This window comes from Microcaecilia unicolor, chromosome 10 (genome assembly GCF_901765095.1).
Source record: "Microcaecilia unicolor chromosome 10, aMicUni1.1, whole genome shotgun sequence".
NCBI lineage: Eukaryota > Metazoa > Chordata > Amphibia > Gymnophiona > Siphonopidae > Microcaecilia > Microcaecilia unicolor.
The window spans coordinates 160,772,315-161,060,672 of record NC_044040.1 but is presented as its reverse complement, the minus strand read 5'-3'; the positions used below and the strand labels follow the sequence as shown (position 1 = coordinate 161,060,672).

Sequence of the window (288,358 nt, the reverse complement as noted above, 5' to 3'; positions counted from 1 at the left end):
TGAAAAGTAGCATGCATTTAGTACCATGAGCTCACTGACGTGTTCGGTCCACACTCTTTCTTTAATTCCTGCCTCTAATACAATGTGCAATTAAATATGTGAAACAGCACACACAAATCATCATGCCACTATGGTAGCTGTTAGCATGCTTCTGCAGTAGCAGTTAACACGCCTTAATTTACGCATTAAGGAGGAGATTCTATATATGGTGCCTAAAAATTCAGAGCTTAAATCAGTGCCAACTAAGCATATTCTATAATAGGCACCTAGATTTAGTCGCTGATTATAGAATATGTTTAGTTGATAACTCAGCGCCTAAAACTACATGCATCCATTTACACCAACTGTAAATCCTGGCATGTAGATTTACGTGCACTTGGCCATATTTTATAGCTATGAGTGTAAATTTCAGAAGGGGAAATGGGACTTGATATACGACCTTTCTGAGGTTTTTGCAACTACATTCAAAGCAGTTTACATATATTCAGGTACTTATTTTGTACCAGGGGCAATGGAGGGTTAAGTGACTTGCTCAGAGAATCAAACTCAGTTCCCCAGGATCAAAGTCCACTGCACTAACCGCGAGGCTACTCCTCCATTCCTAAAATGCCCATAACCATGCCCTTCTTTGCCTGCGTACGTTAAACATTCAGCGCACTTCGTTACAGAATATTCTTAGCGAGTTGTGCATGTAAATTCTAATCAGTGCCAATTAGTGCTCATTGCTTGTTACTACTACTACTACTTAACATTTCTAGAGCGCTACTAGGGTTACGCAGCACTGTACAGTTTAACAAAGGACAGTTTAACAAAGGGACTATCCTTTGTTAAACTGTACAGCTTGTTAAGAGTTGTTATCAACACTGATTAACATGTTAAACCAATTCAGTTACGCGCATTGTTATGGAATCCACGCCAACTTCGGCGTGGATCTCTAGGCGTGCTATATAGAATCCAGGGGTAACAGCTTAACACACTTAAGTAAAAGACCCTCTAAGCATATGATCTACTACATCTTTCATTAATAGCAAAAAATATTTTTTTCAGTGACTCTGTATCACTGCCAAACTTTCTCAGGTGACGATCTTTCTGGTTTATTCTCATGCTCTCGGACCTTAATTCCATTTTTTTCTAGAGATTTCTTGGATATCTTTGTGGGGAAACATGCCAGCATAACTGAATATCATTTCTATGGTATTTCCTCTCAAATACACAACAGATGCTTAGGTTGGTATGACTCCTATGAGATTCAGTGAGAAACAAAAAGAAATGCTATTTTTTCCATTCCAAAAATGCATGCGCTTTTTCAAAGAGCAGCTTTGTACACTTGTGAGACATACAGATAAAACGAATATCTGCAATTGATGCAAGATTTTTGTATCTTATTGAAGTAATTTCCAAATATCTAAAAAGGGAAGGCAAAGCTTGGGGTCAGCATTCCACCATCATATAACATGCAATCTAGACCAAATACCTAGTATGAACTGTAACTCCAATAAAATTAAATACCTATGACAAGCCAAGTAGGGGCAACATTTTTCACATCAGGGAGGAATGGCCAAATGATTATTGCAGCAGGCTTTGACCCTGGCATCCTGTGACCTTGGGCAAGCCACTAAGGGGCCCTTTTACAAAGAGTCATTAAGCCCAACGCAGGCTTACCATGCACTATCGCAGAACTACCACCACCCAATGCAGTTGCCAACAGTAGCTCCAGCTTGAGCGCAGACCAGGAAATATTTTTCTTATTTAGCCTGCCCTACTGAGGTTTCATAAACAAACAATGTTGTAACTTGAGCACCAGAACCCCCAATCAGTAAAAAACAATATGTAACCAGGGCTGCACGTAATTACAAACTGTATTCATATATGTGTACCTGCAAATAGCAGAGGCATTCATAGGATGGGGTTACAGTATGATTACATTTACATGGGTATTTTTTCAAATTACTTTACATTCCTACGCTTGAAATATATATGTATCTAATAAATTTTCCAAAATGAACAGCACAGTGTGAATAGGTGCATTCAAACATGCATATGATAAACATGCTAAGGACAAATATCTGTTCATTTAATAGATATATATGAGTTTTTATGATTTCTAATTAGTTATGTTAATTATTTATTGATGGTTGGGGCAGGAAGGTGGAGCAAACCAAAAGGGGGAGGGATGGGGGAGAATGCAGGGAACTGAGTAAAGGGAAAATGTTAATATTTAAAGCTAAGAAGACAGGCTGAGCAGTGAGACTGGGTAGTTAGCATGGAAGGATAAAGAGGAGAATAGGGTCAAGGGTAAAAAGCAAGAGTGATATAAAGGCTTTGGACTGTTTTCAAATTGTGAATGTATGGGTGAGTCTACAATAGTAAGCGGGTTTGATGTCACAACTGGCGGTCACCCAAGCTGGTAGCAATGTTTAGAGGGGCTCTAAAGTGAAGGTTTTGGATTCACAGGTAGTTATGACTGAGGTTCTTGGGGGGAGGGTGTTACAGGTACTGTGACCGTCTGGCTTTGTGGGAACCGTGTCAACCCATATTGAACTAGATTCTATATATGGTGCCTGAAAAATCGATGCCAAAAATATTTCTGCTTAGGTATATTCTGTAAACCGTGCCTAGTTTATAGAATACACTTAGCCGGTTTATAGAATATGCGTAGCGGCCATGCCTGCGCCTATCTCCTGGCGTAAATACCAGTGCAAAAGTTAGGCACAGAGTGGGTATATTCTATAACCCTGCAAATAGATTTTCGGTACACCCATGGTACGCCCATTCCACACCTATGGCCATGCCCCCTATTTGGAAGCGATCATTAGAATTTACATGCACCACTTTACAGAATACGCTTAGCAAGTTGTGCATGTAAATTCTAATTAATGTCATTTAGTATCAATAATTGCTTGTGAAATGGCAGTTATCAGTGCTGATTGTCTTGTTAAGTAATTAAATTGCATGCATAAATCTAGAATATAACCAGAGTTGCTTATGCAATTTTGGTTGCGCTATATAGAATCCAAGGGAATGTGCCTAGCATGATGGGTCCTGAACAAGGGCCGCATGGAACAAAAAGTGAAGATTGCACTTTGTTGCTGGGAAGGGGCTACTCAGCTAGTAACATGGTGAGTAGTCACCCTAGAGCCATGGATAACATGTGGGTGTTAACTGTTGTATATTTGAAGGACTATGCTTGGTTGAAGTTATTAAAAATTATTCATGCAGTATAATAAACAAAGCTGCAACTGAGTTTGAACCAAATATGTGGTTAGTTATGATTATTGGGGCAATAAGTTGGGGGAGGGGGACAATCAAGAGAGAAGGGGGAAGTAGTCTCAGGTAACCTATCAGGCTTATTTTCAAAAGAGAAGGGTGCCCATCTTTTGACACAAATCGGGAGATGGGCGTCCTTCTCTCAGGGTCACCCAAATCAGCATAATCGAAAGCCGATTTTGGGCGTCCCCAACTGCTTCCCGTCATGGGGACGACCAAAGTTCCCAGGGGCGTGTCGGAGATGTAGCGAAGGCGGGACTGGGGCATGCCTAATAGATGGGCGTCCTCGAGCGATAATGGAAAAAAGAAGGGTGTCCCTGATGTGCACATGGCCGACCAAGCCTTAAAAAGGTGCGCGAACTGACCAGATGACCACCGGAGGGAATTGGGGATGACCTCCCCTGACTCCCCCAGTGGTGACTAACACCCTCCCACCCTGAAAAGCACAACTTTAAAAACTTTTTTTGCCAGCCTGGAATGTCATACTCAGGTCCATCACAGCAGTATGCAGGTCCCTGGGAAGGGAGGTATGTGTGTGTCAGCAGAGGCATAGCGAAGGCATGGATGTCCTTCTTTCAAACATTTTGGACGTCCTGAACTGCCCTCCCCACAGGGACAGTCAAATTTCAAGGGAGAAGAGTAGCCTAGTGGTTAGAACACTGGTCTTACAATCCAGAAGTGGCAGGTTCAAATCCCAGTGCTGCTACTTGTAATCCAAATAAATAAAAGGGGTATCAGAGGCATAGAAAGCATGGACATCCTTCTCACAGAAACGTCCACATTTTGGAGTCCTTCACTCATACTCTAAAAAAAAAAAAAGACGTCCCTGACGAGCACTTGGACGTTTTCACCTGGACTTGTATTTTTCTAAGGATGTAGATGGCAATTTATTTAAGGTTGTAGATGGCTATTATACACGCAGCTTGTCTGCATGAATGAAGCCGTCTTCAGCATGCGCAGAGCAGCCACGCATAATGCTTGGCTCAGTGGCAATCCTAGGTCAGCTGACACCCAGGGTGCAGCGGTGATCCATCCCCCCCCCAGGGTGCAGCACGATTCCCCCCCCCCCCCCTCCGGGTGCCTTTTTGGCTGCTGGGAGCAGCCGCGTGCCTGTCGGCTGCTCCCAGCAGCCAAGAAGGCACCCGGGGGGGGGGGGGGGGTGCAGGAAACCAGAGCAGGAAACCAGCGGAGCCGACAGTCACGCAGCACTCCCCCCCCAAGCAGCGTGCACCCGGGGTGGACCATCCCCCCCCTTGGTACGCCACTGGCTTGGCTGCTCTGCACTAGCTTCCCCTCCGTAGGAAGGAAATCGTGTGCAAATGAGCTAACAGTGAGCAGCTCATTTGCATGCAATTTCCTTCATGCATGCCCGTTCCTTTCTGAATCGCTAAGGGATCGGTAAGGGAAGGGCTTTTTCCATTCAGTTAGTGCATCAGTTAGTCCACTTCGGTGCCCTCTAGGGTGCCTGGGTGGTGTCCTGGCATGTCAGGGGGACCAGTGCACTACGAATGCTGGCTCCTCCCATGACCAAAGGGCTTGGATTTGGTCGTTTTTGAGATGGGCATCCTCGGTTTCCATTATCGCCGAAAACCGGGTCGAACATATGTAAGGTTGACCTAAATGTTCAGATTTGGGTGTCTCTGACCGTATTATCGAAACGAAAGATGGCCGCCCATCTTGTTTCGATAATACGGGTTTCCCCGCCCCTTTGCGGGGACATCCTGCAAGGACGCCCTCAGGAAAACTTGGGCGCCCCGTTCAATTATGCCCCTCCACGTGATTAAACATTTTCCAAAATACATATTACTATTCTCATGTACACCTACAATATTATAATGTCAAAAGCTAAATTTTAAAATACTCAGAGAACTAAGGAAGAGAATAATAATGAAACAAAATAATATTCTCACAACTGTTGGTTAGTTCTCCATAAGGAGAAGAAAAAATCCACTCCAAGTTCTCCCCAAGGGTCCTCCAAACAGACAATCTGCCAGACGGCTATGGTCTTGTCTTTAACTACTTGAGAAGATGACATTGGGAATAGTTTCAAGCTAAACTGCCCCTTTTGAAGATGTCAGAGCTGAGCCAAAGTATCCAAAATGATGAGAACCTTGTCTAAGTTTTTCAATGTCTTTGAGGTTAGTAGACCAGTCGTGGAGTTTTGCAATAACTCCTGCTTTTTCATTCTGGGTCTATTGATTTCATTCCTAGCACAATGCCTTAGTCCTCATTTAATCTCTAGCCTTCCCTCAACCTCTTAACAAGGTCAAAGCCAACATTATGTAACAGACTGAATATATATTATGAAAACTAGAATAATTTTCCCAAATGTGGAAAAGTCATTCAAATGTTATTTTGCATCATTGAATTCAGGAGTGTATGCCAAATAACTGTAATCCATACTTAATCATTCTGCTTTTGGAAAGCTGATCCTCATCTTCAGATTTTTCAAGCAAAGCACAAAACAAATTTATATTGTTTATTCATAGACATAAAATAATTTTCAGTTTTTTAAATAGGTTTTAATTCATTATCATAGCAGGAAAAAAAACAGCTTTATCCCTGTCATGCCACTGACCACCTGAAAGTGTAAGCTGAATATCCACATCACCGCCCACCCAAAGGTGTGGGCTGAGTGTCTGTATCACTGAGTATCCATGAATTCAAAATAAAACCAATAATCCAAAGCAAATGTGAGTCCAAGATTCCTTGGCAAAAGTCCAACAGCAAAGGGTAGTCAGTATCCATTAATTCAAAACCAAAAGCAAAAAACCAAGGTGAGTCCATGATTCCTTGGCAAAAAGTCCAAAAACCAAGAGCAGTCCCCAATCCTCCCCCATCCACCAACAGGCAGTCTTCAATCCTCCTCCCAACAAGGTTTCTCATCTTTTAGATTATAAGCTCTTTGAGCAGGGACTGTCCCTGTATGTTAAATTGTACAGCATTGCGTAACCCTAGTAGCGCTTTAGAAATGTTAAGTAGAAGTAGTAGTACCTTTAGAAAGGGTAGAGAAACTTCTCCATCTCCTTGCATTCCGCAGCCTGGAGGTCTTGCAATGAGTCCCCCTTTCTGGTTAGGGTGAGTTTGGGCCTACCTAGCAACCCACCCCTTGCAGATTCCCCCAAAGTCCTACAGGAAGGACTATCCCCCCCCCCCCCCCCCCTTGGCACAGCAGCCTATTAGCAAGGGAAGTTCGCAATCTAACGTCTTTTGAAATCATATGCAAATAAGTATCTGTCAGTAATTATTGAATGATTATCTCTTGCTTCCAGTGTTCAAGGAATTAACTAAACCAATCCCAGAAGGATCAGTCCCTCCATCGCTTCCTATGTAGCTTACCCTGATGAGCTACCACCTCCCACACAGGGGTCCCAAGTCTTTGCCCTAACCGTATGGGTGGGCCACGAGACTGACTCCACACCCAAGTGTTGACCTATATAGTTCCTAGGCTGGTGTTCCTCAGTTCTGTGTGAGGAGATGTATAGCCTGTCACAACCCCCAACAACAAATTCTACCTTAGGAGCAATATAATTAATATAAATCTCTATACATAGAAGGCAACTCTATGAAGAGGTGCCTACAATTAGGAGGCAATTCTATAAGTAAGTACTTCATCTTAGTTACCTCAATGCAGCATGGTTAAGACCCATTCTATAATGGCATCTGGGTGTCCAAATTCCATTATTTATTAGGATTTATTTACCACCTTTTTGAAGGAATTCATTCAAGGTGGTGTACAGCAAGAATGTCAAACATAAGCAATAGACAATTACAGCAGTAAAAATATTCAAATAACAGTACAAGTATGGCATACGATGTCAACACAATACACAATAAAACATTTTAATAAACAACATAGGGTGTAAGCAAAGATGGAACATGTGGAGGAGCATAATCGAATGGGGCGCCCAAATTTTCATGATAATATGATCGGGGACGCCAAATCTCAATATTTAAGTCGACCTTAGAGATGGTCGACCTAAATGTTGAGATGGTCGTCCCCGGTTTTTAGCCATAATGGAAACCGAGGACGCTCATCTCAAAAACGACCAGATCCAAGCCCTTTGGTCGTGGGAGGAGCCAGAATTCGTAGTGCCAAAACCCGCGCCTACAGTACCGCAGACCGTTTTTAGCGCACCTTAGTAAAAGGACCCCTGGGTATATACACAGGCATTTTTAGGCACTTACACCAGCCATAGAGCTGGTGTAAATGCTCAATTGTTTAAAATAATGCACATGTGGAGGGGCATAATCGAACGGAAATGCCTATCTCCATGGGCGTTTATCTCCGAGAACGGATCCGTGAAGGGGTGGGCCGAACCGAATTTTTGAAAAAATGGACGTTTTTGAGCAGGGCGTTTGTTTTTTTTAGCGATAATGGAAACTAAAAACGCCCAGCTCAAAAACGTCCTAATCCGAGCCATTTGGTCGTGGGAGGGGCCAGGATTGGTAGTACACTGGCCCCCCTGATATGCCAGGACACCAACTGGGCACCCTAGGTCAGTGCGGTGGACTTCAGACAACGCTCCCACATGCATAGCTCCCTTACCACGGGTGCTGAGCTCCCAACCCCCCTCCCCCAAAACCCACTACCCACAAATGTACAACACTACCATAGCTCTTAGGGGTGAAGGGACACCTACATGTGGGTACAGTGGGTTTTGGAGGCCTCCCATTTACCAGCACAAGTGTTACAGGTAGGGGGAAGGGCCTGGGGCCACCTGGCTGACATGCACTGCGGTACCCACTAAAAGTGCTCCAGGGACCTGCATACACGCAGGCCTCTAGGACTGGTTGCTGCTATATAACATTGGCACAATAGTTGACACCTGAAGACTAATCTCTCCGAAAACATCCTTTATTGGATTAACCGCCTTTACTCACAGTTAACTGCAGATCAGAGGTTGTGCCCCACTGGCAACGAGTCTCCCTAGTACTGAGATGAGCAGTAGGTCAGAGCTGGCAGAATGGTGTACAATGCCCTCTTTCAGCCACATTCAAGGGAAGAACTAAGTTGTCTAACGTGGCTAACACAGAAAAGGGAACTAAAACTGGCTTACAAAAATGGCCACTACCACATGGACTACATCAGGAAACACAACAGGGCACACTCTGGCCCAGTAGGCAGGGGGAAAAGCACCATGGGAGAAGAGCCTACCAACTACCAACATTGTGAGACTGTAACACAAGTTAATGAAATCACGGAGCCCAATACCCTACACCCACCACAATGTAATGCTGATGTGACCCTGTACTGCATCCGAGAGACACATCTGACCCAGGGAAAGGCTGTGACAGGATCAAACACGTTCTGTTGTCATGGAGGTGGGTACGGCATTTGAGACTGGCATAGAGGCTGGAAAAAAAGTTTGTAAAGTGGGTTTTTTTTTGGTGGGAGGGGGTTAGTGACCACTGGGGGAGTCCGGGGAGGTCATCCCCGATTCCCTCCAGTGGTCATCTGGGCAGTTAGAACACTTTTTTGGGACTTGTTCGTGAAAAAAAGGGTCCAAAAAAAAGTGACCCAAAATCCTTTTTTTTTTTCGATTATCAGCTAAAGACGCCCATCTCTCCTCGGCTGATAACCACGCCCCAGTTCCGCCTCCACCACGCCTCCAACACGCCCCCGTCAACTTTATTCGTTTCCGCGACGGAGTGCAGTTGGAAATGCCCAAAATCGGCTTTTGATTATACCGATTTGGGCGCCTTTGCGAGAGAAACGTCTATCTCCCGATTTAGGTCGCACTATAGGCGTTTTTCTCTTTCGAAAATAAGCTGGATAGTATTCTAAATGTATGCATACATATGCCAATATTCTAATCATTTATGTACATTCCTGGTGCCTAAATGTTGATACTCATTCTATAGGTTTACCTCCAGATTGTTTCAAGAGCAGCTTGCACTTTTTAATACAGGAAAGCAGACATTCTCCCAGATTTATTCCCACTACATTCAAACTGCTAAATAGCATAATTATACTGGAATGCCTTCTTTTTAGTAACCTGTCAAACAAGAATATAGCTTGTCACAGTTCATTTCTTCTGACAATCCTGTGAAACAAGTTTGCTGGTTTACAACTACATTTCCAGGAATATTCCACTGTGAATCAAAATTCATTGCATGCAAACTGATTACACTTTAACACAGATAAACTGGCACTACTTACATCTAAAAGAGCAACCAAAATATTTCAGGAAACTAAAACTGGTCTAAACTGAAGTCACCCTTGCATCATATAGGATAGTTAAAGTTTAAAACAAGACAGGAGGGCTAATTGTCAATTAATTACCCCATCTCCCATCCTGCCAATGACTGTGTGATTTTAGACAAGCCACAATGGGGGCAATATTCACAAGGCTACCATTCCTACATATCCCAGCTGCACATAGAGGGGGTCCTTTTTACTAAGGTGTCCTGAAAAATGGCCTGCGGTAGTGTGGGCACGGGTTTTCAATGTGTACAGATCCGTTTTTCAGCGTGCCTGTAAAATATGCCTTTTTAAAATTTTTGCCGAAAATGGATTGTGTGGCAAAATAAAAATTGGCGAGCGTACATTTTGGGTCTGAGATCTTACCGCCAGCCATTGACTTCGTGGTAAGGTCTTACGCGTTAACCAGGCAGTAATGACCTACGCGCGTAGAATGCCACTTGACACATGTAGCTGACGCACTTCAGAAAATAAAAATTATTTTTTCAGGTGCGTGTAGCAGACGCATGTCAAAAATGAAATTACCATAAAGATTATGTGGTAGCCACGCAGTAAGTCCAAATTGGCATAAGTTGGGCGCACGTAGGTGCCTACGTGACTTAGTAAAAGGGCCCCAGAGTTCTTGTGCCCAGTCTTATATTTATGTTAAGGGGATACTTGCTTCTCACTCTGTATTTGGCCCTTTTCTAATATATGGAATATAGATCAGGTTCAATGTGGTTAACAACGTATTGTGATTAACAGTACAAAAAGTTATGCAGGATAGTATACATTAAACAGTAATAACAAAATAAATGAGAATTGAGTAATTACAATATGTAATATGGAAATGAATGCTAGATGCAGAAAGGTTACAATTTATAGTCATCCATGTGTAATAACAATTAGAATGGAACTGAGAAATTTAAGAATTGTACAATTAGGGGTTTAAATTGGCCAAATTTGCTCAAATTGTTTCAGAGCAATAGTGTTAATATATAAACGGCCAACTGACACATAGACTTTAAGCAAGCTTGGAAGGGTGGAGGAACTATCAAGAATGTCTCTCATTCTATGTTTGCAGTATATGCCCATGTGGCTATAGCATCAAGCCATTAAAAAGATAGAGAAGCTGCCCAGAGTGCAGAATATTAAAAACCAAGATTATTTTAAATTTGATATATATAGGCCACTGGTAACCAATGATTCTGTACTGAAAGTTTAACATGATTGCAACACTTTGCATAATAAGTTTCACTTCAGAGTTTTAGACAATTTGAAGTTGTTTGAGAAATAAAGTAGACATAAGATATTGCAAAAGTCAATACAGCTGTAACCAACATGTGAACCAGTATTAGCAGAACATCCTTATCAAGATAAAGTCTAAGTGATCTGATTTTACAAAGCCTAAAGAAGCAAAAGGAAATAGGATTTGCCAAAGTAAACTCATAGTCCAGTAAACACCCAAAATTGGAAGACTAGTTGCAAGGGAAAGTGGATTATCAGCTCGCATCAGCTGGTATAAGATAAGGATCAAATATATGTATTTTATACCACATCCATTGTTAGTTTAATTATGAATTGATAATGGTGTGACTGTTGGGCAGACTGTATGGACCATTCAGGTTTTTATCTGCCGTCATGTTACTCTGTTACTATGGGAGTGGGGTACCTGACTTAAAGGGGGTTGCATTTAAGCTAATTGAGCTCTAGCCACTGGGATCTATATGCTACAACCCTAGTATTCCCTTAGATTATGCGCACACACAAAATCTTTCTGGATAATGGATACTAAACATTCAGAGGATATCATATCTATTTTCTTTTCTCCAGGTAGAGCATTTACCGCTAATCAAACCTCTTTTCTCACACCTCTAACTCATTTTTAAGAAGCACCACAGTTGTAGAGGATCGTTATTTAAGATTTTTTATTTGATTTTGTTAAAACTCTTCATGTTCAAGTGTACAGCGCTGCGTACGTCTAGTAGCACTATAGAAATGATAAGTAGTAGCAGTATGATGCTGCTTTTAACTCCTAACCCTTGTTCACCTGTTCAGAACCCTTATTTTATCATCCTCACTTTAATATTCCCTTATCTCTTGTTGTCCTGTTTGTCTGTCCTAATTAGATTGTAAGCTCTGTCGAGCAGGGACTGTCTCTTCATGTTCAAGTGTACAGCGCTGCGTACATCTAGTAGCACTATAGAAATGATAAGTAGTAGTAAAACTGAAAGAAACATTTTTGTATCAGCAACATTTTCCCACAGGAGCAGGCGCAATGTGGCTATTCAAAAGGAAAAAATACAATGCAAAGATGACTCAGTTTCAGATTGAGACAGGCAGGTAATGGAACAATGGAAAACACGGGGTGAAAGATAGGGGCAAAGCAACCGGCAGATAACCATGAACAGTCAGGAGGGGAGAGAGGTTAAACATAGGAGTTGCCAGTGGAATAAGCTTTGGCGAATAAGAATGTTGTGAAAGACTTTTTGAACAGGTGGTGGTCAACTAGTTCAATGGGTCGACAATGGGAGACGGATATCCAAATTTTGATTACAGAGGAACATTGGGACAATAGAGTGGCATTTCTATAAATGTTAATTACCATACCATATCATGCATGCATTTGTATCCCACCTATATCTGCATAAGAATCACGGATTACAAAATTAGGGGTCCTTTTACTAAGGTGCACTGAAAAAATGGCCTACAGTAGTGTAGACGCGTGTTGGGCATGCACATCTGTAAAAAATGCCTTTTAAAAATTTTTGCTGAAAATGGACATACAGCAAAATGAAAATTGTCACACGTTCATTTTGGGGCCGCACGTCCATTTTGGGTCCATTTTTGGGTCTCACATAGTAACCGGGCAGTAATGATGTACACGTGTCAGAAAGTAAAAAAATATTTTTCGGACGCGCATAGCGGACGCATGCCAAACATGAAATTACCACAAGGGCCATGCAGTAGTCAGGCGGTAACTCGGAAATGGCATGCATTCGGCATGCGTAGGCGCTTATGTGGCTTAGTAAAAGGACCCCTTAAACAATAAAAAAAATAATAAAGCATAGCCAGAATCCTAAAATCACTCTAAATATATTCTACACCATACTTCTGATTGCAATACCACAAAAGTTATTTATACATTCAAATGTAAATGCAATTTATTATACGTGGGAAAAACCAAACGCCAAGTGAAGACAAGATTGATCGAACACAGGAGTTGCATAGGTCATAACATTTATTCTACCCCTCTAGTTCAACGCTGGATTATAGCCAGCCATACCATTGAAGATCTAAAATTCTTTGCCTACATAAAACATTGATTGAGAGGTGGCGACATCGACAAGCAACTTTTAAGAAAAGAACAGAAGATCATTTTTCAACTACAAACATTAACATTAACACCACATGGACTCAACACTGATTTTGACTTAAGACTATTTTTATATTTCTTCTGCACTTCTTATACATATCTTTGCGATATACATTTTTATTTTCCGGTTATCACTATCCGTTTTTTTATAACCATTTACCTACATTATCCAGTTTTAAGTTTCTTATCACCATGACGTATTTCATGTTTTCTTCATTTTATCCTCATATTTTATTAATGCATGACATGCATATAAATCGTCAGTATGACGCACATCCATTTTCACTTTGATCACTGCAGCAGTGGCGATTTTGGTGCCAAGGCATTTTTGAGTGTTCATTCCAGATACATGGTGATTTTTATTGACATTCTCCTGAACTCTTTCTGTGTATTTTTTAGTTTAGACCCTTTGGATACTCCTGCATTGCTTAGTTTACTGTACAGCTTGTTAACTGGTCACATCCGAAGACCGATAGTTTATTCAAACTGCTTTTTAGCAGTTTTATAATACAACTCATACAAATGGTTCTGCAGTACATCATTTTGAAAGATAACATAGCTGATGCATATGTTTCTCCAGTACCTTTAAAAAAAACATTTAGTGGCGCTTTTGTATGTTTGTTTATTTAATTATCCAGTTTACATATCCAGCTTCTTTATCCGTTTTTTATAACTTAAGACTGGATGCATTAAAAACATGATACTTCTCACCTATCTGACTATATGATCATTTTTACATACGCATGCTTGAGCATTTTATTCAACAGTAAGTCTGCATTTTTATACTGCATTACAGTAATTACAGTTTACACGTTTGGATTAATATCTGGCACCACTGATCTGCAATCTATTCAGCAGCAGGTTAATGACCTTCAATTAAATTTCATGTTCATTCCAATGCATTTCTCATTTTTAGCCAAGACACTTTTTGTGTTTTATATATTTATATATTCATGATTTACACTTTAATCCAATATTGTTTAAATCCAGTTCTTATCATCATATTGTATGCATGTTGATATCTTTTTTTCAATTTTTTCAGCCCTGTATGGTATATTCTTGTTAATTTCCAATTCAATTTGTATGCAGACCATTTATTAGTTATAATCTTAAGTGTTATTAATTTTTGTTAATTAATAAATGATCTTGACTATGTGTTCATTTTATTACAGACATTGTACTCTTGACCCCTGAGGTAGGTGGCTTTCACTGCCGAAATATGGCCCTGTGTCAGGTCTCTTTGGTGCAATAAAGAACTTTGTGATAGACATCTCCTGTGTTGAAGCTTATGTCACACCTACTACTTCTTCGTTTCCCTGGTGACACGCTAGCCAGTCAGGTTTTCATGATACTCACAATGAATATTCATGAGATTTGCATGCAGTGGAGATAGTGCACGCAAATCTCTCTCATGATTGTGGGTATGCTGAAAACCTGACTGGTTGTGGTGCCTCCAGGACCAGGTTTGGGAACCCCTGCACTACATCAACAGTCTCACCTTTATCAACATGTTTATTCCAGTGGCGTAGCTAGGTGGGGCCATGGGGGCCTGGGCCCCCCATAATTTTATCTGGGCCCCTGATTTTGCTGGCAGGGGTCCCCAACCCCCGCCAGCCGAAGCCTTCTTCAGCGCCACTCTCTGGCACGCCGCGTTCCCTGCCCTGTGCTCTTTCTTCCTCCTGAAGTCCTGCATGTTCCTTTAAGTGAAACTCAGCATGCTCAATTTCACTAGGAGAACACAGGATGTCAGCAGGAAGAGCAGGGCAGCGAATGCGGCGATGCCAGAGACCGGTGCTGAAGAAGGCTTTGGCTGGCGGGGGTTGGGGACCCCTGCCAGCAAAGGTATTTGCTACTGTGGGGTGCAGTGGGGGGAGCAATGAGGTGGTGAGGGGAAGCATTGAGGAGGTGAGGGGGAGTGGTGAGGCAGCGGGGGGGGGGGGGGGTGAGGCGGCAGGGTGGCAAGCTAAAATGTGCCCTCCATCGGGCTCTGGCCCCCTCCCACTGTGAGGTCTGGCTACGCCCCTGGTTTATTCATGTCTTCAAACAAATTAAGAAAAATGGTAAGGCAAGACTTCCCTTGGCTGAATCCATGCTGACTCTGCCCCATTAAATCATGTATCTATCAACAATGGCTATTTAAAAACATTTATATACAAGAAACTTATTTGCAGGTACAGCTACCACCACAACTCTAGCTTCCATCCTTCACGTACAAAGAAATCCGATACACACAGCCAAGCCACACGATACCACCACATCTGTTCTGACCCAAGAGAGACACCTCAAAATCTTGACTGAATCTTTCAAACAGTGAGTGATGGAAAAAGCCAGCAGTTTTACTTGAGCCAAATTAACTGCATTAAGAGAACCAATAAAGTTGTATGTTTTGATCATTTTAAAGTCAGTAATCCATAGAGCAGAGATTGGAGGAATAAAAAGCTTTTCATGTTTGTCAGAGGATCATAATTCTTTAAAGGCCACTTCCAATCAGAGGGGTTATTATTACATTGGTTCAAATTAGGGCTGTTCATCAATCGATTAAAAGGTTTAATCGCATGATTGCGATCAAAACTTTTAATCACGCGATTGATCGCAAGAAGTATCCCCATTCACATTTCCTCCTTTTCAGCACAAGACATAGACAGCAAGAAGTAAATTCTCAGCACTGACATGTTTCAATTACTAAACTGAAAATAAAATAATTTTTCTTACCTTTGTGGTCTGGTGATTTCATTTTTTCTAATCATCTTGTTCCCTGGTTCTGCTTCCCTGTCTTTGTGCTCTGAACTCTGTTTCCAGGACCTCCTATCCATTCACTATATCTTTTCTCTCCTCCTTTCTTCTTCACTCCCTGCCCTATATCCGTCACGTCCAACTTTCTATTTTTCTGCATCCTTCTCATGTCTATCTAGTTTCCAACTCTTCCCTTTCCCTCCATCCATGGGCTACAAATCCTCCCTTCTCTCTTCTCTTCCTTTCCCTTCCATCTATGTGCATTCCCCTCTCTTCCCTTCTCCTACCCTCTGTTCATGTCCACCATCTCCCTCCTTTCTTTCTTTCTTTCTTTCTTTCTTTCTTTCTTTCTTTCTTTCTTCCCCCATTTCCACATCTATCCCTCTCTTCCCCTGCTATCCAGCATCACCCCTTTCTCTCCCTCTTTCCCCAACCATCCAGCATTGCTCCTCTCTCTCCATCATTCACCATCAACCCATCTCTCTTTCGTCTCACCATCCAGCATTAACTGCATTAAAATTTTTAATGCTAGATAAACATTTAACATGTTAATCATGTTATTAGCGCATTGAGGGGCCCTTTTACTAAGGCGCACTAAAAGTTGGCCTGTGCTGGTATCAAACATATAAATGGCAAGCGACTGACTCACCTGCAAATGTGCAGTAGAGACTTCACTCTCTGTCCTGCCCCCGCGTCAAGATGTGATGACGTAAGAGGACGGAACAGAGAGGGAAAGAAACGCTGCGCTGAGGAGTGGACCTGGAACATGGAAGGGGAGGGAGGGAACCGTCGAGGTCGCTACCGCTCCCCCCCCCCGAGGTCGCCGGCGGCCCCCCTCCATCCAGGCCGGGCCCTCTCCTCTCCATTAAACTTACAGCGCCTCACCTCCGAAACCACAGCAGGCAGATCGCCTCCCGTCGGTCTTCCTTCCCTGCCTGTGTCCCGCCCTCGCCGATGTTACATCACATGAGGGCGGGACATAGGCAGGGAAAGAAGGCCGACGAGAGGCGATTTGCCTGCAGCAGTTTCGGAGGTGAGGAGCTGTAAGCTCAATGGAGAGGAGAGGAAAGGGTCCGGCCCGAGTGGAGGGGGGCCAGCGGCGACCCCGGGGGGGGGGGGGAATGGTAGCGGTGACCTCAGGGGGGGGGGGGAGTGACGACGACGACCTCAGGGGGGGAGGGCAGGAGAAATGCTGGACATGGATGCAGGTGAGGGAAGGATAAATGCTGGGCATGGATGGAGGTGAGGGAAGACAGGAAGATGCACATGGATGGATGGATGGAGGGGAGGGGACAGAGGAGAGGGAAGGGGATAGAGGAAAATAACTGGATGTGAATGACAGGGGAGGACAGGGGGTAAGAATGAGAGGGGAGGACATGGGGTAAAAGAAAATCGCTGGCCATGGGTGGGGAGGGCAGGGGAGAGAGGAGAGCTACTAGACATAGATGAATGGAGGAGAGGGCAGGAGAAATGCTGGACATGGATGGAGGTAAGGGAAGACAGGAAGGAGATGCACATGGACGGAGGGGAGGGGAGAGGGCAGGGGACAGAGGAAATTTGCTAAACAAAAATCTTGCCCATTTTAACGGGCTTAATGGCTAGTATGTGCATGTTTTGGATGTGCGCAGGTCAAATTTTCAGCACGCCTAGAAAAAAGGCTTTTTTGGGGGGCCGAAAATGGACATGCGGCAAAATTATAACCAGCATGTGTGCATTTTCAGCCTGATACCTTATTGCCACCCATTGACCTAGCGGTAAGATCTCACACGATAACCAGGCGGTGAGCGGCCAATGCATGTATACTGCCGATTACCGCCAAGTAAGCGCCACGTGGTAGAAATAGAAAATATTTTCTACCGCATGTTTTGGGCATGCGTCAAAAATGGAATTACTGCCTGGGGCAAGTGATAGCCAGGCGGTAGTTCCAATTTGGCGCATGTTGGGTGCACGTAGGCACCTGCATGCCTTAGTGAAAGGCCCCCTAAATGTACAGCCCTAGTTCAAATGCTATAGTTAAAATAAAGATTTGTACACTGGTTGCTTTAAATTTATACTTCTTGATATGTAGCAGGGATATTGGCACATGAAGATTACAGCTGTAATAGAATTAAATGAATTCTGCACACTTGCAGAATCCTTTTTTAATTTTAGGAATTTAGCATTACATATAGTTAATTATAACTGGAAATTCCTAGAACACCATTAAGTCCTCCACAAAATGGAAAGCAAACAAATGAAGATGGCTTAGTAAGATAATTAATGTTGAACTGAAGTACATTTTTCTTGCAGTCGGCTCATTTGAGAAAGATTTTCTTGCACTGAGAAATCTTCTGAGGTTAACAGTGAAAGCTGTCCACTTAAGCAGCTAGGGGCCCTTTTACTAAGCCGCATGAGCGTCTATGTGTGCCCAACGTGCGCCAAAATGGAGTTACCGCCCGGCTACCACGTGGCTCTTGTGGTGCTTTCATTTTTTGTGCGCATCCGATATGTGCAGCTGAAAAATAATTGTTATTTTCAGATGCGCATATCGGATGCAAGCCAAGTGGCATTTGACACACATAGGTCATTACCGCCTGGTTACCACGTGAGACTTTACCACTAGGTCAATGGCTGGCAATAAGGTCACAGACCCAAAATGGACGTGTGGCAATTTTGATTTTGCTGCATGTCCATTTTTGGCAAAATTTTTAAAAAGGCCTTTTTACAGGCACGCTGAAAAATGGGATCAGCGTGTACCCAAAATCCACGCCTACACTACCGCAAGCCATTTTTCAGTGCACCTTAGTAAAAGGACCTCTAGTATTTTCAAGCTCTGAGGGGTCCTTTTACTAAGCTGCAGTAAAACGTGGCCTGCGGTATTGTGGACACGTGAAATTGGCACGCAGTGGGCCATTTTTTTACTGCAGCTGGGAAAAAGGGCTTTTTTAATGGAGGCAGTAAATGGCCATTCAGTAAAATCAAAAGTAGTGTGCTGCTATTTACTGCTTGAGCCATTACTGCCACCCATTTGACCTAGCGGTAAGAGTTCACATACTAACCGTGTGGTATTCATGCAGCATGTGCCAAATTGGATGCGCTGTCGATTACCGCCGGGAACACCCCCTGCGGTAGAAAGTAGAAAAATATTTTCTACTACAGGAAACAGCATATGCCAATTTTGAAATTATTGTCAGGCACACACGCTACCCCAGAAGTACTGTTGATTTGGTGCACAGGGCCGGTCTTAGGGCGAGGCGACCGCATAGGGCCTCGCGCTGAAGGGGGCCCCGCGTGGCACGCCTGAATTCGCCCCGCCCCGACCGCCCAAGCTCCAGTCCCCTCGCCCTCTTAATTTTAAGTTACCTCATCGTCGACGTCGAAGCGGCTGACTGGAAGGTAGCAGCAGCCGTGAAAAGGGCGGGACCACAGCTGAGCGAGGGAAAGGAAGGCTCCCGAAGCGCCGCCCAGCAGCTCGCATGCTTTTCACAGCTGCTGCTACCTGCCAGCCACTCTGACGTTGACGACGAGGTAACTTAAAATTCAGAGGGAGGGGGGCCTTGGAGCTGGTGGGTGGGTGGCCTTGGAGCTGGTGGGTGGGAGGGAGGGAGAGAGAGAGAGAGAGACAGGCCTTGGAGCGGGGAGGGAGGGGGGCCTTAGAGCTGGTGGGAGGGAGAGAGAGAGACGGAGTGGGGAGGGAGTGAGGCCTTGGAGCTGGTGGGTGGGAGGGAGAGAGACAGGCCTTGGATTGGGGAGGGAGGGGGCCTTGGAGCTGGTGGGCGGGAGGGAGAGAGGGAGAGACAGGCCTTGGAGCGGGGAGGGAGGGGGGCCTTGGAGCTGGTGGGTGGGAGGGAGAGAGGGAGAGAAAGACCGGCCAGCCGGCCTTGGAGCTGGGAGGGAGGGAGGCAGGGGGGCCTTGGAGCTGGTGGGTGGGAGGGAGAGAGAGAGATAGGCCTTGGAGCGGAAAGGGAAGGAGGGGGGCTTGGAGCTGGTGGGTGGGAGGGAGAGAGAGAGACAGAGACCGACCAGCCGGCCTTGGAGCTGGGAGGGAGGGAGGGAGCTGGAGAGCCCAGCCCTGGAGCTGGGGAGCCCTGGGGATGGCCCGGGAGCTTGGAGGGAGGGGTGGCCGCCCTGGAGCTCGGAGGGGTGGCCGGCCCTGGAGCTAGGGTAGGGACGGGGCTAGGATGGGGCCCCATCAGATTGGTCTGCATAGGGCCCCCGCACTTGCTAAGACCGGCCCTGTTGGTGCATGCTACCCATGTGTTAGCCCTGCTGCTGCTGCTTAGTAAAAGGGCCCTGTAATTTAAAAGGCTTTCTATATGTCTAATCGTCTATTTTCCATCTTATAGGAGACATGCCTTGATACAACATTAATTGTGAAACATGAGTTCATGTCGGATTGAGTGGTCTCCGAGATGAGTGATCGTTTTAAATAGAGTAATAGAAATGAAGGAAGAAAGTGTAGTGATACTACATTTTAAGCTAAGTACAACTTAAATTAAAAATTAAAGACAGCCAAATGGTTTAAATCAAGAGATCGAATGGATGTCAATGATTTGAATAAAGGGGAGGAGTTATGAGTATGGGCTCTGGGATTGGTGTACATAAGTACATAAGTACATAAGTAATGCCATACTGGGAAAAGACCAAGGGTCCATCGAGCCCAGCATCTTGTCCACGACAGCGGCCAATCCAGGCCAAGGGCACCTGGCAGGCTTCCCAAACGTACAAACATTCTATACATGTTATTCCTGGAATTTTGGATTTTTCCAAGTCCGTTTAGTAGCGGTTTATGGACTTGTCCTTTAGGAAACCGTCCAACCCCTTTTTAAACTCTGCTAAGCTAACCGCCTTCACCACATTTTCCGGCAATGAATTCCAGAGTTTAATTACACGTTGGGTGAAGAAAACTTTTCTCCGATTTGTTTTAAATTTACTACACTGTAGTTTAATCGCATGCCCCCTAGTCCAAGTATTTTTGGAAAGCGTGAACAGACGCTTCACATCCACCTGTTCCACTCCACTCATTATTTTATATACCTCTATCATGTCTCCCCTCAGCCGTCTCTTCTCCAAGCTGAATAGCCCTAGCCTCCTTAGTCTTTCTTCATAGGGAAGTCGTCCCATCCCCGCTATCATTTTAGTCGCCCTTCGCTGCACCTTTTCCAATTCTACTATATCTTTCTTGAGATGCGGCGACCAGAATTGAACACAGTACTCAAGGTGCGGTCGCACCATGGAGCGATACAACGGCATTATAACATCCTCACACCTGTTTTCCATACCTTTCCTAATAATACCCAACATTCTATTTGCTTTCTTAGCCGCAGCAGCACACTGAGCAGAAGGTTTCAGTGTGTTATCGACGACGACACCCAGATCCCTTTCTTGGTCCCTAACTCCTAACGTGGAACCTTGCATGGTGTAAAGAATAGACTGATGTAAACTGCTACCTAATTCACTATATTACCTCCCTGTTCCCTCGATACTGTTTTGTCCCCCCTCTCAACTCACCACTGTTATATTCCACTGTTCTATTCCCTAATAATATCCTGAATTTACTCTGTCTTATATAACTCTTCACAATGTAACCCATAATTGTACTGCAACCAATTGTACTTCCATCATTTACAATGTATTGTAAGCCACACTGAGCCCGCAAATAAGTGGGAAAATGTGGGATACAAATGCAAATAAATAAATAAACATATATATAAGTAGTTTGAACCAGGGGCTTATCTGCTATGGGGCCACGGGGGCCAGGACACCCGTAGATTTGGCCCTGGACACCCCTACCGATGACCCTCGCAACCCCCCCTCCTGCCGCCAACCTGCCATCGCCGTCCTTTGCTGGTGGGGAACCCCAGCCCCCGCCAGCCGAAGTCGTCTTCCTTCGTTCGTTTGGGTTTCTTCTTTCTGAGTCTGACGTCAGACTCAGAAAGAAGAAACCAAATGAACGAAGAAAGATGACTTCGGCTGGCGGGGGTTGGGGGTCCCCCGCCAGAAAAGGTAGGCGACAGCGGGCGGGTGGGTCGAGAGGGTCATCGGGTGGGCGGGCCACAGTTGTTGGAGGTGGTTCTGGCGGGGGTGGCGGCAATGGCGGCGCCAGGGGGGGGGCTAAAATGTGCCCCCTCACCTCGGCTCTGGACCCCCTACCGGCGAAGTCTAGATACGCCCCTGGTTTGAACGCCGCGGCCATCTTTGATACATGGAGAAAAAGCATGGAAATGTCTTAAGGCTTGATTGAGGTATTTAATTGTATAAGTTTATTTGACAGTGAAGATACATTGATTGAGAGATTAAAATGATGTCTAATCATCTATTTTCCATATTATAGGAGACATGCCTTGATACAGCATTAATTGTGAAACATGAGTTCATGTCGGATTGAGTGGTCTCCAAGATGAGTGATCGTTTTAAATAGAGTAATAGAAACGAAGGAAGAAAGTGTAGTGATGCTACATTTTAAGCTAAGTACAACTTAAATTAAAAAGTAAAGACAAATTAAGAAAAAAAGTTAAGAAAATTAAAATTAAAACTTGGATCAAATGAGGAGTATCTGCCCACCATAAAAAGTGCCTGGCTCACACTATAGCCTGAATGGTGGTGACAGAGATATCTGATAGATCCTATACAATAATACCTACTAAAGTTATATATAGAGGATGTTAAAATAGTTTATGAGTTGGGTAATGATATATGATTTAACTTTAGGTGTGGCCATTTGCACCAACTGAAACGTGATGCAAATGTACACATCTACATTAGGCGCATTAATTTTAGGAACACCCACATTACGCCCATGATCCTTACATTTCCATAGCCCTTCTTCAAATCATGTGTAAATTTTAGGCAAAGATCCTATACCTAAATTTACACATAATTGCCAATTAAATTTAATGAATGCCCAATAATTGCTTGTTAAAAAGCCAATTATTCACTCTAATTAGCTTGTTGTTCAATTAAATTGTGTATACAAATTGAGCACATGCCCAAATTTGTGCATGCAATTTTTGGTGACTTGTATAGAATTAGGGAGTGAGCGTTAATTCTATAATGGCATCTGGGCACCCAGATTCTGTTATAGAATAGTTGTCATTTACATGCCTACATTTAGGAACACCCACTTATACCATGTCAAAAGCAGGTGTAAATGTGCACACCTAAATGCAGCAATTTAGTGTGTATGTTAAAGTATTTTCTAAGTTATGCGTGTTAGTTGGAAGCCTCACCTGTGTCCCATCCATGCTCTGCCCATGTGTAAGTCCCCTTGTATTTATGCACTATGAGGCTCTTTTACTAAGCTGCATTAACGGCCAGATTCTATATAAGGTGCCAAAAAATCCAAGCTGTAAACATTTCTGACTAAGTGTATTCTCTAAACGGCACCTAGATTTAGGGGCAGTATATAGAATATGCTTAGTTGATATCCCAGTGCCTAAAACTATGTGCCTCCATTTAGACCAACAAAAATGTGGCATAAATTTTGGAAATCCCAGGAAATGTCCATTTCTCCACCCATAGCCACGCCCCTTTTGAACTGCAGGCATTAGAATTTAAGCACAGTTCATTACAGAATATGCTTAGCGAGTTGTGTGTGTAAATTCTAATTATTGCCAATTAGTGCTCATTATTGCTTATTAAGTGCTGTTATCAACACCGATGAGCTTGTTAAGCCAATTAAGTTATGCAATTGTTAAAAAATATGCTTCAATTTTGGCACAGAATACTAGGCGTGATATATAGAATCCGTGGTAAGTGCTAACATGTGCCTAGCACAATTAAAAGTGGAGTACTGTGGAATGCATTCAGACATCCTGCAGTAACTCTGAAGTATATGAACACTAAAAAAAATTCATATTTTATTCAGGGGGCATATCATGGGTGTGTCATGGGCATTCCTACACTAACCAGTTAACACATCAACATTTCCCTGTACTAACCAGTTAGCAGGAATGGAGGAGTAACCTAGTGGTTAGTTCAGCAAACTTTGATCCTGGGGAACTGGGTTCATTTCCCACTGCAGCTCCTTGTGACCTTGAGCAAGTCACTTAACCCTCCATTGCCCCAGGTACCAAACACTTTGTGAGCCCTCTAGAAAGTACCTGCTTATAATGTGTACAGCACTGTGTACGTCTAGTAGTGCTATAGAAATGATTAGTAGTAATAGCAGTTAGAACAGGAATATCACGTGAGCCCTTACTGCCTACAAAATGGGTGGCAGTACATGCTCATGTTATAATTTCTAAAAATGGCCATATGCTAAGGACAACATTAGTGCATGGCCATTAATGGGAAAAATAGAAAACTGACCATTTTACGGCTGCAGTAAAAATGGCCTTAGCGTGCAGGAAAGACCTGCATCAGTGTGTGCTAAGGCCACTTTTGTCACAGCCAGTGCTGGCTCAAGGGATTGTGATGCCCCGAACAAACTTTTGCACTGGTGCCCCTCATCCAAGATCTGATAGCTCCCCCTTTCTCTGAAGTCCCCTCCCCCCACACACAGTGATAAAGGGCGCCATAGTCCAGAATCCCTGTCTGGCATCTCTTTCTCACCTCTCCACCACCTGCAGAGGAAAGGGAAGAGAGGGAGAGATGCTTCAACAGGATGTTGGTATTCTTTATCACCAGTGCCCTGAGCCAGTGCCCCACCTGCCCCTGATCACAGCTCAGTAAAAGGACCCCCTAAGTGAGTTGCATACATCAGTTAGAGAATACCATTTAGTGCCCAGCTAGCATATATTTAATTAAAATATTTATAGACTGCTCAATCCAAAAGTACTCAGTGGTTCACATCAGTACATTCATAATAAAAAAAACAAACAAACAAACAATAAAATAGACTAAACAAAACAGACTAAAATACATTGTATCATCAAACAATCACAACTAAGCAAAAATCTGTAACGTCATAGAAGTAAAGCATAAGACTGTATTGAGGTGCCAAATGCCTGCCAAAACAGTAACTCTTTTTAACTAATATTTTTTTTACTCTTAAACACATTAACATGTTTCCTTGTTCGCAGACTCAATGGTAAGTCATTCCACAATGCATAAGTGCTAATAATCTATCATTTCAGCATGCAAATAGTGCTTACATTTAGGAACTAAGGGGTCCTTTTACTAAGGTGCGCTGAAAAATGGCTTTCGGAAATGTAGGTGCGGGTTTTGGGTGCAAGCTGATCCATTTTTCAACGCACCTGTAAAACAGGCCTTTTTTTAAATTTTTGCCGAAAATAGATGTGCGGCAAAATCAAAATTGCCGCATGTCCATTTTGGGTCTGAGACCTTACCGCCAGCCATTGGCCTAGCGGTAAAGTCTCATGCAGTATCCGGGCGGTAATGACCTATGTACATCAAATAACACTTGGCATGCATCCGATACGCACATCCGAAAAGAAAAATTATTTTTCAGAGGTGCGTATCGGACATGCACAAAAAATGAAATTACTGCAAGAGGCACGTGGTAGCTGTGCGGTAACTCCATTTTGGCGTGCATTGGGCACACGTAGACACTTACACAGCTTAGTACTAAGCCACACTCTAGGTGCACTAACTTTTTAGCGCGTGCTAATGCTAGAGACATCCATAGGAATATGTGGATGTCTCTAGCATTAGCATGTGCTAACTTTTAGCACGCACTAAAATGTTAGCGTGCCTACAGTGTGGCTTAGTAAACAGGACACTAAATTTATGGAATTAGGGGGCATGTGTGTATATTTGTGATACAGAGGAGCATCTAACAAAGATTTATAGCCAGTAAAATGTGGCACATAATATAATATTTGCTGCTATCAAGTTTGCTATTTCAATATTCCTAAATTAAGTTGTACAGCTTATTGTGGTTCAGGGTTTGCTTTTGGTTTCTTTATGACTTCTACTGACAGAGAAGCAGTTGTTGTACTGTTGATGAATGTGACAGAAATTAGACTCATTGAAGACAGTGTATGCACATATATTTCATGCATATTCAATGTGGATATTGTGAAATCCTAACCAACTGGTGGTACATGATTACAGGCTTGAGAGCCACCGGTGAAAGGCAATTTATTCTCCTATTTTATTTTTCTGTCGCTATGCAACAAATTTTTTGCTGGTTGGGTTCCTGCAGGAGAGAATATTTTGGTTTATTTATATGAGAGATTATAGTATCTTTAGTGAGAAAATTGAGGATATCAAACTTAGGACAGCACTTTGTTAAATTCTTGTAACTTACATTTCCTTTGTGGAGAGCATGCAAGTCCAACATTACAGAGACAAAGGTGATATAGGTATTGTTGTATTTTACTAATGGCTTAAAAGCAAAGGGGTCCTTTTACTAATCGGTACAAAGTAGCCTTAGCATGCCCTTACACGTGCAGCTGTATATATATGTCCTAGTTCTATTTTCCCATTAATGGACATGTGCTAATGTTGCCATAAACGTGCAGCCATTAAAAAATGTTACCATGTCTGAAAGTTACCACCAGTAGAAGCGGGAAGTGGACCAACAACTCCAGAGACTGGGACAACTGAGTAGAACAGAGAAACTTTATTACAGACTTGACACAAATCTGTGTTTCAGCCACAGGCCTGCCTCAGGAATCTAAAAAACATATAAAATAATATATAAAATTTAAAAATGATAAAAGGTATCGAATGTGTACACTAGAATGTAAAAAAAACTATCAATAAGTAAAACGATACAAATAATAGTAGGGTCGCTGTTTAGCGCAGGATTGCCCACTCTCGACCCCTTGACATGAGCCCTCCCAAAAAATTTTAGTACTTGGTTAGCATGCGCTGATTTGATATAGGTTTACCATATGTCCAGTTTTACCCAGACATGTTCTCTTTTTGAGGACACAGCTGGGCATCCGGGTGGTTTTTGCCAGCCTGCCTGTTTGTCCGCATTTGCGGACGAACGGTTAGGCTGGTGTACGGACGGGCAGACAAGCCTCAGGGTGTCCTATCCTCCCTTCCCCTCCCCTCCTTTACCTTATTGTAGTGCCCTGGTGGTCTAGTGACCTCTTTGGGGCAGGAAAGAGCCCCCTCTTTCCTGCCTGGTGCGGCTGCAGACTGTCTTGCTCCCGGCACCACTTCAAAATGGCTGTCAAATCGCCTGTTTGAATCGGCACCAGGAGCAACACAGGTCTACAGCCACCTAGGCAGGAAAGAGGGGGCTCTTTCCTGCCCCAAAGAGGCCACTAGATCACCGGGCACTACAATAAAGTATAGCAGGGGAGGGGTAGTGAATGAATGGAGTCATGGGAGTGGAGGGAGGCTAAAAAATTGGGGAGGGGATATACATGAGGGGAGAGAGGGAATCTGGCTTTCTTTGGGAGGTGAAAGTGACGGGGTGTGACAGGGGCAGGGTTTGACAGGGCGGGACAGGGTGTGACGGGGCAGGACATGTGTCCTCTTTTTCCATAGAGCAAATATGGTAACTCTAATTTGATACCTACCACAGGACTCCTGAGTACTTATTTTCTCTCTAAACTCACCTCTCCTCTTCCCCCATTCTCTCTCTCTCTCTCTGTGGATAACACTCTTATCCTCCCTGTCTCATCAGCTCGCAACCTGGAGGCCATCTTTGACTCCTCTCTCTCCTTCTCTGCACATATCCAACAGACTGCTAAAACCTGTCATTTCTTTACCTATAATATCACCAAAATTTGTCCCTTCCTTTCTGAGCACACTACCAAAACCCTTATCCACACTCTTATCACCTTTCGCATAGACTACTGCAACTTGCTTCTCACATGTCTCCTACTAAGCCATCTCTTTCCCCTTCAATCTGTTCAAAATTCTGTTGCATAACTTATATTCCAGCAGTGTTGCTATGCTCATATTAGCCCTCTCCTCGAGTCACTTCATCAGCTCCCTATCCATTTCTGCATACAGTTCAAACAACTCTTATTGACTTACAAGTGCAGTCATTCTGCAGCTCCTTGATACCTCTCTGCTCTTATCTCTCCCTACACTCCTGGGTAAATCTCTCTTATCTGTACCCTTCTCCACTGCCAACTCCAGACTCAGTTCCTTTTATCTTGCTGTAACATACCCCTGAAATAGATTTCCTGAGTCACTACCGCAAGCTCCGTCTCTGGCCATCTTCAAATCTAGGCTAAAAGCCCACCTTTTTGAAGCTGCTTTTAACTCCTAATCCAGTGGTGTGCTGGTAAATTTTTAACAACAGGCTCTCTCCCCGGTCCACCTCGGCGCCCCCCATCCACCTCGGCGCTCCCCATCCACCGCTGCACCCCCCCCAAAATTGCAGAGCTGGCCATAGCCGGGGGGAGGGAGCAATGCATTACTCTCTCCAGGAAAAAAAATTAAATGATCCCAGGTTCCAATCTAATTCATGTTTAATATGGGATAAAATGCCATAAATAAGTAAATAAATATAAACTTTTAACGTTCAGCACCTGATTCTCAAAGTGGACATATTCCAAACACTATAATGAAAATAAAATTATTTTTTCTACCTTTGTTGTCTGGTGACTTTGTTTCTCTGATCATGCTGGTCCAGTATCTGATTCTGCTGCTCTCTATCTGTTCTCTTGACTCCAGGGCTTCCTTTCCATTTATTTCTTTTCTTTCCTCCTTTCTTCTTCATTTCTGGTCCTCCGCAGACTTGACTGTCCAGTGGATCTAGCTTCTTCCTATTTTCTCCATCCATGAGCAGTTTCTCTCCTCAATTCCTTTTCCCTCATCTAATCTCCTTCCCCTATCTTCCCCTCCATATTCAGCATTTCTTCTCTCTCCCTTCCCTCCCCTCCATCCATGTCCAGAATTTCTCTTGCTCTCCCCTCCATCCATGTCCTGAAACTCTCCTCTCTCCCCTGCCCCCTCTCCCCATCCATGCCCAGCAAGTCTCTCCACTACCCCCTCTCCCCATCCATGCCCAGCAAATCTCTCCCCTGCCCCCTCTCCCCATCCATGCCCAGCAAGTCTCTCCCCTGCCCCTCTCCCCATCCATACCCAGTGATTCTCCTCCCTCCCCTGCCCTTCCCTCCCGCTCCCAAACATGTCCAGAGAATGATGTCCTTCACCCCCACCCTCCCCTCCCGCTCCCATCTGTCTTTTTTAATTACCTCCGTCGAAGCCCGCGCTATTTAAAGCCCTGCTGTGTGCAGGCCGTCTCTCCAGGCTTCCCCTGCTTGCTTCGGTGATGTTCGTGCCCTTAGTCCCGCCTTCGCGGAAAAAGGAAATGACATCAGACTGACGTCAGAAGGCGGGACTAAGGGCGCGAACGTCACCGAAGCAAGCAGGGGAAGCCTGGAGAGACGGCCTGCATGCAGCAGGGCTTTAAATAGCGCAGGCTTCGACGGAGGTAATTAAAAAAGACATGGGAGCGGGAGGGGAGGGTGGGGGCGAAGGACATCGTTGGACATGTTTCGGAGCTGCAGGGGCGGTAAGCATGGCCTGTGATGGTGCCCTCCTGCCATGCTTACCTCCCCTAATGGAGCCGGCTCGCCCCCAACAACAACCGGCTCGCAAGAGCTGTCAAAATTTAACAAGCGGCTCTTGCGAGCCGGACAGAGCCGGCTCCAGCACACCACTGTCCTAATCCCTACTCACTTGTTCAGTACCCATGTCTGTTTTACCATTCCCACCTTGAATAATTCCCTTATCCCTTATTTGTCCTGTTTGTCTTTCCTGATTAGATTGTAAACTCTGTCCAGCAAGGACTGTCTCTTACATGTTCAAGTGCACAGTGCTGCGTAAGTCTATTAGCACTATAGAAATGATAAGTAGTAGTAGTAGTAGTAGAAGTAAGTTGCATTAGGCATGCCTTAGCACCAAACAGAGAATAGTAAAAAGGCTCAGAAATGAATACGTTACTAGCATCAGATCCTCTGGCTGTTTAATACCTAAGAAGGGGTAAATTTCAATGTTATTTCAATGGATAAAGCAATGCTTTACTTGCAGTAATTGGCTTCTAAACTTGCCACTTTCACAATATGCAGGTAAAAGTATGTAAATACAGGCTGCATGTAAATGTATTTTACCTATAGCAAGCAAATGCCTTCCTGCGGTTGGGGGAGGGGGGCTGGAGAAGGATTTGCAATGAGATGCATATTTATAAAAATTGAAATATATGCACATAATTTTTGACAGAATATCTATGTGCTCCAAATAGCACATGTAGATACATGTGCGTAGTTTTCATGGGGCAATTTTCAAAATGGAAGCATGTTTATACTTTAGTGCAGAAAATCCAGTGGTCTGTATAGTGAAAAATACGCGTGTACTTTTGGCTATCTCAGGTTGTTATAAAATTACCCCCAAAGTGATCTGACTGCCGTACGTATTATCAGTATCTCCTTCTCTGTGACCCAACAGGGTTCAGATATTAAAAAAAATAACACGAAACATGATTATTTTTACTAAACACAGTAAATTGTCATTTTTAATTCTCAATCATTATGAGGTCCTTTTACTAAGGTGCACTGAAAAATGGCCTGAGGCAGTGTAGGTGCGAGTTTTGGGCGCACACAGAATCATTTTTCAGCACACCTGCCAAAAATGACTTTTTTTAAAAATCTTTGCCGAAAATGAACATGCGGGAAAATGAAAATTGCCACATGTCCATTTTGTTTTTGAGACCTTACCGCCAGCCATTGACCTAGCGGTAAAGTCTCACGCGGTAACTGGGCGGTAATGACCTACATGTATTAAATGCCAGTTGGCGTGCGTCCAATATGTGTGTCCGAAAATAAAAATTATTTTTTGGATGCATGTATCAGACGTGCACCAGAAATGAAATTACCGCAAGAGCCACACAGTAGCTGGGTGGTAACTCTATTTTGGCGCATGTTGGGTGCGCATAGACGCTTACACAGCTTAGTAAAAGTGCCCCTATATCCTTGCTCAGAAAACAAGCCATTTCCCAGTGATCAGGCTACGGAGATATAGAATGACTATAGAGACCTTCCCAAATGCTCAAAGAGGGTGTTATGTGCTAAAAAGTGATTGTAATTATGAGTAGAAAGAATAATGGACAAAAGAAGTAGAGTATTTTTAAACATAGAACATTAATCATTGGCACTGCTAAGCACGACAGAAGAAATAAAGTAGAAAAATCATACATTCTTTTCTTTTAAGTGGTAGAAACCAGGAAAGGTTTTTACAGAGCTAACTGCACATGGTCAGTGAAGTCAATAAATATGCACCGTTTTTAAGCTGAAAAATATTTATATGCACTTGTGCACCTCTATTTGTGCCTATATATATATAATTAATTTAGGGGTCCTTTTACTAAGGTGCACTGAAAAATGGTCTGCGGTAGTGTAGGTGCGGGTTTTGGGCGGCACAGAATCATTTTTCAGCACACCAATAAAAAAGGCCTTTTTAAAACTTTTGCCGAAAATGGATGTGCGGCAAAATGAAAATTGCCATGCGTCAATTTTGGGTCTGAGACCTTACCACCAGCCATTGACCTAGTGGTAAAGTCTCATGCAGTAACTGGGCGGTAATGACCTACGTGTGCCAAATGTTACTTGACGCACGTCTGATACGCGCAGCAAAAAATAAAAATTATTTTTCGGCCGCAGGTATCAGACACATGACAAAAATGAAATTACCGCAAGAGCCACATGGTAGCCAGGTGATAACTCCATTTTGGCACACGTTGAGCGCGCATAGACGCTTACGTGGCTTAGTAAAGGGGCCCCTTATTGTTTTTCTATTCTTCTCCTCTAAATGACAAAACCAAATTACACACATCTCGGTAAAATAAAATTCCAAAAAAATAATAATAAAAAAAGAAGATATGAATGTAATATAGAGGCTGGTATTGCTCCTTTAATATTACATCAGTATATAATTAGCTGAATTATATTGGATGCTAGAGCAACACTAGTTTGTGTAACTAGAATTATTTAAACTGTTGAAAATCTCATGCATTTTGGATTATTTGCATTACAGCATGTATTTTATATAATTCGATCCTTGTGTATTGTGTTCGCCTCATCTTTGTTCACCATCTGTACTGGATAAACCAGCCGCCTGCCATCCAAGGACACTCTCCTAATACTTAGCCTTCTGATTAGATGCTTGTGGCACCCTGTAAACAATAATGATATGGGCCTTTGTGTGACACACACTTCCTTAGCCCCCAGGTGCCTTTGTGTTTGCACCATGGGCAAACAGCCCCTTCTGCAGCCAGACCCCAGATGGTTGCCTGCAGCCATAGTCTTTTCTGAAAGAATCATATTCAGGATGTGTAATGAACAATGAACAGCAATTACTGGGCTTTTAAAGTCAATGAGTATTTCAAGTAAAATGAGAAAGAGGGATCAGATGGGGAAAACGACTAGAAAATAATGGACAAAAAAAAAGGAAAAAAAATCAATAGCAATTTTTATAGCTAAAAGTGGTAGTGGAGGAACTATCAAAGTATATATAGACTATCATGAAAGATAAATTTAGAAATAAAGGTTTAGAGGAATAAGATGAGATAAAAAAAATTACTCAAACATTGAACACGTCTGTGTCTTAATACAGCTAAAAGATCATAAAGATCCTTTCTTCAATTTATTGCAAAAGGACAGAGGGCTAGATTCTATATATTGTGCCTGAAAATTCTGCAAGGAAAAAAATACACCTAGATGTATATACACCTAAATTTTATAGAATAGGCCTAAATTTCTGCACAGTATATAGAATAAAACTGAGAGCCTCTCCACGTGACCAAACGTAGTCGCGGCTATTTACACTGTCTTTTATGTGACATAAATCCCGATGCCTAAATTAGGCACAGAGTGGTTTTATTCTATAACTACACACATAGATTTTAGAAATGCCCACACCCTGCCCATGGCCATGCCCCCTTTTCAACTGTGCGACTTAGGATTTACGTGTGCCTCATAACAAAATTCACTGAGGGGCCATTTTACTAAGCCGTGTAGGCACCTATGCACACCCATCGTGCGCCAATTCAGAACTACTGCATGGCCAGCGCGGTAATTTCATTTTTTATTCACATCCACTATGTGCGCCGGAAAATATATTTTATTTTCCAGCGCATGGCACTAACTGGGCAGTAATCAGTATTGTACACGTGCTGACGATTACCACCCAGTTAATACATGAGACCTTACAGTCTAGCGATTACATTATTCAGCGTCTAAAACACAAAGGGGTTCTGTGTGGTTTTTACCGTTCATGGTAGCACCGAGTGATAACCCTATGCAAATGTATTACATAAGTACCTAAATCAAACTCGGGTATACATATAAAGTATCACATACCATGTAAAATGAGCTTATCTTGTTGGGCAGACTGGATGGACTGTACAGGTCTTTATCTGCCGTCACTTACTATGTTACCACGTTACTATGTTACCGCTAAGTGAATGGGTGGCGGTAAGATCTCAGTCCCAAAATGGACGCACGCCAATTTTCATTTTGCCACACCTCCATTTTCAGCCAAAATAGGGCCTTTTTGCAGGTGCACTGAAAAATGGACCTGCACGCGTTCAATACATGTGTCTACACCAGCGCAGGCCACTTTTCAGCGCACCTTATTAAAAGAACCCCCTAGCGAGGTGTGCGCATAAATCTTAATGCCAATTAGTACTGATAATTGCTTGTTAACATCCATTTAAGGGGTCCTTTTACTAAGCTGCAGTAAAATGTGGCCTGTGGTAGTGCGGACACCTGATATTGGTGTATGCTGGGCTATTTTTTACCGTAGATGGGAAAAGGGCTTTTTTAATTGGGGTAGTAAATGGCTGTGTGGTGAAATCAAAAGTAGTGTAAGGGCTAACATACTACAGTAATCAAGCAGCATGCACCAATGTGGACGCACTACCAAATACTATTGAGAAACAGCACGCGCCAACTTCAAAACTGCCGCAGGGTGCCCGTGATACCAGGGGCATAGCTACATGGGGCCACAGGGCCATGGGCCCCCGTAGATTTGGCCCTGGTCCCCCCGCCACCAACTCTTTTGACCCCCCCCCCCCCCTCCTGCCACCAACACTTCCCCGCCACCATTGGGTACCTTTGCTGGATGGGGTCCCCAACCCTCGCCAGCCGAAGTTTTCTTCTCCGGCCTGGCTGCGTTGCTGATCTGCAAGGGCAGGCTTCTGTTTCTGTGATTGACATTCTGCACGTTGTACATGCAGGACGTCAGACTCACAGAAACAGAAGCCTGCCCTTGCAGATCAGCAACGCGGCTGCTCCGGAGAAGAGGACTTCGGCTGGCGGAGGATGGGGACCTCCGCCAGCAAAGATACCTGATGGCGGGGAAGGGTTGGCGGTGGCGGGAAGAGGGGGTCGAAAGGGTTAGCGCCGGGGGGGTCAAAGGTGGTGGTGGCAGTGTGGGGGGGGGTGTCAAAAATGGCGGCGGGGGTTAAAAATGGCGGGGGGGGGGGGGTAAAATGTACCCCCTTACCTCGGGCTCTGGTCCCCCCTCCCCAAAGTCTGGCTACGCCCCTGCGTGATACCACTGTGATAATGCTAATTTGGGGTGTGCTATCCACGTGTTAGCCCTACTACTGCTTAGTAAAAGGGCCCCTAGCAGCGCTGATTAGCTAGTTATCCAATTAAGTTGTGCACATTGTTATAGAATATGCTTTGATTTCTGTGTGGAAATTAAGGCGCCATATATAGAATCTCAGGGAGAATGTGTGAAATAAAACAGAAAAGCTAGGTCATATATTCACATTGCTGAAGCAGTAACTGAATAATGCCAGTGACAACATACAGTATTTCTATGGTTTATGGTTTATTGTATTTTATATACCACCTTTCCTCTGAATATAGTAAGATGGTTTACAACAAATTAAAAAAAGAGAAATTTTAGGGCCCTTTTACCAAGCTGCAGCAAAAGGGGGCCTGCGCTGGCATCAGCGCGTGTTTTTGACGCATGTAAAGGCCCCTTTTTACTGCAACGGGTAAAAGGTAGGTCTTTCTTTTTTCAGGAAATAGCCATGCAGCAAGTGAAGCACTTGCCACACGGCCATTTCATGTGGGAGCCCTTACCTCCATCCATTGAAGTGGTGGTAAGGGCTCCTGGCCTAACCTAGCAGTAACCGAGCAACGCATGGCACTGCCCAATTACTGCCAGGTAAACACCAGCGCTACAAAAATAAAAATATTTTTATAGCACCTGGTATGACGGTGCACTGGGGGTGGGTACTACTGCCAGACTCCTGCGGTAGCCTAACAGTACTTCCTTTTTAGCGAGCAGTAAGTCTGCGTGGGGCTTACTACCGCTTAGTAAAAGGGGCCCTTAGGGAATACAAGAAATTAATCATTCAGAAGTCATCCACACAGTCAGACAATTTAGTACATGCAAGTTAGACCTGTTGACCCAGTAGTTTAAGCTGCAGTAAGGTCAGTTTCAAAGACTTTGGTGAACATATGGTCTTCGTGGTCATTTTGAATTTATTTTAAAGGAAAACTCTAAATTAAATAGAGACAGAAGGGCCTTCCAGGATAATATGGGTCCTATCAAGGGATGCATGAAAAACAGAGCAAACACAACAACAATGGTTGTTAAGAGAGCTTAGATCCTGGTGGGGATATAAGGAATGATTAAGGAAGCATGATAAGCAGGGGTGCCAGTATTGAATACTTTATGAGTCACAGTAAGGATTTTAAATTGAATAAAGAATCAAAAGTCAATGATAATGGATAAAAAGAGGTTGAAGGCTGTCAAATTTCTTGGCATGTGATATAATTCTTAAAGCTATATTTTGGACAGTTTCTATGCACTGAATTAATGACTGGGTAATTCCTGAATAGACAATGTTACAATACTCCAACCATGAAATGATTATAGGCTGCAATAAAGTAAGCTGAGAGAACTCATCAAGATAGAAGTGGATAGCTCTAAATTATTTGAGGGCAAAGAAGCATTGCTCAACTAGCATAGCTACTTGAGGGTCAAATGCTAGTTCCTGATCTCGAATGACACCAACCCAGATAATAGGAGACTGGAGAAGTACAGGAATGTGATCACAAAAGCAAAGGTCAGTAGCAGAAGGCAGTCAGAAGTAGTAGTAACATCCTATGGCTTAAAAGGGCCAGAGGAAGCCACGTCTCACTTCTTACATGAGGAGGGCATTGTCAGTGATAGGTATGTAACAGTATAAAATATAAAAAAACAGCATGAAAAGCTGCTATGTCTGTTTCAAATATGATCTAATGAAATGTACTGCAAATTGTTGATAGGATGAAAAAAAATAATAATAGAATAGCCAGTAATGAAAAGAGACAATTATGGTAATTGTGTCATGTGGAGGGACATAATTGAAAGGGGCACCCAAGTTTTGCTGAGGACGTCCTTGCAGGACATCCCTGCGAAGGGGCAGGGAAACCCATATTTTCGAAACAAGATGGGCGTCCATCTTTCATTTCGATAATACAGTCGGGGACGCCCAAATCTTGACATTTAGGTTGTCCCTAGAGATGGTCGTCCTTAGACTTAGTCGTTTCTGATTTTCAGTGATAATGGAAACTAAGGATGCCCATCTCAGAAATGACCAAATGCAAGCCCTTTGGTCGTGGGAGGAGCCAGCATTCATAGTGCACTGGTCCCCCTCACATGCCAGGACACCAACCAGGCACCATAAGGGGCACTGCAGTGGACTTCAGAAAAAAATCCCATGTACATAGCTCCCTTACCTTGTGTGCTGAGCCCCCCAAAACCCAGTCCCCACAACTGTACAACACTACCATAGCCCTTATGGGTGAAGGGGGCACCTAGATGTGGGTACAGTGGGTTTCTGGTAGGTTTTGAAGGGCTCACATTTACCACCACAAGTGTAATAGGGGATGGGCCTGGGTCCACCTGCCTGAAGTGCACTGCACCCACTAAAACTGCTCCAGGGACCTGCATACTGCTGTCATGGACTTGGGTATGATATTTGAGGCTGGCATAGAGGCTGGCAAAAAATATTTAAAAATTTTTTTTTAGGGTGGGAGGGGGTTAGTGACCACTAGGGGAGTAAGGGGAGGTCAGCCGATTCCCTCTGGTGGTCATCTGATCAGTTCGGGCACCTTTTTGTGGCTTGGTCGTAAGAAAAAAAGGACTCGGTAAAGTCATCCAAGTGTTCATCAGGGACGCCCTTTTTTATCCATTATGGGTCGAGGACGCCCATGTGTTAGGCACGCCCAAGTCTCGCCTTCGCTACGCCTCTGACACACCCCCAGGAACTTTGGTCGTCCCCGCGACAGAAAGCAGTTGGAGAAGCCCAAAATCAGCTTTCCATTATACCGATTTGGGTGACCCTGTGAGAAGGTGAGCCCCACAGAATCCAGGGAACATTCTGGAAAGGGTGTTACACAAAATGCTATGGATTTATGTATATACTTGAAAATATTAGCACATTTACACGAACTCTAAGGCTGGCCTTATGGCTCCCTTAGATGTGGGTTGGTCCTGCATGCTAAGGCCATTTTTACCATTGCTGGAAAATGGCTGATTTTTCTATTTTTTTCTATTAATGGCCATGCACTTATGTTTGCAAGATGATCAAAATGTTGCTTTTTTTTTTTTTTAAGGAGGGAAAAAGGGCTTAAATGATGTCTGTCACATCTCAGATAAACTTTGGACTAGTGACTAGACAACTTTTTCACTAACCCTAGAAACACCTCCTTTAATTTTTATTTAACAATTTATTTTATCTTTTCTTGTATTTTTTCATATTACTATATAGTTGAAAAAATCCATATTCTTTAATGTCCGGTACTTATCTTGGTTTTAGTGCTGCCTCGCCCTACAGTGCGACACCGTTTCACAGAGGCTTCTTCAGGAGCGTTTATAAATGCAGCAACCTTAGTACTCCTGATCAAACATCATTAGCATTAACTTTTGTGACTCTAAGGCTTATCCGTAGTTATAGCTACTAAACAATTTATGTATATCAAACAGTGTGCAATCAGCATTTACCATTCCTTTCTTTTTAATTTTATTTTTATAATCCATTATATAACCTATTTCAAGATTCTACACTTGAATAAGAAAAGTATTAAATATTTGCAAAGCAATACAAAGAAAAAGAAAATTATTAAATAATTAAAGTATAATAACATGAAACATAATACTCAGGTCCACTAGCGAGGGGATCCAAGAAACAAATCTTTAGAGGTATATAAAGGAAACTATTACATAAACATTACAATTTGTACCTAGAAAAGAAGAACAGAAAATCATCTTATTATACTCCTGTTGTACTTTTAGAGGCTTTGAAAGATGTTAATTGCGCGGGATCTGAAAATACATATTTTATCATATTGGATCGAACTATACATTTCCAAGGGAATCTCAAGTAAAATACAGCTTCTAATTGAAGAACAGCCGACTTTAGTAAAAGAAATTGTTTTCTTTTCTTTGAGTCTCTTTTGAAATGTCCGGGAACAAATTCACTTTTAATCCAAGAAATAATTTGTCTCTATTTTTAACAAACAGTTGTGAAGATGAAGCTCCCACCTCAGGATCCCAGGTCCCTCTTTCACTCAGGGTGAGCTGGTTCTCAGTATGCAGATTTTATGCAAATTATTCTACTACCCCTTTCTGCACAGGGTGACCTGCTTCTCAAAGGCAAACACAGTCAGGTCTCACCAACAGGATATTCTCTTACAACTCTTTTATTCCCCCTTCCTGGGGCACACTTCTTCCAGCTTAAAACACTTTTACAAGCTTAAACAGTCCTTCCAGCTTAAACATTTCTTCCTAGTCAGTTCAATCTTCCAGCTTAAGCACCTGGACACTCAGTCCTTCCTGGTAACCTGAACACCCCAGTCCTTCCTTGTAACCCGGACACCCAGTCCGTCCTTGTAACACACAGTTCTTATACCTGGCACTCTAGGGCCTTCTTACCCCAGCCAGCTTCCTTGCTTTGCACACAGTTCACCACCAGTCCAAAGGGCTCAGCCAGTACTTCACATGGGGACCTCCTACTTCAGCTACCAGCCCTCTTCTTCCGCTGCTAGCTCTCCTCCTCCCCCTCACCACTCAGGTGGGGTATTAAGTGTTTAATGGCCAAACAGGACCCAGCCCATAACCTGCTGCACCTGTTTCCAACTCCAGGACTCTCCCCGGTCCTAGCGACCTCCAGCTATACCTCCCCTTACTGGCTCCCTTCAGCGACTCACCCCGCCCTTCTCCCTGGACATTTTAGGGGAACAGCACCCTCTAGGGGCCTAACCAGGGTAGGACAGCCTCTCCCTTCTCACACAGTTTAAATAGCCATGTCTTGTCTGGTGATAATACTAAAGTAGCTATCAAGGTCGCTGGTTTAGCTTGTTCTGTTTCAGAAGTTTCTAAAAGTGCCGATACATCTAGAGGTATATTTTGTTCTTGTTGAGATGTTTCTTTTTGTGGAACATAATATACTTGGTTAAAAGGTGGTAGACTTTCTTGAGGAATTTGTAAGATTTCTTGTAGATATCTTTTTAATGTGTCTATTGGTTTCACCATTTTAACCATTGGAAAATTTATGAATCTAAGATTATTATATCTCATGTAATTATCATAAAGTTCCATCTTTCTTCTCAAATTTACAACATCTTTCACCATTATTTGTTGCAGTATTTCAACTTCTGAAATCTTTTTATCAACAGTCTCTCCTTTTTCTTTTAGTGTTTTAATATCTAACTCATTCCTAACCACTTTCTGCTCGATTAAAGTTACTTTCTCAGACAAGGCCTTAGTTTGATTGGTAAAAGTTTGAACTGCCTGGGCAATTAAATCCCATAGGGAATCGAGTGTTACCTCGGGTGGTTTCTCGAGGACTTTAAAAGAAGACGTAGAAGAGTATTCCAGACTTCCCATTTCTTCATCTCCTCCATAACCCGCAGATGTAGCCCCAGCAATGACCATCTCGGGGATCTCCAGTTGCCCCTCTATCTCTCCCTCAGGTTGAATCGGAGCTTCCTTCGCGAGGCTTGCCCCTGTGCTCTGTGGTGGAGGCCCCATTAATCCTCTGGAGGGAGAGCTGGTAAACCGCGGCTGCGGGGGTGAAGTCCTCTGATCGGGGCTCAGCAAAACACTCTGCCCAGAGGATGCCGATTGATCCTCTAACATGCCGGCGTCTGTCATGGGTCCGCTCCCGATCACCACATTCTGTCCTGAGGCCCTTACAAATCAATCGATCGGACCAGTAGGTAAGGGGGAAGGCGGCAAGGAAGCTCGGGCTGCAGCTCTTCCCCGTCTTTTCGGCATATTTTTTCTTATTAGGAAATAAGGTCCTCAGCATTCTAGGTAGTGGCAGCCATCTTGGATCAGCCCACTTACCGTTCTTTTCAACGTGGAGATTTTCCAATCTGGCAGTTGATTCTAAAATGTCAGCTAGACTTTTAAATAGATACTGCTACTCATTTACCAACGAAAATGCCACTAATAATTGATTGGTCAGAAGAACACTTTCCAATCTATGGCTGTATTTAAACCTACAGTTTAATAGATTGAAATTTGTTAATCCAAAATTGTTCTTTTTGTAGCAATTTTTCCCCTGTCCTCTCCTCGTATGGATTCCTTGATGTGATCAACCACACAACATTTAAATTCTTCCAATGAATGTGATTTATGAATACAATGTGACACCATCGGTGCTTCCAATTGTTGATGCAAAATATTAAATCTATGTTTGTTTAATCGTATATGCAATGGTCGAGTTGTTTTCCCTACATATGTTTTACAGCATGGGCAAAGCAAGACATATACAACATAACTACTGGCACAGTTAGTATTAAATCTTAAATTATAGTCTTTCCAATCTCCCAGATTGTGACATTTAGAGGTGTTTAACATAATTGAACAAGACTTACAATAATTTAAGATTTAATACTAACTGTACCAGTAGCGCTTTTTGACCACTTTGAAATGCATCAACAAAGATGAGCATGCCCTGGAGCTGACTGGGCCTTATTCCCATGGATTCAATTTTTTTCAATATATCCTCGACTTTATTTGGTGGTCCGTGGATACATGGTGTCCCTATACACCAGATATTGACATCCTGCCCTTCCAATAGCCATACCAGTAACATTTTGTAGGCATTCTCCTTTTAGATTATTTTTTTTTTTCATTATATTATATATTTTTGGTATTGCCATTTTTTTTTGCCTAATTTTCATTTTCTACTTTTTTGCTTCTTATTCTCACTTTCATTTTTTCACTTTTATTTTTATTTTTCATAAATATATATACAGCAAGCACTAGCGTGGTCACCTTTGAGTGCACAAGCAACAACTTTTTTATGGAAAGGTCCTCTGTTATGTCAAGTCATTAGTACAGTTTTTTTGTGTGATTTTCTTAAATATGCAGATTGTATATCCGTGATGTTTAAGCATCAGTAATATTTAATTTTGTTAATTTTGTAGTTTTATCATTTCTTTTTTAAAGATTTTTATACATATATTTTTCATTTTTTTATTTTTATTTTTGTCCTTTATTATTATTTTTATTTTTATTATTATTTTTATCTGTTATCATATATACATATATATTTTATTTAGATCATATTATTTTATTTTGTATTATTTTGTTTTGCTTTTTTATTTATTTTCTGCTTTTCGAGATCCGTATCAAGACACATTTCTTTCCACACTTGGTATTCTTCCAAAATATTTTCATAAACATTTTTTTATAAACATTTTTTGTAAAAATAATTTTATAAATAGTTTTTTTTATAAACAGTTTATGTATATAAAGGCATTTTCAAATATATGTAGAGGTACACATATGTATTGTTTTTAGTGGTACTCCATGTCTGTGTATTTAGCTTTGGTTCTGTTATTATATTATATTTCCCTTTCTGAAACATTTTCATTTCTATGTATATACAAGTTTTATATATAAGATCTCCTTCTACTTAATATTTATCATTTTATGTTCACTGAATATGTGTTATACTTTATGCATTATTTTTTGTTGTCATAGATATCTCAGATCATAGACAATCGACTGAGAGACAATTGTTCTATCAATGATTTTTTGTATCAAAAATCACTAGGTATGTTCCTACATCTACATGTTTATTATATTATGTTATGTTTTGTTTTAATTTAGTCCATTTCTTTTGATTATATTGATGTGTTGCCATTATTTACAATGTTTTTCACTCTTTTAAATCATAATTACTTTTATATATGTAATTTTTATATACATGTGTTTTTTGCTCACTTTGTTATATTTACCCATAGACCTCTGACGCAGGCCTCTAAGGCCAAAACACGACTTGTGTCGGGTCGTTTTTTATTGATTTGAATAAAGACCTTGTTCAAAAAACACCATCTGAGAGAGGAGTTTTTTGGATCCACTGTTAGTTTGCTTGGCTTTCGTTTCTCTCGTGGAGAGGTCACCTTCTGTAGGTGTTGCCTACAAAAAAGAAGTCATGCAGATAGTGTACAATATTTTGGTTTGATGCCACACTAATAGTAACCCAATAGAGGAAAGAACTGAAGGTCTCGAAGTGCACACAAGAAACCACACACTTCATGGACATGCATTTGTTGAAATTGTAGCTACCCTCAAAGCTAAAACCCAGCAACAGGAAATTATCCAGGTGTACTGGAAGTAATCTGAATGCTGACTCTGTCTGCATCGGCCATTAGTGCATTGGGGCCATACTTCTGGACTAACCTCACTAAAGAGAAGTGCTGTACCATTCATGCCTCTGCCAGGAGGAAGTCATTGATGGATCATCCTTCCAGATAGGACAGATTATGGATAAGTCTGTATTTTCCTGCCTCTTTCATAGGTATAACTGCTAATGGTGATAGGATCATGGGGTTGAAGGCAGGGAGAAAGGGGCCCTCAATCCTACCCAGCTGAATTCCCTCCCTTAATTTTTTGCATACCACCTCTGCCAGTACCATGGCTGAGGGGGAATTCTTTGCCCCTTGACTCATTAATGGGCCTGTGTAAGGGATCCAAAAACCATGGGTGAATCCCTCTCGAATGATGCTGGCAGCTTGGGGTATTTACATAGCCAGAGGGTCATGCGCTCTATAGGTGTGGGGTCCTGCGAGTGAGGGGACCCTCATGAAGACTGAGTCAGTGCTTTATTGAATGCTCATTTGGGGCATTTGAGAGTGAGGTGGGCGGCTCCACAGGTTGAGCAGATGTGCCTATATTCACATTCGTAGAGGCTGCAGGAGGATCTGTTATAGCTCCAGCAGATATCCTGCCCAGTTCTCATGTGCTGTGCCAGTTAGGTCCAGAGGATGTGTCATCCAGTCAAAAGGGTCTGCCCTTTTGACAGTGTGCATCTTGTTGGTCATGTGCTTCAGTCAGAGATTGACATGAATTTGTTCTCCTTCTTGGCCTCTCTAAAAGCCATGTCGTATTTGAGCCATATGCTGCCTTCAAAATCCTTGAGGGCTACTAATATATTGTGCATGTAAGCTAGCATGGGGCCAATCTGGTTAGCATTGTGTTGCCTAACTACATCAGTCATTCTCAAGAAGGCTATCATCCAATTTAGAATAGTATGCGGGGCTTTCTTATCTCTCTCATGAGCCTCCTCCTTTTTTTCACCGCTCTTCTTTTTCCTCTGTTTCCCCTCTAAAAACTGGAAGATATCTATGTATTTTCACTTGTTAATTTTCTTTCTCACTTTCTTTGGCACAATTTCCTATGATCCCGATTAGGAGGTAAGTGCTGGTATGCTCCCACCATGCCACCACTCAATGTCTCTTTTCATATGCATGGGCTTCCTCATCAGAGGATGAATCTGAGGACGAAGTGGTAGATGAACCAGAACTGCTGCTAGAGCTGGTTGAACCCCTGCACGTTCTTTTATGCAAACTACGCTTCTTCCCCTCCCCGCTCGCTACAGTAGTCATGTCAGACACGTGCAGTACCACTCTCCTCTGCCGCTTGTGCTGTACACTCACTCTTATAAGTAGCTATCATGCTTATTTATGTTTGCACTTCTGCTGCATTAGCCTGTCTGTGTCTTTCTGCGGCCATTGCCCCCTCGGCCATGGCAGCATGAGGGGTATGGGTCTAGACTCAGGCTGTTAGGATAGTGGGCCCCTGACTAGTAGAGGACCCCATATGGTTAACCTTCTCTGGCAAGCTTCTGGCTGACTGTGTGCCCCTGCCGTGTGCCGCTGGTACTGGGTGAAAAGACTCCAATGGAAGCATAGCAAAGGATGTCATGTGGCTGTATTGCTTGGTATGGGTAGGAAAATGGGGAGGATAGTTAAGGGGATGAGAATAGTAGTGTGGGTTGTAAGTCCAAGCTGCATAGAGATAGGGTCCTTGTTGCCAGGGGACCCCCTATGACTGTCCTGGAGTGCCGAAAACAGTGTAGTTCTGCAGAGCCTCTCTTGGCTGGGGGGAACCTCAACCAATAGCTGTCTAATGCCACTCTGAGCTGGCCATTGGGGCTATCTGATTTGGGAGTTTTTCTGATGGGTGAAGGAACTGTTTGTGCTGGGGTGGGGGTGGGGTGGGGTGGAGGAGTTTCCTGCTGTAGGTCCTTCTCCGCCTGGGTCTCCTATCCTGTGTTCTCCACTTTGGCATGGCTCTGCTGCATCCACTGCTGTTGTGGGTTTGCCTGCAGTCTTCTTCTTTTTGCAAACCTTGCTCCTGGTGTCTTTTGGTTTCATGGGGTTGGTCTCAGGCTTGGTGACAGGTTTCCTCTTTCCTTGTGTTGGGCTTTGTCTGTGGCTACTAATGCCTGGCTGCTGGCTTTGCAACTGCCCTGTTACCTCCATCCTGTTTTTGCGGGTCTCCTGATCCGCTCTGATCCTTTAGTGCTGGTATCATTTCACTCCCTTTTGAGGGGCCTGTCGGCTGGGTCTAGGGGTGGTGGCTGGGCTAGCTGATCGCCTTTTCCAGAGCTGGCCATGTCTTCTGGTCTCTGCATCTAGAACTCTGTACAAAATGAACTGGGGTGTGCTCACACCAATCTGGGGGTCAACTACTAGCTTCTGGTTACAAAGATGGCCACTAACACTCACTGCGAAGATGTCTGCCACTACATGGGCATCCACTACTTAGGTCTTCTCTGATGTGTGTACGGTCACTTGCTTCTGTCTGTTCCTAGATGGTGAAAATCCATGCTGTTGTGCTTCTTTCGAGTGGGTGGTGCTATGCTGGGGGGGGGGAGGGGGCTGCAGGGTAGATCTTCATGGGAAAGAGATGCCACAGAAATAAGTTAAATTCCAGTCTCTTTCAACTAAGCCAAGAGTTGGACAGAATAAAGCGGAAGAGCATGCAGCACTGCATACCACTCTGTTACTGCATACTTAGACTCCTGGATTTATTTATTTATTTATGTCTCCTGATAGCTTCTGGATAGGCATAGTAACCCTTAAAAGCTTTGAGTCTTCATGGCTCTCTAGTTTCAGCTGCTCCTCTCCCTATTACAAAGGCTTCCAAAGTAGTAAATCCTCCACGTGGTCTTGATCTTCTGCCTGAGGGAGGGGGGGGGGGGGGGGGGAAGGGAAATATCAGCTGAGGGCTGTTCTCTTCAGGCCAAAGATCCACTGCTACTGCTGCATGATACAGAGGATGCTGCAACATGTAAATGCCTGCTGAAGAGGGCTCCATGCCTCGTGGGGCTGCCTCTAATGGCTGCTGCTTGTCCTGTTGGCAAGGATGCTGAGAGGGGGTGGGGGGAAAAATTCCCCGGGCCCAGCCTCCAAGGGGGATCCGGGTTCAGGCCCGGTGCCAGCAAGTTTCTTCCTGCCTGCTTCTGGGTCTATCCTCTCCTTCTCCTGCATGCCAACCAGGATCCGCATGATGCATTTACGCTATATCAACATTAATGCAATCATCCGGGTCCCGACTCCTGGCATGGACAGGAGCAGTGCAGGAGAGGACAGAGCAAGGGAGCAGACATAAAGGTGTGGGGGCGACAGCCCGAGTGTGGGGGAGCAGGGGCACGTCAGCGGCGTGCCAGGTGGGGGGTATACGCATGCAGCGGTCCAATCTTGCCCCAGGCCCGGCTGTCTCTCGGTGGCCCTGCCCATTGGCCCCTTCACTCCCATCGCACAGCAGTGATGTAGCCGTGTAGCCGGCAATTCTCATTGCTTCCACGATAGCTGGGAGCCATGTGCGCATGTGCATGGGGGCGGGGGAGGGGTGCAGGGCAAGGTGGCACAATTCCTTGTTATCCTTGGCTGCCATGCACATGGGAGAGGTATGGGTAGGTCAGTTTATCTGTATGTGCAGGTTGCAATAGGTATAAATGATATCTTTGGGTCAGAATTGGAGAAATTAGTTATTACCTGGGATTTCTAAGCCAACTTTTATATATTGTTCCAGTGTATCCGGGGGGCTTACTCAAGTTTTATGGTGCTGCTGTTCTTTAAATATATTTTGAGTATTGATATAATATATATGTATATATACAAATATTTTATGCCTGTTGTTCATTTTGATTTGGTCTCATAATGTTAATATACAGCTCGGGGAGGGGGTACATTCTTCTGCCACGCCTTTAAGATTTCTTGCTAGCAGCAACACTGCCCCTCTGCTCTCTCAGCGCCAAGCATACAAGACAGAGCACTATGGGCTTCTCAACCCCTTATTCTTCAGCACGGTTTGCTCTCCCTGCCCCCATCAGAGCGAGCAAACTGCTTGCACGCAGTTTAAATAGGCACATGTCCAATGGAAACCTGACTGCTGAAGTGACCACACATGTGTTACGTGACAGAAGGGGTTAAATAATGCAGACGTTGACTCAGTAAACAGCAAAGGTTCCTGGTAAGCTCCAGGGAGCAAGAAAAGCTTGTCAGGAAATGCTGCAGTTTGTGCAATAGTAAGCAGAGATATATTACCCTTTTTAGCCGGTTGGTGGACTCGGCTTGGTGAGTTTATACTGGTGGGTGTTTAGAGTGTGTGGTAATGGTGATGTACTGAGGGGGAAGGAAGGGGCGTCACCATCTGTTCTGAATTCCCTGGTCATTGGATTAGTAGCCCTCAGTGATGAGATCAGCAGGATCAGCTTTCATGATGGGGTAGTGCATTCACTTCAGCTGCAGGCAGCTCTTCCTATCTGAGCTGAGGCTCTCCTGAAGGAGGTGGGGGGAGAGGGAGCCAGGGTGCTAGTATTCAACACAAAGCAAATTAGCCCGGCAAGGGATGCTTAACCCCCATTCGGAAGAGGCATGGGGGTGGACTGAGAGTTCAGTTTTATGTGAAGGACGCTCAACGACACTTTTTGAATGGTCTTTGTATTTGAGAGAACAGTTGGCGAAGAGTTCCCTGGCTGTGCTGGCTGCCTTTGTGTTCTGCTGTGAGCGATCGTGTGGGTCTTCTGATCAAAGAGTTTTCTCCTCTCCCTTGCATATTTTTTGAAATACTTGCTTTGAGATTCTATACGAAGGCTTTTTTTTTTTCTCTCAGCTATCAGGCTTAAACTTTTATTACCCATTCTTCGGTTATCTTTCTGCTTGGGACCTGGGCTTGAAATAAAGAGAGGCACGTTTCCTGAAATGGTTAACAGCTGCGATTTGGAAGGTTAGTTTTGGCTCCATTGAGAACATAACTTGAAGAAATATCAGTTCCAGATATCTTGCTTCCTAGTTTTTATTTTCCCGGATTTCCTGATAGGTAGTCTCACAGATCTGCGTAATTTGCATTGTTTTTATGGTAAGTTTCATATTTTGGGGGGGCATAAGCACTTTTAGAAAACTGAATAATCTTGGGGGGGTTTTCAGATAAATGTACATTGCATGGATTCTAAATATTTGTATAAGCAATATGATCTGTTGTAGTTCTAACAAGCAATCTGGTACCGTTACCATACGGATAAAAAAGAAAGTAGTTCTTAGACTTTCAGGAGGCACCTTTAAAATTCTATGTGAGTTAATTAAACATTTTTGTAACGTGCTCAGTGTGAGCAGTTCCGATTTATAGGTCTGCAATTACATATTTTCTCTTTTTAATATATCCTCCTTACTTTTAGCTTGTGTGTGGCAAACAGGTAATGATGAATGTGAGGTAAGCTCGTCTTCACTGGAGAGTAACTTTTTGTTGTTGTGGTGTGTGTGTGTGTGTGTGTGTGTGTGTGTTTTTACAACTTCTTCATTGTCTGTTTGGCAGAGCTGGTAATGAAGTTTTATTTGGATTTTAACCAGGCTTCTGTTTGTGAGCCATGTTAACTGCCCACGAATGATGCACTGAAATTAAATGATAGTAGTGTAAGAACTCAAGACCTCTCCGGTGGAGACTGTCATTGTTGTTTTTTTTTTTTAGTACTGTTCGCTGATGATATGGGATGGGTTTAATAAGTATGTATTTTTTAAATTAAATTCTTTTCCAACATAATCAAAGTTTGAAATAAATATTCAAAAGTGATTGCGAATGTCAGTCTGTTTTGGAGGCAAAATTAATTTTACAAAAATATACTGGAATGGGCTGAAATTGGTGTATTGAAAAACCAGTAAAAAGTTTAAAAATGGGCAAAATTGAACTAGGGGTTCCAGAGAAGTAATTCCTCCCCCCCCCCCCCCCTAAAATAGCCCAATGCATTTCTGTGGGAGCAGGAATTCCAGCTGCCTACAGCATAGAAGATTTAACAGAATAGGATGAAACTTGATATGTGGGTAAAAAACAGTAAAACGTCACCTGAAATTTGAAAATGGAGAAATAATCCAGGGTTCCAATAAGTTCTCCCCCCTCCCCCCCCCCTCAGAAATGGCCTGTGCATTTCTATGGAGGGGAAAAAAGTTTCAGCAGCTGTAACATAAAAACTTAACATAGTGAAACATAGCAGTTAATTCTCATGTCAAACTTCCTCTCGGTTCTGTTATCCCCACTCCCAAGTGCTACCCCCTCACAATTGTCCATAATCCTGCAAACTGCCAACAAGCCTATCTGGTGTCAGATCAAAGAAAAGCAAGGTGCAGTGCCCCCACGGGTGCACGGAACCGACTATAACATGGCGCCGTGCCCCGACGGGCATGCGCGCCAATGCCAGCGGGGTGCGAGTGGGGCGCGGTGGCCAAGTTCCCGCTGCCCAGGGGCACCCCGCTGGTAAGGGTGGAGAGTAAAAGGGGTTTAAAAACCTCTGGACGGAGCCCGGACGTCCACTTCTGGCGTCCGGGCACCTGTCTGCAGCACGGAGACTGCGCCAACCATGAAGCGACCCAGACCGTCCCCAGTGAGCACTCCGTGAGTGCGGACTCGTGCGCCGAACGGCTGCCAAGTGCCCTCGGCCCCACGGGAGTAGGGTGCAGGCGGGGCGCTTCTTCAGATCCGGTCCCCGTGTGGTCGGAGCGCCAGAGATATCACGCATGCTGAGGGGTCCCATCGCAGTGAGTGATTCGGCGGAGGACGTTAGATCGGGATCCGGTGGAGGAACTTGCAGATCGGCAGCAGGCCATGTGGCATCTTGGTCACAGCATCTGAACTCCGGGCGTCCCGGGCAGAGCATCATAGTGGGTGCCGGGTAGGGATTAAAAATGATAATGCTAATAAAATAGAGCAACTGTCTGATCCCAAATCCCACCCTGGGAGTGGATGGTGTGCAATGCTGAGAAGGAAGAGACTGTGAAGGAGTGGTGAGGATACAGCGAGTGATCCTGACATAATATGGTGGCAGTGGTGGGATCCCCTTTGAGCCCATGGTGTTGAACAGAGAAAGGTCCTGAGCGGAAAAGGCGTCAGTCTCCCGAGGAGGTCTCCAGTGTGGAGATAGTGAGAGCGGTCGAGTCCCAGAGGAGAGTGGGAGTAGTTCCAGAGTCCAGTCCGGACGGAGAGCCAGAGTGAGGTGGAGGCCTGAAGGTTCCTGAAGCCCAGCGAGGGGGCCAACGCTGACAAAGGCGCATTACTCGCTTACCCAGGTAAAGGGTGCCTAGGGAGGAGGCGAGGGAGGATACAGTAATCGGGGAAGCACAGTTCCTGTGCATTATCGTTTATTTATTTGTTTACTATACCGTCACTTATTGCATTGCAAATCAGAACGGTTTACACAACTAAAAAAAATAAAAAGACTTTGTGAGAAACCGCACTTGGGTGGTTGTTTTTCTTTCTTTTTCCAGGTGCCGTGAATCCAGTGGACAGGATGGATCCCAAAGAACTGTTTGCGTTTATGACGCATCAATTTCAGCAGCAGCAGCAGGAACTAGCTCATCAGCTTATGGAAGAGTCGTTGGCTGCTTCCCGGGCTCAGCAGCAGCCTCTCTTGGACTTATTCCAGGAGTTGCTTCGAGGTGGAGGGCGGTTGCTGGGAATGGGGTCGGATGGAAGAGTGGATTGAGCAGAAGGAGTGGTTGGAGTAGGAGGACCTCCAGGAGTGAACTGGCTGCCGTAGGGTAAGCTGACTGAGTCGGACAATATTGAGGATTTTAGGGGCATTTGAAAGGGTGGTGGAGGCTGCAGGATGGCCCCAGGAACAATGGGCAATTCGATTAGCCCCTGCGCTGTCAGGTGAGGCTTTGGCCGCCTTTAGGGCTTTGCCTACACTGGAAGTGGCGGACTATACCAAATTGAAAGAAGCTATTCTTGACAGGTATGGTGTGAGCCGACAGACAGATAGGAGACGATTCAGAGAATTACGCTGGGTGGAGAGTGAAACACCCCGGGCTTTGGCTTAAAAGCTCTTGCATTTAGCAGGAAAGTGGTTAGAGCCTGAAAAGAGATCTATGAATCAGGTAATGCAAGAGCTTGTACTAGAACAATTTTTGGAGGCACTACCTGAAATGTTTTAGGTGGATTTGATAAAGAAGGGGTGTGCGTCGCTTGAGGAGGCCATTAAAAGCATGGAATGCTTCCTGGAGGCCCAGCGGTGTGAAGGGAGAGGGGGGCGAATGGGAGAGAAGGTGGCAAGGGTAACAGGGGCCAGACCTTCCATGAATGAGGAGAGAATGTGTTACAGGTGTGGAAGGAAAGGACATCTGAGGAAGGACTGTTTTGCGAAATTAGGGATCACCTCTTACTCCCAGGGGCCGGTGGTGAAGCAATTGAGGCAAGAAGTGGAGATATGTGGGGTTTGGGTCAATGCTCTGCTAGATTCAGGTGCTGATCAGACCATGCTGTCTCGGCCCCTGTGGGAAAGAATAAAGGGAAAGAGGGGAGTATGTAATGGTAATAGGATCCAGGAGGTCAGCATTCAGTGTGTCCACGGGACCACACTACATATCCCCTTAAGAGGGTTAGTATAAAAGTTCCTTTAGGGTCACACTGGGTATGGGTGGCAATATTACCCCGGCTACCTCAGGAGCTAATTTTGGGGAGGGATTGGCCCTCATATGCACACTGTTTCAGGGAAAAGGAAGGGTTGGTCGTTACTCGGGGGCAGGGAAAAGAGCGAGAAAAGGTAGAGCAAAACTTATCGCATATTTTTCCTTTTCATGTGGAGGTTCTAGGGGTACCTGGGAAGACTCGGGAGTCTGGGCAGTTAAAAATATTAATGCAGAGGCGCAGGGCTCAGACAATGAAAGAGATTGAGCAAGTAGGGGAGTTTCCTGAGGATCCTGAGGAGTTGTTGAGCAGGTTCCCTTATTTTATCAGGGAACAGGAGTCAGATCTCACATTGAAATATGCTTGGGAATGGGCGAGGGAGCCTGGGGGGGAGGGGCATACAGGGGCCCAAGTTTGTGATAGAGAATGGTTTACTGTTTAGGGCAGTGAGGATGAGATTAAACAACTTATTGTACCTAGGGGATTCCGGAATTTGGTGATACAGTTAGCGCATGACCATCCTCTGGGAGGACATAAAGGGGTCCAGAATACAGTGAGACAGTTACTAGGTCGGTTTTACTGGCCTGGAGTATACAAAGAGGTAGAGGAATACTGTAAGTCCTGTGCGGTATGTCAGAAACTGGCAGAGAAAGGGCCAGGTCCTGCCCCATTGCACCCTCTTCCCCGAATTGAGAATCCATGTGGGAGATTGGCAATGGATATTATTGGTCCCCTGATTAAGTCCAAAAGAGGATTTTCTTATATTCTAGTGATTGTGGATGTGGCTACCCCTTTTTCCTGGGCCATACCCTTGCGAAATATCTCGGCCAAGGTTATTGCTGCGGAGCTGATTCGGATTTTTTGTGAGGTCGGCTTTCCTAGGGAGGTGTTAACTGATAGGGGAACCAATTTTCTTTCTCGCACCCTTTGGTATTAAACACATTTGTACTTCAGCCTATCACCCTCAAACCAATGGCTTAGTGGAGAGGTTCAACAAAACTTTGAAGATGTTGTTAAGGAAGGGGTTTGAATCACACTATGAAAACTGGGATCAACTTTTGCCTTTTGCGTTGTATGTATCTAAAGAATGTGTGCAGGCCTCCCTAGGAGTATCCCCCTTTGAATTATTGTATGGGCGAGCTCCGAGAAAGGTGTTGGATATTCTCCGGGAACAATGGGTACCACCGGAAAGGGTAGGGTTACCATTTTGTGTCCTCTGAAAAAGAGGACACATGTCACGCCCTCTGCCCCGCCCACATCATGCCCATACCTCGCCATGCCACGCCCATTTCGGGTCCTCATTCCGCCCCCTATTCCCCTCCCTGTCACATAGTCCCCTCCCCCGCCCCCAGTCACATACCCCCGCGCCCCCCATCACATACCCCCCCGCGCACCCCCTCCCGTCACATACCCCCCCTCACTATCTAGCCTTGGTGGTCTAGTGACGTCTTCGGGGCAGGAAAGAGCCCCCTCTTTCCTGCCCGGAGCGCTGCCTGCCCTTGCCTGATCCTCCTCGGTCTCGGCTGGGATTCAAAATGGCCACCGAGAGTTGAAGCGGCCTCGCGAGACTTCAACTCTCAGTGGCCATTTTGAATCCCCAGCCGAGACCGAGAAGGATGATGGACAAGGGAGGCAGCGCTCCGGGCAGGAAAGAGGGGGCTCTTTCCTGCCCCGAAGACGTCACTAGGCCACCAGGGAACATGGTAGGGGAGGGGAGATGAGACCAGACCCACGGCGACGATTGCACGCACGCCTGCGCCCACGTTTGTCCAGAAATCCGGACAAACGTGTGTGCGGGCAAAATCCGCCGGACGCCCCGGACATGCCCTCAAAAAGAGGACATGTCCGGGGAAATCCGGACAAATGGTAACCCTAGGAAAGGGAGGATAAAACGGTAGTAGAATATCTTCATGATTTGAAAGGTCGGTTACAGAGGTTAGGCACTTATTCCCGAGATAATCTGGAGAAAGCCCAAAGTTATCAGAAGATTCATTATGATCGGGGAGCGCAGGTCAGAGTATTTCAGGAAGGGATAAGGTGGTGGTTAGGGTTCCGGATAATCCACATAAATTTTTAAGTAAATGGAAGGGACCCTGTACGGTGAGGAAACGGTTGGGCCCAGTCACTTATGAGGTATGGAATGAGCAAGGGAAGCCTCAGACCTATCATGTGAACTTGCTCAAGCCTTGGCAGGAAAGGAGAGCCTATTGGGCAAAAGGGGAGGAGGAACCCGAGGAGGACTTAGGACCTCAGATATCAAAGTTTTTTATTCCTAGGAAAGTGACAGAGGGAGACAGCTTAGAGGATCCGCAAATGGCACAGATGCAAGCTCTGTTGTTGGAGTTTCAGGATGTTCTTACAGCTTGTCCAGGGGAGACGCACTTAATCATGCATGAAATTGTGATGGAGAAAGGGAGGGTGGTTCGTCAGCGGCCCTATAGGTTATCCCCGGGTAAACAGCAGGAGATAGTTAAACAAGTGCAGGAAATGCTGACTTTGGGGGTGATCGAGGAATTCATTAGTCCGTGGGCAAGTCCTGTGGTGTTAGTGCCTAGGAGAGACGGAGCCTGGCGTTTTTGTATTGATTTAAGGCAAGTTAATGCGCTTTCTGTGCCAGATGATTATCCTATGCCCCGTATTGAGGATTTGATAGGCTAGGTTCAGCACAGTTCTTGTCTACTCTTAACTTAACAAAGGGGTACTGGCAAATTCCTCTAGCGAGAGAGGCTCGGCCTAAAACAGCTTTTTGTACCCTGCTTGGGTTGTTTCAATGCAAGCGAATGCCATTTGGCTTAAATTCAGCTGCGGCTTCTTGCCAGCGCCTTCTGGACAGAGTTTTGAGATCACACCAGGAATACGCTGCTGCATATTTGGATGATATAACTGCGTATCTCTCTAAAGACAATTTAAAAACAATATTATTTTTTGCCAGATCCCCCTAATTCCCCCAAACAGGACCCCCAAATGCCCTTACTACCCAAAAATAGTTTAATTAATTAATCCCCCCCCAAGGCCCTGTCCAGGCCCCGATTTCAGGCCTACTCTGAGCTTCAGAACCTTACTGAGCATGTGCAAAACCTGCCATTACCAGTAATGCTCTCTGCCTCTCCTTCATTCACAGCCAGCCAGCCATCCATCCATCAGTGTTGGTCACAAACAACTCCTGCTCCTAAAAATCCCATCTCTGCAGCCCTGAGGACCCCTTCAGCACTCCAAAAGGAAAAGGTAACTTTGTATTTAACCATATTTCATAATCATTCATAGTACAGATTGGGAGACTCATGTAGCTCAGGTTAGGGGGGTATTGCAATCTTTTCGGGAAGCAGGTCTCACATTTAACCCCCAGAAATGCCATTTTGCACAGCGAGAGGTAAAATACTTGGGCTATCAGGTAAGAAATGGACAGGTTAAGCCTTTGTGGGATAAAGTGAAGAGTATTCAGGAGTTTCCCCTTCCTACAAATAAAAAAAATGCTAAGAAGTTTTTTGGGATTAATAGGTTATTACAGAAGATTTATACCTCACTTCGCATCCCGAGCTGCCCCCTTGATGGATATGTTGAAGGAGAATAGGCCGCATCAGCTTCGGTGGCAGGAGGACTCAGAAAGGGTATTTGCTGGGTTAAGGTCTGCATTATGCCAGGAGCCTCTGCTTAAAGCAGTGGACTTTGAGAAGTCGTTTGTATTACATACAGATGCATCTGGAGTAGGATTAGGGGCGGTGTTATCGCAAGTGCATGAGGGAGAGGAACACCCGATTATGTATTTGAGCAGGAAGCTTCTCCCTCATGAAACTCGGTATGCCACGATCGAGAGAGAGTGCCTAGCAATTAAGTGGGCGATACAAGCTTGTGAGTTCTATCTTGAGGGGCGTCCCTTTAAGCTGGTTACTGATCATGCCCCCTTAAAGTGGCTGGGTCAGATGAAGAACCATAATGCTAGATTAATGAGGTGGTATTTGGCGTTGCAACCATTTCAATTTTGGGTGGAACATCAAGCAGGGAACTTAATGCAGCATGTAGATGTTCTGTCTAGGATTGCTAGTCCGGTGGGAAAAGAAGGAAAAAACAAACGGACTAGCAATCGTTTGACTGGGGGGGGGGGAGGGGTATGTGAGGAGCAAAGAAACTACAAAGCCCAGAAGGCAGTGCAGCACCAGAGAAATTCAGAACTAAAACTACAAAGCCCAAAAGGCAGTGCAACATCAGAGAAACTAGGAACTAAGAAACTACAAGGCCCAGAAGGCAGTGCAGCAACAGCAGAGGGATCAGGTGAAGGGAGAGGAGTCTATGCAAGAAAGGGAGGAGCTGGGGGTTGATTGGGAAATGGAATCAGATGTGGGAGGGGAGGAGCCCCTAGATCGAGAGGAAGAGGAGGAGAGAATGGAACTAGAGAAGGTGAAGAAGGAGAGAATGAGGAGGAAATGGAAGTAGTGGTGGAGGGCTCTTAAAGTGAGTTATGAACTGAACATGAGAGAGTGAATGAAGACTTGGTGGATTGACCTGGTGGGTGGATGTCGGAGGATTTGTGCTGACAAATGAGGGAGGTGGGTCATTAGGTCTAAGAGTGAGAAAGTGATTTAGACCATATTGCTGTTAAGTTGAACTGTATTGAAAGCAGTGCTAAGCTGTACTCTGTTGAAAGTTGGACTATACCGGGGTAGAGGGGAAGGACTGGAAGACTTAAAGAAGAGTAGATGTATTAAGGAGATAATAAAGCACTTCTAGTGAATCTCCTGTTTTCCTGAGACACTGATTGCAGACCTTTAACCCTGGGAGTGGATGGTTGTACAATGCTGAGAAGGAAGAGACTGTGAAGGAGTGGTGAGGATACAACGAGTGATCCTGACAGTGGCTGTATTGCTTGGTATGGAAGGAAAATGGGGAGGATAGTTAAGGGATGAGAATAGTAGTGTGGGTTGTAAGTCCAAGCTGCATAGAGATAGGGTCCTTGTTGCCAGGGGACCCCCTATGACGGTGCCGAAAGCAGTGTAGTTCTGCAGAGCCTCCCTTGGCTGGGGGGAACCTCAACCATAGCTGTCTAATGCCACTCTGAGCTGGCCACTGGGGCTATCTGATTTGGGAGTTTTTCTGATGGGCGAAGAAACTGTTTTGTCCTGGGGGTGGGTGGGGTGGAGGAGTTTCCTGCTGTAGTCCTTCTCCGCTTGGGTCTCCTATCCTGTGTTCTCCACTTTGGCATGACTGCTGCTTCCACTGCTGTTGTGGGTTTGCCTGCAGTCTTCTTCTTTTTGCAAACCTTGCTCCCGGTGTCTTTTGGTTTCATGGGGTTGGTCTCAGGCTTGGTGACAGGTTTCCTCTTTCCTTGTGTTGGGCTTTGTCTGTGGCTACTAATGGCCTGGCAGCTGGCTCTTTGCAACTGCCCTGTTACCTCCATCCTGTTTTTGCGGTTCTCTGATCCGCTCTGATCCTTTAGTGCTGGTAACATTTCACTCCCTTCTGAGGGTCCTGTCGGCTGGGTCTAGGGGTGGTGGCTGGGCTGGCTGATCGCCTTTCCAGAGCTGGCCATGTCTTCTGTTCTCTGCATCCAGAATTCTGTACAAATGAACTGGGGTGTGCTGACACCAATCTGGGAGTCAACTACTGGCTTCTGGTTACAACGATGGCCACTAACACTCACTGCATAGATGTCTGCCACTACATGGCCATCCACTGCTAGGTCTTCTCTGATGTACGGTCACTTGCTTCTGTCTGTTCCCAGATGATGAAAATCCATGCCTTTGTGCTTCTTTCGAGTGGGTGGTGCTATGCTGCGGGGGGGGGGGGGGGGCTGCAGGGTAGATCTTCATAGGAAAACGGATGCCACAGAAATAGTTAAAATCCAGCCTCTTTCAACTAAGCCAAGAGTTGGACAGAAGAAAGCTGAAAGCATGCAGCACTGTATACTTAGACTCCTGGGTTTATTTATTTATTATGTCTCCTGATAGCTGCTGCATAGGTATAGTAACCCTTTAAAAGCTTTGAGTCCTCATGGCTTTCTAGTTTTAGCTGCTCCTCTCCGTATTACAAAGGCTTCCAACATAGTAAATCCTCCACGTGGTCTTGATCTTCTGCGTGAGGGGGGGGGGAGGGAAATATCAGCTGAGGGCTGTTCTCTTCAGGCCAAAGATCCACTGCTACTGCTGCATGATACAGAGGATGCTGCAACATGTAAATGCATGCTGAAGAGGGCTCCATGCCTTGTGGGGGCTGCCTTTAATGGCTGTTGCCTGTCCTGTTGGCAAGGATGCTGAGAGGGGGTGGGGGAAAAAATTCCCCGGGCCCAGCCTCTAAGGGGGTCCCGTGTTCAGGCCCGGTGCCGGCAAGCTTCTTCCTGCCTGCTTCCGGGTCTGTCCTCCCCTTCACCTGCATGCCAACCAGGATCCGCATGATGCATTTATGCTATATCAACATTAATGTAATCATCCGGGTCCCGACTCCTGGCATGGACAGGAGCAGTGCAGGAGAGGACAGGTCAAGGGAGCAGACAGAAAGGTTTGGGGGCGACAGCCCGAGTGTGGGAAGTGGGGGCACGTCAGCGGCGTGCCAGGTGGGGGGTATACGCATGCAGCGGTCCAGTCCTGCCCCAGGCCCGGCTGTCGGCGGCCCTGCCCAATTGGCCCCTTCACTCCCGTTGCACAGCAATGATGTAGCCGGCAATTCTCATTGCTTCCACGATAGCTGGGGAGCCATGTGCGCATGTGTATGGGGAGGGGGGGGGGGGGTGCAGGCAAGGCGGCATAATTCCTTGTTATCCTTGGCTGCCATGCACATGGGAGAGGTATGGCAGGTCAGTTATCTGTATGTGTAGGTTGCAATAGGTATAAATGATATCTTTGGTTCAGACTTGGAGAAATTAGTTATTACCTGGGATTTTCTAAGCCAAATGTATAACTTTTATATATTGTTCCCAATGTATCTGGGACTTACTCTAGTTTTATGGTGCTGCTGTTCTTTAGATATATTTTGAGTATTGATATATATATGTATATATACAAATATTTATGCTTGTTGTTCATTTGATTTGGTCTCATAATGTTAATATACAGCTCGGGGAGGGGGTACATTCTTCTGCCACGCCTTTAAGATTTCTTGCTAGCAGCAACACTGCCCCTCTGCTCTCTCAGCGCCAAGCATACAAGACAGAGCACTATGGGCTTCTCAACCCCTTATTCTTCAGCACGGTTTGCTCTCCCTGCCCCCATCAGAGCGAGCAAACTGCTTGCATGCAGTTTAAATAGGCACATGTCCAATGGAAACCTGACTGCTGAAGTGACCACACATGTGTTACAAGACAGAAGGGGTTAAAAAATGCTGATGTGGACTCAGTAAACAGCAAAGGTTCCTGGTAAGCTCCAGGGAACAAGAAAAGCTTGTCAGGAAATGCAGTTTGTGCAATAGTAAGTAAGCAGAGATATATTACCCTTTTAGCCGGTTGGTGGACTCGGCTTGGTGAGTTTGTACTGGTGGGTGTTTAGAGTGTGTGGTGATGTACTGAGAGGGGGAAGGAAGGGGCGTCACCATCTGTTCTGAATTCCCTGGTCATTGGATTAGTAGCCCTCTGTGATGAGATCAGCAGGATCAGCTTTCATGATGGGGTAGTGCATTCACTTCAGCTGCAGGCAGCTCTTCCTATCTGAGCCCAGGCTCTCCTGAAGGAGGTGGGGGAGAGGGAGCCAGGGTGCTAATATTCAACACAAAGCAAATTAGCCTGGCAAGGGATGCTTAACCAGCATGCGGAAGAGGCATGGGGGTGGACTGAGTTCGGTTTTTATCTGAAGGACGCTCAGCAACACTTTTTGAATGGTCTTTGTATTTGAGAGAACAGTTGGCGAAGAGTTTCCTGGCTGTGCTGGTTGCCTTTGTGTTCTGCTGCTGAGTGTGTGGATCTTCTGATCAAGGAGTTTTCTCCTCTCCCTTGCATATTTTTTGAAATACTTGCTTTGAGATTATGTACGAAGGCTTTTTTTTTCTCTCTCAGCTATCAGGCTTAAACTTTTATTACCCATTCTTCGGTTATCTTTCTGCTTGGGACCTGGGCTTGAAATAAAGAGAGGCACGTTTCCTGAAATGGTTAACAGCTGCGATTTGGAAGGTTAGTTTTGGCTCCATCCAGAACATAACTTGAAGAAATATCAGTTCCAGATATCTTGCTTCCTAGTTTTTTATTTTCCCGGATTTCCTGATAGGTAGTCTCACAGATCTGCATAATTTGGCATTGTTTTTATGGTAAGTTTTATATTTTGGGGGGTATAAGCACTTTTTGAAAACTGAATAATCTTGGGGTTTTTTTCAGATAAATGTATATTGCATGGATTCTAAATATTTGTATAAGCAATATGATCTGTTGTAGTTCTAACAAGCAATCTGGTACCGTTACCATACGGATAAAAGAAAGTAGTTCTTAGACTTTCAGGAAGCATCTTTAAAATTCCATGTGAGTTAATGAAGCATTTTTTGTAACGTGCTCAGTGTGAGCAGTTCCGATTTATAGGTCTGCAATTACATATTTTCTCTCTTTAATATATCCTCCTTACTTTTAGCTTGTGTGTGGCAAACAGGTAATGATGAATGTGAGGTAAATTCGTCTTCAGTGGAGAGTAACTTTTTGTTGTTTGTGTGGTTTTTTTTTTTTTTTTTGCAACTTATTCATTGTCTGTTTGGCAGAGCTGGTACTGAAGTTTTATTTGGATTTTAACCAGGCTTCTGTTTTGTGGGCAGTTAATATGGCTCACAATGATGCACTGAAATTAAATGATAGTAGTGTAAGAACTCAAGACCTCCCGTGGAGACTGTCATTGTTTTTTTTTTTTAGTACTGTTCGCTGATGATATGGGATGGTTTTATAAGTATGTATTTTTTTAATTAAATTCTTTTCCAATATAGTAACATAGTAGATGACAGCAGAAAAAGACCTGCATGGTCCATCCAGTCTGCCCAACAAGATAAACTCATATGTGCTACTTTTTGGGTATACCCTACTTTGATTTGTACCTGTCCTCTTCAGAGCACAGATCGTATAAGTCTCCCAGCACTATCCCGCCTCCCAACCACCAGTCCCACCTCCCACCACCGGCGTTTGAAATAAATATTCAAAAGTCTGTTTTGGAGGCAAAATTAATTTTACAAATATAATGGAATGGGCTGAAATTGGTGTATTGAAAAACCAGGTAAAAAGACAAATAGTTAAAAAATGGGCAAACTGAACTAGGGGTTCCAGAGAAGTAATTCCCCCCCCAACCAAAAAAAAAAAAATGGCCCAATGCATTTCTGTGGGAGCAGGAATTCCAGCTGCCTACAGCATAGAAGATTTAACAGAATAGGATGAAACTTGATATGTGGGTAAAAAACGGTAAAAAGTCACATGAAATTTGAAAATGGAGAAATAATTCAGGGTTCCAATAAGTTCTCCCCACCCCCTCAGAAATGGCCTGTGCATTTCTATGGAGGGGAAAAAAAGTTTCAGCAGCTGTAGCATAAAAACTTAACATAGTGAAACATAGCAGTTAATTCTCATTTCAAACTTTCTCTCTGTTCTGTTATCCCCACTCCCAAGTACTACCCCCTCACAATTGTCCATTATCCTGCAAACTGCCAACAAGCCTGTCTGGTGTCAGATCAAAGAAAAGCAAGGCGCAGTGCCCCCACGGGTGCATGGAGCAGACTGTAACATTGCGCCGTGACGGGCATGCGTGCCAATGCCAGCAGAGTGTGAGCGGGGCGCGGTGGGCAAGTCATCCGCATTGCCGGTGGGCGCCAGGTAGGGATTAAAAATGATAATGCTAATAAAATAGAGCAACTGTCTGATCCCAAATTGCTGCTGCACCGCATTACAGGGAGACGCCATACGGTCGGGGACTGCGCCCAATCCCTCCCAGCCCCGCACTTTCCAATGCTCTCCCTCTTAATGAATGCAAAGGAAGTTTTGTGGATGGCAGTAAAACGTTTCCCTACCTCCAAAAGTAGAATTCGTCCGTTAGTCCCCTGAGTAAGCAAAGAGGTTGTCCCACGAACGAGCACACAGGCGGCCGCCATCTTGGAGAGTCCTGAATTGTACATAGGTCAGCCATATTGGTCAGAGCGCACAGGCGGCCACCTTGGAGAGTTCAGACAGGGATTTATGGATTTTACTTGAGGCGGCCATATTGGAGTGGGCAGGAATCGGATGGCCTCCAGGCTCAATAAAGCTGATAACGGCCATCTTGGTAGGCCCTAACAGGGAATTGGAATGCAGGCGCAGGAACTGGGGCTAGAATCCGGGTGTTACCCACAGCGGCCATTTTAGGGTGAGCAGGCAGATAGTTGCCATCGTGGTAGGGCAGGGGATGGAATGATGGGAGTTCCCTGAGATAAAAAAAAAAAAAAAAAATTAACAGGTTGACCTAGGAATGGAACGATGGGAATTTCCCAGCAAAAAAAAAAAGAAGGCCACAGGACGTAAAGCTGCAGCAGCCACCTTACACCCTACAGCAGCCGACATTTCAGAGAATTCCCCCCCCTGCAGCCAAAACCGGGCACGCCAGGGTGCTGGCCACACCCTCTTCCATGCCCGGGATGGACACCACCGCACACAATGTTGCAGAATGCTGTAGTGCAGGTGACGGACAGCCCGGGGCCAATGGTAGGGCATGGGTTGGGGCTACCCCAGCAACCTCCATACTACAGTGCATGGCCGAGATTCAGTCCCACCCCAATGGCATATGCAAAGGGTCCTGCCCTACATCCATCGCCCACATTGGCCTCGGGCACCCCAGACCTTAGTGACATGTGCCCTAAACCACCTATCCCAAGGCGGGAACCTGCACTCAAGGACAACATGCCATTGACGGAACCCGCAGGTACGTGCAGTGGAATGCACAGACAGTATAATGCAAATGTTGATGTGAAAATTGGGGAGTGGGAGAGCGGGATGGAAGGATGTAGCGCTGCGATCATGGGAGAGCAGGGCACACTCGCTGAGAGAGAGGGCGACAGTAGGGGCCAAAACACGCCAGTTAACGAGGCGAGGCCCGCGAAAGACAAGAAAGGGAAGAAGAAAAAGAGAGGGAAGGGAAAGAAAGAGTAGGCGGAGAGACTGGCAGTGAGAGCAGTTCCATTCATCATCATCATCCTCTTCCTCCTCATCGGACGAGGATGATGAAACACAGAACGCCAAGAGAGTGGTTGCGGGTGCCAGGGATGAACGTCCCCCGCCACTGGCGGCACTACCTCGCCTGTGGAGGATGGTTCCCAAATCCACCCGAAAAAAGATAGAGAGAATTTTTGACACATTTCAGGTACTAGAAGGGAGGAAGAGGGGTAAAAAAAAAGGAGTAAAGACAGAAAGGAGAATGCAAACACACGGGCCAAAGGGGCACCCAGATCCTTGTTTAACTGGATTTGGGCCTTTCTCAGGGTGATAGATGCAGCCGGTCATGCCGACCCCACACAATATAGCCCTATGCTAGCATATGCCAATAGCATAATGCAAGCCTACAGGGATTACGAGGGCTACAGATGGTTGAAATATGATGAGGAATATAGGGACAGGATGGAGGAGGACACCACACTAGGGTGGGGGTGGAAGAATGTCGACCTGTGGCTGTACACCATAATGAATAGAGGGACGGCAGCACCCAGGGCAGGTCCTTTCGGCCTGGGGGGTTCCACGGCACCGGGAGGGCATCGGGTTCCCAAGAGGGGATTTGCTGGCAATTCAACAGAGCCGCCTGTTCCTTGCCGAACTGTAAATTCAAACATGTTTGTGCCACTTGCGGAGTCCCTCATCCCGCCAGCAAGTGCGTTAAGAAAGCCCCTGACAGGCCAGCCACCCAACTCTAACATAGCTAACAGATTTAAAGCACCCTCCCCAGTCAACCTTACTGCTATGCGGCCCTGGTTGGTTTATTACCCGCGCAGAAAGGATGCACTCATGATTGAAGAAGGTTTTGCCCAAGGTTTCAGAATTCCATATTACGGCACGCAGCTCGGCAGAGCCGCTAGGAACTCCCCCTCAGTGATGTGTCTGTGCCTGGAAGCTAGGGCGCGCATCACTAAGGAAGTGAGCTTAGGGAGAGTAGTGGGCCCTTTCCCTCATCAGCCTTTTGAAAGGTTCATCGTGTCCCCGTTAGCCATCATCCCCAAGAAGGACCCCCGGAAAATACAGCTCATACATAATTTATCTCATCCGGCTGGCGACTCTGTGAATGATTTTCTTCCCCCCCCCCCCCCCCCCCCCCCCCCCGAGGCAGGCTCAGTGCAATATGCCTCATTTGACATGGCAGTACAGTTGCTGAGGCGAGCAGGGCAGGGATCCCTCATGGCCAAGGCAGACATCGAGTCGGCCTTTCGACTCCTGCCTGTGCACCCGGACAACTTCCTCATATTGGGCTTCAAGTTTGAAGGACATACTACTTTGATAAGTGCATGCCCATGGGTTGTTCAGTGTCCTGCCCCATATTCAAATGTTTCAGCACATTTATACACTTGGTCGTAGAGAGAGCCTCGGGGAGCAAGAATATCATTCACTACTTGGACGATTTCCTGTTCGTCGGTCCAGCAACCAGTCAAGCTTGCCAGTCCACACTTACCCATTTCTGAGCGATAGCAGAGTCCTTCGGTATCCCCTTTGCAAAGGAGAAAACATGGGGCCCATGCACACGACTACAGTTCTTGGGCATTGAGCTGGATTCCCGCCACATGGTATCTCGACTCCCCTTCGATAAAATTGAAAAGCTGAAAACGCTAGTAGCAGGGTCTTTGGGTAGAGAAAAGGTCACACTGCGAGAAATGCAATCATTGGTGGGTAACCTCAATTTTGCGTGCAGAGTTATCGTCATGGGCCGGTCATTCCTGCGCAGGTTATCCAGCTCAGTGTCAGGGGTGCGCAAGCCTTCCCACCATATTAGGATGACGAGGTCCATGAAGGATGACCTCAGGGTGTGGGACATGTTTCTGAGCAACTTTAATGGCCCCGATATCCAATGCCAACTTGCAGCTTTATACCGATGCAGCCGGCGGCATCGGTTTTGGGATTTATTTCCAGGGAGCATGGTGCGCGGATATATGGCCGCCGAGTTTGGAAAGGACAGCCCATCACAAGAAATATCACATTCCTAGAGCTCTTCCCGATAGTAGTAGCGGTGGCCATTTGGAAAAATAGGCTAAGCAACAGGAGAGTAGTCTTTTGGTCGGACAACAGGGCAGTGATTGACATAATAAACAGGCAAACCTGCGCGATGTCCACGGGTGGTTGACTTGGCGTGCGAGCTAGTAATGCTGTGTTTATTCAACAATATTTTGTTGCACGCAAAGCATATCCCCAGCGCAAGCAACCCCAATTGCTGATGCTCTTTCTCGTTCAAAGTGGGAAGTGTTCCGGAAATTGGCTCCGCAAGCCGGGGCGGAAGCAGAGCCTGTACCCAGTTACCTCTGGAGTTGCGGAGCCCCGAGGCCTGGCAATTGCTGAAACAGTCACTGGCGCCGCGAACATGGACGACCTATGCAGCCGGTTACCAGAGAGTCAGCTCCTTCCTTTATACTCAAGGATGGCATGGAGGTCCGGTGCCAGACAGCGCTATAGCGGACTACATCGTACATGCGAAGCAAGAGGGAGGGTCGCACAACACAGTAGCCAGACATCTTACCGCATTCTCATTTTTTTACGAAGTTAGCGGGGTGGGGAGACCCAAAAAATAAATTTATGGTTAAAGTTATTGGAAGGATGGCGGCGGAGCTAGACCAGATAGGAGACTACCAATAACGCATGACATGTTACAGGAAATTTGGCACGCTCTGGAGAACGTTTGCAAATCACTATACGAGACCCGACTATTCCGGGCAGCATTCACTCTGGCCTTCTTTGGGGCAATGAGGGTATGCGAATTGGTAGTTCCTTCCAAGAGAACCCCAGCAAGAGGCGGTCTCCTGCTTAGCGGGGTTACGCTGTTGGGTAATACACTGCGGTTCGTAATCCATAGATCTAAAACGGACCAGCTGGGCAGAGGGCAGGCAATCACCCTAGCACAGGTAGACTCGCTCCAGGCGTGTCCCGTAGCGAACATCAGGGAGTACCTAGCATGGAGGCCCCCGGGTAGCGAAGCGCTTTGGTGCACCAGGATAGCTCCCCTCTGACCCTCTTCCAATTCTCTGTGGTTTTACGCAAATACTTGTTTAAGGTGGGGCATGACCCAGGGAATTTTGGAACGCATGCCTTTAGGATAGGAGCCGCCACATACGCTGCAGCGTTAGGTTTTCCGCCACCATCCATTAAAAAGTTGGGTAGATGGAAGTCAGAGGCTTACAAGGGCAACATCAGAGAAGATTTCCCCCAACATCAGGGCCCCGTTTAACTCTGTTCTATCAACCACTATTCTCTATTGCAGGGTCACAAACGGTGTGGCTTGTCGGCCACTCGTTTATTAAGTGGGCGGCTTGCTGAGCTGCAGCAAGACCCAGCGGCTCCCACTTAGGCCTGGCTACAAGAGGAATAAGAATACGTTGGATAGGAGTTGGAGGGATGAAATGAGCTCAGTTGGTCCCATTACTCCGGCGCCAAGCAGACAACTTGGCCTCCCCGGTAGCCAATTGTCATACACCTGGGCGGGAATGACATCGGAACCCTGTCCCTGCATCGTAGTGGTCCGGGCAGCTAAGCGGGATCTGTCAATTTCTCACCTTTTTCCCCATACTGACATAGTCTGGTCCGACTTAATCCCTAGATGGCGGCACAAACAGTAGAAAATTTGGGGCAGGCCCAGAAAGAAAGTCAACAGACAAATCGCAGCATGGGTTATGAGCAGGGGCAGATGGCAGGTCACACACAATTGGGCAGACGAAATGTGCGAAGGATTCTTCTGGAAGATGGCACCCACCTATCTGCAATTGGAAATGACCTATTTAATAATGATTTACAGAATGTGATAGAGGCTGTAATTGTGGTACAACAGGCCGCAGCTGTAGGTGGGGGTGGCCCGGGGCAAGCTTTGCTACTCCGGGCTGGTAGCGGGGTACCCAAGCCTGATGGTGTAAGCTAGGCAGCTGGGATAGCTGCGCTTACGGTTGAGCTCCCTTGCTGTGCGGCGGGGAGCTCTGTTTACGGTGGTCAGTCTTGCTGAGGACTGCAGACTGGGTTGGCTAGTAAGCCGGAAGGTGGATTGGCTTGGGTATACCCAGTGTTATGATGTTTGTATTTAAAATAAAGCTGCGGCCAAGTTGTGCCATGTTAAGGAAATAACACGTGTCTATTACTGTAATATCAGAATACCCTTAGGCCCGAGGGTCTCGGTTGCCTATGTTATGAGTTGAACAGTTAACTATTTCCTAAGACCAATGCATAATTTAAAAAATAATAAACCAACTATTATAACATATACCCTAATACTGCCAAACAAAGGGCAATACTAACACACACACAAAACCACAGCCTATACACTCACACCTGACAACCCACAGACAAGTGTAGATTAATCCACATGTGTATATAGTGGGGTTGGAATGAATTACATAAACCAAGCTTTGCATGCTTTCCCTACTTGTATGACTTGCACAGCTATTTTCTTTATTCTAGAGTAATGTGTCATGCTTCTTTGTTCTATATTAAAAAAAAAACATGTAGACAAATGTTTTTCTTCCCGTCATCTCTGGAGATGGTTCATTATCTGTAGTCTAGGCTCTCCCACAGCTGAAGATGAGGCCCTTTCAAAATGAGATGGCTTATCTTGTATTTTCAGTTGTCAGTTGTTTTAGTAGTAGTCTTTATTTCAAATGTTGCTTTTTTTTTTTTTTTTTTTTTTTTTTTAAATCTCAAAATATGAAAACTTCACTGTGAAGTAAAGCTCAGAGCTGAGAGAATGAGGCCTGTTCATTTACAACAGTGTTTACATGGAGATGCAAATTCAGCAAGCTGTGTTTTGAGTTCTTGAGAGACAAACCCTATTTTTCATATGCTCTGTGGTCTTCTTAAAACATGCATGTTTTTTGTAAATGTGATCCTTAAACTTTAATAATAAAAAGTGGCCAACAAAAAGCATTTTAAAGCTAGGTTTAAGAAACAAACTTGGAATCAATAAGTCATAATGAACTCCTTTTACCAGTTGGTGGTAAAAGGGGGCCTGCGGTGGAGTCAGTGTGTGGGTTTGCCACGCGCCAAGGCTGCCTTTTACCGCCTGGGGTAAAAGGCCTTTTCAGGTGAAGAAGGAAATGGCTTTGTGCTAAGTAAAGACATTGGTGTGCTGCTGTTTCCTGGGGGAGAGCCCTTACTGCCTCCTATTTAGGAGACGGTATGGGCTCTGGCAGTAACTGGACGGCGAGCCTGGCGGTAGAGCCGACATCACCACGTACCAAGCTGACGGTAGGCACACTGCACCTTTGTAAAAGGGCCCCAAATATTAAGAAAAATATGGGTTCTTTTAATTAGTAAAACACACCTTTTCCTAAACGATATGTGCAATTCTGAAATAACTCTGGTTAGGTCAGATCATTAAGTTGAATCTGGCTAGTAAATGCTCCTCATTTGTTCTCATCAGTTCAACATGAACATTTCACTCTAGTTGTGAAGTTTCTGCATCTGTCCCTACAAAATCTATATATCTATATTTATCTGACACCCAAAAGCTGCAGTATAGAGATCCTCTACTTTTGGCAATTTGCAATTTATTTGTGGACTAGTATAATTGTCTTTTCACAGTTTGGAAGCTTCAGCAATTAGTTTCTTTGGGTGAGTAATTGGGAGAGCATGAAAAATAGCAGCAGAGACAAGCACACTAAAGGTTCTTGATTTATGGGATGTAGAATTCCTCCTGTACCCCCTCCCCTTCTTTCTCCATTTCATTTTTCTGAGGCAAGTAGGATGTTCTTTTGACTAGGTTTCAGGATTCCCTCCTGAAAAGTCAGTATAAAAGAAAGCATGACTTGGTTTGTTTATCTTGGAAGATGAAACCAAAAAATGTAATAGCTAGGGTACACTAGGTCTCTTTGTAATCAAACAAGTCACTATTTGAGACTGTTTAAAGTACAGAATTCCTTGGAAGTTGATCATCTTGTTTACTGAGCACAGTGAGGCTTGAGTTCCTTACTGTATGAAGCAGTGATGGGAGTAGGTCCATCTTTGCAGTTTTCCACAGCAACACTTGTTTTTGTCGGAGGTTTCTTGTTGCTGAGGAAACTTGGAGGCATTTCAAACCAGCCAACTCAATTGGCTGGCCTGAAATGTTCCCTGAGGGTGTATGGTAGTAATATACAGCTTTTTGGACCCTCACAAGGAGAAGATGACTTTTACATTTGCAACCTGGGGTATGCCAAGAAATCATTTCCTCTCTAGGACAACGAGCGTGACCAAGGAACTTGTACAGTAACAAATCAGCTGTTCAAACCAAAATGTGATGGCAAGTCTATCTAGAAAAGACATTCACATAATGAAAAATCACTCGGTTGTGCTAGATTCTATATAGCAGCGATTGTGGGACTTGGAAAGGATCTATGTTGTAATTAATTCACATCTTCGGGTTCCACATTTATAGTAAGGAGACTGCACACTAGTGTTTCAAATTCCCACAAATATATGTGCTCAAAATTGTGCCCATATCAAAATATCACACACAATCATGTCCAGGTAAACTGACTCAATAATGCTAAAAAAATGATGCTCCCTGATGCTGGACTGATTAAGAAGTCTTTTGGGATTATCTTTTTTTTTTTTTTTGGGGGGGGGGGGCCATTATTGAGTCGGTTTATCTGGACATGATTGTGTTATTTTGATTTGGGCATCATTTTCTGGGAATTTGAAACACTACGGTATGCAGTTTACTATTATTGTGGAACTCAAGGATGTGAAATAATGATGACATATGTTTAAGCGGGTGAGATCCATTTTGGGTCCTACAATGGCTGCTATATCACTGAGGGTTTTTTCATCATACATAATACTGATGGTCCACTTATTCCATCAAAATAATTTTCATTATGTGAATGTCTTTTCTAGATAGACTGTCTTTGTGGTTGTTAATCACATTTTGGTTTGAAGAGCTGACTTGTATCACTTCACAGAGTTTACAGTAGCCTGGACTAGGAGGTAGTTAAAAGACAACTAAATGTATGGTGCTTAGAAGCAATACCCCAAATCCCAGAAAATCTTTGTTAATTATTGTGAGGCAACAGCACTACTCTTAAAAAGCATTTCAACAAGAGTTGAATTTTGATTTTAAAGGATTTAAACTTGGCTTATAAATGAATTATCCTGAGTTGTATGTAATGTGTTGGACTTTATTCAAGCAGTTACCTTTTTTTGAACACCCTGCTATATATTTTAGGCAGTTTGTTAACATTATGAACACAGAATGTTATAAATCTATCTGTGCCAGTAAATAAATGTAGGACTGGGATCATGATGGGGCAGCAGAGGTTATTGTACCAAATTGCAAGATCTAGGGAAAGGTCAGATTTTTAAATATTTTGCTCTTTAGGAATAGATATGAGAAATATTTTTACATTTTGCATTTGACATTTCATATCTTGGTAATAATGAAAACAATTTTGACTTTAGAGTCTAGTTCTATTAACCTGTGTTCTTAGAGTGGTCAGCTGAGCTGCCTGGGGCTCTATTCTAAGTTGATTTTGCATGCTACTATGCCTAAGGACCTGGGGTCAATTTCCAGGTGAGACCTGCTCCCAGGATCTGTGCAACTGTGACATGTGCTCACCAGATTTAGGGTTTGTGCTTGCAAAGTCTCTGGAAATTAGAGACATAGGTCATATGGTCTGTCTATATTTTTCAATCTATTGTCTATCCATGCCATCTATACATCCCTATCGCTCCCTTCGATGCTCTCTTGAATTCAGATACCATTTTGATCTCCACCACTTCCACCATGAGGCTGTTCCATGAATTCACCACCCTTTCTGTGAAGTATATTCTGAGGTTATTCTGAATCTATCCCCTTTTACCTTCACACGATGCCCCCTCATTCAGAGCTTCCTTTCAGTTGCAAGAGGCTCTCCTGTGAACTGCTGTGAGAATTGGCCCTTGACCCAAGGACCTTGATTGTGATGGACTGGGCAAGTGAAATAGGACAGGATATAAAATATAGGAATAAAACCCCTCCCCAACAAGTGGTAGGCTTATGCCACCAGATCACATTACTGTTCCAAGTGAAGTAGAAATTCAAAGATTAGGATGAAACTGTTGGGTCCTTGAACATCTTTTCCAGCATAGAATGGCTGTGAGCCATCTTGGACTTGGTTAATGCCTTGGAAAGGAAACATATGTATGCCAAATGAAGCCATGAAAAATTACTATGTTTGTAAAGAAATTGCCCTAACAAACTTCAAATCCTATTCTGGAAAGCATTGGTACAATAACCCCCTCAGCTCCAAGGCACATCAATGAGAACATGAAATTCTCTCTCAAATCTGCTTTCCATTGATGGTGACACGCACAATGTAACCAAACTTTCAAGAGCTGCTTCCATACAAGAGAGAGCTACAGTAAGGAATAGCAATTCATTGCTTTTCTGTGGTGATCCTTTCTCTTTTAGAAGACAAGAACTGAACCTTGCCTTGTGCTTATTGAAGTGAAAAGGATTTTTTGCTGACAGAAGCCCTTCCCCTAGACTGGCAGAGCTAATTTAGTTTTGTCCTGCTGAGCTGCATTAATCATGGTGTGAGCTGTAGTGAAAATTAAGGTCATATAGGGTGATTAAAAAGAATAAAAATAACTAATGAGCTATTATTGTTGTCCTCTTTCTAGATGGAAATAATCATGAATATCCTAAGAGAGATAGGTTAAGACCGATTGAAGAAGTCTTTATAACACCTTGATAATTTTGCTTTTGTGGAAATGTATGGCTGTTTTGAACAGCCATGGATCATTTTAAAGTAGCACCCATAAGTTTTTGTTGTTTTTTTTCAGCTTGCTTTTTTATAAGTATTCACTAACTATATTTGTGGTGGGGATTTCTTTTATAGCTTATATGCTTAAGATTTTGCCTCATTAGTTTTACAAGATAATGAGTTTACCTATTTCATACTGTAAATTAAGGGGTCTTTTTTTTTTTTTTTTTTTTTTTTTTTTTACAAAGATGCATTGGCATGTTTAGCGCATGCTAAAAATGACAAGTCTGCCTTTGTAAAAGGACCCTATGTGCATAGGATGGTGGTTTTTTGGTAAGCAAAATGTTAACAGATTCTTAGACTTCACTTTAAACTACATTTACTTTTTGACAGTTTGAAAAACAATTACTGTTACCTTATTTGTATTCTAAAGGCTTTTGTGATTAAGGCATACATTGTGAGCCCCCTCACATTGGTTTTATATTTCTCTTCTGTTTTATTATAGTACTTGAACAATAAAGGATGTCAGTCACTGCTATACAAACTGTCATACCTTGGGTGACTTTTGATATGCACTTCTAGGGGCGGAATACCCTTAAGAACTTAGAATGACAGCACTTAGAACAAAACTGTGTGCCCTGGAGGAGTTGGCTTGGTGTGAAACACAAAGCATTTCCTATGCAGGCTACATTTCCTATGCAGGCCGCTGAAGTCCCAAATTGATGACTCATTGTAGAGCAGTGGTTTCCTATGCGCACATTATAAATCATATTGTGGGAAGCTAAACAAATTATACACATACTGGGCCTACAGAAAGTTGACAGTCAAGGACTTTTCAGGATCTTGTATGACATACAGAGCTTTTTAGGTGCAGTGCCATTGTCTTTTGATACAAGAATTCAGTACAATGTTGTATGCTTGTTGACGAAAAAGTCTAAAGCAGGAGCATTCAATGAAACTCTTCAATAGATTTATCTACTTAAGATTTCTTGATAATGAATAAGAATGACAGGACCTGAATTTTAAGCAGATATTTCATGCATATTCAAAGAGAATATTTTGAAAACAGCACTGTTTGCAAAGTGAGCTAGAGGCTACCAGTAGGAACTTATTTAATTCATAAAATATTAGCATTTTCTGTTTAATATTTAAATGTTACGGACATGGCTCCAAAGCAAATCGAAATGCTACTGCTTTAAAATAGACATAGCCAGGCTTATGTATTTTTCTAATAGATTTAATGTCGGGTTGGTTCAGCATCTGTCTTCCTGCATCTCAGAGCCTTGGACATTACTTTGATGGAATGCTTACCTTCCTCCCTCTCCACTGGGCAGGAGTTCTCAACAGGAGTTTCCTGTGCTGTTGCGAGTCATAAGGCCCAGCTCTAAATTCTTATCCTTGTATACTATAACGTAACCCATCAAAGATGATTACATATTAGCATTGTTCTCTTTTTTTCAAGGGAAACATGATGTTTGATCGCTGTAGATTAATTCTTTTAGACTCCTTCATGCCAAGTTACTCTCTGCCAAATGCTGTGGACTGTAATTTGTAATCCTATAAGCTCACTGTAACTGTACATTGTTTTTCTTTTTACCTGTAGGGCATATTGGTTAGAATCTCTACTAAAATGGAATTGTACTTTGGCCATATGGAAGTTTCTAGGTCAGGACTAGATTCAGTAAACTGCGTCAAAATCACAGGAAAAATTGTGCGTGGATTGGTGCTGTCTAAAGGGTACCCAGAATTTAAAGAGCACCGAGCAGTGCTCTATAGAGGGTACCCACACTTTATGAATACCACATAACACACTCCATTATAACTGAAAGCAGGTATAAATGTTGACACCTAAATTGGGCATGGATTGGGGATCTTTCTATAAAAATGCATGTAACTCATAGGAAACCCCTAACTCCCCCCTCAAAAAATGCACTTCCTAGGATTATATGTAGCTCATATAGAATACAATCTGTGCATAAATGCCACTTAGGGCCAATAATACCAATTTGTTGGCAGCCAATCATTGGCACTGATGGCTTATTAATCGTTTCACACCCAAATCAGCGATGCGTACTGATTTTGCACATGCAACTTGAGTCACCAAATATAAAATCACAAGGGTTTATGTGCCATATTTGAGAAGAATGGTTCTGGATGCTCACAAACTGCGTATGGATCTTGAAATGTTCAGGAATTTAAATTGTTGGTGCCAAAGATTTGCACCAAAATTGTAGCCACATTCCATTTTCAGGGTGTCACAAGGAATTTGTCATCTTCCTGTATTATACTTGATTGTATTTGACAAGTTGTTGAATTTTATTCTACTTTTGCTCTTGCGTTCACCAAATGTCTCTGTTAATAAATCTAAGTTCATGAGCTGACTAATGGTTTGAATAGAAGCTATCTTACTTATTTAGTCTTTTCTTTCTAGGACAGATGATGGCATAAACTTCTCCACGGTGTGTGAAATGCATACACAGCTATAATTCATACATACTCAATAGTCATCTGGAACAATAGCATGCAACAGAGTACTCTTATGACATTTTTGATAAACTTTGCTTCCTATGCCCCCCCCCCCAAAAAAAAAAAAAAAAACAAGAATTTGACACTTGTCTAGGAAGAAGATGACAATGTCAGTCTGTATGGGTTGGGACAGCGCAAAGAGACAGCTGAGGAGACATAATGGGTGTGATATCTGAGCTTGGAGGCATGCAGAGAGAACTTAGGGTGGAGAGAACTTGGGAGATGGATGAGCTAGGGTATTGAGTAGAGAATGACATGAGGACAAGTTTGTCCCTGTGGGTTCTGTCACCGTCACTGCAGGTTCTGTCCCATTCCCACCCCATGGGCTCTGTCCGCATCTTCAGAATCCTCAAACAATTATGATTTTTTTTTTTTATTTAAATCTTAAGTATAAAAAGGAACAATATGCTGTGTAACTGTTGTGTATAAATTACAAATAGAAAACAGTAATAGCTACAATAACCTTCCAACTAACTTTACTACCCCAAGGAATTCTAAGCCACCGTGTTAAAAATGTTCAGGGGTACAAAATACACCCAGTTCTATATGCCCTAGAGGGGAGAAATAATCCTATGAAGCACTATTTTGATTTTTTTTTTTTTTTTTTTTTTTAAATCTGTGGATGAATAAGAAGTCAATCACAATCTCAGAATTCAGTCTATCTCTCCTGTCTTCCACAGTCCCTCCTGAATAGAAGATGTCTTCTTAGAAGATGTGCAGGATCCTCCCTGCAAATTTTGTTAGTTGTGGCCAGCATGTTTGCTTGTTTTTTCCCAAAAAATATCATCGTTTGCATCACTCAAACATAAATAACAGTTCATTAACAGACTTCAAAGAAGAAAATGACATGGAGACAAAGTTTGTCCCTGTCCCCATCCCCATGTCATTCTCTAGTATTGAGAGAGAGCTAGATGCAGGAACTTTTTTTTTAATGTTGCTTTTTAAACTTGTTACTCGGTGATTGATATATACTTTTATTTATAGCCCACATTTTCCCGCACAGTGGTAGGCTCAATGTGGCTTACAGGTTCCGAAGAGGAGAGTACCAACTCTGAGAATATATGCAGAGTGGAAAATAGAGTAACAGTAGGTGCAAGGAAGCTGATACGGTTCTGGAAAAGAGAATACAACTCTGGGATGAATATGTAATAGCATATAGAAAGAAGTAATCCGAACGAGGCTGATAAGTCTCTGGGGATGGGACTACAGCTTCTAGTGAGCAATACAGAGTAGGATAAGGGTAGAAGTACACTTAATTATAACTGGAGTGGTAAAATTCATACAGTTTGAATAGAGGAGTGTGGTAGCCGTGTTAGTCCACTCTTAAGGTTATCAATAGAAAACAAACAAAATAAAAACATGGAAAAGAAAATAAGATGATACCCTTTTTATTGGACATAACTTAATACATTTCTTGATTAGCTTTTGAAGGTTGCCCTTCTTCGTCAGATCGGAAATAAGCAAATGTGCTAGCTGACAGTGTATATAAGTGAAAACATTCAAGCATTACTATGACAGTCTGACAGGGTGGGAGGATGAGGGTGGGTAGGAGGTATGCATGGGAACCTGTTCCGGGGCAGAGGAAGCATGGAAACGAACGACACTGGCGCGCAGCGTGCACCCGGGGGAGGTTCTTTTGCTGGGGGGGGGGGGGGGCACTGCACCCGGGGGGCGGGGCGCATCAGCGATCTGCCCCGGGTGTCAGCCCCTCGAGGAACGCCACTGGTTTATTCCACAGTTGCGTGCTGATGTAGGAGAAGCTAGATGCATATATTGATTTGTATTTAAAGTCCTTTGTAACTGGTGTAGTGGCTTATTTTAAAATTTCTCCTATTTTTAATCAACCTTGGTTTTAATAGAGTGCTTCAGGAATAGCACTATTCACCATAGAAACTGCAAAGGAAGAAAAACTATGGGGCTCATTTTCAAAACAGAAAAACGTTAGAAAAGTGTCATAAAGCAGCATTTAGACGTTTTTCTTGCCAAAACATTCAAATGTTTTTTTTTTTTTCTTTTCAAAAACTCATCTAAATGTTCTGGTATGCAGTTTGCCGGCAGTGCTTCCAAATTACAAGGGGGGCATGTGGGGGTGGGATTTGGGTGTTTAGTAACAATACAAAAACAGCCAGGGCTACACTAAATGTTTTGATCTAGACCTGTTTTTTATGATGCACAAGACACAAAAAGGTGTCCTAAATTACCAGATGACCACTGGAGGGATTAAGGCATGACCCCCCCCCCCTTACTCCCCCCAGATGTCACTGACCTCTTCTCATCCCCCCCCCCCCAAAATAAAATGTGAAAGAAGCAGTACATATTACGCCATGCTCGCTTTAGCTGTTATAGCCAGTCCTATTAGAGCAGCATGAAGGTCCTTGGAGTAGCCTAGTGGTTGGTTGGTGCACTGTAGATAAGGGAACCCAGGCCCATATCCCACTCTAACTGTTAAACTTGTGGTGGAAAATGTGAGCCCTACTGTAAACTATATATATATATATATATATATATATAACACCTGCTGCCACACAAAATATAAGAGGATAACAGTGAAATGTGTACCTGGGACCTTTTCTAAGTGAAGTCCACTCAGCACCCCCCCCCCCCCCAGGGTGCCCTACTGCTATGCTGGGATGTCTGTGTGGCCAGTCTACTGAAAATGTGCCCCCCCCCCAATACAGTGTCTTGATTTTGTGTTCTTCACTTTCCATTTTTTTTTTATTGTCTTCAAAAATGAACCAAAAAGATAAATGTACTGAGCACAAAAACTTCTTCAAAACAAAAAGGTAAATGTTTTTCTGTTTTGAAAATGGCTATCTTTCCTAATTGAATTTGGGAGATTTTAGAGCAAAACGTCCAAAGTTTGATTTAGATATCATAGCGAAAATGCCCCTCCGTGTAAAATATGTTGCTCATTATGGGAGGAGATATTCTTTATTTGCAAGATTTCCAGTATTTAAAATGCTTGTTGGAGGAAACTTTGCCTTTTTATCATACTTATTCTGCTGCTATAGCAAAGTGTCAGTTGCTCATGTAATACTTTGACTTCTTTGATTTCTTAGAATTTTGTCCTAAGTACCCAACTGGTCTTGGCAAGAAAAAGGAGTAATCTTTGTTTCCTTTGTTTCATGCGAGAAGACAGAACTCGTGTAGTGAGCTGGTGGACTCTTTTTGAAGAGTGGTCCTTGGATCAGTAGGCCTAGGGTTCAAAAGAAAAAGACCTACCTTTTCAAACCATCCTATTTATTAAAGCATTTATATGCCACACTTTTCAACTGAATCAAAGCAGGCAACAATTATACACAGTAATGCTAATACAAAGGAAAACAGCAAGATAACATTTCCTAAGGCATTTTCATCTCTTTTTATTAAAAAAAAATAAAATAAAAACCCTTAGGAGCCCTTTTACTAAGCTGCATTAAACACTAAAGTGTGCTTACCGTGAGGTATGCTCAAACTTCCAGCAGTAACTTTTGCATGTGTGCCTGCTTCCCACGCACCAAAAAATAAACTTTATTTTTTGCGCTGGGTGTGGGTTGGGAACAAAGTAGGTGAGTTCTGCAGTTAAATCATTGCCCCATGCTGACTGGTTAGCGTGTGAGCCCTTGCTGCCTACAAAATAAGTGTACTTATGTGGTCACTTGCTAATCACCATGCACTAATATGAAAATTAGTGTGTAGCCATTTTACCTATGTGGAAAAATGGCCTCAGCGCATGGGAGTGGCACATGTAAGCATGCACCTAAGACAACATTTTACCGTAGCTTAGTAAAAGGGCCCTTAGTTTGAAAAAAATCTTGCTTTTAAGATTTAAGCTGCTGATACTGTGGTGGGTTCTAGGCAACGTTTAGTAACTTGCAGCATAAAATAGTATAATCCAGAGTGCAGCTCCTAGTCATCGGTGAAGATTTTACACTTTGCAGTGTCAACTTGGGAATGCAAGGAGTCAGAATTTATACTCTAAATTGACATTGGTGAGAAGAAAATGTTTGGGAATGCTGATTTAAAGGTTGAAACGTCACATGACTCCAGTTCCTTCCTCTTTGCTTCATTCTGTATTCCAGGCCAACTTCTAGCATTAACTAAGAAGTCTTCTGCAGGCCCTGGCTCCTGTTAAGCTAACACAGCCCAAGTAGCATTCTGTTAGGGGAGGGGGGGAGGCCTTTTACAAAGCCACGCTAGCGTTTTTAGCTCACAGTAAAAATGAGTTGGCAGTAAATGCTGACACACCCATAGATATATAATGGGCATCTCAGTGTTTACCGCCAGCCGATGGTTACTACAAGCTAAAAACACCTTAAATTGTATGTTCCAGTGATGTCATTGTCTCTTTACTGGCTCCAACTGACAGTTGGGCAACTTCCTCCTCCCGTTTGAGGTCATGGTCCAAAGTTGCTTAGGACTATATATGTTAAAGGTAAAGCCTTAAAAAGAGAACTTTGTTCAAACTAGTCAGTGCAGCTTAACCAGTATTGGAGATGATCTCTAGAGACTACTCCAGTCAAAACAGTAGTGACTGCTTTTTCTATCAATAGTAGTTTTTCCCAGATACATCTTTGGCAAAGTACAGAACACTGCAGTAATTGAGCTGAACAGTTATTCAAGTGCAAAACTGAAGCAAAATTCTTGTCAAGTAAAGGATGTATAAGATGTAACTGCGTTTAAATAAAAATAGCAACTGGTACTATTGATACCTATCCTTTTGGCCTCTGGGCACTATCAGACTCGACTCCCAATCTCGAACCTTGGCCCTTAGCCTTTGTAGGAAGCCACTTGTTAGAAGTTGAGGACTACTTTTCTCTGGATGATTCTGTGTGGGAGGTCAGGACTGAGGAATGTCTGGAGTTCCAGGAAGGGGGACCCTAAGGCCTAACTTGACTATTGGCTAAAGAGGAAGAGTGTCCTTTTGTCTTTGTAGGAGTTTTATTTCCACACCCCTTAATGTATGTTTGTTTTTTTTGGAGGGGGGGGGCAGTTATCTAGATATCCTAATAGCCTCGTTGAGTAATTCTGATTCTGTAAAGATGTTGGTGGAGATGTCTTTTTGATGGAAACTCTTTAAAGATACCTGGAGTTTCTAAGAGCTTAAGATTCAAAGGAGGGACTAAGAGATGTGGTTTTCTGTAGCTAGAGGCTTCTCTTGTTCCAAAAAAGAATGATTTGCTTCAAGGAAGATGACTGAACTTGTTCCCGTAGGTGGCTCTCCTATGTGCTTAAATATCCCGTGTCTTGTTAACTTCCTGCCTGTTTAAAAAAATTCTATTTATATAGTAAAGACTTTTGTTCAGCAAGCTTGCTTGGACTTTTAAGTTCAATCTCTCTTTTAACAAAGAAAACACAAAACAATATAACTTCTCAAGCCATGGTTTTATATACATTGCCCCTTATTACAGATAAGCTGAGACTTCATTCATAATCATACCTTAGTATTTTGCTCGGACATTTTGATTACTCAGAGCAGCAAGATAATCTACTGAGTGAAATATAGGACCTTAATGTGACTCCCTCCATCCATATGCCTTCAGAATAAAGGAAGTTAATAGAAACACTTTATCCACACCCCCTTGTATTCTATAAATGGCAGTTTAAATTGTGCATGCAAATTAGTTGACCATAGTATACTTGTAGATATACTGAGGGCCCTGTTTACTAAGCCACGCTGTAGGTCAGCAAACATTTTAGTGTGTGTTAGTCACCCATCGTATTTCTATGGGTGTGTCTAGTGTTAGCGCTTGCTAATTTTTAGTGCACGCTAAAATGTTTGTGTACCTACAGCTCAGATTAGTAAACGGGGCCCTCGGTCTATCTAAAAGTATAGTATGGTCAACCAATTCACAAGCTGATGCCAAATCACGTGTAAAAGAATAGTTTGTTGACGTCTAGATAGGAAACTAATAATTTGAGAGATTAGTGAGCCAAGAAGTGTTTCTGTACTAAACCCTCTTCTAAAGCTCGACTGATTCATCATTAATATATCATGCTGGTCTAGGTATTACCTTAGTTGTTTATCTAGTACACCTATCAACCTTACCTAACAGATTCTCTGCTGGCTGTGATAGATAATCTAAATGTTTGTAAAGCAGATGTTAAATTGCTAATGAGGGAAAAGTCTCAACTGCTATGGCTGTTGTTTACACATGAATATTCATTGTGTAGCCCATAGAAAAAGTCATCATCGACTTAAAAACCCTCAATATTTAATTTTTTATTTTTATTAAATTTTACTATATCAATATCTATGCATGACTGATTCAACCTTAAAACTTAATGGCAATATCTAAATAAATCAAAAATATCAAAAATTGAATCACTTATCTTGCCCAGAAATACAGAACGATGTTGTTCTTTAGTGCTTTCAATGCTGTGTTATGTTCAAATTGTCTAGTAAAAGACGCTAGATCCAAAAATAGATAAATGCAAAGGTTCCAACGGTCCCGTTTCGAATGTCTTCATCAGGGAACCTGCTTATTTGTGGAACACTGCGCCGTCATAACTATCAATGAATCAGAACAAGAAAGGTTCAAATAAACTTAAACACATCTTTTCAAATTACTCTTTTAAAATTACGTAAATTTGAATTATAATACTCCCTCAAGAGCAACTCATGTCATTATTACCTATATTCGCTATAATTTTCAAACAAAGATTGTATCTTCTAGAAAAGATTTTTCGGCGTCCTCACCTGACTTCGATAGAGAATTAAAGAAAACTTTACCCTATCGCTGACTAAAACGTCAGCGATAGGGTAAAGAAAGAAGAAAGAAAATCTATACAAGACTTGATAGCTGATGAATCAATTGTTATCAAAAAGGCGGATAAAGGGGGAGCCATTGTGGTGCTAGATAAATCTAGTTACCTCGAAGAAGTATTCTCACAATTATCAGCTACTGACATATATTCGAAAATTGATCAAGACCCCACTAAGGAACTACAAGATATTATCAAAGTTATAACAATGGAAGGATTAGCTTGTGGATTCCTGTCAAGAAAAGAGTTCAGATTTTTAAATTCTAAACATCCAAGAACTCCAGTTCTATACATGTTACCAAAAATTCATAAGAATGTAGAAAAACCTCCAGGCCGCCCCATTCTATCATTGAGAGGATCAGTGCTTGAACCCTCTCAGTGTTTGTGGATTTTTTTCTGAAACCCTTTGTCGCCCAGACTCCGGCATTTTTGAAAGATACTACTCATTTTCTTAACATCTTAGAAGAAACGGTTTTGGAACCGAACACACACGTCATCATGGTCACTTTAGATGTAAAATCATTATATACTTCAATACCCCAGACTGAAGCATTGGAAGTCATAAAGGAAGTTTTAGAAGTTCGTTCAAGACCACATGATGTTCCTACAGAATTTCTATTAGAATTGGCTGGATTAGTTTTACAAAAAAAATTTTTTCTTTTCCAGTATGAATTTTTCCAACAAATTTCAGGAGTGGCGATGGGGGCATCATTTGCCCCTTCGGTGGCAAATTTGTACATGGCTAGATTTGAGGAGAGATATCTCTCAAATCATAACTGGACTAATTCTGTACTGTTATGGAAACGATTTATTGATGACATTTTTCTCCTATGGAAAGGGGATGATAACACCTTAAATCAATTTGTCATCTGGTTAAATTCGTTAAATCCAGCTTTACAGTTCACAAGTGAGAGTTCAATTTCCAACATCCATTTTTTAGATGTGGATATAAAATTAACAGCAGGCATTTTTCAAACCATGGTTTTTAAAAAAACCACTGATAAAACACTATGTTGCAATATAATAGCTGTCATCCTAGATCTTTAAAAGACAGCCTACCTTTCTCACAGTTTTTGAGATATAAGAGAATTTGTTCAGAAGACAGCCTTTTTAAACAGGCGAAAGGATTAGCCCACACGTTACATCAAAGAGGTTATCCAGTGCATGTACTAAAGAGATCATTCACCAGGGCTAAATATAACAATAGATCTCTATTGCTATCAAATAATAGCAGATCAGCAAATGAAGATAGAAACCACAAACACACGTTTGTGGTAAAATATCAGAAGGGCGGGGAAGAGGTGGCTAAGTTAATTCGAAAAAACTGGGACATTGTTCAACAACATTCTTTGTTCAGTAAATCTGAATTACAGATAGCTTTTTCAAGAGAACGTAATTTAAAGGAATTACTATGTCCAGCTGATATTGTGGTCAGAAAAAACATTGAGGAAGGGATTCACAAGAAGTGTGGATCCTGTTTGTTTTGTGACATAATGATTGAAAGTGACAGTTTCTGTAATCCATCAGATAACAAAATATATAAATTCAGACATCTTACCACATGCAAGACCGACCATGTGATATATTTTCTCAAATGTCCGTGTGATAAATTATACATTGGCAAGACAGACAGAAGTTTAAAAACGAGATTGAGTGAACACAAGTCCTGCATTAACTCTTTGAAATTTGGAGCCCCTTTAGTTTCTCACTGTAAAGAATTTAAACATAATTTTGATCAGTTTTCATGTTCAGTGATAGATCATGTGGGGGAACATATCAGAGGAGGAGATCGCAGTAAATTGTTATTGCAGGCAGAACAAAGATGGATCTATAGATTACATACGTTGGAACCTCACGGTCTGAATTCAACTATACAATGGGGAGCGTTTTTATAAACACAATCTCATTTCTTATGAGTATAAACACAATCCCATTCTTTATAAACCCATTTAATAATGGAACATATTCGTAGATCATGTATTTCAGAGCATTTTTCCACTCACATTTTCATATTAGCTGTTCAGGGCAGTTAGCGTCCCTTTAAATGTCTCTGCTAGTCTTTTTCGATAGCAGATGACGTACTAGTTGGTAATTGGATGAAGTTATCAGCATGTCAGATGACGTTTTAGTCAGCGATAGGGTAAAGTTTTCTTTAATTCTCTATCGAAGTCAGGTGAGGACGCCGAAAAATCTTTTCTAGAAGATACAATCTTCGTTTGAAAATTATAGCGAATATAGGTAATAATGACATGAGTTGCTCTTGAGGGAGTATTATAATTCAAATTTACGTAATTTAAAAGAGTAATTTGAAAAGATGTGTTTAAGTTTATTTGAACCTTTCTTGTTCTGATTCATTGATAGTTATGACGGCGCAGTGTTCCACAAATAAGCAGGTTCCCTGATGAAGACATTCGAAACTGGACCGTTGGAACCTTTGCATTTATCTATTTTTTGGATCTAGCGTCTTTTTACTAGACAATTTGAACATAACACAGCATTGAAAGCACTAAAGAACAACATCGTTCTGTATTTCTGGGCAAGATAAGTGATTCAATTTTTGATATTTTTGATTTATTTAGATATTGCCATTAAGTTTTAAGGTTGAATCAGTCATGCATAGATATTGATATAGTAAAATTTAATAAAAATAAAAAATTAAATATTGAGGGTTTTTAAGTCGATGATGACTTTTTCTATGGGCTACACAATGAATGTTCATGTGTAAACAACAGCCATAGCAGTTGAGACTTTTCCCTCATTAGCAATTTAACATCTGCTTTACAAACATTTAGATTATCTAGTACACCTGCCATAATTTTAGCAAAAAATTGGATGTTTGCTATAGGGTGATAATTAAATGGTATAGAAGCATCCAAAATGGGGGCCTTCAATATCAGATTAAGTATTTTGTTGCCTACAGAAGCCACATGCCACATATCCAGATGATTATAGAGAGAAGCGATTGCTTAAAAGGATCAGGAACTACGTAATGTGTATGTCAGACAGACATGTAAAAACGGTGATATTTTGCAAATTTAGACGATATTTTATCAAATGTTAGACTATGGGAAGCGTTTTCTGTACTATCAGTGGGAATTGCCTGTTCCAAATTAACTCTAGTAAACGTCCTTCAAAATTTAATAAAGTCTGGAACTGGTTCCTCAATTTCCTTTTTTTCTGAAAAAAATTAAAGCTAGTATTTGCAGTGGAGGGATACAGGTGCAGCAGAATTTAAACAAGGAGGAGTCTTTATTTTACTAATCCTATTCACTATTTGAAATGTCATATATCTGATGTATTTTGATCTGTCAGGGTTGCATAATGGGTCTTTCTTCCACCATATATGCTTTTTATAAGTTGTTTTTTTTTTTTTTAAAGCTAAGTTTTCCAGAACATTTTTCTCTGGTTTTTGTTTCACCTTCCAGTGGTTTTCTAACCGTCTACACTCTCTTTTATGTTCTAGAAGTGCCAAAATAAACCATGGAACATTTGTTCTACAGCTTTTCATCTGAAAGGGAGAAATACTGCCTAAGATATTTTAAACATCCTCATTCCACTTAGGAAAAAACATTTTCATAAAAATTAGATGCATTATAATTTTAAAAACATGGAGCATCTAAAAAAATAAAACCTTTGAATTCTCAAGCTGAAGGATTATTTTTGTCTTCTAAATACAGATTCATACCTCCCAATAAACACAACAATCATATTTTACAGCAAAATTTGCAATAAAGTCCCATAAAAATTCATTTATAGCAGGGCCAACTAACAGGTGGGCAATAGGACAACCAAGTTTTGCTTTTCAGAGTATTTTTCTTTTATCTATATATGCTTCATATACCACATATGCCAAGATTAGCTTCTATGCTGTTTATATAACACAATTAACTGCTGGAGAGGAAGAGCTAGAAAAAAAAATAGGTCAGAGGGTATCGGGGTATGTAAGGTTGAAAAGGCGTATTTTCTTTTTGAGCCACCTTAACATAGGAATGCTCAAGCTAGAGTTGAGCAGGTAGAGAGTTCCAAAGATTGGGTCCAGCATAACTGATGACAGTGAGTGTAAATCTTCTGGCACAGGACAGATGACAGAAGGAAGGGGCAACTAGTATAAACCGACAATGGAGGAATGATCAGGGAAGAGTGTAGATGAATATGTGAGATAAGTAGTTCTGTGGTGAAGGGAGACTTATAGATTTGCCTTACATTTTTTTACATCTGAGAAATAGGTGGTAGTGATCAAGGATCCAGGAGGAAACTTTCTGCAGGCAAAAGCTAAGGTCAGACGGATCTGATTGAGAGGGTTGAACATGGTAAATGATCTGGATGTCATCTGTATAGCAGAATGAGAGGCAATGGTTAGCCTGGATCAGAGTGAGAAATGGGGCTAGAAGGAAACTGGGGTGCCAATATGGAGCCTTGAGGCATGCAAGAATCGACAGAAAAAAGTGCAAAAGCAGATTTCATGAGCAGTTTGAAATGTATGATCGGAAAAATAACTTTGAAACCATTGCAAAACAGTTCCTGAGATGCCAATGGATTGTAGGTGCTGGAGGAGGAGGTGGTCCACAAGATCAAAGACTGAGAACAAGTCAAGGGAGAAGCCTACCACGGAGAGGTGTTGATTTAGGGAGGTTCTAATAGTATCATGTAGTGCTACCAACAAAGTTTCTGTGCTATGAGATAACACAAGCAATTATTTCTAATCCTGGTAGGAGGTACACTGAGTCTATTGCTATTTTTTTTTTAAATAAATTAATAGCCAGATAACTGAAGACTAGAATTGCTATTGACTCTCTTGTTGCATGACGTTTGTTTCTTCTGTTGGTCTCCTAACTTACTCCCCCTTATACAAAGCCACACTAGCGGCTGCCATTGCAGTAATGCTGACACAGCCCATTCAAAGCGAATGGGCTGTGTTAGCTTTGCTGTGCGACCGGGGGGGGGGGGGGGGGGGGGGTATTGTGCTAAACTATTTGGGAATGCAGTTTGCTGCTTCTTTGCTCCTGATTCCCTAGAAACATAAAGGGGTCAACACGAGGTCACCTAAAATTAGGTGCCTAAATTTCATTCTCAGTGTGACTTCTATAATGGTAATTAAGAATGTTACCATAAAGCATTTAGGTACCAACATTTAAGAACAACCACTTACGCCATGTCTATGTTAGGTGTAAATGGTGTGCACCTCAATGCAGTACCACTGTAAACTGTGTGTGCTAGAATAGTTGGAACACCTGTGACATGCCCATACCCTCCCACATGAATGCCTACCTGTGCCAGAAAATTTACACTCGCAGAGTAGTTGTCACGAGCTGAGGGTGAGCTCTTGGGCTGCAGCAGAGTTGATGCCTAATTAGCCAGAGACTAGGTAGGCCCTGATTGGCAGCAGGTGAGCCAAATCTAGAGGTACACAGAGTGGGGGTACTGTAACATGCCACAGCAGGCAAGCTGGTCCTGATAACCAACAATAGTACTAAAGAGGCTCAAAGTCCAAACAATCCTGGAGATCAGGGCAGGCAGTGATCTAGAGGAGTAGAGGAGACAAGCTGGGAAGTCAATCCAAGGTAGGGAGTAGGAACAAGAGGACAGGCTGGCTGGAGACATGAACTAGAACACAGGAAGGGTGGATGAAGACAGGAGCAGACCAGAGGTCAACAGGTGGCTCTTCTAAGAGCCCTTGAGTGGAGGAAACCAGCAAGACAACCCACTGGAGCAAGGCAGAGACAGGCAGGATAGTCAGTGCAATGCTAGGCAGGAACAGACAGGATTGAGAGACAGGGCTAGGCGAGGCAGGAACATTGGAACAGAACCAAGTGAAGCAACAAACACCAGGCAAAAGCTAGGAGGCCTGTTGCAAAAGCACTGGATGAGTTGAGCACTTCCTTGTATAGAACTAGACAGGAAGTGATGTAGTCAATGCCCTCTTGCAGAACTATAAAAGGAAGTGCAGCCTTCCAAGAAGTAAGACAGATTCTTCTGGCATGGAATGCTGCTTGAAATAACAAATTAGTGCAAGATAAGGCCAATTATTATTTCTGATTGGTGCTTAAATAATTACATTGCACACGTAAGTAGTAATATTCTATCTGTACACACACAATTGTGTACATAACTGTGCCATGTTTAGACTTAAAGGGAAAGTGAAGGCACTACAGTGCCTATTCAACAAATGCCTGGATCCAGATTAAACTTTGCACGTATAAAAGCAATCTCAACACCAAGAAAAAAAATATATATTTTTTTGTAAGGATAGTTTCTTTTTACCTCTTCCCTGGTATTTGGAAAGGTCCTTTGTTAAAAGGTGGTGGTATTATCCATTAAGTCATAGATTAGGCCTAGATTTACTAGAAGGGATTACTCTGAGCTAACTGACACAAACATGCAATTATTTTCTGTAGGTTTCATTTTATTTTTTATGTGGTGGATATGCTAATGTAGTGACACACTTCAGTAGATCTAGCCCTTTTTAGGGTTATTGTCACAAATCCCAGGAAAATGCTGTTATGACTGTGTTGCTGTTCCCACTGGCCAGAGAACTCTGGTCTATTAAGATTCCATCAAAGGTATATGGGTAGGTGGGATTGACTGCAAGATTAGCCTCTTTGTAGATGATATCCTCTTATATTTTGACCATGCACCTAAACACCTTGATCCCATCTTGGTGTGTCCAGGAATTTGTGAAAATATCAGGGCTACAGGTAAACTGTGCAAATCAGACTTACTGGCATTGGCTGGTGGCTCTGGTGCACCCTGGCATAAAGTACTTGATATACAGCTTACCCTCCAACCAATGAGGGTACCTGGGTATTTACTTAGCACTAACCCTGCGTCTCTATATAACGCCAGTGTAAAGCTCAGTTTGAAAGTCATTCACATCTAATGTAAAAAATGGCTTGATCTTCCACTCTCCTGGGCTGGGTGGCATTGGTGAAGATGATGGTGGCATTGGTGAAGATGGTTATGGCACCAAAGCTTTTACTCTTTGCAGAGCATTCGACTCTGGTTGAAACATAGAGACAAACTCAGATTCCAATCCTTCATTTCCAGGTTTATCTGGAGGGCTAAATCGTCAATAATTGGTATGGCCAAGCTTATACTGGACAAGTGTAGGGGTGGTCTCAACATGCTGGATATTAGACTTTACAATGTAGCCACTCTGGTGTGATGGATATATGAAGCGTTCACAGGGAAGGATAAATTCTTCCCAATCGGTTGGGTGACCGGGTGAGGCTTACCATTTAAGATTTTTAACTTCATGAGCAAGAGGGCAGACCTCATTACAGCAGAGACTGCTTCCTGGCTTCCATGTGTATGGCATGGAAATGGTGGCACAAGAGACGGGATAAGACTCCGGAGGCTTCTCCATTCTTATCGATGGAAGGTAACCTTAATTGCCCTTAGGGGCTGGGGCCTCTTTTTTTTACGAATGGACGGCCAGGAGTTGTTTCCCTAGTTGAGCTTTTGGAATTGAGGTCTGAATCCTTTCCGAGACCCCAAGTACGAGACAAATGGAATTTGCCCCAAAAACGTTAATCTTATCTCCAGGTTCAGTGTTATCGGGAGTCCCTGTCAAGGCAGTATGGTAACACTTGGGTCCTTAGAAAACTGGATCAGCTTTTCTATAAAATGCCCATACTTTAATCTTTATTTTATAAGGCCTAGAGGTCCTCTCTAAGTTCTGATGGGATCCATAAAATCTGCAAGATCTGGTGCTGGGAGTTGGGTTAGTGGTACACTGAACAGCAGTTTCAGGACCTCCTTGCTACATTGTATGACTTCACCAAATCTGTAGACATACAGGAGTCACAATTATAAGATCACAGGAGTCACAATTATAAGATAATTCATAGAGCATATATTACTGGGGAATTGGGGGCACGATATAGCTTGTGGGAAGATGGGACATGCCAGTGTGTTTCAGGGACTCTTTCTGCATTTTTATTTTTTTTTTTGTGAATGTGATGCTCTACTATTACGTGAGGCTGTACCAGTGGTGGCTTAAGTTGTTCAGAGCTCCTCAAAGTGGGATTATGGCTCCCTGCTTTTGGGCTTTCACCTCCCCCCTCCCCCCACAGCATATGTTCCTCTATAATGCACTCCTTGTTAGTTTAAAGTTAATATTGAGCTATTTGGCGTCCAAGGAATCTCCACCATTGCAGCAATGGTTGGCTAATATGTGGCAGTTAGCTGATTTTTGAAGTTTAAACATACCAACGTATGTTCCATATTGACCAAAGGTGTTGTCACTTTCTGGCACAGATTTTTGGACTTCGTGCCAGTGCACAGTCATGTTCCTGACCAGTCAGGCGGTCTGGGTGGGGGGGGAGTAAGTAGAAGGTTTGCTCATTTGGGTTTGCCTGCGGGTTTTTGCATTGAGAGTGAATGTAGGTTTGCTATGCATGAGTTTGAGGTGTGTCCATGACTATTTGAGGGTTCACAAGTGGGGGTACAGATGACAAAATTTAAGTGGCCAGACATGGGTGACCCTGTTTATCCTGGTTATCTTTTTGTTTGCTAATTTATATGGGATACTGGGTTCTTTAACTACAGTTGTTTACCAATTCTGCATGTGTAACTGTTAACTTTGCTTATTGTTGTCACCATGATTGACCATTGCAATAAAAAAAAAAAAGACTAGTGTAACAAATTTTTGTGTTGGGTGCAATTAAGGATGAAAAATCTAGGCAGCAGTTCTCTCTCATGTGTAATACTGTAACTCTATATAACTGTCTAAGAAAATTCTGGGCTGTTTACAGGTAGTCCACAAATGTACATAGTTGCAGTTGGAATTAAATTGGTTTCCACTGGATGAGTCCATTTCAAGATTCTTCTACCTGACTTTTATAAACTTATAGTAAGGGTCCCCGAGTATTTTTAAGGAAGGAATATTGAAATAGTAAGTTGGCAACTTGGATCCCGTATGGTAGGAAATTTTTCTCTATCCTCAATCTCGTCTAGTAAAAACTTGATGTGGTACATTTGGGGTGGTCTCTAAACCAGGGTTGTCCAGCCTTCATTCTCGAATCACAACCCAGTCAGACTTTTGGGATTTCCACAATGAATATGCATTAGGTCTATTGGCATGCACTGCCTTCATTGTATGCAAATAGATCTAATGAATATTTGTGGAAATCTTGAAAAAATGACTGGGTTGCAACCCTTGAGTACCAAGGCTTGGGCAATCCTGCTCTAAACTTGAAATGTGCTACACTCAGAATTTAAGGGAGAGGAGAGCTATTTACATCAGAAAATTAAACTTAAAATATGTCTGCTTAATAGAATTCAATGTAGGGTATGATAAATAATTATCTCCTAAGCTGAAGGAAAAAATATGGGTAAGGACTCCAGTTGGAAAGATGATAGGAAAGTGGGGAGGGGGTGAAGGATGGTTAAACAGGCATTTTGTGAGGTTGAAGTGATGGGGGAGAGGAAGTATATAGTAAGATGGAGAGGGAGTTCTTCTTTTATAGTATTACTGCATGCATTTGTGAGACAAATTGTGTTCAATATATTTGTATACTTAATATGTTCTGTCTAGTTATTTCAACCGACTTGTAAAAGGGTTTGGTATATTTTTGCTAACAGTTCATCTAATGGTCAATTGGTCTAAGGATACATTTTGTGTAAAGGTGAATTTGTCCAAAGAGACAACTCATCTAAAAGTTAATTTATCTAATGCACAATTGGTCTAAAAATTAAGTAATCAAGATAGATGTGAAGGCATACATTTGTCATGTGGCAGCTCATTTTTTTAAAGTCAATGAGAATATACCACATGCTTTAAATCTAATTAATGTATTAACCCTGCACTTTCAGAACAACATGGACTAACTTTCTTCACTCATATATATAATTTTATAAAAATTAACTTCTTCCATAATGTTTGTGCGTGGAACTTTAATTTCTGAAAATCAGAGACCTGTAACTTGCTGTATCTTTTCTTACAAAATTACACCGATTTTTGCATCAGTATCTTGTCTTCTTTTGTTTAGACCTTGAAACCAATTGTCTTTTAGACCAACTGATCATTGCCTGTTGTTTCTTATAGACCAATTGTCGGGGACCCCTTGTAAAGGTGGGCGATATTTTTTAAATTAACATTAAAATAACATTTAAAAAATTGGGGGAATTATTCCTTCTATCTAACATTCAAAACTGTTGGGTAAAACTAAATGAAACTGGTCTCTTTAAGGAGCCCTTTTACCAAAGAGCATTAGCAATTGCGCTGCCTTGGTGCAAGGTGACTGGTGATTCAGCCCTACTGCCAGGCTCGCCCAGGAGCCTGGCAATAGTTCTGATGTTTCCTGTGTGCCATTTCCAGTGCTAGAAAACCTTTTCTAGCACTGGGTTACCACCAGAGGCCATAATAGGAGGCAGTAAGTGGCCACGCGGCAATTTGTTTAATTACCACATGGCCATGTACTGACTCTTTAAAGACAAGGCCTTTTTTACTGGCGATGGTAAAAGGTGGCCTCGGCGCATGGCAATATCACAGGCTGGCGCCATTATGGTCTGCTTTTTACCGCCATTTGGTAAAAGGGCCCCTAAATCTTGTAGTACCTCAAACCAAAGGAAAAGATGTCATCTAAGAAGATAATCCAGAGATGTGCCATCAAACATTTTAAAGACTATACAAGTCAGTTTAAGTGAAATTTGAAACTGAATTCATAGCCAATGAAGAAGGGTCAGAGCAGTAGTGAAACTATTGAATCTCTTAAAGCCAAGAACTAATTTGGCAGTAATGTTTTGTAGTGTTTGAAACTTAGAACATAATTTGACCATGAGACATAGAACATTGTAATAGTCATTGCGGTAGTCCAAATGACTTAATATGAAGGGCTGAACCAAAATAGCAAAGTTTTCGTAAAAATAGTATACAATATGATGTAATTTAATAAAGTTAAAAAAAAAACACTGTTTGAGTCTGTTTGTGGTTCAAAGGAAAGAGTATGTGTCTAGGATGATACCAAGGATCTTAGAGGTACAGTCGACTCTGAGAGATCATTAGAGACAAAGTCTGGAATTGTATTTAAAGCCATGAATTTAACTATAATAAAATAAAAGAGGTGTTGAGACATTTTAGTGGCAAAGCATTTATGCAGTAAAATTGCTTGTGACTTAGGCATGGTAGGGAAAAGGAATGGTACTTGAGATACATTCAAAGCAGTTTACATAGTATATACAGGTACTTATTTGTACCTGGGGCAATGGAGGGTTAAGTGACTTGCTGAGAGTCACAAGGCGCTGCAGTGGGAATGGAACTCGGTTCCACAGGATCAAAGTTCACTGTGCTAACCAATGGATGACTACTCCAATTGGTTAAGTGTCTGGCAATATTTAGCTGAATTTTTTTTTTCTGGGGTGGTTTTGTACTCATGCATAATTGAGGAGACATTAGTCTGCATCCTCCTGAGGCTTCTGTATTGTAACACATTTATTCATAGAAGTGAATCAGTTGATTTTTAAGTAGGCACTGTACTATACTGAGCCTGTAAGATCTACAGAAAAGTAGACAGATCTGGAGTACTTGGGTTTTGATAATTCTTCTGTACTTTTGCTTAAAAGGTGTTTTTGTGTGTGTGTGGTTCTTCCTGTTGCTATAACTCTGGATCTTTTTCACTTCAGCTTATCCATGGCTAATGTACAGTCTATCTGGCATGTAGTAGGCTGTGAATCACTCCCAGGTTATTTAGGAAACTTTTCTTTTTTTTTCCCCTGTGACTCAGATACAGAATGAGTGTCCTTTTCTGCTTCAAAAACCTCTTGTGGGATAGACCTAAAAGAGAGAACTCTGATACAATACTGACAAAACTGTTAAGTGAAAGAAAAATTTGGTCCTCTAGCTCACTCAGATTTATTATGCGGATTCTGGTACCAGAAACCTTCATTCCCACTACCCAGGGATTTGTTTTCCCTTGTAGCATCTTCTTCAGTACACAAAGTGTGATCTAGGGCTCAGGTGATGCTTTTAGAATATGGCACTTTTGATGCTGGCCCCCAGACAAGACCACATTTTAGCTTTCTGTGGCCACTACACAGGCATTGAGTGCTCTATGGAAAGGCCCACACTGTTTAGGGAGTAAAGATTCAGGAAGGATGATGGGCAGCGGTGGAAAACGTTCAGCTTAGAATCCTCCAAGACGACGTGAGGATTCTAAGTTGGGTGGCCTTGCAGTTGCTGGGCTTAGGCCTCAAAACTTTTCTAGGTGAAAGAAGCAGTTAAAAAAAATTTGCAACACTGAACCTGGAGTAAATGATTTGTGTGCAGTAGCCTTCCCAAGCTAAAGATATATAGTTTCCTGAGCTTCTTCTCTTAAAGACTTGAGAGAAATTTGGAACAGAGTAGCATAGCACTAGAGTCTGGTGTGGCCAGTGCTAGGACTGCTTTGGTGTTTAACTTTTGGTATTCTGCACATGTCAGTAGCTGGACAAGGAAAGGGACTCTGGTGAGCCCAATAGCCAAGGATTAAATGATGGTGGCCTCAATTTTTTTTTTTTTTTTGGGGGGGGGGAGTAGAAGCAATTATTAATTTGCCAACAGTGCAACGAAAGGCAGTGGCTAGGTTTGGGAGGCAGCCATTGCTTATGGGCTTCCTGAGATAATTGTGTTGCACGTGTACTTGAAAGCAAAAGCATCATTAATGGACAGTTTACAAGCAGGGCTGGTGTTAATGGTAGGCAACCAGGGCACAGATACTACTGGCTGACCCTGGGCCCAAATGCTGTTGGAAGCTCCAAGCTTGCCCAGAGTTGAAGGCATAATCTGCTGATGGGTTTTGGGTTTTTTCTTTAACTTTTCTGAAATTTTGTTTTTAACCAGTTGTAGTGTAAAACATTTTAATGTGCCTGTTTGAAAAGGAATTGAGAACAAAAAAAATAATAATAAAAAAAAGCTTGCTTTTCTGAAGTAGTCTGTAAAAATTGTAAGGTGTTTATAGCTATTTTGCATGCTGTTTTTAGATTCTTTAATTTGTAATTTTTCAGTCTGTAATTTGTATTTCTCATAATTTTTTTTATTTAATTTTGATTATAATTTGTAACTGCAATTGTGTGATTAAAGGTATGCTTATTTTTTTTCCTACTGCAGCTCTTTGCGTTTCTGGCCAATGGAGGGTTAAGTGATTTGCCAAAGTCACAAGTTGATGCAGTGGGGGGAGGGGTGGAATAATTAACATACTTTTAAATCGTGTGATTAAAATTTTAATCAAAATGCAACCCTAAAACCCCCTCAAATATTGGATGCGTTTTATTGGATTCTGAGGGCCCTGTTTACTAAGTCACGCTGTAGGCACACTAACTTTTTAGGAATGGGTTGATATTGAAAAATCAGTGATTAAGGTAGCAATTGCTTCCAATGTTAAGGAAAACAATGTTAAAATTTATAGGTGGCATCTTACTCCTGACAGTCTGCAGCGGTGGTTTCCTCAGACATCTGAACAGTGCTGGAGGGGATGTGAGACCCGGGGACCATGGGTCATATTTGGCCTTTTGGAAGGCTATTCGCTTTTAGATACTGTGGATTACAGGCTTGAAGGTTCTGTGGGATCCTGGAATCTTTCTTCTGAATAGAGCAATCCATGGGCTTAAACATCAGATCATCCTGGTTCGTCATCTGATAAAACGTGGCTAAGATCATCCTGGCTTCAGCTTGGAAAGCACAAGGAACTCCACCTCTGTCTAGGTGGAAGTCAAGATTGTGTACAGTGTACAAATTTGAAAAATTGACAGCCATCAGCTATAACTCCCTTAAAACATGGGAAAAGATTTGGGGGTCGGTGCGTAACATATGCTATGTGGGTGAGCGAGGCTTGGACTGAATATATACTTGTGAAGTTTTCCCTCTGAACTATTGGAAGGGACCAATGGAAGCAGGGTTTTTTTTTCTTGGGGGGGGGGGGGGTTTACAAGGGGGGAAATTTTACAAAATGGAGGTACTATGTATAATGCATATGTAGACTCTTATGTGTATATAAAAGTTATACTTCTCTGGTTGTATTTGTGTAATGTTTCAATAAAGACCTCGTTGAAATAAAAAAAAAAGAAAATGCAAAACTGTTTTCTGGCACCAGAAATGGTGTATGGTTGGGAGGCGGAACTACTGCCATGTGCCCCCTGGAGCCTGGCAATAGAGCAGAATTCTGTGGCAAGCTGGCAGTAGGCCCACCACATATTTGTAAAAGGGCCCCAAAGTTATTCAAAACATATCATCCATGTGATCAAATTTAATTGATAATTAGAATTGTCTGCTTATGCATAACAAGACTTGATTGTAGTTGGTGCTGTTGAATCTAAATCTTACTGTATATTGTACGTTACCATGAAAATGAAGTGGTCACCACAAAGTTTCAACAAGAATGCTACATCCCAATCAAGGGAAATGCCAGAAGAGATAACAATTGCTGAAATGATATAAATCAGAAAGCATTACAAAGCTTTTTTTTTTTTTTTAAAGCTCAGGGACTCCACCAAAATGGCCATTATCTCCAAATGAAGAAGACTTGGGAACAGTGGTGAATTTACCCAGGAGTGGCTGCCTGCCAAAATAACTCGTAAAACAGTGCTTCTCAACCTAGTCCTTCAGGTACACCTAGTTCCATGAGGTTTTCAGGATATCCACAATGAATTGCATGAGTGAGATTGGCATGCAGATCTTCTCATGCCTATTCATTTGTAGATATCCTGAAAACCTGAGGAGACCAGAATAGCCATAAAAATGCAGTTCTCTCTAGCCTCAGCTTAGATCAATGTTCATGACTCCCATAATAAGACTAGGAAAAATGGGATTCATGGAATATAGCAAGGCAGAAAATGCTGCTGTCTAAGAGTAATATCAGTGTTTATCTCACACTTGCAAAAACACACCTAGAGGATCCCCAGGTCTTTTGGGAAAATGTTCTATGGACAGAACATTCAAAAGTGGAACTCTTAGACAACACAACTCCTATTATGGCTGGCATAAAGCAAATACAGCATTCCACAGTAAGAACATCCATACCAACAGTCAAACATTGAAGTAGTAGTGATAGTGATCTGTAGCCTTTCATTAAAATCATATGTAGTACCTGAAGATTGGAGGGTAGCCAATATAATGCTGATTATTTTTAAAGGTTCCCAAGGGTGATCTGGGAAATTAGACAGTAAGCCTGACTTCAGGGCCAGGAAAAATAGTGGAAACTATTATAAAATAAAATTTCTGAACACATACATAAATGTGGTTTAATGGGACAGTTGGCATGGATTCTTCAGTCTGTCCTCACCAATTTGATTCATTTTTTTAAAGGTGTGAATAAACATGTACATAAAAGTGAGCCAGTAAATGTAGTGTATCTAGAGACTCCTGAGAAAATTGTAAAAGCCATGGGATAGGAGGCAATGTTCTGTTGTGGAGGAAGGTGAATAGAGTGCGGCAGGGATCTGTACTGGGACCAATGCTATTTAACGTGATCTGATTTCCAGATCATTTATAAATAAGTGAGGTGATTGATTGATTGAATAGTTGTCATCTGAAAATTTTAAAGTTGTTAAAACATGTGGGCTGTGAAAAATTACAGGAAGGCCTTAGGAAATTGGAAAGACTAGGCATCCAAATGGCAGAAGAAATTTTAACATTGACAAATACAAAGTGATGCACATTGGGAAGAATAATCCAATCATAGTTACTGTATGCTACGGTCCACCTTAGGTGTTGGCACCCAAGAAAAAGATGTAGGTATCATTGTATACAATGCACTGAAATCTGCCTGATGTGCAGTGGCAGCCAAAAAAGCAAACAGGATGCTATGAATTATTAGGAAAATGATTGAAAGATGAAGAATATTATAATTTTTCTGTTATTGCTCCATGGTGAGACCTCACCTTGAGTGGTGTGTGCAGTTCTGGCCACCATATCTCAAAATAGATAAAGTGGCATTAGAAAAGGTTCAAAGAAGGGTGATATAAGGGATAGAACTCTTGTTTATATGAGGAAAGGCTAAAGAAGTTAGGGCTCTTCAGATTGGAAGAGACAGCTGAGGGAGAATATGAGAGGTCTTCAAAATCCTGAGTGGTGTAGAATGGGTAAAAGTGAATCTCTGTACTTTTTGAAAGAGTGTTTAAAAAAAAAAAGACTAGGGGACACTGAACGAAGTTACGTGGAAATAATTTTAAAACAGGATTAAATATTTTTTCACTCAATGAATAGTTATACTTTAGAATTCTTTGGAGGATGTAGTAACAGCAGTTAAAATATCTAGATTTAAAAATTGTTTTGACAATTTCCTGGAGGAAAAGTTCATAGTCTGCTATTGAGACAAATGTGGGGAAGCCACTGCTTGCCCTGGGATTGGTTGTATTGAATGTTACTACTACTTGGATTTCTGTCGGGTATTGTGATCTGGCTTGGCCACTGTTGGAAACAAGATACCCTGGAGGAAAGAATAAACAGGGGTGATATTACAGACATTCAAATATTCTAAAGGTATTAATCCGTAAACCTTTTTCAGAGATGGGACGGCGCTAGAACTAGAGGACATGAATTGAGGTTGAAAGGAGACACTCGGGAATAATGCCAGTATTTTCTTTTCATGGAGACGGTGGTAGATACCTGGAGATCTCTCCCATGGGAGGTGGTGAAGATAAAAATGGTAATTCAAAAATGTGTCTTTATCTGGTGTCATCTACTGTGTTACTATAGATAGACCATTGGTCTGACCCAGTATGGCTATTCTTGGTTTTAAAAAAATCTGGACAAGTTCCTGGAGGAAAAGTCCATAGTTTTGCTATTGAGGTAGACATGAGGGAAGCTATTGCTTGCACTGGGATCGGTAGCATAGAATCTTGCTAGTATCGGGGATTGACCACTGTTGGAAACAGGATGCTGGGCTAGATGGATATTGGTCTTGACCCAGTATGGCTTTTTTGTTTGTGTGTGTGTGTTCTTATTGTGTAGAGATGCATGAATCCTGCACTATACCGGAAAATTCTTAAGAATGTCCTGACATCTGTCTGTAAACTGAAGTGTAATTTGGATTATGCAGAAAGTCAGTGATAGGAATTCTATATGTTGCTGAGGACACATTTAGTTTTTAAATTTTGGATTGGCCTAGTCAAAAGACCTTTCTTGAATCCAGTAGAGATGCTGTAGTTCACACACAAAAAAGAGTGGGCTAAGTTACTCAATAGTAATGTGAAAGATGGATATCAAATTATAGGAAGTATTGTTGCTAAAGGTGATGCAACCAGTAATTAAATTTAGGAGGCAGTTACTTTTTCACATGGGCAATATAGGTGTTGGGTAACTTTTTTTGTTCCTTTTTAAATAAAGTAACGAGTTTTTAAATTTATTTCCTTTCTCCTATATTACTTTGTTTAAAGATGATAATCCATTCACTGTGACATGAAATCATGGTGGGGGACTAAATACTCTTTCATATCACTATGTGTATTTGATGTTGGGGCAAGAGTAACTCTCTGATGGGCCCTAGGCAAAGAAGCACACTGGAATATAAGTAGCCATACTGGGTCAGACCAATGATCCATCTAGCCCAATATTCTGTTTTCCAAACAGTGGCCAATCCAGGTCACAAGTACCTGGCAGAAACCCAAATCCTGGCAACTCTGCATACTACAAATCCCAGGGCAAGCAGTTGCTTCCCCTGACTGTCTCAATAGCAGACTATAGACTTTTCCTCCAGGAATTTGTCCAAAACTTTTTTTTAAACCCAGCTACGCCAACCGCTGTTACCACCTCCTCCAGCAAAGAGTTCCAGAGCATAACTCCCCATTGCAATATAAATACACTTTTAAAAGCCTACAAACAGGGCTCTGTGTGGTTCTGGCTGCAAATGAAAACCAGCAGGATATAAAGTAGCAGGTAAACACTGCATTAACACATTCCTGTGGACTGCAGGAGAATAGACAGCTCTCCACAGGCAGTAGTGGCTCTCTCCTCCCTTGCTTTGAGCTAAGAGTGGCCTTAAGGTAGAAGTATGCTTTGAAAGCTATTCAATGTACACAGTCCAGAAGGGGCCCTGCTAAACACAGAGCCCTAGGCATGCGCTTAGGTTTCATGTGGAAACCTATTCATATAATCTATTTTAGCATAGCCTTCATGTATTGTTTTGCTTGGGTGGGGGGGGGGTGTTAGAATATTCTGTATTTAATTGCCAGAGGAGACAACTCATTTTATAATGAAGGATAACAGCTCATCTAGCTACTCTGGTGTAGCTGCTGCATTTAGTGATAAGCAGTGTTGCTGTTTTAATCCTTAATGTAACTTTTTTTTTTTTTTTTTATTGCTTCTTGTTGGTTTGCGATAACATAATTCTTATTCTGAGGCCTTCCATTAACAGTAGAAATCCAATTTTTATCTGAAAAGTGAGAATTAAGAGCTAAATCCTTTTGGGGGGGCAGTTCTAGAGGGGATTGCCATCAAAACATCTACTACAGGAAAGCCAGTTTAGCCCAGTCTTAAGTAGGAATGTGAAAACGGGATGGTTTCTTGCATTGTATATAGCACAATTTTTGAAATTCATATGTACTGAGGAAAAATAGTTGTTGGCATAATACTTATGCCTTGTTTAGCAAAACTTGATTGCTAACTATAAAGATGTTTAACACAAAGCTCTTTATAAATGCATAGAGAACGTCTGCACATTCTTCATGGGTGCAGAATGTGTCTAATATGTATTAGTTGTCTGCATTCATGAGCAAGCATTTCATTCTCTTGGCACTTAAAATGTGCATTCAAACCACTTGTGTGTGCATACACATGAATATACACAAAATTGATTTGTACATGCAAATAATTTCTTATGCACATACAATGTGCACAATATGAATTTGTGAAAAACGTCAAACACACAAATTAGTCTTTACTTTAAAAGATTTAATAACCAAACTTTATTTTGGCTGTACATGTCTTTATTATGTATTGTGGTGGCATCTGAGACATTTATCCTAGATTTAAAAGAACTAGAAAGGTGAGAGAGCTGAAACAATATAGAAAAACGAATCCAGAGAAGTGAGAGCTTGGATCCTTGGTGGTAGTGGTAGAAATAAGAGTAGCCTGACCATTGTTTTGTCATCCCCTGTTGAAATGTTTACTGTATACTTATTTCACAAAACGTGGACCATTTTTAAGGTCAGTAATTGGGGGCAACCTATGTACAAGTCTGGTAGCCTTTCCTGCCCACCCACACAGATTCCAGCATCTCCCCTTCCCTTCCTTGCTCATGCCATCGGTCTCAGCCATACCTGTTCCCCAAACTATAAAACAGTTTCGGTGCTGGTGCAGGACTGCCTTCTAGTCTCACACTCAGGCATGCTGCCAGGTTATGCCCTTTGCCCAAGAAGAGGGGCATCATTGGAGCTCCTGTGATGCACTTCTTGTCAGGCATAGGGTATGACCCAACAGTACCCCTATTGCCAGTGCTGAAACTGCTTTACATCTGTGGAAACAGGTATGGCTTATAGCGGCAGCATGGGGAAGGGAGGAGGATACTATGCTTGCTGCTAATGCTGGAACCAGGAGAGAGGTTTATTTTTTTTTTTTTGGGGGGGGGGGGTGGATAAGAAGGGAAAGAGGAGATGCTGGAACCAGTGTGGGGGGATAGGGAGAAAGAGGGAAAGACTTGGTGAAGGCTGGTATGCTGTTGTCCTAGGGAAGAGGGGAAATACTTGGCCCAAAGATTGGGACGATCTATACATGTGCCATCACATGGGCATTGAAATAAATGAGGAAAGTAGGTATGTGACTTACAGATGATTGACAGGCTCTAAAAAGTGACATGTCTGCAGTTGGATGTTTTTCTTGCAAAAACGTGGTATTTTCATAACCTATTTTTAGATGTTTTTCTATGAAGTAAGTCCAGATCTCAAGGGGGCATTTCAGGGGCGTGTTCAGGTTGGGACTTGAGCGTTTATAAGACTTAGATGTTTTTCAGCCATGATAGAACAAAACCAAAACATCCAGGACTAAAACTTAGACGTTTTGAGAGCTAGACCTGTTTTTATTATGAATAAGGCACAAAAAGGTGCCCTAAATGACCAGATGACCACTGGAGGGATTCAGGAATGACCTCCTCTTATTCCCCCAGTGGTCACAACCTCCTTCCACCCCCCCCAAAAATGATTAAAAACATTACTTGCTAGCTTCTGTGCCACCCTCAGATGTTATACTCAGGTCCATCAGAATAGCATGCAGATCCCTGGAGTAGTCTAGTAGTGGGTGCAGTGCACTGCACTGCAGACAGTTGGACCCAGACTCCTACCTCTCCCTACTTGTTACAATTGTGGAGGAAACTGCGAGCCCTCCGAAATTCACCAGAAATCCACTGTACCCACATATAGGTTCCCCTTTCACCTGTAAGGACTATGGTAGTGGTGTATAGTTGAGGGTAGTGGGTTTTGGGGGGCTCAGCAGACTAAGGGAGCAATGGTCAGATGTGTACCTGGGAGCATTTTATGAAGTCCACTGCAGTGCTCACTAGGGTGCCCTATTGCTGTGCTGGGATGTCAGGGGGGCCAATCTACTAAAAATGCTGGCTCCTCCTACATCCCAATGGCTTGATTTTTGGATGTTTTGCACTTGGACTTTTTTTTTTCCCCAAAATGGACCAAAAAACAAAACGTTCAAATCACAAAAAGTTCGTAACCATATTTTCAAAAACAAGATAGATGTGTTTTCTCTTTTGAAAATGACCTTCTTTGCTGTTCAGAATTTGGACGTTTTCTGTAAAACATCCAAATTCAGATTTAGATGTCATTTTGAAAATGTCCTTCTATATATATTTTTGTAAAACTATACTATGGACTATTGGAGTAGTCTATTACTTTTAAGATACTGGATAAATATATACTGAGCATGTTGTTCCTCTTTTTTTGAAAATAATTTTTAAATGCAAAAACATTAAAAAAATAAAAAAAAAATCATCTCCCAGGCCCTCATCTACTTTTTCTGATTTATTTTCTCATCAACCTTGGTTCCTTCCCTATCACTCAACCCTCTTGACATCTAGGCCGTTTTCTCTTATCTCCTACCCAGCTTCCTGTTCTTCCCAGTCCCATTTTTACAATCTATCTGCCTTTCCTCAGTCCCACCTCTTTACGCTGTTTCTCACTCTTCTTGGGCCCTCCAGAAACTTTCCTCCTTGCCTCTTCCCTTACTCTTTTTTTCAGTGCCATGCATCTACCCACCCATTAGTATAGGCTCTTCTTCCCATGACAGCCTTTTACCTTTCTTTCTGGTCCTGGACCTAAGCCAACTCCTCGCCATGGCACGCAAGCCTCTTTGGCAGCAGGAGATGCATTTTAATGAGCCATCTCTTGCTGCCATGGGACCAGTCTCATATTAAGAACTGTAAGATTTTATAGCTCTTATCACAATACTTGTCCTGCTTAGAAATAGTCTGTGAATTCAACTGATGATGATGATGATGATAGTTAAAGGCAAGCAGAAGTACAAAAGTCTGGTTAGATATTTAGAAATATTTTGAGCTCTTCAGCCTTGTCTGTGCCCTTCTGCCATCATGTTCCCCCCCCCCCCCCCCCCCGAAAAAAAAAAAAAAAAAAATTGTAGCTCAAACATTAGATAACACTGGTAAACGGCATTTTTGTTACAAAGAATGCGAATGGTGTTCTTAGCTAAGTCTTGGGTGCTGAATTCGAAAATGAAATCAGTTTTTGCCTATCGGGCTCAGTTTGCTTGTGACACGCTACCCTTTTTATAAAAATCCTTGAAAATGCAGCATTTTGGTACCCTGCTGTGCAGGGCCGCCGAGAGGGGGGGGGGGGCGGGGGGACAAAATCCCCAGGGCCCGGGCCTTCAAGGGGGGCCAGGTGCAAGTCCCACCCGCCCTCTGACCGTCTGCCACCAGGCCGGCCCCCTGTATTTAAATCACCGCGCGGTGCAACTCTCCCTCTCACCTCCCTGTGAGGCGGAACTCCTCCCTTCGGGTCTCCTTCCCTCCCTGTATCCCGCCCTCGGGGGAGCAACAGCGGCGACCTCGGAGGGGGGAGGGGAGCGGCAACCTCGGGGCGAGGCGGCCTTGTCCCGGGCCCGGCCAAGTTTCTCGGCGGCCCTGCTGCTGTGGATTAATTTAATTCAACAGTTGTAATTGTTGGAAAAACAACTGAAATATACTAGGAATTACAATACAAAACCCTAGTTTAGAAAGCCACCACCAGGAAATAAGGGAGGTTTGGCAACATTGCCCATGAGTCATGCCCGAACATGTTCAAACACGTTCTGTTGCGTCAGTTGCCACCTGTATCTCAACATTGAGAGTTCAGTCAACAATTGCTGTTTGAAGTGACTGCTTGTAGTTCTACGTTTGTGAAGGTTTGTGTTTTGTCATTTCAGAAGAAATGCCTCGTACCTGTGCAAATAGCCCAAATTCTTTTTGTTATCTGTGGAGAGTTTACTCTGAAATCGCAAAAACTTAATCCTCTTGTAAAAAAAGTGCTACGAACTATATTTCGGGTGTAAGGTTGGTGAACAGGACCACAAATGGGCTCCCCACATTTGCTGTTTGATGTGTGTTACACTCCTGACAGGCTGGTTAAAAGGAAGACGTCGCATGCCCTTTGCTGTTCCCATGATTTGGAGGGAACCAATGGATCACACAACAGACTGTTATTTCTGTCTGACAAAAATAGCAGGAATCACCTCAAAAACAAGGAAAACTGTGCAATATCCTAACTTACCATCTGCTGTAAGACCTGTATGTCACAGTGAAGAATTGCCAGTACCAGTGCCTCCTGAGAATTTGATAGTGAGTGAAGATGAATACAGTGACGAACATGCAGAAGACAGAGAAGGGGATATGCATACAGACCCATCATTTCAGGACCTCTGTGAATCAAATGTGCCCCACTTTTTGACACAAGGGGATCTCAACGATCTTGTTCGTGATTTAAATTTGTTGAAGCAACAGGCTGAGCTTTTAGGTTCGAGATTAAAAGGATGGAATCTTCTTTCTTGCGATACGAAAGTGAGTGTTTTTCGTGACCGACATGCTATTTTTTCTGAATATTCCTCCAAGGAAGGTGACATGGTCTTTTGTAATGATCTTTTACTGGTCTTTTACTCTTATGTTGCTTATATCTTTGATTTGTTTGTGAACTGACAGTTTTTTTGGAACTCTTGTAGCAGAAGCGTGTCATTTTGCCAGATACATATAATAGCTACATACACCGACACAAGCATTTACAAAAACCATTATCACATGAAAACTGAGGCTGATACAGAAATTCTGAAATGAGATCTGGATTCAGGGAAGAATTATCTTCCAGAAAATGTATGTTTTGTTCTTGTTACAGAAAAAAGTTTTTTTTTTTTTTTTGTAGACCAGTGTAATCTGTGAATCTCTTAACACAGTTTTATTTGAATCCCGTGTGGGTTATTAATCAGATCTGTCCAATAGTCTGTCTTACTGAGAAGTTTCAAAATCTAAAATATCCTTAACTGGCATGATTGTAGTGGAAAACCCAAGGTTAAATGAATTGAGTGGTCCTTATCTGCCAACATAATGTGAAAACATAAGTCTTTCACAGAATCAGAGTAGTACACTGGTTCCCAAACCTTTTCAGTTTATGGCACCCTTCGTGTCTTAGCATTTTTTCGTGCCCCCCCCCCCCCCCCCCGGGCCACACAGGTCTCCATCTTTTTCTCTGCACAAATAGAACAGTGCTAGGGTGTCCCTATAACCAGCCCCTCCAAATGATTACTACTCTACCAATGAAGAGTTATTCTGTTATACTTCCTCTTTGTACATCTGTATACTGCACAAGCCAGCATGTTTAAAAATATAAGTGAGATTAAAAATGCTACCAACAATAAGGAATGACAACTTGGATGCAGCAGCTCATAGGTTTGCTTGCTTTGTTTTGAATGGGAAGGGAAACAGGGACTGACCTATTGGCTTCAACTTTTTGACTTCATCCCGTCTCCTGTTTTCATCCAACCTGCTTGGCAGTTGCCTCTGCGAGTCCTGAAGGCTGTCTGCTACGTGTCCCCAGTGGCCACAGGGCCTCAGCAGCCTTCAGGCATGCGCTGCCGGTCCTCGGTCCTCTCTCCCCGCTGACAACTTCCAGTTCCAGGAGCAGAGGACTGGCAGAACTTACTGCACATGCTTGAAGGCTGCTGCAGCCCTGCACTTGCTTTTTTTTTTTCTGCCGCTGCTGTCTGCAGTAGTGGTTCGAGCGGGAGGGAGGTTGGGATTTGCCACGGCACCCCAGAGAGTTCGCTGAGGCGCACCAGGGTGCCACGGTGCACAGTTTGGGAAACGCTGTACTGGCATATTTGCTAATTTTATATACCACCACATATATATGTAAGGTAGTTTACATTTTAAAAAATTGCATTTGTGGGCTACTGTTCATAACAATTCAAGTCTGGTAAGTTTAAAATCACTGTCAACATTTCAGTCAGTTCTATATTTGTTGAAATCCATTCTGATTTAAAGCAAAAAATGTGTATATGTAGACATTTGTTAGCTAAAGTTTAAACGATATGTGGTGCTCTCCGTTCTGAGAAACATGGAGTAAAAAAAAATAAATTCTAAGATTTTAATCCAGAATATCTGTGCTTGATCCTATATATTGTATATATTACACAGATTTCAAAACACTTGTGCTGGTGCATCCCTATGGTCTGTTCGCATGTGGGGCCTTCTGTCAGCAGGTGTTCGTAGCCTTAAAAATCAATTTGAAATCGGTATTCTCTAAACTTAACGTGTGTTTTCCTGAATAAGGTGTGAAAATACAGAGAAAAGTATGTTACTGAGATTTATTTTCCCAGACCATTTTATGTGAACATTATGATGTCCAGATTTCACACTGTTGGCTGTGTCTTTTGTCCTCCTTCAGAATTAATTTGGACAACAGAATGTCCCACTGTGCTCAGACACTGTTCTGGATGAGAACACACAAAACCCACCTAAAGCAAAAATTGGTGGTGTAGTTTGCTCTGATGTAGCTCATATTTCTGTAGCAGGGAGTAGTTTATAAAAACAGGGGTGTCCAACCTTTGCTCTCGCTAGGTCGGGTTTTCAGGATTTCCCCAATGAATATGCATGTTCTTCATTCATACCTCATCTCATTCATACCACACCACACCAATCATCAGATACTAATTCACCTAGTGTTTTCCGATTCACGTTCCTCTGTATTAATACATGACCAACAGCATAAACCCCTATACCACATCTAAATTATATGATAACTTATCCATTCTCAGCAATTATGTTGTCCAATATTCAGTGTTCAATATATCTTATTTCTCCATTCTTTGAATCACCAATGTTCATTCCTTTCAGTTGACTCGTGTACGGGCCAGTCACAAGGTTTCTTAGATCCGTTCTATCTTTTTGTTCCATCAGTAAATACCCATATCCCAATCTGCAGTTCTTCATACATCATTATTTTCTTCAAACTGTGCCGGTGTATACAGCTTTGCCAAAGGCCAAAACAAAACCAACAAGGACCATACTACTGCTTACTTAATTCCCACACTTCATATTTTTAAATCATTCATTCTTATTCTTAATTACCTTTTTAGTTATTCCCATATATTCATTAGTATCTGATGATTTGTGTGGTATGAATGAGATGAGGTATGAAAGAGGAAAGTTAAGTTGATCAAGACAACAAGAATATGAGATCTTTTATTGCAATTTTGTATTCATTAAAGAGGATTTGTATAAGTAATGAGGTTTTGAAGGAATAAAATATATAGTAGTTACTAGAGATAAAACAAATATATATTGTAACTAGATTGAAATCAGGGTACTCAAGTCAGTAATGAATATGCATGAGATCTATTTGCATATAATGGAGGCAGTGCATGCGGAAAGATCTCTTGCATATTTATTATGGTAATCCTGAAAACCCGACTGGATTTTAGCCCTTGAGGACTAAGGTTGGACAACCCTGTTATAAACTAAAATAATACTGGTACCTTGCACACTTAGGAATTCTATAAATCACATTCAAAAATGGGCGCCAATTCCTGCACCCAAACTTTGAGTGCCAAACTTACGCCTCCTGGAACCTGGTGTTAGTGCTTGTGCCCAAGTTGGGCGCACTGACTCTGTATTATATAAATGTGCATGCAACTGTTTGGAATGCCCCCTGACATGCCCATATACCTTGCATTTCCTCACTCCCTTTTCAGATACGTGGAAGTTAGTTGCCCCATCTTATAGAATAGCATGTAGCCTGATATACACATATATTGAATGCCAGTTAACCTCAATGATTGGTAGCACCCAATTTTGGATTGTTCTGACTTCTGAGCTCGTTAGTCTATTAATGACACATCTCAAAAGTGCAAATAGGGGTTAGCCTTGAAGAATTCCCTGGTTGGCAGCCCTTCGCTCTAATCACTATGCTTCTCTCCACTCCAGAATGGATTTGAGTTTAATTGCAAAACAGAAGAAGAGATTTAACCTTTGAAACTATATTCTGGTGCAGCGACAATCTGGTAGAGGGTAAAGAGAAAGGAAAGACTACTTTAGATGCAAGCGGGTAGTATAGGGGAAGTGCTGGAGGAGTGGCCTAGTGGTTAGGGTGGTGGACTTTGGTCCTGAGGAACTGAGTTAGATTCCCACTTCAGGCACAGGCAGCTCCTTGTGAGTCTGGGCAAGTCACTTAACCCTCCCTTGCCCCAGGTACAAATAAGTACCTAAGCCACATTGAGCCTGCCATGAGTGGGAAAGTGTGGGGTAAAAAAAAAAATTACCTTCAGTATGGGAACAGTTTTTCTGCTCCTTGAAGACTGTGGGCTAGATTCTATAAATGGAACCTGAAAATTCCACACAGAAAAAAACATGCCTAGGCATATTGTCCAAAGTACACCTGAATTGTATAGAATAGGCTTAAATTTCCACACAGTATATAGAATACATCATGCACCGCTCCATGCAACCAAATTTTAGTCACTTCCACTTACGCCATGTTTAACTTGGCATAAATCCTGATGCCTACATTAGGCACAGAGCAGGTATATTGTATAACAACTCGCATAGGTTTTAGAAACTCCCAAAACCTGCCCATGGCCATGCCCCCTTTTCAACTATGCGACTTAGAATTTAAGCACACCATGTAACAGAAAATGCTTAGCGAGTTGTGCATGTAAATCTTAATGCCAATTAGTGCTAAGTGCTTACCATTCAATTGACAGTACTGATTAATTAACTAATTAAGGGGTCCTTTTACTAAGGTGCACTGAAAAATGGGCTGCGCTGGTGTTGGCACATGTTTTGGACACACGCAGATCCATTTTTCAGTGTGCCTGTAAAGGCGGCTTTTTTTTGGCTGAAGATGGACGTGCGGCAAAATCAAAATTGGCGCGCATCCATTTTGTGTCTGAGACTTTACCACCACCTATTCACTTAGCGATAAGGTCTCGCGTGTTAACCAGGTAGTAACGATCAACGTGCGTACAATGCCGAATTACCGCCCTGTTTTTGCTGTGTGCTGAAAAATAAAATATATTTTCCAATGTGTGTAAAAAATGAAATTATCACCCGGGCCACGTAAATTGACACACATTGGTCATGTGTAGGTGCCAACACAGCTTACTAAAAGGGCCCCTATGTTACGTGAATTGTTATAGAATACACTTTGATTTCCACATGGAAATTAAGGCGTCAAATATAGCATCTGGGCGTATATGTCCATTGAATGAGCACTTAAGGTAGTTGATTTCTCTGCTGAACCAGTAACATACAGAAGAGAACACATTACTATTAAACTCCCAGGATTCTGATAAATGACCCCTTTATTTTTCTAATGCAAATATTTACAATATGTGAAAGAAGCCTCAGAATACTTCATCCAAACTAGGATGTTATCTTTATTAACAAATTCCATATTCATCTGCATGAGCCCTGCAGGCCGTAAATGATCATAGTATGGTCCTACCTGGCCCTTGCTTTGCATAATTGGACACAACTCATCATAGTGCTTTTTTTCTTTGTCATTCCTTATCTTTGGAATTGATTTTTAAGAGATGAATTTAATATAAAGAAATGTAAATAGTTGTGGAAAGCATGGTTATTTAAGCAACCTGTTTCTACTGATGGAGGGGGCTCTTTGTGCTCTTGGTACCTGGTAGAGAGAGAGTGAGAAGAGCAATAAGGATGATTTTTCTAACTGGTATAATCTGTTAGTGTTTTAGGTTATCTTATGAGTTCATGTGTTATCTTTTCTATCAAAATATTGTAGCTACTTTCTTTTTGCTATTTTTGTATTAAATGCTTTGTTCTGCTCGACTGTTAAGGCGGTATATCAAGGTTTAAAAAAAAAAAAAATAAAGCCTTCAGGGGGAACCTCAGTCAGCCGTGAAATTACCCCAGCTGCTGTATAGATCAATAAAGTTATAGCACTTAAGAGAGCGATTGGAGACCATTACAAAAAGCTAAGTGGCAGCTTTCTATCCTATATAAAGATATTTGAAGGTGTTCACAAATTGAGAGCACCACGAATTTAAACACACAACATTTGTGTACACTTATTGTTGTTTTTATGTTGATGCACTTTGAAGACCTCTGATAGAAAATAAAAAGGGAGGTCATTCTTGAAGTGTCCTAAGGCATGCTAGCATTTTAGCGCACACTAAAAACGCTAGCATGCCCCAAGCACAGCTTAGTAAACAGGGCCCCTAGTGTGGACGAATAAACTATTCTGATGTATTCTCTTGCATATTATAAATATTTGTGTTGGGCATGTACACTAGTTTGTCAGTGATATAGGGGCTTTAAATCTTGTAGTTGAGACGCTCTTTATTTCTCTGGCAGGTAGGGTATGAAAGGTCTAGCAAGATATTACATTTTTCCTGTAGGACAGAAATTATAGGAAGAGGATTTGAATTCAGAAAATAAAATAAATCCAAGATGGGATAAAGTCTTCCATTATCACAATTGTTTTCATAGCTATTCATGTCATTTTTATTTGTGTCTGTGTCTGTGTTTTTTTTTTTTTTTAATGCTTTGGTTTTGCTATTTACAGAAACCTCTCTAGCTGTGACTTCAAAATCTAATGTGCTGGTCACAAAGTTGAGGCACTCGATGCATAAGTCAAATTAACTTTGTTACATGGCTGACCTTCTATATTTGATGCTTTATAAGTCAACTCACTTGTGCTCACTTTTAATCAAATGGGGGGGGGGGATCCTAGAATCTTGGTTGTGTCTGCACTCTACACTGGGCTCCTCAAGTGCTGTGTGCACAGGTGGGTCTTCATAGCCCAAATCCTTTCATCTTGTTCTCCTTCACCCGTTTTTAGCTCACAGCTGGATCAAACCTAGCCAGTTGGTGGGTGTACTGCAGCCTAGCTAGCTGGTTTTTTTTTATGTAATTTGAATGGAAGTTGATATTGCTCAGATACGAGTATCAACCAGTTATGCAATTGTTTAACTCTGGTGTAGGCTTACTTACGTTGCATGTCTTTCTGTAGGTTTGACTAAGCTCCAAGTGGGGTAATGGATATATAAATTGCTTCCCATACTTCCAGGTCATTATGCATATGTCAAGATCCATGCATGACCTCTGGTGATATGAATTTTTCTAGGTTTGACTCTTTTTGCTGTATGAGGCAACCTCATGCTTACTATCCACTTATTAGTGCTCATGGTTGGATGCCAATGATGAGTACTGGTAAGGTCCAAGAATCCCGACCTATTTAAGGATTCTGAATACCTATAACCTTAAACAGCAATCTGAATACTAACCACATATTTGTTGAGCCCATAACAATGCTTAATCGAAACCACTGTCCCTTCTCAAGACCACTGAGATAGATACATTAGATTATCTCCCCATGTACTAAGTCATAAAAAGACCTGAAAGTATTTATTAGTATGATCCACCTGAAATTGCTATTACCCGTATAGATGAACTCATGGTTTTGTCCCATTCATAAAACCTCTCTCACTACAGGTTTGAGTACACCTCAAGAGGGGTAACATCAAGATTAAGGCCCAAGGGGTTGGGTAATATAAAGGGAATTCCATATGCCCAGAAATATACCACCTAAAAATGAAGTTTTCTGTCTGGCATAATATCTGCTAGCAACCCATAAGAGCAAAACTCCCCCTCTCGTTTAATAGCTTGCCACCTTCTGGAATAGATGATGACACGCTTGACGAGTTTTGTGTCACCCCTCTCCAGAGGGGGTGACAAGTGGGGAATGTATAATTATACTACAGCAAGAGACCCTCACTGGATCCACCGGAAGGGTGGAAGGCCAGATTTTAGGACTCAGGCTGTAAAAATACCAGCTAGGTTTAAAAATCTATGACTGGCTGCGCAAGGACTTGCTTTTCCTGTAAGTTAATATGTGTCCCCGCTTGGGATCCATCCACTGGAATAGTGGTGGGTCAATTTACATACCTTAAATAGCTAAAACAACTGAAAAAGTACTGACTAGGCCAAACAACAAGAAAGTGATTTAATATTTGAGAATCTGCAAAAAACAGGTCTGAACAATGAGTCCTGACACAAACTGGTACAACTGTCACTTTAAATCAGATGAACAAAATGGAGTCTATTAGTTTTGTATAGAAGGCTACAGAGGTTATACAGAGTTCTTAAAAGTATTGCGACACAAACAGATGTGGAACTGTTATCTCAACGCTTCCCAAAACATGCTGATAAGACTGTGTGGGAAAGTATCATCTCAGAAATCGAGAGCTAGGTACCTCACCATAGACTTCTATGGAGAGGTTTGTGTATAAAAGAGGGGACAAATTGCCATAGCTTTGGAATTTTCCCCAACGCTTCTGTCAGACGGCAGGGCTCTGTCCGGTTCTACCCAGAATCTGTCTGCTGATTGTACCTGATTAAAGTCTGATGTCTGTATTCGTACCAACTTGAAGACTTGTCCTTGGGTAAGAAATAAAATGTATCTATCTATTTAAACCTATCTCTGTCTTTATTCTATCTTCTCTTTACCTTACATTTAGCTTACAAGGCACATCACATACACTCAGTCTCTGGAAAAACTTAGACAGATTTTTATTAGGCATTATCTGGGAACATAAATGGCTCAGAGTATACCTAGATCCAGGAAGACTGAAAGCAGTAGTTATGGGAATTAGAATTTGATTACAGCCCCTAATGCAAACCCAGAACAGACCTCCTTGTGATTGGGTGACAATGAAGGTGGGAGAAATCATACAGAACCTGTTATGTGAAATAGGTATCTTTAGTCCCCCGTGTGATCTGGAGTCAGAAAGAGGTCCAAGAGGGGGAAATTAAAACACTGGTCATGTAAGATGCAGCTTCCCAGTATCTGTTTTGGGTGGCCACAACTACTTCTGCTCCCTGGACCAGGGGCATAAGTCACCAGTGGGCCTAGGCCCACCCAGCAACGGTGTGCCCCATAGACACTCTGTATAAAAGACTTGGGAAGACTGTCTCCCCATTGGGGCACATGGAATCTTTTGTACAAATGGATTGTTCTGTTTTGAGCATGTTTCAGGGACAAGTGGTTTTCATAAGTCAAAATAATAAAAATATTTCATACAGATCTCTTTCTTGAGAGGAAGAGCAAGGTGACTGCAGTGTGGCAGGGGCTGGCGGCTGGGATGGAGAAGATTACTTGGGGGGAACGGGTTAGATTACAGGGACGGACAGGAACAGGTTGGATTTCTATCTTCGTGCAACTCTCTATAAACTAACATACAATTAAAAACAAACTGTACTGAAGGGACAAATGTACTACCTATCATACAAAAGAACAATTTTCAAAAACAATTTTTTCCTCTAAATATGTCTTTATGAAAAGTAGAACCACTTATCTTGCAACTGAATTGTCCTATATAAATTCAAGCCATGTGTCCGCTGTTCCACCGTTTGCTATTCCACATTGGCTCTGGAATTCATGACTGTGTTCAAGTTCACTCTTAAAAAAAAAAAAAAAAAAATGTTCTCTCCTAACAGACAGTTTGACAATCTCTGATAATGACACACAGTTTAAATCAAACTCCTAAGCACTCCATAATTCACAATATCTTTATGTATAAACCTGACATGGTACCATGTTTTGCTTATAAAGCATCAGGGGTTCAGACTGAAATTAAAAAAAAAAAATCATATATGCATTAAGTACTATGCATCCCTCTTTCCCCAGCAACAATACAAACATAAATTCAAAAAGTACCTTACAAATTGGAATGGCCATTATAGAATACCATTTAGTGCTGATTTTGAGTGCCATTTACTGAATCCAGCCCATTTACATACTTTATTTTCACTTCTCCTCTCTTCTGTGACTCCACTTCACTTTTTCTTACTGATGCTAAATGCTCCCCAATCTTACTCCCCAACTGAACACACTATATACCTCCAAGACCACACTACCAGTTTTTCTAATTCCATCACCTCACCAACCATTGTTGTCTGTTCTCAAACTTCATTTTGTTTTCTTTTTTTTTTTTTCTCATTCAGCCATTTCCATCTGTCTGAATACCTCTTATTTCATCACTCATCATGCCTCCCTTACTCCACTGGGCCCTCTCCCTTCACCTCTCCAGTCTTATTCCTCTCCTTTCTGCCTTTTCTCTTTCTCATGTGCTCTGTGCAATATCCATTCTGTCTCCAACAAACTTGCTTGCATTTGCTACTTAATCTTCGATTGCTGCTCTCAGTCTTGGAGGTTGCCTTTTCTCCCATACACATCCCCCCAATGGCCATGGCAGCAGGCCTGCCAAGAGACTGAGCCGGGCCTGGGACACCGCAGCCGCCGCTGCCCCCTTACCTTCCTGTTTCTGCTCCTCCCTGGGTCTGTTCCTCTCCTGCTCCTGTGTGCCAGGACTCTGGTAATTGCGTTCAATCACCCAGTTCCTGACAGGCAGGAGAGAGACGGGCACTGGGCCCCCCCCCCCTTGAAGGCCAGGACCGGGGAATTTTGCCCCCCCCCCCCCCCGTCTTGGTAGCCCTGTATAACAGTGGTGTTGGGTTGTTACTTGTCCTTGTAGGTTTCAACCCCTTCCACCTCAGTCTTGCTCCTTTTTTTTTCTCTTTGAAATTTACATCATTTGCCTATTCACTCCACTCGTTTGGTAGCTGTCATTTATCAGCCCCCAAATAAGTTCCTCTCTTTCTTTTTCATTGACTCATGCCTAATTTTCCTTCTTAAATCATCTCCATTTCCCTCATTCGGATCTTCAACAACCATGCTAATGACTCCTATTCGTAAGCCTCCCTTAATGTTTTCAGATGCGATGAGTTCCTTTTTCTTTATAAAAGGTAATCCAGTTCAAAAGAAACACTCTTCTAGTTTTTCAGAAAGCAGATGATGGGTTCTTTAATCAGTTGAATATGAGCCAAATTCTCTTAAAATAACTAAAGGTAACAAATGCCTTCAAGAGGTCAGACAAAGCTGTATGTTTTTGTTTTGCAGAACCATGCAAGGGAAAGGCAGCATTTAAAGTGCACTTTTCCAGATGGCTTAAGGATATTATTGGGGTAGGTTGCATCTTTTAAGGGTTTTGTTTGTTTGGTATGCTGCTTTTTGAGCTTTACAGGCCAAGGATCTTTCAATTGGGTGCACTCCTCCAGAGCATAAGCTTACTTGTATTCAGTGCATCATTTAGTGCAAAGTTTCCCAAGTTGGTCCTCAATACCCCCTTGCCAGTCAGGTTTTCAGGATATCCACAATGAATATGCATGAAAGATTTACATACAATGGAGGCAATGTATGCGAGCATCATTGCATTCTTCCTCCAAGCATTACTGGTTGGGACTTGCAGGTTGGAGAGGAGTCTTAAGTTCTGGACTCAGCTTTTGCAGCTTTGGCTTCAACACTTCTAGGGTAGTAAGGTTTGGGTACTTACTATCCAGCCAGACCAGTCTAGATGTTTGTGTATTAGGTTGTCCTGTACCTAGTGGGAGGTCATTTAGCTCTGTCCCTCTTGTCTTTTGTATGTTTTGTTATTAATATATTTCTTTCTGGTTTATTGCTTCTTTGGATGTCTAACTTTACCAAGAGTATACTGAGAAGGATTTGCTTCATCACCATTTTTACTGTGATAAGGTCACAATAAAAGGTTTGTGGTTCTTAGACTCCATCTGCTGGCAGGGAGATGTAAACCCTCACATCTGGACTGGTGGCAGGATTCCAGGAAAGGAAATTAACAGGTAGGCTCAACTTTCACCATCAGGCCAGAAATGTAATTTATGGGTGGAGTTGCAATAAAATATATTACTTCATGTTGTATGAAACAGAGCATATTGTATACACCAACAAAATAAATTCTTTAATGCAATGTAAAAAAAAAATGTACATAAGGTGGGAAGACTATGTAAGTGTCATTGTGTTTTGGAGATAAGGTGTGATCTCTCCTACCCCAAGAGTGCAATAATGTTAGAAGAGGGCACTGAAATCTTCTCCAGAAAATGTAGCTCTTTGTAATTATTCAGAAGCTGATGTACTTACTATATGCTCCTCAGTTCTTTTAAATGTTAACATACATTTGTGTTCAATTGATAAATGCATTAGCAAATGTTCCAAATCCAGGGTATGAAATACAATATTGCTGCTTTGATATATTTTTACTTTTTAACACTTAGGTCATCCTGTAGTCTAAATTTAGGTTGACAGAAAACATGGAAATCTAATACATCTTCTAAAGAACACAAAATGCCCCGCAGGCTGTCCATGTCTGTCTGCTGTCCAAGAACACTTGCTTCTTTATTAAAAGAATGGGTATACTTAACATTCAAAAAATGTCTAGAGCTCTAGTTCAGATTGCTTGTCCTCCGCTTTGAAAGATAACTGTAGAATAAAATTCTACCTCTTTCAAAATACACCAATAGAGTATAGTCACTTTTTTTTTTAATTTTACTATCATGTGATTCATTGCCCCAATATTTTGTTCCCATATGGTATATACTTCTCTTAAAAATCCCTTGTTAGGACTTAAAACATGTATTTTAGAAATACACATGGCAATCATTCTTTCACTTCTATCAAAAATAGGAATGATTGCAAATATGAAGCAAGATGATATCACTAAATCCTTTTTCGGGACCAGATAGTTCCTCTTCCTCCCAGTTTTTGGGCCTCCAGCCTTGGTAATAGCCTTATATTTAGAAGCTAGCAAATGCGGTTGATTGTGAGTTCATAATCATCATTATGTATTCATTCTAAAAACTTTTTTCTTAGCATCGGCTTACACTATTCTGAACCAGCAGGTGATATCCCATCCCACCAGCAGATGGAGGTAGAAAAAAGTAAATTCAACCAGTGATGTCACTAGGTATAATCTGTGGTCTCTCTGGAACAATCCAGTATTTTTCTCTACCTTCCAGAAGGTGGTAGGTTGTGCTTTGCTGCACAGCGTGGTCAAGCCTAACGGCTGCTCCCTGGCCACAGTTTCAGGACCATAACCTGGTTGAGCTTGGAGCTTGGCTCTGCAGCCCCCAGTTGCACTACCTAGTGCCTCTTTGTATTGGTCCCAAGGGATCTCACCTGAGGAGTGCAGGTCCCCATCTCCTTCTTGCACATTCACCCTGTTTTGGTGTGTACTTCCAAGGCTCCCTCTGCAGCTCCTGGGTGCTGAAATCCCCCCCCCCCCCCCCCCCCATTGCCCTGGGCAGCCTTTTCCCTTGTTTTAGGGATTAAGGCTCTTTTGCTGCTCCTGTCACTTTAATGGGGGTGGGGTGGGGGGGGGGGAAGCAGATAAGATCCTCTACCCGTGGTTGAGGGATTTCCCTTTAAGGGAATTCCCTCAATTTGAACCCCCTAGAGAGCCTGAGATGGAGCAGCATCCAGTTCCTGGGTTGAGGCAGGTGCACGCAGTGTGTCAGGCCCATGTCTGCCTGACATGTGGCTGGGTATACCCTTCAGGAAGCAGTGCTCTGTGTGCAGGAATTGGCAGCTCAGCACAGTTGCTGGTTCTGTCTGTACACAGTGTGAGTTGGAAACAGCCCGGTGGGGGGGAGGGTTGAGGTCCTCCCCAGCTGAGGCATCAGGAGCCACAGTCCCAATTTTTGGTGGGAAAGTTGGCTATTTTGTCTCCCTTTGGATTTCTTCTCCAGCTGCTGAATCTGTCCCTTCCACATTGGGGCTTGGGGGAGTGGGGGGTCTACCTCCCCTTGGGAATGTTGGCCATTTTGTCTCCCTTTGGATTTCTTCTCCAGCTACTGAACCTGTCCCTTCCACATTGGGACTTGGGGGAGTGGGGGGCCTCTCCCCCCCCCCTCTGGTCCATTGGGGAGGTCCCGATGGGGCCCCTAGAGCCTTGAGCTTAGCACAGTTGGTCCTACAGCAGTTCCAATTGGATTGGTCCCCCCCCCCCCCCCGCCTCTGGTTGGGGTCCTGGTTTGTATCCTAAGCAGTGTAGGACTGAGGGAAGGGTGCCTGAGGCGCAGATTACCTTGGAGGCGGGAGGATTCAGAGGCTGTCTCTGACTCAGTCCACAGGTCACTCAGTCTGCTAAGGAGATGCGGTCCCATGCGATCCATCCCTTTTGGTGAGCGGAACTGTCTCGTTTTATTGATGAGATTACTAAGGCCCTTTCTTTGTTGCAAACTTTGACTGGACTCTGTTGAGGGGGATTCGCTGCTGAACAGGCTCTCTGGGCCCCCTAAGCATTTCCTTTACACGAGGCTTCTATCCGCATGATAGTGCAGTGGGAAAATCCAGATGGTCCTCTTAGAGATGCAAGGACTCTGGATCACCTTCACACCAGAGGAGGTTGAAAGTTATTGGTCTTTCCTAAGGTGGGCACTGTGGTCACAGCAGTCACCAAGGTGACTGCTGTACCAGTCCAGGGGGAACTCTGCTCTGAAGGCGCTCCATGACAAAGGGAGCAGTAGAGCATACCCAGAACCCCAGGCTGAGGTCTTCCAAGGGCAGAATTTCAGAACAACAAAGTTAACTGAGAGAATTATCAGGTAAGACAAAATTCTCCTCGTAACGTCAGCTTACACTGTTCTGAACCAGTAGGATGTACCAAAGCAGATCTAATAGGTGGAGGAAGACAAGACCCCCACGAATGATCACTCTGCCAAAGTCCGAATGGACTCTGGCCAGAATATCCAACTGGTAGTGCTTAGCAAAGTAATGGAGCAAAGTCCATGTCACCACCCTGCAAATCTCCTCATGCAAAACGATCTGGGCCTCCGCCCAAGGTGCTGCTCGAGCCCTGACTGAGTGGGCCTTCAGTTCTTGAGGCACCGGATGATAAATATCAATGTAGACGAACTCAATATCTGCCTTAATCCACATCACAGTAGACGCTTTGGAGGCCACCTGACCCTTCTGAGGGCCATGAAAGAGTACAAATAGGTGATCAGAGATGAAACTCATTTGTCTTCTCTAGATACCAGAGAAGCGCCCTCCGGCCATCGTTTGTGGAGCCTCCGATCTGTAAGAGAAGAGCCTCCCACCCCGAAGGAGGGCAAACACACCTCCTAATTCACATGAAACGGGACACCACCTTCGGCAGACAGGATGAGGACCATACGCAAGGACACCAAATCCTCCATAAAGGACAGATATAGGCCCTGGCATGATAGGGCCTGCATTTTTGAGACCCTCCGAGCAGAGGTGATCGCTACCAGAAACGTGACATTTAAATATCTCCATGGCATAAATGCACAGGAGGCAGGTCTCTTTCAACTGAAAGGAAGCTGTGGAATGAGAGGGCATAAAATGAAGTTGAAGGGGGTAGACTTGAAAGTAATCTAAGGTATACTTCTTTGCAAAAAGGGTGGTGGATACATGGAAAGATGTCCCAGTGGAGGTGGTTGAAACGAGGACTGTATCTGAATTGAAGTCATAGGAGAGGTATGTGGGATCCCTTAGGTGGAGGAAGACATAGCGGATGATATCGATGGGCAGACTGGATTGGCCTTTATCTGCCATCATTTTCTGTGTTTCAATGCTAACATGTTTTGGTAAACACTCGTGTGTGTCTGTGTTCAAAAATCTAAAGATGACTGACTTTAATCTGGCTTGCTTTAAAAAAATAATCTGATGGCACATTTTAAATGACACTGGCAATGTTTTTACTACAAATGTAATGTATATCCTTTGGTAGTAAGCCTGAGCCAAGAAAAGACTGTGACAGCTCAACCAATAAGGAAGCAACAGGGGAATGCCTTGCTCTTGCTCATAGGTAGAGCTACTGCTTCTAGACCATAATGTTGCTGATACTAGTCTCATGTAGTGGTGCTCAATTTTTGGATTTGAAAGCTTGCAACTTCAACACAACACATGCAGAATTTAAACTTGTATATGTCTGGTGTCTTAGCATTACACCCAACCTAGAAATGGCAGAGTGGAAGGTGATCTAGAGTTCAGATGGGTTTAAATTGGGAGGAGGCCCCTCCGAAGGGACACCACCTTGTAGGGGTGGAGGGGCTTGTGTGTTTCAATGATGTAGAGGGCTATGCTGAAGGGTTACCCATATCAGACAGGCCTCTGAGGAGAAACCAGACAAAGAGTGTCCCAAACTGGGAGAGTGGTAAGATGGTGACCTGAAGTTCGTATGCCCAACGGCCCAGCTGCCCTCTGAAGTTTCATATTATTTACGTAAATTTCCTCTCTGCAATTGCAGTTACTTTAACTGAGAGGAAGGGGACAACCGGCGGTCAGCCGCTGATGGCCAGCGTTTTATCCCTTGAGCAGCAAGTGCGGGACCGCTGTGCGACGAACTGCCCACAGATGAAAGGGTTGGCGAGTCCTTTGATTAGCACCGGCGAAGGAGCGTCGACGCTCTTGGACCTGGAAAAAACAAGTACATCGCTCCTGAATTATTCAACCACCATGCCCAAAGGAGTGGAGGAGTGAGCTAGAGGTATATGCTGAAACAGAGGACCCGAATCAGCGGAACCACTCCTAAACACCTATGAGAAATCAACTTGGAGTTTTTGGCTCCCTCGGAGGTTACATTGAATACCATCTGGAAGGCGCTTCGGGACCTAACGGTGGCAGTAAATAATTTTGTTTCAGATATAATTTTATTAGAGAGTTACATGGACAATTCAACTGAACCCTTTGAGAGTAAAAAAATTGATATAACAAATGATTCTACATGAGCAAGAAGTGGTTATGATTTTGAAAATGATAATAGACCAGAAATTTTGAATAATAAAATGAATATTATTATAGATGATTAATATCGATTATTGTTTTTCCCAGAGTTCCGGGTATGACTCTAAAGTTTTCCTCAGAAATATTTCCTCAAATTATTACTTTAAAAGGAGTGAAGCCTGTGAAAACTAGGATTACTTTAATCAGTGGGATTTGAATTAGAGACTTAAGTATATATATTGTTAAATAACTTCTGGTTTTTAAAAGAGAGAGAATGTAATCAGATATATTATTTCTAACTAATATTGGACAATAAGTATGTTTTCAATGAAATGATATGACTATACACCGTTGTGGTCTTGATGAAGCCAACCAGATGATCAATGTGGAATAATGAATTAGACGAGTAATATCTGGGGATAATCAGGTTAATACCACTGGGTTTTTTTTTCTGTTTACTGTTTAATTGATCTCCTTATCTTGTTTCACTCTCCCTATTTAGTGGTCTAAGGAAGCGAATAGAATTACCTGACTGAAACAATTCCTACATATTACTTTCTCTGTATTTCCAGCAAGTTGTTTTATCGCTTGTAAAAATTTAAATGGTTATAAATAAAAATTTAAAAAATAAATAAATTGGGAGGAGGGCAGCATAGCTATATAAACCTGTCAACGGTACTTAATGTGTATGCAAACTTAACTCCTGCAATGAATTCTTGGGCAGAACTTCCAGTGTGTCCTGGATGTATTTTAACGCTCTTCAAATGGTCTTAACAGGTGTTCCAGGTATGACTGAAGCAGTGTGTCACTCTGACTCCTTAAAGCACTTGAACAGTCTGTCTATTAGTGGGAGTACTTTCTAAATCTATTAACAGATGTCAGTATTTCATGAATTCCTTACAGTATTAAGGTTTCTTATTGAAATGCATTTCATCTGATATAAAGCCTTGATAAATGAGCTAAGGAAGTTGAGGGAGTCGGTCATCTGGTGTGCATTACAAGTACATCTCTTGTTGTGCTGATAGTTCACTCCTGTGGTGTTCATAATAGCATATTCTGCTCAAATACATCCGGTCTTTTGTTTGTTTTCTTCTTGTGGTGACTTTTGTTTTTAACAGCTCTTACCAAAATCATCATGGTTGGATAGACTAATTTTTCAAAGGAATGAACACCATAGCTGTTTGAGCAGTGCTGCTCTTACAAAAACAAAGTAGCTTATTTTCCTACTAGATGGTGATCTGATGCAATTTAACAAAAATTTCTTTGAACCTGGAGTGCATGTTCTGAGGGTTGAGGGGAACATTGCTTTGGCTACCTGCTGCCCGTTCTGTTTCTAGCTTCAAATTTATACAGTCAGTGCTTTGTAGCTTCCTTTTCAAATGCACAACCTTGTAACCCACTTTGATTTACAGTTTGATTGTACCTTGTTTGACTTTTTACCCAGAGGACCCCTGCACCAAATAGGCTTTTGACTATACAAGGCTCTTGTTGCATAATCAGTTATGGGGAAAGAATGTAATTAAGGATCTTCCTAAAAAATACCAATATGGCCTTATTCTGGAAAACAATGAACGTGCTTTCAGCACTGTAACTTTTCATCATTTTAGTATAGCTGCAAATGTTTTGTGTATCTCTTTAGAGCAGAGAGCAAAGAGGTAGAAAGCTGCACGGGTTAGTGGGAATCCCATGGGTTCTGCAGGGTTCCTTTCCAGGTCCATGGGGCACCTGTAGGGATGGATCCAGGTCTGTTGGGATCCCATGAAAGTAGAGGTGAGCGATCCCCCCTCCCCAAACCTACCTCAATGCACACTGGTGGTCTAGTGGCCTCTTCAGGGCAGGAAAGAACCCCAACTGCTGCAGTTGACCACACATTGCTACTCAAACACCTGGATCAGATAGAAATAACAGGGACTGTGCTCAAGTGGTTCAGCGAATTTCAAATAGAAGTTATTCTGTCAAGCAAAACAACCAACTTTCCAACTTCTGGTCTCCTAACTGTGGGGTCCCGCAGGGATCTCCTCTCTCACCTATCCTGTTCAATCTCTGTCATCCCTTGTCTCAATACACCTGGGACTTAATGAACTATAGATGCGGATGACATCCTGCTTCTCTTACCAGTGACAGCATCAAACACAGATCTAACTCAGTCTGTAGCAAATGGTATGACTGCTGTCAGCACCTGGGCCCTGACCAATAAACTGAAATTGAATGCGCAAAGAACCCAAGGTCCGTGGTTCAGAAATCAGGGAGTTGAGGTCCCATCATCAATATCTTTGACCAGTCGTCAAATCTTTACAGTCGAATGTGAAACTAGAGTACTTGGGGGCCTTGTTTGACTCTTCTCTCACCTTCACTTCCCATATTAACCAGCTATGGAAGAAAACCCTATTCAAAATAAAACGGCTACGTCTAGTTGGATCATTCTTCGAGAAAAGAGCCTTAGCACTGTTAGTCCAAATGTTCTGCTCGCTTGGATTACTGTAATGTTCTATTGGTATTCTGTCAATATCAGAAAAAACTGCAAATCATGCAGAACACAGCTACTAGACTAATATTCAGATTTAACAGATATACTAGTGTTTCAACTCATCTAAACAAATTGCACTGGCTTCCCATAGCAGAAAGACTCTGGTTCAAAGCTGCTTGTTTAGTTTTTCAAATCCTACAGGGCTTGACCGCTTCACTATGTCTGGTCCCATCTAACAGACTGAAACAACAACTGATGCTAGCATCCATAGGAGCCAACTCTGTGGATGCTGTGGGTGCTTGAGCACCCTCAATATTGAACAAACTTCTTGACTGTGTCCAGGGAGAGGTCATTTCTGTTGGGTTTAGTACCCCCAATAATTTTGAAAAGTTGTCTCCTATGCTAACATCACCATTCCAAAAGACAATTAGAAATCAGAAGATTTCTTCTCTCTCTTCCCCATGATTTCTTCTCTCTCTCCCCCATTCTTGGAGTCAAAATATGGAAAACTCTACCTATTCCCTTCAGAACAGAAAACAGCTACCTCAACTTCAAAAAGAGGCTAAAACATTTTGTTCCCAAAGACTGCTTCATAACAATCCATCATGACTTCTGCCTCCTAGTATCAGCCATTATCCTTTCCTTAATATTTTTAGTCTCATTCATTAGTTTCTCAGACCTCACACTAACATTATTTGCTTTTCTCACCTAGAATGTAACCTGCACTAAACCCCAGAAAAGGGGATTTTAGTGGTATACAAGAATTGATTTGGAATTGAAATTAGATGTTATCAAAACTGAAACCAAGATGAAATTTTTCTGACTACTGTCTGTGCCTGACTCGGTCACTTTTGCTCTCTACACCAAAGCTTCCCTCCAGGGCTAGCCTGGTGGGAGTGTGTTTTTGAAAAAAAGCCTCACTCTGCCACTGTGGTCCTATCCCTCGTAACTTCTTGCTCTAGTATGTGCTAGTGATTTATTTTATTTTATTTATTGCATTTGTATCCCACCTTTTCCCACCTATTTGCAGGCTCAAAGTGGCTTACAGAGTGTGGTTATGACATAATCATTTCGTGTTAACAGGTACATTTCTTATAGTTTGAATGTTGTTAAGAGAAGATAAGCATATACGTTTCTTGATGCTGAGTACAATTATTGCTGTTTAAAGATTGGGTAATTGAGGATAGACAGGGAAGAGCTATGTCAGTTAGAGGTGAGGTGTGGTCATTGTGTGAGCTGTTGAAGTGGTTTGTAGGCTATGTATTTTCCTTGTATGCCTTTTGGAAGAGATGAGTTTTCAGAGATTTGCGGAAGTTAGTTACATCGTCAATAGCTTTCAGGTCTGTAGGAGGATCATTCCACAGCTGCGTGCTCAAGTAGGAAAAGGTGGTGGCGTGTGTCAGTTTGTATTTCAGTCATTTGCAACTGGAGAAGTGCAGGTTGAGATATTTGTGGTAGGATCTTACCGCGTTTCTGGGAGGCAGGTCCACAAGGTTTAGCATTCATGCAGTTCTCTGTATCAATACTGAGCATACACTATTTGAACATGGGGAGGAAGGGCTAGCTGGCGCTGCTACAAAAAGCAGGAAATATTACTGATGGCAGCTGCTTCCTCCTTCCCTAGGCTGCATCAATGAGGTAGGTTGGAGCGGGGATGGAGATTACTTGCGGTGGGAACAGGTTAGATTTCTCCCTGTGCAACTTTCTACTAAGGGGCTCTTCAGATCCACATCAGAAGTAGAAGCAACACACAGTGGGTCCAGAAATAGGTAAAATGCAAATGTCTTTATTAGAAAGTCCCCCGACATGGTCCACATTTCGCCTGTACATAGGGTGCCTCAGGGGTATCATACCACTATATGGGGATAATTGGGATAACTCATAATTCCAAATTAATTAGTAGAGATGAGCACAGCAGTGTAAATGAAACAGGAGGAGCATAGGAGACTGCTGTAGTTCCTATTGGTGACCATGTTCTTTTTACTTCTGTGCTCATCTCCACTAATTAATTTGGGATTGTGAGTTTTCCAAATATCCCCATGTGGTATGATACCCCTGAGGCACCCTATGTACAGGTGAAATGTGGACCATGTTGGGTGACTTTTCTATTACATTTACATTTTAACTACTTCTATGTGTATTGGGAATTTACATATTTAGAGTCAGACTTCCATTGAAGTCCTTGTCAGTTTATCCTTCAGTCAAAATTTGACTCTTGTAATAATTTATATTACACTAGACATGTCCATTCATTTGAAATGACATGGAAAATGCCATTTCCTATGTTTCATGGTTTTTTTGCCCAAAATGATACGGGAATGGGGGGGGGGGGGGGGGGGAGGAGAATCCCTAAAATTTTGGTTATTTTTTTTTTTTGGAAAAAGCATACGATATTAGTGAATAGTGTGCCTTCAGAAGTATGCTCTTATTGAAAAAGCATACTCTTTCCAATATTGCCTCCATAAAAGAAAAAAAGGTAACATGAAAATTCCCTTAAATTACATGGGAAAATAAACTAAATGAAGATATTCTGACTTTACACAGTATGAATAAAATGGCAGGCATGTGCCGTTGACTCTAGTATCATTCCTTGACTCTACTGCTTACCATCATGCTGTCTACTGTAATAAGCTCCATTATTTGTCTTTGCTGTAAGAAAACCAAAGATTAGGCTATAAACTCATTGCTTATCAACTGATTCAATGTAAAAAAAGTATAGCAGCATTAACCTATAAAGTGATATTTCTTTTGTTTTGAAGTTGTCATTGGTGTTCTTTACTTTGGACCTGGTGTGCTTTGTCAACAGGACGCTGGTGTGTATATATAACAAGTCCTTTGACTGTGTGTTTTGCCTTGCCTCAAGTCTGTGTGTAACAAAATGTGTGGGGTAAATTTAAGGGGCACCAAAGTTTAGGTGCCAGTATGTGTGCTAAGCATAAATTCTGTAATGGAAGGTCTCCGCCGAAATGTCTTTACAGATTACTAGTGTAAGTCTTCAGTTTCGTGCTTAAGCTTTAGGTGTGTTCAACGTTCGTTTCCACAGATGAATGAATTAAAGTCTTATTTAACAAGCAGTTAAGTTTTTCACCCTCGATAGAAAATTAACTGCTCATATTATACAACTTTCATTTAATTGTTTAAACTGTAATGTTCTATTATAGACCTCAAATGTATCAAGTGATCAGTCTCAAATGTCGCTTAGAACTATTCCCAATATTGTCACTGGTCCATATTCAGTATCAAAGTAATATGGAACAGTGACGATATTGGGAATAGTTCTAAGCGACATTTGAATTGACCGCTTGGGTCCCATTCTGAGGTCTATAATAGAACATTACAGTTTTAAATAGCTTTAGGTGTGAGCACTTATGCCATGACAAATGCTGGTGTAAGTGCTCACACTTAACTGTTAGCAGTTAGGCTTGTAACTCCTAATATTTTGTAACTGGCACACTTAACTCCTAGGCATGGATGATTTAAAATTCATACTGTCCTGGTACCTCCCAGGTGGTTTGGTCTGACATAATTCCCAGGATGGCTCATCTGGCGGTGAGGAAGCAGACTTGGTGTCTGGTAAAGATCAACAGGCAGATGGGGGTCTGGCTGATGGCACAGGGGTGGGGTTTACCAGCTCAGACGTAATTGGGTTGACATGTGTGTGGAGCTCTTTGGCAGGGGTGTTTTTGTTTAGTCACCAACTTGATATACTGCTAAACAAAATCTGATCCAAGGCAGTTTACAATATTATAAAATCCTTAACAATGGAAAAGAATGCCACTTCATGACAGGAGTTTACAAGCAAACCTTAGAGGGAATGGTGGAAAACTCGGGTAAGGTAAGGAGAAAGGAGAGGTAGGTGAGATGGGGGAACAGTCTAACCCAGGCTCACCAAAGCAAAGAAAAAGACACAGAAAATTACACTTACCTGATATAGGGATGGATCTTTTTCTCAGGAACTGCTCTTTCCATGTTGTGGTGTGGTAGGCTCATGCCTGCTTCAAGGCTCTTGCTGTGAAGGCAGAGCTGTGAGAGCGGAGATTGGTGGAGATGGAACATTGCTTGATTTGATACTTAGCTGGCAAAGTGAGTAGTTGGGGAGAAAGGGTGTCTTTGTCATAATTTAAATGTAGCTTGGGATGTTACTGTTCACATTTTCTGTTGCCAGTTTATAGAATTGTTAACAAAGCTGCGGCCTACTCTTTTACTTCCAATTGGCAGTAATCGCTTTGGCTACATTTATAGTTCTGCTCTGTGCCTTAGATGTCTGAGCTGCAAAGGTTTGGTACTCAACTGAGAGCGGGGGGGGGGGGGGGGGGGATGAGAAGATACCTGGAGCTCTAATCAGGTGAGAGCAGAGCTGTGGAGTTGGTACACCAAACCTTTTCAGACTCCTTTTTCTACTGTCTGACTTAGACAAAAATCCTAAGAGAAATTTGACTAATTTCAGAAGCATAGGTTATTTCTTTGTCTAAAATTTGGACCAATGGATCACAAAGTATATTTATTTGAAGTATGAACAAATAACTTGAACAAGAAAAACTATATAAGTATAAAATTATAAATTTACTATATATTATGTTGTAACTTTTTACTTTGAAGCTGGAGTTGGTATTTTTACCAACTGAATCCACTCAAAATTGCTTCTGACTTTGACTCCCGCTCCACAGCCCTGGCCAAGAGTAAGCAATTTGGAGATATTGCCCCCCCCCCCCTTCCGATTAGAGTGTTTTTCCCAACATTCACTGTTCCTTCTCTCCCTGCAAATCAGTGTGAAAAGTGATGAATGCTGGGTGTGAGTCGAGAATAATTGGAGAAAGGGATGCTGATTCAGCAATTCTATTCTTGTGGTAGAAAACCTTAAAGAATGTTGTGTGTGTTAGGTATTATTTGGAACTAGATTGAACTCTCCCCCATATAGAATTGTAGTAGATATCTCTTCTTCTATTCCACATCCATCCTCCCCCTCCCCTTTAAAACTGCTTTCTTATTACTAGCATTTCAAGAAACAAGGATCTGAGACTCGCTGACTGGAAATCTGGTAGCCTTGCTCTTCCTTTCCTTTCCTTTCCTTTCCTTTCCTTTCCTTTCCTTTCCCTTCCCATTGGTAATAAGAAAACAGTGTATTCTACCTGTGTGTTCTCCTTTTCCAGTTTGTCTGATATCTGAATGGATGGGGTCTTAGTCCCCTGGAGGTTTTGGTAAATTATATGTTCTGATGATGTGAGATGGGTGGCAAAAAAAAAAAGTACACCCCTATTGGTTATGGGATGAGGAAGAGAAGGGGTATGTATGAATTGTACTAATTTTTTTTGTTTGATGCTCCACAAGGGTTCACAGATTTTGGAAGCATGTAAATTTTGACAAGCACAGAATAGGGCAGGTATATTGGTTCTGAAGTTACTTGCCCATTTGTAATGAAGAGAACTTTTGTAAGTAGAGCTGTACCGAATAGCATATGTGACTATTTGGCCAAATAAAAATAATGAAAAATAATATTTGGCCAAATTCGAATACCGAATACAAATAATGTGCATTGAGCTTTAACATAACAAATGATATCTGATTTCATGTTGCTTTTTTATTAAGTGTTTACTTCAGTAGGATTTGCAGAGAGCCCCAGATTATTCGTATTCAAATATGTCACTGTTCGGCTGAATACAAATAATGTATTTGGTACAACCCTATTTGTAAGGTTATAATTTATACATTAAATTTAGTTTAGTGTTTGGCACTAAAGAATTAATATTTTTTTCAAAAGTCCATTTAATATATTGAATGTTCAAAGTCACACAGCATTGAAGTCTTAATATAGTAAAGTCTGTTACGTGGACACCAATGAACTTGGAGTGGTCTGTAATGTTTAGGTAAAAGGGGGTGGGAGGGGGCATGCTAGAGAACTCAAGAGAAATATTACTTTATGAACCATTTTAATATGAGTAGTTTTGTTTACTAAATGAAGGTTATAGATCGCATCCTGTTGAATGGATATGAAATTTGTTGCTTCAATGTCTAAAATCAATATTTTAAAATGGAAAAGGTAGATAACTATAGCCAAATGAATAGGGATATTTGTGAATAAGCACACTGCTCAACTTAGCATCCCTTTTCTTCCCCTCAAATCAGAAACCTCTAAAAGGGTTTACCCTTTGTCTAATTTTTTTGTTTTAGGTTGAACTCCATTTTGGTTTAATATATTTGACAGCAATAGTCTGTTATGCTGCTGGCAAGATAGCTCTCCCTTCCTTGGATTAAAGATATCACATTTACTGTAATAACTCCTGCCAACCAAAGGAGCAAGACATGAGGTTTTGGAGACATCTTTCTAGGACTGGCAAAGGCATACTGCCTGTATGTAAACTACAGGTTGCAAAGGATATGGAGGGGAGACATAGGAGTAATTTTTAGTAGTTAGGGATTTGTTTCTGAATTTGATATTTTACTTAACAAGTAACCTGATACCTTTTAAAGATAGTTTAAACTGCATATGGTCATGCCTCAATTTACCATGTTGAGGAATAAAATTACTCTTTATGCACACATATGGATATGTCCTACAAATTGCGATTGGACATCTCTTGTAAGTTTTTATTTCATAAGTAGCATCGTTTGTTTTTTATGTAGTATGTGAGCAGTTTTCCCTGTAGTTGGAAGGAAAATTTAAACTATATACTGTGCTTTATAGAGAGATGATTAGGTTGGATCAAAATGTTCCATCTTTCCAATAAATGAAGTCTGTTTTATACTTTGTTGATAAGTGCATTTTGACCATATAATTATGGTTCGTGTTCTGGCTCAGTTCACTGCCGTTATGGAGAGAATTTCTCCAAATTGTTCTATCCCACTATTCCTGGACAAGTGGGTAGTTATGTCCATCAACCAGCAGGTAGTGGGTAGTTATGTCCATCGACCAGCAGGTGGAGATAGAAAATCCAGAACTGAGCACTACTACCTAGCCACGTGCTAGCCGCTCAGTTCCTCAGTATCTTCTATCTCCAGCAGGTGAATGGACATAACTTCGTTTCGCTGAGTTCCAGTTGGTTTCTCCTGGTCCGGTTGGTGACTGGTTCCAGTTGAATCACACCTGAGTAAATTTAGACATACCTGGTGGTGCTGGGTCCCTGTCTTGCTCCCGCCTAGAGGCCTTTTTCCCTTTTATTTCCCTCCTGTGCAGCAACCAACAACAACAAAAAAAAGACACGTTTCTTCTGGCTGTATCAGAACTGCTCCAGTGTGGCGGTGTCTGTTCTGGCTGGGGAGGTGAGGGGGTTGGAGAGTTCGGGGAGTGCACACCCTGTTTCAGGATCTAGGTAGTGAGTTGGGGATCTGTTAGCAGGCCGTGGTAACAGTCACGCGGTTATTGAAGGGGGGGGGGTGCTCTGCCTACTCCTCCTCCCAAGATACTTCAGCCTAACCTGTTGGACAACCCTTTGGAGGGTTGTTCACCCATCTCTCCGGGGTCAGACGCGGAGTCCACTTCATCGGGGGGGGGGGGGGCTTCGCTCATGGAGCCTTTAGAGCAGGGGGAGCTCTCCTCGGGAGACAGGGATGACCCTCTCAAAAAGATGAATTGGGTGCATTGATTTCGGAGTCCTTATCGGCTCTTCCCATATATGAACCTGGGGGGGGGGGATTCTTCAGGTTCCCAGCAGTCTGGTCCCATGCGGGGGCTTAGGGCCCTCTAATGCGTTCCCGATGCATCCAGATATTCAGGATTTAATCTCTGCAGAGTGGAATACCCCCGAGGTGGGTCTGCAAGTGGGGAGAGCCATGGCCCGTCTCTACCCTTTGGTTCCGGAGGAAAGGGAGAAGTTGGGCTTTCTTAAGGTGGATTCTTTGGTGACAGCGGTCACCAAGAAGACTTCCTTGCCTGTGGAAGGTGAGGTGGCCTTAAAGGATCTTCAGGATAAGAAATTGGAGCAGGCCCTGAAACTGGCCTTTGTGGTGGCTGCCTTGGGCTTGCAGGCTGCGATTTGCAGTTCCTTTGTGGCCTGTGCCTGTCTGCAATGGCATCAAAGGTAGGGGGCCAGGAGTGGCTCGTGGGGGGGCTAGGATGGAGGCAGGTCTTGCTTATCTAGCAGACGCAGTGCATTCGGCCAAAGGCATGTCATTGGCGGTCTCCGCAATGCGACAGTTGTGGCTCCAGGCTTCGCCTTTGGGTTTGAAGGCCCACTCGACTAGGCATGTGGCGATGTTGTGGGCAGAGACGTCTTTGTCTTTGGTAGACATTTGCAGAGCAGCGACGTGGTTGTCATTGTATTCTTTCAGCAAGCATTATAGGGTGGATGTTGCTGCGTGGTCAGATGCGTCCTTTGGTGTGGCGGTCTTAAGAGCAGCAGGGCCGATGTCCCACCCTCGCAGGGATTGCTTTTGAACATCCCACTTGTCCTGGAATAGTGGGATAGAACGTAATGGAAGGAAAAATTAGGTCTTACCTGATCATTTTCTTTCCATTAGTTCTTCACACTATTCCAGGAGCCCTCCCGGTGTTTTCGGCCTATTTTGCTTCTGACTGCCCTGCTCACTGTTCTAGATCCTGTCTGTTTTTGGTTTTTTTTGCCTTGGTTGATTAGTTGCTGTTCATGCATTTAGGTTCGTTTTGTGCTGGCTTATGTACAATACTGAGGAACTGGGCTGCTAGCACGTGGCTAGGTAGTAGTGCTCAGTTCTGGATTTTCCATCTCCTTCTGGTCGATGGACATAACTACCCACTTGTCCTGGAATAGTGTGAAGAACTAATGGAAAGAAAATGATCAGGTAAGACCTAATTTCTTCATATATTTACCCCTTCCCTCCCTCCCTCCCTCCCTCCCCCCCCCCCCCAATTTTATTAAAAAGTTCTTTAAAATAAAAGAATATTGTAGAGTAATGAGATGCATTTGTTAGTAATAGCACATATTGCTTTAAGACACTATTTTGTTTACTGGCAAATTGATTTTGTGGGGGTTTTTTAAGGACATAACTGTGAATTAAGATATACAGTTGGCTTATGCAAGCTAAAACAAGTTCTAAACCTTTGCTAATATGAAAGCACAAAATGAACCAAAAAGATTGAAAGAAAATAGTGGAGAATGAAGTTAAATTACTTTGATTTGAGTATTTTTTTTCTTATTAACTAATTCTATTTTTCATTTATTTCCCTTACAGGTTTAATCTTTGGTGTACATTTAGAATTGCATAAATATAATAAAAACATAAAGCAAACAAGTTCAAAATGAAAATCTTTTTCCACATACATCCCTAGCAGTTGGCCTAGTAGTTGGAAAAAGCCCCTTCTTAGTTTCATGTTTAAATAAACTGAACAGTTATTTGAAAGAATGCTAGCTATGTGTGTCTGTCGAGTGACTAGGGCCTGGCTAGACTTCTGTGGATGGGCGAAAGGTTGGGGGGGGGGGGAATGTCTGCATTGCATTATGAATCAGAGGAAGTTATTGTCTGTACTTCACTGTGGGCTCAGAATATCCTGCCACACATTTTGTTTTTGGCTGGCGTCTGGATTACTCAGTACAGTGTACAGATGTGCAGAGAGCTGTCAGTTTCTGATGCAAGGGACAGAAAGATACATAGCTTTCACTTAAAGATTTTTTGGTCTAGACTGATTTTTTTTTTTTTTGACTTAACAGAAATTTTTTTTGTTTTCTTACAGGAGTGTTCTTTGAAAATATCACTTCCAGAGTACACGGAACAGAAGTAAATCAGTCTGCTTGTCAAGTCATTTGGCTGTGTGTGAAAGTGCTTTCATGAGGTAGCATTAGGCCAAAGTCAACATTTTTCCCTCTGTGAATCTGCAGCCAAGCAATGGGCCAGAAAATCTCAGGGAGTATCAAGTCTGTTGATGTCAGAGAACCCCCATACAGACCCGTCAAACGAGAACTAAGAGGCCCAGATTTTTGCAAACCTGCTCGACTGGACATGCTGCTGGATATGCCTTGTGCCTCCTTAGAAATACAATATAAACATGCTTGGAATAATGAAGATCGATCTTTAAATATTTTTGTAAAGGAAGATGACAAACTAACATTTCACAGGCACCCAGTTGCCCAAAGCACAGATTGCATCCGGGGCAAAGTTGGATACACCAGGGGCTTGCATGTTTGGCAGATTCATTGGCCAACAAGGCAACGAGGAACACATGCTGTGGTTGGTATCTCGACGGCAGAAGCACCATTACATTCTGTAGGATATACATCATTAGTTGGGAGCAATAGTGAATCTTGGGGCTGGGATTTGGGACGCAATAAGCTTTATCACAACTGCAAAAACCAGCCAGGGGTGACATATCCAGCTTTTCTGGAGCCTGATGAATCTTTTGTTCTCCCAGACTCCTTACTGGTGGTTTTGGACATGGATGAAGGAACTCTTAGTTTCATAGTAGATGGACAGTATCTTGGAGTAGCCTTCAGAGGACTGAAAGGGAAAAAACTTTATCCCGTGGTCAGTGCAGTATGGGGACACTGTGAAATAACTATGAGATACATCAATGGACTTGATCGTAAGTGTTACTTGCACTTTTTTCTAATATAAACATATGTCCTTATGTAGGGAATGAAATGCTAATTACTGTGAATTATGCAGTGTTTTGCTTTTTCAGTTTCTTGTTCTGTAGAGTAGTATCAGTGTGCTTACAAGGTTCAAGGTTTCAGCTTTGATATACTGCTTATCATATGAATGCCTAAGAGGTTTTCAAAGCAAAATAACAATTAAAATATTAATTTAGATAGGAAAATAGCAGCTTTGCCATTTGTTTGGTTAATATTTTGATGGTGCAGCTCCTTTCTGCGATCTTCTTATTATAATCACATTATGTGATGGCCTGTATGAAGTATAAGGTCTGTTACCCTGCCAGTCTCGTCCTCGGTGAATTGCTAGAGATGTCTGTTCATGTTTGGCTTCCCCTTGGATTTTGACAAACCATAATGTGATGTTGCAAACCTAGATCTGATTGGATGAAAAATATTAAAAGTTTAGGAGTTGCATATTTCCTGTGTGCTACATAGTAGCAGAATGTATTCTGTCTCCTCTGTGAGAAGAAATGTTCTTGGAACTGGAATGCTTCTCTCCCCCCCCCCCCCCCCCCCAGCTGATTATTCCCACAGGTTGCAAAAGATTGTGTGGGTGGTGGTCAAAAATATGTTTTGGCCTCTGAAGGAGACTCTCTGGATCCCAGCACAACGCATTGTGCCAGTAAATGAAATTCTTAAATTCTCAGCAGTTTAGACAAGCTTTTTTTTTTTAATGGTTTCCTTTATCAGACTAAAAACTAATGGCACAGAAAGAAGTACACATCATGGACATCTGCATTTTATGAGTCACTAGAGAGGACAGCTGTTAAAACTACTTACAGCTAAGGTTGAGATTAGAGTTCTGGATTCGGTATAGATTCTAAACAAAAAAAAAAAAAAGTTAAATTCACTTTGTTTTTTTAATTTTGATTGCATGTGAGTATTTTGGTCACCAAGACTGGGAGACGGTGACTTAAGGAAAGTGCAGAAAATTTTAATTATGTATTTAGCCATAGCATTGTAATGAAAAGAGGTTTAAAACAGGAGCAGATCTTCAGAATACATTATGGTTGACATTCCTTGGTTATCTGCCCAAGAAATAAAGGGAGATGTTGCTCTTTCTAAAGATGTTTTTCTCCCTCCTCACTTCTAGTGTTCTGTTAAGCTTTAAAAAACTGAAATACACAACCTTTGCTGAATGTAATACTTAACAGGTTAAGATTTTCTAGATTTGGTTTGTTTGTGGGTACCTTTAATTTTAGTGTACACAAAACAATTTTATTTCACATTAACCTTAGAATTGTATGCATATTGATTTACTTTGCATGCATTAAAAGTTGCAATGCTTTTTAAAAAAGGTTATTAAAATGCAAGGGTATCTACTAAGTATGCAGTAATATGTTAGTGTGAGGTCTATAGACAATGATTTAACATGTCAGTACGGGTGTCATAATTTTGTAAATGTGTCCCTAAATTAAGAATTTGACCTTTTTATTGGTGAAAGAAATATCTTAAGGGATAGAGTACATTTTCAAAATTACTTATTTTGATTCCTTAACACCAGGATGAATTCTTTGATCCGTTTCTCGTGTTTATGTATGTGTATGTAATATATTTGTCTTTCTCTCTCTCTCAACACACACACACACACACACACACGTATATAAAATATAATATATATATATATATATATATATATATATATATATATATATATATAATGTGTGTGTGCTGAGAGAGAAAGACACAGACATAAATATTTCTTCCCCTTAATTGGTCAGTTAGTTTGAGAGGTTTAAAGATAATCATCATAAAACACACATGAGTTTTAGAAACTGAATTAACTTACTGAGGCTTTCATGTGATTTTTCAGTACTAAATGATACATTTCATGAGATGTTTGACAATACTGATTCTTTTGTTTTAAAACATTCCTTCTACTCCATAATTTGTAACTAGTGGCGTGATTGGGAAAGTGCAGAATAGGCTTTACAGTGATAGTAAAAGGACCCCTAACATCCTAAAGTGTGCTAAGCACACTAAATGTCATGCAGCCCATTGTATTCATATGGCTGCATGATATTTAGGGCTAGATTCTATATATGGCGCCTGAACAATTCATGTAGAAGAAAAAATTACACCTAAATTTTATAGAATAGACTTAAATTTCTATGTGGTAAATAGGCTTGCAGGTGTCTGATATTTAGGTACAGTAGGCATGTTTCTGTTTTTGTTTACTTGGTGTAAATCCCCTAAATTAGGTGCAGATTGGGTATATTCTATAACAACGCATATAGATTTTTGAACCCCCCCTTTTCAATTATGCGACTTAAAATTTAGGCGCAGCACATTATAGAATGCACAGCGAGTTTTGCGTGTAAATCTCAATGCCAATTAGTGCTGATTGCTTGTTAAATCCAATTAACAGTGCCAAAGCTAGTTAACCAATTAAGTTATACGCATCGTTATAGAATATGCTTCGGTTTCTGTGTGGATTTTTAAGTGCCATATATAGAATCTGGGAGTTAGTACATGCTAATTAGTGTGCAAAAAATCTATTAGCGCGTCTTAGTGAAAGGACCCCTTAATTTCTTGTTAAATTCAAAAGTTAAAGCATGCAGTAAATTGGGTTAAAATTGAAACTATTCCAGAAAAGCATTTTTATTCCAAATTTCCTTTCAAGTACACTTCTTTACCTGCAGCAAAAGGGGGCCGGTGCTGGTGTCGGTGCATGTTTTACATGTGTTCCAAGGCCCCCTTTTACCGTAGCTGGTAAAAAGTCTCGTGTTCCTACAGGAAATGGCCAGATGGCAAGTAAAGCACTTGTCGCATGCCATTTATGGAGGTGGGGGGAGCCCTTACCGCCACCCATTGTGGTGACGCTAAGGGCTCTCGCGTTAACTCGGTAAACAGGCAGTACTGCCTGGTACACTCCGGCGCTACAAAAGTAAATTTTTTGTAGTGCCAGAAATGACGACGTGCTAGGGTGGGAAGTCCTGCTGAAATTTTACCCAGATGGGTTTCATAGTTCATTAATTTGACATACCTGAAATCAATTTTTTTTTCTTGGTGGTTTACACTAAATTTTTAAAATACAGTAAAATATTTTGATTAAACTACAAAATATAGAAATTCATTAAATGAAAAACCAAATACATAAAATACAAATGCTAGAAACATGAACCAGAATATAAAAAACAGAACATCTGCATATCTCTATATATAAAAGGCACCACCAACGTTCTAAATGAAGCCTCCAGCCGGAAGTGTGAAGGGGGAGAGATATCCGGTTTCCCCATGAGTGTCTGCCCCACCCTCGCTCTCTCTCTAACACAAACAGTGAAGGAAAACACAGCAAAGCACGAAATCAAATCGCTCTCTCTGTAACAGTGAAGGACTCAGAGGGGGGAGGGGAGAGAGGGCAGAAGCCCTCACTATCTCTGTAACATAAACACAGCACAGCAGGAAACTTAACACTGAAGGACTCGACTCCGAGGGGGGAGGGGACGGAGAGGACAGACAGCACAGGGGAAGGGAGAGAGGGCAGAGGGCAGGGACACACACACTCCTACATGCAGACAGAAGAAAACCTTGCTAGCCCCCATTTCATTTGTATCAGAAATGGGGCTTTTTTTACTAGTATATTCATAAGTTTCCACATCAGAACATTGTCTCCATTAGACTATATGACTATAAACTAAGGGCCCCTTTTGCAAAGCAGTGGTACCTGTACTGCCGCTTTGCTGCATGCCATTCCAGCAGTACTGCCCTTCTCTTGCAGGAGCCTGGCGGTAGTGCCTGCCCCCAACGTGTGACACTTCCATTGTGTTTGGATTATTTTTTTTTTTTTGCACCCGGTTGCCACTGCCCGGTTACCGTCAAGGTAGCACAAGAACCCTTACTGCCTCCTTAAATAGGTGGCAGTAAGGGTTCCCCCAGAAAATGGCCCCTTGACAAGTGTTTCACTTACCACAGAGCTATTTCTGCCCTCAGCCTAGAATTTCCTTTTTCCAGGTGGCGGTAAATGGGGGGCCTCAGCACATAGCAAACCCATGGGCCAACGCTACCGGAGGTCCCCTTTTACTGCTGCTTGGTAAAAGGGGCCCTAAAATAGCAAAAGTTTATGTAAATCCTAAGCTTATTCAAATATGTAGATTATACTGAAATTACCTTATGCTATATTGAAATATGTTAAATCGAAGCATTTATATAAAACTCTACTTTTTTGTTGTTGTGGAAAACCAACTGTAGTGGAGGGGTGGTGGACTTTGGTCCTGGGGAACTGAGGAACTGAGTTTGATTCCCGGCACAGGCAGCTCCTTGTGACACTTAACCCTCCATTGCCTGCCACATTGAGCCTGCCCTGAGTGGGAAAGTGCGGGGTACAAATGTAATAAAAATAAAAATAAAAAAAATTCCTGATTTTCAGACACTATAATTGAGAGCCTGTAATAAGAAGATGGAACCAATGCAGAAGATGGGATTTTTGAATGTTAACTAGGCCCCCCAGAGGCTTATTGCTTCAGATACTATGAATAATAACTTTATAGAGGAGTGTCTTGGTTTGCCTCTCTCCCTAGATGTGTGTTATGTGATATAGATCTGCGAATGGACCAAGTGATGCAGGGACTATCGCTACTGAGAAATTCCTTGTCCTGATGTCCACAGGTCTTGGCTCTGTATAATAACAATTATCCATTATTTTGAGGCTCAAGTCCATCTCCTTTTGCAATGCACCTGATGTCTGTCAACTTTGGAAGGGGACAGATAAGCCTAGCAAAGAAGGGTGTCAAAAGAAAGTGGGGTTGTGGGGGGTAAGGTTATTCTACAGTTCCAGGGAGAGGAATATGAATATAAACCCCCATACTGGGTCACACCAAAGGTCCATGAGTCTCAGTATCTTGTTTCCAATAGTAGCCAATAATGTTTGTGGTTGTTTACAGGGAGCAGAGTAGGAGATAGAATAGGGTTGGCACTTCTGTGTACTTAATTAAATGCACACATGAGAATATGGTGCTCATTTTCAAAACACATGGGCATCTCAAAATGCCCCACACAAAGGTCCATCTATCAGAAACTTTCAAATCATTTTTTTTTTTTTTTTAAGAGGCAGAATTTGGACATATTACACTGCAGTTCATCCAAATAGCAAGGGGATGTGTTGTGGGCATATTTAGGGCAGGACTAGGAAGGGCCCAAATTTAAAATGGCCAACAGCAATAATCAAATAGGAAGAAATGTCCAAGTCAGAAAATGGGTGTTCTAAGTTTAGACCCATTTCAATATTGTCCATGATATAAAAAGTTGCCCTGATTTGAGTAGCTAACCATTGGAGGAGATTAAAGTATGATCCCTCCTTAATCTCCAGTGTTACTGTCACCCTCCTCACACCTGAAAGTGGCACTGGAAAAGGAAAATAGGCTCCCTGACAATGTCAGGTATGGGCATTTTGAACACAGCAGCAAGCAGGTTTGAAGGATTGCCTAGTGGTCAGTGCAGTGGACTTGTAAACCAGGGTTCCCAGGTTCAAATCCCACTTCAACTCTGTTTTACCTTTAAATTGTGATCCTTCCACAAGCAAAGACACCTTCTGTACCTAAATATTAGACACCTGCAAGCCTGAGGGCTATTGAGGTGGTGCATAGTAAGTATTTCTGTCCTTGTCTCTGGAGGACTCACAATGTAAGATGGAGTTGCAGTGGAATATGAACCTGGGTGCCCTGGATCAAAGTACACTGCTGCACTCTGCTCTTCAGGGACATCTTTGTACAAATGCTGCCAGACAGACGTCCTTGTCCCTGTTTTTTTGGCGTTTTCGACATTCTCATTTATTTTTGAACAGGAAACCCCAATGTGTGTTTTTTTTTTTTTTTTGTCCTGTTCAAAAATGAGTGAGGGAGATTTTTGTTTTAGGGGGACGACAACGATGTTATGATCGGGCATCCCAATTTTGACTTGGACATTCTTTTGAAACTGCCCCACCACATTTCTCAGCGTGTACATAAACACAATAATGCCTGCCATTTTAAAGAACTACATTTCAGCAAGTTTCGGCAAAAAAGTTATTTTAGTTTTTGGCCATGTTTTGGTTTCGACTGAAAATGACCCTTTGTTTTTGGTGGAAGCAAAAAATGTGTGCTTTGTCCCATTTGTCTCCCTGGTGGTCTAAGGGTGTAGTTGGAGCAGGAGTGATCCCCATTTACTGCTGCCCATTCCAGCTCTGCTCTCAAAATGGCTGCCATAACTGGGTCATCGCTCCTGCCCTGACTACACCATTAGACCACCAGGGATTGTAAGGTAGTCCGGGGGGAGGGGCTACCCTTTATAGTTTCTTCTTTTTGTACTGCAGTTGCAAGTAATGGAGTTATGATCTTGCACAATAGTTTAGTAAATAGAATCCGCCAAATGTTTTTGATACAAAATGTTTAGTAGAAATTCAAGCCTGCAAATTTGAGATGGTATCTTCGCTATGGAGTTAGGACATCAGTTGTCACTCCTAATATGGTGCAGTGTCAGCCACTGTAAAAGCCCTGTGGCTTTTAGTTTTTCATTGGTTGCGGTCTATGTGTGGAGGCTATTTTGCTTGGAGATAAAATAGTCTGTGATTATTTAGATTATATTCTGTTTTAGATGCTGTGGGTTTAACAGAGGGATACAGACTGCATGCTCTGATCCACCCCCCCCCCCCCCCCCCCCAAATCCTCACTGTTTCATAATCATACAACCAAACTGAGTTTTAGGTTTTAGCTTTGGCCGAAAATGGATGAATTTAGGCTGCAGTTCCGGTTTCAGCCGGCCTCTACCTGACTTGTAGCAGGTGTAAAACTGTGTGCCTACTTTGGCACATAGGTGCATATATGTTACCTTTTATAAAAATAATAAAAAGACGACAAAATTATACTCAACGAAGAAAAAATGCAAGGCTTCGTTTGCATTGTCTCTAAATAAAATAATAAAGTAAAATTGAAACTAAACCATTTCAGAGAATGCAGTGCTTTATGCAGGTGTCGGTGTATAAAACTGGAAGGCTTTTATTTAGAGGGTGGTAGTTTTTTTTTTTTTTTTCTCCTCCACAACAGCAGCTGTTCTTTGGTAACTGGTAACATTGGGTAATCAGAGGACAGTGGAGTTACTACTCCTATATTCATGCTTCTTGATTCTTTAATTGTCACACTGCTTAGCCAAAAGTCACATCAGCAGGTTAGAGGGATACCTTGTTTGGCTTGCTCTTTGAACTGCTTAATTACTGCTTCTGCAGGACTGCATTAGAAACAGAATAACCTCATTGTTTTGATTTGACAGATCATATGTCCTCTCCCCCCCCCCCCCCCCCCCCCCCCCCCCCCCCGTTAACAATGACTAGTAGGCACCATGTTTATTTAATCACAGTTACCATACTTTAGACCATAAGTTTCAAAGCCCTGTTGCCAATTAACTTTTACTGGTGTTGTATACATTGCTTAACATTGGAGACTAAAGTTTTCTCTTCAGATCCCCAAACCACCTCCATGTATGCAGTGTTCCTTAAGTTTTTTTTTCTTAGATTCTGTTTGGCATAGTTTATATGGCTTAGCTTCCTTAAAATCCTCCCATAGGGGAGTAGCCTAATGGTTAGGGCAGTAGACTGAGAATCTGGGGAACTAGGTTTAATTCCAACTGCAGCTCATTGTGATTCTGGTTAAGTCTTGTAACCCTCCATTACCCTCCAGGTGCAAAAAAGATTGAGCCCACTAGGGACAGAAAAAGTACCTGTATATAATAATGTAAACCACTTTGTACCACAGAGAGGCAGTATATCAAATGCCATTACCCTTATCCTTTCAAGATGATCTTCCCATTCCTTAGCGCAGGCAGCAGATCCAGGAACTGGTGGGTTGTGTCCATCTAGCAGCAGGTGGAGATAGAGATTACAAGCTGAAGTGAGTGATACTGGACGACAGCCCCTCCATCAACCAGTATATCTCTATCTCCAGCAGGTGTGGACAATGTCTCAACAGTTCCTGGATTGTTCGAGACTGGGCCTACTACTGGGTTAACTTTGGCCAGTTGAGTCTAGGGGTATCTGGCCACTTGGAGCCATCCTTAGGAGCATACCTCTCTAGGCCCCTGCCTCACCCCGTGTCCCCTTGCCTCCCTGCAGGTGTTTTCTGGCTGTTCCCTTCCTCACTAATTAAAAAAAAAAAGGCAGTAGAGGGGGAACCTCCCCTCCCCCCCCACTTTAATGAGCTAGGCAGTAGCAGGAACTATGCACACAGTGAGTTTCCTGGACAGTTTCTCGCCGAAGTGAGTTTGTTAACCTGCTGAGCCTGTTTGGCAGCAGGTCTGTGTTGGGAGGTGTTTGGTGCCCGAGTCACCTTTTGTTGGTGAGTGCTTGTGTTTCTGTTTCTCTTCCTGCAGTGAGACTTGTGGTAATGGCAGCAGAAGTGGTGAAACGGTTTTCCCGCTGTGGCAGCCGGCATTCTGCAAAGGGACTGGGCTTGGAGGGCTGTTCAGACTTTGAAGGGAGACCGTGCTTTGGCTCTGGAGGCATTTCTGACCTGTGTTGATGGGGTTGGTACGCATGCCATTTTGTCTCTTTCCTCCAATGCGGCTCACTCCTGTCAACTGATGGCAGCTTCAGAGCTGATGCATAGTTTGGTGGAGGTTGCAGCCCTTCCTGCGGACCTTCATTCTCTGTCTTTTGCAGCTGCTTCGGGGTCTTCTGAAGGGGGGGGTGGGGCTGGGGAGGCCCAGAATTTGTCCTCCTGTATCAGGCCTATATGTTAAAAAAAAAAAAAAAAAAAAGGCTTTTCCTCAGTCCCAGCTTCAGCCTTCTACTAGTGCATCAGAGTTCTTCAGCGCAGTTTCCCACTTCCTTCCTGAGGACCCTACTCTAAAGAGGAGGCAAATCACCTCTCTTTCGGAGGTGGCATCATTGGGTCCCAGTACCCCTTCCCCTTCGCTTGATGCATTCTCTGGGCATAGCAATGCTAAGATGGTCAACACGAGAGAGCCTTCTAAGGCGTTTCCCGTGCACAAGGCCATCCGGGAGCTTATCTGAACTCAGTGATCAGACCTTGACGAGACCCTCAAGGTTTCTAGAGCTATATCTTGCCTTTATCCAATGGTCTTGGACCAGGCGGAGAAGTTTGTTCTTCCTTCTGTGAACACTATAACAGCAGTTACCAAAAAGACTACACTTCCTGTGGAAGGGGGTAGAAGTACAAGCTTGAAACTGTCTGCGTATTTTCTACCAGAAAAAAAAAGAAATCAAAGGAACTGATGTCTCTAGGGTTCTGACATGCATCATTGCCTGCTTCAATAAAAATGCTTTAAAAATTTTTGTCTTAAAGACCACTGGAATAATTGTGTATAAGTGGTCTAATGTCCACTGTTCCATGCTAGTCCTGTAAATTGGTCCCAGGTACCTTTTTCCCCACATGATATATGAATACGCCAATATACACATTCTGGTCTGATGTCTGGAAGATGATTTCAGATATTTTACATAATATATTTATAGCCTTTAAAATTGTGATTAGGAAATTCTAAGGATTTCCAAACTCCCTTGATAACGCTGATAATTTTGTTTTTACTTTTTGGTTTCAATGGCATTAAAATTTGAATAATCATTGGAAAGATAACTCATTAAAGGCCGCCTTTACAAAACCGTGCTAGTGATTCCCACTCGGCAATGCGGACGAAGCCCATTCAAAGTCAATAGGCTTTATCAGTGTTGCCAGCGTGGTTTGGTAAGAGGCCCTAAGTGCAGTAATGTGGTGGAATTGCATGTGTGTTTTTTAGGAAATGTGAGCAAATTCTAGAACTTAAATATCCAGCTCATAATTGTTTTGATTAAAAGTGGAAGAAACTGGAAAATTATATCGATATCAAACTCACAGTATTTATTTTTTTAAATCTTATTTTCTGTTTAATAATAATAAAAGAACTTAGGCCACTGTGAACAGGAAAAAAAAAGGTGAGTGGAACTCCAAGCGGTTATTCGTATAAAAAGGATATTAACGTCTACTTTTACTGAACTGGCAGACCTTTTCATTTAAAAATGGAATGTCAGAGTGCCAAAAGATGACTGCTCCTCTTGTCTGTTTCTTCCAGTGCAAATAGACCCTTTATTTATTTTTATTTTTTTTAATGCACCAACTCTTAAGCTGCTTGTGATGTTTCACTTCCCCCCCTATTTAAGAGATTTGCTGCTTTGTCCTAGTTTCAGCCAGAGTGAGTACTTCTGCTTGAGATTTGGCATTTAAAATTTGAAGTTTTTGTAATGAGGAACACCAAATGCATTACTCAATCTCCGTGCTGAAGATTTGGCAAGCCTGCAGAACTGGAATGTACTCAGCACCCAGTACTTGGGCTGTAACACACATGACATAAGTAATTATGCTGCTTGAAAAATTGAGCAAGAGCAAAATTCCTGTTCAATCGCAAAATATACTACTTAAGTTACTATTTATTCTCCAATAGCTATGTACAAATGAGTTTTTAACCCTTCTAGGTAACAAAAACATGTTACAAGAAAACAACTATAATGCGAACAGCTGGGATTCTCCAGGAACTCTCCAGTCCCTTATCTTCCTTCACACAATTTGAGGTGACAAGTCAACTTTTTTTTAAATTTCTTAGCTGCAGGCACACCTCAGACTAGTTTCTGAGGCAATTTACAATTCAGCTATCAGTGTAAATAAACTTTCAGCCACTCCTCCAACCTGCCCCCTCTTCCAAATTGAACAGATTTGGATAACACTGGCTGAAGCTTTATTTAACACACAGCAAACTCAAACTAGCCAAATCATGCAGGGGAACTCTGACTTAGTCAAAGGGTTATGGATTTGATATACAAGCCTCTCTGTGAGGTGGCCAAAGTGGTTCACATTTATTATATGCATGTACTTTCTCTGTCCCTAGTGGGCTCATGAGTTTGTACCTGGGGCAATGGAGGGTTAAGTGACTTGTCTAGGGTCACAAGGAGCTGCAGTGGGAATTGAACCCAGTTCCCCAGGTTCTTAGTCCACTACACTAACCATTAGGCTGCTAATCCACTCTTCAAGGTGGCTACTCTTGGCTAATCCACTGCTTTAGACACCATCCTGCAGAGCACTGCCACGATCTGGGTTCCCACCATGCCCCAATTGGCTGTAATTCATTCGGGATGCCTTCCATCACACCTTTCTGATACTGAAGACAGCATGCAGGTTGTAGTAAATGGCTCATTGGGTCAATGTTCTGCTGCCATCTGGGTAACACAAATTCATAATGTCCTAAATAAGTAAAGGCTTGGGTAAGAACATAAGAATAGCCATACTGGGTCAGACCAATGGTCCTAGTAGCCCAGTATCCTGTTTCCAACAGTGGTCAATCCAGGTCACAAGTACCAGAACCCATATAGTAGCAACGTTCCATGCTACCAATCTCATGGCAAGCAGTGGCTTCCCCATGTCTGTTTCAATAGCAGACAATGGACTTTTCCTCCAGGAACTTGTCCAAATCTTTTTTAAACCCAGATATACTAAACTGCTATTGCTACATCTTCCAGCAAAGAGTTCCAGAGCTTAACTATTCATTAAGTGAAAATGTTTCCTTTTTAAAAGTATTTCCATGTAACTTCATTGAGTGTCCCTTAATCTTTGTACTTTTTGAAGGAGTGAAACCTCAATTTCTTTCTACCTATTCTATACCGCTTAGGATTTTGTAGACCTCAATCACCTCAATCAGATCTCTCCTCAGCCATCCCTTTTCCATGCTGAAGAGCCTTAATCTCTTTAGCCTTTCCTTATAAGAGAGGAGTTGCATCCCCTTTATCATTTTCATCACTCTTCTTTGAGCCTTTTCTAATTCTTCTATCTTTTTTTTTTTTTTTTTTAATTCAGCGACAAGAACTGAACCAAATACTCTAGGTGAGATCACACCATGAAATGATAGAGGCATTATAGTATTCTCTTATTTGCTATCCCTTTCCTAATAATTCCTAGAATCCTGTTTCCTTTTTTGCCCACCACTGTACACCAGGCAGAAGACATCAGTGTATTATCTGCAATGAAAGGTAGATCTTTTTCTTGGGTGTTGACCCACAAAGTGGATTCTAGTATCAGGGAACTATGATTTGGATTGTTCTTCCCAATGTGCATCACTTTGCATTTATTCACATTAAATTTCGTCTGCCATTTATTTATAACACAGTTTATAGACCGCTCTATCTAATATTCTGGACAGTTTACAAAAATACCATCAATAATAAACTCTTAAAAAACAATTTCTCCAATACAAAATAAACTTATTAAAACAAAACTAACTTATAGGTCCCTCCCCCCCCCCCCCCCCCCCCCCCCCCCATTAAGTAACATCACCCATTAGCCTGAGGGAAGAAAATAGGCCTTGAGCAATTTTCTAAGTTGCAAATAGTTTTAAACCTTTCTTAATTCAATGGGTAACTCATTCCATAGATGGGAAACTTTAATATAAAAGGTTTTAGATTAATGTTCTTCTCTCTCCCCCCCCCCCCCCCCCCTCCATAGGCTCTCTACTCAGCAGATTAGCATGCAGAAAACCAGAGTATAGAACATCACTATGAAGACTTGAACCAAATTATTTTTAAATGAAATCAAACAAAGGGAAATAACTTAGTTATGTGCTAGACAAAAGTCTCTGCCTTGCAGAACTGGGACTCTGTTCCAGCTCACCCTGTATACAAGGGGAGCCAGGAGTAAATGCTGTAAAACCTGGTTATTTACAGTAGCTTGAAAAGGTAGTATGCAACAGGTACAGCAAAGTCAGTTTACAGTTCTTAGAAATCCATGCTGCAAACACACTCAGCCCCAAAATAGGAAGGGACATTCTACAGCCTACATACGCAGGAACAAGAGGCCAACCAATAGGAAAAGCCTCACAAGACCTAGGGAACATGGACAGGTGCTCTGGAAGAGCTTCTCACAAGAAAACTACAATTATATCACTTTGTAGTCCTATAGGTGATACCCTATATCACTTGGAGTACTGGACATATAGCAGCATAATATGGGGGCAGAACAAATGTCTTCCAACCTATCCTGTTTATAAGAAGGGACAATCAGTAGCCGTTTATCAGCAGATCTGAGAAGTCGTGGTGGACAATGTCTTAAATCTGAGGCTAAAGAAGTAGGGACCTCACCCTTTATAACTCTATAAATCAAACTCAAAGCTTTAAACTGAACTCTCCACTTTACTGGTAGCCAATGTAAATCATTCAAGATGATAAAATCTTGAAACCCCTGAGATTAACATAGCTGATGCATTCTGAGCTAACTGCAAAGGTTTCAACAGGTAGAGGAGTGTGGTAGCCGTGTTAGTCCACTCTTAAGGTTATCAATAGAAATCAAACAAAATAAAACATGGAAAAGAAAATAAGATGATACCTTTTTTATTGGACATAACTTAATACATTTCTTGATTAGCTTTTGAAGGTTGCCCTTCTTCCTCAGATTGGAAATAAGCCTTATTTCCGATCTGAGGAAGAAGGGCAACCTTCGAAAGCTAATCAAGAAATGTATTGTTATGTCCAATAAAAAAGGTGGTATCTTATTTTCTTTTCCATGTTTTATTTTGTTTGATTTCTATTGATAACAGGTAGAGGTAAACCCAAAAATAACAGATTACAATAAAGTGATTACACCACTGTCCTAAAATTTCAATTAGACAGCAAATCCTTCAGTCTGTGCAACATCCTCAACTTACATCTTTTTCACTAAGATTTAACGAGGTTGAAGTGATAGTTGAATCCAAGGAGTTCTCCAGATGCTTGATCTCATGTAAAATTTGAATGGTATTTCTACCCATCTTAATTGGAAACTCCATCGAGGAGGAGTAGGACAAAGCCAAAACCTGAGTTTTTGATACATTGTTTCAATCTGTTTGCATTCATCTAAGAGGTAATAGTGTGTAAGCATAAACGTAAAAAATCCAGACTCTTCCATAGAACCAGAAATGCGTATAAAAAACTGAATATCAGCACAGGTCTTGTAAGAAAGTCCCAATCCTGACAACAATTTAGAAAGGGAGAACATGTAGATGTTAAAGTACTGGAGATAAAAGCAGACCCCTATGAGACCTCTGAAAGTATCTCAACCCAGGGAGAACTATCCTGCCCCACCTCCACTCGAAAAAAAAAATCTGTTACTAAGAAATGACTTAAACCATTTAGTTTGTCATTTTCATCTTGCCTCACCAATCCACTACATTTCTTTGAAGGGGGAGAACAAACATGTGGATAAAGGTGAGCCGGTTGATTTTCAGAAGGCGTTTGACAAAGTACCTCATGAAAGACTCCAGAGGAAATTGGAGAGTCATGGGATAGGAGGTAATGTTCTGTTATGGATTAAAAACTGGTTAAAAGATAGAAAACAGAGAGTAGGGTTAAATGGTCAGTATTCTCAATGGAGAATGGTAGTTAGTGGGGTTCCCCAGGGGTGTGTGCTGGGACCGCAGCTTTTTAACACATTTATAAATGTCCTTGAGATGGGAGTAACTAGTGAGGTAATTAAATTTGCTGATGACGCAAAGTTATTCAAAGTTGTTAAAGGAGGATTGTGAAAAATTACAAGAGGACCTTGGGAGACTGGTAAGTGTCTAAATGGCAGATGAAGTTTAAGGTGAGCAAGTGCAAAGTGATGCATGTGGGAAAGAGGAACCCAAATTATAGCTACGTCACGCAAGGTTCCACGTTAGGGGTCACAGACCAAGAAAGGGATCTAGGTTTCGTTGTTGATGATGTTGAAACCTTCTGCTCAGTGTGCTGCTGCGGCTAAGAAAGCAAATGGGGCGATACAAAGGCATTATAGCATCCTCATTTTTGTTTTCCATTCCTTTCCTAACAATACCTAACATTCTATGGTGCGACTACACCTCGAATATTGTGTTCAATTCTGGTCGCCGCATCTCAAAAAAGATATAGTGGAATTTAGAAAAGGTGCAGAGAAGGGTGATGAAAATGATAAAGGGGATGGGACGACTTCCCTATGAGGAAAGGCTAAAGCGGCTAGGGCTCTTCAGCTTGGAAAAAAGGCAGCTGAGGGGAGATATGATAGAGGTCTATAAAATGATGAGTGGAGTTGAACGGGTAGATGTGAAGCGTCTGTTTACGCTTTCCAAAAATACTAGTACTAGGGGGCATGCGATGAAGCTACAATGTAGTAAATTTAAAACTAATCGGAGAAAATATTTCTTCACTCAACGTGTAATTAAACTCTAGAATTCATTGCCAGAGAATGTGGTAAAGGCGGTTAGCTTAAGTCCATAGACCATTATTAAATGGACTTGGGGAAAATCCACTATTTCTGGGATAAGCAGTATAAAATGTTTTGTACTTTTTGGGGGATCTTGCCATGTATTTGTGACCTGGATTGGCCACTGTTGGAAACAGGATGCTGGGCTTGATGGACCTTTGGTCTTTCCCAGTATGGCAATACTTATGTACATTTCAAAACAAGCCCTTGAGTTCCCAATGATACAATCTCTAAATCAGGCCATGATGGACAGTATTAAAAGCTGAAAATGTTGAGAGAAACCAGAAGGTATGATTCACCCATATCAAAAATTCTTCCAATTTTCTAAGGTCGTCTGTAATTTTTCACAGTCCACATGTGTTTTAAAAACCTTGTATAGCTTTGTCATCTGCAAATTTAATCAATTCACTTGTCAATCTGATTTCCAGGTCATTTATAAATGTTAAATTTCACCAGTCCCAGTACAGATCCCTGTGGCACTCCACTATTCACCCTCCTCCATTGAGAGAAATGGCCATTTAACTTTACCCTCTGTTTTCTGTCCAATAACCAATTTCTAATCCACGACAGAACATTGCCTCCTATCCCATGACTTTTGAATTTTCATGTGAAAAGCTTTCTGAAAATTTAGGTACACATTAACCGGTTCACCTTTATCAATGTGTTTATTCATGCCTTCAAAGAAATTAAGCAAATTGGTGAGGCAAGACTTTTATTAAACCATGTTTATCTATGTGTTCCTTAATTTTATTCTTTATAATAGTTTATACTATTTTACCCACCACTGACGTCAGGCTTACATCTGTATGTAATTTCTAGGATCACCCCTGGAACTCTTTTTAAAAAAAGAGCATTTCTTTGGCTACCCTCCAGTCTTATGGTTCTATGGACAATTTTAACAACAGATTACAGATTGCTAGCAGCAGATCAGTAATTTCATATTTGAGTTCTTTTGGTACCCTTGGATGCATGCTATCTGGTCCAGGTGATGTACTCTTTAATTTGTCGATTTTGGCTCAGGTTCACCAAGATTTTTCAGTTCCAATGCATCATCACACTTAAACTATTTAAGGTACAGGTAGATCTCTTATTTTCTTCCGTAAAGACCAGAGGAAAGAATTTATTCAGTCTCTCTGCTATGTCCTACCGAGTGCCCCTTTTGCTTCTTCATATCTAATGGTGCCATGGATTCTCTCGTAGACTTTCTGCTTCTGATGTACCTGTAAAAGTTACTGTGAGTTTTTACCTCTATGGCAAGTTTCTCTTCATATTGTCTTTTAGCCTTCTTAATTAATGCTTTTTAATTAACCAGACACCATTACCTTTAGACAAAATTTGGGAGGCCCTTATAGGCCTAGAGACTTCCTTTTCTCAGAAACTTTTGTCTTTAATTCAGCAATCACAAACTTCATTAGAACTACCAATATCACTATACAACTTTGTATTTATTATCCACCGACTGGGCAAACGCCTCTGACGATACTATGTAAGCCACATTGAGCCTACCTATTATGGAATCATATTGATATATATTGTACATTAAAAGAGTGTGTTTTTGTTAACTCATTATCATTGTTATAGTGCTATGTTACATTTGGCATGTGACATATGCATACCCATGCACACGTATATATATATATTTTAATACTTTTTCAAGGTTTTATGTTATTTTGAAACCCATTCATATGTATTAACTGTAAAAGTATATATTTTGGAATATTTAGTACTATAACATTGGTTCCATTTTTTATGCCGTATCATATTAACAATTTTTTGTTTACAGATATGCATGTTTTTTTTGTTCCTCATCATTAGAAGTACATGTATACTGCCCACAGTTGATAATGTTTGTACTATTTTCTCGCTTCCTTTTTTACAAAAATTTTTTGCAAATGTTAACCATGTCACTGTGTATATTTATAGTTTTCCCATTTTTAAAAAAATTTCTTATTTAAAGTTTATATATGATATTGATGTCATCAATTCTTCTCTCTCTGCATGTTTTAAGATTTTAAAGTCTTCATCTGCAACACCACATCTGTTTTTGTTTTATCCATGTTCTTAATTTTGCTAATTTTTGTTTCCTTTTTGAGAACATTTCATGCATTTTTGTATTTACAATTTTATTTGATTCTTTTTCTCAATTATAATCTATGCTTTTATAGATGTCTTTTACGTTAATATATCTATAACATTCTTTTACGATTATTGTTCACAATTTATAGTTATATCTATTTATGTTTTATATTTGGCTTTGTAGACTCCTGAAGAGGGTGCTATGGCGCTGAAACACAGCTGTGTTGAGTAAACCTGTTGCAATAAATATTATACTTTTTTCAAATATACGTCTCCCCTATTGATTGGAAAGAGCCTATCTTCCCCCACTCTTCTCCTTTTCTTTCCATCACATACACTCTCCCATACTTTATTCTTTGTTGCAAAACTATTTATCCTGACCCTCAAAGTCCTCACATGGCTGCCTGCTAACCAGCCACAGAAAGCCCCCCACATTACTTGTCTTCTTTCCATGTACCTAGAAGGAGGTGGAGGGTGGGTCAGATATCCTATTTTCCATGGCAGCTGTGGACCTGGCCATGCTACCTTCTATAATCATTTGAAGGTGTTGGATAACCTGCAGCTTGAGAGACATGATTACAATTCTGTTTTAAAAGAAAACTCAGCTTCCAGTATCCTTTTTTTTTTTTAACACTTGCCTCATATTTCCCCCAGATATAATATTACAGACTTCATGTAATTGACTTATCATTGAGAGAACAAAAATGATATCCCTGAGTCCTGAGTTAAACCTTAACAAAATAATTTCCATGAATGAGGCTTTTAAGTCAAGAACATTGAGATAAACAATTATTGCATTATGAATCTTCAACATCTAAAGCCTCTCTTTATAGGAGAAATGGAGTTGGACCCGGCCTCTTAATACTGGTTAAATCAATAGGGAAAACAGTTTTATAATCCTTACTGGACAATGTCGTGTATTGGATTTTGATTTAGGTCCTGTCTTTCTCAGTAGTTCAAGGCATGTTACATATAGGTACAGTAGGTGTTTTACTTGTCCATAAAGGACTTGCAATCAGTGTTTGTACCTGAGACAATAGACGATTAAGTTACTTGCCCAGGATTGTAAGGAGTGGCAGTGGGATTTAGATCTGGCTTTTCTGGTTCTCAGCCTGTTGTATTACGTTGCTACTCACTGTATTTCATCACCGTGATCACAGAGAATAAAAGAAGAACAAATTGGATTACAGTGGGCTCTGCTAGAATATGGTCTGTGGCATGTATTATCACTCCCTTAAATGATGCCCCTACAGACTACCTTTGCTATCTTGGAAAATCATGATGCTCTAGAAATGAAATTTGAAATAGAGAAGTCCAGTGAGAGACAAATCCTTAACCTATTGTTGAAAGATCTAACTCTTACAGTTGGGGAAAATCTTGTTGGACTCATTAACCTGGAAACACAGTTCAAGAGAGACACAAAGGTTAAAATGCTTCTTTAGCATCCTTAGTTAGCAAGAGTACAAACCAAATGGTAATGAGGGACGAGAGTAAAGATTTTAAAACGGATGTTAAAATCCACCTGGAGGCAAATGACTTAACCATGAAAAATAAAAAATGATATACCACCATTTTGGTGTTCATGGAGAAGACAGTGGAGAAGGACTTGCAAGATACCTGGCAAAAGTATATGAATGGGAATGGATTATATACCATACCATTCATTGAAGAGAGCAGTTATGAGGAACTTGCCAGGCTAAAAGTGGTCAGAGCCATGGAGCCAGCTGAGAATGCATACCAAGATACTAGGAACTCGGGGAAAGTTCTATCAAGGCTACTAAAGAATGTATTTAATAGAACCTTAGAGATAAGAGTCCCCATAGAAATAGAGGGAAGCTGTGGGGCCCCCCCTCTTCACACAAGTGGAAATAGATTAGAAACTACCAGCTAGTAAGCCTTACCTCAGTTATAGAAATAATAGTAAAGTATCTACAATCTAGTGAGCTACAACATACAAGGCAGCTAAGCTTTAACGTAAAGACATGCAGAGTAATACATTTGAGGTGCGGACATCTAAAGGAGGCATGTGAGGTAGGAGAGACTGATGTGCACAGACCAGACCTCTGAGGTGATGGTATATCTTATCTGAATATGGAAAAACAGTGTGGTAAGGCAGTGACCAAAGCAAGAAGGATGCTAGGCTGCACAGAGGTATAACCTATTTTGCTCAGTGTGACTTTGTCTTATGGTACTCCTGCCATTTTATGTTGTTGCTTTTTATTGGAATCCACTAAGGATAGTGGGATTAGCAGAATATAGATCCAAGTAAACATTAACAACGTAAGCAAAGAAAACAAAAATTAGTGATGCTCCTATATAGGTTGCTGGTGTGGCTGAGATAGTCGAGCGGTGCACAGATGTCATGTTCTTACTTCTTGCTTTGTTACAGGTATACCGAGGCTTTCAAGGACTGAGCTAGGCCCTTATTGGCTCTCTCAAAATCAGTGTTGTCAGTCTTCACCTGCTGGAAGGTGTGCACAACCCACCAGTTATTCTGGGCTGGTCCAGAGGGACTAAAGGAAGGCAAATTAGCAGATAGGACCTAATCTCTCCTTCTCCTTCAAATGTATATTCGGCCATCAAAACCAGAGCCTTTTTACTCGGCACACATTTGACTGGATTTATTTCTCAAAGGTTCAGTCACAAGCCCCCCCCCCCCCCCTTTTTTTGTATGCACACAAAAACACATCATACATTATGGTGTCGATATGTACTAGGCTTTAACCAGGAAGGAAGACTCATACCAGAGCCGCTACTTTGCAGTACTTAGTGCCACTGAGTATCTGCTCTTACCACCATTTTCATGAATACTGACTCCTGTTTTTCTATTGTCTGACTCTTGACTCCTGCTCAAACTCATACTGATATTAGGCTTAAGGCTTCTTTTTTTTGTTCTGGATCTTAAGTACTAGTAAATATAACACATTTACCAGTAGTTTAGATCAGGACAAAGATATGTATATGGGTATAACATGACAAATTTAACTTTAAATTTTGAAACTGGAGTTGATACATTTTTACTGACTCCACCCAAAACAGCTTCTGTGGGAAAAATCCACAATTCCAGGAATAACATGTATAGAACGTTTGTACGTTTGGGAAGCTTGCCAGGTGCCCTTGGCCTGGATTGGCCGCTGTCGTGGACAGGATGCTGGGCTCGATGGACCCTTGGTCTTTTCCCAGTGTGGAATTACTTATGACTGACCTCACAGCCCTGGTTTTCACTGTCCATTTAGTTCCGGGTTAGTCCAGGTGGTCCCCAAGGTTTTCTGTGCATTGTTATTATCCAGTGCCTATGCCTGGATTACTCAATAGTTATCCAGGTGCTGGCACTGAATATAGATGGTATCTGGATAACTTCTAGGAGCCAAGAAGTGCCTGAATATTCAATGCTGGTACCTGGATTGGGGCTGGAACCAGCTATCCAGACACAAGTCAGCCAATGATATCATTTATAAAAATGCTGACTACTTTGAGCTGAATATTGCCTGGTATATCTTCACAGTTCCAAACATATAGAGGTCCTTTTATCAAGCTGTGGTAAAAAGGGCCCTGCGATAGCAGCGGGGGCACTTTTTGCCACGCGCCAGGTCCCTTTTCACCGCAGCGGGTAAAAAGCCCCTAAAAGTCATAGCCATGTGGTAAGATTATTCTTACTGCGTGGCCATTCGAGGGGGGGCACTTACCGACACCTGTTGAAGTGGCAAAGGGCTCCTGCTGTAACCAGGTTAGCGCCACGCTAGAAATTATGGGATAGTTTTCTGTAGCTCCCAAAATGGTGCATGCTTGAGGCAGAATTATTGCCAGTGGCCGCATTGGGCCGTTGTTAGTTAAGGGTTGATATGTGGCAGCCCTTTAGTAAAAGGACCCCATAGTGTCACAGCACAGCAGAATTTTACCATTCATACAAGTTCCAAACTACTCCCTAAATCTATGGAAGATGTAACTATTTAGGATTTGTAAAATGTTTTTCCAGTTGATTCTAAGCAGTTTATAACACTTTGTTTTCACATATTAGTTTCTGTCCTAAGGAGCTTACAATCCAAGTGGTTACCTGAGGCAATAGATATCTAGTTAAAAGATTAATTCCAAGCTAATGAGAGATTCAGTGTTAAAAATTAATAAGGTTTTCTAGTGCAAACAGTGGGAATATTATGGCTCTTTATGGTGCAAAGTCTAAGAAAGATGAAAAATGACAATTTAGTTATTTTGCTACTATGAACAAAAAACTGGGGCAAAGCACATTTTACGAAGAATGCAAGCTAACTTTACAATTATGGTTTGGATTTTCTCAAATCTATATTTGTATGCATTGTTACTGAAGTTTATTGCTCTCTCTAAATCTTCAAGTTCATTGTTTTTATATTTTTTTTTACTTATTCTAGTGTTTATTTCCTTGATGACCTCTACTGCTCTGTTTATTATGAGACTGCATCTTAAATGCTTTAGTTTCTAGCATTGTCCACATAAGTCAAAACTAATGAAAAGGCATCTTTCAGTAGAAGTGTTTTTAGCATTAGGGGATCATTAAGGATGAGATTTAATAAATGCATAATTCAGAAACCACAGGAGCTATTTTATGACACATGAAATTTGAATAAATTGCAATAATTTTTGTTTTCAGAGATACTGAAAATAGACTTGGGTCAGGGTTGACATACCATTTTTGAAATAGCTTTTTTTTTTTTACCTGTGTCCCTAAAGTTGTAACTACATGTAACAAGTATGAGTCATACATTTTACACAAAAACATATTTAAATGCTTTAGAAATCCATATAAAACAGCCATACAGAGGTCGCTCGATGGCATTATCTTAAAGAGGATCTAGGTTTGATTTCTGGGCTATCTGCTCTGGATGCTATGGAGATGGGTGTTCAGTTCTCAGGGCAGGGAGTGTCTGCCCCTGTTCAGCTGCAAACCATGTTAGCTCTAGTTTGTTGCTCTTGACCAACAAGTCTTCATGATTTTTAGATCACTTTAATTACTCAAAAGAATGACTTAAAACAGTCTACAAAGGAGGGTATTTATTAAAGTATTTTAAAAAAACGAATGTTCATCCTGACCAAAAATAAGCCCTAACATAATACTTATAAAAATAGATTACAACAGCATAAAACATCCTCAGACTAGGAGACCCCAACATCCTTTCCTTAATGTAATCCTTCCCAAATCAATGTACATATAGCTGTTTACTTTTTCTTGGGCAAGGGGGATAGATCTAGTTAAGTGATAATGGAAATGGTCTAAATTAATCAGCAAAAAACTTGTCTATCTTAAATAAACCTGTGTTTAGTAGGGGAGGAAGGGATAGCCTGGTGCATAGGAAGCCGAGCCTGGTGCAAGGGTTTTAGGTGCTTTAGATGAATCTGAAGCTTTCTGGCCCCCTCTCCCGCAATTAATTTCAAAGCCCCCTAGACACCTCTATGAGATTTTGAGAAACTCAGTCATGATCACTTCAATGCCAGGTGCCCCAGAACAATCCTGTGAAATTGCATAATTGGGACTTAATTAAATGTTTGATTTAGTATATGCCTAATGAGTGGAATTTCCCAAAGCCATTTTCCTGGTTAAATGGATTATTTGCAAATTCCAGTTCTTGATGAATAAAGGCATAGGGCGGCTGATGGTTCAAGACTATTGCTTTGCTTTGACTGTAGCTGGTCTTTGGTAACACCCACTCCTCTCTCCAGCTACTGCCCTAGGTACCCCCTTAATTTTGGCTAATGGTTATGCCAGCGCCATTACCAAGAGGCAATTCTGTATCAGACACCACAAATATGGCAGCCAAATAGGGACAAACAGTGGGAAATAGACCAAGCAATCCAGGGATAGATGAGGAAACTTCAGATACTTAAGTAGAGTTTGTCAGGAGACAACACGGTACTGTGTTTCGGCCACAGGCCTGCTTCAGGAGTTTAATAAACAGTCTTTCATGTGACAGTCTCCAGACTTGAGAGATGTATATCAAAAGGGATTAAAACAACAAGTTGGTCTTCAAAAAGACTTTTGGATGAAAAACTCCACTGAGTCTGGTTCGTGCTCGCTCAGATTAATGGCATGATGCCAAATAGTGAGCATTAATCCAGTATTCTATAATGGCCAAATTGCACATCGACCCCATTACAGAATACTAGCTTGCCAGAAAAGGTGCACCTAAATGAAAACGGTAACTGAATTCAAACATGCGTGGGATAAACATAAAGGAATCCTGTTCAGAAGGAATGGATCCTCAGGAGCTTAGCCGAGATTGGGTGGCAGAGCCGGTGGTGGGAGGCGGGGCTGGTGGTTGGGAGGCGGGGATAGCGCTGGACATAAGTACATAAGTAGTGCCATACTGGGAAAGACCAAAGGTCCATCTAGCCCAGCATCCTGTCACCGACAGTGGCCAATCCAGGTCAAGGGCACCTGGCACGCTCCCCAAACGTAAAAACATTCCAGACAAGTTATACCTAAAAATGCGGAATTTTTCCAAGTCCATTTAATAGCGGTCTATGGACTTGTCCTTTAGGAATCTATCTAACCCCTTTTTAAACTCCGTCAAGCTAACCGCCCATACCACGTTCTCCGGCAACGAATTCCAGAGTCTAATTACACGTTGGGTGAAGAAAAATTTTCTCCGATTCGTTTTAAATTTACCACACTATAGCTTCAACTCATGCCCTCTAGTCCTAGTATTTTTGGATAGCGTGAACAGTCGCTTCACATCCACCCGATCCATTCCACTCATTATTTTATACACTTCTATCATATCTCCCCTCAGCCGTCTCTTCTCCAAGCTGAAAAGCCCTAGCCTTCTCAGCCTCTCTTCATAGGAAAGTCGTCCCATCCCCACTATCATTTTCGTCGCCCTTCGCTGTACCTTTTCCAATTCTACTATATCTTTTTTGAGATACGGAGACCAGTACTGAACACAATACTCCAGGTGCAGGTCGCACCATGGAGCGATACAACGGCATTATAACATCCGCACACCTGGACTCCATACCCTTCCTAATAACACCCAACATTCTATTCGCTTTCCTAGCCGCAGCAGCACACTGAGCAGAAGGTTTCAGTGTATCATCGACGACGACACCCAGATCCCTTTCTTGATCCGTAACTCCTAACGCGGAACCTTGCAAGACGTAGCTATAATTCGGGTTCCTCTTACCCACATGCATCACTTTGCACTTGTCAACATTGAACTTCATCTGCCACTTGCACGCCCATTCTCCCAGTCTCGCAAGGTCCTCCTGTAATCGTTCACATTCCTCCTGCGACTTGACGACCCTGAATAATTTTGTGTCATCGGCGAATTTAATTACCTCACTAGTTATTCCCATCTCTAGGTCATTTATAAATACATTAAAAAGCAACGGACCCAGCACAGACCCCTGCGGGACCCCACTAACTACCCTCCTCCACTGAGAATACTGGCCACGCAATCCTACTCTCTGCTTCCTATCTTTCAACCAGTTCTTAATCCATAATAATAATACCCTACCTCCGATTCCATGACTCTGCAATTTCTTCAGGAGTCTTTCGTGCGGCACTTTGTCAAACGCCTTCTGAAAATCCAGATATACAATATCAACCGGCTCCCCATTGTCCACATGTTTGCTTACCCCCTCAAAAAAATGCATTAGATTGGTGAGGCAAGACTTCCCTTCACTAAATCCGTGCTGACTTTGTCTCATCAGTCCATGTTTTTGTATATGCTCTGCAATTTTATTCTTAATAATAGCCTCCACCATCTTGCCCGGCACCGACGTCAGACTCACCGGTCTATAATTTCCCGGATCTCCTCTGGAACCCTTCTTAAAAATCGGAGTAACATTGGCTACCCTCCAGTCTTCCGGTACTACACTCGATTTTAGGGACAGATTGCATATTTCTAACAGTAGCTCCGCAAGTTCATTTTTTAGTTCTATTAATACTCTGGGATGAATACCATCAGGTCCCGGTGATTTACTACTCTTCAGCTTGCTGAACTGACCCATTACATCCTCCAAGGTTACAGAGAATTTGTTTAGTTTCTCCGACTCCCCCGCTTCAAATATTCTTTCCGGCACCGGTGTCCCCCCCAAATCCTCCTCGGTGAAGACCGAAGCAAAGAATTCATTTAATTTCTCCGCTACGGCTTTGTCCTCCTTGATCGCCCCTTTAACACCATTTTCGTCCAGCGGCCCAACCGACTCTTTGGCCGGTTTCCTGCTTTTAATGTATCTAAAAAAATTTTTACTATGTATTTTTGCTTCCAACGCTAATTTCTTCTCAAAGTCCTTTTTTGCCCTCCTTATCTCCGCTTTGCATTTGGCTTGGCATTCCTTATGATCTATCCTGTTACTTTCAGTTGGTTCTCTTCTCCACTTTCTGAAGGATTGTTTTTTGGCTCTAATGATTTCCTTTATCTTACTGTTTAGCCACGCCGGCTGACGTTTAGTCTTTTTTCCCTTTTTTCTAATACAGTTTGTGCCAGAGCCGGTGGTGAGAGGTGGGGCTGGTGGTTGGGAGGTGGGGATAGTGCTGGGCAGACTTATACAGTCTGTGCCCTGAAAAAGACAGGTACAAATCAAGGTATACACAAAAAGTGGCACATATGAGTTTATCTTGTTGGGCAGTCTGGATGGACCGTGCAGATCTTTTTCTGCTGTCATCTACTATGTTACTATGTAAATGTAGGTGTGACAACTTATATCTGCTCTAGGGCAGGCATAACTGCTTGCACCTAAATGTGGAAGTTGTGTTGTCTAAGTGCAGTGTCCTGTAAAGTGCAGGCTAAAATAGCATGCCCCTGACCTGCCCATCCCCACCCACATGTATGCCCTCATTCTCCGAGGACAAGCAGGCTGCTTGTTCTCACTGATGGGTGACGTCCACGGCAGCCCCTCCAATCAGAATCTTCACTAGCAAAAGCCTTTGCTAGCCCTCGCGCGCCGATGCGCACCGCGCATGCGCGGCCGTCTTCCCGCCCGAAACCGGCTCGTGCCGGCCAGTCTTTTGTCCGCGCTCGGTACGGTCGTGTTTCGCCGTTCGTGCCCCGGAAAGTTGACCTCGCGCGTCGTTTTCGACTCTTTTCTTCTGAGAAAGTGAGAAAGTGTTTCGGGAAGGCCTTTTTCCGTTTTTTCCTTTCCTGTATTTCGAGCTTTTCGCCCCGGTAAGTTTTCTTTCGTCGTCGGGGTAGGCCTTAGTTAGGCCTCGGTCGAAATTTTCTTCTCCCTATTTTTGTGGTGCCAATTTTCGCCATTTCGAGTTTTGATCTCGCCGGCGTGATTTTTCCGCCCATGACATCGAAGCCTTCCAGCGGCTTCAAGAAGTGCACCCAGTGCGCCCGGGTAATCTCGCTCACTGACAGGCACGCGTCGTGTCTGGGGGCTGGGCACCGCCCTCAGGCCTGTAGTCTGTGTTCCCTTTTGCAAAAGCGGACTCAGGTAGCGAGGTTAGCCCAGTGGAACATTTTGTTCTCGGGCTCTTCGTCGGCATCGGCACCGGGGGTATCGAGTGCATTGATGTCTTCAGCCAGTGCATCGAGTGTATCGAGGCATCGACCCTCTGCATCGGCGCTGAGACATCGGACGACTGTATCGACGTCGGTGGTATCGGGACCTCATCTGCTGATGTCGTCGGACGGTGGTTCTTCGTCTGGAGTGCAGGTGAGGGCTGTCCATTCCCCTGCTGGTGGCGGTGAGCCTTCGGGTGGGTCTCCCCCTACCCTGAGGGCTCCTGCGGTACAGCCCCCCCGAGACCGACCTTCTTCGGCCTCGGCCCCGAGGAAGAGACGGCTGGATTCTACGTCCTCCTCGTCGGTGCCGGGAAGCTCCGGTGACGTGCTTCGTTCCAAAAAATCGAAGAAGCATCGTCACCGGTCCCCTTCCTGTGTCGGCACCGAGAGCTCTGGGTCGCCGAGGGACTCGGCACCCAGCAGGCATCGGCACCGAGAGGACCGCTCACCCTCTGTCCAAGAGGTGTCGATGCGCTCCACTCTGGACAGCCCGGAACAGCCTCCACGCCCGGAACAGAGTCTGACATCGACGCCTGCATCGACCTCCATGCCTTTTTCTGCAGCCGCTCTGAATGAGAGCCTCCGGGCCGTTCTCCCAGAGATCCTGGGAGAGCTGTTGCGCCCTACCCCTCCGGTACCGGCGGTGCTTGCGCCACCGGTACCATCGAGCGTGGCGCCGGCTGGTCCATCGCCCGGGGTGAGGTCTCCGGCGTCGGTGCCGCGTGCGGTACCGACTGCAGTCGCCTCCCCGGAAGGCTCCCGACTACGTCGGCGGAGGGAGCTTCGCCGGTGCGGGCGAGGGAGTCTACCTCTCGACGCCCCCACCGTGGCCGTGGTTCCACGGAGTCGAGCCGGGCATGGTTGCAGACACAGGTTCGTGAACTTGTGTCTGACACCGAGGGTGAGGCCTCGTGGGAAGATGAAGGAGACATCAGATATTTCTCTGACGAGGAGTCTGAGGGTCTTCCTTCTGATCCCACTTCCTCTCCTGAAAGACAGCTTTCTCCTCCCGAGAGTCTGTCTTTCGCTTCCTTTGTCCGGGAGATGTCTACGGCCATCCCCTTCCCGGTGGTTGTGGAGGACGAGCCCAGGGCTGAAATGTTTGAGCTCCTGGACTATCCTTCTCCACATAAGGAAGCATCCACAGTACCCATGCATCTTGTCCTAAAAAAGACATTGCTGGCGAACTGGACCAAGCCTTTAACCCCCACATTCCCAAGAAGATTGAGTCCCAGTACCGGATCCATGGGGACCCAGAGCTGATGCGCACTCAGTTGCCTCACGACTCTGGAGTTGTGGACTTGGCCCTAAAGAAGGCCAAGAGTTCTAGGGAGCATGCTTCGGCGCCCCCAGGCAAGGACTCTAGAACCTTGGACTCCTTTGGGAGGAAGGCCTACCATTCTTCTATGCTCGTGGCCAAAATTCAGTCGTACCAGCTCTACACGAGCATACACATGCGGAACAATGTGCGGCAGTTGGCGGGCTTGGTGGATGCGCTCCCCCCTGAGCAAGCCAAGCCATTTCAGGAGGTGGTCAGGCAGCTGAAGGCGTGCAGAAAATTCCTGGCCAGAGGGGTGTATGACACCTTTGATGTTGCGTCCAGGGCTGCTGCTCAAGGTGTGGTGCTGCGCAGACTCTCATGGCTGCGTGCTTCCGACCTGGACAATAGAATCCAGCAGCGGATTGCGGACTCGCCTTGCCGTGCGGATAACATTTTTGGAGAAAAAGTCGAGCAGGTGGTAGAGCAGCTCCACCAGCGGGACACCGCATTCGACAAGTTCTCCCGCCGGCAGCCTTCAGCCTCTACCTCTACAGGTAGAAGATTTTTCGGGGGAAGGAAGACTGTTCCCTACTCTTCTGGCAAGCGTAGGTACAATCCTCCTTCTCGACAGCCTGCGGCCCAGGCTAAGCCCCAGCGCGCTCGCTCTTGTCAGCAGCGTGCGCCTCAGCAAGGCCCCTCGGCTCCCCAGCAAAAGCAAGGGATGAGCTTTTGACTGGCTCCAGCAGAGCATAGCCGACATCCAAGTGTCAGTGCCGGGCGACCTGCCAGTCGGAGGGAGGTTGAAAGCTTTTCACCAAAGGTGGCCTCTCATAACCTCCGATCAGTGGGTTCTCCAAATAGTCCGGCAAGGATACACCCTCAATTTGGCCTCAAAACCTCCAAATTGTCCACCGGGAGCTCAGTCTTACAGCTTCCAGCACAAGCAGGTACTTGCAGAGGAACTCTCCGCCCTTCTCAGCGCCAATGCGGTCGAGCCCGTGCCATCCGGGCAAGAAGGGCTGGGATTCTATTCCAGGTACTTCCTTGTGGAAAAGAAAACAGGGGGGATGCGTCCCATCCTAGACCTAAGGGCCCTGAACAAACATCTGGTTAAAGAAAAGTTCAGGATGCTTTCCCTGGGCACCCTTCTTCCCATGATTCAGGAAAACGATTGGCTATGCTCTCTGGACTTGAAGGACGCCTACACTCACATCCCGATACTGCCAGCTCACAGACAGTATCTGCAATTTCAGCTGGGCACACATCACTTCCAGTACTGTGTACTACCCTTTGGGCTCGCCTCTGCGCCCAGGGTGTTCACGAAGTGCTTGGCTGTAGTAGCAGCGGCACTTCGCAGGCTGGGGGTGCACGTGTTCCCATATCTCGACGATTGGCTGGTGAAGAACACATCCGAGGCAGGAGCCCTGCAGTCCATGCAGATGACTATTCGCCTCCTGGAGCTACTGGGGTTTGTGATAAATTATCCAAAGTCCCATCTTCTCCCAGTACAGAAACTCGAATTCATAGGAGCTCTGCTGGATTCTCGGACGGCTCGCGCCTATCTCCCAGAGGCGAGAGCCAACAACTTGTCCCTCGTCTCGCGGGTGCGAGCGTCACAGCAGATCACAGCTCGGCAGATGTTGAGATTGCTGGGCCACATGGCCTCCACAGTCCACGTGACTCCCATGGCCCGCCTTCACATGCGATCTGCTCAATGGACCCTAGCTTCCCAGTGGTTTCAGGCTGCTGGGGATCTAGAAGACGTGATCCACCTGTCCACGAGTTTTCTCAAATCCCTGTATTGGTGGACGATTTGGTCCAATTTGACTCTGGGATGTCCTTTCCAAATTCCTCAGCCACAAAAAGTGCTGACCACTGGATGCGTCTCTCCTGGGATGGGGAGCTCATGTCGATGGGCTTCACACCCAAGGAAGCTGGTCCCTCCAGGAACGCGATCTGCAGATCAATCTTCTGGAGTTGCGAGCGATCTGGAACGCTCTGAAGGCTTTCAGAGATCGGCTGTCCCACCAAATTATCCAAATTCAGACAGACAACCAGGTTGCCATGTCCTACGTCAACAAGCAGGGGGGCACCGGATCTCGCCCCCTGTGTCAGGAAGCCGTCAGCATGTGGCTCTGGGCTCGCTGTCATGGCATGGTGCTCCAAGCCACATATCTGGCAGGCGTAAACAACAGTCTGGCCGACAGGTTGAGCAGGATTATGCAACCTCACGAGTGGTCGCTCAATTCCCGTGTACTGCGACAGATCTTCCAGGTGTGGGGCACCCCCTTGGTAGACCTCTTCGCATCTCGAGCCAACCACAAAGTCCCTCAGTTCTGTTCCAGGCTTCAGGCCCACGGCAGACTGGCATCGGATGCCTTCCTCCTGGATTGGGGGGAGGGTCTGCTGTATGCTTATCCTCCCATACCTCTGGTGGGGAAGACTTTGTTGAAACTCAAGCAAGACCGAGGCACCATGATTCTGATTGCTCCTTTTTGGCCGCGTCAGATCTGGTTCCCTCTTCTTCTGGAGTTGTCCTCCGAAGAACCGTGGAGATTGGAGTGTTTTCCGACCCTCATCACGCAGGACGAAGGGGCGCTTCTGCATCCCAACCTCCAGTCCCTGGCTCTCACGGCCTGGATGTTGAGAGCGTAGACTTTGCCTCTTTGGGTCTGTCAGAGGGTGTCTCCCGCATCTTGCTTGCTTCCAGGAAAGATTCCACTAAGAGGAGTTACTTCTTTCTGTGGAGGAGGTTTGCCGTCTGGTGTGACAGCAAGGCCCTAGATCCTCGCTCTTGTCCTACACAGACCCTGCTTGAATACCTTCTGCACTTGTCTGAGTCTGGTCTCAAGACCAACTCTGTAAGGGTTCACCTTAGTGCAATCAGTGCATACCATTACCGTGTGGAAGGTAAGCCGATCTCAGGACAGCCTTTAGTTGTTCGCTTCATGAGAGATTTGCTGTTGTCAAAGCCCCCCGGTCAAGCCTCCTACAGTGTCATGGGATCTCAATGTCGTTCTCACCCAGCTGATGAAACCTCCTTTTGAGCCTCTGAATTCCTGCCATCTGAAGTACTTGACCTGGAAGGTCATTTTCTTGGTGGCAGTTACTTCAGCTCGTAGAGTCAGTGAGCTTCAGGCCCTGGTAGCCCAGGCCCCTTACACCAAATTTCATCATAACAGAGTAGTCCTCCGCACTCACCCTAAGTTTCTGCCAAAGGTTGTGTCGGAGTTCCATCTGAACCAGTCAATTGTCTTGCCAACATTCTTTCCCCGTCCTCATTCCTGCCCTGCTGAACGTCAGCTGCACACATTGGACTGCAAGAGAGCATTGACCTTCTATCTGGAGCGGACACAGCCCAACAGACAGTCTGCCCAATTGTTTGTTTCTTTTGATCCCAACAGGAGGGGAGTGGCTGTAGGAAAACGCACCATATCCAATTGGCTAGCAGATTGCATTTCCTTCACTTACGCCCAGGCTGGGCTGGCTCTTGAGGGTCATGTCACGGCTCATAATGTTAGAGCCATGGCAGCGTCGGTAGCCCACTTGAAGTCAGCCACTATTGAAGAGATTTGCAAAGCTGCGACGTGGTCATCTGTCCACACATTCACATCTCATTACTGCCTGCAGCAGGACACCCGACGCGACAGTCGGTTCGGGCAGTCAGTGCTTCAGAATCTGTTCGGGGTTTAGAATCCAACTCCACCCCCCTAGGCCCATGTTTGTTCTGTTCCAGGCTGCACTCTCAGTTAGTTGGTAAATTTTTTAGGTCAATCTCAGTTATGTCCTCGCCGTTGCGAGGCCCAATTAACCATGGTTGTTGTTTTGAGTGAGCCTGGGGGCTAGGGATACCCCATCAGTGAGAACAAGCAGCCTGCTTGTCCTCGGAGAAAGCGAATGCTACATACCTGTAGAAAGTATTCTCCGAGGACAGCAGGCTGATTGTTCTCACAAACCCGCCCGCCTCCCCTTTGGAGTTGTGTCTTCCCTAGTCTTTGTCTTGCTACATATGAGACTGGCCGGCACGAGCCGGTTTCGGGCGGGAAGACGGCCGCGCATGCACGGTGCGCATCGGCGCGCGAGGGCTAGCAAAGGCGTTTGCTAGTGAAGATTCCGATTGGAGGGGCTGCCGTGGACGTCACCCATCAGTGAGAACAATCAGCCTGCTGTCCTCGGAGAATACCTTCTACAGGTATGTAGCATTCGCTTTATAGTTGCATGCTCACAGGATTTAGGTGCCGATTTTATAGAATAGGGCATACCCCGCTAAGGGGCTTTTTTTTTTTTTTTTTACTAAGCTGTGGTAAAAAGTGGCCTGTGCTAGTTTGGATGTGTGGAATTGGCGTTCTGGGCCATTTGTTTACCACCATGGGTAAAAAGGCCTTTTTAAAAATGGAACGGACTATCCAGACACAAATCAGACCATGATAGCATTTATAAAAATGCTGACTGCTTTGAGCTGAATATTGCCAGGTACATCTTCACAGTTCCAAAAAAATAGGAGTCCTTTTACCAAGCTGTGGTAAAAAGGGCCCTGCGATAGCAACAGGGGCAGTTTTTGCCACGCATCAGGTGCTGGCTGGCTGCTTGGGATGGAGACTTAGGGGCATCTTGTGGTAGTGAGGCAGAAAGTGGCAGCTGGGATCCTGTTGATGGGACAGCCCCAACTGTAAAACACTTTCCCCACTAGTGAATCTACAAGAAATCACCCTGAACTCTTCTGGTACCTCTGCATCAGGTTTGTTATATCCTCTATGAAGATTTCCATGCAGAGAAAATTCAAGCATATGAGATCTTGCTGGCAACACAAGTGCTAACGATTTAGGAGTTGTAGCCCAAGGGTAACTGGGTGAACTAGACAAGTTGACTATCCCTAAAACTCCAGAATCTACTATTCCACCTATTCACTACATTTTATTGCTTTTCTAGAGGGACGCACAGAGGTACAACAGTGAGAGAAGTACAATCTGAGGAAATGATGAGAGAGTGTCAAGTCAGTTTAGATTTGATTGGTATACTTAGCCCTTGAAGTGACCAATAGAGCCACTTTACTGGTATATTTTGTATTGGTCAAGGATAACAGTGGGTGGGAAAGTTCATATTTCTCCTGGGTTTGTCTACAGACATCAACTCTGCCAAGAAACTCTCCTTGGGAGCTTTTGTCCCACAATTACCTTTTTCCTGGAATTGTAAGATCTTCCTATTTTGTGGTGGTTGTTCTTGTTGTTGTTTCATGTAACTTTCTCCTGAACTTTGAGTCTTGGGCCCTCCTGGTTTAATGGGTTAATATTTTGATAAACTTGTGAAATGTTTTTTTTGTTTGTTTGTTTTTTTGCTTGGTTATCTATCTCGTGTTTAATGATTGACCTGACTTACACCATTCTTCTTCAAGATGTTCTTAATGTATTATTTTCAACTGCAAATAATGTTTTGTTTTTTTATGAAAAACGGGGGAGGGGGGGGAGCCACTCCCTCCCCCCCCCCCAAGACTAAATGTTGTGCCTCTGCATGTCCCTACAGGCTTAAAAAATACTAAATCTGGCGGCATACAGGCATTAGCTATTTTTATCAACTGTAAATATATTTCCCAATATTTGTGGTTTTCAATTCAAGTAATCTTTGAGTTATGCCAAAGACTTTAAATTTTTGCTGATTCACTAAGTGGTGCTTGTCTTTCAATTTAACCTAAACATTTCTATTTTAAGTGGTTTGGCTTCTACATAGTCTCAAACACCTGTCCTGATTGCAAGAAAAAATGCTTGCCTGTAATTTAGGTGTGAAAAGATAACCAGATTGAGACGGGAAGCTATTTTTCAGGTTCACTTCTGTCTTAAGATATTATGAAAAATCTTACTCCACTTGCAAGTTTTCTTAATGCCCAAGGGACCTCAATTCTTATAACTGTACTGAATGCAGTGCCTAAATGACATCACCCCAGCCAGTATAATTTAACAATGTAGAACTGCTGTGATTTTGAAGGATGGGTTGTGTGTTAGGATTTCAACATCAAGAGCAAAATCTAAAAGTCACTGTACAATTAATTCCCCCCATGGAAGCTCTTACTAGGGGCTGCAACACTGCATGAATTGCTTCGACTTGTAAATCTGCAATAGTATATGTAATGTTTTGTCTGCCTCTGGCAATGGCTGCCTGTTTGCTGCTTCCATTCATCTTCCCTGTGTCTACAACATTTGCTGCTAGATGATCTTATGTATGACCTTCTGACCTATAACTGTGTAAACAAATAGAGTAAAGCTTGGAAGATCAGAGGAGAGACTTTCAAGTATTTACAAGAATTGATGTCTGTAGGGTATACATTTTGTATTTGGTTACAAACACGGTTTTAGAAATCCTTTGAAAATATCCTTGCTTTTCTTCCTCCCTCTCCCCCCCCCCCCCCCAAACATCTGGAAAGAGGAATATGATAGTGTGGGCTTACTGACATAGTGTAATCAGTGTTCTGCATTAATCAACTAATTGTTTTAAGTCTTTCCTGTACCTCCAGCCATCTTGGTAAATGTTGCTTCCAGTGGGTTTCACATTTGCCATTATAAAAGTTTTGAGATGAGTTACTTTGAAGAAACAAAACCAAAGTGGAAATTAGACCAATGCCAGCCATAGACCCTGAGAGAATTGGTTTTGAAATCTCTTCTGCTTGCATAAGGGTCATTTTATATGGTGTCAAGACAGGCAATCTAAAAATCTAAGCACTGTTTCTTGGGAGCAGTTTCCAGTCCATGTGGACTCTGTCTTAGAAGCTAAATCTTCAGTCAGAAGTGAGCCTGTGAATGACCCTAAACAGACCTCATTTTCACGTTTTAATCTTTTGCTATACCTGAAGGAGGAAGAAGAAAGAAATTCTAGATAATAAATCAGTTTGGTCATTTCTCATTTTCTCACTCAAACTATATACAAAGAAAACAAATCTTAATTGATCTCCTGAAAGGGATGTGAGATCATGTGCTGCAGATAGTAAAGTTCATACTTCATTTTCTGTCCACCCTTGTTATACTTGATAAGCTGAGGTCCAGAAAGCAGGCTGCTCTGTGCTGGCTCTGGTAAGATTGGCCTGGGGCTTGATATGCACTGCTTCTGAATCACAAGTGTAAGACCTGGATTTCATTCCAAATCCAGGTTACTTTTCTGTATTCTGGCAAAATTTATAATTCACATGTGATATAGATTTTTAAAGCTGTGTTCAAGTAGTACGGAAAATTTGTCTTAATCATATAACTGGATATGACTACTTATTTCTGGTTTTTCTGTCATCTCAGAAGACCTAAGTAGGCCCTGATGTATAAGCTGCAGTAAATGTTTTCTCCTGGGGTAGAGATCCCCATCTGCATGCAGCAGAGATACTTACAGATGAATAGGGTGTGCTTGTTACTGGTCTCTGAAGAGAAGTAAGGTTCTCAATTATCAACATAGGAATAGTTCTCCTCCTTAGCTTGGGGGGAGGGGCAAGGGGTTAGGCGGCCATATTATTTGAAGGAATGTGCTTATCACCACTAGAACATCCGGCACTTTTGCAAGGGTGATTTTGCAAGGGTATCTTCTCCACAATGCTTAAAAAAAAAATTATCACTATGATTCATAGCATTAGAAGAGGGAAGTCAGGATAGCTGTGCATAAAAGCTCATAGAACTAGAGATGTTCCAGTTGAGTTGAGAGCCAAAATAGAGTGGAAGACCTCTATCAACTCTTCTTGCACTCCTTTCCCCCAGGGCCACTCCAGACTATCCGGCACCCAGTAGAACTTCTGAAATTGGCGCCCTGTCTGTTCTCAATACTGTCAGTTCCAACATGGTGCTCTCCTTCAAGGGTAGCTCCAGTACAACAGCCCTGATTCCCTAGCCCAGCAGCACTGTGCCCACATAAAGTGGAAAGGTATTGGTGTACCTCCTCACCATGCATGCATGCATGCCCCATGCACAAGTGATAAAAGCCTGGCCTAGTTATATTCTTGCAGTCATCTGTGTCTTTTTCCTACTTTGCAACAAGTTTCTATCATCAGAGGTCTACAAAATAATGAGTGGAGTTGAATGGGTAGACGTGAAGTGTCTGTTTACACTTTCCAAAAATATTAGGACTAGGAAGTATGCGATGAAGCTACAAAGTAGTACATTTAAAATGAATCGGAGAATTTTTCTTGACTCAACGTGTAATTAAACTCTGGAATTTGTTGCCAGAGAATGTGGTAAAGGCGGTTAGCTTAGAGTTTAAAAAAGGTTTGGACGACTTCCTAAAGGAAAAGTCCATAGACCATTATTAAATGGACTTGGGGAAAATCCACTATTTCTAGGATAGGAAGTATAAAATGTTTTGTACTTTTTTTGGGGGATCTTGCCATGTATTTGTGACCTGGATTGGCCACTGTTGGAAACAGGATTCTGGGCTTGATGGACCTTTGGTCTGTCCCAGTATGGCAACACACTATGTACTTGTGTACTCATTTTTTTTTTTAATGTAATGTTGGCCATCGGATACCTTATTTCATAAGCAGGGAGTAAGGTTAATTCTTGCTTCCTCTCCCTCTTTTCATGTGGACTGGGAAACTTGGGCAGTATCACTATCTGCAGCTTGTGTGCGCCAGTACTGTTACTATATTGAATGGCACTGGGTCTTTAAATTTTATTCAGCTCTAGTATTCAGCTTCTGCTTCTTCTGTTTCCTGTTAGCCCTCTACCTCTAACTTGCTGTAGTATAGTGGGCTCCTCACCTGAGGCATATGGTCGGGGAACGTTAGGAATGGGGATCCTGGTCATTGGTATTCCATGGTTTTGCTTTTGACTCGTAACCACTTGTAACCACACGCCTCCATCTACCCTCCTCTCCTCCTTCCTGTACACATTAATTGATTTGATTTGCTTACTTTATTTTTTGTCTATTAGATTGTAAGCTCTTTGAGCAGGGAGTGTCTTTTATTCTATGTTTGTGCAGCGCTGCGTACGCCTTGTAGCGCTATAGAAATGCTAAATAGTAGTAGTAGTAGTAGGTTGCATACACATGCAGAAACACAGGCTGGGCCTGCTGATGGGAGATCTCATGTCATTTGGGATACTTGCAGCTGACACACTCATTGTATTTCCTTAATTCTCATTCCAGGAAAGCGATATGACTGGTGGTGCTGTCGTTGCTGGTGGTACTGGGCTGGTGCTAGGTTAGTGATTATGCAGCCCTGTGCAAACAGAAATTGGCTGGTTTTATCCTGAAAGCAGAAGCTATGATGGACTATGAGCACAGCGCTGTCCGTCCAGTTCTAAACACCCAAGTAACTTGAGGAGTACCTAGGAATGTTGCTCTCTAATTTTTGTCCTGCATATCAGAGCTCCAGCTAGCTCTCAACCTTATAATAACTTCTCCTTTCTCCTCTCCCTCCCACCCCAATCTTCTTAAAGAAACTTTTCCTTCAAGTTTCAGTTTGATCTCTGATTTAAAATGTTGATATTTATTACTTTTCTATTTTTTTTTTATTTTACAGCAAGACCTTTAAAGAATTCTTCATTTTTATATTAATATATAGTTCTCCCCTGCTTCTGCTCCTCATGTATGGAACTGCTGTTTACCTGTAGCAGTATTCTCACATTTTTCCTATATATGAAAAATGTGAGAACACTGCTATATGTTAACAGCAGTTCCATACATGAGGAGCAGAATATATATATATATATATATTATATATATATATATATATATATATATATATAACAAAAAGAAGGCAGAATAGTAACCATTAACTTTATATGGTTACTTTTCTGCCTTCTCTTAACTCCGGCTTCATCAATAGTTTTCAAAACTGCATGCTTGGAGTCTATCTGTTTCATTTTATCAAGATAGATAGAAAATGTATTGTGTGTCTGTCCAGTCCAGGGAGGGGTTATTTCCACTGGGCTTAGCACCTCTAAGGAATTTTCTCAATATTGGGGGTGCTCATAGCACCCACAGAGTCGGCTCCTATGTGAACATACACAATAAGAGGCAGGGATCTGCTCACGGATAACACAATAAAACATACAAAGCAGATTAACAATAAACCACTTTTTTGTTGTTGTTGATCTGCTTTGTGTGTTTTATTCCATTTCATTTTATTGCACAATAAATTAAGACTATACTTACATGCCATTAAGAAATAGAGCATCCTTACATATTTTAGCATGCTTACTTATATTTAGTATGTGCTAAAAGAAAGCCAAATGGAAATGTAATGGTGTACAGGCAAAACATTTTCATTTTATGTTTTTTGTTCCAAGTGGGTATAAGGCATTTTAGGAAGTTAATTTGGGAATAGTGGTTAGGTATTTGCCTGGATGAATGACCGCTTTTGGTAAACTATGAATATTAGCTGTAAGACTTAGAAAAGTAAGGTATCTTTTTTTTCCTTAGTGTTTGCTCATACCCACAGAAAATGGGTCTAGTTAAAAAAAAAAAAATGATTAGCATTCCACAAAATTATGTTCCGTATACCTTACTCTAGATTTGGCAATTAAAAGAAAATGGCCTTTTATGAAACTTGCAGCTGCGCCCGAAGTACGGACGAAGCTGGGCTTAGAGTTCAAAGTGTTAACATAATTCATTATGTTTGTATTGTTTCAGGGTAATGTTATTTGTTTGGGCAAGAATTAAAGCTTGGTAACAAAAGTTGGGTCGATTTCTGTCCTCATACCATGTTATCCAGTGCAATACTAGACAGAGCTAAACAAACTCTGTATTCATAGAAGAGACTCAACTCTGTTTCCAACAGTTAAGTACAGGAGTGCAATCAAGGGACTTATTGCATGAAGATCACTGAATCCAGAGTGTAACAGCCTGAAACAGTTCAGCAGCTATAAGCAGAATGGGCTGCTAAATGGTTGAGTGGCCTCTGAGGGAATGAATGGAGGTGAATTTTGAAGTTGATGATGATGATGAAAATTGAATCGGTAAAAAGAAATGATGGGTTTACCAGGTGCGAAGACAGGAAGCTTGTAGCCTTCCCTTGTGTTGAAGACAAGATGGAGAAGCTGCCTTTCAGGGAGGAGATGGGAAGAAGGGGACGACTAGAGTCAGTGCCTGAGACTAGGGCACAGAGCATGTCATCTCTGGCACTGAAGCCACTAATTCAGTGATTGGAAGGAGAGGGTCACATGCAGAGGCTGACTTTAAAAGCACAGATTATAATCGTGAAATAACAGCAATACTGAATACATGTTAGAACTACAAATATGAAAAAAAAAAACAAATGCAGGACATGCAGATACAACTGTGGCGATAGAACAGTCTTAAATCAATCCATGTGATGTGTCGTAAGTCCTCAAGCTATTAGCTGGATCTTTTTTACTGTTCTCATAATGTGTATTGCATGGATTAGTAAACAGCTCAGTATCCATAAGGAAGACTTACTTTTCTTGATTTCCAACTGTTTATAACTTATCAATAGAAATCAAACAAAACATGGAAAAGAAAATAAGATGATACCTTTTTTATTGGACATAACTTAATATATTTCTTGATTAGCTTTCGAAGGTTGGCCTTCTTCCTCAGATCGGAAATAAGCAAATGTGGTAGCAGATAGTATGTATGAGAGAAACATCAAAGCATTACTTTGACAGTCTGACAGAGTGGGAGGGTGGGGGTATGCATGGGGACATCAAAGCATTTCATTGATATTCTAACAGAATGGGTGTTGGTAGGTGAGAGGAGGGTAATAAACAGAGAAATAAACAGAGAAATACAGCTTTATGTTTTATAATGAGTTAGAAAACCCAGATCCTTATTAAGTCCTGTTTGTTGGGTGTCAAAATATTCAATCATTCTTATTTCAAAGGTCTTACGTTCCTGTATTGTTTTAAAATTACCTTTCAGTATTCTTACTGTGAAATCACTGGTGCAGTGTTCTGGTCTTGTGAAGTGTTGGCCCACAGGGGTGGGGGCCTGACTGGCACCGGCTATTTTCATGTGATGTCTGTGCAGATTGAAAGATTCAATCTGCACAGACATCACATGAAAATAGCTGGTGCCAGTCAGGCCCCCACTCTTTGCAACCAGATGCTAATCAGTTGCCTGACACTCATACTGAAAGGGTGGATGCTGAATGAATTGAGAGATGGATAACGAATTACTGCAGAGATGGATGTTGAGCACCTGGTAAAAGTAAGATGTGTGTTTTCAGGGTTGGGGAAGGGAGGGAATACAGATGGATCAGTCAGCATACCGATGGAAGATAATGCAGCAAACACCGGGGCCTTGAGCATCCATGTATGCTCAAGGCACTCTAGATCCTGCCCCCTCCAAACCTCTTTTGGAAGGGGCCAGGACCAAGTGGGCTTGGAACATATTCAGTTACTTGAGAACCAATGCTGGCAATGATGTATTCCATAAGATGCTGACTGCCGTCTTAGAGCTGCCTGAGAGGTAGATTGTGAGCCCTCTAGGGACAGAGAAAGTACCTGCATGTAAAGTGTACAGCACTGTGTAAGTCTAGTGGTGTGTTAGAAATTATTATTAGTAGTAGATGTTAAGGAAGGAAAAAGGAGAAATGATGGACAGTAAGTAAAGGAAGATGCTAGATGTGAGTGGGGGAGACGGCCTTTAGCCATGTGCCCCCTACCCTGTGATGTGTCAAGATTCAGCTAGGGTGTCAGGCCAGCCTTAGGTGGAAGGAGAGAGAATGACTGTCCCCTGCTTACCACTTACATCCAAGATGGAGAATTTCTGCACTGGAGTGGAAAGGTTGCAAAGAATACCCATACGGATAAGGATCTGTGGTAATGACCAGTAAGGTCAGAGGATGTACACTCTGCTGATTTGATGAAACCAGAAAGGTCTCAAGGAGACTGGGAGAAATGGGTCATATGCAACACTTCTATAAGAACAGATTATAAGCTCTTAGGAAAGTATTGCATGCTTTTGGCTTACATTCTGTAAAACCTACATAAAAAGTACACATACAACTGTGGGGACAGACCAATTTTACTTTCCCTTGCTTTCATTAATTTTTGCTTTATTCTTTCATCTCAATAGGAAATGTCTCTTGTTGGGTAGGAATCCACCTACTTTTCTTCCTCAAATTTTACACTCAAGCCATCTATACGGTACCTCAGTATAAGGTATCAGTATAATGCCAATAAAGATTTACGATGAAAATCAAATTTTACACTCAAGCCATCTATATGGTACCTCAGTATAAGGTATCAGTATAATGCCAATAAAGATTTACGATGAAAATCAGCACCATGCTACCTTGTTTTACATAGCAAGAGTTTCTATAAACTAAAACACTTATGTCTCGAGAACTAGACATGTATTTTAATAAGTTTAACTCCTGCTGACTAAATTCCAAATGTTAATATGCTTTAAAAGGTGTGATAACTTCTGATGTACTTAGTAGTAACCTAGAGATCATGTTCCTGTTATAAAATACTTGATATTTACTCCCCCCCACCTTTGTGATGTTGTTCTCTATTTCAAGCATAGCTTTTATCCTTATTTTTGCAGACACAGCAAAGTGAAAAGTTGCTAAACTTTTATTGTTGAAATGTTGATGCCAGAATGGATAGGTGATTTGGAGGAAGCAGCTGGTTTGGCAACAAGACTGTACTTAAAGTACCTTTTATTGATTCAGACATCCTAAATAGGAATAAACAAGATGGCAAATTTTTATTCATCCCTGTAGACCAAGAAAGCTGTAGCATGCAGGTTTGTTTAAAATTTGCTCACTGCTGTAACTCATGTGTGACTTAAGCATGAAATTTTATCTTGAGCCAGGGTTGTAAATCTTACTTCAGATAGAGCAATTTGTAATAAATCATAAATTGACATGCACAGGTCCCTACCTACCTACAAAATAGGTGATAAGGACTCGCGCATTAATGGCCACGTGCTAATGGGAAAATTAACGCATGGCCATTAATACTAAAAATTTGAAAATGTACCATTTTACCCCAGGTGTAAAAATGGGTGTAGCACATGGGAATGACCCATATAAGGGCACACTAAGGCCACTTTTTATCGCAGTTTGGTAAAATGGCCTGAAGTTTTTCTTATGTTATACTGCCTATTGGATTCCTTATGAGTGGCTTATACAAGCTTATTCATTTCACAAGTTTAAAATGTGCAGTTTCATTATTGATGTTGCTGGATTACTTCATGTAACTTTAATATGTTAAAATTTTCCCATGCTATTTTCAGAATATGTCAAATATTCTGGTCACTTTTGTTCTCTATTAGCTATGCACTGTACAGTATGAATCTCTTCCAGGCTCTAGGATCTTGCTTGCTATAATGTAAATGCTGTATTGCACTGGTTCAGGATAAAGAACGCACCACATTCAAGATCTGCACGATTGTTCATAAAATCATCTATGGAGATGCCCCGACCTACATGCTAGACCTCGTGGACTTGCCACCAAGAAATGCTAAATGGATCTTCCCGCACCTTTTTCAACCTACACTTCCCCAACTGCAAAGGTTTAAAATACAAACTGACACACGCAACCAGCTTCTCCTACATAAGTACACAGATGTGGAATGCACTACCAATTCACTTGAGAACGATCAGCGAACTAAACAGCTTCCGCAAAGCTCTGAAAACCTGTCTCTTTAACAAAGCCTACCACGAGAACCCATAACACCTAAACTCCTTTACTCAGAATGTCTCCGCTACTGCCTGACCAGATTCTCTTGTTTTCTTTTATCTCTTTGTAACACCTACTGTATACTTTGCCCTGTTATGACGATGCCATAACATATCTCTGTAAGCCACATTGAGCCTGCAAATAGGTGGGAAATTGAGAGATACAAGTGCAATAAATAATAAAGTATGTAAAATGCAAGTAAAAGGTTTGCTCTTTATTTGTTACATTTGTATCCCACATTTTCCCACCTATTTGCAGGCTCAATGTGGCTTACATAGTACTGTAAAGGCATTCGCCAAGTCCGGTAGAGAAACAAATACAAGGTGATATTGTGGTCGAATAAAGGTACATGTGTTTCAGGTGCAATGAGGATCGAGAGGAAAGGATACATAGAGGCATATTTTCAAAGCACTTTGGGAGGCTAAGTTCCATAGGTTTCTATGGAACTTTGGGAGGCTAAGTGCTTTGAAAATATGCCTCATAATGTCCATACGAGCTTTTGTTTTGCTGTGTTGCAGAGTGTAGGTATTTATGTTGGGTCGGTGGGGTATACCTTTTTGAGCAGGCTGGTTTTTAGTGATTTCCTGAAGTTGAGGTGCTCGTAGGTTGTTTTCACAGCTTTTGGCAGTGTGTTCCATAGTTGTGTGCTTATATAGAAGAAGCTGGATGCATAGTTTGCGTTGTATTTAAGTCCTTTGCAGTTTGGGTAGTGGAGGTTTAGGTATGTTAGAGATGATCTGGTTATATTTCTGATTGGTAGGTCTATGAGTTTTGTCATGTATTCTGGGACTTGGCCGTAGATAATTTTGTGGACCAGGGTGCAGATTTTGAAGGTAATACATTCTTTGATTGGGAGCCAGTGCAGTTTTTCTCGGAGAGGTTTGGCATTTTAGAATCGTGATTTACCAAATAGCAGCCTGGCTGCTGTGTTTTTGAGCGGTCTGGAGTTTCTTTGCGAGTTGTTCTTTCAATCCTGCATAGATTCTGTTGCAGTAGTCTGCATGGCTTAGTACCATTGATTGTATTAGGTTGCGAAAGGTTTTGCACGTTTAACTTTCCACATAATTAGTGCTATAAAAACCCGAGTTGTTAGTTTTATAACAGCGCTGGAGCATTTTAAACATTTTAACTAAAAGGTGCCAGTGCTGTTTCTGGGCTGCCCTAAGACCTCTGTACCTCCCTGTCCTCTGCAAAATGCCCCCCTCTCTGGGAGAGGGGGGGTAAGGTAAAGGCTTTTTTTTCTATATTTACACTATGCTGGCTATAGCAGCTGCCAAAATCCATGGAAGTTTCTCACCTAGAGTCTGGAGTGGCCTTGGTTGATGTCTTGTATGATCTGGTCAACCTGGCTACTTGGTGGCTGTGGCTCTGTTGTTGGGTGGCAGATGCCGCCTCCAAGAAGTTCTTCAGCTGCCCTTTTGAGGGTGCTTGCTATTTGGGGAGTAATTGGAGAAGCAAAAGGAAGGGGAAGCTAAACCCTTCCTCTCCCTGAGCTGAGGCCTAAGGGTTCCCAGCAGTCACCTGCTTCCAAAGGTCACTCTGGGGAGGGGAGCTGTTTCTGGCAGCTCAACATGCTCTGACTGAGGCCTCAATTCAGAGGGGCCCTTTTGGTCAGGGTCCTTTCAGGGCCACAGGAGAGCTGGCCCTAATGCCACCACAGGTGGAGCTCCAGCGGCCTGTCCTGCAAATGAGGACACACTGGGCCCTTCAGTGGTGTGAGTGGGGGGCAGGTTGTCCCTCTTTTGCCACAAGTGGGCCCACATTACCTCGGACCAATGGGTTCTGGAGGTGGTTGAGAAGGATATAATCCCATCTGTTGGAGCTCAGTGCTGTGGAGCCAGTGCCTCACAAACAGTACAGTTTGGGATGTTGTTCCATTTTCTTTGTGGTTCCCGGGAAAGCTGGATCCTTAGTCCCATTCTGGACTTGAAGGGAGTAAATGCCTGCTTATGGGTACAGCATTTTCGCATGGAAACTCTTTGGTCAATGATCACCTCTGTTTGGCCAGGTGAGTTCTTGACAGCTCTGGACCTCATGTAGGCCTATTTATACATTTAAATCGCAGCCTATCACGAGTATTATTTTTGCTTCTGTGTCTTTGTACGCTATTACCAGTTTCAGGCCTTGAATCAGGGGGCATCCTTAGCTGGATAACTGGCTTATTCGAGCAGGCTCAACAGCAGAGGCAAACCTGGCCATGTTGGTCATCTCTCGGTTGGAAAGCCTAGGCTGGCTCATCAGTAGAGCAAGTCACCTTGTTCCGTCCCAGGTCCTGGAGTACCTGGGAGTCCACTTCAAACACTGCCATGGGGGAGGGGAGGGGAACAATCCTCTTGGAAGACCAGGCAAAGATTCTTCGAGCACAGAAGCGCACACTGTGCGAGCTTCCAATTCCCACAGTATGGGATTACATGCAGCCGTTGGACTCCATGGCAGTGATTCTGGAGGTATTGGACTGGTCATTCCCCTTTTGTTTTGCTTTTGCTTCCTATATAAGCTTTAAGCATTTCTAATGGCTTTTTGACAGCAAAGTTAGGGCATGAGTTAATAAGGCCTTTCTCCAATTCTTTGTCTTTCGAGGAAAAGCTTAATAAAGCAGGCCTTCATAGGTGAAGTTCGCTGCATTACTTTTTTTTTTTTTTTTTTGGGGGGGGGGGGGTAATAGCTGAGAGGCCACAGGTTAAGGAAGTCATATTGGTAGTATGGGGAGTGGGACCAATTCATCATTAGAACCTGAAGGGAGGTAAAGGAGTAACTGGGGATCATTCCTGCCCCAACTACACGCCTAGACCACCGAGAGGAGGGGGGACCTATGTGTCGGGGATTACAGGAAGAGAGTCTGCTCCTGTTTGGGTAGGTGGACAAATAGGACAAAGCACAAATTTGAAAACATGTCCAAAAATTAAAATGTTTCGGCCAAAACTGAAACCATGCAAAAGGATTTTGGCCGGTTTAGACACCAAAACTGAAATTCGGTTGGCCTGTAACATAAATGTTAAGAACAAATGTGCTTACAACCAATGAAATTCTGTTACAAACTGAGGGTATCATTTACACCACCACATTATAGCTAAAAAGTTTGCTGGAGGATTATTTTGGGTGAACCTACTGAATGGCCTGTTTTGATGAATCACTACTTCTTATCCCCAAAACAGCAGTTACATGAATAATGTAGTCCAATGTCCTGAATTTGTTTAGCAGTTTCTTAGTAGATGTAAGGAGTAGGAAAACCCCTTATAATGCTCCCTTTTTTTTAGGTGGGGGGGCAGACATTTGTGAATATTTTATTATAAAAAAAATGATGTATTCAAATCAATGGTCAGAGTAGCCAAAGAGCAGTTGCAACTTGATATGATGGTGGTTCACTAATATCTAAGACTCACTCACTTGAACACAGTTCACACTGTCATATCACCTGATTAATGTGTAATTGCCAGTTATTGCAATTAAGTTTGGCTATAGATTTAGCACTACTATTAAAATTGTAATTGCATTTGATTACTAAGTATTTAAATATGACTAATTGAGTTTGCTTTTTAAGAAAAAAAAACTTTTGTTTAGTAAAGCCTACCCCAAAGTTAACAATGCTCTTTAAACCCCTTTTTTCCCCGTTTTATTTGTTTACCCACATTTTACCCTCTGTCAGATTCCCTATTGTTGCTCCTGTATTCCCCTCCATATTCTCTTATTTTCCTACTCTGTACTTGTGTAACTTTTTTTTTTTTACTGGAACAATTTTATCCTGTTGTATTATGTAATTTTCTAGTAACTTTGTTAGCCACATTGAGTCCGCATAAGCTGGGAAAATGTGGGCTACAAGTGAACCAAATAAATAAGAAGCATCCTTTTTTTAATAAGGACCAGGCATGGAAATGGCACAGCCATGAGAAATATTAAAAATAAAGGGAATGGCCTGTGAGCCATGGTTAAACAGGAAGTCTGTGCAGGTGAAAGGAGTGGTCATTTAATAGTATTTAAGAGCATATGCCACTCAGAGACCCCATGCTACTTTAAAAAAATTATATTGCTGGTGGTAAGATGGTGGAAATAGGAGTGGCATGAAAGAATTACCAATGAGAGGCTGGATTGGACATAAAACAGTCTGGAAGCAATGGGGTAGATGAGCAACAAGGGAGGAGCTGATGAAAGGATGAGAGAAAAGGAAGGGCTGAGCAGGAGGCGGTAAAAGGAGTAAAGAGAAGGGACCCAGGTTTGGGAATAGGTTGCTGAGGAAAGGGGTAGAGTTGAAGTGCGAGTATGGTGATGGTGAAAAGGGAAGGGAGTGAGATGGCAAAATGAGAAAAACGGGTAGATTAGGTGAAGAAGGAGGTGGTATTGAAAAGGAATAAGGGGGCGAAACCTAATTCTAGATGAATAATGCATTAAGAATTTGTATTTTATAAATTTTGATTCTTGTATTTGAATTATATTGCTGTAAACCACTGTGGGCAATCTGTAAGGGCAGGGTATTAGTTCCTTGTTATGTATATAGTGAAGGTAGATTAATTTGTGTGTGTCTCAATCTGTGTGCTTTTTCTGTTCAGGAGTCTATAGCAGTCCAGCTTGTTCTGTCTTCCCAGAAGGAGATGCAATGATGCTTTAGGGCCTAATGTACTGTTTGGCATGCTACCTTTTATAGGTAGGATTACTGCTGTTTTGAGTATTCCTCTGTTATGTGCAATATGATTTATTTTATAATTAACGTTGTGTAATAATCGTGTGCTATATGTAAAAAAAAAATGCAACTGGGGTAAGCCTAACATGGGGAGTGAGTGGTTTCTTTGATCCTCCCTTACAGATAAGACAATACACCTGAAGACTTCTTCTATTTTTACCTTCATTGAAAAATGCCCAATACACCTAACCACTTCAGTATGGTTCTAGCAAACTACAGAAAATACTTATTTTAAACAACTCCACAGAGACATGATAAAAGCCAGAACCACATCAGCAATCATCCTAACCTTGGTGGCCAGTGCACTACTGTATAGCAAGTGTTAACTTCAGGTGATCCCATCGCTTCAGGCTGAAAGTAAAAGATGACACCTCAAGACAGAATTACTTGAAAGAAACCCAATCCTTAGTCCTTTAGTGCCATTAGAATAATACTAGACCTTCGATCTTTTTTACACTGCCCTACCCTTCTAAACTTTCTATTAGGAATAAATAAATCAGGCTGCACGGGAAAGGTCTGACAGTTGGAATGCTGAGTTAACTATGAACCAACAAGAAACCAGATTACTGTGAAATTTTCAGAAGCTGGTTGTGACCAGTTGTGAACAAACTTTCAAAATGAACATGAATATAGATAGACAATTTGTTTGTTGTCATCCTGTCATGTTCCATAACGCACACATTTATGAAAAAAAAAAAAGCCCTACACATTTTAATATGAAATTTTGAGTTGGTTCTGTATTGGTTCAACCTGAACATGAAAAACAGATTGGAAAATGTGCACTCCTAGAAATACAGTTTCTAATGGTGTTTATCTCTACCTTTACCCTGATTCATCTATACCCTGCTTAATCTCTCCATCTCATCCCTATTTTCTCCTATTCTTCTTTAAGCTGAGATGTGGAATCCCCACTAGTCTCCAAGTTTTTCTTCTGAAAATGTTTTCTACTCCTAGGTTGACTCACATAGGTATGGTTTGCTTGTTTACTTTGTTTGGGGGTAGGGGGCACAAAGGGTAAGAGTCATATTGGCGGTAGGTAAAGGGGAACCAATTTCGGCATTTGCACCTACTTATTCCTCTCCTTCGCCCTTGAGTCCTACAAGGTCAATTTTTCATTTCCTTCTATCACCAACATTTTAATACAGTGAAAAAAGGGGGGGGGGGGGAGGCAAAACCTTTGGAGGTTTATTTTTCCATTTGCATTTTTGCTTTCCTGGCTACTTTCCTATCTTCTCATAGCTTTACAAGATGTTTCTACTTGTCTTCTTCTGTAGCCAATGCTAACTTATTTTCTCTTACCTTTTCAGCTACTATTGAAAGTCATAGCAGCCATCTCCTTTTGTTTGTATTTACTTTGCTAGAAATTATTTGCTGCCCTTTAAAATATCTCCTTTCAGTTTTGCCCACTGCTTTTCTACATTCCTAGATATTTTCACCCAACTAATACCTCCTTGATGTACTCCCACCATTTTGAGTGAGTTTTTATCTGACATCTAGGACCTTAGTTTTGAATGAGCTAGCTTCACTTGTCCTCCAACACTGAACCACACCATTTGGTAATCACCAATAACATAGGAAAATTTTTTCCTGATTGATAAGCACGGTCTATTATTGGGTCCCGTCCATATCCAGACTAGACCAGTCTACAACAACAAGATGGTGATTGTGCTCTGTGCAAGTCTCTTGGCTTCTAAGCCCCATTGACGTCTGAACTACTTTATTTCTGGCTATCAAAAGCTTAATGTTTTCTGACCTTATAGGGAAATCTGCGCTTAGGAAATACTTGGAGGGTTTCCAAGTCCCTTTCCTATTTCTTCTCCTACCTTGAGAGGAGTGTTGGGTAAACTGCCTCCAGACTATTTATTTGTGACTAACTCCTAGTTCAGTTTTCTGGCAGGAAATTATAGGGAGTGCTTTATTGGAGATGGTTAATAACAGAGGGCAACACTCACTGATGCTGAGTCCCTTGCCTCTTCCCCACCGTCTGCCACCATGAAGATTGGCTCTCTGGAGGTTTCTTCCTGCAGACAACTAGTATATTCTGTCCGCTGGAGTTTTGAATGCTCTCTTTGCTATTTCCAATGCAGTACTTATTAGGGCATTTCTCCTTTTCAGTTATTGTTGAGAAAATTACTTCAGTGTTCTCTTTGCCACCTTACTGCCCCCCCCCCCCCCCCCAAAAAAAAAAAAAGTCAGTTTGTCATTTTATTTCTCTGTATTATGTCTTTTATTATTGGGCATATTTAGTGTTCCTTATCTCAGTCATGTAAAAAGAATTAAAGAACCTGACTAAAACAAGTTTATCAGAGTTTCTTGCACATAGTCCATATATATAATCATTGGGCTTTCAGCCGCTTTTGGGGGCCTGTTAAGGTGCAAATATGGCCTTCCGCCTTTTTCTTATAACTACTAGATTCTCTTTTGAGGTTATCTTCTGGAGCATTCTCTTGACTATCATATCCATTCCACTGCATCACAGTAAACTGGGAGCAAAGGAGTCCTTTCCTTCAACATTCTTGTTATCTTAGTGCTACTTAAGATGAAAAAGGGCAAAGAACCTAAGACATCCCCTCCAGTTTCATAAGGGTATTCTCTTCTGCTCTTATTCATGTTGCGCTGCACCTGGCAACACTTTCTGCTAGCAGGCTAGTGACAGGTTTCAGTGTCTGTAGTTAATTCTTTCCTAACAGGCCAACTCTGGTACTGCCTTTCTTGCTTCCTTCTATGTTATGGTATTTTCGTAAGGATCATTCCAACTTGTCTATTTTGCTGTTTGTTTCAGCTTTTCTTCTTAGGGGTTATTACTTCTTCCTTTTTGAGAGAGATGTTTTGGAAGCCTTCTCAGGTCCATCTTCAACATATTAGCTACTGCATCATTACTTTTGGTTTTTGCACTCCTGACTGTTTAGACCTAATCTTTTATTCCCACTCTATTGAGGGCTGCTTTGCTACATCCCTCTTATTCTGGACTGGTCTGGTATGGACAATAGGGAAGAAAAAATTCTTACCTGATGATGATTTTCTTTACTTTAGTCCTGCCAGACCAGTCCAGAAACCCTCCCTTCTGGTAAGTGTATTTCTTTGTTTCCTTTCAAATCATTCTGTGGATGGAATCATTTATCATGGATATTGTGATTATTATCATGCATGTCAGAGACTGTCTTCCTGGCTGGTAGATGTTATTGGCTGTGTGGTGGTTTGCCTTAACTTTTTATTATAAAACAACACTTTGGACTTGAACACTATTGCTTGGCTATTTATAATGCTGAGTATTCTATGGCTGCAGAGTCTCTTAAGGAAAAGCAATGCTCGATCTTCATCCACTGGTTGATGGATTCAGTGCCCACTTGTTCTGGACTAGTCTGGTAGGACTAAAGGAAAAAAAATATTACTTAGATTTACTTGTGTACAATGAAGGTATATCAAATTATTAAACTAAACTGTCACCTTATGATGATCTAATATGATATAAGGAATGAAGAATAGAGGAGAGAGCACAGGAGAATGAGGAAAAGAAACACTGAAAGTACAGTAAAGAGGATACCAGAGTGGTGGAATACATTCAAGACAGAACCCAAAGGCTTTGAACTGATTACTGCTTCATAAAGTATTACTATTTTGGTGTAAAATAGCCTTTGGAGTCCAATTCAGAGTTGTAGAACTTGGATACATCGCCTAAATACAAGGGTATATGTTGAATAGCTGAATTTGTACCGTTTTTTTTTTTCTATTGTATAATATGGCTTGGGATTTGGGGATCTGGAGTATTTTGTAGTAACAGACTTTGAAAATATGTTTATAAGTATATTTTGAGAGTATATTACTATAGTTTTCCATAGGAATATGCCATGGTTAATGTCCTGTCCTACCCCCTCTTGGTAAATAAGCTTCGTGAGTGAATCCCTTCAAAAAGGTGGTAAATAAATCCTAATAAATAATTGCTCACCATTAGCACTTTTAGAAATAAGTTTCACAGATTTCCTCTACAAAAATCTTGCAATTTTTACCTTTACCTTTTCACTTCTCTCTTCCAGTAAAAATAAGCAAGAGGTCCAAATGCTGCAGTCTAGTTGTATAAAACACGCAGAGCAGCACACACTGGTTATTTTAAAATCAAAGACAACCTTATGAAAAGTGGAAGGATAAAGTTCAACACACTTTACATAATAGTCCATCTGCCCAACATGTTTTGGTATGTATTGCCTGCTTCAGGGGCACTCCTTGGGGACGTGTTAAGTTTAGGAGCTGGATACCCCCACAAGTACAACCTTTAGTGCTTTAGACCATCACATAGGTGGATTGTCTGTCTAACTTATACTTTTAATTCTTGATTAATTAAAAGATCTTAAATAGCTAGCTACTAGCTCAGTGTGTACTTCTTTTTACCAGACAACTATTTTTGAAAATTGTACTGGTCTCTTGTTACCCTTTTCCTTTTAACAATACCACTTTCCCAATCGAATATTTTATTTCAGACCAGACATAACACATTTTTGCTTTAGGAACCGTCCCCATTCCTATCTGCCCATAAACCACATTCTAGTCCCTATCAGACTGTTGACCTTCCCCCTCAATCTGTCTCATTCCTTCCCCCAATTTTGGGTGGTCTGTGGAGAGTTGGGCATCTTCCAGTGGGTGAGTCAGCTGGGGCAGACAGTTCTGACTTGTACACTTCATAGGGCAGAAACAAGAGGTAGGTACTAAGAGTAGGGAGCAGTTTGACGCCTCTTTGTTTCAGCTTCTACATCACCTGATCCTTCCTGTTATCTGCAGGCTTTCTGACAAGGGAAACTCTATATAGAAGAGAGAGGCTGTTCTCTGCTGAGTGAGATTCCTTGTACATACCCTGTATGCCTGTTGGATGGGGGAGGGAGAATGCTGTGGATGATTCTAAAGTGAAGGAGATGTGCCTAGTGTAGGGTTTGAGGCTAGAGAAGTATGGCTTTTTGATATCTCTAGAGAGTAAGGGAAGATGGAGAGAAAATGTGGAGGGGGGGGAGGGAGTGTAGAAGAGAGTTGGTCCACTCTCCTGCTCCCCCAAAATACACACCACATCTCAAGTTGACAGCTCAGTTACTATCTGACATTTGTTAAAAGGTGGGTGGGTGAGTGAGGAGAAAGTGATAAAGGAAGTTTTTGTTTAATACAAACACCATGCACTACGACTTCCCTATGAAGAAAGACTAAGAAGGCTAGGGCTTTTCAGCTTGGAGAAGACGGCTGAGGGGAGACATGATAGAGGTATATAAAATAATGAGTGGAGTGGAACAGGTGGATGTGAAGCGTCTGTTCACACTTTCCAAAAATACTAGGACTAGGTGGCATGCGATGAAACTACAGTGTAGTAAATTTAAATCAAATCGGAGAAAATGTTTCTTCACCCAACGCATATTTAAACTCTAGAATTCGTTGCCGGATAACGTGGTGAAAGTGGTTAGCTTGGCAGAGTTTAAAAAGGGGTTAGACGGTTTCCTAAAGGACAAGTCCATAAACCGCTACTAAATGGACTAGGGAAAAATCCACAATTCCAGGAATAACATGTATAGAATGTTTGTACGTTTGGGAAGCTTGCCAGGTGCCCTTGGCCTGGATTGGCTGCTGTCGTGGACAGGATGCTGGGCTTGATGGACCCTTGGCCTTTTCCCAGTGTGGCATTACTTATGTACTTATAACTGTCAGCTGCTTTAAACCTTTTGACTACTTGGAGCTGAATATTGAACAACACATTTAAAAAGCATCCCCCCCCCCCCCCCCCGCACACACACACACAGTTCAAAGGTAGACACTTCTTAACCCCTTAACAGTAATAAAGCAGCAAGCATTTTTTTTTATAAAGATAACAAATTTTATTAATGTGGGACTGTAAGTCTAAGTTTCCTTTACAAATAATTCTTACAGCTGTATCAGTGCTGTCTATACCCGTGAGATCCTTTTTCTGGAAGTGCACTTAACCATTTGAAAGGTATTAATCCGCAAACGAACCTTTTCCAGAGAAGGGAAGGCGGTAGAACTAGAGGACATGAAATGAGATTGAAGGGGGGCAGACTCAAGAAAAATGTCAGGAAATATTTTTTCACGGAGAGAGTGGTGGATACTTGGAACGCCTTCCCGTGGGAGATGGTGGAGAGGAAAACGGTAACGGAATTCAAACATGCATGGGATAAACATAAAGGAATCCTGTTCAGAAAGAATGGATCCTCAGAAGCTTAGCCAGGATTGGGTGGCAGAGCCGGTGGTGGGAGGCGGGGCTAGGGGTTGGGAGGTGGGGCTAGTGCTGGGCAGACTTCTACGGTCTGTGCCCTGAAAATGGCAGATATAAATCAAGGTAAGGTATACACAAAAAGTAGCACATATGAGTTTATCTTGTTGGGCAGACTGGATGGGCCGTGCAGGTCTTTTTCTGCCGTCATCTACTATGTTACTATAATGTAACTGGGCCTGGCACTGATCTCCCAAGTGGAGTAAAAGCCAATTTCATTCATTAAAAGAGAAAACATATGGGCTAGAAAATGAAAGGAGAAACATAACAAGAAATGTTAGACTTAAAGAAAAATAAAAATAACAAATACCCTCTATTGTGCATGTGCAGTTGTAACCTGTTCGAACTTCCAAAAATAGTGGCTAGAAATCTTAAATCAATAGTTCTTTCTTTCTTAAGTCCAATGCAACTAATGTGGACTTAGTAGGTTTTAGAAGTAAGCCCTTCAATTGAACACATCTACTATAATAAAACGCACCTCCAATGTTCTGAAACTGACTCCGTGGCTTCACTGAAGGGTTCGTAATGGTGTCGCATCTCTCTCTCCTGCGTCCCCGCGTCAAAACGTGATGATGTCGAGGGAGGGTACTCAGAAGGCAGGACTAAGGGAACGAACTCGAGACGGCCAGGGCTTTCAATAACGGGCGCAGGGGATACAGGACAATTGCTGGGTGGCTGGAGGGGGCCAGGGAACACAGCAGAATAGCTGGGTGGCTGGAGGGGGGGCTCGCTGGGTGGCTGGAGGGGGGGCAGGGAACACAGCAGAATAGCTGGGTGGCTGGAGGGGGGGGGGCTCGCTGGGTGGCTGGAGGGGGGGCAGCGAACACAGCAGAATAGCTGGGTGGCTGGAGGAGGCAGGGGTTACAGGACAATTGCTGGGTGGCTGGAGGGGGGCAGGGGACACAGGAGAATAGCTGGGTGGTTGGAGGGGGCAGGGGAGATGAGAATCGCTGTGTGGCTGGAGGGGAAGAGGGGGGGCCAGGGGACAGAGGAGAATCACAGGGTTCCTGGAGGGGGCAGGGGACAGAGGACAATTGCTGCGTGGCTGGAGGAGGGCAGGGGACAGAGGACAATTGCTGGGTGGCTGCAGGAAGGGGGCAGGGGACACAGGAGAATCAAAGGGCTGCAGGAGGGGGGCAGGGGACACAGGAGAATCAAAGGGTGGCTGGAAGGGGTGCAGGGGACACAGGAGAATCGCTGGGTGGCTGGGGGGGGGGCAGGGGACACAGAATAGCTGGATGGCTCAAGGGGGGGCAGGGGAGACAGGAGAATCGCTGGGTGGCTGAAGGGGGCCAGGGGACAGAGGACAATCACACACTCTCATAGACAAACTCGCACCCAGTCTCACTCTCTGTCACAGACACACACTCGCATGGTCCTGCAAACCACGCAGAGGGGGGGGGGACAGGCAGGGGGTCCTGAGACCAGAGGGGAGGGGAACGCACAGGGGGGAGGGGGTCCTGAGAGGGGTGAGGGGTTCTCAGACCACAGAGGGAGAGGGGAGGTATCTCTGTGACACACACTCTCTCACACACACTTAGTCAGTGTCTTTCTTTCTCTCTCTCTCTCTCTCACACACACTTAGTCAGTGTCTTTCTTTCTCTCTCTCTCTCTCTCACACTATCATATTCACTCTGTGACACACACTCTCTCACACACACTTAGTCAGTGTCTTTCTTTCTCTCTCTCTCTCTCTCTCTCTCTCTCTCTCTCTCTCTCTCTCTCTCTCTCTCTCTCTCACACTATCACAGTCACACACTCAGTCTCATACACTCTCTCGGTCTCTCAGACAGTCTGTGTATCGCACACATACTCTCTCACACACTCTCTCACACACACAGTGTATCTGTGTGAAACACACTCTCTCACACACACACAGTGTATCTGTGTGAAACACACTCTCTCACACTCACTTTGTCTCACATACGCACTCACACACACTCTCTCACAGACACTTGCACCCATTCTCTCTCTCTCTCTCACTCGCACATTCTCTCTCTCTCTCTCTCTCGCACACACACTCTCAAACATACACACTCCGAGGAAAACCTTCCTAGCGCCTGTTTCATTTCTGTCAGAAACGGGCCTTATTTACTAGTACAAAAACAAAATTAAAACAATAGAAAAAAAAACAGTATTGCCTCTGAAGCATTTTCTAAGATGTTCTTTCGTAGTCAAAGCAGCACCTATAATTATAGTTTCTTTTTTTTTTCCCTATATGTAAAACCAGATATCTATACCACACTCATGGTGACCAGCTATCAAATAGTATGTGAGAAGTATCTCAATACTTAGAGCAGCACAGTTCTACAATGACTGTTGCTCGTATGATCAAAGTGAATGCTGAAACCACCATGTATGCTGTAAGAAGCTATAACGAGAAAATTGGCGCAAAGAAATCTTGAAGCCTAAAGAGAAACGCTGAAATTCAGCAGTCCATAGGCAGGTATCCTCTGCAGAATATTTGACAAACCAGGCAGGATATTAGTGCCTGCACATCTTGAGCAAACGACTTCTCCTCAGAACCCTTAAGAAAAAGGTTGGAGAAATGAAGTGTTGGTTTCAGCCACAAGTGAGGGGAGCTCTCAGTGCCTAATGGGCCACGTTATCTTTTGTGTCATTTACTCTTTTACTATGTAAGAGACTTATTAGCAAGCTCACACAACAGTTTATATATTTGTCTAATTACCCAACGGGTACAATAAACTGTGTTACAAATAAAACAAGCAGAGCAGCCTGATGGCTAAATGGTGAAATCTTTTCGTGGGCTCCTGGGTGCTAATTTGTTCTCCCTGTACACTTGCCCCATTTACCTGTCCATTTGTGAAGCATTCTGTGTCTTGATCCCTGAGCAACTGTCCTTCGATATTATATAAAATCCAGCAAGCTGACCAGCTATGTGTTTTCAGTCTGTTTTATCCTGGGTTGCTGTCTGTTCTGCCTTTTTCATATTTATTTCAAGCATATCTTTTGCAGACGTTTTTGATTGTGCCAATGAAATTCTTTGCAATAAGTGTCTCAGAAGTAGGATTCCTTTCATTGAACCCATATGCAGGGTGTTTTTCTTTTGGCAACTAAACCCGTGCATGCTATTCTGATCAAACCACTTGATGTCGTCAGTGTCATCCATGTCTTTCTCTATCTGGTATTTGACAGACTTCCACATCAGTCCAATTTTGTGTCTCATGCAAAGCAATCTACATGAAGCAAGAGAATTTATCTCCACATCTCTATGTACTCTGCAGTACAGATTATGCACAAGGATGTCCTGCTTTGCATTGAGGCTCTCTTTATGCTTTTGTGCCAGTATACTGTTGACATTATAAACATGACATGCTAGATCTTGCAGTCAAGAAGGACTGTGCATTGAATTCAGTGTTTCATTACTCTTAAAATGGAATTCTTTTCCTGTTCTAGCTCTTCAGTGTGGAAGTGAATTATGCTTATGAGACACAGTATGCACCACAGCAACTCTCGAGCAGAGTAGATAGTTTGACTTCAGACAAGAGACATTTAAAGCTGGAAACGTCTGAAGCAACCTTCTAGCTCCAGGAAACAAGGATGGTTAGTGTGCCATGCTGTGAGGGAACAGTTCTCTACTTTTGACATCCATAAATTCACTATTTCAGTAGACTTGTCCTGACAGTGTAGATATGGAATAGTTGTGTGTGTGTATATATACAGGGGAATGCTGTAAGTGCCCCATGATGTGCACAATTATCTAAAAGTGTGATGGACAGCCCTCGCCAATTTAGTGTCACTTTCTGCATCAGCTTCTTCAGCTTACCAAAATGTTCTTATCTTTATGCCAGAGTCCACTAAACATATTACAGTTCTCATCAGCAAGTGCCAAATACATCTTGAGCTAATGTGTTTTGTTTTGTTAGGACATGACTTCAACTGTATTTGCAGTCTTATTGCAGTTCTATCAGTTTGGTCTGCAAACCACAATTTTTCTAGTCAAAATGTTGTATTAACAGTAGAGAATATTTGGTAGCACAATACCTGCTAGGAAGGGTTTGGTCATATTCCTGGAGGAGAAGTCCATGGTTTGCTATTGAGACAGACATGGGAGGCACTGCTTGTCCTGGGATTGGTAGGATGGAATGTTGCTAGTAGTTGTGTTTCTGTGGGGTGCTTTTGACCTGGCTTGGCCACTGTTTGAAGACGGGATGCTGGGCTAGATGGACCGTTGGTCTGACCCGCTACTCTTATGTTCTTATCATGTCAAGGTGTGTAGTTTTAAAACAGAATGTGTTTTATAAGAGGCCATTTATGTATGCATGGGGATGATTTTAAAAAGTTACTTCCTGCCTTTCGTGGGTGCTTCTGGGCCAGAAGCTAGGTACAACACCAAAAGTTACCACATAGGCTTTGCATTTACTACACGTTAATTTTTGCAGGTAATTGGAGCCAGGGACCCTCTCATACTTCGTCCGCCAAATGTGGTATATAAATCAGTACTTCTGCTGATTTGACTTATACTGGAATCGGATGTTGGAACTCTCTCCCAAAATCTATTATGTTTCATCCTAAGTACTTACAAATCTGAAAATTGCTAAAAACTCATTTCTTCACCAATTCATTCCAGAATTCATTACGGGCTGGGGCTGGTGGTTGGGAGGCAGGGATAGTGCTGGGCAGACTTATACGGTCTGTGCCAGAGCCGGTGGTGGGAGACGGGACTGGTGGTTGGGAGGTGGGGATAGTGCTGGGCAGACTTATACAGTCTGTGCCAGAGCTGGTGGTGGGAGGCAGGGCTAGTGCTAGGCAGACTTATACGGTCTGTGCCAGAGCCGGTGGCGGGAGGTGGGGCTGGTTGGTTGGGAGGCGGGGATAGTGCTGGGCAGACTTATACGGTCTGTGCCCTGAAGAGCACAGGTACAAATCAAAGTAGGGTATACACAAAAAGTAGCACATATGAGTTATCTTGTTGGGCAGACTGGATGGACCGTGCAGGTCTTTTTCTGCCGTCATCATAGTAGCTTTAGACCAAAGTCCACCACCCTAACCACTAGAAGAAAAATTGTGTCTGATTGTAGTGGCTGTTCCACTACTTTCTCATTTGGTGTTATGAAGGGCTTGTTCCTTTTTTTGGGGGGGGGGGGGCGGTGGAGGGGGAAGAAAAGGTCTTGCTTGGTTGTATGAAAAATTAAGAGCAGTGACAAAGGTTGCAATTTGGATTCTAACTTGTCTTGTGTTTCTGTTTAACAAGACTTAGCTGTGTGTGTGGATTGTTCTTTTTGTATTGGGAGTGAACATGGACTAGTCGCTGTACCACTATGTCTTATTTATAAAGCACTACTATTATGTATTCAGCGATACCCAGATACATATAATAGACGGCCTCTACTCCGTGGACCTTACAGTTTAGACGAGGAAAACATGTGACAGAGGCAGCTATGGGAAATTTAGTGTAGAAAAGTGGTTAGAAGCTGAAAGCTGCCTCAGACAGGTGTTTGTAGACTGGATTTGTTATTTCTTTATTCATATATTTCAATATATCGTCACAGTACGTGAATGTGCAATCGGCATTTGTACAAGAGGCAAAAAAATAAATAAATAAAAGGAGAGGGCATGAAATGAGATTGAAGGGGGCAGACTCAAGAAGAATGTCAGGAAGTATTTTTTCACGGAGAGGGTGGTGGATGCTTGGAATGCCCTCCCACAGGAGGTGGTGGAGATGAAAATGGTAACGGAATTCAAACATGCGTGGGATAAACATAAAGGAATCCTGTGCAGAAGAAAGGGATCCTCAGGAGCTTAGCCTAGAATGGGTGGCGGAGCTGGTGGTTGGGAGGCGGAGCTAGTGTGAGCAGACATATACGGTCTATGCTGGGGCTGGTGGTTGGGAGGTGGGACTAGTGCTGGGCAGACTTATACGGTCTGTGCCGGGGCTGGTGATTGGGCGGCGGGGATAGTGCTGGGCAGACTTATACGGTCTGTGCCAGAGCCGGTGGTGGGTGGCAGGGATAGTGCTGGGCAGACTTATACGGTCTGTGCCAGAGCTGGTGGTTGGGAGGCGGGGTTGGTGGTTGGGAGGCAGGGATAGGGCGGGCCAGACTTATACGGTCTGTGCACTGAAGAGGACAGTACAAATAAAAAAAGTAGCACATATGAATTTATCTTCTTGGGCAGACTGGATGGACCGTGCAGGTCTTTTTCTGCCGTCATCTACTATGTTACTATGTTATGTTACTGCAGTCATTCATGGCTATACCAGTGTAAAGTAGCCCATTGTTTTCTAGTTCTTAGTATATTGTACCATATTCTGTTGACTGAGTTAACAATTGCTCATTTTTTTTCCTGGCAGTCAATTTTCTGGCTATTTTCAAATCAGAAGCCCCACCTTCAGGAAAACAGAAGTGATGCATTGACTTACAACTGTATTGATCTTTAACAGTATGGAAAGCAAAAACACCTCAACTGCAGATATTGAATCCATTTTGCTGCAAGAGTTTGCAAATGATCTGTTAATTTTGAAGATGAGTGTTCTTGAATAGATTTCTTTAGCTTATCTGTGTCTGCAAGCTTGTAAATCACCAGCACTTTTATTTGTCAGACATTAAGTTGCCAGCAGTACTGTGCTTCCCTGTCATATCATCCCTTGCAAAAGCATGGGAATTGTGTCCTTATTTCCTCAGTAAAGTGATACTTGTGTTTGGCCTTTTATTCTTTTCTCCAGTGAGTCACAGATAAATCTAGAGGAAGGAGATAGTATTCTATTATTCTTTCATGAATGAAGGAACTGCCTTTAAACAAAGGTAAGGTTAGAGTTTATAGAGGAAATGACTGTCCTTTTTTTTCTTAACCTAGAAAGCAGGAGATCAGACATTGTTGCTGTAGCTTTACAGGGACCCAGAGGTAGCATGTGAGCAGGGAATTCAAAGGGAAACTAAGGAAATTAGCAACTCATACAAACACCACTGGTCGCCTTCCTTTAGCACACCTGTTTGTCCAGATTGACTGACAAGGAGAGAGTTCCTCTCATCATGTTACTCATTGGCTCATAAGAGTTCCTGACACATGAAAAAGACATCTACCTAAAAATAAAAAACCTTGAGGAGCTGAAAAGAATAGTTTTGTCCTCAAGAGGACTGGATATAGAACAATTTTGTCCTTGGCCAAAGAGCCATAATTATCTTGGAAATCAATGATAACCTTCAAGGGTTCCATCATCTTAGCTTGTACCTCCAACCTCTGGGAGTGATCCAAAGAGGTTCTGGCAAACTCAGAGAATTGCACACCAACACTTGATGACAACCGCATAACAGATTCATTCCTTGTCATCAAGCAGATGAATCCATTATGAGTGGGTTGTGTCCATCAACCAGTAGGGGGAGATAAAGAGCACTGAAAAACCATAGTGCCTCATGGCCAGCTTGCTCCATCTGCCTCTTCAGTATTCTCTATCTCCCCAGCAGGGTGGTTGCAGCTTGTTCATGCTCCTTCAGAAAATCTGCTTGGGGTGGCTCCTGTGCTTTTGCCAGTTGTAGCAGGGGTGTTGTGGCTGATGGTGCCCACTTTAAAGGCAAATAGGTTAGCCGTTTCCCTGCCTTACCTGGCCCCCGATGTGGAAGTAGACAAATAGGCAAGTCCTGTCCCTGTCTTTGCCCACGCTGTGAATGCAGACACATAGGTTCGCCCTTTCCCTGCCTTTCCCACGCTACTGATCCTCTGGAGTTGGAAATTTGCCTCTTTCGCTGTTGCCTCAAACTTTCCTCACAGCGTTAAAAAAAAAAAAAAAAAAAAAAAAAGGTTTTCTTCTGATTGTGCAGCATGACCGGAGCTCAGAGACTCAGTCTGGTGAGGTAAGAGCATTTTGTAGCTCCTCTGGGGAGGGCCCGCATTTGGGACTATTTTGGCACAAATCCGCCATTTTGAATTTCCGCCGCTTTCGGTGATGGCTGCTGAGAAAGTTAAGCGCTGTTCCATTTGTGGCAAGCGCAAATCTGCAGCGGGGCTCTGTAAGGCGTGCTTTTCAGACGGTAGAGCCAGCCCAAGCATGGCGAGCGATGTTCCTTCCTGCTCTGTGGAGCTGGCAGCGGGCACCATTTTGGAACAGCATGGCGTGACCCCCACTGAGGCGGAGGGGTTTGAGCCTGGAGGGGCGCCTCGTGTGGAGGCTGATAAAAGAGCTGTTTCCCCCGGACTGGAGCCAGGAGGCCAGGGTGAGCCATTTTCCCCTGAATTTGTTTTATTGCTGCATAATGCATACCTGTTAAAAAGAGCTCTTCCGCAGGGGTCCCCTGCGGCCCTGCTTTCTGTATCCCCTCCAGTGGGGTCTGGCCTTGGATTACCGTCAGGTGCGTTTTCCCCTGACAGATGGCCGCAAGACAAGCACAGAAGGGTGGATTCCCCTTCAGAGAATGGCACACCCCCTCCCCCCCCCCCCCCCCCCCCGTGGTCGGGATGTGAGGACTCTGAGGGGTCTGGCAGGCCTCCGTGGTCTGGAGAGCCAGAAGAAGGTGCAGGATTGCCACCGGATCCAGATGATCCTTCCGCGGTGAGGATTTTCCACCGCGATGAGCTGCCAGCGCTTATTACTGATGCCTTGCAGGTCCTCTCTATAGAAGACCCTGGGAGTACTGAGACCTCCTCCGGTAATCCGAGGATGGCAAGTACTAAGAAGCCTGCTCGAGTCTTTCCTTTGAATGACTCATCCAAGAGCTTATCACGGCTCAATGGGCTAACCCCGAGGGGCCTTTGAAAGTCGCCAGGGCTATGGGGCAATTATACCCTCTAAGTGAGGAGCATTTGGCGCGCAATGGATTCATCTGCTATGACTTAAGGAAAGAAAATTACCAAGGTAAGAACTTAATTTTCTCTTTAGGGTTTCTCCTGCATCAAACTGCACACTGGCCCTGCTAGAGAGCCTGAAGACCCTGGAATATTCAGATGCTGTGCCAAATCCAAAGATGTACTGCCACCAACAGTTTCCTTCGCATCTCATGGGATTCCCAGCTTGCACACACTGCAATGCCCTGACACTGGCAGCCCCATAGTGAGAATAGCATTTAACTGCCTCCATGGGAGGTGTCATTCATCTTGACTGTCATAATCACAGCACAACATGGCCGTAGCTGTGTCAGGATCCCTCCCCTGCACCAAATAGACGTTGAAGCCCTCCATGCAGTTCTGAATCAAATTTTAGTCAGACTTACCACTGCCAGCTGCTCTTCCCCCCCCCCCCCCCCCCCCCCCCCCAGCTCAGTCTCCAGAAGTCTTACCATAGATGAGAGCCTCAGGGCTGATACTGTGTCCCACACTCTCCAGCAAATCTGTCCTTCTCTCCTCTTTAGTTTTGCAAAAGGGGAGCTCTACAGGAAACAGGGGAGAGGTGAAGGGATTCATGTGGATAATTTGTTTTTCCTTTGCAGACCAAGACAGCCACAGGATTTCGAGGTCAGCAGATCAGCCACAGCTTGCCCTACAGTGTCAACATTTTTTGCACTTAGCTAAAACACGGCCACCAGCAACATGGTTTCCCTGTTCCTCCTCATAGTTTGGCAAACCTTAATGCCAGCTCGGAGCTGGTGTAGGGTTTGCCACGGGAGGAACACACTACCTACTGAGCATTGGAGAGGCTTTTGCATGCATTTGCATGCTCACTGCAGCCAGAGCCAGTGAGCTCATTTGTTGGGAGCAAATACAGGTGTTAGTCTGGCACTAATGGCCTCTAGTACCCGCATTTCCTTCTGAGCATCAGGACCGGAGAACCAGAGGCTAAAAAGTGTGCATCCACCTGCTGGAAATAGAAAATACTGAATCGCTGGATTAGATGCTGAGATGGCTCAGTTTCCAGTACTCTCTCTCCACCTGTTGGTTGATGGACACAACTATCCCACAGGTTCTGTAATAATAGGAAGAACTAGTGGAAAGAAAATTATAAGGTACGACCTAATAGACTTGTCCTTTTTTTTATTCCTTCCCAAATTTAAGCAACACTAGTCCTCTGATTCCTTCTTTAATAACTGTCTTTAGTATTTCCTTTAAAACCTTTATAAGTCTATACCACTGTCTTTTCTTAGTGTGTATCATCTTTCGCTTGACAAACTTTATTATTCTTAGCCATTTCCTCTAGCACAAACAGTGTGCCAAATAGAACTCTGGACACCTTGTTGGACAGGCAGAATGAACTGTATAGACCTTTATCTGCCGATAATTACTATGGGTTCCTTTTACCGAGCTGTGGGGTAAAAGGGCCCTGCAGTAGCTGCAGGGGGCATTTTTCCAACATGCCAGGGCCCTTTTTCCCGCAGCAGGTTAAAAGCCCCCCAAAAAACATAATGGCCATGCAATAAGAGAACTTTTACTGTGTGGCCATATGGCGAGGTGCCCTTATTGTCACCCATTGAGGTGGTGATAAGGGCTCCTGCAGTAACCCGGCAATAACTTGTTAGTGTTCAATTACTGCTATGTTAACCACCAAGCTAACCATTTCCAGCCCCCCCCCCCCCCCCCCGAAATGGCATGTGATTGACTTGGAACTACCGTCGGCGGACGCGTTAGGCCAGTGGTAATCCCAGAATAGTGAGCGGTAAGCCCATGTTGAGCTTACCACCGTTCTGTAGAAGGGCCCTATGTTAATAGGTAAGTAGTGGACAATGCATTTTTTCTTTTCTCAACATAACCAACTATAATGCCTTGCTGACCTTTCGGATCTTATGAACACTGTGCCCATTCCTTCCTTTGTTACTCTTTAAATAATACATAATCTTTGCCGTTATTGTCGAAACAGATAAATAAAAAGAACCAGTCTGAGAAACATAGATTAGTTCTGACTTTATGTTTAACTCTAGCTTTGCATTTTAAGAATATAAGACATGGTCATTGAAATGTGATATACATGTGGTTGTAGACTTTTTTTTTTTTTTTTTTAGGCGAATGAGTTATGTTAGTTCAGTGAAGATATTTGAGGAATGCATGGCCTCATTTAGGGGAATGACTATAATAAGCCTAGAATCATCAATCTATTTTCAGTGAATGTGTCTCTTGTATAGAGAGCAAACTACTTGTAGAATTCCACTTTAAATTTTGAATGAAAAGCATCAGAAATGCTGACCCAGAGGTGTTTACTGAATTTAGTTTGTTCTTTAGTCTATTTTCCTCTGCATTACAGAAAACCACAAGAGGAGGAACAGTCTGACCTTGGCTTTGCTGAGATGGTTTTGGCAAAGCCACACAAGACAGATCTCGGAAGAGGAAGAGAAATATAATAGCAATGATTTTTTTTGTTGCTTGTTGTAGAAATAATGGCCAATAATTGACAATAAGTAAGCTTCACCCTCCCTTCTATATTTTAAGCCCCTGTCCTCAGCACTCACTACTGAGGCCTTAGAGGGTTCCTGGTCCCTGCTGACATGAGCTACTTTGAGAAAACCTTGAATGGATTCTTTGACAGGGGAGAAGGATTTCTCGAGTTCAAGGCCCTAGGCATAATTCTATATTTACAAACATACTCCAGACTGACTTGTAGTAGGAAAACTAAGTTATTATTATTTATTTATTATTATTTTATTGCATTTGTATCCCACATTATCCCACCTACTTGCAGGCTCAATGTGGCTTACATAGTTTTGTTATGACATTGTCATTCCAGAATATCAGATGCAGTTAGTAGTGTGCAGAGATTAAGTAGGGAAGGAGGAAGTGATTAGGTGGGTGATAGAAGAAGTGGATTTTCATAACTGGTTGGGTTGGGAAAGTGGATCAGTGAAGCTGTTGGTTCTCGTTGTAGGCCTTGTTGAAGAAGTATGCCTTTAGAGATTTGCAAAAGTTATTTGTTTTGACAATTGATTTCAGGTCTGTGGGTAGAGCATTCCATATCTGCGTGCTCATGTAGGAGAAGGTAGTGGCATGCATCAGTTTGTATTTTAGTCCTTTACAGCTGGGGAAGTTCAAATTGAGAAATTTGCGGGATGTTCTTGTTGCGTTTCTGGGAGGTAGGTCCACTAGGTTCAGCATTCCCTTATTTAAAACTTGAATTAGGTGCATTGTCGAGAAATTGGTGGCAGATCCTGTTCTTTTCTGCCTCTTTCATCTCTAAGCAAATCCTGTTGGCTTTTTCTGACTAAATGGGCTCCCCGAATTTCTTAAATTTTGAGTCTGGAATCCTCTGGACTCCTTTTTTGGCATTAGATGGGTAAATGCTTGGTGGTACTCCCTTTCAGACTGGATCATACACACTTTAGCTTTTCAGGAGACTCCTCACAGCATCTTCTGCAGGGTAGTCTTAACTCTTGAGATTTAGATTTACATTGGACATAGGAGTCAGAAGACAGTTGTGCCACAAATGGAACTGCTGCTTGACCACAGGTTCCAATTCCAGAAGCTGAAACCCACCACTGTTGGTTCCAACAGGTTGCTTCTCCTCCAGCAGCCTTCTACCAACTTCCTGACACACAAGGTGTACATCCCAACTACTGGACTGAGAGTACCATCTGCAATTACTCTTGTGGAGTGCACCTTATGTAATGGCTTAGTTCCTCCTGCTCTTGCTCTAATATGGAATGTTCTGTATGCTACTTGGAGAAATACAGGTACTAGTAAAGGAAAAAGAAGGGTCCCCTTATATTTTGATTGAATATCACACATAATATGTAGGAATAAATGTGCAATAATAATCAGGAGTTTTGATAATAGAATGAAAGTGTTTACTGAGCCTTAGAGTAAGTGTAGTATGTTTCTCTGCTGGAGGAATCTTCAGCTAGTAGATACCTAACTTTTTTCCAGTTTGTTTTATTCATAATTGGAATATTTTTCTAATGATGTAGTTCGTGTTTTGGTGAGCTGTTGTGATCAAGCAGTGTTTTTCATGCATAAAATTGCCTGCTTTGGTTTCTGAAAAAGATTTGCTTAGCCAACTTAAGCAACAAGGTAGTGTACAGACTAAAACACAATAAAACAGCCCTATCCAGCCCAAAGACAACGGAAAAATAAAATTGTTTTTCAGTTTTTATGCAATTGTTTTTCATGCAAACGTGTAAGAATACTAACAGGATAACATTTACTCTTCAAGGACTTAGACAAAAGTCATATATAAGATTTTAGCAGAACAGCAATGAATTAACAGAGAAAATAAAAATGGGAAAAAATTAGCAGACTTATTACTGTAGTCTCCTCCTCCAGCTGTCAACCACAGGTTCAACCTCTATACAGTCATTAGTGAATCAGCTATGATTTAAGCCTATTTCTGAAGGTTTCAGCCCTGATTTTGGGTGAAAGGGCATTCCATAAAAGTATCCAAATATGCAAAAACGCTTAGTCATGTTGTTTCAAACCTAATGGAATGAGATGAAGCAACTAAATGCCAAGGTTAGAGCTGGAATATAGGGAATCAAAAGATTGCTAAAGTAAAATGAATCACCAGATTGCAGGGCATGTTGGATAAGCAGTGAAACTTTAATTTACCATATAAGAAGAGGGGGAATATGAGCAAAGAATGAATAATCTGGAGATGCTTCAGAGCTGAAACAGACCAGTAGTTGATTCCACATAATATTAGAGCATAGGTTAATAATTCAAAATCTGCAGGTTCTAAAAATAGGTTTGAGAGAACAGATTTCAAAGAACAAAAAGCACGATCTAGTAGATGAAATTTCTGATTTAAAGGTAAGGAAGGAATAGAGCCTCACATCCAAAATTTTCATTGGATCACAACAGCAGGGTGCAGGGTTTGACAGATCTCAGTAACTATGGTGCCCAGGATTTCATGCCTTCATGACAGGGGTTTTTTTTTGTGTATGTGGTTTGGGTGTATTTGCACTGTACCAAGAATGCACTGAATAACGAACGGAAACCTTCATCGTTGTGAGGAGTTTCCACTGAATTGCTGCCTAGGAATCCCCTAGGCCAGTATCTGACAGAAGCACCAGATGTACCATTCACAGGAGATGGAACATTCTGAGCAGTCTACAGGTGCGCAGGTTCTTAAGACGGCGAATCACATGGATCTATTTTCTGTTTCTATCTGCATCTGCTGCTGCTCATTAGTCTGGATTGGTGTGGGAAGGATATAAAGGAAATCATCATTAAATCAGTTAATGTTATGCATTTACTAGAGAGAGAGGAGAGATTGAGAGATTTTCTTTTTGACTACAAAATGTGCCTATAACGTGGAAACCTTGGATATGTTTGCCTCCTACCGACGCCCACACAACCTTACAGAAGCGTGCAAACATACCCTCCCAGTTCTTATGGACAGTAAAAAAAAATTTAGCTGAACCTAATGCTTTTGGCCAAGTTAAAAATGCTTTCATTTCTTCTCCTTTTGGGTAAGTAGCAGTAAAATATGGTACTGCATTCCTTTCAAAGGAATATCTCTCACATTTAATTGCTACAAAATGTCTGTTCTACTTTCTAACCTCTTGCTGTTCAAGGTATGTGTGGATGTCTTGGCACTCACTGCAAACACAAGAATAACCATACTGTGTCAGACCAATGGGTCCATCTAGCCTAGTATCCTGCTTTCAACAGTGACCAATCCAGGTCACAAGTACCTGGCAGAACCAAATTAGTAGCAACATTCCATGTTACCAATCCCGGGGCAAGCAGTGGCTTCTCCCATGTCCATCTCAATAACAGGAACTTGTCCAAATCTTTTTTTTTAAACCCAGATATGCTAACCACTGTTACCACATCCTCCGGCAGTGAGTTCCAAAGCTTAACTATTCTTTGAGTGAAAAAATGTTTCCTCCTATTTGTTTTAAAAGTATTTCCATGTAATTTCATTGAGTGTCCCCTGATCTTTGGACTTTTTTTTAACTTTTATGTTTTAGTGCTATATGTTTTGTCACTTTACACATTCATCTTATATTTCACTACATTATTCACCATATTGAATGCAGGTGGATCTTTGTACACGTTAAATTTACATGTTTATAATTTTTAAATAATGAATGTCACTTTGTATTAGGGTTCTTTTATTTTACTTTTTATTAGGGTGTCTTTTGGTGCACATATACCACTTTTTTTCAGTTTCTGTTTAATCTGTTTTTTGGTCACAGTACAGTTTTTGCAATATTTGTAGAGCATATTTTCTGATTATATTTTAGAACTGACCCCTGAGGTAGGTGGTGGTTTATGCCGAAACACGGCCCATGCCCGGGTCATAAATAAAGCACACTTACCATTTCATGAGAGCCCTTTCTGCTTCTTTTTTGGATTTATGTTGTGTACTTTGACCCTCTCAATTGTATGCTGTGTCTGTGTTCCATAATAATTTTATTTTTTATAATAGTTACCACTATTTTCCCCAGCACTGAAGTCAGGCTTACAGTTTGTACTTTTTCAGATCACCGTGGAACCCTTTTTAAAAAATGGCCACCCTCCAGTATTCAGGTACTAAGGATGATTTTAATGACAGGTTACAGATCAATAACAGATCAGCAATATCATGTTTGATTTCTTTCAGTAACCTGGGGTGTATGCCATCCAGTCCAAGTGATCTATCACTCTTTTAACTTGTCAAGTTGGCTCAGTACGTCTTTCAGGTTCACCAAGATTTCTTTCAGTTCCTCCACATCACCCTTCAAAACCATGTCTGGTACAGGTAGATCTTATATTTTCTTCTATAAAGACCATAGCAAATAATTCAGTCGCTCCGCTATGGCCTTGTCCTCCCTGAGTGCCCCTTTTGCTCCCACGGATTCCATCACAGGCGTTCTGCTTCTGATGTACTTGAAAAAGGTGTTACTATGAGGTTTTGTTTTTTGTCTCCATGTCAAGTCTTTCTTCATATTCTTTTAGCTGCCTTTATCAATGCTTTGCATCTAGCTTGACACTGCTTAGGTTGCTTCTTGTTTTCTTCATTGTCATATGCAAAGTTTATAGAATTAAAGAATTACTTTTCTCTTATTTGAAATTGTATAGCACTAAAGAGATAAAGATGTTTAGTATGTAGAGTAATGGACTGAGAACCAGGGAAAGCAAGGTTCAAGTGCCGCTCTCTCCCACTTGAGGTTTTGTGATGTGGAGCAAGTTACTTTTCTCTCATTGCCTTTTTTTTGGACTGAAAGCTCTTTGAGAGAGTGGCTCATATCTGATCATTGTATGTTGCCTTTAGCCTAATTTGGAAGATGAGCTAACAATCCCAAACTTTCCTTTTATAGAGATTTTTTTTTAAATAAAACTTTAAGGATCATGTATGTATTTTACTCGTGAAACAATGGTACTGATCTAGGGGGAAGGAATTTTGAATTTATTTCATGCCTTTTCAGCTGTAACCCAAGGTGATTTACATTCATATACAGTCAGTTTTGTCTTATCCCCCAAGGGTTCACTATCTGTTTTGTACCTGAGGCAGTGCAGGGTTATGTGATTTGCTGAACATCGCAAGGTGCATCGGTGGTATTTGAACTAGGCTTCCCTGCTTCTCAGTCCCCTGCTCTTACCATTAGGCTACTCATTCATTAGAATTTCTGTACTGTGATATCAGTATCCTTTTATTGCAGAGTTCTTATAACCATATTAATGTTAAAGAATACGTTTGTTTGGGGTTTTTTTTCCCTATCAGTTACGATTTTGATTGACATGAGAATTAACCAAAAATCTGCACAGGCTTTAAAGTAAATAAAAATAAAACAGAAAATACAAAAAATATAAAAGCAAAAAAAAACATTGTTAAACAGGAACACAATTGGTTTTTATCAATTTTTTTGCAATGGTTTCATGGTTTTGTTTACAGAAGCAGGTTGTGGCAGTTAGCTAATGGTGTCTCTGTAGGCATCATAATGAAATTTCAGGAAAAATAGGAATGTGATTTTTTGTTTTTGCTTTATCCATTTCTGCAGCCTGCTATAAATTCAGAGTACTGTGATGCTGTTCTGCCTTTTATCTCTGTTTTCTCACCACTTTTAAAGGAGAGTGCACTTGCTTGTTTATCCAGTATGCCTATCTTTTTAAAGGGTCACACCAATAAATTCTGGATAGAGAAAACAGTGTTTTCCACATGTACAGAAAGCTCAAAACCACCATTTCACTTTGCCATTTTGAAGTGTTATAAACAGGACCTTCATAGAAGGAGGAAGCTAGAACAGTAAACTGAGAAGCTCATTTCAAATCCCACTGCAGCTCATCACCTTGAGCAATTCTCCATAGTCTGGGTTCAAACTTAGGGCCCTGTTTACTAAGCTGTACTAGAGGCGCGTTAGCATTTTTAGCGCGCTAACCGTATAGATGCCTATAATATTCCTATGGGCGTCTACACGGTTAGCACATAATTTTTAGCACGCGCTAAAAATGCTAATGCACCTTAGTAAACAGGGCTCTTAGGATTGTGAGCCCTCCAGAGACAAGAAAATACCTTCTCTACCTGAATGTAACTCACCTTGAGCTACAACTGAAACAGGCATGAGTCAAATCCAAATAAATTCTTGTCACAAATTTAGCTTGCCCCAAACAACTGTCCAGGTCTAAGACTGATGTGCATACACTGTGTGTATGTGTTTTTTTTTTTTTTTTTTTTGGGGGGGGGGGGGGGGGTTTGGAACAGTATATTTTATGATGCAAATAAAAAAAAAATTAGTTGTTGGTGTCTTTGAGCCATCTTGCTTTTAAAATCTCCTGACACTGACAGTGTTTGGAACAACTGTCTGCTTCAGGGAAAATTATGATAGCTCATTAATTCAGCTTTTCAACAACAAAAGAAGATCCACATCTCTTAATGTTGCTTGCTTTCTCTCTGGAGGAAAGAAGGGAAATATTGTTAAGTCCAAAACGTAATGTGAAAAAAAACCCCTATAAATTAAGAATGAGGACTTTCTGTTTGTTGCTGGCTTTCAAAACAAAATTTAATTAGTTTGGGGGGGGGGGGGGGGGGGGAAGCAGCTTGAAAACTTCACATCCCAACCATTGGTTGCACAACTTATCAACCATTCAGCTGAAGGTTGTACTATAGTTACTCTTATTACTCAGTATAAGGGATTTTGTACTTGGAAGCAGAATTTTCAAGGCCTTTTCTTTGTTTGTAAAGGGTTCAGCCAGACACACACTTGTCTAACCCAAGCCTGTTTCTTGGTTAAACTTGTATTTATTTTTGTTACATTCATATCCCACATTTTCCCACCTATTAGCGGGCTTAATGTGGCTTACATAGTACCGTAAAGGCGTTCGCCAATTCCGGTATGAAGAAATACAGTAATGTGGTAGAATAAGGTTTGTGTGTAAAGACACATTTGGGAATCGTAGAGAGGAAGAGTTATTATATGTCCATTACGAGCTTTGGTTTCGTTGTGTTGCAGGGTACAGCCATTTTTGGGTTGGTAGGGTATGCCTTTTTCAACAGGTTAGTTTTTAATGATTTCCGGAAGTTTAGGTGATCATAAGTTTTCACAGCTTTTGGTAATGCGTTCCATAGTTGTGTACTTATGTAGGAAAAGCTGGATGCATAGGTTGATTTGTATTTGAGTCCTTTGCAGCTTGGGTAGTGGAGATTTAGGTATGTTCGTGTTGATTCTGTTGTGTTTCTGCTTGATAGGTCTATGAGGTCTGTCATGTATCCCGGGGCTTCGCTGTAGATAATTTTATGAACCAGGGTGCAGATTCCCATATTTTGTTTACTCTTGCATGTCTTTTTTTTCCCCTTTACCTGTAACGATTCAAGAGACATGAAGAGACATTTTGGCGCAGTGCTAGATATTGAGGTTTGTGAATCCTTGCTGTAATTTCCAAAAATGCATGATGCTACGTGGCCCAGTGATCTCTTTAAGAGCACCGCAATTTCTTTCAAGCCCTCAAATTGCAAGTGTCAGTTTTGAAAAGGAAAAGGTGTTTTTAACAGTTTGTGGACTTGTCTGATATAACTCAATCGTAGGGGGAAAATTGACAAGAATAAAAAATCACAGGTAAAGCAAAAAAAGAAAAAAAAAAACCAAATTGAAAACAGTTGGCATTGTAGGTTATTTTATTTACATAAATTCTTATATTCCACTATTACAATTTTCTGCCACACCTTTTATCCATTTCTATTGGAAAAAGTCCGATGCAGCTGGATCTTCACAAGCTCAACAGTGCAAATGCTTCAAGAACTTAGAGGGTCCAGTAAAATTAAATAACCTTTCATGTGCCAGTCACTTTGTCCAAAATTAGCTAGTAAAAATGCTGCCGCAAATGAAAAATCCTTGGGTCCTTTTAGCATACTTTATCCCTAAATATTTAGGTAGGAAAAAAGGGGTCCTTTTTTGACTCCTACTTATGCTGCCTTTGTACCCGCCACCTTTACTGCCCCTTTGGATGGGCTCAACTCTCCCTTGCATGGAGATGCTGGTACTGCATTCAGAAACTCTAGATATCCGGTGCCTTTTTCTGAGTCACTGAACTAGCAAATCCTTGTTTACCTTCTCTTGTATCCAGAAGGCTAACCTCAAATTCTCCTCTTCTTCTAGAGAGCAGACAAGTCTACCCAGCTTGACACTTTCTTACAACTCATTTTGACTCCTACATCCCAGAGCTATCATTTTCTACTCACCACTTGAGATTCTGGGTTGGAGAATTCCACAATATTGAAAACTCTTCAGATTTGAACTAGGATATACAAATAGGAGCAACTCTATAAATAGCGCTGAAAAAAACTGCATTAACTGCTATTCTATAAAGGGTGCTTGCCCGTTATAGAATAGCACCTAGTGCCAATTCCTGCGCCTAACTTTGGGTACCACACTTGAGCATGTTGAAACCTGGTGTAAAAGCTGGCGCCCAAATTAGACATGCTGATGCAGTATTGTATAACTGTGTGCAACCTTTGGAACATCCCTGATATGCCCATGGCCATGCTTCCCTTTGAGTTGCATTCTAGTAGTTAGGTATCATGCCTTATAGGATAGTGTGTAGCCAGATGTGTGTGCAAATTTTAATGAGTGCCAATTAACGTCAATAATTGGTTGTTGGTACTTAATTAAGGACATTACTAATTTGCACGTGCATCTTGGGAGCATGCACAGATTTGGGTGTGCAAGTCTGGCACCTATATAGAATCTGGGGGATAGTGTGATGCACCAAAGGGCTGGTATTTGCAGTTAGCCATATAAGGGGGTCTTTTACTAAGTAGCGTTAGCGTTTTTAGCTCGCAGTAGAAATCAGCTGGTGGTAAACGCTGAAAGGCCCATAGGAATATAATAGGCATCTTGGCGTTGACCGCCAGCTGATTTCTACTGTGAGCTAAAAACGCTACTGAGGCTTAGAAAGACCCCCCCTAACTTTATTTGGGTGAATAGATGCCTACAGGTAGACTGGAGGACATTAAAAATATAGTTATACTGTTTCACAGGTACTCTGAATTATTTTTTCTCTTCAAGCCTTATTTTTCTTAGGTCTCTTCCCTTAAAGCCATATTATATTACATAATTTTCTGATTTTTATTTTCTCCAGAGGTCAGTTGTTTGTTGAATATGCCATCAAAATTCAAAGCCTACCAATATGCTAATCCATTTTGTGCTCTGAACTATATTAATAAAGTGAATTGCGAAAATGTTTTCAACTTGAGGTAGAGTAAACTTAGTTAACAGGAAGTTATGAATTTATATTGTACATCACCTAGAAATATTGAGTAGACTTTGATCAGTTACATTAATAAGGCCCCTACTTTCTGCTGCATTTTCTTTTTTATATTTTCATGTTGGAATGCTTAAGGGTTGGTATTCAAGGTGAGTTAACAGGTTAAGAGAGGCTCTTAGCTAGTTAACTCATACTGACCAGGCCTGAGGGAATATCCAGTGTCTCTTCCGGCTAGTGCCACTGACAATCTCTTCTAACCACAAAAGCAGAACCTGACTATTGTGTGGGTGGCCCAGTGGCAAAGTTGGCACTTAACCAGATAAGTGCCAGTATTCAGTCCTTAAGTTCTTGGGCAAGTAGGTCATCATAAATAGCAATTTGATTTAACTTATCCAGTCAAAGGCATTTAAGGGGTCTTTTACTAAAGCCTAGCTCGAGTTATCTGCAGCAAGGCTCATAGGAATAAAATGGGCTCTGTTGCAGATAACTCAAGCTAAGCTTTATCCAGTTATTTCATACATTTATATCCCGTTTTAATACCAAAGTGGGTTACAGAAGAACATGCATAAAAGCAAAACAAATACAATAGTTTCCATAAAACATCATTCAAATCATACAAATAATTTCAGCATAGGAACAGACTAGAGACAACTGTCGGAGCAAAAATGAACCTTCCATAAACACTTGCACAAAAAAGTAAGTTTTAAAAAGTCTCTTAAAATGTTGCAGATTAGAGCATAGTCTTAAATAACCAAGAAGATATTCTACAAGTCAACTCTGGTAATTGAAAATGTATACTTCTGTGTCTCTGATAAATGACAAGTAGTTAAATTAAGCTGTTTCTTCCCCTCAGATTGCAATGCTCTGAGGTTTATACATGGTCAGGCTATCCACAAAATACCAGAGGTACTACACCATTGACTTAATGAATTAAATTTAATACTTTATACTGCACACAATACTTAGGCTTTTTAAAGTTGGAGTAATATGGTCAGACTCTGTTTGTACCCATGAGCAACCAGGCTGCTGCATTTTGCACAATCTGCAGGCCTGAACCCAGATAAAGTGAATTACAAAAGTCCAGTGATTTTTACAGTTTTGCAGAGCCTATTATCAAGCCCAGTCTTGATAATAGACTCTGCAAAACTGTGCAAAAATCACTAATCAATATCATACCTTTTAGTCTACTCAAAACCCATAATGGATGAAGATGCAATTACAAGGTCTATCTGTATTTGCATACATAACCCCGAGTCCAGCACTATTCCGAAATGCAAAGAGCTAGTTTCAAATGAAAATCCACACTTTGATATTTCAGAACTAAGGTAAGTGAAAGATCTGTCTACCCACATACGTAATTTCTGTCTGCATATACCCATTCCCATATATTTAATATTTGTAGCTGGACATGGCCTGGCAGTGAATATCGGGTGATAATTTGGACAGCGGCGGTCAGTGTTTAAAAAAAAAAACTCCGACTGCTGCCAGCATTAATAAATCAGAAGAAAGATGGACTGAAACTTTTTCAATCAAAAGGTTTTGTCTACGAAACAAAAGCTGATGATGTTGAAAATGTAAATAGGTTCAACAATCAGTTGAGGCAGCGAATGTAAACTGTAACCTTGCCCAATGGAATTCTGCCTAGTCTGATAAATCTTACAATCTGTATGTGTGAAAATCCAGAAAATATGTAAAAATATCCTTACTGGCAGGAAAGCCTCTGACAAATTTATGAGCAAAAGGAATAATTTGCATTTCTTGTAGTCAATGTTTGACCTGAAATACTTTTCCTTCTGTTTTTCATAAAATATATATTAAAAAAAAATATATATATATATATATATCACTAGATAACTTTTCCATATTTTTCACAATAACTTTCCTCAGTGAGTCAATCCATATTAGAGTGAAGGACAGCTGTAGGCCTGGAATTTACCCTGTTAACCTCTTCGGGCTGAATTAATTTTTAAGGTTTGTAGGGTAAGGTTGAAAAGCACTGGGAAATATATGCATGTGCATGATTTTCACTTCCCTTTTTGTTTATGAAAGACCTAGACAGAAGAGGAATGCTCTTAACGAACTGAAAGGATGTTGATTTTAAGAGAAACTGGATTAAAAATTAAGGGGTCCTTTTTACTAAGATGCGCTGAAAAATGGCTTGCGGTAGTGTAAGCGTGGGTTTTGGGCGCATGCCGATCCCATTTTTCAGCGCACCTGTAAAAAAGGCCCTTTTTATATTTTTGCCACATGTCCATTTTGGGTTTGCAACCTTACTGCCAGCCATTGATCTAGCGGTAAAGTCTCACATGGTAACCGGGTGGTAATGGCCTACGTATGTCGAATGCCACTTGGTGCGCATCCAAAAATAAAAATTATTTTTTAGCCATGCACATCGGACACGCGCCAAAAATGAAATTACCGCAAGAGCCACGCGGTAACTGGGTGGTAACTGCAGTTTGGCACGCGTTGGGCGCACGTACACACTTTTGTGGGCTTAGTAAAAGGGCCCCCCTCAGCTCAACAGTGTTTGTGTTCAGCATAAGTACTAATCTTGGACAGGGTAAGCATTTAAAATTAGTATAATGAATAATACAGACTGAACAAAGCCATCCTATATTTACATTAAAATATTCTAGTAAATAGATATTTCCATACCATCTTTTACTTTTTCTGCAGCAGCAGCCTCAGATAGATGAACCATTATACAGTGTTCCAACAAGAGTTAATACCAAAGTACAGTTGTTCCCCTGTCCCGCTCTCTGTTGGGGTCCCTCAAGGATCTGTCCTTGGACCGCTTCTTTTCTCGATATACACCTCTTCCCTGGGCTCGTTGATCTCATCACATGGTTTCCAGTACCATCTCTATGCTGATGATACCCAGCTTTACCTCTCCACTCCCGACATCACAGTTGAAACCCAGGTCAAAGTTTCGGCCTGCCTTTCAGACATTGCTGCCTGGATGTCCAACCGGCATCTGAAACTGAACATGGCAAAGACTGAGCTCCTTGTCTTTCCACCCAAACCCTCTTCTCCTCTTCCCCACTTTCTGTCTCTGTTGACAACGCCCTCATCCTCCCCGTCTCTTCAGCCCGCAATCTCGGAGTCATTTTTGACTCCTCCCTCTCCTCTGCCCATATCCAGCAGACAGCTAAGACCTGTCGCTTCTTCCTCTATAATATTAGCAAAATTCGCCCATTCCTCTCTGAACAGACCACCCGAACCCTCGTCCACTCGCTCGTTACCTCTCGTCTTGACTATTGCAACCTTCTCCTCGCTGGCCTCCTGCTTAGCCACCTATCCCCCCTTCAATCTGTCCAAAATTCCGCCGCACGTCTTATCTACCGCGTGAACCGATACTCTCATATCACCCCTCTCCTCAAGTCGCTTCACTGGCTCCCGATCCGCTACCGTATACAGTTCAAGCTTCTCCTATTGACCTTCAAGTGCACTCAATCTGCAGCCCCCCATTACCTCTCTACCCTCCTCTCCCCATATGTTCCCACCCGTAACCTCCGCTCTCAGGACAAATCACTCCTTTCTGTACCCTTCTCCACCACCGCTAACTCCAGACTCCACCCCTTCTGCCTCACATCACCTTATGCCTGGAACAGACTTCCTGAGCCCATACGCCATGCGCCCTCGCTGCCCATTTTCAAGTCCTTACTGAAGGCCCATCTCTTCTCCCTTGCTTTTGGTGCCTAACCACCTTCCCATTCCTGATACCTACACTGACTACATAGTTTTTACCTTTAGATTGTAAGCTCTCTTGAGCAGGGACTGTCCTTCCCCATGTTTAAACTTGTACAGCGCTGTGTAACCCTGGCAGCGCTATAGAAATGCTAAGTAGTAGTAGTAGTAGTTCCAATTAGCAAGAATTAGGATAGGATAAGTAAATAGGAAGTTTTAACAAAAACCTTCCATTCAAAGCATGAATGAAATCCAATATGATCCAACAACTAGAATATCTATAAATAGCACAGCTTAGTCTTGAGTGAAACATTTTCATTTCATATACAAATTACACATCTGCAGCCTCATTTCAGATAGAATTGAGACATCCAGATTTGAATGTGTCAAATGCCAGTAGTATTTTAGAAAAATGTCTACAGACCTAAAACCTTTTCTAAAATACATACAGGAATGCATATGTATGCCCTGTTGTTAACATGTGGTGGGGGTAACTATTTTACAACCATCAGTGACTGAAACCTCAACGGAGGCGACTAGGCAACATAACGTGTGTAAGTGCTGGTGTTTCACTTGTAATTTTGTTTTAATTCCGGTCGGGAAGTCAGCCCATTTTGCGCCAAACCGCCACTGCTGCCGCTGAAGCTGTTGAGTTCTCTGCTGCTCTCATTCCAATGCCAGTCATCAGCCAGGACATCTGCTTTGCCTTACACCCACCACCACCACCATTACCACCACTGTGCCCTGCAGTGCACAGGCTGGCGCCAGAATGAAATTTCTGCTTCCAGTGCTGCAGCTCAGCTGGAGGAGACCCAACTGTGCTGCAGCACTGGCAGCAGAAATTTCCTTGTGGTGCCGGCCTACACGCGAGGGGGGGGGGGGGGCTTAAGGCAAGGCAGGTGTCTGACTGACAGTCGGCATTGGGGCGAGAACTGCACAGCACTCAACAGCTTCAGCAGCAGCAGCATTGGTAGTGCAGCACTAGAGGGCCTGGAGAAGATGTTATTGGGCCTTCGCTGAGCTCAGTCAGCCTTTAGTTGAGCCCTCAAGGCCTCAGCACTCCGCTGTGACCTCACACAGGCCCAGGACCCAGCCATCACATAGAGCATAGCACAATCTGCAGTGCTCTCTGAGATAGGTGCCACCACGAGCACACAAATTTTGACAACTTAGCCCAGCTGAAATACATTTTTTAACCGTACAGTGAAATGCTGGTGGTGGGTGTGGGCTCTTCACTTCCTGGAGGAAAAAAAAGGTGTATTTAGTCATTAAATACACCTTTCCCCTCCTAGGCATCCCATCCAGAAACTCACAAAAATAAATTTTAATGTTGGGTTTTTGGATGGAGGTGAGCTCATTGCTCAAGTTAAAATTAAAAAAAAAGTTGTTGTTTTTTTTTATATTGGTGTTTTTTTGGGTGAGGATGATATCTGCAGTGCCCAGGTTAAAATAATAATATTAAAAAGCTTTATATTTAAAACAGGTTTCTGGGTGGGGATGTTATGCAGTGCCCAGGACATAAAAAAAACCAAACAAAACAAAAGGTTTTGTATTTAATGCTGGTGTGCTTTGGGGTAAGGGTGGGGAATGCCAGACTAGGGGGGTATGGGTAAGGGGATAGGACAGGGCTGATGTTAGGCTACAGGAAGGGGTGGGGACTGGGGGGGCAGATGCCTAGCTTTGAGATGGATGGTCGGGAAAGGCTGATGCTTGGCTATGGGAATGGATGGGAGGGGGAAGAGTAGGGAAGAGCTAATGCCGGGTTTATGGGGTGGGGGGTAGGGAAAGGAAGGGATGGAGAAGGGAAAGGCTGATGCCGGGCTACAGGGATGGATATAGGGGGAAGGGAAGGGCTGATTCCGGGCTGCAGGACAATTTTTGGTCCTTAATTCTGTAATTGATGAGGATTGGTCTTGTGTTCTGCATGTGAACGAGCAGGTGAAAGATTTTGCTGGCATGTAGTTTGTATGGGGGACCTAGGAGTCTGACTTCTCTGGCCTTTCCAATGGGATGCATATTTCGGTTGTGTATATTCACTGCTGCCTTTTTAAAGGTACTGTTATTGGTATTTGTATTCAGAATTGTTGTTAAGGTTTGCAACATAGGCTCTAAGAAGCTTCTTTGCAGGATTTACTGTTACTTCACAAAGTACCTTCAGGTGAAGGGATTTTGTGCTGATACATTTTTCCTATGGAAAGCTATAAGAGGAAACATTCTTGCTGTGATCTGTATGTTACAAATTCCACAGTACGTAGAAAAGGAAGAAGTCTTCAAAGGTATATTTACCAAATTTTAAATGTTTGGTTAATACAGCTTAATAAGGTATATCAAACATATAAACGGAAGTGACCGACTCACCTGCAAATGCGCAGTAGAGTCACTCAGAACGCTAAAAGTGTAGAAGTCCAAGCCCCGCCTCCACCAGCAGTACAGCCCAGTAGGGAGGAGGGCTTGGACATGGGCGTGGAAATCGGAGGAGGAGGGAGCAGGGAGGGAAGGAGGGGGCGGAACTGAGGGAAACACGCTGGGGGGAGGGCCGGGGAGAGAGCAGGGTTGGTGGACCCGGGGGGGGGGGGGCATAGGAAAACAAAAAACTAGCCCGTTGTTACAGGCTTTAACGGCTAGTATATTTATTATAATGCAAAGTTGAAGGATATGTGCCAAACTGTGATCATTTTTATTTTGTCAGCATCAGAAGGGAGATGGAGTAGAGCCAGAGGAAAGGGAAAAAGACTTCAAAGTTTACTTAATCAGGCATTTGTTATAAAATAAGTTTGAAGGATATATGCCATTGCTGTAATTATATTGCAGGTTCCTGTCATGTGTGTTGAGATGTTTGCCATTATTGCAGACTTATGTCTCAAGTTTAAGATATGGAATAATGTAACTGTATTTAAAAATCTGTTTTATATTATGTGTGTGTGTGTATATGTGTGTATGTATGTGTGTGTATATATATATATATATATATAAGTTTATATTGATGCAGGCCAGCTGTTGGGCAGACTACTTAGAAATCCATCATTAAGTGCTATTTATAGCTACTTACATAGTGCCCACCACCCATATTAGCTCTGGGCCCACCCAAAATGTTTGGTCTGGCTATGCCACTGCCCCTCAGCTGTCTTTCTTTTCCAAGCTGAAGAGGTGCTTACCAGAAATGCAGCAGGGCTTTGCTGCTGAAGCTAAGTGGTTGGATCTTCCCTCTTGTGTGTCTCTTAACTGGCAGAATAGGCAGTGAGAGCCAGCACAGGAAGACAACTGGTTCCATAGTAGGGGGTAGGGCTTCCTGGGCTAGCACCCAAAAGTAGGATAGGAATTCCTCAGAGGCTAAGGGGAAAGGAAGCAAAAGGAACTTTGTGTGCAGGGCTGGTGTGATGTACTTTGTCGCAGCCAATACACACTGGTGCTAGACATGATGGGGCCCAGGGCAGATGCTAGGGAGGGGGCCCCCAAAGCTTTCCTGCAGATTGTTCCTCTTTCAACTTCAGGCAGGTTTGGGGGCTCCCAGTGACATAGGGGCCCAGGGCAATTGCCCTGTTTGCCCACCCCTAATGCTGACCCTATTTGTGTGTTCCAAATGCTGCAAATCTAAGAAAGGGGGTTATGAGAAGTAAAATGCAGCCGGGATCAGAGTAGAACTTGGGGCACTGCAACCTTTGAAAAAGAATTTGTAAAAGAGACAAATTTAAGACAGATCTGAAAACTCATTTATTCTTAGACAGTTTTACTTAATTTCCATCACCATTATCAGTAAGGCTTCAGATGAAGTACTGAAAATATCTGTAGCATTCCTAATTTTCCTCCTCCCCCCTTCCAATCCTATCTAATACATATATTTTTTTGTTACATTTGTACCCCGCGCTTTCCCACTCATGGCAGGCTTACATGGGGCAATTGTAGTTCCTCCCCTTCTTTCCCAACTATTCATGTCCCATTTATCTTGATATTTCTCTCTCTCTCGCTGCTCTGAAGGCACTCCCATTGAGCAGGGTAGTAAAACTTTATTAAACTTAGATCTATATAGTGTATATACTGTGAAAAGTCATATGAAATGCTTATACAGTCATAGTTCATGATGATATATTCTGTATATCATGTTCTATGTGATATTTAGAAAATAAACAAGCACAGTAGTATGAGCGGTGTTCTGATGGCATCATGCCTTGATCCATTAGGGAGAGACTTTCTCAATCTAAAGAACAGGTTTTTGATATAAATGGAGGTCTTAGAAAATGAATCACAGGCTGTCTACTGTCTGAAGATCATTTGCTTCATATCTGCAACAGTGCCAAGTCAGTTGTCGCCAGTTATAACTAAACAGTGTGAGAGCCAAGTAGATATCAATGTTTTCTAGCTAACCTTTACTCTGAGCAACATGTTTGCTTCCAGATTAATTGCTGGGGAACATCTTGAAGTGAAAAAGCTGAAAATGTTGTTATTTCTACAAGATGGCGTGGACTTGCATCATCAGACTAATAGGATGGTCCTTTAACATCTGAAATTACACCGAATAGCTATTCCTAAACCTGTGCTTAATCTCTATTCTCCTGTACCTGACCATACCTATGGATAGTGTGACCTTGTAATTTTCTCCTGTAGTAGGATATATCTTCACTTTGCAGCTCTTCTGTCTTAACAGCAGGAGTTGGTAATTCTGGCCCTCGAGCTACAGGCAGGGCAGGTTTTCATGATTATCCACAATGAATATGCAGGAGATAGATTTGGCATGCACTACTTCCTCAATATGCAAATCTTTCTCCTGTGTATTGACTGTGAATATCATGAACACCTGACATGCCCAGAGCACTCAAGGATTAGAATTGCCTACCCTGTTTTAAAGTATTGTAGCTTGAAAGATTGTTCTTTCTAGTCATCTGCTCATCTAGTGTTAAGAAATTCTGCCTTTAGTGTTTCCTCCCAGCCATAGATGATGTCTTTGTTATCTCCCCACACCCCTTGTGCTGCTTTTTTTTTTTTTTTTTTAAAGCACAGCCACTCTTCTCTATACAACAACAAACAGATATCTGCAGATATGCATATTCTGCCACAAACCCTAGGCATTGCCAAATAACAATATCTAAAACGTTTGTATATCCAAATGCCATGCAGTACTGACCTTTTTGAAATCTTGACATCAATCACTGGTCACATCTTGGATAGTGTCATCTGCAGCAAAATCCAATGTTGGGAAATATTTCAGGGTTGCTATGGCTTCATAGAAGGTCTTAAAGGCCAAGTATTGCATAATTTTTAAACGGCACCTAGTGATAAGTGTCTAACACATCCAGTTCCAACAACCACATTTCTAATCTGCTTCACCTACTTGATTTTTATTTTGAAATCCCTGTCCTAGCACAATGCCCACTTTGTAATGAGTAAGCTGTGTAACTGAGATACTGTTTTGCTTGGTGATACCAGCAGTCCCACCCCCCCCCCCCCCAAAAAAAAAAGTGAAGGGGGGGAAATAAGGTCTTTGTTCAAATGTGTTCTACCTATACCCAGGGACTGTCTTACATGTTTAGTGTACTGCACCATGTACTATAGAAATAAGTAGTAGTAGATGCCTGAATGGAACTTTACAGTCTTATCTGTGCCGTGTCTTAAAAGCTTAACTGTCGTATGTCATGATGCACAATAGCTTGAATTCTGAATGATTTCTGTGGGTGACCAGATAATCAGCAAAGGGTCTTCCAAGGCTTTAGGTCTACAAGGTTCTGAATAATGCATGGATGCCCAACTTGCAGCTGGTTTAATATGGGCTGGTTTTCAAGAATGCCTTAAGTTGTTTGCTCAAAAAATAACAGTAAGAGGACACTGCAGGATATTTTGGTCATATTACATACTTTGGTAACATTTCTTCTAGAAGCGAGCTAATGGGTTTATGGATATCGTGTGACATACTTTGCATTATTGATGTAGGCAGGCTACTTGAACAATTGATTTTTTTTCTCCCTGTTTGGGGGAGGGATGCTAACAGCAGAATGCATTGCAGGTACTATTAGATTGTGCTGCTAATTCCTTATGTATGGCTTTCGTGTGACCTTGTAACTGATAAAGCATGACCTGATCAGAGAAATCTTGACTATTTATAAGAACCATAAACTGAGTTAGTAATTCAGCACTAAATAAGTAAACACTGCAGTGTGTAATACTGTTTATAACACTGTGATAAAATACAATTTTTTCAAAATCCAAAACATAAACATTAAAATATAAAGCCACACACCAGAGGCTTTTAGATTTTTTACCTTTTGAAAAGAGTGACTTAAGTATGAAGATGATTTGATTACTCTTTCAAGTTGAAAAAAAGATTGGTGTAGAAGCCAACTTTTCAAAGTCATTGGGGGTGCTAAACTCAGTACAGATTACTTTTCCTTGGACATGGTTGTCTTACTTGATATTGAATCTTGGCTCACATAGAGTTAGCATCCATGGAGACCAGTGTGATGATCAGAAGTTGCTTGAGTTTTTTTTTTTTTCAAGAAAAATATCAGGAAGTATTTTTTCACGGAGAGAGTGGTGAATACTTGGAATGCCCTCCCGCGGGAGGTGGTGAGTAACAGAATTCAAACATGCATGGGATAAACAAAGGAATCCAGTTCAGAAGGAGTGGATCCTTAGACGCTTAGCCGAGATTGGGTGGCAGAGCTGGTGGTGGGAGGCGGGGCTAGTGCTGGGCAAGACATCTATGGTCTGTGCCCTGAAAATGGCAGATACAAATCAAGGTAAGGTATACACAAAAAGTAGCACATATGAGTTTATCTTGTTGGGCAGACTGGATGGACCATGCAGGTCTTTCTGCCGTCATCTACTATGTTACTATGTAATTGGTTCAGTGAAGAGGTTCTGAACCAAGTCATCAGAGCACAACCAATCAAATTTTTGGAATATCCATCAATGTGCATGAGAATGCATGCACTGTTTTCATTCTGGAAGTATCTAGCGCCAAACAAAATCTCAACATAAACTTGAGGTAACACCTTAAGAGATTCCAAGGAATCAGAGCAAACAATGGGTTTTACAGGTCATAGGTCAGTGACTCAAGAAATGGATTGGTCAGAAGGGTCTTGGGTCGCATTTTAAATATGACCCATTTTTTTAAAGTAGGGGCCTACCTATTCAAGCTCAGTTTAAAATATTACTTCACAGTTGTCTGTTACAGTGGTCATTTTGAGGGGGGTGGGAATGGCATTAACATGGTTTGCAAGGTGGCAAAATTATATTCAATATATTGTAGGTGGGTCATGGATAATGGGTCACATAATCAATGGTTATGGGTCAGCTTTAGTATCTAGAATGCTGCTTGTGGGTCCCCATGGACCTGAAGAAATTTCCACTCTTGGCTGCCCAAGAGCTGCTTTTTGTTGCATCTTTACACACTCCTAGAGCAGAATGGAGTGAGCTTTATATGTATGGAAGAACAAGAAGAAACCCTTACTATTGGTGCTTGATATGCCTAAATGCACAAAATGCCACTAATGCTTGTCCATGGTTGTATGTGACTTCAGATTAATCCATATCTGAAGACCTGAAGTGAAAGGTATGCTTACGTGTTATTTGTTCTCTGATAGCTGTGGTGTATAGATGGTTTCTCCAACCTATTTGGACCGATATGGAAGAAGAAGAACATTTTATTTATTTACTGCTTCTCTTTTGGCAAGTGTCTAGAAGAGTCTGGTCTCAAACAGGGTGAGTACCTCAGTCCTTAAGTTAGGTCCCAAGATCAATGAGTTTAGACACAGAGAAAAAAAAAAGGAACAGTTAAATGTAGGAAATCAAGGACAGAGCAGCCAGACACTCTGGATTGTGGTCAAGTGGTCGGGAGAGTACTGGTTCAAAGAAAAAGGTACAGGTTTTGGTGACAATGCTTTAGCAGAATCAATACAGAAGATATGGACAGAAGAACTTTGAAAGATGAGATTTTTACCTCTTGTGGCTACAGGAACCAGAGGCAAAATATTTTGAGGCATTTGCCTACCTGGATAACTCCATTAAGTTCTTTGAACCCAATAAAGTGACGGACAGAAAAGAGTTTGCAAGATACTTCAGGTCCAGAACCTGAAGGAGACTGGATGTGTGAAATTAGCATGAGGAGGTGGGGTACTGATTGATAGGGAGGATCCTTGACATCACCTGGATGGAGGAATTCCCCAGTTTCAGTAGGATAGAAGGTTATCAATAGAAATCAAACAAAATAAAACATGGAAAAGAAAATAAGATGATACCTTTTTTTATTGGACATAATACATTTCTTGATTAGCTTTCAAAGGTTGCCCTTCTTCGTCAGATCGGAAATAAGCAAATGTGCTAGCTGACAGTGTATATAAGTGAAAACATTCAAGCATTACTATGACAGTCTGACAGGGTGGGAGGATGGGGGTGGGTAGGAGGTATGCATGGGGACATCAAAGCATATCATTGATATTCTAACAGGATGGGTGTGGATAGGTGAGAGGTGGGGTGATCAACAGAGACATACAGCTTTATGGTTTATAATGGGCTAGGAACCCCAGATCCTTGTTAAGTCCTTTCTGTTGGGTGTTAAAATATTTAGTCATTCTGACTTCAAAGGTCTTACGTTCTTGTATGGTTTTAAAGTAGGGAAGAAGAAAACTACAGGTGTAGAAGTTTGAGCTAATCAGTGTCTCATAGTTTGTATAGATTAATCTTTGTGCTGTGAGAAGTTTTTCATCTCCCAGAAAAGGTTTAATTTTGTATTCAGCTAAAACCAGAATTGTTGTATTTCATTGAGGTAAAAAGTGAGTGTCTAAGACAATGTAGGTCCTTGGAGTAACTAAACCCTTCCCCTCCCCATGTCCAACATGAGCCTGAAGATAAGAAGGGTCTTTTCCTTCACCAGCCCTCTGGATGCAGACTTTGAGGTACTTTTTTTTTTTTTTTTTTGCGACAGCATTTCATCTGTGGAAAGATGTTTAGGAGTCTAGCTGTGGGGAAAAAAAGGCCTTGTGCTAGCGGTTGGGGCCATTTTTCCTGCTCACCAGGGCCCTTTTTACTGCAGCGGGTAACCCCCCCCCCCCCCCCAGACAAACGTGGCCATGCGGTAAGAGAACTCTTACCATGTGGCCATACAGTGGGAAGCCCTTACCACCACCCATTGAGGTGGCGATAAGGGCTCCCGTGGTAACTTGGTGGTAACTGGGCAGCACGTGGTGATACCTGGTTACCACCATGCAAGCCATTTCAGGGACTTTTCTTTTCCCCTGGAAATGGTGGGCTCTCGGCGTGGAATTACCAGCAGCGGCTATGTTGGGCCAGTGGTAATCCAAATTTAGCATTCAGTAAGCCCGCATTGGGCTTACTGACACTTTGTAAAAGACCCCCTTAATGCTCTGCATTTTAGGGACATTCCCAGTCTTAATCCTTCAAACTCAAATCAAGACACCAAACACCGCATGTATTTCCCAAGGACTGACTTATTTGAAACACAAAACTGAGAAGAATAAACATTTAGCAGATTGTTGTGTTTATTCATAGACAATGCAGTATCAGATGGCAAAATATCAAACAACTTGTCCTTTCAAATTTGTTTAAACAAAACAGCAAAATATTACTCCAAGCCCTGGCAGGTTCTTCAGACTTCAAATAGTTCAATCAAGAAACTGATTTACATCCAAGTCCCTTTCCATATTTTTCATTCAGAGGATTCAAAGAGGCAAAATACCTGGCTATCCATGTCCTACCTTTCGTTTGGAGGCATTCTTTACAGTGCAGAACCCCCCCCCCCCCCCCCCCCTGGAGGAGTTAGCAGGAACTGAAATTGTTGTGCTGCAAAACTTACTAGAAGAAGAGGATCCAACATGGAAAAGGAGGAGAAGAATCCTCACATGCAAGAAAAGCAATGGACAAAAAAGTGAGGACAGCTCAAAGAGGATATCAGGAAGTCTTTAATGTGAATAGCTTAAAAACAACCCGACATGGCCATGTTTCAGCACCAAAGCCTACATCAGGGGTCAAATCTCTTGTGTTGTGGCTGGTGGCTAAACCATGAGAAGGTACATGTTGTTATATGGCTTCCTTGAATTGAGAAACGAAAAAACTCTTGGCTGTAGAACGCTGCAGCTGCAAAACTCAGGTATCAAATTAGTTTGTGAGCCCTCCAGGGACAGAGAAATACCCAGTGTATCTGAGTGTAACTCACCTTGAGCTACTGCTGAAAAGGTTTGAGCAAAACCCCCATTATAACTGTTTTTACTGTTTTTTTCTGGAATTGAGATTAAACATGTTATTAAAAACTATATATTAAGTCTTAAGTTTAAATTTGAACATCAACTCTTAAAATGTCAAGCCCACGTAAACGGGATACATATAGTAATATTGCCCTCATAAATAAAAGGGCAAAAGCCCATTTTGGAAAGTTTATAACCTAAGGGGTCTAGAAGAATATTGGTGATATTGGTAAACCAAAAGATGCGTTATTTTCATCGGAACAAACTACACATCATACAGATTCCAACTTATACATCATGACACTATGTTCCGGTAGTTTTGTATTCTCTCCAAGAACAGGAAAATCCTGTACCTCAATGTAGTGTCTTGAGCTGCAACTGAAAAAGGCATAAGCTAAATCCATAATCCCTTTCCTTTTCCCTATATACTTTTCTGTCTTAGAGTTCCTCTCCCAGTCCTTGGGACACACCAAGCTAGTCAGGTTTTCAGGATACCTATAACGATAAATTGAAGAAAACCACAGAGGCCTGGTAATTTGAAAAATAGGGTCCCTGAAAGACGTAATACTTTATTTTAAAAAAAAAAACATTGTGGTCACTTTTATCCTTCAGGCTGCATCAAGGGTACAAAGATACAACAAAGCCCAGAGTAAAACACAGTTATTTCAGTAATAGAATAAAACAGTATCTCTCTTGCAACACCACAACATGAGCCAGTCTGATTTAGACTGAGATAGATTTGTAGACAGTGGTGGTAATATATGCAGATTTATCTCATGCTTATTTATTGTGGACTAGCCGTTAAGCCCGTTAAAACAGGCAAGATTTCCAGCTACCCTCCTTGCCGCCGCTCCCTCCGTGCCAGGCCCCCTGCACTGACCTGACAGCGCCTCTCACCTCTGTGTGAAAGTGCTGCAGGCAGCAGCAGATCGCTCTGCTGCTGCCTGCAGCGCTTCCACACGGAGGTGAGAGGCGCTGTCAGGTCAGTGCAGGGAGCCTGATACGGAGGGAGGTGGGAGCGGCGGGGGAGGGTGGAGGTTGGTGCACGTGATGTTCATTTCCAGGCTCCAGTGGCAGCGTCCGACAGTCCGACTCCGTTTCCCTCTCTGTTCCGCCCTCTGATGTCATCACATCTTGACGCGAGGGCGGGACAGAGAGGGAAGTCTCTACTGCGCATTTGCAGGTTTGTCGGTCACTTGCCATTTATATGTTTGATATCCTTAAAATTTGACTGGCTGGGTGAGTCCCGAAGACTGGGTCGTGAGCCCCTGGAGTGAATGAAGCCGATGCAACATCTCAAGAGCACTGCCAAGTCAACCTTACAGTCCTAAACATAGAAATGCCTTTCTAAAAGTTAGCACCCTACTTAGCCATAGTAACATGGTATATGACGGCAGATAAAGACCAATGCGGTCAATCCAGTCTGCCCCAAAGATAAACTCAGAGCATCGTAAGCCATAACCTGCAATGAACAATATATCACTCTTCTTCTCTTGATTCGCTAATGTTCTGTAACATCATCACTCTGTATTTGTTTCATCACCGGGGGTGGCTAACACCTCACAGTATTATGTAAGCCACATTGAGCCTGCAAAGAGGTGGGAAAATGTGGGGTACAAATGCAATAAATAAATAACAAAATAGTATAGTTTAGCACATTGCTTTCAACTTTAGTTTGACAAATATCTTATTTTTCTTTGCTGAGTATATAACCCCCTCCCCTCTTAATACTCACCAATCATGCAGGCATATACTTTAGGGGTAATTACATCAATTACTAGATAACCAGAGGGAAATCAGTACAAAATATTATTGAAGGCCACATTCCTTCATCTTGAAAGGTAAAATGAGATTTCATAATGCTGAAGACCTTCACCTGCCTTAACATGGAGCATTATTCGGATCTGAGGAAACAGCCCCTATAGTCTGGACAGCTCATGTGCAGCATTTTTATATTATAAAAAGAAAACCTCACATTAATAAATGCTATCTGCATGCAGAGAATCTGGTTTACTCAATGAGCTATACAGCTGTGAGTTCACTATATTATACATTCCAGTCAGTAAACTGAAAAGTAAATGCTTCTCTACCTTTTTGTCTGGGTGTTTTTTGTCGTTTTTTTTTTTTTCTTTTCAGAGCTGTGGAGTCAGTCATGGAGTCGAAGTCAGAAGCAATTTTGGGTGGGGTCAAAGCTGGTACAAATGTACTGACTCAAATATGAATATAAGGGTAGGATTACCAAATCACTAGATTATCTATAGAATCAACTAAATCCTATTAATAGATGATACCATTTGTTAATTTATCTGCAAAATTTCCCCAATTTTAGAATTTTAAAGAAGGAAAACGGCCTCAAAGAGCTCAAGGATATACTTAATATCTATAGAGCTGAATCGGATCCAATTGATCCTCTTCATCATTGGCGTAAAAAACCTTCAAAAATGGAGTACTGCTTACTCTATAATATACGTTTCATCATTTCATTACTCCTGCAGTCCTTCATATTAGATTTTACAGACTAAATACAGATACTGCTATCATCAGGTGAGCTCAAACAGCTAAAAGGACACTTATCTTCATCCGAGTCAGTCAGTTCTTTCTGTACTCGTGTCCGTATATGAAGTCTATGCACAGCAGCTCCACTGCTGACACTTTCCACAGTCTTCCCCTTCTGTCCCAAGCCAATGGTGGCCAGCGTTTTGTTCTGCTGCATCAGGGTCTTGGAGTCTGGGTTATGCTGCAAATAGAATACATGGTACAATTTTTGAGTTTCACACGCTCCTCTCAAGTTATAACGCTCACCCTCTCTTAACTGTTTCACAATCCCCTTGATGATACCTGGATGTCTGCTGTACGGCGTCATTTACAACAACCGTTACTTTGCCATACAGTCTCCTAAATACTTCCTCTGATGTCAGACGCCATGAAATCCCTAACCTATCCCTGTTTAGTTCCAATTCAGATTAAAAAAAACTGACTCCTTTCTATGCGTGCATTAAGACCCGAAGGTTCAAGAGAATGGAGGATGTGGATCCATTTCTGCTCCCTCTGAATTAAGGTGAGACGATGATCACCTCCTCTAGGGGAACAAACAGCTTGTAGTACCACACATTTGATCTCTTTGAAGTCATGTCAACATTGTACACAATGTGATACCAGGGGCACCTCGATCTTCTTCGTATGAATTGCACTCTTATGCTCAGCCAGATGGGTCGATAATTTTCTTGGTTTGACCCATATAGATCTTATTGCAGGGGCACTTGAGACAATAAATAACATGGGAGGATACACATGTTGTATGCGATCTTAATACATAAATTCTTCCATCAACTGGATTAGTGAAATCAGACTTTTCATCCATCATCGGGCAGAAAGAACAACTCCCGCATCTGAAGTGTCCTGTTCTATTTATAGAGGGTATTGTAATAGTGGGCAAAATAGCTGGACTAAGTAACTTCTTTAAATTCCTAGTCCTGCTGAAAGCAAATCGAATCTGGCAATCTTTAAAGATAGGCATAGTGCATACTAAAGACCAGTGTTTTCTTATAGCTGATATCACTCACGGTGATTCTGGATTATACTGCATCACGTATGTCAAAACATCTTCTTCACTTATATCATTCTGTGTCTTAGGTGAAAGAAGTAGTTGTCTATGGTTGTATCGTGCACAGCGGTAAGCAGTATGTATTATTGGTTCAGGATATCCCCGTGTCTTTAATTTGTTAGTCAACATCTTAGACTGATGTTTAAACTCTTGATCTGAAGAGATATTCTGCGATGTCTAAGGAACTGGGAAAAAGGAAGACTGTTTTTGAGCGATTTAGGGTGACAGCTGTCATAGTGGAGGAACGTGTTTGTCTGTTTCTTTTTGAAATGTCTTGGTATTAAAACCTGCACCAGTGTTACTGATCTGGACGTCCAGAAATGAGATTGTTGAAAGATCATGCTGCAAGGTAAATGGGATAAGATTATGGCAATTATTTAAATAGGTGACAAACTGGAGTAACCTAGCCTCATCCCCGGTCCACAAAAGAAAAATGTCGTCTATAAAACAAACCCATAGATGACTTCTGCGAATAATCCAGTAGTGTAAACTTTTTGTTCAAAAGCCTGCATAAATAGATTGGCTATTGTACTGACTCCGTCTTTAAAATAAACACTTTGAACATTATAATATATGGTACATTTATCATTTTGATACTTATCTTATTGTCCTGGATCTAAAGTACCGGTAAATGTTATTTTTGCCAGTACTTGATCAGAGCAAAAAAATTTTTGAAAGAAGTAACTAACTTGTTAGTCTCACTCACATACATAAGGAGTGACACGGACTGCACATACTGCCGCAGAACATGTTTATCCACTCCTACCCTAGCTAAGATAATACTTGACCATCTCTCTGACCCCATGCGCAACTTTCTTTAAATCAGTCACCTTACTTTCTAACTCTTCTTACTCTCTTACCTTTCTATATGTTACATCTTTTCTTTACTCTTCACTATCAATTAAAATGTTCTATTACGTATTGTGTTGACGTTGTAAGTAGTATGCTATGCCATACTTTGTAGTATTTGAATATTTTAATGCTGGAATTGCCTTGAGTGAATTCCTTCAAAAAAGCAGTAAATTCTAATAAATACATAAATCCTAATAAAATTAAAGCCTAATATGAATAGGAGTTGGAGTTGAGTTTGCAGTAAGAGTTGTAATCAAATTTGGTTTTTTTTTTTCCTTCCTGATTAGACCAGGTTGGTCCTGGTCTTCTTTTCAGTTGCTGTGTACCATCCAGTCCCACCTCTTTTTTTTTTTTTTTTCTCCAAATAAAAAGGTAGCACACTTCTGAAAGCTGGCACTGGATAGCTTTCCTGTATTCTGATCCATGAACAGTTTATGCTACTTCCCCTCTGGGAATGTGGTATGTGAAAAAAGTAAATGAATGAAATCATCTTTGTATCCTTGGAGTGGTTTTTTTCCTTGCTTGCCTGCTCTACCCACCTACTGCATTACAGACAAGTGGGAGGAAACAGGAGGAGATGAACTGAATGATGGAAAACCCTCCCCTCCTGTTCCTTGCAGGATGCCTGGGAGGGAAAGGGCTGAAGCAGGAAACAGAGGGCTGTTCCTGCTGAGTAAGATTTGAGGTAAGAGCCCATGCTTTTAAGTCAAATAGATTGGGTCTCTCACTCCTCCCCCCCCCCCCCCCCCCCAAAACCTACCTGTGGCTATACCACTGGCATAAACATACCCACCCAAGTGTGTGAGAAACATATTATGGCCTTGGAGTAAAACTGTTTCAGCCCCGTCCCCAGTATCTGTAAATGTCTGTTCCCTGTGGTCTGTAAACATTGCATGTTCAGAGCGCAGACATAACAGGATGTTAATATATAGCCTCCTATACTGCTAAAAATGATTCAAAAGAGAAACTGAGGAAATGGAAATAACTTTAAATCACCTTGGTTAAATACACAATGTAGTATGTGCCTCAGCTTTCCTAGCAAAGGTTATCAGTTTTGCTTCGGAGACATTACTCTGTGCCCTCACTTGCAACGTTGGCATTTTTTTTTTTTTTGCAGGTTACTGGAATGAAATCTCCAGACAGGAAATGTTCACAGCAATCCCTGATGCATCATAGAGAGCTGATGGATGATTCATGCTTTTTCTTCCTCTTAGTTGTACACACTGGGCAATACTGGAGCCACAAAGAGACAAGATGTAATATTTTACTGCTTACCACTTTCCATCTTCACTCTCCAATAGCATTTCTGGAAATAAAAAAGATCCAAGGTCATTACTATCTTTATTCAGAAAATTTTTTTAAACTATTTTTGGTACAATGCATTAACCACATTTGGATACTTTAGCTTTTAAGCTAAATCAATATGCATTCCTTGTTAATATTATGTGGAACGACAAGAAGACTAAATCCACACTTTTTTTTTTTTTTTGGAGACTCCCTTGTAAAATTTAATCTGTCATCCTTTGGAGCAACTGTTTAAAGAGGAAATGAATGCATTATCTTGGTATACATGAGCCTATTTAAAGAGAAATGACTTATATTTGTAGGAAATGTATATGATCATTTCTCTTTCTCTCTTTAAAAAAATAGTCTTGCCTGCTAATTTTCTTTTTCTTTAGTCCCAACAGATCAGTCCAGACCTTGAGATATGTAGAAAGGCAGTTCTCAATATGAATGGGAGACAGAAACCCCCACTAAAAGAACTGAAGCTTAAAACCAAGCCTCATTCCTGGCAGAAACATCTAATTAGTAGTGTTTAGCGAAAGTATAACAGGAAGATCAAGTTGCAGATCTGCAATCTCTTCTATAATAACCACTTGTGATTCCACCCAAGAGGAAATAGCAATTCCCCTATTAAAATGAGCCTTGATGTCTACAGGTGACTGTTCGCACACTGGAATGTAAGCTGAGGAAACAATTTTTCAGCCAATAAGCAATAGTGGCTTTGGATGCAGACATTCCTTTTGGGGGGGGACCAGAAAAAGGATCAAAGGATGGTCAGAGTGTCTGACATCATTGGTAATCTCCAGATATTTCAGAAATTTTACATTGACAGGAAGGCAGGAACCATTCTAATGGTAACTCCAGCTTCTGAGAAAAAAAAATCCCTACAGGAAAACGTCTGGATTTCAGATACTCTCCTAGCAATAGCCACCAGGAAGACCATTTTAAGGGTGAGATCTTTCAATATAGACTTCTGAAGAGCCTTAAATACCAAGTTAAGATTCCATTCTGGACAAACTCACTGAAGGGGACAGTTTAATTTACACCTTTTATGAAATGGCCAGTACCTGGATGTACCACACCAGGGAAGTTTTCTGAAGATGGCCTCTGAAACATACAAATCGTTGGCACTTGTACTCTGAGGGAGTTTAAAGTTAGGTCTTTCTTAAATCCCTCCTGAAGAAAATGCTAGAACATAGGTCAGGGAAGATTGAAATGGAGGAATATTCCTCGGACAGAACCAAACATCAAAGGTTCTTCAAGTTCTAGCATAAGCTACTGAAGTAAATCTTTTCCTGGCCTGGAGCAGAATAGTAATGGCATTGCCAGCATAACCCTTCCTCCTTAACTTAGACCTTTCAAGAGCCAAACTCAAAAGGAAATCTTCCATTTGAATTGAACTTTGGAGGGGGGGGGGGGGGGAGAGACAGTTTTGAGGTGGCAGATGTATCAGATAGTCTATCTGGAGTCGAATGAAATCTGCATATGAAGACCACCTGGTCCAATTGGGAACCACTAACACTATCCAACCTAGGTAACAAGAGATTCAGCTGAGACCTCTGCCTATTGTTCAAGGTGGGAATACATATAGTAGAGAATCCTGTGGCCAGGGTTGGAGAAAAGTGCCCAGCCCTTCCAAACCAAACTCTATGATGGCTGAAGAATAAAGGAACTTTGGCATTGCGCTTTATGGCCATCAGGTCCAGTATTGCCTGTTGATATAAGCAGCCACTGTCTTATTGATGGGCAGAATCCTCATTGGTTTACCATGAATCAAACTGGTGAATGCCGGCAGCACACTTATCAGCTCCAGATGATTTGACCATGGTGCACCAGTTAGAATCCATAGCCCATGACTGATGAACACAGTCCCTTCCCCCCATCCAGAGAGGCTGGCATCTATGGTCACCACCATCCATTCAAGAGATGTGAAGGAAAAGCCTTTCCGAAGGTTGGCTGATTGTAGCCATTATTTCAGGCTGAGTTTCACCTGAGGCTTCCAGGGAAGACAGCTGTGTTCTTGAGTAGTGGGAGACCATTACTAAGGACAGAACGTTGAAGTGGTCTCGTGTGTTTTTGCCCAAGGGAGTACATCCAATATGGTTGCCATAGTTTTCAGTACCTGCATATAGTCTCATGCTGCTGAAGGTGGTGCACCTGAGACTCAATTTTCTGCTTCCTCATGGCTTGCATGTCTAACAAAATCCCCAAATATTCGATGGATTGGATGGGAGCTAAAAGGACTCTTGGAGAGGGAGACTACCCATCTTAATGACAATTATTTTTAGCATCGGTGGTTAAACCCTATGGAATTCCACCAGCCAATCTACATTGAGAGCAATCCCTGGCTGGCTTTAAGTCCAGGCTTAAAGTCTTATTCCTCAAAGCCTAAGGGTCCTAGCTCATCCTTTGCTTGTATGGGACAGGATTCAGGAGCCTGTCAGTGTTGTTTTCCTAACCATTCTCTTGCCCTTGTCCCTAGGCATCTGTTCGCCTTTTTCTCGTTTTCTTTTCTACTTGTTTATTGTAGTTCCTTTTTTTTTCTCTAGCTGTTTGTTGTAAACTGCTTTGATAAATTCTTTCAAGAATAAACTTGAGAAGGTTCACTACTCTGGGAGGTGACGTTGGTGCTGTTGATGAGAGGATGCTCTTATTAACCAATTGTCTAGGTAGGAATGAACCCCAATTCTCTCATGCCAAATTTAAAAAATGTTCTGGGATCTGAGGATAAACTGAATGGCATTGCCTGCATCTGGAAGTGATTCCCAAGAATTGAGAAATGTAGGAAGCATTGATGAGACAAAATAGGAATGTGAAATATGCTTCCTTGAGGTCTAGGGAAATGTGGTATTCAGTAGGTTGCACAAAGCAGTAACTGACTAAAAGGTCTCCATTCTGAAGTGCTGGACTTATAGAGCATGGTTGATTATTCTTGAGGTCTAGAATTGGACAAAAAAAAGCCTTCTTTCTTGGGAACTACAAAATAGATGGAATACCTTCCTCGCTCCCATTCATTCTCTGGTACCTGTCTTACTGCTTCCATCTGAATAAGAATCTCCAAGGTGACTTGAATTGCTTGCCTTTTGCAAGACCTTTTGCAGGGAGGCTCCAAGTAAAATTCTACATCTGAGTGGGAAAATTCCAACTTGTAACCTTCACTGATAAATTCTGATCAGTGGGCCTTTAAGATTATATTGGTCCACTCCTTGAGAAACCACGAAAGGCTTCCCCTATTAAGATGTTCAAAGAGTGAACCATCATTGTGAGGAGGCAGAAGCCATGGAGGAATGAGGATTTTGACCAGATCCTTTTATCTCCTCGAAAGTACATCTGCTTTTGCTGAAATCGTGGCCTTTGAAATGAATTAGAACTCCCTTATCTGTAATGCTTGGCATCTCAGAATCATGAACAGAACTGGGTTGAGTGAAAAAATGGTTTGGGTTTATCCTCCAGCAAACACTGATTCTCCCTGATCCTTAATCAACCTTTTGAGATCTTTACCAATTTGCCTTGAAAAAATGAATTAGTGAGCCTGGACTTAGAAGCAGCATCAACAGTCCAATGTCTGATCCAAAGCAAATGTCTGGCAAGTACTTAAGCTCTTAAGAGATCATAAAGGATGTCCACCAAATAAGCCAGGCCTGTTTCTAGAGAGAGAAAATATCTAAGAAAAACCGTGGATCCCACAGCTGTTTCAAAGCATTAGCCTTCTAAACCCAGTGGAGACGAGTTTGGGTCGCATAAGAGCCACAAACTGTGGCCTGAAGGAACAAGGAAGCCACTTCATAGGAAGACCGCAGGGAAACTTCAGGCCTTTAGTCCTGCAAGTCTTAAATATCTGTGGCACCCTCTTCTGGAATTGTAGCTTTCTTTGTAACTAATGCATCCATTTTAGGAAGCCTAAGCCTGTCCAATTCCTCCGGAAGAAAAGGATATAGCCAAGACATAGCTCAAGCTGCTTTAAGGCTAGCATTAGGGGTATTCCATCAGGCTGAAATCAGCTCCTGCATAGCTGCATGAATGTGAAAGGCCTTAGGAGACTTCTTTATGTCTAATCCTAATCCTACCATACTACAGCAAAATCTTGAGCCACAGGAGAGGAGATATGGATAACCTCCAAAGTCTTAGTTGTCAACATTGGGAGCTCCTCCTTATGGAACAGCCTTGCTGCAGTTGGGTCACCATCAACAGATGGGAGTTCACCCTCATCTAATGGGTTCCCAACATCTGAATGATTAGAACAGAGAGCTGCATCAGACCTAGGACTTGAAGCTAAGGATTTAATATTTGTCTATCTGGTTCTCTAATCTATCTTTTAAGAGGAGATTTGCTCCTGAAATGGAGGAGGACCAGGCACAAACTGAGGAGAAAATGGAGTAGCCGAAGAAACCAGTTACAAATTCCCCAAGGGAGCAGACCCAGTATTGTGGAGAGGTATATTTGTTACAGAACATTCGTCTGAGGTAATGGAAACATGTAGCCTGAAGCAGAGAGCTGCATAGGACAATTAAAGATGGCTACCACTGACAAGTGGTCTGAAGGGTAATGAGCTGGACCCAGTAAGCATTCACTTCAAGGTACCCCATTGCATACTGAGCCTGGCCCACAGTCGACTGAGGCTAGTGGCTTGGATTGGGGAGGAAAAAGAAAACATGATGCACACCGATCAGAAGCTGTTTGCCGAGACCCAAGTCGGGAACAGGATTTTACAGACTCAGGCCCACAAAGGGAGAGACTTCCATTTAAAGGAAAGAACAAAGTACTCACCAGCACTGAATAAGTTTCCTCCCTGATAACCAGGCAACAAATAGAAGAGCCCTGAAAGTTCTGTAAAAAAGTAGATGTTAGCTTTGCTTTGGCAAAGAGAAAGCTCCTCTTAAACAACTGCTTTTAACTTTAAAAAATGGCAGGAGAGCAGTAGCGACAAGAAGTGAGGCTGGAGGAGGGACCTGGCACCAATAGGTAACCCCCCCCCCCCCCCCCCAAAAAAAAAAAAGGAATAGTATTCTTGGTGTGGTAAATCCAATTGAATGTGTTCCTTTACGAAAGCAAAAAGGAATAGTATTCGCCATTACCCTTAAAAGGGGGTTAAAATGAAGAAAATAACTGCTTGAAATGTGCTGGTATGTGGTTAACTAAATAGGGCAAGTGCACCCATGCCTTTGCCAACATAAAGCAAAGATTGCTAGCATTTTTGTTTATGAACATATTGGCTCTTCATTCTTCTACCTTCCATGATCATGCATTAGGTACCATAGCAATGTACTAACTGGAAAACAGCCTATTGACTGTACTAATGTTCTGTTGTGGATTAAGAATTGGTTATTGGAGAGAAAACAGAGGGTAGGATTAAATGACTATTTCTTTCAATGGAGGAGGGTGAATACTGGTATGCTGCAGGGATCTGTACTGGGACCAGTGCTGTTTAACATATTTATAAATGATCTGGAAATTGGAACTTCAAGTGAGATGATTAAAATTTGCAGATGACACAAAACTATGCAAAGTTGTTGAAACACAGACTGAAAAATTGCAGGAAGACCTTAGAAAATTGGAAGACTGGGCATCCAAATGGCAGATGAAATTTAATGTGGAGAAATGCAAAGTGATGCACATTGGGAAGAATAACCTGATGCTAGGGTCCACCTTGGGGGGGGGGGGGGCAGCACCCAAGAAAACAACCTAGGTGTCGTAGGTAATATGCTGAAATTTTCCGTCCAGTGTGCTGTGGCAGCCAAACAAGCAAATAGGATGCTAGGAATTGTTAGGAAAGGGATGGTAAATAAATCTGAGAATACTATAATGTGTCTTTTATCATTCCATGGTGCAACCTAACTACAAAGACTGGGGGACACTTAATGAAGTTACATGGAAATAATTTAAAACAGGAGGAAATATTGTTTCACTCATCGAATAGTTAAGCTCTGGAACTTTCTGCCGGAGGACGTAGGAACAGTGGTTAGTGTATCTGGGTTTAAAAATAGGTTTGGACAAATTTCTGGAGGAAAAGTCTTTGGTCTGCTATTGAGACAGACACAGCAAAGCCACTGCTTGCCCTGGGGATTAGTAGCATGGAATGTTGCTACTAACTGGGTTTCTGCCAGGTACTTGTGATCTGGATTGGTCACTTCTGGAAACAGGATCCTGGGCTAGATGGACCATTGGTCTGACTCAGGATGGCTATTCTTATGGTCTTATGACTGAGTGGCATCCAGGCAATCCCTTTTATAGGGCAGAGACTGTGGGTCATGACCTGGGTAGGCTGTTCATAGTTGCATCATTATTCTGCACATCTGAGTGGGAGGGGGTCACAATTTTATTTGGCTGCTATCATGGGGTCCCAGCTACAAGATTGATGGGCAGTCATTAGTGCTTATCATTGGTTGTAGACAGGTGAGAGAGAGAGAGAGTTCAGCTTATCATAAGCTGCCTGACACTTGCTGTTGGTTGTTTACTTGCAGGAGGTGGCTGAACATTTCTGAGTTGATTTCTAAATGCCTAGTTCAGAGGCGTCGATTCAAAGTACCTTTACTTAACTGTCCTTTTTTTTTTCATTAACTTTTAGCATATATTGTCTACCCAAGCTCTTTCATAACAAGAACAGCAATAAGTGCAGTTTGGTTTAATATATTTTTAATCAAACTCCCAACAGTGTGCCCAGTGTGGTGTTTGATGAAAAAGGGTATATATGCAAATATAAGGTTCTTACTCTACAAGAAACTTTATGTATTTACAGCTGTTCATTTACTTCCAATTTAATTTTTTTGACATAGAAGAAACCTGAAAAATTTGTAGGGATCTCCTGAAATGTTTCCCTTACTAGACAGTCTCTTCTTGAATGAACATTAAGGCAAGTTACTTAGTCATGCCTTCAGTTGGAAAGGGTCTATGAGATACAAAATTCACAAGTTGTCATGCTTTATTTATTGCCTTTTTGAAGGAGTTCACTTAAGGCAGTGTACAGCAAGAATAAGTCAAACATAAGCAATTTAAAACTCTATTAAGGTAACTACTTTTTATCACATTCTCTGACAATGAATTGAGCTTAAATACACGTTGAGTGAAATATTTTCTCCGATTTGTTCTAAATTTACTACTTAATAGCTTCATTTGTGCTCTCCGGTCCTTGTATTTTTGGAAGGAGTACGCAAGCGATTCATGTCTACCATTTCCACTCCACTCGGTATTCTATAGACTTCAATCATATCTCCCTTCAGCCATCTCTTCTCTAAGTTGAAGAGCCCTAGCCCCTTTAACCTTTCCTCACTTCCATTGCCCTTCTTTGTACCTTTCCTAATTCCGCTATGTTTGGGATGTGGTGACCCAAATTGCTCACAATAATCAAGGTGCGGACACACCAATGGATCAATAAAATTATAACATTCTCAGTTTTGTTCTCCATTCCTTTCCTAATAATTTGTAACACAAATTGAGGGCCATATACTGTGCCAGCTGGGGTTTCTGGATGTCTGTAATGAATATTCATACGAGAGACTTGTATGTGCCGCCTTCAATGTAGATAAATCTGTCGTGCATATTTATTGGATATTCTGAAAACCTGACCAATGTATTGTGATCAAGAGCCAGAAGTAACTCATCTCTGATATGAATGTTTGAACAGCTTTCACTGCAGAAAAGTTATCCCTTAGGATAGAAGTAAACACTGAATAACCATAAATTATATATACAGTGAAGACATTGTAGTCATGCAATGTTTAAAAGTTTAAAAGCAGTAGGAGTACCCATTCCAGGGGTAAAGGACACTCAAGAAGACAGGAAAGTGACGTAGCGCCTCAAGCAGGCCTTCTCATATGAGGCCTTTGAGGTACAGATCTCTGTCTCTGCATGCTGTTACTTAAGCCCTTCTCCTGTGGGTACAACAGGTCCCAACTTTGAAGGGGGCGGCATACCTGAAGTTGGTCATGACCTTCCTGGCTAATGCTCTCTATGATCTGATTTGTGTTTCCTCTTGGACAGTAGCCTCAATAGTGGTCATCTGCAGATGGCAATGATTTTGCTATTGGGTGGCGCATTTGACCTCCAAGGCATGTCTCAGCAAGCTACTCTTCATGGGGGCATTTCCTCTTTGCAGAACTTGAAACGCTCTTCATGGAGCTGGGGGGGGGGGGGGTGCCAAGCCCCAAAGTTGCCTGAATATTGCCTCAGGAGGTCCTCTAAAGCTCAGGGTGCTAAATTGTTTTGCTTGAGGGACTGGGGATGTTTAAGTAGTCAGGCCTGGGGGGTCCTTTAGATCTCTGAGGCTAGAGGTCTGCTCTTTTGGGGGGACAAGATGGCTCAGGGATTCTGGGCCCCCCTTCTACCTCGGTTGACAGTTCTAATAAAGGTGCATCAGGCCCTTCAGTGGTTATTTCAGACACCTTTTATGGAATTCCCCTACTGGTCTTGGAGGTAATACAGCAACGATATACCCTGGAATTCACCAGACTCATTTCAGACACCTTTATGGTATTCCCCAGCTGGTTGCCCAGAAAGGCAAAGGCAGTGTGAATAAAGCTAAACCCTGAGGTACTGTCAAATGATTCATCCCAACCACAGCACTTCAATCTTTAGAGCAATTGCTCCAAATGGAGTAGTTTTGCACAGGAAGGAACCTCACTTCTAGCCAGGGTATGTGGAGCATGATATCAGTCTCTCAAATTTACTGATAACACTCACTGTAGTATTTGCATTGTGCCAGAGAGCTTCTTTCATACAATGTAACTTGTTTAGGCAATTTATCCAGGTGTGCTTGAAAGTTTTTTGATCAAGCCTGTGGCACCCAGTGGGAATGTGAAATGTTTCTGTATCTTTCTGCCACATTTTCTTCATCTCAGACTTCATGCCTTGGTACTTCAGGATCTTCCATAAGAAAGAATAATCATACTGGGTCAGACCAATGGTCCATCTAGCCCAGCATCCTGCTTCTAACAGTGGCAAATTCAGGTCACAAGTACCTGACAGAATCCCAAATAGTAGCAAGATTCCATGCTACTGATCCCAGGGACAAGCAGTGGCACTCCCCATGTCTGTCTCAATAGCTGACTGGACTTTTTCTCTAGGAAAAAAGGTTTGTCTAGGAATGTGTTCAAACCTTTTTTTAAACCCAGGTATACTAAGCACTGATACCACATCCTCTGGCAGTGAGTTCCAGAGCTTAACTATTTGTTGAGTGAAAAAATGTATCCTCTTGTTCATCTTAAAAATAGTAAATAACAAAGCAAACACTCCTAGAAAACATAGAGGTAAATTAACGCACACTCAAGGAATCTGGTCTGCACTACAAAGATACTTGAAGTTAAGGAGAGGAAAAAGCCTTAGAACATCACTTCTGCCTCACAGCAGCAGTAAGGATTTAAAGGTGAACTCGCTGGCATAAAAAACCTCCCCTTGCTTACAACATGAACAAGCAATGCAGAACCATATAATGCCAAATATACAGCAAACTTAAATGTAGACTTAAAACTAATCTGCACAAATGCCTCCTAATGTCCCAGTGAAAATGGTCAACATTTCACATTCCTTATAGCACTAAACGCGACATTGTTCTAGTCAGGGTGGCTCTGCATCTTAAAAGTAGTGCCATGTAACTTGTGTCCCCTAGTATTTGTACTTTTGAAAGAGTAAAAAAATCGATTTACACTTACCTGTTTTACACAGTCTTTTTCCAAGCTGAAGAGTCCCAGCCTCGTAAGCCTTTCCTCATATGAGAGGTGTTCATCCCCTTAATCATTTCGGTCACCCTTCTTTGAACCTTTTCAAATTCTGCTATATCTTTTTTTTAAGATACAGCAAGGTGTGGTCGCATAATGGAGCAAATCAGAGGCATTATAATATTTGTTGTCTCATTTTCTATCCCTTTGCTAATAATTCCTAGCATCCTGTTTGCTTTTTTGGCCACTGATGCACTGGGCAGAAGATTTCAGCATATTCTCTACTATAACACTTAAATCTTTGGATGGTGACTTCTAAGGTGGACCCAAGCATCAAGTAACTGATTTGGATTATTCTTCCTAATGTCTTCACTTTACATTTAACATAGTAACATAGTAGATGACGGCAGAAAAAGACCTGCACAGTCCATCCAGTCTGCCCAACAAGATAAACTCACGTGCTACTTTTTGTGTATACCTTACCTTGATTTGTACCTGTCCTTTTCAGGACACAGCACCATCCCCACCTCCCGCCACCGGCTCTGTCACCCAATCTCGGCTAAGCTCCTTAGGATCCATTCCTTCTGAACAGGATTCCTTTATGTTTATCCCACACATGTTTGAATTCCGTTACTGTTTTCGTTTCCACCACCTCCCACGGGAGGGCATTCCAAGCATCCACTACTCTCTCCGTGAAAAAATACTTCCTGACATTTTTCTTGAGTCTGCCCCCCTTGAATCTCATTTCATGTCCTCTCGTTCTACCGCCTTCGCATCACTTAGCACTATTTGAAATGTGTTTGGTAGAACTATTTGTATTGCTCTTTGCTTTTGTGGAATTTACTATAGCTATTAGCAAGTGGAACATTACATTATATTCTTGAATCCCTTGAAGATCTTTTACTAAGCAAGCTATATATGTGCTCTTAGAGTCACCACAAATTATAGTGGTCTGTGGATAATGATACAGTAAATGTCATTATCAAATAATCCTCCCCAATAAAGATAAATGTCCAAAAAAACAATTTTTTCTATATTTTTTAAATTTTTTATCTTACAAAAAGAAAGGAAAAAGCCTCATCTGACTCTTAACAGGCAGAACGCCTTAAATATCCTGGAGTACAAATTGTCATCATTGGCTAAAAAAAAACTTCCAACCTTCCTTAATGGTGTGTCTATTACAAAACTCAAAAAGATTATCGAGCAGCTACTTAGCTTCTGGCTCATGTCACTTCGCCGGATCTCATTCCCATAATGATATACATCCATAATTGTTTTTTGGACATATATCAATATACTTTAATGGGGAGGATTATTTGATGTTAATGACGCTTAGATTCACCACCATTGCTGCTGCTATTTTTGAGGAGAGTAGTATATGCTTTTGGAAATGTTTGGTTGAATTTATTTACTTTGCTCTCTGCTTTTGTGGAATTTGCTATAACTATCAGCAAGTGGAACATATATATTAAAGAGGTCTTAAATGGGCCCTGCTACAGATAACAAGCTAATCTTTAGTAAAAGACCCCCTTTGTATCTGAGACACTAGTACTTTGTTGAGGAAGATATGTTTCTTAACTCTAGAGATCCCATCTTTTATCAGAAATGTGTGAAAAGAAGTTTATTTTGATTAGTGAATTATCTCCTCTACCTCACAGGCTGCTTTGAGAGGATAAATGTAGGATGCCCCTATCTTAGCTCTATCACAATATTATTTAGTGTGTAGTTTACTATTTATTCTGAGATCTTTTAAGTTTATAATTTCTCTTTTGTTTTCAGTAGTTTAAAATCAGTAGGTGACGTGTTCTGTCAGCACCACTGAGACATATATTTATTGTTTAAGATATATTTATTTAAGGCAGAGCACACATATGGATGGTTAACAATTATTTGTGTTTTTACATATAGTCTGTATTAAAAATTTTTTTATATGTTTTGATTTGATCATTTATACTAATATATTTTAGTATGTTTATTGACAGTTCTGTTTCAAGCCCATGATGCAGCCCTTTGAGAGGGCAAAATATGGCCATGTTGAGCTTTTTAATTATATATTATTTTAGAGGCGAATAAATTGAACATTTTGGAGGTGTTTTTTGTTTTGTTTTTTTAGATCTACTGCTTTTTTTTCACTTTACACTTGTCCACATTAAATGTCATCTGCCATTTGGATGCCTAGTCTTCCAACTTCTAAGGTCTTCCTGCAATTTTTGAATTTTTTTCTCAACTGCACATTTATTGTTCCCATTTCCAGATCATTAATAAATGTTAAATAGCATTGGTCCCAGTACAGATCCTTGGGCCACTCCACTATTCACCCTTTTCCACTGAGAGAATTGGCTTACCCTCTGTTTCTATCCATCAACCAATCCCTAATCCACAACAGAACATTGCCTCCTATCCTATGGGTTTTTAATTTTCAGGAGTCTCTCATGAGGAACTTTTGTGAAACGCTTTCTGAAAATCTAGGTACACTACATCAATCGGCTCACCTTTATCCATGCATTCAAAGAAATTAAGGAAATTAGTGAAGCAAGACTTTGCGTGGCTGAATCCATGTTGATTCTGTCCCATTAAACCATGTTTGTCTGTGTTCGGTGATTTTATTCTCTATAATAGTGTCCACTATTTTGCCTGGCAATGAAGTCAGGCTTACTGATCTGTAATTTCCTGGATCCAACTGACTCTGCACCACACATCTTGTCCCCATCTATATATCTGTACTTGGCCACTTAGCTATATAAACTGTTTTGTTTAAAAATAAATTAAAAAAAAAAAGCATTAATATCTAATATCATAGCAATGTTATTTGATGATCTAATTGTGTGCTTAGATATTCCATCGGTATTATGCTTATATCATATTAGATCTCTGTTGTTTGACTTTCAGTGCTGTTAAATGTGTATATTTTTGATCCTGTTTCATGGTAGTCCTATTATTAGGTCTCAATTTGCTGCTTTCAGGTTTTCCTCTTTCACTGTGTGTCTTGTTCATTTTACTATTGTAATGCTGTTAACAAAATTGTAAGCTTGATGTTAAACTGTACCTACTGTACACTGCCTTGGGTGAATCTCTTCATAAAGGCGGTTAATAAATCCCAATAAATAAATAACTCCAGCATCCCCAGAACATCGTTTTCCATTCAGGCTTTAAATTATCCCCTTAGTACAACTTCCCCTGTGTGTGTGCATTTTGTAAGGTGATATCACATAATGGTGAAGTAAAAATATACAGACTAATATTCTCAAAGGCACTTATCCATTTAAAAGGTATTGGCAGTGGAATTTTCAGTGATGCTAAGCAGATGGTGCCTTGGAATATTCCCTTAAACGCTTTGGCACAATCCAGACAATGCCAGGGTGATCCATGGGCAGAGCTTGCTATCTGGTTAGTGGCAATATTGAGACCACTAACCAGGGTAAATTTAGGACATCAAAAATCTGTCCTATGTTAATCTAATTAGCGGTTTGAATATTGCCATTAACTGGACAGCATAGCTTGTTGGCTCTGATTCCTGGACATTCAGTGCCAGTCAATATCTAGGTACTGGTGCTGCAGATCCAGTGGTTTTTCACCCACAGTGACTGGTTTTAAAATAAATAAGTCATGGACTAAATCAGCCCCATGCTTTTTTTGTTGTTGTTGCATAAAATGCTGTATAGCTGTCAAACATATTGCATCTTTGGCTTGTGCAGCTCTGTATTATGTATACTACTTGATTCTTTTAAAGGGGTCAGGCTGCATTAACCTCCCCTCTCCTTTCTCAGCAACCTTGATTTTGGTTTTGCAATTGCACATTATATTCCCTTTTCTCACTCTAATGCCATGATCAAAATACCAAACTTGTGGGGATTGAGAACTACCAAAATACTAGCTGATGACATCGGTGATTGGTCCTTTTATCTGCTCAGTAGCAGGCTTGAGTCAGCTAGGACTCTTTCCATCTCCAGTCAAGGCCTTTTTGGGTTCATGATGGAGATCTAGGACGTTTTCAGTTTTAGCTTGAGAACTGTGGAATAAGTTACTTGAGAATCCTTTTACTAAGCTGCTGTACAAAGTGGCCTGTGCGCGCCCTTATGCGAGTTTTTCCCACGCACTAAGGGGACCTTTTACTAAGCTGCGTACATGCGTCCTACACGTGTCAATTTTGAACTACGGCTACTGTGTGGTCTGGGCAGTAATTTCATTTTCTACGTGCGTCCGCTATGCGCGCTGGAAAGGTTTCTGGCACACGGCACTAACCGGAAGGTAATCGGCATTGTACGCACGCTGACAATTACTGCCTGATTAATGCATGAGACCTTATTGCAAAGTGAATGGGTGGCAGTAAGGTCTTAGGCCCAAAACCGTTGCGTGCCAATTTTAATTTTGCCTCGCATCCGTTTTCGGCCAAAAAAAACAAAATCCTTTTTTTTTTTTTTTGCAGGTGTGCTGAAAAATGGACCTGTGCGCATCCAATACACATGTCTACACCAGTAGAGGCCATTTTTTCGGCGCACCTTAGTAAAAGGGCCCCTAAGGCTGTTCTTACCACAGCCTGAAAATGGCCAAATCATTGGCCATGCGCTTATGTTGCCATTATCAAAAATTGGCGTATCAGCCCTTACCTCCATATTTATTGTAGGTGATAAGAACTCACCCTAATCCCTTTCTTAGCATGTTGTAATGTGATTGTGCTGACTGATTTGTGCTGTCACACCCACTGTGCCCCAGACACACCTCCCGATAAAAAGAAATGTTGCTTTCACGTTGGGCTTTTACCACCGGCACATCCTGCAGTAAGCCCTTTTAAGCAGCAGTAAACATATGCTGGCACTTAGCGCAGCTCAGTAAGAGGAGTCCCTTGGGGAGCTATGGTTAGGTAAGTTATACTCAGTTTATCAATGCTCTGAAAATCTGGCTGTTTTAGGATAGAGACATGGTATTTAGTCATTAGAATCTGTGCTGCTCTTAGGGGGTGGGGGGGGGGAAGTTTTATATAGTTGTAACTTCTTTGATGGCCTAAAACTATATGTAACCATTTACACCAATGAAAATGTGGCATAAATCCCAGTGCATAGATTTAGGCGCAGAGGACCATATTGTATAACGTGAAATGCCCATATCCACACCATTTTCCTGCGCACATTAAAATTTAGATGCAGTGTATTACAGAATATACTTAGGGAGTTGTGCATGTAAATTCTAATTATTACCAATTAGTGCTCAATTAGGGCTGTACCGAATATGTGCGAGAAGTCCCCAGCATGCTGCTCAGAGCCAGAAACAAGCAGTGGGGGAGTGGCAGCAGTCCATTTATTTGGCTGGTGGGGCTCGGTATCCCTGCCAGCAAAGGTATGCCTAGCGTGCCCGTGTAGGGGGAAGGGAGAGAGACGAAAAATTACAGGGCTGGCTACACCCGGTGAGAGAGCCTATTATAAATTTCCCAGAATACCACTGGACACAATGCTCTAGGGAGATTTCAGTTGCTGCAAATTCAAAGATAATCTGTAAGGATAATAGTTGAAATAGAGCAACCCCTGTTTTGGTCAGCCTACATTGGCTACCTATAGATTTACAGATAATTTTCAAATGTATCTTTCATCAGGATCTTACATGGATTTCATAATGTTGTATCATGTAATTAGGGCCCTACAATCACCACCTAAAATTCATTTGACTATATCATTACTATTACTAATCATTTCTATTGCACTACTAGATGTATATTCAGTTCTGTACACAATGTAAGAAGCAGTCCCTGCTTGACAGTTTATAATATATTCAGATATTACAATCTTGAAGAGATTGTAATATCAGAGCTCAAATTAGTCTTCGCCAGAGAATGACAGAGAGCACCAATGATCTGGAATCAGCTTCTGCAGGATCCGAACATAAGAGCCCAATTTTATCATTTAGAAATTAGATTCAGTTCTTTGAGGAATTACTGGCAAGGCTGTGATTTTTGTTAATAAGTATATTGGTCCCTAAGGTTAGGTAGACTGTAGCACTTGTTTGTAGAGGGTTTAATAAGAGAAGAAATTGTTCGGAGGGATTGTTACTGTAAAGTATGTAATTAGTTGAGGTGAATTTTTAATCAAGGGGGACTACTTGTTGTCCAGTGTAACATGGTTTATAATCCTAATGTTAATTGGTTTGGAAGAGATTAGCAACATTGGATGTTTTTTTAGGATTTGTTTTTTTATTTGTGTACCATTTGTTTTTATGTATCTTATCACCTACCAAATGGCACTTTGAGTAGGGTGTGAGCTATAAGTGTCCAATTTCAGTAAATTGCTTATATCAGAAGTAATAGTTTACATAAAATGATATAACATGCAAAAAAATTGTGTCGATTTTGCCTGGATAAAATGATTTCATTATATGCACAGGGAAGTGAATAAGATATATAGTTCTCTCCTTCACACGCCCCCCCCCCCCCCCCCTCAGTTCATTTCTTGCACTGTGCAACTATTTGTTCTACATAATAGGTTTGTGATATACTTTAAAAATTCATAGCTGATTAATACCCGAGTTGAGAGTCCACTAAGTAGCTATGATATGAATTTAACCTCCAGGCTTCAAAGTGACAGACAAGTTTATTTTTTTATTGTAGGTAATTGGTGTCTTTTAGATATTCTATAATTGTGCTTAGAATAGTTTTGGGCTCTTCAGATCAGATAAAGGTATAACATATATTTTATTAATCAGTTCAATTATCTATAAATATATAACCATGGCTTTTATGGGACATATTTATAATGTGCTGCTCCTGTAAGACCCTGTCTGTATGAACTTTTCCAAACTGTTGTAAATATTTATTGTACCCCACATAGGGTAAATTTGTTTGACAAAGATGGGATATAAATATTAAAGTATACATTAGTTGAATGTTATAGCAAATAGGATTTGGCCTGTTCTTGCATGTTAATGTCCCAAGTATTTAAGAAAAGTGTGTAAAACTGAGCCCAGTGAATTGTGTATCATTATAGTCAAACATATTAGTGGTTTAAAAAGTGAAAGGAAACTTAAGAACATGAGAACTTAGATGTGAAGAGAAAGCTGAAGTGTGCTGTGATGTTTTTAAAGTCTTGTTTATATGCAAAATGCTACAAATAGTGTCCCATTCAGGGTAATTGAGGTTTACAAAAATGTAAATTTTTACATAATTCAGGTTAGAGCATGATTCTGTCTTGATCTATATGAGGATTTAAAATGTCATTTTTAATACAAAATAGAGTACTGGAATGCTAATGGGGGGGGGGGGGGAGGGGGGTCTGTGTATTTGAAAGCTGAGCTCTGATTGGCTGAACTGCTTAGTAAAGGAACCTTGAAACAGTTGGATACTTTTGGAGACGACAGAAGTACTGCTGAAGGTGTGAAAGTTGGTGTGTTGCTTAATAAACATACCTTCAGTTTTGTGCCTGCTGTGAGTTCCTGGACCCCATCCACTGTGAGGACCCCTCTGTGTTTGAGACCTGCTAGACCCAGCCCAGGATGAGTGCTGCCCACTCCCCCCTGTGATGACATCTGCGGGCATGGACTTTAAAAATGCCAGGCTAGGTCCGAAGCTGCGCCACTTCTGTGCATTCTGTGAGCCCCTCCATGTTTGAAGAGACCTACTAGACCCGGCCCTGGATGAGTGCTGGCCACGCCCCCCCCCCCCCCCCCCCCGTGACTTCATCTGTGGGCACAAGCTTTTAAAAGTGCCGGGCTAGCACCAGAGGTGTGACATGCCAGGGTGCTCCTTTGGGTGGATTTTGGAGGTCAGTTGAGGTTGGAAGGGTTTTTAAGGGGAAGACTTGGCAGAGATAGAGGTTATGATGGGTAAGGGAGGCTCTCGACAAAAGGTGTGGTGACTGCAGGTGGTAAAAGTGGAGGAAAAGCAAGTGTTGAAAATGGGGTGTATTAATGCACAGTCAGCAATAAATGTTTGATCTATGATTTGTTGCGAGATGAGCAGTAGGATAAGTTGTGTGACTGAGTCTTGGTGTATTAAAGTGGATAAGGCAATGATTGTGCAATGTTGCAGATCTGGCTATGATTGGGAATGGACTTGCCGTTCACGGAAGAGAGGAGGAGGGGGTTTTGTTTTTTGAAAGTATTTTGAAGTTTAAGTTGGTTTGTGTGGAAGTTGAAAGTGTGGTTCTTTAGAATGGGTTAGTATGTGTGTGTGCTGTCTATTGTGCTCCAGGGAGGAATATTGGAAACTGTTCAGTGTTGGATTTTTTTGATGAGTTTGGAGATAGATTTTAACCATTTCTGTTTGAATGGAGATCTTAATGTACTTTTTGACTCAAATAGTGGTGTTTTTCAGGATAGGGAACATGTGTTATGTTAATCATTGACTGCTTGTGTTTTGAGTCAGATGTGACTACTCATGAGGCTGGGCATGTTTTAGATATTTTTATCTCAAGATTTAATAGATGGTTCTCTCCCTGTTATGAAAGTTGGTTGATCATTCTCTTTTCTGTTGTGTTGCAGAAGTAAGGCCAATCTATTAGTGGTCAAAAGCTTCAGGTGCGTTCACAGTTTGAACTTAATGATTTATGGCAGCAACGGAAGGAAAGGCTGTGAATGGATAAGAGTGGTTCTGTTTCTGAATGGGTTAGGCACTGGAATGACTGATGCATTGAATGTGGTTGCACTGGTAAGAAAAAGTATGGAAGAAGCTAGGTATGTAGGTGTTTCTCTTGGATGGCTGGTCCAGTATTGCAGTTTCAGAGAGAGCTAAGGCAGGCAGAGAGAAATGGTCTTCATATGTGGATGATTGTTGGATATCAGTTGCGTTTAAAGGAGTATTTGGTATTTTATGAGTTGCAAAGGAATGAGTATTATAAGAGGAAAGTTCAGGAAGCTTTGAATAGACCAAATGAGTTGTATGCAACTGTTTTTTGGCAGAGAGTCATAAGTATGTGCATGCTGCACATGGTCCAGATGCTTTTTTATATACAGATTTTTGTATCAAAAAATGTGCTTGTTGGAACAGAAGGTACGGGGAAGTTGTTACCAGAAGTTGTGGATATGGTAGCTGATGCACAGTGAATAGAATTTATAGAATTAACAAGAGGTAGAACTGGAAAGGATTGTGAAGAGTATTTTTTCCACTAGGTTAGTTGGTTATCTGTGTTAGTCTGATATTTCATCAGCTTGCTGATAAGGTAGTACTAGTTTTGACTTTGGTAGTAAATAGGTCTTTTGTCAGTTGGGGAATTGACTGTGGACTGTAAGCAGGCAACTGTAAAGCCTTTGGTGAAGCAACCTGGGTTGGAACTGTTGGTTCTGGGGAATTATAGACCGATTTTGGTGATACCATTTTTAGGGAAAGTGATTGAAAAGATGCTTTGGTGCAACTACTGGATGAGTTTATCAGATTGTTCAGTCGGGACCAATTTGGTTTTCAGAGAGCACATGGTGTGGAAACCTTATCGGTTTCCATCATAGATGTGATGAGAAGGATGGATGCCATGCAATGTTTTGTCTGGTGTTTTTAGATGTCTTCTGCATTTGATTCAGTAGACTTTACTCTTGGGTAAGATGAGGAACTTTGGAATAGGAGGTCATTATTTTCTGGTTCTCATATTTTTGGGGGCAGATGTTATGTGTGCGGAGTGGTAGTAAGGTTTCTTCTATGGTGCCCATTAGTCGAGGTGTCCTCCAAGGATCAGCACTTTCTGCCTTGCTTTTTAATGTATTTATGGCCTCTCTTGGACAGGTGTTTGACAGGTTGGGTGTATTGTATAGATCTTTAGCTGAAGATGTGCAGGTTTCCTTTCCCAGTTGTGGGTGGGGACGATCAGCTGAGGAAACAGGTGCAGGATTACATGGCGGCTGTGAAAATGGGATGTTTTTAAATGTTAATAAGACTAAGATCATGATTGTAGGGCATGACAAAGAAGAACTCTGGTCAGATTATTTTGTGTAAATGGTGTTCCATGGCGTCTCACAGATCAAGTCAGAGACTTGTGGGTTGTGTCCCTCTACCAGCAGGTGGAGATAGAGAGAACCTCCGAGGTTTGCTATATGTGGACCTGTGCAGCCAGCTGAACCTCGGTATTCTCTCTATTTAGCAGGTGGAGGGACATCTCTGTGCAGCTCTGGTTTGATCTGGCTACTGGTGTCCTTTGGGCCTAGTTTAGCACAGACAGGAGTTGAGTGGCTGTTTGCAACTTGTAGTATACACCTGGTGTTGCCAGGTCCCTCCGGATCTCCCCCTACATTTCCTCTGTCGCCCGGGGCTGTTGGCCTGATCGGGTGTTTCCTTTCTCTCCTGACATTTAAAAAAAAAAAAAAAAAAAAGGTAATAGACTTTTTTTGTTTAATCATAAGGAAAAACTAGACGTTCTGCCGAGTCAGTTTTGGGGCAGGCGTTTGTGGAGCATGTCAGTGCCTTCTGAGGTGGCTAAGCGCTGCTCCCGGTGTGGGGGCCAGAGAGCAGTATCGGGGGAGTGTGAGTCCCGCCGCCGTCAGCGGGTGTTCAGCGTGACGGGAGTTCCCCTCAGGCGTCTGGTGAGTCAAAAGTGCAGGGGATAGTTTTGGCAGTTTCCTCAGGGCAGTTACCACCACTCTTTAAAAGGACCCCTGAATGAGATAATTAGAATCCTGTAACATCAAGTGATTCTCATAACATGAAGTAGACTCTTAAAATAACTCAGATTAGTTTTCAACTGGTGTTTATATGGATTCAGTCTGAGGTAACTCAGCTACCCATGACTACAACACAGGTAAAAGTAAGACTGTGTTCATGTCTCAGCTGAGGGTGGCTGTATTAATGATAGAGATTTCTCTCTCTAATAAAATCAATCACCTCTCCTCAACTTCAAGATGAAATTAAGTTATTGGTTAATATAGGGTTTGAAGCAGGCTTCCTCACACAAAATGTTTTTTTCTATTACTGAACATCTTGTTATCCATACTATGTATGTATTATCCAAGATATACAAATCTTTGACTGACCCTCCTGGACGACCTATAGTTTCTGGTATAAGATCTGTTCTGGACCCCTTTCCCAATTTACTGATGTTTTTTGAGACCCTTTGTTCCTAAAATGGATTCATATTTAAGATTCAGCTCATATCATAAGTATTCTTGATGAGGTGAAAAGATATGACTGACAGTGACACTTTCACTTTTGAATTTTGACACTGCCCCTTTTAAAACGATTTTTAAAACATTTTTTTTCTGGTGTTAAGTCATAATGCGCTTTATCTAGGGCTCTTCACCTTGGAGAAAAGATGGCTGAGGGGAGATATGATAGAGGTCTATTAAAATAATGAGTGGAGTGGAACGGGTAGACGTGAATCGTTCGTTTATTCTTTTTTTCAAAAATACTAGGTCTAGGGGGCATGCGATGACGCTACAAAGTAGCAAATTTAATATGAATCGGAGAAAATATTTCTTCACTCAATGTGTAATTAAACTCTGGAATTCATTGCCATATAATGTGGTAAAGGCGGTTAGCTTAGCTGGGTTTTAAAAAGGTCTAGATGGCTTCCTAAAGGAAAAGTACATAGACCATTATTAAACTGACTTGGGGAAAATCCACTGCTATTTCTGGGATAAGCAGCATAAAATGTATTGAACTTCTTTTGGGATTTTGCCAGGTATTGGTGACCTGGATTGACCACTGTTGGAAACCAGATGCTGGGCTTGATGGACCTTTGGTCTGTCCCAGTGTGGCAATACTTATGTACTTATGTACTATAAAATCCTGACAGGCTGTTCCACCGATACATATTCCTTCCCATTATGAGGTCTGTACTATCTAACACTAAAAACTGTAGTTTCTTAGTTTTTGTTGTCATATTTAGGGAAACTGCCATTTTAGTGTAACCAAAATAATTTTTTTTTCTTTAGTAGTTGGCACTGACCTTGGGGAGACCAGTGCAAAGCAGCATTGTTTTCTTTTTAATTTTAAGTGTCACTTTGTGCATGTACCTATTCCTTTAGTAATTCTATTTAATGTGTTTTCTGGTTATGATTATATGTTCTCCTTTTTAGTTGTATGCTTCTATGATACAGATAAATGTGACCCTGATGCAGGCAGGTTGCTGCCAAAACACATCAGGGCTTTTTGTTAACATGCCAATAGGACAGTATAAGCACACTTTTATTCTGAAGGTTGTGTTTTGAATAAAATTACTTTTTAGCCACTGGCTGGTCCCTTTGGCTGTTTTTGTTGGATAAAGGAATGTGCCATCTCTACCATAACATCCCCCTACTTTCTGGTAGCTCTTCCTATTGATTCCTTTTCAAGTTTAGTATGCCAAAGTTTAGGTGAGAAACTTGGTTTTGGTTGAGGGATTTATTGCTAACATATTTAGCATTTGTTTGGATGATTCCCTTTGATTTGTGGGGGGTTTTTTTAGGGAAGGAAGATACTCACCCTTCCTTTCTACAGGAAAAGGACTGAAGCAGCCAAGACCTGAAAATGACCTCGGTTCCTAAGGGAACTTGTCTCTGGTAAGAAAGACCCTGTTAACATTTTGTTTAAGGAAGCAAGGCATTATATTTCTCTGGCTAGCAGTTTCTCTGAAATTTTTGGAAGCTTTTCAGTCTGACTGAGGGATACGAGAGTGACTATGCCAAACAAGCAGAAATCTTGGAGGAACATATACACAGTGCTACATTGGGAAGAGGAAGAGAAGTCATAAACTTGAATCTTGCCTAGTGGAGAAAGCTAGAGAGAAAGAAAACTAGAAAGTAAAGATCTAGGGCAATGCTCCTCAGCTTTCTCCTGGAATCACACCTAGCCAATCGAGATTTGAGGAATACCAAAATGAATGTATATATGAGAGATTTGCATGCAATGAGTCTCCATTGTATGCATTTTTATTGTGGTAATCCTGAAAAACAATTTTATTTATATATTTATTTATTGTATTTGTACCCCACATTTTCCCACCTTTTTGCAGGCTCAATGTGGCTTACAGAGTGTAGATATGATAACGTTGTTACATGATTTAAAAGCAGTCGATCGTAAGCAGAGGTGAAAGAGGATTTAGATGGAAGGTGTTAGGTAGGTCGTGTGAGAGGTATTTTTGGTGTGCTTTGGTGGTTTAGGGAATGATTTGTTTCATTGAGGGTGACTTTTGTAAGCTTTGTTGAAGAGATGTGTTTTCAAAGCTTTGCGAAAGCTGGTTAGATTGGTCATGGTTTTCAGGGCCATGGGTAGTGCGTTCCAAGACTGTGTGCTTTTGTACGCAAAGGTAGTAGCTAGGTAATTGGCTAGGCATGCCTCCAGGAGAGGATCAAGAAGCGTTGACTTAAATCTTACAGATTAAGAGCTGTTTGTCTACTCAGCAGCAGCCCCCTAAGTCCAAGAGGGAGCCATAAGGGAACACGCAATGGAACAGATATTAAGTTAGATTTGAAGTACAGATTTTATAAGAGAGCTCTTCCACATGCCATATACATGTTGAATGCTTGTTAAATAAGTTTTTCAGTAAGGTTTTATGTTCGAACACCATACTGGAGTTCAGAATTTCATGTGCATATCATTAGAGGGCAAACACTACAACGGAGCTGCCCAAACTAAGTCACAACCCCAAACAAGATTGCAGGAGTCACAAACTGATTGGGTGCTTTCTTAGGATATCATTGCCCTATGATGCCCAGAGGTCACATGCTTTCTGCAGTCACGTGAAGTGGGGTTGCAGCCACCGAATGAGTGGTAAACACTGCTCTACAATTTGTGCCTTGGCTATTATCCCGCCTTCCCTCCCAGTGGAGATGCCATATTAGGACCATTGCTCAATCAATGACTTATTCCTGGTATGGAGTATAAGACCTTCATCCATGAATATACAGAAAGGTATACTCAACTTTAATTTTCTGATCTGTGGAAAGCTAAAAACTTAGTTTTAAAAGCAAGACATCATACGTCATTTAATGCTAAGGTGAGTGTGGAGCTTCATAATTCATCTTAGCCTGTTTAGCATGTGTTTGCATTATATATGCTGCAAGCAGGTGGTATTTGTTCCTTTCTAATGCATTACAGTGCACTAAAAAGTTGCCTTTTTAGATTCATGTGATTTTTCTTAAAGTGCTCAGGTTTCAAAATCTTATATATTTGTATTGGTATCCTTTGTAAATCTTGTCAGCCATTTTTGAACTAGTGAACCCCTGGCATATAACTGCAGATGGTACTAAAATGGCTGTCAGTCTTTCAATAATGAGAGCTTGGCACCTGTCACTTATGTTTCTAAGAGGGTATACAATAGATCCCAGATGGCTGTATATCATGAGATGGGGGGAGGGGGGAAGAGTCTTGATTAGAGCTTAGAAGAGAGAAAATATTGCTACACATTGAAATGGTATCTCTTTGATGTGAATACGAAACTTAGACACTCTGATAGTGGTATTGAATGTGTCTAAGATGTTTCAATTTTACATTTGGCACAGAATTACCAGGGATTCTATACAGAATCAATTCTTTGTGTTTGCTTTTTTGGTGGCTTTATCGGTTTAATATTGCATCAATGTTAAAGAAATGAACTGTAACATTAAATACAGAGGGTTTGCCCACAAAAGAGCAATTGTACAAAAAAAATTCTCCTGTCCCCTCCAAATATAGAGAAACTGTTTGGGAGGCATCCTGCACACTGGTGTGGATCAGTGTTTCCAGCTTTTCAGATATGAAACATGCACCTTTAAACTGAGTACTTGTGTCTATGGTCCTGCTGCAGAAGGGACATTCAAAGAGAAACATCATGGGGTCTGTAGGGGTCTTTTCCTGCTAGCTCACCTTTGCTGGTCTGAGGTCTGGCTAGGCCTGAAACATCTTTTCTGAACTAATGGATTCTTCAGCCTGAGGCCACAATACAAAATGAACCAGCTTTTCTACAAAGAATACTACTTGGCACAGCTGGGCTGGTGACTTCATCCAAGGACATGATGTTTACATTCACTAGCCTTTCAGTTATCACCTGAGAAGGTGTGGAGGAGCAGACTTCACAGAGACAGTGTCTCTGGTACATCTGTGAACCAGAGGGGAGGGGAGTTTGGTAGTGCCAGCCTATTACTAAGATGATCTTGCTGGAAGCCCACAAGGCCCCTCATTGTCATGTCCGTGGGTAATGTGGATGGATGTATTCGGTTGGTGATTGGTCCATGTTGGTCACCTGGACCCAGAGGGCAGTGCGAATGCTGGACATGAGAGAGAGAAAAAGACAAAGAGAAGATTTTGTGGTGTATGCATATCTCTCAGGAGAAAGACTGAATTGCCAGAACACCTGTGAACTGGATCTCTGTGCTGAGCACAAGTTCAGAAGCACTCTGTGGCTTTCTATGAACTGATTAAACCAGTAGTTTTACTGAACAGAGACCTTGGACTAAAACCTGACTGACCAGATTCATCACACCTTCTAGACTCCAAATCTATGGACTGCGAGGGTGAGAGACAGAACTTTTCCTTTTATGCTCAGGTTAGTTAGTTTTGGTTTTTTGCCTGTGAAAGACTGGTTGTCTCAGTGCCTGTGGTCAGTAGCTTAACTTTGCTGCTAAGCTGGTAATCGCTTCTTAGGATATATTGTAGTTACATATATACATATTTACATATATTCATATATCTATTGGTAATCTTTAGTATTTCTGCACAGTACATATTTTTGTATTTTGCCTGGTTTAGCTCTATTCCCTTTGTGAAGACAAACCTAATTAAATAAAAACTGCTGCCTTTTAGCGGTGTTGGGAGGGGCAGGCACATTTGGAGGAGCCAGAAAGGGGGAGGCAGAATCACCTGCATCCTGGCCCGTGGTCGGCTCAAGCAGTCAGGTGGACCACATAACTGGACATGCCAACAGGCTGCTGTGGTGCAGTTTGCAGAAGCCAACAGCTGAGTACAGCTACCAGGCTCCCTTTGCCCCTCCTAAGTTGGATCATTTCCAACTTTGGAAGCGGGGTTAGGGAACACACTAGTCGGTGCCAATGCCTCTCCAGCAGCAGCATCAGGATCCACCATCCTGATGTCTTTGGCAGGAACAACATCCATGATTTCTGATGTAGACTTGCTGCAAAGGAGCTTTCATAATCCTCACCAGGGATCATGAGGTTGCTCTCATCCCTGGATCTGGGTCCCAGAGGAGTCCTCTTACTGATAGCTATATGCCTTCTGGGGCTTGTTAGGTACTTGTGATCTGGATAGGCCACTGTTGGAAGCAGGGTACTGGACTAGGTGGACCATTGGTCTGATCTAGTATGGCTATTCTTATGTTCTTAAACTTCAAGGTCCATTGATGGAGATCAGTCTGTCATCTTCTAACTCTGATTTTGAGACAGAGGTCCATCTTCAGAAGCAGGAAAAACAATACTCCCCTGTTAACAGACTTTTCCAACAGGAAGAACTTTCCTACCTTATTGATTCTGTGTCAGATCTCCCAGACCCCTTCAACCAAGCTATCTGAAGGAAACCCTATTCTAGATGGTCTCTTGGGACCCCCAAAACACTTTCCTCTGCATAAATTGCTCTACTACATGATGCTGACAGAATAGGAGACCCTGATGGGGCCCTGTGGGTAGCCAAACGTTTGGACAGGTTATATCCTTTTCGCCCCAGAGGAGTTGGACAGATACAGGAAGTACCCCAAGGAGTATGCCCTCATCTTGGCAGTCACTAAAAAGGTGGCCATGCCAATCCAGGAGGGTTCTGTGCTAAAGGACATGCATGAAAAGAAGGTGGAGCAACAGCTGAAGCTTGGATTTTAATCTGTACTGTCGGGGGGGGGGGGGGGAGCTCACAATTTGTGGCAGTGGTGTGACGAGAGACGTGTGCTGGTTGCAGCAGTTGCCAGTCCTCAGAGGTGACTATTTGCTGGGCCTAGGCTTGAAAAAAGGACCCCATTGTGTGCTGCTTTTTTGCTACACAGATTACAGTTAATAGATATTAAATATAAAAATAATGTGAATCAATTGATAGCAGTATAGTAACTTGGAATTCATTTTTTGTTTCCTGTGACTTGGTAAATAGTGGATAGACTTAACTTTTCTATCAATCTGGGATGCTTGTTTTGTTATGGCAGCTTTTCTTTAGCCTGGCATTTTGATTCCTGTACAAATTGGTTTGGTTGAATTTGTCTCAGCTGAATGACCTAAGTCATGTGTAAAATTATAATTAGTAAGAAGTTGTCCTATCCATTTTGTGGTGTTACTACATACCTTTCCACTCCCTCTGATACACGGCCTCCTCACTGATGAATGCACAGTAGCAGCAGACATATCACAAGTTCACCAAGTGTTGTCTCCGTGCTTGGACAATAAGTGTATGTTTCTGTACCTGTTCTCATGGCATCATATTACAGTTACTTTTCTGTAACTATACCTGTGTACGTCTACAACTGTCCACCATGCTTGACCCTGCCTCCTGTGCTTTAGATGCAGGGCCGTGCCGATGCGGTAAGCGGGGTAAGCACCACAGGAGGGCGCCCACCTCTGGAGGGCGCCGCCGCGGTGCTTACCCTCGCCCCGCGCCACCGAGGCCTTTAAATCTTTTACTTGCAGTTGCAGCAGCGTCTGTGAAAGCGGAGCGCTGCCGACGTCTCCCTTCCCTTCGCGCTGTTGGTTCCCTCAGTGTCCCGCCTTCTTCTGACGTCAGAAGAAGGCGGGACACTGAGGGAACCAACAGCGCGAAGGGAAGGGAGACGTCGGCAGCGCTCCGCTTTCACAGATGCTGCTGCGACTGCAAGTAAAAGATTTAAAGGCCCCCAGGGCGCGCCGCAATCATCTTCACGGAGGGGGGGGAGGGGGGGCGCCAACTGTTCGTCTGCGGGGGGGGCGGCACAGACCCTTGGCACGGGCCTGTGTAGATGCTACTGTTTGTCTCTCATGGGGCTTGTGAGATAGACATTTTGAGGGGCCTAGGTAAGTAGGCATAAATATTCAAGAGGGGAAGCACAGAGTTTCCCTTGGGCCTATTGAGAAGTGTAAAGCAAAGGGATTCAGTGGGGGAACTATGTAGAGGCTCTGCATCCTGCATAAGTAACAGTAAATGACGGCAAGTAAAGACTGCATAGCGCATCTAGTCTGCCCAGCAGGATGGCCAGAGCTGCCAACTGTCACACACCTTCACAATTGAATATTGGTGTCACAGCCAAGGTAATCAGCAATTTGTCACTATTCATAGCGTATATTGGCAGTTCTGCTTGATGCCATGATAGCACAACACCATGCCAGTAGTCTGAAGAGTAGTTTTATTATTATGGCCTCGGCATAGTCACAATCATGATCAATACGTGATTAAACCAACAGCCCAGCCATATTACTAATTAACATTATTTTGTTCTCTAATCCCAACCTTAATGTCTTCCCTTTCCCATAGAGATACACAGCACCTACACTCATAGCATGTGATATAAAATCAGGGCTTTTTTGAGGGGGTACTGAGTACCGGCACCTTTTCCATTGTCTGCCAAAATTGACCCATGGATCCCCACATTTTAATGAAAGAGTTCAGGCTCTACACACCAATTCTGCCTAGTCATAGATTCTGTGACTGGTTGCAGGGGGCCTTGCTATTGTGAGGTGGGTCCCTTAGTGATCACCCCACCCCTGAAGGGTGGCCTATCATTTGAGTACCAGCACCTTTTTTGCTAGAAAAAGCACACTGTATAACATAGACATACCTGATCCTAGCCTGTCTGTGACATTTTCAGGACAGACTGTAGAAGTCCGTCTGGCACTGGTCTCGCTTTTGAACTATCCACTTGAGTTGATAGCCCACTTCAGTCCATCCTAATCTACATGCCTGGTATGTTTCATGCTGTGGTGAGTTTTCAATCCATCCTGAATAACTCCTTTAATAAACCTTTTAATAACAGTTGTTTCAGAAAACTCCAGGTGAGTGTGTGTTGCTTTTTGTCCAAGGCAGGCTGGAAACTGGAGGGGTGAATCAGTTTACCTTGAATGTATCCATATGTTTTATTTTCTTGATTACTATTTCTCCTCTATACCTCTGAGACGTATGCTCTTCCTACAACTTATTAATATTTGTAGATTTTATAAGCACCCACAATTCCATTATCCAGCTTTGTTACTAAAATATTAAATAGCATCAGATTCACGGCTGAGGGAAACGTGTCGGTCCTCTCAGATTGATACTGAATAATTTATTACTCTCAATTTTTTTCAGCAAGTTGTGTACCCACCTAACAGAAGGGTTTCAACTATGTTTACTTTAAATATCATGCGAGATGGTAAAAACCTTATTGAAACTCAGATCACATCTCCTCTTCCCCTTATCTGTAGCACCTGTTACTGTTTGTTTCAGAAGAACATCAGATTGGTTTGGTGTTTTTTCCACAAATATTTAACAGCTTATTACATCAAATTCTTCACCAGTAGTTTAATGGGTGAGTTACTTTGATAAACGTAAGACAACAGATTTATGGGAGGTTGAAGTAATTTCTGTGTACTAGCACAATCTAAAGTGCTATATTTTATATCCTATTTACTGCTCTGTACAGAACAGCCATACTGGGTCAGACCAATGGTCCATGTAGCCCAATATCCTGCTTCCAACAGTGGCCAATCCAGGTCACAAATACCTGGCAAGATCCTCAAAAAAGTACAAAACATTTTATGCTGCTTATCCCAGAAATAGTGGATTTTCCCCAAGTCCAATTTAATAATGGTCTATGGACTTTTTCTTTAGGAAGCTGTCCAAACCTTTTTTAAACTCCGCTAAGCTAACTGCCTTTACCACATTTTCTGGCAACGAATTCCAGAGTTTAATTACACATTGAGTGAAGAAAAAGTTTCTCAGATTCGTTTTAAATTTACTACTTTGTAGCTTCATCGCATGCCCCCTAGTCCTAGTATTTTTGGAAAGCGTAAACAGAGACGCTTTACGTCAACCTGTTCCACTCCACTCATTATTTTATAGACATCTATCATATTCATTCAGAATATCAACAGTAGCAATGTTCCATTCAGAATCACAAATAGTAGCAACATTCCATGTAGAACCCTAGAGTAGCAAGATTCCATTCAGAATATCAAATAGTAGCAACGTTCTATGCTATCAATCCTGGGGCAAGCAGTGGCTTCCACCATGTCCATCTCAATAACAAAATATAGACTTTTTCTCCAAGAACTTGTGTAAACCTTTTTTTAAACCCAGATATGCCAACTGCAGCAAGTTTCAGAGCTTAACTGTTCTTTGAATGAAAACATATTTCCTCCTATTTGTTTTTAAAGTATTTCTATGAGCCTTAGGTAAGTAATACAGATGAAGGTGACTTAATACATATGTTTTATTCATGCCCTTACTAAGGGGCCCTCTTACAAAGCTGTGATTGGGCTACCTCACATCAAATTGACCCTACTGCCAGGATAGTGCGGGTGTCAGGCGGTAGGTTCCTAAGTTGGCGTGTGCAGTTTCCCGTGGTAGAAAATCGTTTTCTAATGCTGGGGTTGTTCTCGTCAGTAATCGGCAGCGTGTGGGCCCTTACCACCAAGTAAGGTGGCGGTAAGGGCTCAAGCAGTAAATTGCCATGCGCTACTTTTAATATTAGCACATGGCCATTTACTTCCCCATTTTAAAAAAGGCCTTTTTACCCACTGTGGAAAAAAAATGGCCCAGCACATGCCAATTTCACGTGCCCAAACTAGCGTAGATCACGTTTCACTGCAGCTAGTAAAGGAGCCCCTAAATGTTACTTTTTGGTGGATGACCTTTCTTTTGATACATATAAATGAGTGCAAAGCAGCTGAATACAGTAACAAGTACTCTATAATGGAAAAAATATGGTCTCCTTTATCTTCTTATTCATATTTTCATTGATGTTCCAGGATCCGTCCCTAAATTTTATTTTGGTTTTATAAATTTATACATTTCCTGTTTTTGGTACCAGATATTTGATATTCATTAAGCAAACAATTGGATACTATTTGATATTTTCAATAGTGATCTTTGGTGTGATAAATGTTTTATTATTATATTTTGACTAATGATTGGAACTGTATATTTGTGACTCTTCCTATGCTTGTGATTCTCTACTAATTACTCCCCATAATGGACATACACAGTCAACATGGAGTATGTTATTGTTAATGTTCACTGTTATTTTTCTAAAAATTCATAAAGTTTTATGATCTTAAATTTTTTTAAAAAATTAGGTTATAAGTATTTTGCAAAACATCAAAAGTAAGCCAATTATTTTGATCTAGGAAGTTTTAGAATTTCTCAAAGTTCTGTACTGATTTGCATGCCATTGGGCCATATGTTGGTATCATACTAGAACTTTATTTCCCAGAAAGGCTGTCAGTTTTAATCCTAGGTTCAGGTCTCTCTAGAGGTGGAAGCTCTAGTATCTGATTATAGATCAGAGCAACAATATATGTAAATTTACATATACTGTTTTAAAATGAAATGAGAGATCCACAGGATGTTGGTTTTTATAAGCAAAAAATCCTGGAATTTTCTCAGTGCATCTTTTTTAAAGCTTTTTTTTTCCCGACCATAGGGGTATACAAAGAATATGTCATGTCAAACCACTGCACATTCCTCTTAACTCCACTCTGCCCCCACTCAATTTGTACTGACCTTTAAATGCATCCACTCCGCTCACTGGTCAAGTCTCTCTTGTCATCCTCCTTCTCCTCCACTGCTAACTCCATGCTTCGCTCCTTTTCTCTCGCGGCACCTTATGCCTGGAATAGACTTCATGGACCTATATGTCTAGCTCCATCTCTACCGGTTTTCAAATCTATGCTGAAAACCCACCTTTTCACTGCTGCTTTTAGCTCCTAGCCACAATTGCCCTCCCCTTGTCTCTTCCTCCCTTCTCATCCATTACTTCCCTCACCCATAACTGTCTTGTCTGTCCGTTTATTTAGATTGTAAGATCTTTTGAGCAGGGATTGTCTTTGTATCAGGTGTTCAGCGCTCCGTGCGTCTGGTAGCGCTATACAAATGCTAATAATAATAATAACACTGCTGCCTAATTTATTAATGGCATTGGCAGATGAGAGCTAGTTAAAATTATGATTTCACACAAACCTAACTCTAAACCAGAGTTTGGCTTCTCCCTTTTGGGGCCTCTTTTACTAAGCAGTGGTAAAAAGTGGCCTGCACTAATTTGGATGAGTGAAATCGGCGAGCCTGGGCCATTTTTTTTACCACGGTGAGTAAAAAGGGCTTTTTTTTTTTTAATGGGGCAGTAAATGTCTGTGTGCTAATATTAAAAATAGCACACAGCTGTTTACTGTCTGAGCCTTTACCGTCACCTATTTATTTGGCAGTAAGGATTCACGCGCTACTCATGCAGTACCGCGGGGCACCCGCGCTACTCTGGCAGGCGTATCGATTTGGAGCGCACTACCACACATGTTGTTATGATTGGTGAAGTAAAGATACCCTTTTTGTGGAGGGGTTTTTTTTTTCGTAAGATTTGCCAGCACTTCTTGTCCCCTTCCCCATCCCACTCCCCCATATTTATAAAAATGAATATTTGCTTTTGATATATTAAGCATTTTCTATAGTTTCCTCAGTCGTATGTATAATTGTTGTCTCCTTGCCTGGTGCAATAAAGATGTTAACTGGAAAATTTTAGCTTCTCTTATTTTTTTTTTTCTTTTGCTACAGATGATGTAATTTGTTCTTTTAAGTACTGTTTGCCTCCCAAAATATTTACTAACCTCATTTTCCTTATCTTATTCAAAGTTTTGCCGTGATTGCTTGGAAAACCTGCACACATTCTTATGAGCTGAGATTCATTTTCCAATGATTGCTCAATTTGAGCTTAGAATTCAAAAGTAACATGTACTATTAAGTAGTCTGAAGTGGAATAATTTGTGAATCTGAGTTTTGTAAACAGAGAACTGCAATCAGAATAGGACCCAGCCTGGGGCAAGCCCTATGAGCATAAGAGTAAAATATAGGTTATCTTGTACTAGTTAGTGTTTTCCAACTATTAGTACTGATGCTTAAGTACAAAATTGACCTCTTTAAGTGTGTTTCTTCTGTGTCTTATCTGGCCTACATTCTAAATATGTGTTTATTATTGTAGTAGTATTGCTTTCCGTGACATGTATCTGTCATTGAATATAGCCACATTGAGCCTGCAAATAGGTGGGATAATGTGGGATACAACTGCAATAAATAAATAAATATAGTACTGTGCCCATATACACTTTATTCTTGACTAGTAAAAAAGGCCCGTTTCGGTATGAAATGAAACGGGCGCTAGCAAGGTTGTCCCTCTCTCCCTCCCTCGCTCTCTCCCTCTGTCCCCTCAAAGTCCCACAGCCCCCTTTCTTCCCTTCAGATTTCCAGGCCAGCCCTCCCTCCCTCTCTCTCCCTCCTTCCCTCTGTCCCTCCCCTGAGTTCCAGTCCCCCCTCCTCTCTGTCTCACAGACACATCCTTGCAATGCCTCCACCCACGGCCCTCCCCTCCCCGACATTGGCCCCACCGATCCCCCTATGTGCACGTCGCCAAACCCCCTCTGCTACCCTCCCTTCCCCCCCCCCTCTTACCGGGGTCCCGGCGGCAGCAGTGAAGAGCCTCGCGGGTCTGCTGCCTTCCCTTCTCTTCGCTCTCAGCTCTGACTCTGGTCCCGCCCTTGCAGAAACAGGAAATGAGGGCGGGACCAGAGTCAGAGCTGAGAGCGAAGAGAAGGGAAGGCAGCAGACTCGTGAGGCTCTTCACTGCTGCCGCCGGGACCCCAGTAAGAGGGGGGGGGAGGGGAGGGTAGCAGAGGGGGGTTGGCGATTTTGGAGGGGGGCGACGTGCACGTAGGACATCTGTACCCGCTCCTGCTGTTCTTCAACATGCGTCTCTCAAGGGATCGTAACCCCCTGCTGAAGTCAGGTAAGCAGGGTTGTACTGCTGGCCAGTGACATCAGCAGGTGGTTACGATCCCAGTGAGACACTTCAGAACATTCACATAGCAAATTATATTAGATATTCTGCCTATTTTATTTAACTCTTATACTAGTTTTTGTAGTACAGAGATATTTTTGCTTATTTAGATAACTACTGTACACTACTTTGCCTAGTTTTGAAAGAAGAGAAACTTCTTATCCACTTTTATATGCGCTTTTCTGTGTCTGAGTGGATTTCTAGCAGAAAAGCTGGCCTTTTTGGGGGGGTGTAAAACAATGGTCTACAGGCAGATGATTTCTGGGTAGTAGTGATGGGTAGGAATAAGTTTCTGCTGTTGGGAGAAGGAAGGGAAGTGAACGTGTTGTGCTAGTTAAGACATAATCACCCTAATTCTATATATGGTGCTCAAACTTGCAATCACAAATTTGGATGTGCACCTAATTTGCATACATAATTTAATTCACAAATAAGCCAATAGGTTCCATTAATTGAGTACTAATAATTAATGTCCATAACTGGTGCCAATTAAAGATTTTGTATGCGTTTTTAGGAGCCAGGATCTGCATATAAATTTTACACACAGCTCAGAAAAGGTGGCATTGGCAGATCAGGGGCATTTCTGGAATTTTCGTGGTTAACAGAATGAGGGAAAGCTGCACCTAATTTAGGCACTGGAATTTACACAAGGTTTGTTGGTGTAAAATCCTCTTGCCCAAAACTAGGCGGAGATCCTGCCACCAAACACTATTCTATAACTGGACAGTTCCGAGTGCTATTTATAGAATAGCACTTGGTGCTAACTTTTATCGGCACCCAAATTTGGGTGCCATTTATAGAATTTTGTCCAGTATACCAACAAAATAAATACAAATGGATGATTGAAAATATTGTGCATAGTGCAATCACAAAATTAGTAGTGCTCATAAAACAGCTAGGCAGACAGAAAGGGGGGTCTTCTGCCCTGTTGTTCTGTCTGGATGTTCCATAAGGAGATGCAAATAGGTCATGTGGAGGCTCATTTTCAAAGCACATTAACTTACAAAAGTTGCATACATAACATACATAGTAACATAGTAGATGATGGCAGAAAAAGACCTGCACGGTCCATCCAGTCTGCCCAACAGTAATCTAAGTCTATGTGCTTTGAAAATGAGCACCTAAATGTGCAGGTAAACTTTCCAAGTGAGCTAATGTTAGAATACTGTTGATTATAGATGGGATACAGGTAGAAAGAGCTAAAATTCTAAATGGACTTGCTCTGCCCTTTACACATAAGAACTGTCATGAGTATTATGCATTGATATGAAAATTCTTATTAATTGATTTACCATTGTATTGTGCTGGTGCTTATCTATTAGAATATGAACAAGTTAAACGGTAAATATAATTTACAAATTCAGTTATTGTTCTCCCAGTGATGACGAAACAGTCTGAAACACACGAGCCTTAAATATTTCAAGAGCACCCCATAGAACTCACAATCTGATTATGGCCCCGAAAGATCTGTTGTTCCATCAGATTTTGCATGTTTGTTTGCTGCATCTTTCCCATATCAAATATCTAACATCTGTTCACCAGTATATGTTAATTTTGCGCATGAAGGATAAGACACAGATTATATAACGAACATGTTCCATTATTCATTGGCATCTTCACTTTACATTCAGCACTGTTGAAGCATTTACTCACTGTGTATTTTAGCAGGATGTCCTTGAAAGTAGTGTCAGTCTCTTTAGCTAAAAGAAAAAAATGCATGTAGTATGGTAATCAGCTATGATAGAATGAATCTACATTTAAACATTACAGTTATTAGCTCATCTATGGTGGTGAAAGATTCATTAGATTTCCAGTTTCTTCATTAAGCTTAAGCCTTCTGGTAGCAACATTCATTCATTAGCATGCAGTCATTTTGGGCACCTTAGTGTGTGAAGAATTGATTATACATGCATTAATTTGTAGGTTAATGCACAATCAATATGTACTTGTAAAAAACAAAACAAAAAAAAAAAGATTAAAATGAATGTGTGAAACACTGGAGAAACACTTGAACCCCCCAAATAAACAGAACTTTTTTTTGCCCATGCACATCTTTATTTTCTGCAACTTTGAAAAAATGCTAATACACCATTATGGAGGATTTTTGCCAATCCAGGAATTATGTTATATTTTTATACTGCATTTCACAAGTTCTGATCAATGAAGTGCCAGCACTCTGGCTTTCGACTACCTTCAAAAATGACATCAGTTGGTAGCCTCTAGATGTTGATGGGAGAATCCTTATATAATCATACTTGAGATCAGGCCCGGGACTGCTAATCTTCAGGAGGTTGTAAGATTTTTCTCACCAAGCTTTCCACTCTCTTAACCCAGTCCATTCCAAAGCTGGTTCTCTAAACCAACTATCTTGCGGACAGCATCTTCAAAAGGGACAAATACAAAATGGCAGAGGTAGTGCAAGACAAAGACAAAGGCAACATATATCAAAGAGAAATATTTTATAGAAGTTTCAAACTTGATTACCTCACTTTAATTCCAGAGAGGTCCATAGTCACCCTCTTACTCTGTTATATTCTTCACCATCCTCTCTGACTAGTCCTATGAATAAATATAGTAGGGTATAGGCACAGTCTCGGAAAAGGTTTCACTTTCTCCAATGCTTATGACTGCAATGAGGCCCTGAGGCTCAGATGGCAGCACTTCAAGGTCAGATTCTGGTGGGATGTGCATGGATCCATAAGAACCCTGTAGATGGAAATATTACCAAGTTGTTTCTCCAGCCAGTGAGTTGTTCCTGGACCTTCAACAGATGGAAAGTGCCCATTGAAATTACATATATAGCCTAGTCTCCGTACTCCAAAATCAAAATCACTCAAAAGAGATGTGGAGGGTTCTCCATTCCCTCAAGCACTTAACCAGGGCAAAGACTTTAAGCAGCCTCTGTCTCCTGTATACTTTGGAATCTTCCCTCAATTACTTGTACAAGCTGGGATAGTCAGATATAGTTTTATTCCTAGAATTCCTGAGTATAAATGGCTAGGGCTTTAGACTGGGAGTGGCTCTCCCCTAACAGATTTGGTCAGTGGCTGGAAAGGCTTGAATCCAAAGACAAATATTCAAATGAGACTGGGTTTTATATCCACCAATGAGAGCTCCCTCCTAAACCATTATTCTTCCCTTATTAAACTACTGGACATGGGAGATACTGCAATTTGTCTAGAATTTAGAAAGGGGCAGAAAGGATCAAATGTGTACTACCTAGGTCTTCTCAGCAACCAGTGATGTCACAGTGGTGTGGAAGAGTAGCCTAATGGTTAATGCAGTGGGCTTTCATCCTGGTGACCTGGGTTTGATTCCCACGGCAGCTCCTTGGGTAAGTCACACTCCATTGCCTCTCATACAAAAACTTAGATTGTGACCCTCTAGGGACAGAGAATATACCTACATATCGTGTACAGTGCTGCATATGTCTTGTAGCACAATAGAAATGATTAATAGTAACATCATACTGCTTTTATTAGAACCTCTGGAAGTCTCTGTAGGAAACCCATGCTGCAAGATTCCAGTGTCTACACTCGCAACATACATTAATGCTCTTTACTAGTGAAACAGTCCCATCATCAATAATGGGAGCCATGCTAAACATACGTTAACATTTATCTGAGGTTGATAATAGATATCCCAGTTACCAATTGACTTCTGCTGTTTTGACAGATTGTAATTGGCCTTACTGGATCTGCTGAGGGTTCTAGAATAAATATTTTCATGTCCCCTCAAGTTTATAGAAAACAACTCTTGATGAAGGCTTCATTCAAAATTTTTATTTTTCTAAAATACTCATCCTCCCTTGAACACGGTCATTCTCTTCCCTTGTCATGTCCCTTAGTACTAATATCCTCGCCTTGATTTTTTGCCCCCTTGTTCTCCTATCCTTTTTGTCCCTCCCTATTTCTCATTTTGTCCTTCTCTGCCCCCTTCCTTTTGTCTCCTTCCCCCTCTATTTCACTCTGTTCTTTGAGTGATGACAGAGCATATTTTCACCATGCACTCTGCTTCTTTCTGGCCTGTATGAACTGGCTCCTTGTAGAGGTTGGTCTTTTTCCAATTCATTCAAGCTGGCTCTTGGGAACAAATCATTTCCCTTTTCTGGCCTGTCAACAATGCTCCCCTCTTTCTGTCCCCACAGGATCCAGCTGTCAGCCTGAAAAACCACTTCCTCCTGGCCCAAGTAAGCTTGCTCATCATTGCTGCTCTCTTGCTGTGGAATCAGCGCCGTCTGTCACTATCAGACTGTGGCTGCTGTGGCTGTATTTGAAAAGCATTGGTTTCTGGTTTTGTTGCAACAGTAGGAAGTAATATTGAAGCAAGCCAAACTCTCCAAAGTGCAAATATGCTGCGTTATATACTTGCAGAGGAAAAGACTTCAGAGCTCCGCTTTCACTTTTGATGTTCTCAGAGTGACAGCTTCGCTATCCAGAATTCAACGGTTAAAACAGGTTTCTGAAGTGTGAACTTCTGGTGAAAAAAGAAAGCGAAGCCAGAGGTTTTTGACTCATGAAGAAGCTCACCAAAAGTTCACACTTCAGAAACCTGTTATAAGCGGTGACTTCTGGATAGCGACGCTTTCACTCGGAACATTAAAAGTGAAAGCGGAGCTCTGAAGTCTTTTCCTCTGCAAGTATAACGCAGCATATTTGCACTTTGGAGAGTTTGGCTTGCTTCAATAGTATTTTGAATTGTATTCTTTAGTAAGCTCCAAGTGAAGAGTGAATTAACAGTAGGAAGTAGAAATGATTTGTAGGCAACCGCAGGCTTGCGTCGTGGACTTTACACATATGAAAAGGGGAGAAAAAATGAAGGTGTGTATGACATCTTCTGCCCTCCTAAAAATTGGCAAAAGCCATGATAACATTTGCTAAGTTCTGAACATCATAAAACAAGCATATGTAGTAATACATATTAAGTAAAGGTAACTATATATAACAAAATAAATTATATACTCTATGTATATATACAAATTCTATGAGGGTAATTCTATAGTGAGCCACTTACTTTTAGCAGCAGGAAGGCACTGAATGGCTTCTTATAGAATACATAGTAGCAGAAAAGTATGTCACGTGATTTGATGGGCAGAGTTTAGACAGTGTACAGAGGTACATCTAAATTACAGAATTCTATCACGTTGGCATTCACATTCCATCGCTTATCATTGAAACATAACACCAGGATAACAAACAAACTACTCTGATGACCTGCATGTGGCAATAACCGGCCACAGCTTTATTTTTGTAGAACTTTAACATTTAACATTCCTACCATTTCCCCATTACAATATTCCCTGACTTCAGAACATTCATCATTAACTGACTTATAATACCCTGTTCCCAGGATTCATGACGGTATTGAATATGAACTCCCACCCCTTCCATTTCTTCCCATTTAGTACTATTTCAGTTAACTTACCCCAAAGTAATCCCTCCTATGGGTATGGTTCACAAGAACACCACTGCGACGAGATCCCAAGACACTACCCTCCCCTCCCCCCTTGCCACCAAACTAAGCCAACCCACCACCACAAGGGGAAGGCGAGAAGGTCCAAAAAAACACCTTCCTGACTGGGCTTCTCACAGAAAACAGTGAAGCCCACCAAAAGCATGCTACTCATTCTCTGCAGCTACATACTGATTAGTACAGACCATCAGAGTCCATATTTCTTTGTCTCCACCCCTCCTCTCCCCCTTTTCATTACCAACTTCTTCTAACCCTGTCACGACTAACTGTTATGTCAGCTTGGCCACGTTATAGCTCCTTCGTTGTTAATTACTTAAGGAACCACTTGTATATGCTAACATTTAGGCATGAGTATTTACACCAGCTATAGGGCTGTTGTAAGTGATCTTACCTTAATGTATGCTGTGAATTTGTACAGATGATGGAAAGCAATTTAAAGCCACTGGTAGTTCTTTGACATGCAGTTAGACTTGTCAAGGGGATAGCACCTGCTTAGGTTATTAGAGGGGCAGAAAGCCAGCAAAGAGCAGTTCCAGGATATGGGTTGTCTGTAGATGTAATGGAGAAAAAAAACAAGACAGCTACCTTGGCCAGATGTCATTCAGTAACTCTACACTGATACTGTTTTCAGTGTGAGAAATAACAGAGCAGCTAGTTATGTTGTACATGCCTGAATTATTTGACAGAGTGTAGGCCATAATTAGAATCTCTACCTTGAAATAGCAGAAACTTGCTGGAAGGAAAACTTTGCAGGGCATTTACAAATTATGACGAACTGAAATGTCTGCATACACCATACTGTTGCTATAATAAGCTCTGTGCGGAGTACTGCTGGAATCTGGACGGAAACACAAGGTTTCCTGTGAAAAGGCTGGCCACGTTGCATTTGGGTACCTTCCCATAGGGTGAATTCATAACCAGTTAAACTGAAAGAGCTATTATTGCAATTCGCTTTTCTTGGTTTCATGATGTGCTTAGTATTTTGCCTGTTTAATTACTAGAAATGGCAGCATTTGAATCCATAGCCTTTTTGGGGAAAACTGGAGAATATATATATTCTGCCTTAAGTCTTTTGAGTTGAAAACCAGTGTGTTCAATTTCAGTGCCCTTTATATGAGACAAGCCGTAAAGCCCATTACAACAGGCGACATTTCTGTTGTGCGTAATGTAATGAAATAGCCAAACAGGCAATATGTTTTATTTCTGAAATGTAAAGACAGAGTGAGAGTGTGTATATGTGTGTGTGAGAGAGAGACAGAGAATGTGTGTGTGTGTGTGAGAGAGAGAGAGAGAGAGAGAGAGAGAGAGACAGAGAAAGTGTGTGTGTGTGCATCTGTGTGAAAGAGAGAGATTGTGAGAATGAGTTGAGAGAGACAGAGAGATTATGCATATATATATATATATATGTGTGTGTGTGTGTGTGTGTGTGAGAGAGAGAGACAGAGAAAGTGTGTGTGCATCTGTGTGAAAGAGAGAGATTGTGAGAATGAGTTGAGTGAGAGACAGTGAGAGAGTGTCTGTGTGCAAGAGAGTGTGTGAGTTCAGAGAGAGACAGAGAGATTGTGTATATGTGTGCGTCTGTGTGCGAGTGAGTGAGTTCAGAGAGAGACAGAGATTGTGTATATGTGTGTGTGAGAGAGACAGAGAGTGTGCGTCTGTGTGAAAGTCTCACTCACACACACTCGTACATTCACTATCTCCTCTGTCTCTTGCCCCCCTCCAGCCACTCAGCGATTGTTCTATCTCCCCTCCCCCCCTCTCCAGCCACCCAGCGAGTCTCCTTTGTCCCCTGCCCCCCTCCAGCCACTCAGCGATTGTGCTCTCTACCCTGCCCCCCCTGTAGCCACCCAGAGATTCTCTTCTCTCCCCCCGGCCCCCCCCAAGCACACACCGATTCTCCGTCGCTTTCCTGAGCTTGCCTCTTTGTTCTTGGCCTGCCCGGTGCCCCAGCCGAACAGCTGATCCACGCCGGTCCGCTCCCTGCTCTGCCGCTCTCACTCCCTGCATCATCCCTTCGCCGATGCAGGACACGGCCAAAACTTGACACTGCCCTGACCCCTCAAATGAACAGTGCTGGTTCTTGATTTGCCCGGCAGCAGGGTCGATCTGGTCCTGCTTCTAATTACGTCAGCAGAGACCTGTGACGTTACGCGCATGCGCAGAACAGCTGCGGCACGTCGGTCACTTTTCATTTATATAGTAGGATGGATAGATATGATTTTAGTAACGATTTAGATAACAATTCTAAAGTTGTTTTTTTTTTTCATCTTTATGTTCATATTCCCAGGAAAAAAAAATCTACTCATCCACCTAAATAAAATTGATACAGAATATTTGGAACACATTTTCAGTAGATCTCAAAACTTTTGGAGTATAGTGTACAGAAATCTTCAAAATTCAGCAGGAAATAACTGCATAGATCAAAAAAATATCAGGCATGGATTACTTAGTGCTACAGTTCACTGCAATAAACTTTCTGGAGAGCATTTCAAGACAAGTCTGGAGTAATGTAAGATATTTCTTGGAGCCTTCTCGCTTTTCAAACATCAAGCAGTTTCTTGAATGCCTGGGAGCAGTTATGTTGAAAGTACCAGAGAGATTGCATTACATATATTCAGTTCAGGTCTCTACAGATTTTCTTAGGATCTAGGAGCCATTCTTGGGAGTATTTGAAATTATTTATTTATATTCATTCCAACAGTTTCAGCTTCTGGTCATTAGCCATGTGCCCCAACCCCAGCAACAGATCAGTCTCCAAGTATCAGTGTCATCTCTTAACTTCTGCCTTATCTTCCATCCACACCCTCAGGTAAGCTCTGAGTCCCCTTTTCTAGCATCAGCTCCCATTTGCTATCTCCACCGTTTGCTAGTGTGCCCCCTTTGCTATCCCCATTTTTCTTGGTAACTGCCGCCTTCTCCTTACCAGTTCCAGCATCTGCGGGCCCCTATTCCAATCATCTTCCGCAGCCTCCTATTGGCAATCATAAATCCCCCCCACCACACACACACAGGGCAGTGGGAGCTTGTGTTTTCGTTGCCACTAATCCTGTCCTCAGCCAGCTCTGCCCATCAGCACCGAGCAGGAGTTGAAAAGGCGAGAGAAAGTTTATATATATATATATATATATATATATATATATATATATATAATCAAACATCTAAACGGCAAGTGACCGACTCACCTGCAAATGCGCAGTAGAGACTTCCCACTCTGTCCCGCCCTCGCATCAAGATGTGATGACGTCAGAGGGTGGAACAGAGAGGGAAACGGAGTCGGAGTCACTGTCGGACGCTGCCGCATGGAAACGAACATCGCGCGCACCAACCTCCACCCTCCCCCCCCCATCCCCGCCGCCGCTCCCACCCTCCTCCGCATCGGGCCCCCTGCACTGACCTGACAGCGCCTCTCACCTCCGGAGGGGGGAGGGAGCGGCGGCGAGGAGGGTAGCTGGAAATCTCGCCCGTTTTTACAGGCTTAACGGCTAGTATATACAATATTCTCCAGTTTGATCCCATAGTACACAAATCCACTTGTCGTTTGTAACTCAAGGTGTTACATTCAGGTACAGTAGGTATTTTTCTTCCGCTGGAGAGCTTCTTAGCATTTAAACTTTAGTAAGAGTGCCCCTAAGTTTGTACCTGAGGCAATGGAGGGATATGCGACTTGCCCAAGATCACAAGGATCTGCTGTGAGATTTGAACCAGGTTTCCCTGGTTTTCAGCTCACTGCGTTAACCATTGGGCTGCTACTCCAATAGTTGTGACTCTGGGCAAGTCACTTAACCCTCCATTGCCCCATGTAAGCCGCATTGAGCCTGCCATGAGTGGGAAAGCGCGGGGTACAAATGTAACAAAAAAAAAAGTTACATGTTTAAAAAAAAAATCTGAATTCTGTTGCTGAATAACTTAAAACCTTAATTTCATCTTTTTTTTTCTTCCTTTAGATTTGTTTTGCAATTATAAACTTTGTTACATTTTACTCTCAAAATATTATTGTGTAATATTGTTGTTAGAAATGTGCCATGCAGAGAAAGACATGTCATTCATCCTTTATTCTTAACTTTGTCAAATTTAGTGCAGCTTCATTTTGGGTAAAAGGGGCCATGCGCTAGCGGTGGCGGCTGTTTTTGCCGCGCGCCAAGACCCCTTTTACTGCAGCGAGTAAAAAGCCCCAAAAAAGAAATAGCCATGCAGTAAGTTCCCACTTGCCATGCAGCCATTTTGGAGGGAGCCCTTACTGCCACCCATTGAGGTTGGCGGTAAGCGCTTCCGTGCTAACCCTGTGGTAACTGGGTAGCACATCACACTGCTCGATTAGCACCAGGTAACCCCCAGTGGTATTGTTTTACAGGAAGATCCGCTAGCTGCAAAAATGGTGTGCCCTGGGGGAGGAACTACCGCCAGCACCCGCGTTGAGCTGGCGGTAGTTCCGGGTTGCCGTTCAGCAACACTTTAGTAAAAGGGGCCCCATAGATTGCTTTGTCAGATGTCTGAAAGGCTGAAGAAAGGAAGCATAAAGTGTATTGAATGTTGTGGGTGGAAATTGCCACGGAAGGGGTCTTCAAGAGGTATCAAATAATAAGCATGAATTGGTATCAATAACTAGAAATCTGACTGTTAGAAATATTATGAACATGGTGCAAAAGTAGCATCATTGTCAGAATTAAGGAACTTTTAAAGGCACCATAAAGTGTCGTCATCCAATGTCTTGGTTCAATTCGTGCAATTTTTTCATTGAAAAGGTGAACTTAATTCCACATATCATTTGTTTCCCATGCTTTTTAAGAGTTGTACAGAAACAAATCTGAATTGAGTCAGGTAGGTATAAAGTTGGTAGAGAAACAATTGTGATGTGTCATGGCATTTGATGAGAAACAGTGTAATTTGGAATGGGCTTGTTGGTTTATGAAGTGTAATCCACTTTCATTTTTTATTTGATAAATTTAGTAAGAAACACTAGATTTTGCACTTTAATTTCATGTGTTAAAGGGCCTCTTTTTTACAAAGTGGCAGTAAACCCAATGCGGGCTTAACCGCTCACTAAAAAGGAAGTACCCAGCGGTAATCACTGACCGGGTAACAGAGGGTTAGCACTGGAGCCCTTACCGCCACCTCAATGGGTGGCAGTAAGGGTTCCACCCCGAAATGGCTACGCAGCAAGTGCTTCACTTGCCGCATGGCCATTTCTTAAAATAAAGACCTACCTTTTACCAGCTGAGGTAAAAGGTGGCCTTGGCGCGCGTCATAAACACATGCCGATACTAGCACAGGCCCCCTTTGTGCAGCTTGTTAAAAGGGGCCCAAAGTGAGTTAAGGCACAGCAAGTTGAAAAATAATGCAGCATCAAATGAGGAGCATGCCCCTTAATGCAGTTGTGTGCTAGCAATTGCCATGTATTAAAACATGCATTAAGGGCTAGATTCTATATATTGCGCCTGAAATTTCCACATGGGAAAAATACACCTAGGTGTATTCTGTAAAGCATGCCTAAATTTTATAGAATAGGCTTAAATTTCCACATGGTATATAGAATAATGCCTAGTGCCTCTCTATGTGACCAAATGTAGACATGGTCATTTATGCCTTGTTTTACTTGGCGCAAATCCCGATGCCTAAATTAGGCGTAGAGCAGCTGTATTCTATAACATGCATAGATTTTAGAAACATCCATGCCCACTTTTCAACTTTACGACTTAGCATTTAGGCGCACCACATTACAGAATAAGTTTAGCGAGTTGTGTGCATAAATCTTAATGCCACTTGGTGCTGATAATTGGCTAACATCCAATTAACAGTGCTGATTAGCTAATTAACCAATTAAGTTATGCACATTGTTTTGAAATAATCTTTGATTTCAACGTGGAAATTAAGGCACCATAAATAGAATACCGGGGTAAATGCTTAACAGACCTTTGGTAAAAGGGACCCTATGGAAATTTAAGTCTTAAGTGCTTTGAATGGGTAGTTTGGTAAGCTAGTATACTTTGGGCCTCATTTTCAAAGCATGAAATTCCATAGGTTATTATGGAACTTTGTAAGTCCAAGTGCTTTGAAAATACACCTCCACGTGTACTGAATTAATGTCAGGGACAGTAGGTTGTATTCTTATAACAGGGGAAAGTATCTCTTGGTCTTGTTGCCTGCTTAAATGACAGTTGGTTCCTCCCAGAGGCAGTGTTTCCAGATGGGTTAGTTTTACTCATACCAATAATAGTAATAAACTTCATCCCTAAGTCACTGTTCCTATGAGGAGTCTTTGAAATTGCTTTTAATACTACCAGATGAAAATGCTCCTCATTTTCATTTTCTAGAATTTGACCCTCAGAGCTTAATGCACACCAATAGATTGTACCTGTATTAATAGGTTTATTTACATACAGTAAAATGTGCGCTAACAAGTTCACATCTATAATGTCTACCATCATCCTTTTCCTAAGAGAATATTTCTAATGCTTTTCTTTAATGACTAGGAAAAAAGGCCCGTTTCTGACACAAATGAAACGGGCGCTAGCAAGGTTTTCCTCGGAGTGTGTGTGTTTTACATAGTGTGTGTGAGTAAGTGTGTGATAGAGAGAGAGTGAATGTGTGTGTGTGTGTGACAGAGAGAGAGTAAGTGTGTGTGTGTGTGTGAGAATGAGTGTGTGCCAGGGGCCCCCTCCCTCCCTCCCTCTCTCCCTCCCTCTCTCCCTCCCAGTTCCAGGGTAGTTGTCCCCCCCTCTCTCCCTCCCTCCCAGTTTCAGGGTCTCCCCCCTCCCTCCCAGTTTCAGGGTCCGCCTGGCCCCCCTTCAAATTCCAGGGTTCGCCCTCCCTCCCTCCCACCCACCCACCCAGTTCCAGGGTTGTTGCTCCCCCTCTCTCCCTCCCTCCCAGTTTCAGGGTAGTTGCCCCCCCTCTTTCCACCCCCCCCTCGAGCCACCCTACGATGTTTGTGAAAAATTAGGGAGCTATGTAGTGTAATAAAACACACCTGCATGGCTGTGAAGCTGACTCTGTGGCTTCACTGAAGTGAAGGGTTCGTCAGATTCGTCACTGTCACCATCTCTCTCGGCCCCGCCCTCGCGCCTCTGATAGGTCCACCTCCCTCAACGTCAAAACGTGATGACGTTGAGGGCGGCGGACCTATCAGAGGCGCGAAGGCGGGTCAGAGAGAGATGGTTACAGAGCGACGAACCTTACGATCCGTACGAACCCTTCACTTCAGTGAAGCCACGGACTCAACTTCAGAAGGTTGAAGGTGCCTTTTATTATAGTAGAGAAATGTTTGTACAAAACAAATTAGATTTTTTTTTTAATCGGCTCAATTTTTATAGCATTTTTGGTAAAGAATTTTGTGGAAAAAATACAAAATCTTTATACACTTTTATACAAAGGCCAACTCTATGGGATATTTCCTTTTGATTTTTTTTTAATTGTTCCCTAATATTTGCATCCTCTAGTAACACTAAGCTTTCATTTTGACTAATTGTGTGGTGTATGGCAGTGTATTCACAGCAGGCATAAAGAATTCAACTAAAACTTGGGCTCCCTTTAATAATGTTTATGAATATTTTGACATTTATATCCCACATGTTGCAATTAACATTGTTTCAATGTGGCTTACAAACAAAATAAAGTAAACATTTGATGAAATGTTGTGTGGCAGGAAAGAAGGAAGGAGTACAGAATGACGAACATGAGATGGGATCCATCCCTTATTCAATATTCTACTGTGGATTCCTGCAGTAAGATGTAGAGGTGACTAAATATATTTTTCTCTGTTTTCCTTTTTCAGCGGAACCTCTGCCTCTAATGGACTTGTGCCGAAGATCAATCCGCTTTGCCCTTGGCAGAGATCGCCTGCATGACATAGAATCTTTACCTTTGCCTCAGTCATTGAAGAATTACCTACAGTACCAGTAGAAAATCTGGAAGAGAAACCTCTTGCCTTGGTTGGACAAAATCAATGCAAACGGCGAAAATTGTTTACATCAAAATCTAAATCTTTACAGTGGACACGAGCATTATTTAATTTTTAATATATTTTCCATAAGTGCAGCAGAATATTATGAGAGCTATTGTAGGATATAAATTGTGTGGTTTAATCAGAATTGTTCAGCATAGATATCTTGATGCTTACAGTATTAAAGTTTTGATGGGAAACCACTGAGATGGGAATAACTTGACTTTTGGAGAAATGCTCTCTGGATCCCCAATGAAACAAAATGAGAATTATTTTAAAACAACATGGAAAGAGCAACAATACATTAAAGGAATGAAGTCTCTACCATATGTAAAAATGTTTTAAATAAGTTACATTACACTATTATTTTTTATGAAAGTACAGTGAAAGTGACTTTTTAAAAATAATTCTATAAGAGAAACTTTGGCCCCAGATTTCCAAAATAACAAGTTCCTCCAAGGTTCTGCATAATAACAAAGCTGTTCACTCTATAAGATTTTAGAATATTTGCCTTTTGAAAAGCTGTTCTTTTTTAATTCATTGGATGGATTAGAATTTACTTTGTATAAATCCAATACTTGGTCTTTTTAATGTGTAAGTGATAAAAGGTTTATTTATCTGTTAGTTTTTTGGGGTCCTTTTTGAACTTTATTTTTTTTTTCCATTGGAGGAAAAGGACTGGTTTTGAGCTGAGATTTCATGTGTTTCCAGCTGGAACCATGTTTAAAGATGCTGCTTTTAATTTTTCTCCCTAAGTCTTTCAAATGATCAGTTTTCTAGTTTTCAACTGAAAATTGTTGCATTGGAAAGATGTTGAATGTTTAGATGGAGCTGCCTTCAGCACATTTTAATGTGAACTTTTACTGAGTGAATGGAGAGGATTTCTAATAAAGTCTACTGTCCAAAATAAAACTGGTCTTATATTCATTACTAACTGGCAGAAATATTTAACAGATCAGAGTTAAAAAAATTGATGATAATTAAAAAGGCACTGCCATCATATAAATGTTCACAAGTAAGCTTGTTTACAAAGTTTTCCTAAGAGTCAAATAGCTAAAATTGCTTTTGAGTTGAATCAGTACTGTGGAAAGTCTTTTATGACAGCTAACCAGAATAAATTAAGGGGGAAGTTTATAAAGTGATTTAAAGGGCCCTAACATGGTTTGACTTAATTTACCATGGTGATTTTTAAGTCACCAAGGGTTACGTAGTAACATAGTAGATGACGGCAGAAAAAGACCTTCACGGTCCATCCAGTCTGCCCAACAAGATAAACTCGTATGTGCTACTTTTTGTGTATACCTTACCATGATTTTGTATCTGCCATTTTCAGGGCACAGACCGTAGAAGTCTTGCCCAGCACTAGCCCCGCCTCCCACCACCATTACATAGTAATAAGATGTAAGACATGCAAATGCATGTTTTGCATCTCCATTACTATGTAAGTACCATAACACGACCTGTGGTGATACACTGCAAGTTGCATTATTTTACTTTGATTTATCGGCTTTTAACTGGGGTTATTTTTACTGCCCAGGAGCACTGGGCCTCAAAGCCACAACCTGAAGCTTCCAAGCTGGCAGCGCACCTCCCCTCCCAGCTTAAACTCCACCCCCCCAAATGTTCCAGTTGACACCCCCACCCTCCCCAAAGCCTATAAGGAAATATGACCTCCTAGCAGTAGTCACATGTGACTACTGTTAGGTGATCCATTTTGAAGGCAGCGCCAGTCTGGGGAGGAACAACATGGCATTGCTCCTTTCTGAATACACTCTGGATCACCAATGGTTAACATAGTAGGCTTACTCAGGGCTGTAGTGAGGCTGAGCTGGGCCCGGGGAAGGGCCGCTGCCGCCCCCCAGGATTGCCACTACCGCTGCTACTGTACCCCCCCCCCCAAGATTGCTGCTGTTGCACCCCCCCCCCCCCCCCGAGGATCGCTGCTGCCCGCTGCAACTGCAACTACCTTGGCTGGCAGGGATCCCAAGACCCTGCCAGCAGAAGAGGTCTTCCTCCAGCACTGCTCTTCTTCACTCTGCCGCAAGGCCTGCACACTGCGTCTGCTTTTTCTCTCACATCGCATATGTTCGGTTTCAAAATCGAGCATGTGGTGCCTGAGAGGAAAAGCTGCCACTTGGCAGGTAAGGCGGCAGAGTGAAGAACAGCGCTGGAGGGGGCCCCTGCCAGCCAAACCAGAGGCCCTGGCCCCAAGTCCAGCCTCCAAGGGGGGGCCCTTTCGGGACTTGATCACCGGGGTCCCATCAGGAGCAGGAGAACCAGAGATCCCAGCGCCGGGCCCCCCTTGGAGGCCCGGAGAATTTCCTGCCCCTGCCCCCCCTCTCGGCTGCCCTGAGCTTATTGAGAAGTGGGGGAGCGGGAGGGCTTGGGTCTTGTGTTGGTTGGATGGGGCTTATGCTGGGAAGTTGACTGGAGCTTTTGGGAGAGTTAGCCCCGGGGAAGGGGGTGCTAATCTGCTGGCCCAGGAGTATGAGGCTGTGGCTTTGTAACTCGATGCTCCTGGACTGCTGGAATAATGCTGAGATACTGCAGCTTGCTGAATCCGTGGTAAATCAAGGTGTGATAAATGATTCTTTTATCACATTTTAATGACTTCACCCCTCCCCCCCCCCCCCCCCCCCCCCCCCAAAAAAAAAAATTGTGATGTAAAATTTACTTGACTGGCTTGAGAAAAGTATTGCTGGATAGGTTAATATCTTGGCATAGAAATGCCCTTAAGTATGGAAAAGAAATATTTGGTTAAAAAAAAAAAACCCTCTCAGAATTAGAATGGTGTATAATACAACACTGTTTTCTACAGAACATCATTTGTGTCACTGAGCCCTCTTTCAAGTAAGCTCCTAAAATGAACTTAGGAATTTAGAGCAGAAAATTGCTTTAAATAAAATTAAACAAGACGGAGCATACACTGTTTAATTATGTATTAAAAATACTTTTTAAATGGGCTTTTTACTGATATTAAGTAACTAGAAACCAGTCAATAAATGCTATCGAGACGCCTGTGTTGCCATATTTGGCTTCTAAGAAAGAGGTCTTCATTGATTGGGTCTATTGTTTCTCTACCGTATGTGAGCAACGTTAGCTTTAAATTCTTAATAAAACTGCTCCACAAACAGCTGGTCTGGCTGTTAATTGCTAAAATGGACTGCATAGCAAACCTTTGTTTTGCCATGAGACAAATGCAAACTCAAATGTGTCTACTTCTCTCCTCCTTATAAGCACTTTCAATTGAAGCAGGTTGTATGAAAAAAGGGGGGGGGGGGGGGAATATGCACCAAATCCTTGCCTTTTCTATAGCAGGCTTAACCTGGTATCCCCGATTTGGAAATATTAATCAGAGCTGTATAAATACTCTCTGCCAGAAACCCCTGCACTTCTTAGGAGACATGATCTCACTGCACCACTGAACTCAGTTAATTGAGTGAAACAAAAATAGAGAATTATAAAATAATCCTAATTTAACAAATGGTCATCATTTTGACAGGAAATCAGTTCTGCTAAGTATCCGAGTGACGTTCTAGAATAATTAAGAGGAAGTTAGCCTTTTTACAGAGACACTAAGGTGGTATATATAGAGGGGCACTTTCAAAATGACATCTAAATCTAATTTTGGGTGTTTTACAGAAAACATCCAAAAATCCAGTTGTGATGTGGCCAATTTCCAACCAGAGAACACCCAACTTTTTGTTTCGAAAATGGTCATTTACTAGTTGTTTGTGCTCAGTACATCTCTCTTTTTGGACCATTTTTGGAAGAGAAAATCCAGGGGAAAAATGCACAAAAACCAAGCCATTTGAATGTATGTGGGGTCAGCATTCTTAGGGGGCTGGCCACAGAGACGTTACAGAAGAGCACTGATGCACATTAGGGGGCACTGCAGTGGACTTCATATAAAAGGTCCCAGGTACACATCTCACGTTTACCCCTTTCTATGTATGGTGAGCATCCTAAACCCACTGTACCCAATTTTACACCACTACAATAGCCCATATATCTGCCAGTGTTACCTAGATATGGGTACAGTAGGCTTTTAGTAGGTTTTGGATAAATACATCAGTGTTGCCATACTGGTTCAGACTGAAGGTCCATCAAGCCCAGTATCCTGTTTCCAACCGTGGCTAATCCGGGTCACTAGTACTTGGCAATATACCAAAACAGTACAATACTGCTTATCCTAGAAATAAGCAGTGGATTTTCCCAAGCCCATTTTAAAAATGGCTTATGGACTTTTCTTTTAGGAAGCTATCCTAAGTCTTTTTAAACCCCGCTAAGCTAACTGCTTTTACTACATTCTCGGGCAACGAATTCCAGAGTTGTAATTACACATTGAGTGAAGAAATATTTTCTCCGATTTGTTTTAAATGTACTACTTTGTAGCTTCATTGTGTGCCCCCTAGTCCTAGTATTTTTGGAAAGAGTAAGCAAGCAATTTACATCTACTTGTTCTATTCCACTCCTTATTTTATATACCTCTATTATATCTCCCCTCAGCCGTCTTCTCTCCAAGCTGAAGAGCCCTAGCCATTTCAGCCTTTCCTCATAGGGAAGTTGTCCCATCCCCTTTATCATTTTTGTCACCTTCCTCTGTACCTTTTCCAATTCCACTATATCTTTTTTTAGATGTGGTGACCAAAATTGCACACAGTATTCAAGGTGCAGTTGCACCATGGAGCAATACAAAGGCATTATAACCTCCTCATTTTTATTTTCCATTCCTTTCCTAATAATACCTAACATTCTATATGCTGTGCTACCGCAGCACACGGAGCAGAGGGTTTGAAAGTATCATCAATGATGACTCTTAGATCCTTTTCCTGGTCGGTGACTCCTAATGCGGAACCTTGCATCATGCAGTTTAGGTTTCTCTTTCCCATATGCATCATTTTGCATTTGATTACATTGGGCAAATGGCAGATGATGTTTAGTCTCACAGTCTCGTGGTCGTCTTGCAAGTTTTCACTATCTTCTTGTGACTTAATAACTTTGTGTTGTCGGCAGATTTAATTACCTCGCTAGTTATTCCCATATCTAGGTCATATATAAATATGTTAAAAAGCAGCGGTCCCAACAAAGACCCGATGCAGAACCCTTCTCCACTGAGAATACTGACCTTGTAACCCTACTCTATTTCCTATCCTTTAACCAGTTTTTAATCCACAATAGACACTACCTCCTATCCCATGACTTTCCAATTTCCTCTGGAGTCTTTAAGGTACTTTGTCAAATACCTTTTGAAAATCCACATACACAATATCGACCTTTATCCATATGTTTGTTCACCCCTTCAAAGAAATGTAGTAGATTGGTGAGGAAAGCCAAGGTTCAGTTCATGTTTCTGCCACTGATGTTTCTTTCTACCCTTGGACAAGTCACTTTATCTCCCATTGCCTCAGGTGCCCTTGTGGATTGTAAGATCTTTGAAACACATGATTACTTATTACCACTACACAGTGCTATGTATGAACAGCCTTTAAGGAACCTGTCACCCATGTAGATGTCATTGGTATAACTGATTTTGGAAGAGTGTCAAGGTTCCATAAAGAAAACAGCTGATATATTAGATTGTTTTACCCATGTACTGTTTTTACCAACCACTGATTTTGTTGTCTTGTAGAGCTCAAAAAAAGTGCATAAGTTGGCCCTGGCACAGGCTTTTGCTGAAACACGGCCATGTTGGGTCCTAGCACATGGTTTTATAAGTACATCTACTATAATAAAACGCACCTCCAATGTTCTGAAGCTGACTCCGTGGCTTCAGGGTTCGTAAGGGTGTCGCGTCTCTCTGCCCCGCCCTCGCATAAAAATGTGATGACGTCGAGGGCGGAACAGTAACAGTGAAGGGTACGTCACACGCAAAAGCTGAACAACCAGAGGTGGGAGGGCGGACGCACAGCGGCTATTCGATCTAGCGTTCACTGGACCTGCATGCTGAGCTGTGCACAGCAGCAGAGATATTTGGCCGGTATCGTTAGGGGCAGGGGAGACAGGAGATTCGCTTAGTGGCTGGAAGGGGGGGCAGGGGAGAGAAGAGCATCAGTGGATGGCTGGAAGGGGGGGCAAGGGAAAATGGAGAATCACTGGGTGGCTGGAGGGGGGCAGGGGACAGAGGACAATCGCTAGCTGGCTGGAGGGGGGGCAGGGGACAGAGGACAATTGCTGGGTGGCTGGAGGGGGAGCAGGGGACAGACGAGACTTGCTGGTTGGCGGGAGGGGGGCAGGGGAGAGAACAGCATCCCTGGGTGGATACGGGGGGGGCAAGGAAAAACGATAATCGCTGGGTGGCTGCAGGGGGAACAGGGGAGAGAGGAGAATTGCAGGGTGGCTGCGGGGGGGGGGCAGGGGAGAGAGGAGAATCGCAGGGTGGCTGCGGGGGGGGGGCAGGGGAGAGAGGACAATCGCTGGGTGGCTGGAAGGGGGGCAGGGGACAGAGGACAATCGCTGGGTGGCTGGAAGGGGGGGCAGGGGACAGAGGACAATCGCTGGGTGGCTGCAGGGGGAGCAGGGGAGAGAGGAGAATCGCAGGGTGGCTGGATGGGGGGCAGGGGAGAGAGGACAATCGCTGGGTGGCTGGAAGGGGGGGCAGGGGACAGGAGAATCGCTGGGTGGCTGGAGGGGGGGCCGGGGAGAGAGGACAATCGCAGGGTGGCTGGATGGGTGGCAGGGGAGAGAGGACAATCGCTGGGTGGCTGGAGGGGGGCCGGGGAGAGAGGGGAATCGCTGGGTGGCTGGAGGGGGGGCAGGGGACAGAGCAGGCACACAGCAGTCTCACTCTCTCTCTGTCACAAACACACACTCGCACATTCACTCTCTCTCTGTCACAAACACACACTCGCACATTCACTCTCTCTCATACACACTCTCACACACACACTCTCTCTCAAGCATACACACACCTACAAAAACCTTGCTAGCGCCCGTTTCATTTATGTCAGAAATGGGCCTGATTTACTAGTCATTAATAAAAGGCCTTTGGGCAGCAGTTATCACTTTGGCTCTAAGGCTGTGTATGCCTAATAGTGCTTTAAGAATAAGTTAACTAAACTGGACAGGGATCAAGGATACAACTGCCCTTACTGAAACAAGATCTCAATCCCTTCACCTCATTCACAGTAGGCCTATCAAATTTATCAAGCCTCTGAAATAACCCTCTGAGCTAATACACCCCTACCTTTGAAGTCAACAGAATTACTTATCCACTGAATTCATCTTGAACTATCATGAGTCCTATATGCACTTTTTTTTTTCTTTTTCTTTAAAAGGCTCACTGATGCTTGGACATCAGATTGAGTCTGCTAAGGAGTACCCTAGTCTATATGTCATGAATCAGTTTCTTTCAAGAATGATTAATTTTGCAAAATACTCTTAATAAAATATTCTTCTCAACCACTAGATCAACCTCTTATGTTCTTCAACTTAACCCTGAAGTTTATGGTCTAGCCGATGTGCCTCCCTTTTAAAATAATGTACTTTCTCCTTCAGAAAAAGATAACAGTTTTCAAATGCCCAGTTCCATGCCTCCACCAAATGGTTTATGGGGCTGTTAGACAAATATACTACCTTAGTGTTCAAATATGATTTGAAAAGATGCAGAATCAACCCAATTTGGGAGTGGGGGGGGGGGGGGGATGATTAGTATCTCTGTCCACAGACAGAAAATCTCCATGCAAACTAGAAAGGTGCAAAGAAGACCACCCAAGATTTCAATGGAGAAAGAGGACCTAGGTGAAACAAAAAGTGGGCCCTTAAAGTTACTTTCAATCAAACTCATTCACTATTACCATCGTTGGTCCTAAAAAAAAACAACTTTCCATGTTTAAACAATAGTGCATTATAGTCCAATGTGCAAAAGAATCAAAAGCATCAAATAAATATTCAGGCATTCAAACTTGTTTGATAATCACAAACAATGATTGCACTTGTCTGCATAATACTCCAAGATTAGTTACAGTTGTATCTCACTGCAGTAACATAAGTCCTCTGGCAAGGTTGCCTTGTTTTGCCATAAAGCTGCTTCAGGGGACTAGTAGTCAAAACAAAAAATATAGACAATATTAAGGCAGAAATCCAAGGAACAGCTGTAACATAATGAATAGCATTCAAAAAGGGTGGCTCGGTGTTCTCGGCAGCTACATCTGGGTTGAAAATATCTAGTCTCATAGGTAGACTGCTTGATTGCTTATGCTGATGTTTGTTTATGTATATATATATACATATATATATATATATATATACATATATATATATATATATATATATATATATATATATAGAGGCAGAGGATGCACATTATGGAGCAGTTTAAATTTTCCTTTGGAGCATATATTAAGTCTAAATGTGCTTTTAATGAGTGAAAGAGATAACAAGTTAGCACCAGAGATTTCATAGCAGATTGAAAGCCTTATAACTAGTCTTGTTATTAAGATGTAAATTCAAATCTCCCAACAGCAATCAACACCCCTATCTTCAGTAAAGGTTCAATAAAATAATCATAAGTACATAAGTATTTCCACACAGGGACAGGCTAAAGGTCCATCAAGCCCAGCATCCTGTTTCTAACAGTGGCCAATCCAGGTCACAAATAGTTGGCAAGGTCCCAGAAAACACAATACATTGTATGCTGCTGATCCTAGAAGTAAGCAGTGGATTTTCCCCAAGTCAATTTAATAATGGTCTATGGACTTTTCCTTTAGGAGGCTGCCCAGACCCTTTTAAAACCCTGCTAAGCTAACTGCCTTTACCACATTCTCTGGCAACGAATTCCAGGGTTTAATTACACACTGAGTGAAGAAAAATGTTCTCCAATTTATATTAAATTTACTATTTTGTACCTTCATCAAATGCCCCATAGTCCTAGTATTTTTGGAAACAGTAAATAAACAATTCACGTCTACCCGTTCCACTCCACTCATTATTTTATAGATCTCTATCATATCTCCCCTCAGCGTCTCTTCTCCAAGGTGAAGAGCCCTATACACTTCAGCCTTTCCTCATAGAGAAGTCGTCCCATCCCCTTTATCATTTGTCGCCCTTCTCTGTACCTTTTCTAATTCACTATATCTTTTTTGAGATGCGGCAAACAGAATTGAACACAATATTTGCGGTGTGATCTCATGGACCGATACAAAGGCATTATAACGTCCTCATTTTTGTTTTCCATTCCTTTCCTAATAATACCTAACATAGTGAGATACATAGTAACATAGTAGATGACGACAGAAAAAGACCTGCACGGTCCATCCAGTCTGCCCAACAAGATAAACTCATATGTGCCACTTTTTGTGTATACCTTACTTTGATTTGTACCTGTCTTTTTCAGGGCACAGACCGTATAAGTCTGCCCAGCACTATCCCCGTCTCCCACCACTGGCTCTGGCACAGACCGTATAAGTTTGCCCAGCACAATCCCCGCCTCCCAACCACCAGCCCCGCCTCCCACCACCGGCTCTGGCACAAACCGCATAAGTCTGCCCAGCGCTATCCCCGCCTCCCAACCAGCAGCCCCGCCTCCCACCACCAGCTCTGCCACCCAATCTCGGCTAAGCTCCTGAGGATCCATTCCTTCTGAACAGGATTCCTTTATGTTTATCCCACGCATGTTTGAATTCCGTTACCGTTTTCATTTAGGTGCATCTTTTCTGGCAAGCTAGTATTCTGTAATGGGGCCGATGTGCAATTTGGCCATTATAGAATACTGGATTAATGCTCACTATTTGGCATCATGCCATTAATTTGAGTGAGCACGAACCAGACTCAGTGAAGTTTTTATTCCAAAAGTCTTTGAAGACCAACTTGTTCTTTTAATCCCTTTTGATATACATCTCTCAAGTCTGGAGACTGTCACATGAAAGACTGTTTATTAAACTCCTGAAGCAGGCCTGTGGCCGAAACACAGTACCATGTTGTCTCCTGACAAACTCTACTTAAGTATCTGAAGTTTCCTCATCTATCCCTGGATTGCTTGGTCTATTTCCCACTGTTTGTCCCTATTTGGCTGCCATATTTGTGGTGCCTGATACAAAATTGCCTCTTGGTAATGGTGCTGGCATAACCATTAGCCAAAATTAAGGGGGTACCTAGGGCAGTAGCTGGAGAGGGAAGGGGGTGTTACCAAAGACCAGCTACAGTCAAAGCAAAGCATTAGTCTTGAACCATCAGCCTATGCCTTTATTCATCAAGAACGGGAATTTGCAAATAATCCATTTAACCAGGAAAATGGCTTTGGGAAATTCCACTCATTAGGCATATACTAAATCAAACATTTAATTAAGTCCCAATTATGCAATTTCACAGGATTGTTCTGGGGCACCTAGCATTCTTAGCCGTCACAGCATAATGAGCAGAGGACTTCAACATATCAACAACGACACGGAGATCCCTTTCTTGGTCGGTGATTCCTAACGTGGAACTTTGCATTACGTAGCTATAATTTGGGTTCCTCTTTCCCACATGCATCACTTTGCACTGCTCACAAACGTCATCTGCCATTTAGATTCCCAGGCTCGTAAGGTCCTCTTGTAATTTTTCACAATCCTCTCGCGATTTAACCACTTTGAATAACTTTGTGTTGTCAGCAAATTTAATTACCTCACTAATTACGCCTATCTCTAGATCATTTATAAATATGTTAAAAAGCAGTGGTCCCAGCACAGACCCCCGAGGAACCCCACTATCTACCCTTCTCCATTGAGAATACTGACCATTTAACCCTACTCTGTTTTTTATCCTTAGTTTTTAATCCACAATAGGACACTACCTCCTATCCCATGACTGTCAAATTTCTTCTGGAGCCTTTCATGAGATACTTTGTCAAATGCCTTTTGAAAATCCAGATACACAATATTGACCGGCTCACCTTTATCCATATGTTTGTTCACCCCTTCAAAGAAATGTAATAGATTGGTGAGGCAAGATTTCCCTTCACTAAATCCATGTTGGCTTTGTCTTATTAATCCATGCTTTTGAATATGCTCTGTAATTTTGTTCTTTATAATAGTCCGGCACCGACATCAGGCTGACCGGTCTATAATTTCCCGGATCCCCTCTGGAACCTTTTTTAAATATTGGTGTTACATGGGCTACCCTCCAATCTTCCGGTACCTTGCTCGATTTTAAAGATAAATTACATATTACTAACAATAGTTCTACTAACAGGAGAACAATCTCTAATTGTTATACAATGTGGCAAATGAAAGCCGTGCTCTCTTTCTTTAAAAGCAAGCATTTATATTCCTTCTGTCGCTGACAGCTTGACCGCCTTTCCCTTCATTTTAAAAATAGCCACCTCCCTGCTTAGACCATGGTTGTTGAACAATAGAATATCCTGGTAGGCATAATTGTGAAAAGCAGAGCCTTCGTTGTCCATAAGTCATGTTTCTGAGAGAAACAGTGACTCTATCATATGATCCAGAATAAAAATGTATTATACACTGCATTTAAATATATGCAATTGAGAGAGGTATTATACTAGCATATCTAAGAACAACATTTGTAATAAACATTACACAGTTTGTTCTCTTACAACAACTAAGGGCCCTGTTTACTAAGGCGCGTTAGCATTTTTAATGTGTCTACAATTAGCACATGCACTAATAGGCAGATGATCAAAAGCCCCGCGCTGTTCCAAACAGTGCTCTAAAATAGTGCTGGAACAGCGCGGGGCTTTACCACACTGATGATCAGAGATAATGCATGCAAATTTAAGCAGCGCAATTATCTCTGATCATGGGGTAGAAGCGGGCGAATTGTGCCTGAGCATCAGCACAATCCTCCCGCATTTGTTTGACAGGTCTGGGCTGTCAAAAGCCCAAACCTGTCAAACACAGGGGCTGGCGGTCCAAAGGACCACCAGGCCCTTACTACCCCTGCCCCGAGCAACGGGGGCTGGAGGTCCAGCGGACCTCCTGTCCCCCCGACGATCCCACCCCGCCCCCCAGGTTCAGGGATGGCTGGAGATCCGGTGGGTCTCCAGCCCCCCCAAACCCCCAGAAAATGGTCCCTGGTGTTCTAGTGGATGCCAGCCAAGCCCCCTCCCACCCAGCGAGTGACGGGGGGAGGGGGAGCTGGAGGTCCGGCGGACTTCCAGCCCACCCCAACTCCCCCCCCCCCCAGCGTTGTCTGACCAAACCCTGGTGGTCCAGAGTAAAAGACAACCCCCTCCCGGCCCCCCTATGTTAGTTGGAGGAGGGAGAAAGCCTGCCTTGATGACGCCGCAAAATGGCGGTGCCCAGCCCTGCCCAGTGCATCCGGGGATGCGCTGGGCGGGGCTACAAACCATATAAGGGAGTGATTCCCTTATATGGTCTATAGCCCCGCCCAGCGCATCCCAGGATGCGCTGGGTGGGGCTGGGTGCCGCCATTTTGCGGCGTCATCATCCCAAGGAAGAGGAGGGAGGCAGGCTTTCTCCCTCCTCCAACTAAGGTAGGGGGCCGGGAGGGGGTTGTCTTTTACGCTGGACCACCAGGGATTGATCAGACAATGCTGGGGGGGGGGGGTTGGGGTGGGCTGGCGGTCCGCTGGACCGCCAGCCCCCCCGTTGCTTGCTGGGTGGGAGGAGTCTTGGCCGGCAGCCACTAGACCACCAGGGACCATTTTCTGGGGGTTTGGGGGGGCTGGAGACCCACCGGACCTCCAGCCCCCTGTTGGCAGGTTTGCTTTGGGGGGGGAACGGGGGCCTGCCAGCATGCAACTGCATTCTGGACAGGGCTCACCATTCCTCCCCAATGATCTGCAAACACTAACGCCAGCTCGGAACTGGCGTAGGGTTTGCCGCGGCCAGCAACCCAAATTTTGGCGCGCTGGCCACTGATCATTGGCGATGAATGCGCTGAGTTCTGTTTAGCATGCTACTTGTGCAAAGAGCCCTCGAGCGTGTTGTTTCACGCGCTTGAGGGCTCTAATCATGGGGCGGTAGCACTTATGTGAAACAGAGAGGCTACATAGAGCAGAACAGATATTAAAAAGCCAATTCGAAAGTTCAGGGTCATGTTTACTAAGCCGCCCTGTAGGTGTGCCAACTTTTTAGCGCATGCTAAACATTAGCACGCGCTAACACTAGAGACACCCATAGGAATATAATGGGTGTCTCTATCAGCTCGTGCTAATAAGTTTGTGCGCCTACAGTGCGGCTTAGTAAACAGGGCCCTAAGTTTGTTGTTCAGTTAATGCTTTATCACTGTTCTGAAAATAAGAAGAAAAAAAATGGAAACTACTATTTGATATATATGGGTCCTGTTTACTAAGTCATGCTGTAAGTGTGCTAGTGTTTTAGTGTGCACTAACACTACACATATATTTCTATGGGTGTCTCTAGGGTTAGTGTGTGCTAATTTTTAGCGCACGCTAAAAACCAGCACACTTTAGTAAAAAGGGCTCTATATTTTTTATGAAACAGGATTAAAAAAAGAGAAGCTTTTTTAAAAAGTTAAAAATTTGAATTAATGAAGGGAGGTGGAGGTTTTTAGATTGATGATGCATGAAAATTAATCTTGTCTTCCAATTGTCAAAAAAAGAGGCTGAATATAAATAAAGTCTTTTTCTCTATATTCACAATATAGTGATTAGATAACAGTATTCAGCAATATATGTTATATAGCTGCAATTTGACTATATTTTAGTGATCATCACAAAAAGAAGGTGTGCAGCAACAGCTGAGAGACAGGGACAAAACAACTGTGACTGCCCAACTTCTTTGGTGTTCCACTGGAAAGAGATGTTGACCTGGCTCAACAGAATAAGGTATTGGAAAGTATTCTACTGGAAAGAAGAGAGACAGACAATCTGTGCTGGGAAGAGATGTTGACCTGACTGAAGGGAATGAGGTATTGGAAAGCAGAACTGAAGCGCAGTCAACAGAAGTAATGGTAGAAGTTACCCCCTCAGCTAGCCAAGGTCAAACAGTAAAGAGGAGAAAATTCAAAGAAGAATGGTGCAGGAACTTAAATTTGATCAGAAGAAAGGTCTAGCTAGTTGCGAGATTTGTTTCTTTTCCTAGCATTGTAGGTCAGAATTCTAAGATAGTGAAATAGCAGGTCCTTTCCAAGTGGAGACATTTAAAAAACATGAGAAATCAATTCAGCATCAGAAATGTGTAACGGCTAAGTATGTACTACTGGCACCAGAAGCTACACCCATGGCCGTATGCATGAAAAGAATGGATCAAAAATGTTCGATCATATGAAAACAGTTTTCAGTGTTGCTTATTATATTGCAAGGAGCAGCAAGCCATTTTCGGACTTCAAAAAATTGTTGAACTGACTGGTAAATTAGGGATTGAGGTAAGAGATTGAGGCAGTGAGCAAAAGAAATTGAATAATTCTGAGAAATCATATGAAGGGTTAATTTTGTTTAAAGGTGCTCAGATATTATTTTAAATTCTCAGTTCTGCTAGCAAGTGAAGGAATGTTATCTGGTTTAAGTTATTTACATTTGCTGGGCTGGGTTAGAAAGGTCAGACACAGGAATTTCTTTCAACCTTGTGAGGGATGGATTGCTAAGCAAACACATGTATTCTATTATGAGCCGGTATATAGCAGGCTGTTTGTTTAGGATTAGTTTAAAATGCTTAGAAGAAATACTGTTTAGAGAGAGGCAATAGATTAGTATTTACAAGTTTTTGATATTTAGAATATGTTTACTCTGTGTAGTTAAATGTAGAATGTCTGTTAAATTCTGTATTACTCTTTGTCTGCTGTTTAAGACTGCAGTTGAGGAGATCAACATGTGGTTAGACTTATCTGCAGTTCTGGCTGGTTTAATATATAAGCTGATAGGTGAACGAGGTCAGGGCTAGTTAGCTCTCGTCTCCTTGATTAATTATAAGCTAAGTGTAGGACTGGGTCAGTTTGAGGAATACCAAACCTATGTAACTGATATTTCAAAAGTAATGATTGGTTGAGGCAAGGTGACCAATCTATTCCTTAAACCAATTGGGAGTAAAGGGGGCTAGGCTAGGAGGAGGGCTTAGGACCCTATTTAAGTAGGAGCAGAAGCAGTTTACGTCAGAAGGAGCTCAGAAGAAAGGAAGAAAGCTGGAAGACAACAGGAGAGACAGCATAAGAAGAGAAGCAGCTGAGACAAAGACACAGAGAGCTGAGAGAAAGACACAAAGAGCTAAGAGAGGAGAAGAGAGCTAGAACTGATGTCCTGCTTTGTTTGCTGGCAAATAAAGAAGATTTCTCTCTCATTCTGGTGTGTGCTGTCTGACTCCTGAAGCATCACAAATTCCTATCCCAATTCCTGCAACAATTCTTGGTGGCAGCGGTGGGATAAATCCTGCATTAATCCCAGCACCCAACTGACTGGAGAACATTTGCCGGGTATGTATTCTGTATTTTGTATTGTAATCCTAGCTAGGAAGTTGTAAACCAGCCCCTCAAGAAAGAGGGAAGGAGAATCTGATCAATTCTCAGCAAAGGCCCTAGTACCTTCTAGTCGCGGGGACTAGAAGCGAAAACGCTTGAGCTTATCTGTATCTGAGAAATTTGAAATTGTTGGGTGGGATTTTCTGTATGGGATGTGTGATGCTTGAATGTTAGAAGAGTGCAGACCTCTTACTGCATTCTCAAAAACTCCTTCCCTCTTTGTGTGTTGTAACTGTAAGCATTATGGGTGGGACATCATCTAGAACAATTGCTACCCCCCTAGATTGTATGCTTAGAAATTTCAAAAAAGGATTTTTAATTAATGACTATGGACAGACTTTAAGCTCAGGTACTTTAAGAACCTTGTGTGAAGTTGAGTGGCCATCTATGGGAGTGGGGTGGCCCCCTAGTGGCAGCTTAGATATTGAAGTAATCCGGAAGGTCTACAGCATAGTAGTAGGAGGACCAGAATATTCTGAACAACTCCCTTATATAGATTCCTGGGACAGCCTTGTGACTGACCCTCACTCTTGGTTGAAAACTTATATGGGATCCCCAGTAAAATTCATGTTAGGCCGTGTTCAAAGAAAGATTAGAAAATCTAAACTAGAAGAGGGAAAGAGCCCTAGGAAGCCTACCACCCAATCGGTGGCCTCCGCCCCTACCCTGTCTGAGAAA

General features: G+C 42.2%; 1 protein-coding gene across 9 annotated transcripts; it reads left to right on the top strand.

The window, feature by feature from the left end:
• Positions 1 to 46,444: 46,444 nt before the first annotated feature.
• On the top strand, positions 46,445 to 273,201 carry SPSB4 (splA/ryanodine receptor domain and SOCS box containing 4). Of its 9 annotated transcripts, none has more exons than XM_030216659.1 (3): positions 46,445 to 47,087; positions 130,823 to 131,668; positions 272,135 to 273,201. In XM_030216659.1, the coding sequence occupies exons 2-3, from the start codon at positions 130,975 to 130,977 to the stop codon at positions 272,260 to 272,262; spliced, it is 822 nt and encodes a 273-aa protein (XP_030072519.1). In that variant the 5' UTR covers positions 46,445 to 47,087; positions 130,823 to 130,974; the 3' UTR covers positions 272,263 to 273,201. The 9 variants fall into 9 exon arrangements, with proteins under 9 accessions (XP_030072519.1, XP_030072516.1, XP_030072524.1 ...); XM_030216656.1 differs by lacking the exon at positions 46,445 to 47,087 and adding an exon at positions 53,748 to 53,846; XM_030216664.1 differs by lacking the exons at positions 46,445 to 47,087; positions 272,135 to 273,201 and adding exons at positions 53,748 to 53,846; positions 225,241 to 225,363.
• The last annotated feature ends 15,157 nt before the right edge of the window (positions 273,202 to 288,358 follow it).

Excerpts from the sequence above, each read along its gene's own strand:
- SPSB4 (XM_030216659.1), top strand. The coding sequence starts at position 130,975 with ATGGGCCAGAAAATCTCAGGGAGTATCAAGTCTGTTGATGTCAGAGAA. Across the intron at positions 131,669-272,134 it reads ATACATCAATGGACTTGATC|CGGAACCTCTGCCTCTAATG; the intron begins GTAAGTGTTACT and ends TTCCTTTTTCAG.